At 39.9% G+C, this 255,643-nt stretch overlaps 7 protein-coding genes across 15 annotated transcripts; 2 read left to right on the forward strand and 5 right to left on the reverse strand.

Annotated features, from left to right (window-relative positions):
- Positions 1 to 2,990: 2,990 nt before the first annotated feature.
- Positions 2,991 to 5,698, reverse strand: MCIDAS (multiciliate differentiation and DNA synthesis associated cell cycle protein). The gene is made up of 6 exons (XM_066182354.1): positions 5,497 to 5,698; positions 5,079 to 5,164; positions 4,700 to 4,772; positions 4,137 to 4,351; positions 3,877 to 3,987; positions 2,991 to 3,467 (listed from the first exon to the last, which is right to left on the reverse strand). Exons 1-6 carry the CDS (start codon positions 5,696 to 5,698, stop codon positions 2,991 to 2,993), a joined length of 1,164 nt encoding a protein of 387 aa, XP_066038451.1.
- A 1,095-nt stretch (positions 5,699 to 6,793) lies between these two features.
- CCNO (cyclin O) lies at positions 6,794 to 9,323 on the reverse strand. Its single transcript, XM_066182355.1, is given in 5 exon segments — positions 6,794 to 8,264; positions 8,403 to 8,588; positions 8,672 to 8,959; positions 8,961 to 9,080; positions 9,082 to 9,323. Coding segments are annotated over 5 exon segments (1,242 nt in total). The 5' UTR covers positions 9,244 to 9,323; the 3' UTR covers positions 6,794 to 7,778.
- A 536-nt stretch (positions 9,324 to 9,859) lies between these two features.
- On the reverse strand, positions 9,860 to 45,696 carry DHX29 (DExH-box helicase 29). 3 transcript variants are annotated; one of them, XM_066181151.1, is made up of 27 exons: positions 45,528 to 45,696; positions 43,012 to 43,085; positions 42,145 to 42,258; positions 41,457 to 41,586; positions 40,951 to 41,093; positions 39,972 to 40,097; positions 39,389 to 39,515; positions 38,965 to 39,126; positions 37,356 to 37,521; positions 36,259 to 36,382; positions 35,248 to 35,844; positions 34,397 to 34,540; positions 34,136 to 34,312; positions 33,402 to 33,542; positions 25,695 to 25,839; positions 25,356 to 25,476; positions 24,302 to 24,386; positions 23,737 to 23,825; positions 23,040 to 23,168; positions 22,151 to 22,226; positions 20,282 to 20,506; positions 17,561 to 17,697; positions 16,825 to 16,918; positions 15,802 to 16,104; positions 14,419 to 14,550; positions 12,774 to 12,870; positions 9,860 to 12,029 (listed from the first exon to the last, which is right to left on the reverse strand). In XM_066181151.1, exons 1-27 carry the CDS (start codon positions 45,691 to 45,693, stop codon positions 11,974 to 11,976), a joined length of 4,080 nt encoding a protein of 1,359 aa, XP_066037248.1. In that variant the 5' UTR covers positions 45,694 to 45,696; the 3' UTR covers positions 9,860 to 11,973. The 3 variants fall into 3 exon arrangements, with proteins under 3 accessions (XP_066037248.1, XP_066037249.1, XP_066037250.1); XM_066181152.1 differs by lacking the exon at positions 14,419 to 14,550; XM_066181153.1 differs by lacking the exons at positions 38,965 to 39,126; positions 39,389 to 39,515; positions 39,972 to 40,097; ... (3 more) ...; positions 43,012 to 43,085; positions 45,528 to 45,696 and having other exon boundaries at positions 37,360 to 37,447.
- Positions 45,697 to 45,829: 133 nt separating this feature from the next.
- Positions 45,830 to 90,054, forward strand: MTREX (Mtr4 exosome RNA helicase). Of its 2 annotated transcripts, XM_066181154.1 has the most exons (27): positions 45,832 to 46,174; positions 46,852 to 46,983; positions 48,074 to 48,140; positions 49,824 to 49,886; positions 50,392 to 50,504; positions 51,263 to 51,437; positions 52,998 to 53,088; positions 53,441 to 53,565; positions 54,729 to 54,827; positions 55,603 to 55,705; positions 55,846 to 55,977; positions 57,180 to 57,259; positions 57,907 to 58,017; positions 58,661 to 58,762; positions 60,140 to 60,265; positions 71,979 to 72,129; positions 73,894 to 74,066; positions 74,352 to 74,420; positions 78,573 to 78,701; positions 79,710 to 79,820; positions 80,131 to 80,319; positions 81,313 to 81,476; positions 82,818 to 82,923; positions 84,162 to 84,218; positions 84,628 to 84,790; positions 88,016 to 88,120; positions 88,435 to 90,054. In XM_066181154.1, the coding sequence occupies exons 1-27, from the start codon at positions 46,059 to 46,061 to the stop codon at positions 88,485 to 88,487; spliced, it is 3,105 nt and encodes a 1,034-aa protein (XP_066037251.1). In that variant the 5' UTR covers positions 45,832 to 46,058; the 3' UTR covers positions 88,488 to 90,054. The 2 variants fall into 2 exon arrangements, with proteins under 2 accessions (XP_066037252.1, XP_066037251.1); XM_066181155.1 differs by lacking the exons at positions 88,016 to 88,120; positions 88,435 to 90,054 and adding an exon at positions 86,957 to 87,096 and having other exon boundaries at positions 45,830 to 46,174.
- Positions 88,551 to 151,115, reverse strand: PLPP1 (phospholipid phosphatase 1). Its single transcript, XM_066181156.1, has 6 exons — positions 150,967 to 151,115; positions 122,634 to 122,785; positions 118,974 to 119,254; positions 102,880 to 102,937; positions 91,033 to 91,209; positions 88,551 to 88,999 (listed from the first exon to the last, which is right to left on the reverse strand). The coding sequence occupies exons 1-6, from the start codon at positions 151,022 to 151,024 to the stop codon at positions 88,874 to 88,876; spliced, it is 852 nt and encodes a 283-aa protein (XP_066037253.1). The 5' UTR covers positions 151,025 to 151,115; the 3' UTR covers positions 88,551 to 88,873.
- A 19,635-nt stretch (positions 151,116 to 170,750) lies between these two features.
- SLC38A9 (solute carrier family 38 member 9) lies at positions 170,751 to 219,979 on the reverse strand. Of its 3 annotated transcripts, none has more exons than XM_066181159.1 (15): positions 219,928 to 219,979; positions 212,444 to 212,592; positions 204,407 to 204,539; positions 203,703 to 203,824; positions 203,495 to 203,558; positions 203,290 to 203,383; positions 202,155 to 202,325; positions 199,615 to 199,674; positions 197,305 to 197,502; positions 195,062 to 195,169; positions 192,836 to 192,942; positions 186,503 to 186,616; positions 184,522 to 184,670; positions 176,262 to 176,351; positions 170,751 to 174,397 (listed from the first exon to the last, which is right to left on the reverse strand). In XM_066181159.1, the coding sequence occupies exons 2-15, from the start codon at positions 212,545 to 212,547 to the stop codon at positions 174,232 to 174,234; spliced, it is 1,680 nt and encodes a 559-aa protein (XP_066037256.1). In that variant the 5' UTR covers positions 212,548 to 212,592; positions 219,928 to 219,979; the 3' UTR covers positions 170,751 to 174,231. The 3 variants fall into 3 exon arrangements, with proteins under 3 accessions (XP_066037256.1, XP_066037254.1, XP_066037257.1); XM_066181157.1 differs by lacking the exon at positions 219,928 to 219,979 and adding an exon at positions 219,511 to 219,737; XM_066181160.1 differs by lacking the exons at positions 204,407 to 204,539; positions 212,444 to 212,592; positions 219,928 to 219,979 and having other exon boundaries at positions 203,728 to 203,809.
- Positions 219,980 to 223,900: 3,921 nt separating this feature from the next.
- On the forward strand, positions 223,901 to 245,076 carry DDX4 (DEAD-box helicase 4). 4 transcript variants are annotated; one of them, XM_066182356.1, is made up of 20 exons: positions 223,901 to 224,038; positions 224,300 to 224,384; positions 224,882 to 224,945; positions 225,217 to 225,291; positions 226,850 to 226,927; positions 227,126 to 227,206; positions 227,432 to 227,509; positions 227,708 to 227,788; positions 228,013 to 228,090; positions 228,289 to 228,387; positions 230,380 to 230,522; positions 231,594 to 231,746; positions 233,142 to 233,296; positions 235,819 to 235,948; positions 236,916 to 237,082; positions 240,301 to 240,446; positions 241,273 to 241,372; positions 242,482 to 242,752; positions 242,908 to 242,988; positions 244,781 to 245,076. In XM_066182356.1, exons 2-20 carry the CDS (start codon positions 224,322 to 224,324, stop codon positions 244,850 to 244,852), a joined length of 2,115 nt encoding a protein of 704 aa, XP_066038453.1. In that variant the 5' UTR covers positions 223,901 to 224,038; positions 224,300 to 224,321; the 3' UTR covers positions 244,853 to 245,076. The 4 variants fall into 4 exon arrangements, with proteins under 4 accessions (XP_066038453.1, XP_066038455.1, XP_066038454.1 ...); XM_066182358.1 differs by having other exon boundaries at positions 223,995 to 224,038; positions 224,303 to 224,384; positions 242,482 to 242,573; XM_066182360.1 differs by having other exon boundaries at positions 224,020 to 224,038; positions 224,303 to 224,384.
- The last annotated feature ends 10,567 nt before the right edge of the window (positions 245,077 to 255,643 follow it).

Here is a 255,643-nt window from a genome sequence, read left to right on the forward strand (position 1 = left end):
TTTCACAAATTATAGCTATAAGAGAAACCTTATGCCATTTCTAAATAACTCCATCCATGTCCCTTCTGCCCTTTCCACCCTTAAAATTACTGACTTAATATGCACTTACTTACTAGAAGTAAGTTATATGTAGTTTTAATCAAGCTGTCCCTTGGGGTCTGGTGTTTTCTTTCAGTTAACACCTAAGGATTTTACCCAAGGAAAAATCCATGTTCCCAGACAAAGTATATGTTAAACTGGTGTGCTTGTCCTCAATACATTCAACCAGTAAACCCTTACCCTGGCATCCCCAAATTAAAAGGTATTTTTTTCTTTCACCTCAAAATATTCTGGTTGTCTGCAGTTCTTCACTGTCACACTTCCATAGCCACACATTCCATGGCCTGGCATCAACAGGAAAGGGAGAGGTGGAGAAAGCTTACTTAACATGAGCAGGTGAAAAGCTCATGAAATGTTACTGCATCTACTTTATTTCTGCTGTGGTCTTGGCTAACTCCCTTCACCCACTGAATGGACAATGCACCACCAGAGAGAGAAAATCACAGTGAGTATAAACCACAAACCAGCATGTTCTTCAGTTCACCACACCTGCATGTCCAGGGTCTCTGCACAGATCCTCTCCCAGACAATAATCATAAAGCATAAAATTTAAAAGCACAAAATAAAGCAAAAATTGGATGTGAGGCATCCTAGAGATAGACTTCCAGCTTGTCCAGGGTCAACTTCTGAAGAAACAACCATGGAACATGGGTATCAAGGGACCAGGCTTTGTTCCCTGTGATCCCATTAACTGCTGCCTAACAGGAGTCCTTCTAATTTACCATTGTTGAAAAGAGTAATTGAGCTGTTTTAATCTGTGCAAGAACTTTGCCCATTTTTTATGCAGCTCCTGTATGGAAGTGCATGGATAAGCATCAATTCAAAACACACCCTATAGATTAAAGGAGATGCATGTAGTGTACTGCTAGAAATATGTTTAAAGCCTAACACCATGACCGTGTTGCATATCAAACACTTTTTATCAGTGTGTCTCTGTGTGTCTGATGATGCTCCTGTGAGTCTCCCTGAGAAACATCTTGTTCTCATTAGCCAATTTTCAGCCTTTCCAATTAATATGTCTTCAAATTAAATAGATTTAACAATGCATTTTTGATTATTTTTTACTACTTTTAGATTACATCTCAAAAACAATCAAGGATTTTTTTACCATAAAAAACACTGAATAAAAGTAATTAGTGGAAATGCCACAGCAGGTTGACTGAAAAAGTGGGTAAAAACGTATTTGTAATTCTGAAAAGGCCTGAAGCAGCAGCAAGATCAACAGTAGTCACAATCCAACAGGGTGGTTTTTTCATTGCTGCATCCTACACTTTTACTGTGTCACTTCATTTCTGAGGAATTAATATTCTTATGAGCATCACGTAATTGTACACACTGTACGTTTTGTGCTTAATTTTATCAAACACACAGAGAAGAACTGTATATATATAAACAGTATATATGTGTGTGTATATATACATGCAGTATATATATATACATGCAGTGTATATATATATATATGTATGTATGCATGTATGCATGTAGATATGCATATATAAAAGCTATCTTTTGTTATCAATTTATTCCCTGCTGAATTCAGTGCAGACAGGAAGGTTTTGTCTCTTCTGTCTGCTGTCAAACCAGAGTTTTCATACAAGATTTTGGCCAAAGTGACAAAGGTCTTCTGCAGACATGTAAATGTCTCTGAAGTCATCCCAGGGTTGAGCCTGTAACAACCCAGAAAGGGCTTCAGTACCATTCCTGACAGAAAAATGTCAGCGCTGAAGACATGAAGGACCTCAGATACTCAATGACCACTTTTGCAGTCTTCCTAGCAGCCGTACAACGACACATTGTGCTGGCAACAACAACCATTTTCCTTCTGGATACATCTCTGCTTGCCAAAAGCCCAGCAGTATGCGTAGGGTTTCCACTCCCCTAGGAAATCCACCGAGGTGATGATGTGCTGTCAGCTTAACCATCACACAAGCCTGTCACAGTTGGACTGCTGTTAATGTGCGTGGACCCATGCAATGATACTGAAAAAACAATAACTTCACAGGGAGAAAATCTCTACCCTGGGTGGAGCAGTGTGTCACTTGCATGCCACAGAAATATAAAAATATCAGGTACTGTTTCATGAGTCTTATTAGTGGCTCAGCTTTCAAACTAGTGGGTGAAAGGAAATGTATCCATTCAGAATAGTTTAACATTACTCTTTAGTTTTCTCTTTACCTAAGTTAGTACCACTGGATGTTAAAAGCAGCATGTTTATTCTAAAACTTTCTATCTCTATTCTATCAGAGATACTTTCTGCTATCTCCTCTAATGAAAATAAATATGCATTTTATAAATATATTGCTCGTGATGCAAAATGAAGTCTACATCAAATCTGTACAAATAAAATGGCAATTTTAGGCACTATTTAATCATCATAACGAATACAAATACACACATACAGTTGCACACATGAACGGTACAAATGCACTTTGTAAACATTGCGGGTGTAAAATTCCACGATAGACCACCTGCGTCGTGTTTAACCACCTGGGACGATGACACTGCTTTCATACTGGCCAACTTCAGCCACTGTCCTGCCACCTACGCTTGTCTGCTCGGGTGACTAAAATCCTCTGGATAAAACCGGGCAGATCTTCGTTTAATTTCGATTTTCATTACAGTCATTAGGAAACTACTGATGGCAAGCTGCCAGCCGAGGAGCCACGGCGGCACCGCGTACGAAGCCTGCGGGGCAGGACTCTGGCTGAGGCACGGCGGCCTCTGCCGCTCTCGTCCCGTCGCTTCTCCGACAGCGGGGCGGAAAGCGCGAATACTCCTTTTCCAAGAGAAAACGGGGAGCGTGCCGTCGGGTGGGGTGCGCTGCCATCCTCGGGCTGCAGAGGCCCCGCTCCGCCCTGCCCGGGACACGGGTGCCCGGAGCCGCGGGGCTGTCAGCGCGGCACCCATCGGAAGCGGTGCCCGCCGGCGGCGGTGCGGAGGGTGAAGGCGTTCCCCTGCGGGAAGGCTAGGGTGCGGATGGAGCCCGCCTCCCCCAGCGCCGCCCGCAGGCTGCCGCCGCCCTCCAGCTCCCCGCCGGGCGGGCGCGGAGCGGCGCGGCCGGTGCGCAGCCCGCGGAAGGCGCCGTGCAGGCGCGGGCCCGGCCGCGGGCGTTTGGCTGTGGGGCTGCCTCCCGGGCTGTGTCCCGGGCTGCCCCCGGGGCTGTCCCCCGACCTGTGTCCCGGGCTACCACCCAGGCTTCGCAGGGCGGCGCGGCACTTCTCCGACACGGCCCGCAGCATGGCGTCCACGCCCTCCGCATCCTCCAGGCCGGTCCCGGCCGAGGCACTGGAGGCGGGAGAAGGAGGTAAAGGATGAAGAGGAGGAGGAGGAAGGACTGTCCCGTCGGCGCTTTGCGGGAGCATCAGCGTCTGCCGGCGAGAAGAAGCGCGAGTTCCAAGATCTGCACCGCACAGGCCCGTCCTGTTCCGCACCGCTCTGTGCCCCACTGCTCCATGCCACACCGCACGGCCCCCTCCCACACCTCACTGCCCTGCCCCGAACCGTACTACGCTGACTCCCCACTGCCCTGCTTCACCCCACACCCTACCAATCCACCTTGCCCTGCCCCACCTCGTCCACTCCACACCACCCTGTCCTCCATCACACAACTCCCACAACCCCACACTGCACAATCCCATTCCACATCTCTCCCAGGCTCTGCCCCACCCCGTGCTGCTTCACCCAGCACCCTATTCCCCTCCGCACCCGACATCACGCTCTCCCCGAGTGACCAGCTGTGCCATGATGCAGCCAGGCCAGATGGTGAGCAGCACTCACGTCAAGGACAGCGGCCAGCTGCCTGGCCTGGCTTGCCAGCTCCTTTAGCTGCACGTTGCTCTCCCGCAGTGTCACCAGCTCTTCCTGCCTCTGTGTGAGGGTCTCCTGCAGCTGCAAAGGACAAATGGGGAAAGGGGTGTTTGAGACAGCCCCACTGGCCAGGGGCCGGGGGATGCTGCACACCAGGGCCCTGCAGTTGCCTCAGCAGGATGTGACAGAACAAACCCAGTGCAGATGGGGGAAGGCTTTGGGCTCCCTACCTGGTTGTTTGCTTCCAGGGCATCTCCTAATGCTTTCTGGCGCTGGTCTGCCAGGTGCCTCCAGCACGGCTCGGGAAAAGACAGGTGCTGTGGGGGCACCTGCACCAACACGCTACTCTGCAGCTGTGGGGTGCAGGGGCCAAAAGTCACCTCCTCACCAAGTGAGAAATCATAGTTTGTACAATCCGGTGGTGGTGGCATTAAGGTGGATACATCTGGAAGGAATAGCCACAAGTGTTAAATGGAAGTATTAATGCTTGTTCCCAGCACACCTCTGGTATGTCCTGAAGTGCTTTTACTCTACTGTGACAGCTGTGCACCCTAAATCTGTTTGGATTTAATTTGTCTCCTGCGGGAGAAAGCTCAGTGACAGCTCAGGTCTCTAAGGAGGTGTGCAGTAATGCACTGCCACGCAGACTGTCTTATGGTGGGACAAACGTGTAGTGAGTGGGCATCCAAAATTCCAAAATTAATGCAAAAAAAGAGATGAGACTGAATCAGCATGACTGCAGATGTGCACATGCAGGTACATTTGGCTCAGGTAAGGAAAAATATCTACTTGCCAGATATAAAATCACTGACAGTATCTCTGAATTCCTGGAAATCAAACTCCGGCCCATCCTGGAAGCAGGGACCCTGGCAGGGGTGAAGAAAATGATCCAGTCAGCAGGGTCCAGGCCTCAGACCTGCCCATATTACTGCCCATACTGTTTCAACAGTGTCTGCTGCCTGTGCTCAGCACCTTATCACAGCTCCAGCACCCCCAGTCACCAACCCCTTGCCACTTGCCCATAACCCATCTGTCTAGATGCTGTCCTTTGCTGTGCCCATTTCACGGGTGGGAAACCTGAGGCTAGGGGAGATGCCAGCATCCATCGGCTTGAGAGAGCTAACCCTCCATGTGCCAAGTGCAGCCTAGGCTGCTCTGAACAGTAGGTTTACCTGCTGCAGGGTCACAGGGCCAACTGGGGTGGTGGGAAGGATGGGGGCAGAGGCTGCCAAATCCTGCCAGTTGATGGTGCTGAGCACTGGGGACAGAGACAGAGGTGAGTAGCACGGGCAGGGGTGGATATAGCCAGGGGGGCACGGCAAAATGAGGAGCACAGCTGGGGGACATCTTCGATGTGCATGGCCAGGGAATGCAGGGCTGGGAAACAGGGTGCAAAGGCACCAGGGATACAAGGCGGGTCATGGCCAGGACACATTGCTGGGGGAGCAGAGTGGAGGGTAAGGTGGGGGTGCCATGGCCGGGAGATGCAGGGCTGGGCAGCAGGGTGGGGGACATCAGAGGAGCGCAGAAGGAGGAACGGGGAAGGGTACACGCCTGGGGGTTAAGGCTGTCCGCCGCAGGCTGACTCACCGAAGGCGGGCGCGGCGGGGGCCGGCGAGGCGCCGCTGCGGCGCGGACGGGGCGGGGGAGCTCGGGGACCCAGCGCGGCCGGGGGCGTCCACGACGTGCCCCCGCCGGGCCGGGCCGGCTTCTTGGCTAGGCGGGCGGTGGGGCCTTGGACCGTGTTGGGGCAGATGCTGCCGAACGCTCGGCGGCGGCCGTCCCGCTCCATGCTGGCCCCGGCCTCGGCCTCGGCTCCGGCTCCGGTGCCGCTGGGCGCCCTCCGCCCCGCGTCCCGCTCGGCGCCGCCCTGCGAGCAGGGGCGCGGGGGGCCGCGGCCATGGCGGGGCCTGCCCGCCCGCCTTCACTCCTCCGGGGCGCCGAAACCTCCCGCCGCCGCCCCGGGCCGCGCCGCCGCCTCCCGCGCCCGCGGAACCCTTCCCCGCGCCCGCGGAGCCTGGGCGGGCCCGGGGGGCTGTCCCGGAGGGAAACTCGAGGACCGCGGCCGGCCGTCCCCCCAGCACCTCGGTGCCGCGCTCACCGCCGCGGGTCTCTGCCGGGCAGTGCGAGCGGCAGCTTGGGGTCTGGGCTGGTTTTTATTATGATGTTTCTTAAATGTCTTTACAGGGGTAGGGGCCGTCTGCGTTGAAAGACACGGGGGTCGGGGGACGGGGTTGTGTTGTGTGGGAGAAAAAAAACCGCTCGTGGCATCTTGAATGTACCGATCCCCCTACCGGGAGAGGGTCCCACCCGCTGCTACGGCAAGTCCAGCTGAAATCACCGACGGGGTTGGCGGAGGATCAGCTGCCCCTTATTTGCCCGTGGTGATCTTGTAGGCATTTTCTGTAACAGCAACGTGGGCAAGGTTTGTTTGTTCTGCCTCAACACCTGGCGGCAGGCAGGACTTGGAGCGCCGCCAGGCGTCCGGGTGCCCCCTGCGCTGAAAGGTGAGCGCTCCCTGGGCAGCTCTAGGTGTTTGTGAGGTCTTTTACCACCATTTTTGTGCACAAATAAAAATGAAGAACATTAATTACTTTACAACACTATTTTCTGCGCTTGAATGTGTCAACCTACTCAGGAGAGTGCATCTGGATTATAGACCTGCTAGAAAACTAAACAAACAAATAAACCCAGCTGTTGTTATTATTCCACACTCTGTTTTCCTACACTGATATCAGGCCATCTATTTTTTTTTTTTTCTCCCGAGTCATGACCAAGACAACGGGTACAGTTTGAAACGGGTGATGCCCAATGACTAGAAATAAAACCCCATAGACTGGTGTCTATAGAGCTGGTATTTGTTTATTGCAGCACTGGAGGTGAGAGGATTTCTCCACCTAACTCATGCACCCTTGTCAAGTTCTGTGGAATATTTATACAGTAATAGCAATATTGCTTAATATTGCTATGTCATTATCACATCATCATATATGTACCAGAACTGATCTACAGGATGTTATCTCACGGTTTTAAATTGTTCTTCTGTACTGTGCTTTTGCTTCTCCAATTTAGGTGGTCTTGGGGGGTCTTCTTCAATGAAGGCTCGAGGTCTTCCTCCCATCCGAACTTTTTGACTTTGTCTTTGGAGCATGGACAGTTATGGGGTTCCTTGGTCTTTCTGCATCTAACCTGCCTAAAGTCTTCCTTTTGTGGCTAATTTGCTTTACATTTGTGAATTATTAGTACATCCTGCTGCTTCCCAATATAGTTACACTTGTCTATTCTTGAAACAATTCACCTGGCGAATTTCCATTTATTTAAGCATTAAGCAACTAGTTAACCATATACTAGCTATTACATTATATAGAAAATTATGATTCAGGTTATATTGGTATGTTATAACTTAAGATGTATAAACATCTTGTAACTTTGATCCAAGTTATATAGGCATCACAGACAATGACACTATTGGGCATCTTTATTTTGTGGGGGATTGAGTTAACTGGTAAGGTGAATTCGTTATGTGCCAATGTGTTTCCTCTCCCGGCTGCATTGACACGCCACCAGCAAGTAAATGAATAGAGGTAACAAGTAGAAAAGAGTTTACTCAACATTCAGTTGGTCCTTACTTTATCTTTATGGACCACTCTCCAATTAAATAACAAGGTACATGAGATTCAGTAAATTATTTACATGCTGGACTTAAAAAAATATAGCAAAGGGATTGTACAGATGACATGATACATAACATCATTTGCAAAACACCACCTAATTTTTAAGTTCCAGTGTCATTAAGGCTTGGTGGATCAGACTGCACCGACTCTGCGGAGCACAAACGCCGAGCCAGAGCCGTCGCCACCACCACCTGCTGGTCAGCGGTTATTCCCAAGCCAGGGGCACCTCTGGGCCACCTCCGAGGGCAGGAGGAGAGACAGCGACCGCCCGTTCAGAGACACCAGGAGCTGCAGCTGGTCCATGCAGTTCCGCAGGAGCTCCTCCGGGTAACCGCTGACTCGCAGGTCCAGCGGGCTGCGGTGGCGCAGGAGCCGGTCCGCCAGCCCCAGGCTGCTGGCGGCCAGCAGAGAGGGCGCGTATTTGGTGAAGGCATAGTCAGCCAGGCTGAGCTCCGCGACGCCCGCCGCCAGGCTCCGGGCGTCCGCCGCCTCCCCCGCGTCGGCGCCCCGAGCCTCCAGCCGCACCTGGCTGAAGTGCTCCAGGAAGAAGCTGACGGTGGGCGCCGCCAGGTCGAAGTCCAGGCGATGTAAGACGATGCACTCCAGATTGCGGAGCTGCTGGCGGGTGAAGGCGTCGCAGCAGAGGTCGAGGAGCTCTTTCACCCTAGGAGGGTGCACCTCCACCTGTGAGTGGGGACAGGAGTGAGGACGCTGGCGCAAGGGAGCTGGCGCGGAGCCCGACCTGTCTGTGGCCCCCTCAGTCTGGCCTCGGGGTTGCAGAGACCCTGGCGGCGGGGCAGCCGGGCCCCAGGGCCGCCCTACCTGTTTGCAGGCGATGAGCAGCGCTGTCACCCCCAGGAGCTGGAAGCAGTCAGCGGCTACTGGGGTGGTGGCGAGAAAGCGGTCGAGGATGTTGACGGCCAGGCAGAGTGCCTCCAAAGAGAGCCCGAAATGCCGGTGCACGGGGATGAGCCAGCTGACCAGCTTGCAGCGTGCCTCTGCCGTCACCTACGGCACCGGCAGTGAGGATCAGGTGGGGCCGACCCCGGACTCCCCCGCCCGCTCCCCGCCGCCGGCCCCGCTGCCTCTACCTGCGGTTGCCGGGCGAGTGGCTCCCGCGGCTGGAAGCGGCTCTCCAGCCCCTTGCGGGAGCGGTACCAGCTCTCCCCGTAGTCGCGGAAAGCCTGCAGCTCCTGCGCGCTCTCCACAGCCGCCGCCCCCGTCCCCAGGCGCCGCCGCCGTGCCGGGCGCCGCGGGCAGCCCCCGGGGGAGCCGCCGGGCCCCCGGCGCTCCGGAGTGCCGTCGCGCCTCCCGCTCGCCGCCGTCACCATGTGCTGGGCGGCCGTGGCAGCTGCGCTCCGGCGGCGGAGCCGGCTATTTAGGCGGCGTGGTAGCCGCCAAAGTTGTCACCGCCCGCCCCCCGGGCACCCCGCCCCACCCGTCCCGGGGAGCACTTAGGGGACCACCGTCTCCAAAACAAAATCCGAGCCACCGAAACGTCTGTCTCTTCTCTGCCGCTTGCCCTCGGGCCAGAAGGCTGTGATGGAGTGGCCGTGGGACTGTGACCTCCCCACCACGGCCTCCTCGCTCTCGCACGGCAGGGAGAGCAAACCAGGCAGCAGTGCTGTAAGCTCACGAATGCGGCCAGCTGAAGATGCCGCATCTCTCCAGCTCCTAGACGTTCAACTCGGAACCTCGTAAGCTATAACAGCTACCACAAGTAACAGCTGTTATAACACTGTAGCTGTATAACACTCTCCACAAGTAACACTTTCAGTGCAGGTCACCAGAACAGCACAAATACACCAGGAAAGCTAACCAGGAATGCTGGAGCTCACGGTGCAATATCGGTCTCGGTTACACTTCCATCCATGGACTATTTATGTAATGGAGCACTATTTTAAACAGCTGAATGCAGGAAAATCAAACATGCACTCCAACCATGCATTTATAGTGCACTATAGATGTTGAAAGACCTGGAGAAAGAAAAACTCTTCAGGGTTAAACACTGGGAAATATGTCAGTGGGAAACGAGCTTCAAAGCCCACAACACAGAAGGAAAATAGGGGAGAGGAGGTGGGAATTCTATGACATGAATGGCCAGAAGCAGGAACTCCTCTCCAAGCTGAGGACAGTGACCAACAGAACATGCTGTCTTCAAAAAAAAAAAAAAAAAAAAAGAACATACTGCACAGTACAGTTGAGATTATGGTGACAAAGATCCAGGGATACTGAGTGGTCTTGTGTATGACAAATGCTTTAAAAAAGTAACACAAAGATGTTAACAGAAGTCTTTATTAAATAAATAGAGCAAAAGATATAAGTTCATCCACCCAAAAGAGTACAGGCACAAAAGCTGCTCATGTATACTGCAGAAGCAGAAAGCCAGCATAGCATCTGTTTTTTGTTTTGTTAAGATAACTGTGCTCATCTGTACACCACAGTGTGACCTCCTTAATCTGTTTTGCAGACAACTCTTGCCCACGCAGATCATGCAATTTCCCAGTTATAACAATATATCCCCTTAATTTATTTCAGTCATTTATTTAAAAGATTACAAAGCAGAGCATGCTAGAGAAACAAAGAATAACCTCTGAATTTCAACATTACCACCTATAAATGGAAAAAAACCTCTTATTCATCACAGTTGAGTAAGAGAGAAGAACTCAAACACAATTCACACTTTCCCTAGGATCTAACCATTAAACACCAACAACTCATTTGCAAATTTCAAAACCAAAAGAAAGAGGAACTTGCTACTGAGATGTTTTTCTAATTTGTGTTTCCCAAGGACACAAATAAAACATCTCAACCAAAACAAAACCTAGGAAATTTGTTCAGGTATAGATTTAGTTTATATCTTCAATGAATATAATTTGCAGGTTTTGATTTCAGTGTGGCAATACTGAAGGCAAAGTTGAGGTCTTAAGGTCTAAGATCAAAACTTTCTGTTCAAATGCTTCCTTGCCTAAATGGTGTTGTAAAAAACCCCCAAAAGTAACTTCCTGTCTCCTATGAAATCAGGAAGACCACTAGATTATTGTAATGCATAAAAGAATAACAGATGTGATCACTGTTCCTACAAAGCTCCTTAGCAAACAGCTTTCTTCTTCCAAAACTGAGTGCAAGCTAATGTGCACAAGCTAGACAGCAATACCAGTTCCACTGTGATAATGTAACTGGATATGCTCCATGTATCTTGCCTTTTTATGCACTCAGTTTCCTCAGTGCAGTTCTCTATGTGATTAACCTCTACTGCATAATTTATTTTTCACATTAAACAAAAGTTGTCATCTACACTGTGCTTCTGTCTGTAAAGACAGTTTCTGTTTGACTCCAACTGTTTAACAGCAAATCCTCCCCACCAATGTATTCCTTATTCTTGAAAGCTGAGTTGGCAATCTAAAAGTGCACTTCATAATTACAAATAGTGTGGATAGATGGAACATGAGACCATCTGATTCATTAAGCTACTCAGTTAAGGATTATTTAGTATTAAACAAGAAACAAAGGATCACACAGACAGCCAGTCACTGTGAACAAGTAGGGTAGGAGAGAACTCCGCCATGGAAGTTTCCACTAGGAGCTTCTCTGGTTTTTCCTTGAAGAGGGTCAATGTGAATTTTGATCAATGAGGGGGAAAAAACACATGATCATCCCTTGAAGGGGGCTTGAAAAACTATGCAAAACTTAACATACAAAAAAGGGACAGCAAAATATACTACAGTTGCAGGAGTTGCAAGAATCAGGATAAACAGGAACAACTGTGAGAAGAGGCACATCCTCTGGGACAAGCTGCTGGTCAGTACAAGTCTTGCTGAGCACACGTTCACAGCAATCCATACTATCATCTTACTGATGCTTATAGATCATCTTCTCAATATAAATCATACAGAAAAATTAAGACTTCTCTGTATACACTGTAAATTAATACCGTAAATTTTAGTTCCAAAAAACCCCACAAAAACCATAGCTTAGGAAACCCATATAAGAAACATTTGTCTTCTGTTTGCACACACGGAATTCTTCTCAGCTGAGATTCAGGACTGAATCTTCCATCATCAGTACACACTGTATTGATGGTATGATTAGCACATTAAGCTAAAAAAGAGGAATTGTTCACAGCCATTTCTCTTTTGAAAAGAAACTGCTTGCAGTTATCATTCATACAGTCAAGACAAATGGCACAAAATATACTGTAAAGGCTAAACATATTCAATGTTCATCTTTAAACTGATGAAGAGAAAGGCTGTTCCTACGCAAAATGATATGGTCTATCCCCATTGTGGCTGGTATCAGCCACACTAAGAATTTAAATACTTCCAATTAATGTTGCAGTGTGTTAATTTCCCCTGCAATTACTGAAGCTCTGATTCATTTCTGATTTCTGACTTCAGTTACTGTTTTCTGTTTTTATCAGCTCTTTGATGATGTGTAAGACCTTGTCATCTAGAAAAGAAAAAAACAAAAAAACACAGCACGTGAAAAAGAACAGGCTTAAAAATTGATTCCTGAAACACCAAAAATTTTAAGAGAAGTCTAGCTCTCAGCAACTTAAAATTCTAATGTTTTAGGCTATGCCAGAATCAAAGGCAAAACAAGTGGTTACCATTTGGCAAGCAAAAGGACAAATGGTACGTACCGAGTACATCACGATAAAATTATTCACTTAACTGTCAATGACCATTTCAATATTCCACAAAAGAGACTGGGAAAGTCATGGGTTAACTATAGATACAGAAGCATACAGGAACTCCCTTTCTTCACTTACAATATGCTCCTGAATGTCCAGTGTCCAAAATTTAAATTGTGCTCCGCTATCCCTTACTCTGGGAACCAACATGCCATTGGTTAAACTAGATTTTGAGACAACTTGCATAACACTTGTAAGTCATCCATGCCTAGGACTCTCCACACATAATCTCAATTCTATTTTGAGATGCATGCCTCACCATTACTACCACTACCCTCGAACGTTGTTACCAGGACTACCTTTAAAATGGCAGTTGTGCAGATCTTTGTACATCTGTGGTGAGCCACACAATATATGCAGAGTTAGTAATGACTTTCTGGACTCCTCTCACTGAGACTTTCACATCACACAGGCTACTGTGTGAGGCTTCAGTGTACTAATGATTCCTCAGATTTGCTACAAGGTCCACTTAACAAACAGTAATGCCAGCAATAAGTTACCTTCAAGCGACATTTTGGGATTTTCAAGCTTCTTCTTCAAAACAGACTCAATAAGAACTCTCAGCTGTTTGAAAATTACGGCTATCTTAACAGGAGCCTATAAGGAGAAGACAAAGATTTGCATTATCAGATATTTCACACAAAAATATAGATCAAAATATTACCCTACGTAAAACCAGAAGTTTATACAAGGTTCCTACAAACATGATGCACATATGTGATTTTAATGGTAATGATAATAATGACGGGTAGTATACTCATGAAATAACTGGGCTTACACTATGCCTTAGCTTTGGACAGCAGTTGCTCATAGTATAAAAGTCTGAAGAACAGTAGCTGGGAAGGGTAACTTAGAATGTGTTCCCACACAACCAGCATAACAGGAAATTATTAGTTTACCAATAAGCTTCCCAATTAATTGCCTTTTCCCCTCCAAGGTAACAAAGTTCAGATTACATTTATACCTGAAAAAAAAAAGCTCTGCATTTGCCTCTTCAGAGGTTGGCCAGGCCTTTTGACAAAGCAATCAAAAGCCTTTCCTAAATCTCACTAGGAATTTGGATACCTAAAACTAAACTGACTCCCAAAAATATTTCATTTTGTCCTTTTCTCCCTATTTCAATCTTTATTTCATTTATATGCTGCCTTTGGTACAACAAGTAGCTCCTAGAGCAGAAGCACGAAATGCAATGTCTTCTGCTTAGTGTCTCAGTAGAAAAGTAGAAATTCTGAAACACTGTAAGATGCAGTTAGCCCAGCAACTGCACAACTGTAGCCATCCAGACACCAGAAAAAAAAAACACTAGCAAACCCACAAGGGACCTGCTTTTTATAATTCCCTGTTCATCACAAGCAGTTAATTCCATTAGATGAATGCTTACTTGGATCAGCAGACTGCAAAAAATTGTTTTGTTGCTTATAGTTGTCTTTGAGAGTAGCACAAGGCCCAGAGCACAGAGGGAGCACAGAAACTTGTAACCACGTAGCTGCCTGGATAGCAAAACCCATGACTTGCCATTTACAAGAATTTACAGAGGATCTTTTCATGACAACTATTCTGTCTGCAAAAATATGCTAGGAAAGTACTCTCAGTTTTCCAATTTCCAAACAAAACGTATACATGTGGAAAGGAAAAAAACCTAATCATGAAAACCAAACACCCCAACTCCAAGTAAGCAGCTACTTTACAATTTGTATTTTTTCTGTTTCAAACAATTCTGTCTACACTATACAACAGTATCTACAGTAGTGTGCTAAAGATAAATAGGTCGTTACAAGATTATAATATTGTAGGAAAGGGTAATATAAAAACAGTACACTCCTCTGCTTTCACTACAAGCTCTATAGGAAAAGGTTTAGTCTGCATCCCTTTTCAATACCTTTTCTGAAAGAACACTTCCTTCTTGAAGAGACAGGGAACTGATTTGTTGCAAACCACATATAACAAGTCTATTCTTTTGAGTGTGACTAAGATTTCATTACATGTATATAAATATTCCCATCATTATGTTTAATTCTCTCCCCTTTTTCTCCCTCTTGTCTCCATCTCCCATATACAGTGGTCTGAATCAAGCTAACGTATCAGCTATGTAATACAGAAGCTCATGGAATCACAAAAGGCAGTTCAGTTATGACTCCAATGCACCTGAAAATGGATCCAACCATCAACTGTCAGGAGACGCTCGCGATGCTGGACTTCTATATCCCCACCAAAAAGCAAAATGGGAAAGGGGGATATTAAAGTAGTTTCTCTCAAATACACCTTGGCATACCTCACCTGCATATAAACAAACACAAACAATTAAAAACAGCAACAAAAAATCCCAAACCACATAACATCTGTAACACTAAATTTGACTGCTACTTCTACAAGCAAAAAACACACTTCTTTTTTCCCTTAAAAAGATATGACCAGAACAGTTATTGCACACAATCAATAGCTATTTGTCTGCCTTCCACAACATAAAATAACTCACCACTAAGTGACAAGCTTGTATGCTAGAAGTTAGCTAAAGCCACAGTTATCTTCTTAAAGCTCAAATGGAGAGGTAATGTTAACCCAGAGGTGTTCATAGAAGCAACACTTAAAATAATAACACTACTGAAGCAAAAGGCAGGCAAAGCTCTTTAATTACACATTCTTCTTGGGAACAGTTGTTTTATCAGTTTATCTACATCCACATACGCATATGCATAAATGTGGTACACACAGCTACATACACTGCATGAACTATGGGGCTCATCTCGTGCTGCTTCTGGCTTTGGAACATCTCCAATAAAGACAAAATAGGGTGGAAGGAGTTGTAGCGGGAAGAATGGACATAGAAAGACTGCATCTTCACACAAAAGAGCAGGCTCTGTTTGCCCCACTGTTTATGGAATAACTTACCTACCTTAGCTGCTGGCTTGTCATAACACTATGATGCTCTTGGGGGCCAGGAAATATTTTCAGCTCTTAAAAAATACTATCACTTTACATGCATTAAAAAGTATAATACTTCCTGCTTTTCTACAGTAAATTTGGCCATTAAGCAACATAGCAAATAGCTGACAAGATTTTCAACTGAAGAGAAAAGAAGTGAAAACAAAAAATGCAATTTACTTAGAAAGTTCAGCAGTCTACTACATAATTGGTTATTACTGGGATATGTCAGTACTAAGTTTCAAAACTTTGGAACAGTGAAAAGTTACTACTACATATTACTGTGTAAAGTGTTATTAAATCAACAAGACTGTATTTTAAAAAATCAATGAAACTATTAAGTTAAATGATTCACAGAAAATTCCTTCCATTTATAGCTACCAGTTTCACCAGGAACAGATTTGTTCAGGATCTGCCGCTTCACCTTTTTTTTTCTTCAGTGCTCAGTTGACTTGCTTTTATGGACTTTAGGATCATTAGATAAGAAGAGACTCTTAGATAACACAATTGGGTATTAAATAACATACACTAGTTTGAAGCACATTAGAGGCAGAACTCCACCTTTACACAAACTACTAGCTACACTCACTACATTCTTAGACTTACCTTCTCCTGGTAAAGCAGCCATCCATACGTCTGCAAGTCTCGATTTACAGAAGAAGGATGAACTTGTGCTTTACCCTGAGCAGTTTCTACCGTGCAAGCCAGCTTCTCTGTAATATCCACAGACTTTGTATACAGTATTTTTCCTACGTTGTCATACAGCCCTGCAGTCAACACAGCTTTTAGAAGAGCTATTTCACTGAGAGACAGGGATTGTGTGGCTCCATTTCCATCCCATCCACATTGTGTTGAAGGTGCTGTGAAGCCTGCTGCTCTGACCACCCTCATGAGTTCTTGCTTCACATCCTGAAATTAGGATGGTATTAGTAAAGTTTTTAATTTAAAAAGTTACATACTACGCTTCAGCAGCAACAAAAGGCACTTCACCTGAATTATTCAGGCTCTCCAGGGTAAAGTCCCTTACTACAACAACCACTTCCACTTTCTGCAGCCTAGCTATTTCTATGCAAAAAACATTATTTTTAACAATCTGGTATCTGGGATATAGGATTAGACATGTAGAAATATACATGCTGCAAATACTAAATCTCTACCTGCAGTTAAAATGAAAAGATACATTTGCATCAAAGATCCAGTTCTGCTTAGAAGTACTCAGTCACCCAAACTTAAAATGAAAGATCAATTAAAACATTTTTCTCACAAAAAATAAGAGGCCATTTATGCAAGTTTGTGGCTCATCTTTCAAATTAACTGTTACTAGACATGTTACTTGACATCAAGAATAACAAATACTTTAATTCATTGAGTTTTGATTCTCTGATGAAAGTAAGGCCTAGCTTCTCCAGTGGCAGTGACTACAAAGCTGCTTACCAAAGCGTGCACATCAAAACTCAAATACAGACACAGCTACCTCAATTGAGAGCGTGCAGTTCATCAGTCCCTGAAATTCCACTTGCTTTTATCTTGTCTAAATAGTAACTGTGATATATCATCTCTTTGAAAAGGAATGACACTTTCAGAGGGAAATTTTAACAAATGAGCGCAGAGCATAATGATATGTTTTACCTCCAGAGTTAACAGTGAAGTTCTATTAAGAAAATTCCTTCTGCAATAAATTATTTCAGCACGATACCCCCCTTCCTGTCGAGCTCTTTTCCACCTAAAGAAAAAATAGTATCTTACTACAGCAAGAAGAAAGCCTGTAACAAGACTGTAATCACAACTGTAACAACAGAAGAGGCACTAAATTAAAAAAGAATAATGTGTTTTGGTAAGCATTCTCCACTCTAAAGTAAGTTGTATTAATGAAGAGGAATGTCGCTGGTCTAAGGACACTCCAGAGAACATGCCTGCAACACAGGTTTGACAGATAGTAACAAAAACATAAGGTGATTTATTCTCAGACACCATACATTTCTGTCTGTCTTGACAGTCGAAACAAAACTCAGACTTAGTGGTAATACCCTAAAGAGGAAAAAACCTGTATGTCATTTTATACACTTGTGCTTTACCAAATACAAAATATTCTGGTCAAAATACCAAAACCAGCAAAGAAAATACTTTAAACACTAGGATAAACTGACACCGTAAACCTCTGCACGTGTGCAAGCAAAGTTAAAAGGAGTTGAAGAACAAAACACTAAGCAAGCTATCAATTTGTGTTACAGTACTTCATCTATTGATACTCTGAACAGAAAAAACTTGAAGTGAAAGCAGTTCAAGAGAAATTACTGATTCTTTTACATAACTGCATAACTTGTTGTCCGCTACTAGTTATGAGCACAAGAGAATTATCACTTACCCCAGATAAGCATTGTAGATTGTTATATGGTCTGAAACTGCCATAGCAAGAGATGATTTTGCAAGATCTGCTTCATCTCTTCGACCAATAGGCGTAGTAAATGGGGATTTTTCTGTCATAACAGCAGCCAAAGTTGCCTGCAATTATAAAGTACACATCACTTAAAAGTATTTTGTTATAACCTCACAGGTTTATAAAACAGATAGCCTTAAATTTTCTTTTATCATTATCTTACAATTACAGGCTTGGGTTGCAAGGGACCTTAAAGGTCATCTAGTTTCAAGACCCTGCTATAGGCAGGGACACCTTCAACCAAACCAGGTTGCTCAAAGCTCCACCCAACCTGGCCGTGAACACTTCCAGCAATGGGACATCCACAACTTCTCTGGGCAACCTGCTCCAGAGCCTCACCACCTCACAGTAAAGAACTTCTTCCTAATATTGAATCAAACCAAACCCTCTTTCAGTTCAAATCCATTCCCTCTTGTCCTGCTACCATATGCCCCTTTAAGAAGCTTCTCTTCAATGCCCTTCAGATACTGAAAAGCTGCCATTAGGCCATGCTGGAGCCTTTTCGCCAGGCTGAACAAACCCAGTTCTCTCCGTCTCCTCAAATGAGAGGTACTCCTATCCTCTCTGATCATCTTTGTGATAAACTCTGGACTCACTCCAGCAAGACTTACTCCACATCATTCTTGTGTTGGAGCTACCAGAGCTGGATCCAGCACTACAGGTTAGTGGTAAGCCTTCTCATGAAGGCACAGCAGAGGGGAAGAATCCCCTCCCTGGCCCTCCTGCCCACACTGCTCTGGATGCAGACCAGGACACGTTTTGCTCTCTGGGCCGTCAGTGCCCATGGCTGGGGCATGTCCAGCCTCTCACCCACCAGCACTCCCAAGTCCTTCTGGGCAGGGCTGCTCTGGGTCTGTTCATGCCCAGCCTGTGCTGATATCTGGGGTTGTCCTGACCCTGGTGCAGCACAAGTACTTCGCCTTGTGAGCTCCACATCTGCCCACTTCTCCAGATCACTCTTGATGGCATCTCATCCTTCAGACGCGTCAACAGCACCTCTCAGCTTGGAGTCACCTGCAAATCTGCTGAAGGTGCACTCAACCCCTCCATCTATGTCACTGATATAGATATTAAATAACCCTGGTCCTAGTATAGACTTCTGAAGGCATCACTCATCACTGATGTCCATTGGGACTCTGAGCCATTAACCACCACCCTCAGGATGGGACTGTACAAGCACTTTCTTATCCATCTAATAGCTGACCCTCTCAATCCATCACTCTCCAGTTTTGGTGGCAGACCATGGTAAAGGCTTTGCAGAAGTCCAGATAAATGAGCATGTAGCCTTTCTACTGTCCAATGATGTGGTCTCCCCACCACAGGCAGCCACTGGGTTGGTTAAGCAGGACTTGCCCTTGGTTAAGCTTCTGCTGGTGTCTTGAACCACCTCCCTTGTCCTCCAAGTGCCACAGCATACTCCTAAAAGGATCTGTTCCATGATATTCCCAGGTATAGAATTGAAGATGACAGGTTAGTAGTTCCCAAGGCCCCTCTTTTCTACCTTTTTTAAAAAAAGACAGGCTGCCATGGATGACTAAGGCAAAAAAACATTGAGTACCTCAGCCTTCTCCTCATCTGTTTTTACCAGTTTATCAACTGGAGTACATTTTCTTTGACCTTCCTTTTCTGGCTGACATAGCTGTATAACCCCTTCTTATTTGTCTTTGTGCTCCTTGCCATGTTCAGCTCCATCTTTCCCATGGCCTTCTTCACCACATCCCTATGCAACTACACTGCATTCCTATAGTCTTCCCAGAACACCTGTCCTTGCTTCTGCACTGGTTGTGCGTATGCTTTTTTGCCTTTGAGTTGAATCAGCAGGTCTCCACTCACACCCATCTGTTGTTTTCCATGCCTGATTTCTTGCACCAGAGAATCACTACTTCTTGTACTCCAAGAGTAGATAATATTTAATTATAGTTTATCTTCTATTAAGTTTCAAGGAAAACTCAGCACCATAAGAATTTCCTACACAGAATTCAGCACCTGCTTATATAAAGCCACTGCTTACATAGTGCCTTATACGCAAGCATAAAAAACATCCCAAAACTCACATGAAATGTTTCGCCAAATGACAGTGCAATGAAGGTCAGATTAATCAACTTCTTTAGGTTATACCACATTAACAGGACATATCAAGAAATTTAACTTTCACTTTCAAGGAACTAATATACTCATGTTTTCTTCTAATTTGCAGTGAATTAAAAAGATTAGGTGAAAATGTAAACTATGCCAGAGTCTTAATAAATTACCTACCAATTTGCAGTAACTTTGATTATGTTCTTGCCCACAAACTGTGGGGTAATCCAGACTGCCTAACCCACATGTATGAGGACATTTTCTTAAATGTCAGATTCCCTGGGATCACCATGGTCAGACTTGGAGACCAAGCCTGATTATCCACTGTAGAGAGTATCTTGGAGTTTAGAATCTTAGAACCATTTTAAGTTGGAAAAGACCTTTAAGATCATTGAGTCCAACCATAAAGAACACTTATATTATTCCCCTCCATGATGTTTGGCTGCCCTCACCTTAAAGTAAACATTTTAACTTGTATCACCTTTTCAAAATACCACATCACAAGAAATCAGATTAATTGCAAAGAATTAACAATTTCTGTACTTTTAAAGTATGATTTTTTTTACTCACCACAGGATCCAAGCAGCCAAATATAGCACCAAATATAAGCATTTTGCCAATCTTTACATTAACAGGAAGGGCTGCAAGGTGCTGGCCCAATGGAGTTAGCTTGGGCTCGTTTAACTGACAAGCGCCAATCTTCCTCAACAGGTTCATTGCATTACCAATTACTTGCTGCTGTGGTGGATCTAATGCTCTGGAAAGAAAATCTTCAGGAGAGCCAAGACTGCATTTCTGTGAAGTAAAGGGACATACATTTCAATATAAAAATTTATTATAAAAATGTTCTCTAACAGCTACACAGAAAACTGGAAAGCTGATCTTTCATCAGAAGTTCACATTTCCTCTCCACCAAAGAAGCACCTTGCTTCCCAGAAGGCTGATGTGCCCCACATTAGGTCAAAAAAACTTCATTGTTTCGAAGGGCTTCAGAGGGCATGACCACTGTTCAGAGACATGTGTTACCAGTGATCACTAATGAGCAGGAGATTCAATCCTGATGGGATCCCGTTCAACCCAGCACTAATTTGCCAGGTTGCTAGTTTTCCCATGCACATACTACTCACTTAAGACATGGTGAGAGGTAATGGAATTGTTTCCTTAAACAGAAATCAATTAGAAGGCTATTTAACAGAGTTTCAAACTGTCAGTCTGAGGAAAACTGGAATCATACAGTACACTATTCCCACTGAACATGCTCATATTTTGCAGCAATCAAGTGCTGGGTTACTCCCTGACCTTTGTGAGAAGCCCCACTAGTGAAATGCATTGGATCGGGTCTGTTATAAAACAAGCTTTTTCAGCTACTAGGGTCAATCATTCCAAAATAGGCAACAGTATGAAGGCATAATTCCTCCACAGGCAGGCATAGTATTCTCAGCTAACAAGGTGCATTGGGCTTGTGTGGCCAGGTTTAGGTAGTAGGGCCTGCATGGGTGAGTTGGGTGAGCAGCTGAGAGCAGCTTCCCTCACATCCAGCCAATGCCAGGCAGCTCCAGGGCAGACCTGCTGCTGGCCAAGGCCAAGGCAATCAGTGATGGTGGTCATGCTTCCAGGAAAAGTTATTGCATAGAAACAAATTGCAGCCAGAGAAGGGTAGGTGAAAGCAACTCTGAAAACACCATTATCAGTGAAGAAAGTAGGGGAGGAGGTTCTCCAGGTGCTGCAGCCCATGGTGAGGAAGGCTGACCCCCTTGCAGCTCATGGAGGTCCATGGTGGAGCCCACTCTCAAGCAGGTGGATACCTGAAGGAGGCTGTGACCCTGTGGAGAGCTCACACTGGAGCAGACTCCTGGCAGGATCTGTAGCACCATCATGAGACAAGCCCACACTGCAGCAGGTTTACTGGCAGAACTTGTGACCCTGAGGGGGACCCATACTGGAGCAGGACATGAAAAACTGCAACCTATGGGAAGGATTCACACTGCAGAAGCTTGTAAAGAACTGTCTCCGTTGGAAGGGACCCCAAGCTGGCACAGGGGAAGGAATCCTCCCTTCCTCTGAGAAGGATGCACCAGCACAAACAATGTGTGCCAAACTTACCAAAACTGCCGTTCCCCATCTCCCTGTGCTGATGCAGGAAAGGAGGTAGGGAACTGGGAAATAAAGTTAAGCCCAGGAGAGAGGGGTGGTTTTTACTTCTCATTAACCTAACTGCCTATAAATTTAATTGATTTCCACAAATCAAGCCTGTTTCGCCTGGGACAGTAACTGGTGAGTCATCTCTCTGTGTCCTTATCTCTCTAGCTATGAGCCTTTCATACTTTCTCTGCCATCCACCTGAGGAGGAGAGCAATAGAGGAGCTTTGCGGCCACCCAGCATCCAGCCATGGTCAGCCCACCACACAAGATTAGCAATTGTAAAACCTAAAACCATACCATAATATGAAGGCATAATTCCTCCAAAGGCACACGCAGTATTTCTGGAACAGAATATTCCATGAAACTTTCAAACCTGCAACATCATAAAAACACAGAAACATTTATATTCAACTAAATCTTTGAATTAAACCTGTAAATCTGGTTTTTACATGGTTATTCTTTGCAGCTTTTCTCTTGAGGGGCATGGGTAAGCCATTCATACTTTGAATTAAGACACGTCTTTTGGAAAATAAACTGAAAAACAAATTTTAGTCAGAGAGAAAGAGGCCGGAAACTCCAATTTTCAAAACAAGTCTGTAAAATGCTTTCAAACTAAAAAGTCTTCTATGGGACTAAAAGGCACACTTCATTGGTTACAACAAAAGACTTCAATCTTAATTGTTGCTCAGCTGAAAGTTGCTTCAGGCTTTCACAGAAGCAGGAAAAAGGTTATTCCACTGCCGTAACAGAAACTAACTCTGCAGTGCCCCCATATCTTATGCATAAAGATTACCTCCTCAGAAACCGACAGATTTGTCTGATAAAAAATTCAAACTTCAGGAGGTAAGGTTTGCGTACATTTGATGTAAGCCAAGCAGGTGTTATAAAAAATTGATGTTCTACAAGTCCTTGTGCTGCACTTTTCCTTTAATTATGAGTATTAAAAAAAAACCACATTATAGAAACATTAAAAATAAAATTAGCTTTTAAAAAAGTGTGAAAGATTACTGTAACACTTTACACATACAATATTCAAATTCTTGTTTTGATTGAGTTTTTTTCCAGTTTTATCTTTCTGTGAATGAAGTGAAATAAAGTGAATTTCAACAAGAATTCTTGGTTTTTCACAGAAAAAAAAAATATAGTATTCTACATGACTTACAGAATTCTGCTAGGTTTACAGTACCTGTCTCTTGTGTACATTCGGAAGCAGAACCCATCCCTAACACGCCCAGCTCTTCCTTGTCGCTGCAGAGCACTAGCTTTACTAACAAAGGTCTCTTCCAGGGAACTCATCTGACTACTTTCATGATACCTTAAAAATTATAAAGCAGATTCAGACTTCTGAATTACAATTTCCATGTATATATAACAGCATATTGACAATATGAGCAATTATTTGAAAATACATTTAATTTTGAAAACCAAGCATATGTGGGAGGAACTGTATATTACAAAACCTTGAATACAACTCACCAGTGAAAGTATAAAAAATGGGAACTGAAAGCTTTATTATTTCATCTCCCTGGCAATTCAGAATCATTCTAACACATTGTGTAGGGATTTTCATACTTAAAGTGAACAAAATATAACTTTTAAAAACTGAAATAGTATAATAATACTTCCTTATTTTTAAAACAGTTTTTAATCATTAATTATTGATACATTACATCCATTATCTATGAACTTCCCTTGTTCTTTTCACAATTTGAAACTCCAAATATACATCTCAAATCTGTACCCAAAACTGCAAGCTGTTAAATGAGCTCATCACATTTTGCATCCAGAACTCTAGTTTAAAAAGGATACTACAAATTCTTGCAGTTCTATCCTCCAAATACTTACATCCATCACAGCATGATTGATGAAAATCAAACTCTTACCTATTTTCCTTTGTTCTTCCGGTATCAATTACAAAGACAACATCTGGTATTGTGATACCTGTCTCTGCTATATTGGTTGCCAAAACAATCTGGAAAGAGCAATATAAATAGAAGAACTGGAATATCTAACAGGTTTCAACCTTTAAATTAGTATTATGGAGTAGGTTTGGCTAAAATTTTTTACCCAATTTTTTTAATAATATGACAAATTACTGGCTAGTATCTGCCAAAACTGATCAACATTTAATCAACATTTGGCAGTAAATAAAATGGTATTTTTCCTAGATAAAAGCCACAATTACTGTTTAACAATAGTAAAATACAGGTAAGTAATAATTAAGGAAGCTCACTGAAAAATTTTAGATTTAAGAATTTGTCCAATACTGTTGAGATTTTCATTGCATAGCTTCTACCAATTACAGACCACCAAATTAGAATTGCTTCTTTGCAGAGAGGAAATTCTAGGAACACCCAGTTATGGTGTAATTCTGTATGATATTGCAAAAATTCAGAGTTGCACCCACAGAAAATATCTTTTTTCAGTAGCGAACTTTGTAAATTTTACCTTTCTAACACCAAGAGGAGGTACTGTAAACGCAGCTGCTTGATCTTGAGTGGAAAGAACAGAATGCAAAGCTATCAATCTGTGCCTAGAACAAGAAATTATAATAATAAATATACACTTATCAAATAACATGGAGTAAAACATAAGACAGCATAATGACAAGATTTGGAGAAAGCAACTAGAATAGACAATTGAAAGAGTAAAATGTTGTGTGATCAGGTATGAAAGTCTGCTTCATTGTTTTATTACAGTACGTAGAAAAAACAACCTAATTAGTTCACTGGAATGTTCTATTCCGTAAAAATGCAGGAACAATAGTAATACTGCAGAACTGCTGGTTACTTTACCATAACAGCCTAGCAATAAAGGTAGATAGGTGTCCATAAAGTCGAGTTTTTTTAATTGTGCTTCCAAGACAAGGATCATTATAAATACATGCAATTTTAAGTCTGAGTAATAAAGGCCTTCAGAGAGGAGACAGCCACAGAGACTGGTACTTTCCCTCTCTCCAGACCTTTACATCTCAGTTCATCAACAAATTTTTAGCATTTGACTGCAATTGTGCCTTTTACGCAGTTTTGCTGCTAACTTTTAATTACCTAAAAAATAAATTTGAAATTATCTGTCACTACAACCCTAGGCCATTTCTCTTGGTAGATTCAGATGCTCTGGAGCTCTTCTCAGGAAGTAGTCACTTCCATGTAAACAGCTAGCCACAGAAATCTGTATCCCAGGTATGGCAGCTTCCACACCCTAAGAAGCGGAAAAGTAGTAGCCACGTGCTTTTGATTAAGTAAATTTGTTGAAGAATAAAATCGAAAGTAATGAAAGAAAATTTATCACACCATTCCTAAGTATCTGTCATTTGTTCTTGTACAACTTTTAAATTATAGTAGTAAAAGTACATTTCCACTGCAGTAAAAATACATTTGTAGCACAATTAGCTCAGAGGTATAACTCTCACTTGCCTTTTACAAGAATAGCAAACTTTAATGAATATGCTTGCTGGGTTGTAACTTAAGAGTATTAATTCCATAAAAAGTATCTCCATTACCTATCATGCAAGTTAAATCTTCTGTCAGTTGAAATGAGATCATACAGCTGTTGGATATGAGCAAGGCCTGGTAAAAAGATCAGCACAGCACCTTCAATATTCTTGAACTGCGGACTTCTATCTGCAAAATTACAGTGCAAGTTAAAACAAACATGCATCGCAAAGAGCTTCACATAACAACAGGAAAGAATGAATGCCTGGCCCTGTGGTTAATGCTCTTTAGGATCTTTCAGTTGAGAATGAAGTCCAAGTACTTCATTATCAATAGAAAGCAGCGGAAAACAGGTCCAAAGGACACCCCCACGTACATAAACTTATTGAGAAGTGGACTGTAAGTACCTAAGTATGCAAGCAACTCCAAAATAAGTTCAAGGTTGATCTTGTAAGGGTTCATATATAAGATAGCCTGCTGCGTACGATTGCTATACTTCGCATAGTGAGGAGTCAAATCGATAGCAGATCCAGACTGGACTGGGACATACTCCTAAAAAATAAAAGTAAGGAGGAAAAAAAAAATCACATTCTTAGTATTTTAGAAGAACAAAGGAGAGCTGAAGGTGATTTTGCCATTCTCTTGAAACACAGACTGGGTAAGAGAAATTTAACTAGCTTCCCACTGTCCTGGGTTGAAGTATATTCTATCACCATCTTCAAGAACTGTTGAAACCAGGTGAGGCAGTGCTCCCTGCCTCCTCCACTCTGGCTTATCTTCTGTTAATGGGCCATCAGCACCTTTGCTACACAGCTCACAGATAACCCCCTCCTGGACTACCTCCTGTTAATGGGCCCATCAGGCCTTATCACATGACTCACCATCCCATTGTGGGATGCTCCGCCCAGAGGGAGAAACCAAGCATTCCAGCCTGGATATAAGCTGAGACTCTGAACACCAGAGGGGCGCTTACCCACTGGATTCCCAGAGGACCCGAGCTACCAGACTTTTCTACAGGATCACTGCTTCAGGAAGACCACCTCATCTGGACTGCTTCCATCACTACGCTCAGGTTGTATTCTGACTCTGTCAGTGGTCTTTTGTATTATTGCATTGATTTTATTTTACTTTCTTTCCTTTTTTTTCTTTTTTTTTCCTATTAAATTGTATCTCTGACTTGGAGCCTCTCATTTGTTTTGCCTTGAAACTATTACATTTTTTGGCGCCCAACGTGGGGCACGAGGCCCTGAGAAAAGTCAGAATTACAATTTTGTATTGAAGAAGACACCTGTTCGCTATGATGCTCAACATGCTTACATGTGTCTTATATCTATCTCTCTATATTTTTCCACAACTGGGGTACTATCTGCCAGTCTTAATGCTCCTGCGTAGACCAGGGTATGGTACTAAAATTGCTTTAGTAGTCTATTATGTCCATTGCTTGATAAACTCTGAGGCAATGAACATCATTCAGAATATACACCCACTTTTGTTTTCTTGTTCTGGTCTAGGATGCTACATCTGGGGCCTCAACAATCTCACCCAGCCCCTGTGGGGAGGGGTGAAGAATGATTTTTTCCAGCTTTTCAGGCATGACACAGCAGTTTTTGAAAATATGGAATACCCTCTGGATGCCAAGGACAGCATGATGTTGTTGTTAGTCCTGCTTTGTCTTCTCTGCACGGCCCGCACCATGCTTAGAATCAAAACACTACATGGTGTGATACAGCGTGTTCTGAAGGAAGAGGAAGAGGGAAAAAGAAGCAGAGCAACGATATCAGTGTCTACACAGAGTGTCACAGAGGTGAAAGGAACCAAAGGCAAGGCAACAGTGTCCTCATCTACACAGACCGTCACAGAGGAGAAAGAAGCCAAAAGTGAGGCAACAGTGTCCACATCTACGCAGACTGTCACAGAGGAGAAAGGGACTAAGGGTGCCATCAGCATCTCCACACAAACCATCACCGAACCGGAACAGCCTAAACCAGTAGCAGTTGCCCCCGTTCAGAAGAAGAAATCAAGGACCAAATCAGTCCGCATAGTGACTGATGAGGGTGCAGCAGGACCTTCACAATCAGCAGAAGAGACAGAGCCAGAAATCATCACTCGCTCTCTATCTCTGGGTGAGCTGCGTGACCTGCGAAGGGAATTCACCCGCCAGACCAATGAGTCCATCCTGACCTGGCTGCTCCGCATCTGGGACGCTGCAGCCAATGACACCATTCTGGATGGAAGTGAGGCCAGGCAACTGGGATCGTTGTCCCGGGATGTGGTCATTGACCAGGGGATTGGGAAAAGCCAAGAACCTCTCAGCCTCTGGCAGCGACTGCTAACAAGTGTGAAGGATAGATACCTTTGTAAAGAAGACCTCCAAGTGCACCAAGGAAAATGGAACACAATAGAACAAGGTATCCGATGCCTGAGGGAATTGGCTGTGTTGGAAATCATTTTTTCAGAAGATGAGAGATTTCCTAAAAACCCAGATGGTGTCCAGTGCACATCACGGATGTGGTTGAGATTTGCACGGCTTGGACCCGAGATGTACTCACGTTACCTGGCAACACTGCAATGGAGGGAAGGTGAGGACAGGGTAGGTGTCTTGGCTAATAAACTAAGAATTTACGAGGACACTGTCACTGCCCCAGTTCGTACCCATGTCTCGTCTGTGGAAACAAGACTGGCTGAGCAACTCCGGAACTTGATTGAAGAAGGCCATCAGAAACTGAAAAAAGAACTTAAGGAAGAAATTTACCATATCCAGCCAGAGCCAATGAGAGTCTCTGCCATTAGGAGCAGGCGCTCCCCAGCCAGGGAGAGAGGATACACACCCCGAGGTAACCTCTGGTCTTTTCTTCGGGAGCATGGAGAAGACATGAGGAAGTGGGATGGAAAACCCACCTCCTCCTTAGCAGCCCGGGTACGTGAACTGAAAAGAGAAACACCTACCACAAAGAGCCCATCTAGAATCAATGTTGCTCCGGTCTCTCGTGCACAGAACTCCAGACGGTACAGGAATGACGATATGACTGATCCTCTTGAAGGAACCTCAGAAACATATTTACAAGAAGAGAGCAATGTATGCCATGACCAGGAATAGGGGGGCCCTGCCTCTAGCCAGGTAGAGGAAAGGGACAATCGGATCTACTGGACTGTGTGGATCCGATGGCCTGGAACATCTGACCCACAAAGATATACGGCTCTGGTTGATACCGGTGCTCAGTGTACTCTGATGCCATCAAGGTACGTGGGAGCAGAACCCATTTCCATTTCTGGGGTGACAGGAGGATCCCAGGAGCTGACTGTACTGGAAGCTGAAGTAAGTCTAACTGGGAAAGAATGGCAGAAACACCCCATTGTGACTGGTCCAGAGGCCCCGTGCATTTTGGGCATAGACTATCTCAGAAATGGGTATTTCAAAGACCCAAGAGGATACCGCTGGGTTTTTGGCATAGCTGCTCTAGAGACAGAAGGCATCAGACAACTGAGTACCTTGCCTGGACTCTCAGACGACCCCTCTGCTGTGGGACTACTGAAAGTTGAAGAACAACAGCTGCCGATCGCCCGAGCAACAGTGCACCGTCGGCAATATCGCACCGACAGAGACTCTGTGGTCCCCATCCATAAGATGATTCGTGAGCTGGAGAGCCAAGGGGTGGTAAGCAAGGCTCGTTCACCCTTTAATAGCCCTATATGGCCCGTGCGTAAGTCCAGTGGAGAATGGAGACTGACAGTGGATTACCGTGGCCTGAATGAAGTCACACCACCACTGAGCGCTGCCGTACCAGACATGTTGGAGCTTCAGTATGAGCTGGAATCCAAGGCAGCAAAATGGTATGCGACCATTGATATTGCAAATGCCTTTTTCTCCATTCCTCTGGCAGCAGAATGCAGGCCTCAGTTTGCCTTCACCTGGAGGGGCGTGCAGTACACCTGGAACCGACTGCCCCAGGGGTGGAAGCACAGTCCCACCATTTGCCATGGACTGATCCAGGCTGCACTGGAAAAGGGTGAGGCTCCAGAACACCTGCAATACATTGACGACATTATCGTGTGGGGAAACACCGCAACAGAAGTCTTTGAGAAGGGAGAGAAGATCATTCAGATTCTCCTGAAGGCCGGCTTCGCCATCAAGAGGAGCAAAGTCAAGGGACCTGCTCGAGAGATCCAGTTCCTGGGAGTGAAGTGGCAAGATGGACGGCGTCAGATTCCCACTGAAGTCATCAATAAGATCACTGCAATGTCTCCACCGACCAACAAGAAGGAAACACAAGCTTTCCTAGGTGCCATAGGTTTCTGGAGGATGCACATTCCCGAGTATAGCCAAATTGTGAGCCCTCTCTACCTGGTCACCCGCAAGAAGAACGATTTCCACTGGGGCCCAGAACAGCAGCAAGCTTTCGCCCAGATCAAGCAGGAAATCGCTCATGCGGTAGCCCTTGGCCCAGTCAGGACGGGATCAGAGGTGAAGAATGTGCTTTACTCTGCAGCCGGGAGCCATGGTCTGTCATGGAGCCTTTGGCAGAAGGTGCCGGGTGAGACTCGGGGACGACCACTGGGATTCTGGAGCCGAAGCTACAGAGGATCCGAAGCCAACTACACTCCCACAGAGAAGGAAATCTTAGCCGCCTATGAAGGAGTCCAAGCTGCCTCAGAGGTGATTGGTACTGAAGCACAGCTGCTTCTGGCACCTCGACTACCGGTGCTGGGGTGGATGTTCAAGGGAAAGGTTCCTACCACACATCACGCCACCGACACCACGTGGAGCAAATGGATCGCCCTGATCACGCAGCGCGCCCGTATTGGAAACCTGAATCGCCCTGGGATTCTGGAAATTATAACAAACTGGCCTGAAGGTGAGACCTTTGGATTATCCTCTGAAGAAGAGGAGGAGCAAGTGACACGGGCCGAGGAAGCCCCACCATATAACGAGCTACCAGAGAGTGAGAGACGATATGCCCTTTTTCACCGACGGTTCCTGCCGAATTGTAGGTGCTAACCGGAAATGGAAAGCTGCTGTATGGAGCCCCACACGACGAGTTGCACAGGCTACCGAGGGAGAAGGTGGATCGAGTCAGGTCGCAGAGCTTAAAGCTGTCCAGCTGGCTTTGGATATTGCTGAACGAGAGAAGTGGCCAAGGCTCTATCTCTACACTGACTCATGGATGGTAGCTAATGCTCTGTGGGGATGGGTGGACCGCTGGAGAAAGGCCAACTGGCAGCGCAGAGGGAAACCCATCTGGGCTGCTGAGATTTGGCAGGACATCGCCACCCGAGTAGAAAGGCTGACCGTGAAGGTTCGACACGTGGATGCGCATGTACCCAAGAGTCGGGCTAATGAAGAACATCACAACAACGAGCAGGTGGATCGAGCTGCCAAGGTGAAAGTATCTCAGGTTGATCTAGACTGGCAGCACAAAGGAGAATTGTTCCTAGCTCGTTGGGCTCATGATGCCTCTGGTCATCAAGGGAGAGATGCAACATATCGATGGGCTCGTGACCGAGGGGTGGACATTACTATGGACAGCATCTCCCAGGCTATCCATGACTGCGAGACCTGTGCTGCGATCAAACAGGCCAAGCGAGTGAAGCCTCTGTGGTATGGCGGACGATGGTCAAAGTATAGGTATGGGGAAGCCTGGCAAACTGACTACATCACCCTTCCCCAAACCCGCCAAGGCAAGCGCTACGTGCTCACCATGGTGGAAGCAACCACTGGATGGCTGGAGACCTACCCTGTGCCTCATGCTACTGCCCGGAACACCATCTTGGGCCTGGAAAAGCAGGTCCTGTGGAGACATGGCACCCCTGAGAGAATTGAGTCAGACAACGGGACTCATTTCAAGAATGGCCTCATAAGCACTTGGGCCAGAGAACACGGAATCGAATGGATATATCATATCCCATACCATGCACCAGCTGCCGGGAAGGTGGAACGCTGCAATGGACTGCTTAAAACTACCCTTAAGGCACTTGGTGGAGGGACCTTCAAAAATTGGGAACAGAACTTAGCGAAGGCCACCTGGATGGTCAATACCCGAGGGTCCATCAATCGAGCTGGTCCTGCCCAGTCTGAATCCTTGCATACAGTGGATGGAGATAGGGTCCCTGTGGTACACATGAGAGGTATGTTAGGAAAGACTGTTTGGATTAATCCCACCTCGGGCAAGGGCAAACCCATCCGTGGGGTTGTCTTTGCACAAGGACCTGGTTACACTTGGTGGGTGATGCAAAAGGATGGGGACACCCACTGTGTACCACAAGGAGACCTTATTTTAAGTGAGAACTGTGTGTAGGATTTCATTATATATATATATGTGTGTGTGTGTAGTTTAAGGAAGGTATTGATTTGGGATGATGTAGATGGTAATAGAATAAGGGGTGGATAATGTCCTGGGTTGAAGTATATTCTATCACCATCTTCAAGAACTGTTGAAACCAGGTGAGGCAGTGCTCCCTGCCTCCTCCACTCTGGCTTATCTTCTGTTAATGGGCCATCAGCACCTTTGCTACACAGCTCACAGATAACCCCCTCCTGGACTACCTCCTGTTAATGGGCCCATCAGGCCTTATCACATGACTCACCATCCCATTGTGGGATGCTCCGCCCAGAGGGAGAAACCAAGCATTCCAGCCTGGATATAAGCTGAGACTCTGAACACCAGAGGGGCGCTTACCCACTGGATTCCCAGAGGACCCGAGCTACCAGACTTTTCTACAGGATCACTGCTTCAGGAAGACCACCTCATCTGGACTGCTTCCATCACTACGCTCAGGTTGTATTCTGACTCTGTCAGTGGTCTTTTGTATTATTGCATTGATTTTATTTTACTTTCTTTCCTTTTTTTTCTTTTTTTTTCCTATTAAATTGTATCTCTGACTTGGAGCCTCTCATTTGTTTTGCCTTGAAACTATTACACCCACCAAAACCTGTGTGAGTTAGATCAATACACAACTACCCACGTAAGGTATAGAGGCATCTACAACTGTTAAATGACACCCCAGATTTCAAAAAAAGGGTTGAAATTATAGTCTATCCAAGAGGTAAACAGGCCCCAGGTCAATATCTGGCATTCAATTAAGATCAGTTCAAACTGGGATAACAAGATGTACACTCTTCTTTCAAAATTCCTATTTTGGGGTGTAAGAAACTTGTTTCACCTCTCCCCTCTCCCCTCACTTCACCCTTCTTAACTAACGGTTGCGAAGAAAATTAAGAACGAACTAGGTGGCAACTTCTGCAGTGTTTTGGAGCAGATAAAAAAAAGTTAGCAGGAGAGACATAAATCTGAGTTTTTTCTAGACATCTTACATACATAGCATAGTTTCTAAATTAAGTGGCACTATTGTAAACTATTTCATTGTTACTCAGTACACTTAAGGAAGCTTGACACCACACATCTTTCTGTACTGAAGGAAAACAAACAGCAGAGCATACCAGACTATTTTTCAACATATGTGTAAGCGCTCAATTGTAGCATACTAAATTTTCGGAAGTTTCACAGAGCAAGTTGGAGCAGACAGGTATCTTCCCAAAATACATAGTCTAGACGGACAGCCTAGGCTGCCAAAGTCAGATGGCACTGATAGAATTTCCCCATCACGAGTTTTGATACAAAAGCACATAGAGCTGTCACTGTAGAGTACCTAAGGATTAGCCTAAAATAAAGAGGTCTATACAACAATCTGTAAATCATCTCATATGGCATGCCAAGTTGGAGGGTCTTGGGAGCTTTTCAGCTAAGAAGGATAATGCCTTTTCTCTTCTGTTGTTAGGTTCACTGTGTAGGAGAATTCTTTGGGGAGAAGAAAAAAGAAAAAAGGAAAAAAAAAAAAAGAGGTTTCCCTGCTGCTTATAGATCCAAAGCTGGTAATCTACAGGAGAACTCAATGTCAAACACAGCAAAATCAAGACAGCTATACAGGAGTTGGAGCAACAATCAAAAGGGTGCAGCATTCATAAATACCAGTAGGAATGCCTTTGTGTCTGTTTCTTATAAACTGAAAGAATATTTGATATTCTACAATCCAACCACATTAAGTTCAGAGGAATCAAAATTATTAAATAATAAAAGCACTCAAAGGTTCCAAGACAAAACTAAAAATGCCTGTCTCACCTGGTGCTTTGCAGTGCTTCCTCCTTTACCAGTAACATTTATTGTTACTTCCTCCTCCTCCTCTAAGAACTTCTGACAATATTCTGAGTCCTTCTCCAGAACATAGCCAGTAGCTTCAATTACATCTTCAACATGGAAAATCTTTAGTGAAAATTCAAAGAAAAAACATGAGGCATGTCAAAAACTAACCAGCAACCTTTTTCACATTTTAAAGCTTACATAACAAAGTTGAACATGGCATGCCTTAACATTGTAAAAATTTTGCAAATTTCAACTTAAACTGTCTTATGATTTTTGAAAACCTAATCTTAGCTGCCACAAGTTTGTTAACGGGCTCCTCCACCTGATCACTACATAATCTTTACCACAGCCCATACAGCATGCATAAGAAAAACACATAAGAGTGCAGTGACAAAGCTCCAGGTGCTGTGGGAGGTATTCTTTAATGCTTTCCTTTCTACCTAGGTTGTAGAGAGAAAAATCAAAGTGTCACTGTTGGACTCACTGTAATCAATAAATCCATCACAAAAAATAGTATAGCTATGTACTCCAAAGCCCTTAAGCTATATTTTCATAAAAGAAAAAGAACTACAAACCCTTGAAATATTTAAAGGTCTGTATTCCTGGTTAAAAAAAAAAAAGTGATATAGATATAGTGCCTAGATACTAACCAGGCAAACACCTTACACATACATATCAAGTGTCTTGCATAATCAAAATAAACATCTACCTACCTCAACCGGATAGCTCCTACCCGAGATCCTTAAAATGGGACAGTGTGAGAAATAGCTGGAAAATTTCTCACTGTCTACAGTGGCACTCATTAAAATCAGGTGCAGGTCTGAACGCTTATGCAAGATCTCTCTCAGAATAACTAGCAAGAAATCAGACTGGACACTTCTTTCATGTACCTAGAATTAGAAAAACAGATCTATAGCAAGATTTTAGTAAAGGTCAAGGCCCAGAATTCTGCAGAATAGTAAAGAATTGATAACCTCATCTACAATAACATGAGAGATATTTGACAGGAGACCATCTTCCTGAAGTTTCCGAAGCAAGACACCTGTTGTACAGTATAGCAGTCTGGTGGCTTCTCCTGTTCTTGATTCCATACGAATTTGATATCCACACAGCGAATTCTTAAAAAATAAATTAAAAATACAGAAAAATTTAAAATAACATACAAGTAAACAATATTCAAAATTAAGTGAAATTTAGTTAATGTCAGATTCAGACACCACACAAGTGCTAACTAAGTAGTATAGTGAAAGACTGCCACACTTTCCTTTGTACAAGTACTTTCCTTTGTTAAGAAAGGAAAAATACATGAAATCTATCCAGAGAGGCAAAGAGCTGCTAAAATCAGGGGTTTTTTAGGACTCTTTCGACAGTTTCAAAAATATTTTTGCACGAATTACAATAACAAACACAGGAATTCAGGTTTTTTTTTCAAATAACAAAATAACTTATGCTGGAAAGGGCCTCTCTCAAAGCATGGCCTCACTCAAAGCCAGACTGGATTGCTCAGAGCCTTATTCAGGTGACTTGGCTTCATCCCCAGTGATAGTGACTCAACACTCCCTGGGCAACCTGCTCAAATCTTTGACCATTCCAGCTATGAAACACTGCTGCTTTACATCAGCCTCTAAAGATTTTAGAAGTCATACACACACAGGTTCACAGGTGACAAGGCAAAAAGAAACAACTGACACACCAAGAGGTCTTTCTCAAGAGAAAATAATATCTAATTGTTCAGTTGTATAAGAAATAATGCTCCCACTTTCTCTAAAGAATCCAGCCCCTTGTATTTGATCAAGACAAGTAAAGGAATTAAGACATTTCTTACTTTTCCTCCTGGTCCTGATTCACAGCCCAGCTCTTCACAAACCCTTGTTGCCAGACTCACTGCTGAGATTCTTCGGGGTTGTGTGCAAACAATGTTGCATTTTTTTGATCCTTCATCTAGTAACAAGTCTTCCAACAAGAAATGGGGTACCTGGGTACTCTTCCCACTGCCTGTTTCACCAGCAACAACAACTACTCGATGTTTTTTAAGAGTCTCGACAATTGAGGATCTGTGTTTAAACACAGGTAACTCCTGTCTCTCTTTGAGAAGCCTCTGATATCTAGATGAACTCTGCAACTTCTTAAACAAAATCCTTGCAGGTTCCAAATTATCTGCATCTGAGGTCTCAAGGGAGAGACTGCTGAAGTCCTCATCAGAAACCAAGTTTTCCCAGGAATCCTCAGGACCCTCAGACAGTTTGGGCTGGTTTTCAGACTGTAGCTGCTGCTGCTGTTTGAGTTTGTTCAACAATTTAGCAATAAACGTATCACGTGGCTTGTTGGTTTCTATTTTGCTTTCTTCTTCCTTTTTCTTTTCGATATCCCTCCATTCTAGCCAGACATCTCGGTAGGTAGGAGGTAGCAACTGATGAACTGACTTCATGTGCAAAAAGCAGAAAAAATTACATTATGTACTACTTAGTAGTATCAGTAACATTTTATGTGTAAACAAACTCAAATGTCTGAAGATTTGAAAACAAACAAGAAGAAAACCACTCTAAATACAGAAACTATGAAAGCAGTAATATAAGTGTCAGCAATACATCTGTATTTTCAATTAGATTTCAGTTTTCAGAAGACTGAAAGTATAGCTTTACCAAAAAGTATTGTTACTGTATGTAGCAAAGTATATGCACAATTAGATAAAAACAAATGAATATGTAACAGAAGCAAAAAATTTAAAGGAAAATACTATATGAAACTATTTCTAGAGCTTAACCATAGATAATATAACAAAAAAGGGCAGAGGCAGATTCGACACCAAGAACAGTAATACTGCTAGGAAACCTACTTGTCCTTTGGTTAAGTGGTAAAGTGCCAAAGTAGCAGCTAGATGTTGTGCTTGCATACTGTCTTCTGTTACAATTGTAGGACACATCACCATCACGTCATCTGATGACTTGATAATCCTGACCCTTAAAGAAAAATTTCAAAAGCAATTATCTCAATTTTTTGCTATTGATATAAACAGAAAATACCTGTACGACATAACATTTTCCGCAAATATTCCAGTAGTGAATGTGTGGGGTTTTCTTCTCTTCACGAACATCTCCATTTTCTTCAAGGCAGAAGTATTTATATACACACAGATTACCACGGAGGTTAGGTGCTTTGGAAGGACTCAATGTTTGTGTGCTTTTAACTATTTAGGATACATCAAGATGATGTTTAATGATCTACTAAGATGCAAACACCTGTTTAACAGATAAACAGCAGTCAGAGAAGCAGCCAAGTTTCCCATATTCTTAGGGGTGGCAGTCTGTCAGTAGTGCTTAGCTTGAGCAAGAAAACAAGCTCTTTTACTTGGTTCCTTCAAGAAACATTGCTTATTTAGAACTCTCTGTCTGCTTTATTCATACATGGAAATATTCTACTCTACAGCTCTGTATTTTAGACTTAATTTCTAAAAGAAATTTTAAAGTAAGATACTGCACCGTTTTGCCCATAAATCTGTGGTATCTTTGATACAAATTTTTAACTTCCACTTTATTTTAAACAATTTCCAGAAGGGCTTTGGTAATCATAGACTTGAATCCTTGATTTAATATGTTACTTTGAATAGGAGTACCAAACGTGAATTGTTTAAACCTATCTCACAGGGCTAATTCAGATGAAGCCTTCATTCAGCAATACACACAAATAAAAACCCCCTATCCGTGCTTTATGGGAACATTCACTAGAATCTTATTTTTGTGACTTCATCCAGGCCAAGCATCACTTTTGCAGAACACAGAAGAGCAGAATAAAATATCTCCCTGATGGAGTAAAAAAGAGTTTGGGTTAAACACACTACATTAATATAAATCTTATCAACAAGAGTAAATTGATCAAAATTTTTATTTCCGAGTTAACAAAAAGGCAAATGTAAAGATTACATGACACACATACCTACATTTCCAATATTTTCCAACAGGAATTTTTTCGAAAGCAGGATTTGGGCTCTTCGGAAAATTCTTCCTGCACCAGTCAATCAAAAACTGTTTTGGAGATTTACCAGTCCAGCTTCGAGCACTATAATCAAAATTTCTTACATCTAGTGGTTCTCTTTTTTTCACTGCAAGAGCAGAAAAACACATTTTAAAGCCTCCTAAAATCTGTTTTACATTCCTGTGAAGTGATTTTTACCTTTCATTCACATGTATTAAACTCGATAGTACCATTTTCTGAAATGTTTTGTAAGAATGCCAGTATTGATGATACATGACAGAAACTCCTGCTTTTCCTACAGAAGTATCTGGCAGAAAACTAACATCAGTATTTTGTCATCTTTGATCACCCAATAATTTTAGAAGCTTCACTGAAGTTTGGTTATTACAAAATATTTTAACAGTTTAGAGATTTACAACGAAAATGGTTTAAAAAGAACAGTGTGACTGAAATGGCAACTAGCCCTACAACTGAAAAAAAAAGGAATCCAATTTTTAAAACATGATAGCATGACAATGTAATCTGTCAATTTAACAATTAAATTACAATTTAACAATTAAATTTACAATTTAAAACAATTACAGGTCCTTTAAAGTCAGCTTGGTCAGTGAGACAGACTGTATGCAGCTGGGTGGGAGTGTTGATCTGCTGGAGGGCAGGCAGGCTCTGCAGAGGGATCTGGACAGGCTGGATCATGGGCTGAGGCCAATGGTGTGAGGTTCAACAAGGCCCAGGGCTGGGTCCTGCCCTTGGGTCACAACAGCCCCAGGCAGGGCCACAGGCTGGGACAGAGGGGCTGGAAAGGACCTGGGGGTGCTGGTGACAGCAGCTGAACATGAGCCAGGGTGTGCCCAGGTGGCCAAGAAGGCCAATGGCATCCTGGCCTGGATCAGCAATTGTGTGGCCAGCAGGGGCAGGGCAGGGATTGTCCCCCTGTGCTGGGCACTGGTCAGGCCGTACCTCGAGTGCTGTGTCCAGTCCTGGGCCCTCGCAGCAAGACAAAGGCGATGGAGCTGGGGATGGGTCTGGAGCAGTTGGGGAAGGAGTCCTGTGAGGAGCAGCTAAGGGAGAGCTAGGGGTGTTTATCGTGGAGAAAAGGAGGCTCAGGGGAGACTTCATCACTCCCTACAAACACCTGAAAGGAGTTTGTGGCCAGGTGGAGGTCAGCTTCTTCTCCCAGGCAACCAGTGATACGTCAAGAGGACCATAACCTCAATCTGCATCAGGGGAGGTTCAGGCTGGACATTAGGATGGATTTATTCACAGAAAGGGTTGTCAAGCATTGGACTGGGCTGCCCAAGGAAGTGGAGGAGTCACCAACCCTGGAGATGTTTATGGAACAACTGGACTTTGCACCCAGTGCCATGGTATAGTGGACATGGTGGTGCTTGGTCTCTGGTTAGACTCAATCTCAGAGATTTTCCAGCTAATTGGTTCTGTGATAGTCCACCTTCCTTTCTGGAAGCTGATCAGAGCTTGTTCACTCAGCACTGTAAACTTAGAAAGACAAGAACTAATTCTGGAAATTTATGGTATGATTCAAGCTTGCACTGAACTACTTCCAACACACCTTTGTCTTCCTTTGCAGCACCATCAGGTTTTTCAAGCAAGCTCAAATTCAAAGTGGTTTCTTGAGGTTGAGGTGAGGGAGTTTTTTTCTTTTCATTTTGCTGTTGGTTTGAAATCTTTATAGCTGGATTAAATACTGGATGTTCCTCAAGTACTGCCATTTCTGTCAGAAAGACAATATAACTTATACCAACTGCTTAAGAAACAACTTTATTTATTTATACTGAGTAACCAAAACCAGAACGAGTGAAACGTTACTGCCTTTTTAGAATTTGACTGAGAAAGAACAGATTCAGAAAAGCCTTCATTTCAGAGAGTGGCATAAAAGATAATGCAATCATTTAATTCAACCTGACTCCAAGATTTAATTGCCTAACAAACATGCAGGCCAGAAAAGAGAACACAGGTAACTTGCATAGCTCTACCTTGATGAATTCTTCTTATTTTCTCCTGCGCTGCCTTCTGGCCTTGCTTGTCTTTGTCTTGCTTGGATATGCTTGCTTGTCCTTTTGCTTCTGAAAGCTTGCCAGACAGAACTATATACCTCTCATTCTATTTCAAAAAGAATTATTAATTACAAGTTGAATATGGTATGCTTGTCACTTTCAATGACCTTCACACTAAAGCGCAGTTCTTTTATCCTTTATACCAAGCTCACGCAATGGAGAAACAATGAGTTTTTATTTAGCTGACAGTCAAAACTTCCCAGAATTTAATAGTAACTCACTCAATCTCAAGGAAATGTATTTTAAATTTTTCTTTCCCACACATTACATTCAACATTTTGAACACAGTACAAGTAATATGGGAAAGGAAAACTGGCTTAGAAAACAATAAGCTTCAACAGATTTTCCTTTCCTAGCATGATACATTACTGTTAACATAAAGAAAAAACTTGAAACCCCAATTTGTGACACACAAATTTTTAACAAACAGATCCACCATATGCAGAAGTATCAGACATGGCAGTTTTTAGAAAGACTTCCAAGAAGCATTATTTCATCTTACTGGGTCAAATTTTTCTTCATCTGTCTCTTTCACAGACTCATCTTTCTCTTCATCATTTTGTTGCTCAGCATATTGCAAAATCCATTCCTTCACCGTAAATTCTTTCTCTTTCCTTACATTTGTTTCCTAAGAAGAGCAACAGAAGTTAAAGTAACGATAAAGAATATGAAAGCAATGCTTTTTTCTGCCAGTACCCAGGAACTACTGTTAAGGTTTTACATATAAAACATATATACATTTAACAAGAAAAAAGGCACCAATCTTTCCCAACCAGGGTGAGTATCTCACTATACACCTAAATAGATCTTAACACTAGAATAATTGTAATTACTGTAAACAATGAAATAATTTGCAAGCAGTCTTTTTGTTTCTGTGGTTATTAAGATTCAACAACCCCAGAAACAAAAACAATGACAGTACACAGGCAACCAAACCCTTGTAAGTTGTCAAGTGCACCACATGTACATAAACAGAAAAAACCCATTATATGATAAAATTAAGAAATTAAGCTATAGAATCACAGAATGGCTTGTGTTGGGAGGGACTTTAGAGATCATCTCATTCCAACCCCCTGCTATAGGCTGGAACACCTTCCACTATCCCAGGTTGCTCAGGGCCCCATCCAACCTGGCCTTGAACACTGCCAGGGATGGAGCATTAGCAGTTTCTCCAGGCAACCTCTTACAGGGCCTCATTACCCTCATAGAAAACAATTTCTTCCTAATACCTAATCTAAATCTCATGAGATTCTCTGTGCTTTACCTCAAAAATGAACTATGAAGACCCTCCTAGACTCCACAGGAAAAATACCTTTAAATTATCATTCCACTGAAATGAAAATGCAGGTTACAATTATTAATCGCACATTTTCACCAGCTTTCCACATCAGTGTTGGAAATCAATGCAACTCCTGTATTTTAGGAAGTTCTGTTCTCTCTTCCTCCACTTCAAGTAACTACAGATTAGACTTTCAGATTACCTTAGTTTCAGGTCCATTTTCTTTCTTTTTGTTATCTTCCAAGTGAGGTGGTGCTCCACGTTGTGACACAGCAGAACAAAATTTTCCTCTAGGTTTCTGCTGTTGCTCTTCAAATTGCTGGCTAAAACCTTCAGGCAAAGCATCTTCAAAACAAAAAAAACCCCAAAACACATCACAGAAAATACAAAAAATAACTACAGGAAAATATTTTTAACTACGCTGGGAACCAACTAGAAGAACACAAACTGAAATAAAAAGTAGGCTTTAGCATTTATCTAAGATAGTAGATTTGCTCATTGGACTTCCACAGAACTCCCAGTGTAGGAATAGGAAGACCACAAGACTTCATACACTAAAATATCCCAGAACTAATTAGCTGTGCATCTAGGAGAGGAACACTGTTGCAACTACTAGAAAAGCATTACATTTAATTACTATCATGAAGTAGTAAGGCTTAGCAGGTCCTATTTCTCTTCGTCAAAAGTATTTTCTGTCACCATACTCACCATTGGGAAGGTTTAAACAAAGCCAGTCAAGTGCAGAGTGGAGATCACCACCGTATAAAAGTGTATTTTTCATTGCTTCTTCAATGTGCTCAGTCTTAAAAGAGAATCTTTGTAAAGCCATGTATACATCCTATAAATAAGAGAGCCAGAAAATATTCAATCTAGCAATCTAATACAGGCTTGCAAAGTTCTATTTCCCACGTATCAGAAAGCCAGTATTAAAGGGAAATAAACAATGTACACTAATGTATCCAAAAATTAAGCAGAAAATTCTGTTTTACATAATTTACATTTTCTTTTTAATTATGCATGCATAGGTATAAATAAATCTATATTCCTGCCTCTCTATACAATGTATTTTCTAGCCAAATAAAGACATACCTGCAATTTTCCAGGTGTATGGAGTCAAAAATGTAGGAAACCTGAAATATTCAGATTAAGTACTATTCCTCTATCTTTTCTGAAAACTCTAGATTTTAGTTCCTGAATCCATAAAGATGTGCCTTTCCTAATGAGCATACTTCTTGATTTCACTGGCCAATCACTACTGAAAAGCATGCTGTATTGGCTTGTACTCCACACAGTACAATTCTGTAATACACACAAGTGTAATATGACACTTGATAAAAATTACAAACCATAAACTTTATTCTAAATAAATAATGAAAAATAAAATTTTGAACCGTACCTGTAGTTTCTTTGCAGTTAGTCTTTTGGAAATCATTCCTTTGTCATCATTTTGGTTTTTATGGTTATTGATCACATCGATAATTCTTTTCTCCAAATTACCATTTATCGTTACCTGCAAAGAAAAAATTAGTTGATACAAGGTAAACATCAGAAGTTTTTATGACTTTTCAAGCTTTCTGGAAGTGGCCTAAACATGTCTTATGAAAAGGACAATTCTTTTTCTTCTGCAAGCAATACACTTCTACTAGAAAGAGAAGAGTTCATTCCTTATTACCAAGAAAGCCCATTTACATTTTCAAGGAAATTTAGTATGTTAAGGAAAACACTGCAAGTAAATGACAACAAAATTCTACCAAAAACACCAAGGCCTTTCTCCTCAGCTCATTGAAAGTAATTTGAACATCAAGATGCAGTATGTGATATCCTCCTTCTAAAATACCATTAAAAACAAGTATAGTGTCATAGTTCTAATATTTGAAACTCTTCTAAAACATGAACCAAGCTTTAGTTGCTACTAAGTTCGATATATAAAATCCATATCCTTTCCCTGACAGGAAGGAAGATTGATTTGCACAGCAGAAGTCCACACTAGCTCCTAAAATATTCTTGCAAGTGTTGACAAATACTTATGCAAAGTATTATTGGTTATTAAAAAAAAGACATTATCCTACCCTGGTAATTTACCCCTATTTCTTAAAGAACACTCAAAACCCTAAACAAAATCAAACTCTCAACAGTCAACTGTCTCATACACTAATGCAGTTTTCATGCACAACATAATACTGAAGAAGACCTGAAGACACATTTGCTCAGCCAAGGCAGTACTATGAAAATCAAAGTTGTTTTAAGAAAAGAAGATACTTGCCTTAAGAACAGATTTATCTATATTTGCAGCAGCACAGGAATCTGTTGTTGAACCAAAACTGTAAGTTTTCGGACCTGCAAATTGCAAATAATCGTCAGTTACACAAGACCCACAAAGAACATTGTTTAACATAGCTAAAGCAGACCTAACTTAACACAAGTTAGTGCAAACTATTACATTAACTTGCCAGAAACTTGCAGGTACATAACAACAACAATCAAGAAATGTCTTGAACAAGGAATAGTGAAAAGGCAGCCAAAATACGAAATTCAAAGACTACAACGAGAGGATATGGATTGACTGCTCACCCTGAACACTGAAAAAGGATTGCCAAATAGGGAAGTAAACGGCAGTTTCAAAACAAGAAAGGCTGTTGAGGATTTTTTATTATAAGTGCATAGCTAAGTAACAGAACCCTCTGCCACTAAAGCTATGGACAGCGGACATTTACTGAGGTCCAAGGGCAGACAGAACAGCTCTGCAGTAAAGAAATAAATTGACATGGGAGAGAATTGAAAAAAGAATTCCATTTGGTTGTGGGAAACCCTAAGCCACAGCTTGCAGAACATCCTACAGCAGTATCACTACATGTCTCATTTGTTCTTACCTAGTTATCTGCTTAAGCCCCCTACCTAAGAGAGGGCACTGGCTCACAGAAACCTTTGGTCTGCTCTGGTCACTCTTAAACATTTTTGATTTAACAACTATTTAAAAAACTATTTAAAAAACCAAACGCTAATTCACAGAACTATTTCTTGTCATTAGAATAACAACACAGGGGTTGTTACTAAATTCCACCACTTTCAGAGCACATACACTGCATCTGGCACTACAAAGACAGAGAGAAACTGAGCAAGGCCACGGCTTCCACCACTCTGTGAGGCTGCATGCTGCTCCAGGAGGCACAGCTGCCTGCCAGCAGCTGGGCTGGGCAGCCCATCCGTGCTGGCCTGCCTGCAGAACAGCTCTGGCACAGCCTGCTTTGAGATCAGACCAGGTTTTGGTAACCACATTTCAGAAAAAGTACAGTCAGGAGATACAAACAGCTGTCAGCAGTCAGGATCTACTCACTGGCACTCACCGGTGGGCTCTTCAGAATACACCAAATTAGCTATCACTAACACTGACTGATTTTTCACCACAGTACACAAACTGAGAGAGAAGCAGGATATTTTCAGAGGAGGACTGAGCACCATGGTTACTGGAGGAGCGGATGAGGTCAGAAATACATGTAGCAGAGCCCACACTTGTAAAAGCAGAACAGATTAACATGTTCTGGAAGCTTATATTAATAGATTACAAGACCTTTTCTTAAGTGGGAATCTCAGATGCCCTGACCATTGCATGATTTGCTCATCCTCTGCAACACAAGCTCTTCTAATGTTACATGGTATCTGAGCTACTTCTAGTAAAGCTGGTTTATTGAAAACAGGCATCACATAGGGCTTCAGAATATTACTTTTTCAGACTGCACTCAGAACAGTTATCCCTCATCTTATCTAATGCCACAGAAGTGCCCCCAGCCCTGTAACAGGTTTTTCACGAGAGGAAAAAACCCCATTAATTAAGCCCCATTAAATCCACATGATACTGATTTTGATAATATACAAAGCAAACGCATACATTGGAAGCTCTGGGAAAGTGCCTTCCAAACATGTGCTTTACAGGAACTGCTGATAATCTAATAGTAAGACTTTCTGTAATTAACTCAACACATCAATGCCACCAAGGCTTATCCACTCAGGGACACCCCATGCAGCAGAATCACGAAACAGTTACAGCTGGAAAAGACCTCTAGAGATCATCCAACCCGGTACGGCGGGATCACCTAGAGTAGACGACACAGGAATGAACTCAAGCGAGCTCTGCATGTGCCCAGAGAGGGAGACTCCATGACCTCCCTGGGCAGCCTGTTCAAATGCCCTACCACCCTCAGAGCACAGTTCTTTCGCCTGTTGAGGTGAAACTCGTCGTGTTAGTTAGTGCCTATTGCTGCTCATTCCGGGCACCACTGAAAGGAGTCCGCTACCATCCTCTTGGCACATATCTTTGAAAAATTAATACACGTTTATGTGGGCCCGTCTCAGTCTTCTCTGCACAGGCCCAGCGCCCTCAGTCGCTCCTACATCAACTTTGTGAGCCTCCACTAGACCCTCTCCAGTTACTCATCATTTTTCTAGTACAGAGGGGACCAAAACTGGACATATAGAACACCAGACGCGGCCTCACTAGGGCCGAGCAGACGGGGAGGAGTCCCCTCTCTTAACCAGCTGGACAGGCAAGGCGGGCGGTAGCCAGGCCCAAAGAGACTAGCAGCGGAGCAATTCCAGCTGCCTCTGCCGACGCCGGAAAACAACAGCCCCAATGGCCGGCCTCTCCTGGTAACGCCGCGGCAGCCGCACCCTCAGGGTCTCCATGAGGGCACGGCCCCTTCCAGCCACGCATCCTCAGCCGCGCGCAAGGCGACAGGGAACGGCACGGCGCGGCCGCCCCCGGGGCATCGCGGGTCAGGGTACCTTGTTTGACACGCGGCTCCTTGGAGGCGGGCGCGGGTCGCGGCGGGGTCACCCGGCTGCCGGGCTCGGCGGCCGCCCCGGGCTGCGCGGCGCGGGCGCGGGCGGTGGCGGCGGCGGCCGTGTGAGCGGCGCTGCCCGCGCGCTGCTTCTTGTTGCGGCCGCCCATGGCGCCCCCGCCGCCCTGCGCGCGCGCACATCCGGGCACCGCGCTAAGCGCGCCGCCGCCGCTGCCTCCCATTGGCCAGCGCCCCCCGCGCACGCGCGCGGGCCGCGCGGCCTGCGCCCGTTTGTCTCACGTCACCTTCTAGGGCCGAAGGACTGAGTGTGCGCCTGGGGGGGGCTTACGGACGGGTTCGGCATCGGGACCGACATCCAGACCCGGATCGGGATCGAGGACGGCCCGCGTGAGCGGCTACCGGCGCCAGGGCCGGAGGGAGTCTCCGTCGCCCCTCGGGGGGCGGGGTCGGAAGGGCCTCTCTCGCGCGAAGATTGCGGCGCCGCGCGGGGTATTTTGGGAGCGCGGCGGCTAAGATGGCGGAGGCCTTTGGGGATGAGCTCTTCAGCGTGTTCGAGGAGGACGCGGCCGCCGCTGCTTCTGGCGCCAAGAAGAGCAAAACGGGCCCCGCCGAGGGTGCCAGGAGGCCGGGGTAAGGGCGTGGAGCCGGGCTGCGGCAGTGGTACCGGGGGTGCTCTGGCGCCGGCGTGAGGACTGTAACGCTGGGCCTGGCTTCCGCCGGCGTGTTTGAGCTGCTGAACCCCCTCGATACCTCGTTAATGTCTATCAGTGTCTGAAGGGAGGGTACCGAGAGTATGCAATCGGGCTCGTCTTGGTGCCGTGCAATAGGACAAGAGGCAGCAGGCCGAAACTGATGCACAGGAAGTTTCATCTGAACGTGAGGAAGAACTTAAGTACGTGGGTGACTGTGCACTGGAATAGCTTGCTTGGAGTTTGTGTGGTCTCCCTTACTGGACGTATTTAAATATAGTCTGGGTCTCCTTCTGTGCGATGTGCTCCAGGATGGTCCTGCTTGAGCAGGGAGGTTGGACCAGGTGACCTGCTGTGGTCGCTTCCAGGCTGACCCATTCTGTGACTCACCGTCCCAGGATCCCTGGCTCTGTGGCCCGGTGGGGAGTGTGGGGACCAGGTGGCCAGATTATGTGGGAACTGGTTTGAAATTCCACGGCTGTTTTTGTAGGTGAAGTTACCTGGGTTGTCCCCCAAGTGCAGTGGGATCACAATTGCCCTTAAGGTATCTCTTTTCTTTCCTGAAAGTACATAAATAAATAAGGTAAAACTTAAATTTCTTCTGTGTTTATATTGCAGAAAACGATTGGAAGAAAAAACTTCAGTACCAGCAATAGTCAAGCCCAAAAGGGAAATTGAGATTGATAGTACTGAAAATGTTATTTTAGGAAAAAAGCCGAAGTTGGAAGACGTGTTATCAGAAGATGTTAAGTAAGTGCTTGTCTTAATGTGTAAGGTTGTCCTAGCAAGCCACCCTGGTTAGCCATGTGCCAGCTGGGAACAGTTGAGACAAAGTAGTTTTGCAGTGTTTTCCTCTAAAGATGAATTTGCCAAGGTTTCATTTTCCATTATCTGTTCAAGTGAGAATGTGCTGCCAGTGCAGCCTCAGTAGTGATTAATGTTGGGTGTATTTAAAATAATAATGCACACCTGTAGGCATTTGCAGTGGAAAATGTTAATGAATTTGTAGTTACGCATTTGAATTGTGGTCAAAGCCGTCATTGATTTCACACAAAGCTGGGGATGAGCTGGAAGGGCATGGGAGGAGGCAGACTTGCTGTGTACCATGACATTGAAAGATATAGTTGGCTTGGGGTACAGGAAGAATAAATTGGCAGTAAGACAAACAAGGCTTTTCAGGCGTCCGAGGTGGTAACTGCATTGTCATTCGGTCTTTCTTATAATTTTTCTGAAGTTTAATGTCAGAGTTTCTGTGAGAAGCTCATGAGAAGACTTCTCAAAACACTGTAAACAAAGGATAAGTGTATAGAAGGAAAACAAAACCAGAGCCAATGTTTTAAGCAATTTTCTGTGTTAGTAGTATCAGTAGAATGTATCAGAAATAAACAGTTTCATGCATTGGGGCTGCAGTCCTTTCTCATGGCCTTGAGAGGAGGGCCTGGTAAAGAGGGGCCTTGTCCTCAGGCAGGTCCTTAGGGTGCTTCAAGCTCCCCTTACTGTCTTGACTAGTAGCAGGAGTAGAGGTCTTGAATTTTGTTTCATTGTATCTTGAAAAAAGTCCTCATTTAATCATAAAACTTTATATGAGTAAATGTGACCCAAGTGCCATTTCGTGGTGCGGTTTTTGAGTCAATAGTTCAAGTAGATTAATACAGTAGCAAAATTTTAACTTAAAAGTAGTAGTCCTGGTAATCTCTGTTACTGGCCTGCCAAGACTGCACATCCCTTTTCTTAATGTTGCAGTTAAAGCAGAGGTGAAATTCAACCTTCAATTTATGTTCATGTTCATAAAAAACAGGATTTTTGAATATTGTTTCACAGTCCTAACTCATCTTTTTAGTTTGACAGATCTGATGCCTCAAGTAAAGGTGCAGTCTGTGGAAACTGTTGAAGGTTGTACACATGAGGTGAGTGCATTGAAGAAGCACATGAAAAATATAGGTTTGTTACACCTAATTGTGTGTATTACTGCTGGTGTAATAATATTCTTTATTCTGCTTGCAATTATTATATCACAGAAATTTTTAGGTTGGAAAAGGCCATTGAGATCATTAAGTCCAGCTATTAACCCAGCACTGCCAAATCCTCCCCTAAACCTTGTCCCCAAGTGCCCCATTTGTACACGTCTTAAATGGCTTCAGGAATGGTAACCACTTTCCTGGACAACCTGGTCCAATGCTTGACAGCTCTTCTAATGTCCAGTCTCCCCATTCACAGTGTAAGGTCATTTCATACTCTCCTTTTGCTTGTTACCTCAGAGAAAAAACTGCCCCCCACCTGGGGATGCCTGCAGTTCTGCTCAGAGTTGTTGTGGCCCAAGGGCAGGACCTCGGACCTGACCTTGCTGAATTTCACACCACTGGTGCAGTCTATCCTGATCCCTCTGCACAGCTTTCCTGCACTCCAGCAGATACAGTATTTCCTACTGTGTTTAAGGTTGTGAAGAGTCTGAAGTCTGTATCTGACACTTGAGCATGCACAAAATGCACTTGAAGGATTAGTAGGACATCTTGCCAGAAGGAGTTTCAATTGTACTTACAGTAAAATGAGTGATTGTGAAAGACTCAGTGGTAATGTTGTTAGGTCTCCATATTTGTAAGGTACCAAGAACATTTAAGGAGAAAAGCCTACTGGTTGGTAAAACAGGTTTCTGTTCATAGTGTGATCAGTGCATTGAAGTATTTTGCTCTTCCGGTTCAAGAATGAAAGACTGGTGTAAAGCTGATTACTGTTGAAAAATACGTTTTGTTTAAAAAAATGGATATTTTAATGTGCAAAGTAATAAAAAACTATCCATTTTCAAGTTGTGTTGATAGACATTACAAATTCAAATATGAAAAATGCAAACTATTAATGCTTATTTTTTTTCTTGAATCATCATGCATCCATATATGACTATCAGAAAGAATTTGTGCGAGAATTTTAACTTCCTTGTACTGTTGTGTTTTTTTTCTTTTCTGTGCTGCATCTAGAACTAACTCAAATTATTTAGGGTCACATTCAAGGGCTGTGCATCATCATACATCTGTAAGGAGGGAACCGTATAAACAGTAGCTGATCAGGGTGCTAAAGCCTACGTGTCTCTACAGTTTTTGGTTTTTTTGTGATGTCTGGTAAAGGTTTGCCGTCACTTAGTAAGAAGAGAGCTTACGTATTTAAAGTGAATAAATATTTGATATTGACCAGGAATAGGAATGTTACCAGTATAAATACAGTGTATTTGGAAAAGGAATCTTATAAATGTAACAGTTATGTACTATGTAATCAGTAATTGCTTCGAACATCCTGGTGAGAAGACATGATTGTGTCTTGGCTGAAAAGCTAGTGTTCCAAGGTAGGTGAAGCAGTAATATCTCACACAAGACAGTAGGACTATCAGAGAAGCTAGAGAAGCAGCGCTGTTGAGGCAGGAGAATATAGTGATTGATTTAAAAACCCTTGAGAGGGAGGAATGAACCCTTGACACATGAGCTTGTAGAAACAGGATAACCAAAATTCAAATTGATTTTCATATACTTCGTCTTGCCAGAAATGTCACTGCTGTGGACACAGAAATCTGCAACTGTTTTTATTTTAAATTTATTTCATAGGTTGCACTTCCAGCAAATGAAGAGTTCACAGGTCTGAGGCCAAGAACTGGAAAAGCTGCTAAAGTATGTGGTAGATTCCATTTATTTTTCTTTTTGTACCTGCTTGACATAGTAAGTGAGAATAGAGGGAAAAATTCTGTACTATGTCAGTAAGGTCTGGAAAAGGTGGTCTATCATAAATAAAAATTACGTTTTTACATTTAAAATTTGGTAGAGAAAATTATGTGTTTTATTGAGGTGGATAAGATGTCATGATGTCTGTTCTTTCTGTAACATCAGGCAGGGGCAGCATTCTAGTTCTGTTCCTGACCTGAATTAGTGAAAATTCAGTCATCAGGGCAAGATTTAATTTGCTAAGACAGCAAGACATAAGTGAAGATCTTAGGTATGGTATGAGATTAAAATATTTAAATACATAGTCATTGCATAATACTGGGTTAAGATCAGCAGAAACTACGAATATCTGCCTGATTTAATTTGTGCCTTGAATTTACACAATAGGTCAGTCAAAAAATGAGATGTAAGTCTGTCTTAAACTTCTGTAATATTTTTGCTTTTTTCCTTCTAGGAATATCCGTTTATTCTTGATGCCTTCCAGAGAGAAGCCATTCTTTGTGTAGATAATAATCAGTCTGTGTTAGTGTCAGCTCACACATCAGCTGGTAAAACTGTCTGTGCTGAGTAAGTACTTTTCTAACAGGCTCTGATGAAAGAACAGTGTGATGTCCCTTCTGTCACTTTCTTGAACCATCAGTAGCTGTTGCCTCCCAGTTTCTTGATACAACATTCAGTCTATCTGTGTTAAAATTGAATTGGCTGTTCTTGAATATAAAAATTATGTCTTTCATCATTTAGTGGGTAGCGAAAGGCTTAATTAAAGCTTAAACTGTCAAGGTGTTACTGTATAGATTGAAATGGAGTTTTCTTCATTTCAGATTTCTGTAAATCTAGAAAAAATACCTTTATTTTCTAGCCCCTGGCTAGAACTAGTAAGGACTGTCTTCTGTGGGTTTTTTTGCTTTGTTAGAAGCAGTGGTTTGATCTAGTCAGCAGCTTCTCTGTCAGGACTTGGTTCAGACAGTGAAGTGCTGACCTGAAGGGAGAAGTGAAATGTACATGAAGATATATTAGAGCACGGGTTCAGGTAATAATAGTTTTGTTGTCACACAGTGACAGTTTTTAAATTACACTACATGTACTCATGTCCATAAAAGTAATCTAACTTGGTGTTCAAAGGTTTCTCACTCTCCAAAGATGTGTATGTAGTTGTATTGAATTTAATAATCAGGTTATGAAATGCTAGATGTATTAGAGCATGGATTCAAATGCTGTGTATCATTCTCTTGGTGTTCAGAATTGCACAATTTATTTTGTTCTTATCCCAAGTAATGTGCTCTGTCTTCCTGACAGCTGTTAATATGGATATTGTTTGAATACAGGTATGCAATTGCCCTGGCTTTGAGGGAAAAGCAGCGTGTGATATTCACAAGTCCAATTAAAGCTCTGAGTAATCAGAAGTACCGTGAGATGTATGAAGAATTTCAGGATGTTGGTTTGATGACTGGGGATGTCACCATTAATCCAACAGCTTCTTGTTTGGTAATGACAACAGAGGTAAGATCAGACGTTAATTCTTGATTGGTGTTTTCTTCTACCCTTTTTGATTGGAGATGTCTATTTTTAAAATATTAAAATGGCCTAATGGGGTTAGAAAATATTCTTAAGTTCATTATGACTCATTGAATGTTTAAACTTTTGGTAAATTGCTGTGAATTTATGCTTTTGAACTGTAAGTCAGGAACTTCTGATTCTAATGTGGAGAAAGGCAGAATTTAATTTCCTGAGTGCTCACTCAAGACACTGAGTATTCTGTAGATGTGAAATGCTGAAAGGTAAATTTTGTAAATCCTGTGGTCAGTATTTTGTTCTAGAAAGGCAAAATAGGAAAAGCAAAATCGTTGAAGGATAGTTGAGTGGTTTACAGTAGGTGCTAGAACTCCAGGAATATGTAGCCATTACATATTTATTCAGCTGTTACATACAAACTGTAACAAAGTACTGTTTACAGAGATTTGTCATATTTCTGTTGTAGAAATGCAGCCATGAGTTGGAATTTTCCTCTTTTTGCCTTTACCTCAAAGAAACAGGCATAACTTTAGTGGGGAAAGATTAGAGAGATTGAATGATTTGATTTCTGACAAAAGATTTCTTCTGAATCACAGGGAGCTTATCTATTAGGGTGAGGTAAAAAGAGGGCTTGGAAGAGGTAGATCTGTAGAGCTGTAACAATTACCTGCCAGTGGAATTTTGGAAAAATACGTTATTTAATTCTTTGACTTTCCTTTCAGAGAAGCCAGTTTTTCTCAGGTAGTGAGATTGTTAGACTGGAATGAACTTGGAAAGCATCTCAAAACATATCTTTAAATGCTTTTATGTTTTGTGCAAAATAAGATTTTATATATCAATGTGTCTTGGGTTGTGTAACAAAAAAAAAAAAAGTTTATTCCGTCTGTTGAAACCTGGTTGGGCAGGTGTTTTTTCTTTATCTGTTGTAACTCCAGGAGAGAGGGGTCAGCTGCCTTTCTGATAACAAGCCTGCTTTAAAACTGGGTGGGGCATTGTTTTTTGTCTCTTTTCACCCTCCTGAGGGCGTATCTTCTGTTAATGGTCCATTAAAGCTCACCAAATGACACATTACATCATCCCATTGTGAGATGCTCCACCCAGGGAGGAGGAGCCAAACCACTTCCTCCTAGATAAAAAGGAACCACAAGTGTCACCAGACATCCAGTGTTCCCACGGGACTCCCAAGGGAAGACCAAACCCGTCTCTAAACCCTTTCTCTACAGGACCATCTCTCCTTCCAAGAGGACCACATCTGCCACTCCAGGAGGGCTTGCTTTTGGACTGTTTCCAACACCCTGACCAATAGGGTGTCAAGTTGTATTCTGACTCTCAGCGGCCTTTCGTATTATTGCATTTATTTTATTTTACTTCTTTTTTTTCTTCTTCCTATTAAATTGTATTTCTGAGTTGGAGTCTCTCACTGGTTTTGCTTTCAAACCACTACACAATGTAAATGTGAACCAAAAATTCTGGGAGTTTCTTACTGTCTGTGTGACATGACTGTTGTTATTTCATGTGAAGAGACTCAACTTTTGCTTACTTTTCTAGATCTTGAGGAGTATGCTTTACAGAGGTTCTGAGGTTATGCGTGAAGTTGCATGGGTTATTTTTGATGAAATTCACTACATGAGAGATACAGGTAGCCTATATGTACTCTTTTTGTTTTCAAATCTTTGAAATTTTTTGCCCAAGAAAAATTTCCTTTTCTTTTGAAATATTAGGTCTTGTTTTCTCTTTTAAAATCTGTCATCTTTTTGTATAAATAATTCATAATTTGTTTCCTACTGAATTTATATAAATATGCATTGCAGTTTGAATTTTCTTCACCAAAGCAGAAATGACTTTGAGGGCATTTAATATACCCCACATGTGTAGAGGAGATTTGGGGGTTTTTTTGTCTTACTTTGTTTTTAAGCATGCTGTGCTTTGGCTTCAGGGATGAGAAACATACTTTATTCACATACATTTCCCATATGTCTTCCCATTTTCAGAACGTGGTGTGGTTTGGGAAGAGACTATTATTTTGCTTCCTGATAATGTACATTATGTGTTCCTTTCTGCAACCATTCCAAATGCCCGTCAGTTTGCTGAATGGATCTGTCATCTTCACAAACAGGTTATATTTCTGATACACTGTACCTCTGTGCTTTTTGTTTTGTGACATAATACCGTCTCTTTGGTTGATAACTGGACCTCTGTGTATCCTTTTAGTAATTTTATTGCTTCTGGTGATAGTGTAGATCACTCCTGGCTTCTGTAGCTATATTCCTACTTTTGCAGGTATACTGGCTGTTGCTTCTGAATGGCAACATTAGAGCTGTTTCCTAATGTTTATTTTCCACAATTATTTAGGCACCTGCCTGATTTCAGAAAACATTTTGAGTTATGAAACATAGTGAACATAGAGTGATTTTCTGAGGGCTGATAGAGAGGAAGTTATTGGGAGAATTCGGCTCAGGAGCTCTGTAAAAGGCCTTGTATAAATCAAAAGCAAATCTTAAATCCATAGGAAATACTATATGTGCTTGCAAACAAGTGAGAAGAGTATCATTTAAGAGATCTGTCCTGTCCTGTAACCTTTAATTTTTAAATTCTGTTCTGTTTTTTTCTGAGACATATGTTTATGGCAAAGACTTTGTGAATTAGAACTGGGGAATTTTTCATCAAGAAGAGGTTGGTCCAGTTTTAAAAATATCCTGGAGGTTGATTCTTATGTTGTTTGTGATGGAGTATAATATGAAAGATGTCTACTTGACTTTGTGTTGCAGACCATTAGATTGTGAGCTCTTTAAATGCAGATTTATATAATATTTAACGTTTTAAAGGAAGTGGTGGGTTTTTTTCCCTAAACAAGCCTTTTCCATGCATCAAAATCTTAAATGCTTGTGAAAGTCCACTATGAGTCTTTCTTAGGTGTTTCAATAATATTTCAGGCTTTTTTTACAAAGTACAAATTAACACGTTTTCCTTTGAAGATGTTAATATTTCAAGTCTGTCTCATAGTGCTGGAAGAAATACTGGCTATCTTTACTATTTGTTTTCATGAGAAAGAATTTTTGTAGCCAAGTTGCGTTATAAAACATTTGCCAACTTTCATTTTCTTAAGAAACGTCATTAGTACAAAATCCATATTCAGGAATGAAAATTTGTTGTCTTAGTTTCTGAAAGCCTTACTTTCTGGTTTTTACAAAATTTTATTTTAATAGTAATGTATTGGATTTTCCATCAAGTGATATTACAATGCAATTACAAATATTTATGTGAATTTCTTCTTTATAGCCTTGTCATGTGATTTACACTGACTATCGACCCACTCCACTGCAGCATTATATATTTCCAGCAGGAGGAGATGGACTCCATCTGGTTGTTGATGAAAATGTAAGGAATGCTCAGTTTGTCTGTAAAATTGTTTTCCTCACTTAATAGTCAAAAGCTTGAGCTCTTGCAAAATTTGGATAGTCTGTATAAAGGATGTTTTTGTTAAAATTAAGTTCAAGTGAGTGATGGTTATCTCTGAATTGTGTTTAGATTTTTGGAGTCTTATACAAGAAATTGGTTTTAATATCTAATGTCATGCAATCAGCTAGTAATACTTCCCTGAGATGTCTTAAGTGGCTACATCCTTGCTTGTTTTCTAAAATGCATGCTGCTTTCTGTAAATCTGCAAAGTAGTAGATGTTTCTTGTACTGTTTCTCAAAAGAAAATGTAGTGGCATGTAAATTTGACTTTAGTCAAGGGAGCAAAATATTTTTGTTTCTTTAGGTGTTTTTGAACTAAAAACTTGTTTGAAATTTATCATTAGCTTGCTCAGCAGTAGCTAATACCATAAACAGTAGTGCTGCACTTGAAGATAGGTCTTCATTGGGCAGTGTGGTTGTATGTGGGCATTCCTAAAAGTCGGTTTTGGTACTCTCAGCAGGTCTGGCATGGTGAGTGGTGTGGTGGATAGAATGATGGGCACTAACTTCAGAGACACACCAGTGTAATTTTGAGCTGTGACACTGACCTAGTAAACTCTTTTGATAGCTTGTGCATGGTTTTTGTAATTTTACTTGTGTATATATGGGGTAATGGTACTGGCTGTGCAAAGTGCTAAGTATTTTTCAGTGGGCTTCTAAGTAGCTATTTACAAAGGTTGTGTTTTACATCTAGGGAGATTTCAGAGAAGATAATTTTAATACAGCAATGCAAGTGCTTAGAGATGCAGGAGACATAGCAAAAGGGGATCAGAAAGGCAGGAAAGGAGGAATTAAAGGTGAGTTTGAAGCCGTTCTGAGGTAATTTTTGGTATAAATTTTTTTCTAAGTTCTGTGCAAGTTGTGCTTGTGTCTCAATTACTCAATAAGATACTTTTTGTTGTAAAATCTAATTTAACTTAATGGAATCTTTCTGCAGGTCCTTCAAATGTTTTTAAGATTGTGAAGATGATCATGGAAAGGAATTTCCAACCTGTGATTATTTTCAGCTTCAGTAAGAAAGACTGTGAAGCCTATGCACTTCAGATGACAAAGTTAGATTTCAATACAGGTATAGAAATCCAGTCGAATTCTATTCACAGATGTAGTTTGTTGTGAAATATTACTTTTCCTGTTGAAAATTTTGTGTAAAAGCAAAAGCAAAACACATACTGCTTTTTTCATTTACTGTGATGGTATCTTAAGCTGTATTCAGTAGGAATGTATTGGTGTGCAGTCCTTGGTCATCACAATGTGAAACTGTTAATTGATTTAAAACTCTATTTCTTGCCTCCAGTATGCTATTTATTGTAATAATAACACAAGGGTTTCTAGAAAATTCTGTTCATAATGGGAGAAGACTGATCATAAAAAAATATTTCCCAAAATTTTCATGTTAGGTTCATTAGAAAAATAGTATACTCTCAAGTCCAAACGACTGTATAACAAATCACTAGACTCTTCTTTCTCAACAATGCAATCCATTTTTCTTTATTTCCTTCTTACCCTTGCTTCTCAAAGTATAAAACAAAACATAAACAAAGAAGTTTTTTTTCATCTTGGACTAAGACCAAGCTTTGCAAATAAGTTGAAGCTCATTGCTTCTTGGAAAGCTAAAGAGTTTTAACAAAAATAAGGAATTTGTTGTAAATCAACATACTGTTTCATGTTTGTGAGCTGTTCAGGGTTCTTGCCTGCTTACTTGCTCCAGCCTTTACACATTTTGATTCAGTGTGGCAGAACAGAGCAGGTGTTTCTGTCAGTAAATTTAAAGATCTGTGTAAATGCAGAGGTGCATTTTCATGTTTTCTTCAGAATCACACATTTGAATGTATATTCTTGATATTCATACTACTTAGTGGAAAGAGTGTAAGCTTTGAGAGTTAACAAGGAAGAAAGAAACTGTATGTCCATGTAGACAGGGACTAGTAGGTGGAAGACGAACAGGGCGGGCTTATGAAATAGGCATGGAGCACGTATGACTGATAAATCTCAAGCTTGGAAGTAGCTGAAGTTTGAATTACTCTGAAAGGTTTGTTCTAGTTTTATTTGTCCTGATAGTCTGCTTCTGGTTACCATCTGACTCCTCTAGGCTTATTAAAGTCTTGATCAAGTCTTCAGCCTGACCCAGTGTGGGTCGTTTTGTGTCGATTTCAGAGTATTTCACTCAATTTTTATTGTACAATTTCATAAATATTAGAATGTGGTATCACTTTATTTGCATCTGATATTAGTGTCCTGCATTTTGTAATAACTTACTAATTGCCTTCTTAGGTGAAGAAAAAAAAATGGTTGAAGAAGTCTTCAATAATGCAATTGATTGTCTCTCTGATGAAGACAAAAAGCTTCCTCAGGTGAGTGGAGATTGAAAAGGGTTCTTTTGAATAGAGTTGAATTGCTGCTATCCTGTTTTCTGCAACTTGTGAAGCTGTGACTGTTTTGTAGAGGGTACAGATATTATAAAACTGGATAATCTCATTCATCTCCCCAGGTTTTAGTATCTCCGGCATTGCTTCTTGTCATTATGAAAGAGGTGATAAGGATTCTTTCCAGTTGCAATTCTAGCAGATGACTGACATATGCCAGAATTAACAGTGGAGTTCGTACCCCTTGTTTTATTTTTTCCAATTATGTTTTTAAGTAAACACAGGAGTTTGTAAAGAGATAGACCTGGGTTAAAACGGTCTGGAAATAGCTGAAGTGGGAGTGCAGTATGCACTTAGCAGTTATTGATTACTGAGGCTTTCAGAAAGTTGCACTGATGCATCTGCAATCTAATTTATGGTATAATGACCAAGCATAGTGATGTTTTCCCATCTTTACAGTGGAAAAATACAAGCTTCTAAGCAGAATACTACAAGATGGAAGGGGTAGTTATTTTATTTTAAATTGGGAAATAGTGAATTACATGAACCCTAAGAGCAGTGTTGAAGCTTTCCATAGAAGTTTTAGTAACAAATGCTAAAATATGTTTGCTGGTCTTTTGTATGTTTCTTCTCAGGTTGAACATGTGCTTCCCCTTCTGAAGCGAGGAATTGGTATTCATCACGGTGGTTTGCTTCCTATCTTAAAAGAAACCATAGAAATCCTTTTCTCAGAGGGCCTAATAAAGGTATTTTTCATGTTCATCCGTAGTTTGTTGTGAATACATGGCTGGTAATCCTGAAAATCCAGGAAGTATGCCTTAGCTCAGGGTGTGTGTAGTATTACAATGGAGACCTGCACAGTTGCAGCTGTATTTTTAATTGTTCCAGATTTTATTTACAAGTATTTGAACTTAGAGTGTCTAACTTAAATACTTTCTTCAACTATTTTGTGTTACATCTTGCTCCCATAAATGACTGGACATTTATCAAGCCAACTGTTGGTTGTTCTAAGGACAAATACTCTGAAAAATGTAACCTTGGGTGAAAGCTGTGGTGGGTTTTTTGGATAGCTAACTCCTATTTTCTGCTTGCAAACTTGAATATTGAAATTAATTACTATTATTGATTCATATAAATTGCACTCCATTTTATTTCCTTTTGGAGTCTTTCACATGGTCCCATCCCTTTAGTTCTCATGCTTTCCCAGGAAAAATAAGGGACGACAGAAAGATGGTTTTGGTCCAGTTTTTAAGTAGTGAATATGCCTGTGTTGACTGCACAGATACATTAAGATACAGAGAGGTTTTGTGTAGCAATCTCTGACTATTTTCATGTTTGCTTGAGACCCTTTTTGTATTTTGCTTGCTTAACTTCAGTCTGTTTATTTAGGCCTTATTTGCAACAGAGACTTTTGCTATGGGAATTAATATGCCAGCCAGAACTGTGCTGTTTACAAGTGCCAGTAAATTTGATGGGAAAGATTTCCGATGGGTAAGTAATAAAGAGGTTCTGTCAGATAACTGAATTATTTAACCCTTATTAGGATTAAATTTACTCTTGATGTGTTCACCTCAATGTAGTAGAAAATATCTTTTCTTTCAAAAATCTCTGTCTAATCCATTTATAGTTAATAGACAAATTTCTGAAGACAAGGTTCCTCAGTTTATCCATGAGATTGTTTAATAGGTACATCCAAAAGGAATCAAATAGAGGTTAGCAGCAGACATTGGATTAGACTAAGACTTCTGCATACTTTTTCCAAAACTGAGAGACCCAGATATTTTATTCTGTGTAATAGAACTCTTAAGAATAAATGGACTTCGTATCCTATCATAATGATCATTAATTTGGACAGACCCAAGAAAATAGGTCATTTACCTTGGAAGAGTATTGTTTTCTTACAGTAGAGTTTTTTTGCATAATCATAAAATTTTAGACATTAAAAACAGGTATGTGGTTTACCTAAAACAAAAATGAGGTCTTGCAAATAATTGTGGCAAAGCTTTATAAGAGCCGCAGCTTATCATTCAAAGTATCCTTCAGAGGTGGGAAAGTTGTGGTAAACCGAACAAGTGACTTGACCTATGTGTTAAGAAGTAAACATTTCTTCAATCTTAGTTTGGGCTGTTCAGTTTCACTATTCGTTCTGATTGCCTGCCTGTAAGATATATGTATATATATAAGAGTGGGTTACCTTTGAGATAGCAGAAATGTGGAGCTTCTGAAATTATTTAGCACAGTTTGCCTAACTAGTTTTTGGAATCTGACGTAAAGTGAAACTTGGGGGAGCTGTTGAGAATGCAGTTCCACAGATGACAAAACCCCTTTTATATAACTTGCTGAGACATAGGTAACCAGTTTCCTTTTCTCCATGTCCCAGTTCTTTGTAAAGTCTTCCATTTCATAGTTGGAAAGCATAAAAATATTCCTTTTGCAAGTAGCAGTGTATTAATATTACTCTTGAATAATTTGAATGAAACTATACATTACTCAAGATGGTGGAGAGGGATTATCAGTATACTGAAGATCTATTATTTCTCCAGCATGCTCAGCAACATTCCATTATAAAAACCATTAGTGAAATAGTTTTTGTGCTTATTAAAGTGATGCACCATGATACGGAGCTATAAGAGCATTAGTTAACTTTTACTGCTGAATTACATTGTTCATAGTCATGGATTTATATTGTTGCTTCATGGTAATTATGACTGATGGAGGCAATCTGGATTACTCTTTGATAAATTAGATAACTCTCCTTTGCCAACTTTTATACATCATATTACTTACTGTTGCAATTGTAATTAGCACATTATGTGTTGCTGCTATTTTCTTGATGTCTGTTAATTTCTTTTTCTCATTTTGTTGTAGATATCTTCAGGTGAATACATTCAAATGTCAGGTCGTGCAGGACGCCGAGGTATGGATGACAGAGGAATAGTCATTCTTATGGTGGACGAGAAGATGAGTCCAACAATTGGCAAGCAGCTTTTGAAGGTAGGCTTTTTTTATTTGGTTTTTATTCTCTCAACAAGATTATGCTCACTTGAGTAGTGTTATATTGAAAATTATTCACCTCAGACAAGATGATCATACTGGTAGAAGATGACAACTCCTAGAAGTAGCTTTCAGTGAATTCTCATAGGAATTTCTATTCTGAAACAAGTCAGAAGACTAATATCATCCTTATTTGTACAAAAGTAGTATCATCCTTTTTTTTTATAAAAGGGCTGTCAGGTAGAACAAGTAGGACTCTACCCTTTTTTCCTAGTGATAGCACTACTGCTATAGTATTCTTCCTGTTTCTTGCTGATTGCCATCAGTTTAAGGATTATGGTGAACTGGGAAAAAATTTGAGCTTTCACAGGAGTTACTAAATTCTTGGTTCTTGGTGACGAAATAAAACTTTGTTAGTGGACTGTCAGTGTGACAGAGAAGGTCATGCAAAGATGAGGTACATGCAATAAAGAAGAGTGGCGTGGCTGTCAGTGTGCTAAAATCAGTTATGGAGAAAAGACAGTTCTTGCAGAAAACGTTGAAGTTTGGAAATTAAGAGGTTAAAAAAATCACTCATGGTTCAGGTCAGCATTAAATTACAGGACTTCCCCAAACTGTAATGGGAGTTGTTATAGATTATCACACTAATAATAAAGTAATATAATCTTGCTTTATAATTTGGATATGGAATACCATACTCATTATACTTCTATTTAAATTCATGGCAAAAATAACCACAAAGAAATATAATAATCCATTGTGTGAGTTGCCTGTTTTAGGCTACTTACACTAATTGTGCACACACGCTAAAATTGACAACTTGGGGAGTTACACTGCCCTCTATTTAGGAGCATGTAGCCTTGGTGCAAATAGCAGGTCATTTCTGTTAAAACAGCATTTACGGTATTACTGGACTTAGTATAAGTTGTGTGGGTCATCTCAGGTCAGCAGCAAGTTGTGTTAGCAAAAGATATGTAGCTGTTGCCAAAAAAAAGGAGATGCCAATGGTTTTTTTCAGGCAAATTAAGAACAAGGGGAAAGTACTTACATGGCTGCTGCTAATTATGCAGATGTGGATTCTTTGTTGGATTCTTTATGGATTCTTAATTCATAATATATTATATCTACAAATATGTACATTACATGTACCTTTTGTACTTCAAGAAGGCAGTATTTACCTTCCTAAAGTCAGAATTTTCATGAATGTTGCATTATGGTTAACTATCCAGAAATCTAAAATAAACTTCAGAAGTATTCGTGGTGTGGTAGCATTATGTTTTGTGTTAATTTCTTAGTCTTGATTTGATTTGTGTTTTCTCAGTGGAGTGTACATAGTTTCTTGACATGCACTCCTAATGCACGTGTACATCTGAGATGTATAAAGACTAAGTTTTTTTAACTGAGTTTTTGTGAGTTTTTAAGATGTAATTTTGTGTCATACTTTTTAAAAGGTTTTACATTTTTTACTTCCTCAGCTGAAAAATAAAGAGCAGGATATACAAAATGAGAGAAGCAAAAGAGAATTCTTATAAATAGTATTTATAAAGAAGTCCCCAAAAAGGTTAGCTTGTATGAAATAATTGTTAATAGCTTAAGAAAAAATGGTATTTCAAGTATTTATCTTCATATTTTAAGAGTAACTTCTACTTACTTTATAAGCTCACCCATTCTGTAGTGGCATTTTTTGAAGTTTGAAAAGTCAGTAGTTTGAGAACTATAGAATTTGATCTAAATGAATTAAGACAGAAAAAGAAGTAGTAGATCACTTTCTTTTTGATACTACCTCTGGGGTTTTTTCAAGATTTTAAGGAAAAAGTAAAAACTATTTCCTTCATTGAAACTACAAGACCTTTGGTTTTTCCCCCTTTTGAACGATAAGGAAATAAGGGGGAAAAAATAATGGTTTTTGCTTTCTGTGTTATATCTTGCTTCTTCTCCACTGATCTAAATAAATTAATGTATTTCATTAATTTTTGACACTACTTCCCTTGTGAGCAAAGATTGACTTTTAGATTTTTCTGAGAAAGATCAAAAGTGGCTGAAAAAAGGTATTGATGTTTCTGTAGCTTCTGTAACTGTTTAGCCAATTGCTATAAAAGCAGTAAAAGTAATCTTTTATGAAATTAGCAGTACAGCACAACCCCCCCCCCCATTTTCCTTCTTAAATACAAAGCATCTAGAGGAAATTCCATGTCAAACATGCCAAAGAAATCAATACTGACTAAAATTCTTACTATATTTACAATTCACAGTCATCATTAAGTATGTCTCTGATTTTCCTTGGTTACCGTATTTTTCAGGAGTAAGATCATGGTCATGCCTGGTGACCTCATTCTGCTTGCAGGATAAGCTAAAGATTTATAGGAAAAACTCCAGAAGAAATAAATTAGCCTGATTGAGAGTGGTAGAACATTTACACTGAACATTTTTGTCATAGCTCTTGAACCCTAAGGGGTGTCTGATCCAAACCATTTCCTGAACACTAGAGCAAAACATCTAGGAATGGTGGTGTCAGCTGGCTCCGGCTGTGGTTGGTGGAGTGAGAGCTCTGAGCGTGTAGGTACCAGCAGCAGTGCTGCAGCTGTGCTGCTTGGCTGTGGTGCTGCTCATTGCAATATTGTGTACAGTACTGCAGAATTACATTCAGCATTCCCGTCTTAGGTAGTGTTCATACAAGGGAGTTTTGTAAATATTTCTTAAACTCAGTAATGCTCATTTGTCTTCTGCAGTGTAACTAGGTTTCTTTGTTTATCCTTAGCATTTACTTGACCACTGAATATTTAGTAAACTGGTGACTTGCATGACTCTGTAAACTTAAATGCTTACAAAACTATTGGGACAGCTTTCTGAAGATGGTAAATTTTAATTGTATGTTTGCATGATACTAAGAAGTATTTGGTTGGACTTTTTTTTCGTTTGTTTCCTTACTTAGAATCTTTAGCCATGTTGTGTTAGTTTAGGTAGGGTGTGTAAAGCTTGTTTTTGATGCTAGATAGCCTTTGAAACCAGCGCAGCATCTCTCCAGTTGGAACTTGGCCATGCTACAAGAATGTATTCCTAGAGAAAGAGTTGAATTACTCAACAGTGGTAATTTGTTATGTCTCTAAAAGACAAAACCCTTGAGCTAATTATGTTACCAGAATGGATGGTTGTACTCTGAAAGAGAATGTGCTACATAGGTCGGTTTTTGAAATTTGAATTTGAGCCTATCAGTGCTTTGCATCCACTTACTCCATTGCAGGGGAAGATAGATAGACTGACAAAATTCAAAGAAAACACAGAATCCTCTAAGTTGGAAGAGATCCTTTAGGTCACCAAGTCCAGCTGTCAACCCAGCATTTACCAGTGCAAGCCCTAAACCCCATTACCCAGTGCTAGACCCAGGCTCCTCTAAAACGCCTCCAAGGAAGGGATGGTGACTGCACCACCTCCCCTGGGCAACCTGTTCCAGTGCCTGACCATTCTAACAAGAAAAAAATAGTTTAAAATATCTAATCTGAATGTCACCTGTCTCAAGCATAAGGTCATTTCCTTGGGTCTTCCCCCTGTAGGCACAGTAGAAGATACTGGATGCCACTTTACTAACAAGCTCCTTTCAGGCAATTGCAGAGGGCAGTGAGATTCCCCTGAGCCTCCAGTTCTCCAGGATGAGCACCCCCATGTGTTTCTCAGAAGACATGATCTCTAGATGCTTCATGAGCCTTGTTGTCCTTCTCTGGACATGGTCCTGCACTTGAAAGTCCTTTTTGAAGTGAGGGGCTCAGCAGGTGCCCCTTGTGAGGGGACTCTGGAGCATCACAGGACTCTGAGGTGTGACCTCATCAATGCCAATCCTTTTCCCCAGTCCTGCTGGTTACACTGTTTCTGATACAGAAATGGATTTGTCTGCCGAGGTAAAAAATACATTAATATACTTTCTTGTCTTTTGCCTATGGAACATAAAGTGCCCCAATGCCAAGCTGTAGGAGATACTCTGCTAGCTACATCTCATTCCTTGGCAGGGCCTTCATTTTATAGTGCTGGCTGTACTGCCCTTATTTGTCCTGTATGCTGCTGTGAGAAGTTTCTTTGCATTTTGTTTTGATTCTTAAATTGTTTTGTTGTACCATGCAAAGGAACATGACAGCAATTCAGGCAGTTCAGTAGTTTCCTGTGCAAACATCAGCTTAACATGCCATCTTAATTACACTGTGGTACTGGTTTGACTCAGAAGTTCCTTCTAGGGGGAAAAAAAAAAGCCTCAGGGATCGAGAAATTTATCAAATCCTACATCAGAAGAGAAATACTTCAACTGGAGATTTGCCATAATACTTGTTGGAAAAGACATTGCAAAATTTAAAATAATAGATTGTCACTAGTGGTTTGAGGACAGTAAAATATTATTCTGAAGTTGTGACATAGATGAGAATTACAATGAAACATGTATTTTGGATACTTTATAAAACATATTTAGATAAAAATAGTTTTAATGTGAAATAATTGCTCTTACTGTAAGCTACCAAGCTTTTCTTACTCTTATGAAGCATGCATTGCGGGAATTTTCCAGGCTCTGATTCAGGAAGGTACTTAACTTCTAACCTTATTTTAAAATCACCTTAAAGTCAACAAGATAATAGCATGAAATCACGGAGACCAGGGAAATGGATAATCAGACACTTTAGTGAACAGGGTCACAGTTTTGTATATAATTATGCAAGCCAACAGATGGAAGAGAACAGCAAATAGCTGTTCTTGCTGATGTTTGCAGCTAAAATGTAGGAAAATGGGGTGCATCAAATGGTGTGTGAAATGGTTTGTCAATCTTGAACTTCACTTCAGGATTTTTGAGAGCCTGCAGGACTGAGCTAATAGGTTTTATTTATTAATTGTGGTTGCTGCTTTAATACTACAAAATACTTCAAATTTTATTTCAGTTTGTGGAAAGCACTTTTCCTCCAGATTTTTGGAAAATTTACTTTGGTAAACTCATCACTACGAATGTGAATGCATTTTGGCTGGGCTAGATTTTTTTTTTCTTTGCCTTCTTCAAACAAAAAAGGGTAGGTTTGAGATGAACAGAAAACAAGGGTACTTTTTAAAATTTATTTTTATGTTAGCATTTTATGGAAGTAGGTAGTCTTTGCTAGAGCATACTCTTCCTCCAAGTTAAAACATACTGCATATTTACTGAAATTGTAAAGTATCATAAAATAAATACATCACTGTCCTGATAACTGTAGCAGCAAATCACTTGAGGATGTCAGCTAGCATCTTTTTGAAGATAAAGACACCATTTGTTTTTTCCAAAAACAAGGAGAAGACCAGAACTCGGAATTGCCAGCCTGAGGTAAAACTAATGATGGCTACAATAGTAGCCTACTGTTTTAGAGAGGGTAAATGGTTGAGAATTTTCATCATTCAAAACTAACTTGAGAAGGTAGTATTTGCAGGCAAGAGAAACAGAGTTACGTTGTTTTCAAGTCCCCTGTTACAGCTGGAGCATTTGTTGAATCCCAGCCTGAGGTATTTTCATCTGCAAAGTCTGCTGAAACACTGTTTTGCCACCCGCAGTGGATTCTGTTTGTGCTGGTGTAACTGGTCTTGGGGCGAAACAGTGAGTCAGATTGGTAATAAATTTGTGCTTTAAATAGGAGTTTACCATTGTCTGTTAAAAACAACCTCACAGAAGAGTTTTTTAAATTGGTTTTGGAGTTGTGCTAATGTAGCTCAGGGTAATTCCTCTTATCAGTGTAACTGCATGGGGGCTTTTTGTATTTCTGAGAGCACTGAATATTCATGTGGTTATTTTATTACTGATACCTGGAAAAAAGCGTGTTATTTCATGAGAGGTGTTTCTGTGTCTTGCAGATATACCAAGCAGTCACTTGAGTTTCTATTTAATGAGAGTTTTAATAGAAATTTGTAACAATGACTGTTACAGACAGCTAAGTCTACTTATTTTCCCCTTTTTGTAAAATGTTTTGTTATTTCCTTTCTGGAAACTCATTGGTTCAGTTTATTTCTAGAAACACTGATAAGCAAATAAAACTGTCACTGGACCAAAACGGTGTAAATTATGTCCTATATTGTATTTAATTTCATCATTATGAAAGATACTTCATTGTTGCTTTGCGCATTAGTTTCAGAGAGTATTTGCCATTTGATGTTTCCATGACAGGCTGGGGAGCGAGAAAGTTATGTGCAGGATTTGTTACTCTCTCTTCATGAGAACAGATTTAAAAATGTAAATATTTTTCTCCTGCTGTAAGAGAGAACAGAGGGAATAACCCTTACCAAATGTATGTCTTGCTCAACACTGCATGCCATTATGCAGCAATGACAGCTCTCCCATCTCTAGTTAGACAAGGCTTCCAAGCCTTAACAGTAATGGAAAAAGTACTGTTTTGTATCAATTCCATGCACCAATCTTTCACATCCCAGTCTTTATATCTTTCTAGTTTGTGTGGGCAAGAAATTGCCATACCACTAAATACAGAATCCCCTGTTGTATTGTTTGGTTGCGTCAAGAAGAGGATCTGTTCTGAAATTATTGGCAGTTAAACAGGGAACACTGTATAGCAGCTATGGTTTTCAATTCTCATACTTTTTTTTAGCTTTTGACTAAATTATTTCTGTATTGAATCATTCATGGTTATGTTCCTGATTTTTAACATTATCAGCTTAATCCACTCATTCTTTGGGTACATCTTAAAACTGGAATCTTGGAAAACTTGAAAGGATGCTTCTGTTAAGTTAACCTAAAATTTTTTGAGCAGTGGTTACAAGTGCAAATGGGATCATTGATTTCTGAAAACTTTAGTTGATACATGCAGACTGTTCTCACGTATCCAGGAAATTGCCATCCAGAGGGATGGAAAGGCTTGCGAAGATATTCTGCTTTCTAAAAACTCTTCAGAAAAAAAAAGTCTTGCTTCAGTCTTGCTGAATTTTTGAGGTGAGGGAGACTGTTCTCTCTGAAGGAATGAGAGGCAGGATTACTTGCAGAAAGGAGGCTGGAGAACTGGAATGGTAATTCTTCAACAGCAGTAAGTCATGGATGCAGTGCATGTTTGAAAGTTTGATGCCTGTTCAAGGTAGTCTTTCTCATTAACTCTTTTTGCAGCTCATATAAAGTGAGGCCTTTGCTTGATTTTCTGTATTGAGTGGTTGGTGGTTCTTCCTTTCTCTGCTATGAAGCTTTTTATACAGAGACAAAGGTGTGCTTCCTCATAGACTGAGACATACTGAGGCAGATGATGGTGTAGCCTAGCTTGTTGAAGAGAAGGTTGATGTATTTTGACAGAGGGCCTCTGGTAGAGGATGTGCTTCACAGTTTAAGTAAGTAATCAATCTGGGAGCCAGTGGTGAAAGGGTTGAGCAAAGGAGCAAATCATCATGGAGAAAATGTAAGTTAAAACTCATTTATGTCTTACTGTATCTTGGCAATAAGCAAAATCCAGCATAGTTGAACACTTTATGTTGTGAAGACTCTTTGAAAGTAAGTTAGGAAGGAAAATCCTATGTTTTCCATTTTCCTGTCAGTAATATATCCTATTTTCCCTCCCCTTGTGTTACTTGCTTCTCTCCACCATATGTATCTGACAGGTGACTTTAGGTGAGCGCTAATTGTCTCTTCAGTAAAAATGGCCATCTTTGGTATTTGCCATAAAAGGCTGATTGGCCACTCATGCCTTGAGTGTACTTAGTATAAAAGAACAATTGTATTTTGGAATAAGGTTTTCTAATGCAGCTGCAAAATTTGGATGTTGCTGCTGCTGCTAAGTAAATGAAGCAAGGGCATACAGGTGATTTCACTCCACTAGTTGTGAGTCTACTGATAGCCTGGGGTGGTAGGTAAAGGCTAATGCATGCTGCAGAACTTGCTTGCTGTGCTGAACTTGCTTGCTGTGCTGAAGGCTGTGCTATAATACAGTAAAGCTAGTGTGGTCATATTTAATTTGAAGAAGTACCAGTTTCAGTTTTCAGACAAAATAAGCTTCTCAAAACTCTTGATTTCAAATATATTGCTTAGAGAACACTGAGAAGACAGGTGTTTCTGCAGCTTGCAGAAAAATGTGTTTATAAGATGAAATAGGAAAAATTCACCATTTTTGCCAAAAACAGGATTTGTATTTTAACTGCTGTCTTAATAGAACAATCATATTTTCAAATTGTAAAATGCTGATCATGCATTTAAAATAAAAATTGCCATGTCAGCAACTGCCTCAAGCATTGCCTTTCAAGTAAGTCTGCTTATATAATCTCTCTAATAGCTGGGGGTTTTTTTTGTTTTTAAATGACTCTTTCATAGTTGAACTCTGCTGATTTTAGGAAAAGGTCTTTAAAGTGAATCTGCAGGAATTGTTTGGTCTGTCTTGGCATGTTCTGTGTATATATTACTAATGTATGAAGTTCCTTGTTTTCTCACTTAATGATCACGTTTAAGTGGAAGTGTGACACAATTCTATTCTTTGAAATAGTTCATAATCTTGCAAGCACACAATGAGGGTTTTCCCTCCAAGATGTCAGGAATGGAAAGAGGATTTGTTATATATTGTGATCAGAGCAGTCAAGCAGCAGCTTTTTGCCAGATCTCTGTACCCAGCTGCTGAGTGTATTCCAGCTTTTTTTGCTGGTGCATGGCTAGAGCAGTGGACGTTGCAGTAGGAAAGAATCTGACCACTGTTAGCTGACACTGGCCTAATTGCTGTGCCATTCTTTAGTAAATTCGATTCTTTAAATTGCATTTTTTGCTATAGAGAGGCAAGCTTTTTAGGGAGTGGTAATTTCTCTTTCCTAGAATAAATAATATATTTAGAAGAATGGACAGGAGGTTCGTACATACATAATCCTTCTATCAGATCTAAAAAAAAAAGCTATGCTACGTGTTGTTTAGCATCAGCAACAGAAGTTCTATCATTTTTATTTCATGTGTAAAATTGGAGGCATCTGTAGAAACTTGAGCACCACAGCTTAACTGTTGATGTAATTAGTGATACATTTCTGTTAGTAGAAACCCATCTGTGGTGATTTCAGAACTGACAATGCTATTTTAAATACGCATTTCATGGGTCTAATTTACAGGTATTACTGCTCTGAGATTCATCACTTGAGGTGAAAACCTAGATGGGTATTTATGATCCACTCAGAGATGTAATCTAGAATGACTGCATGAGTAGCCATGGGAAGCAAAACATTAGAACATGATTTATTCAAAACTTGTTTGGCATGTATTCATGCTGGTACTTTCGTAGTATAAACATGTACTAAAGGCTTTTCTGTAACAGCTGTGTTCTTTTCTGAGACAAAATAATCAGACAGTGAATAGGATTCTAGCATTTGTAAGGTAATCTCATAAAGCTCTGCCTCACTTAAAGCAAATGGGGTTACAGTATTCTTAAATCTTGCACTTGTGAAGGAGTTTTAGATTCAAACTGCCTCTTACTAAGTCTAATGTCAGTGCATCAATGGATGTGGGATCTGGATTCCTAACAGTGCCTTTAAAATTTTAAAAAAAATGTATTGTAATATTGTCATTTAAAGTCTAGTACACTTAGCTTGATCTGGAAAACCACTGCATTTGAATTTCAGCATTTGCATATATAAACAAATAATCAGGTAATTTTTAAAATAGCCAGTGATTTTTTAAATTAGGTATGACAAGGAAATATGCCTGCTAATAGAGAAAAGCAAACAAATTAGTTGCAAGAAGATATAATTAGGTTTAGGCAAAGGAATTTTTGAGCTTAAAAAAGGTGAAGCATTGCATGTTTTCTAGTGTCAGCATTTCTGAACTTCTGAAATATCTGATAGAATATGTGAAACTTCAACTATCATATTGTTGTATGAAAAACATATCTTGGAACTTCCTAATTTTTTGGTTACATTTTAGTTACTTAAAATGTTTAATCATGACTAGATTTACTCATAGGCCTTGTTGAAATGACAATTCTTGTTTAGTAAATATCTTACATTTCATATATGCATTATTTTAAAAGAATGAGAAGTACAAGACTATTGCAAACTTTTGCCCATTGTCTTTTATTATACTTTCAGATTAGATTTCACTTACCATTTTATTCCTTGTCATGTGTTGTTTGACTTCAGACATCCGGTACAATTTTTAGTAAACCTTGCTATTTTTATATCTTTACCTTTTTTAATGTTTCTGGTAAGTCCAGCCCTCTTTGAGTCTCTGGGAAATTTTGTTTTGCAAAACACCAAATTTGCAATTGTTTTCAGTTTAGTAATTCACAAGAGTTTCATTTTTAAAAATCTCTTAAGCATTTAAATAAGTTACATTGTTGGAGGGAAGTATGTTATCATAAGTATTTCAGGAATCAAGGAGGTATGATAACCCATGTATTTGTCAGCACCTTCAAAGAGCTCTGAAATATTTGTGAGGTCTATCTTGGTTTTATAATGGGCTTTTTGTTGCTGTTCTGCTGTATTCTGTCCAGCTGTCTGTTGCTTCTGTTTTCCACTCCTTTAGTGGCACACAAATTGTAATTTTCTACTTCATAACTCCTGAATTTCCCCTGTATCCTTTCTGAAGGACAGTTAAATAGCTGTTCTTTTGATACTAGTGCTGCTTGGATGAAGGGTTATGCACTGCAGTTGGGCATTCAGCAGTGTTGGGTCTCTCTCATCTGGTTTCAGTGATTTGGTGTATCAGGTTGGCCTTCTGTGCTGACATTTAAATGAGAGACAGTTTCTCAGGCTTGCCCTTGCTTGGAGAGTTTGTGTGTTGAGCTCTTCTAGATCTCCTTTGGACACTGTTTAAGTGTTTCATTTGTTCTTTGAATAACTGGTTATTTTAGTCTATATTAATTGTTTATTTATGATAACAAGGTTGTCCATGTGGGTAGAAGAACATAGTAACAGCCAATGATGAATCGCACCAGATCCATTTACTTAGTGCAATAACCCTTTTCGACAGAAGACAGTAGTAGACATTCTTAAAAAATAGGTATGGGTAAAGAAGGTAATGGTTCCCTGCATTGCTTTCTCAGTGTCTTTTTTTCTTAGGTTAGTCAAATTTTTAAGGTAGTCAAATTTAGTCAAAATAGCTGTACATTCTACATTGTAAAAACAAAAAAAAATTAACTTCCCAGAATGGTGGGGGTTGTAAGGGATCTGTGGAGATCATGTTTTCCAAAACCATGGCTCTATCAGGGTAGTCTAGAGCAGGGTGCCCGGGACCACATCCAGAGGAGAGTTCACAATGTCTCTCAAGCTACCTGCAAATTACGTTAATTTTATGACGAGACATAATTCAAGTTAAAGGTTTTGCAGATTGCTTGTTTTTGAACAAAATTCCCTAGATACCAATGTAATCAGTATGTCTTAAGACTTGCAAATAAGTTTTCTTTTCAGTGTTTAAAAAATGGGTTACTTTAAATAGTTAAATAACTATTACTTTAAGGTTAAAATAATGGAATCCAAAGTGTAAACTACTGGAAACATCTAAATTTTTTACCTGGACTTTTCATTCAAATATCATATTCAATATCGTAGCTGTGATAGGTATCTATACAATACAAATACTTCTACATGTTCAGCATAATAAAATTGTTTAGGATTTTATGTAATATGTAATTAAATTCAAGACAAGTTGTGCAATTCATCAAAGCAGCTCCTCATACGAAATACTGCATCTTGATTTATCCAATGTGTTATAAATGCTGCAATTAATATTTTTTTAAAATGGCAAATGTTCTTCTATTTTTTTTAGGGTTCAGCTGATCCCTTAAACAGTGCGTTCCACCTGACATACAACATGGTACTGAACTTACTTCGAGTAGAGGAAATTAACCCTGAATACATGTTAGAAAAATCATTTTATCAGTTCCAACATTACAGAACTATTCCAGAAATAGTGGAAAGTAAGTATTGCTGCATGTTCTCAAGTGAGTAGGTATAATATATAGTGAGATTCAGTAGTTAGACTTTATTATGCTCATAGGAGTTTTTACCTGTGCAGTTTTTGTCTTCCCTGCCCACAATTGCCATGCACCATGTGTTGCTGTGTTACAGTTTCAGTAATTTCCTCTTGTTCTTAGGACCTATACTGATACGTGCTGTCAATTTATGAAGAGAGCTTTTCTCTGTGATTCAGACAAGAAAGGTTGTCACATTGCTGAACTGTAGAGTGGGAAGAAGGAAAAACAGGTTAAAAATTCCCGTGCCTCATTTGAGATGCAGGGAAGAAAAATCTTAGGGAAGAGAAGTATTCCACCTTTTAATATCTCAGTACAAGCTGTAAAAAGAACTTAAGTGCACTGCATTCAGTGGTATAGGTACGTGTAGCCCACAGGTACGAAATATTTAGTTATAACACAAAGGAAAATTCAGAGAAGATCTGGAACATTACTTGCACTCCACCAAGTAACTGCATTTTGAGCCATCATCGTTGAATAGTGAGTTTTCCTGAGCCAAAGTCAGTGTCTGGAGATTTCAGCCAGTGTTTGTGAATGAGGCGTCTTTCAAAACTTAATCCAGGAGAAGCATAAGAACATGAGTTATTGAGCAGTTCATCTGTTTGTTTGTTAATTGAATGTTAAGAGAGAAAGTGTGTATGTGCATGTAGCTTTGGTAGTCATGCAGAGGGAGAGTTTCAATTACCTTTCTGTAAATTTGCAGGTGTAGTAGTAGTTAAGTATAGTCTTTATTTCCCTGTTCCAGTTGGCATGCCTAGATCTTTACTCTGATGCCAGCATTGTTGTTTAATAGAAAAATGGAGCTGAAGAACATTTTTCATAGTTCTTGGACAGTTTCAGTTTAGGCACCATACTGGGCATTAGAATTTTGTAATCACTTCAGCTGCAATTAAAAACACAAAGGAGAGAATTGGTTACTTAGACTAAAGACGAAAGTATGCCGTGAGTATGAATAGATGGCTTATTTCTTTTAAAAACTGGCAGGTAAAAATATGGAGCACTTTCCTGAGTTGTTTCTCAGATCCCAATGAAGTGGGATTTCCAGGTCACTTAAAACCGGTCAAAAACAGCATGCAAGAGGATGAGTTTGTAGAGAGGAAAAAGAGGTTTTTTTATAATCTGTTCTTTGTTTTTGTTTGCTGGTGATAATACCAGAATGAGAGAATTAATCATACTGTTTAGAATAAAAACTGATTTGCTTAAATAAGATATAAAAAATATTGGAGGAAGAAAGTACTGATTTTTAACTGCTCACTCAGAGTCTAAAACAAGTTAGGAAGAACATATTCTAACAGCTCCCCTCTTGTTAAAACTTATCTTTCTAGAAGATGTCTTTGAGCACTCTTATTTTTGTAGGAGGAGATGATAAAAAGCGGTGGTAGGCATTGAGTAACTTTCTACAGAATCATTGCAAATTTTAATGTGACTTCTGTGCAAACCTAAATCAGTTATTCCTGGATAGTTGGGTGTTGAACCTTTTCCAGTTTCTTAAGCTTGTTTATTTTAAGAAAATAATACTGCTGTGTAATTCTCTATAAATATAATTCAATGGACAAACTTACAGATTTTTAGCTTTCCAGAGAATGGGCTATTGTAAGTAAAAAATCAGTACTAAAAGTGGTCACAGAGTATTAGTCATGGAGATCTGAAAATGAAACACTGATTCCTCAATCTGTGTGAATTTCCATGAGATTTTACTTTTCATTATAGGAGTCAATAATTTGGAAGCACAGTACAACAAAATTGTAATTCCCAATGAAGAAAATGTGGTGATATACTACAGAATCCGCCAGCAACTTGCAAAACTGGCTAAAGATATTGAAGAGTATATTCACAAACCAAAGTACTGCTTGCCCTTTCTACAGCCAGGAAGACTGGTAAAGGTAGTTCAGTTTTTCTTTTGTTTAGTTTTTCATTTCTACCTGTTTGTGAAATTTGCAAGGGTCATTCATGTTTGCCACTTTACCATCTTGAAAAATTACATGTGTCACATTAAGCAGCAGTTTTGACTTGTGTTTCTCTGCTAAGCATTCAATAATGCGTTAAAGAAATACTATTTTTCACGATGAATAGTAGTCCGTGACTGCTGTTGTAAATATGAAAAACACAAAAAGTTGTGTTTGCTAGGATGTTATTATATATGTTATAATATCCTGTAATATTTCCAGGTGAAGAATGAAGGCGATGACTATGGATGGGGTGTGGTTGTTAATTTCTCTAAGAAATCAAATGTTAAGGTAAAATACACATTTTCTACATTACCAAAATATATACCTGACTTTTTTCTGAAAATAAGACAAAACTCCTATTCTTTTGTAGTTCTAAAAGGCAAAAAAAAAAAAATTCCTTTTACGCGAAATTTACAAAAAACTCTGAACTTCCTGAAGTGAAGGTATAACGAAATAAAACTATAGAAGATGGAGAAAACTCAAAGTCTTGTGTTCCATTTTTAACTTTTAACATATTTGTGGAGGAAATGCTTGCTTTTACATAGCACTGAAAATGTTTCAAACTAAATTGTTTCTGAGACATTGCCATTGCTAGTTTAAGCTGTTCATGAGAAGGATACTGTGTTGTTTGATATTGTGTTGTCAGAAAATCAATAGAAGCCCTAAGTGAAGGCTGAGAACAGTGGGAGACTGATGTTTAACTCTGTGAAGAAGGTTATCTTTAACTGGCAAATTGTGCCTTGAGTTCTGAATTAGCCTGTGAGACATGGAATTGCTTGTCCTCTGAGACGTTGCCATAACGTTGGAAAATTCAAACACAAAGAGAGCAAAACAATAGAAATGGATCTGAGAACATTTAGAAGAAAAGACAAAGGGCAGTGATGCAATAGAAGCCAGACTTTCAGAAATGCATTTTCATAGTTGGTCTCTGCATAACCCTGAGACGATGTGTTTGCCTCCCTTTTAGAAATGTTTTGACCAGCTACTTAGCTCTGTAAATGAAAACCTAAGTTAAAACCGTATTTTTCTGTGATAGCATTTTACTATAATTTTATCAGGAGAGCATTGGCTTTATTTGCTAGGTCTAAATGCAAAGTTGTCTTTTTTAAGTTCTGGTGGTGCCTGTTCATTGTGGCACCTTTTGGTGCTTTTCTAATATATATCCATTAAAGAGGAAAGGAGCAAAATGTGTTCATACAAAACTTACTAGAAGAGATTTTGTTTTCCATCTTCCTTTTGAGAGTCATACTTCTTTCTTTTGAAAGACAGATTTGGGCCATTACTGCTGTTGCTTAAATCTTTGCTTGTAGATTGCTTTTCTCATAGAGACACACAAGTAATAAACCAGATTGCCCCCTAGCCCCAGCTTTCTCTGTAAAATTGTCAACTTCTGTGTCATTTGGAGGCAGTTCTTCTATTTGTGTCATATTTTACTCACATATATATTTGCCTTCCCTATCTGGCCTACCTCACTGTTGTATAAACCTTTGGGTTCGAATATTAGCTTTGAAATTATGGTCTGTTTCGCAAGAGAAGGATGTGGCTCCAGCAGCACTTTTTTCATTAGGTCATTCTAGCAGCTGGGTTGAATTTTTCCTTCTGGGTGTGTGGAAAGAATGGCAATAGGTGCTGGAACTTCAGGAACAAACTTAAAGAAATGCAACTCTTAAAGTCAGTACAAAAAGACTAGTTTCTGTGAGCAGAGGCAAAACAGATTACTTGAAGAAGTTGTTTACCCATATTAGTGTCTATTCAATGCATTTTTGTCCTCAGACACAGATGTCATTCCCGATTACTATTTAAAATATTCAAGTATACTTACTTAGTACTGGAAAAATATTACTTATGCTGTACCTTTAAACCTTCATCCACTTCTAAGCTGAACAGTTCTTTGCATTTGCTTTTAGAAATTATGTTGAATTCAGTCTATATTACTAGTTTAGTTGCAAACTTTTCTTTGCTGTATCATAGTTTCTAATTAAATGGTTTCTAATGAGAAATCTAATTAATAATAAATAATTTAGGGTTATAGTGTATCTGTATTCCACATGCTGTTCCTTACTCCTTGCACTGTGAAAGCAAATGCATAAGTCATGTCAGGTATGTTTGTTATTAATTATGTGTAAATGCTTTTCCATCATAATTTCACAAATCAGTGTTCATGAAATTGTCAATGCAAACAGCACTTTCCTGTGTACTGTTGTTCAGAATAGAATTTATTTCAAGGCAGGGGTGCTTGCTATACATTCTACATTAGAGTAGGCAACAAGATAACTGTGTCCTTTGGAATTCATAAAAAGCCCAAATATTTTTGAGTGAGAAATTTTATTTCCACTGGATTGTGCCAGCAGTCAGCTAGTGATACTGTTGTGCTGTTGATAGTCAGTATTATCTGATCCCTGATTCTAGACATGAAATTTTTGTCTCTTAGAAATTACTGATATTGAAATTTGAGATGCTGCAGTTCCATCTTCCATGTTTAGATTATTATAATCCTTGTGTATTTATAATGTTTACTACATAAACATCTCCTTTAGTGCTGTGTCATGGTCATTGAATTTTCAGTAAGTTTGATGTTACTAATCTGGGACCCTGCATTTGTTACTTGTGCTGTCCTTCTTGGTTCCTGGGCATGATCATCTTTCTTATTTTATTTTGTTTCCAGGCACTTGAAGTAAGAGATGCTTCAGGGCAAACCTAAAATCCTAATTCAACTAATCCTGCAGTGCTCTGCCAAAGAGGGCTTAATTTTGTCCTTGAAACATGTGAATTGATGCAGCATGAACTAAAGAATTATTTGAACTTGATATGACAGAGAAGTCTGTGGCTATCAAGTGTTTTAAGGGTTCTAGTCTCGTTTTATTCTTGCATATAGAAACATCTCTTTTGCTCTTAAAAGTTTTAGTACCTATACTGTTGTAGGAAAAGTACACATTCAAAAAGCAGTTGTAGATTGAGTCACGTCTAGTCAGCATTGTTTAAAAGCTGTTGGAGTATGTAAACTTCAAGAGAGTAATATTAGCACCAGATGTTAATGATTTTTCTACTCCTGCTTTATTAATAAGTTTACAATACAATCACAAGTAGAAATATTTTTCCTCTCATCATTTTCTAGACATTTTCACTTGTGCATCTAAGAGTTTAGTCTCTATTTCATTCAAGTCAGCATTATGGCTTCCCTGGCTTTGGCTGGATACTGATCTGGTACATGTGGGTATTTTAAAATTCTCTGGATACTGATCTGGTACATGTGGGTATTTTAAAATTCTAATTCAGAGAGTGGCTGTGGTTTGGATCTCCTACATTGCTGTGAGTGCTTTCTGCAAGTGTAGGATACAATTCAGAGGAACAGTTTCTTCCTCAGTAATTGGCATTTCTTTAAGCAATAATTTAGCTTGTACAACAGGTTCACCCTGTTTTTCGTTTATGAAGGCAGTTTCTCATAGCATTTCTGAGAATCTTAAAAATGCTAGTTGGCATGCAGGGAAATAAAATAGCATATTGTAGATTTGCAATGAAAAATTTTGCCCAGTAAAAATGAACTGAATTAAGATGAGATTTTGAAAAGAATGTTTTCTTTTTCTCTTGTACTTGGAAGCAGAAAGCTTACACATGGTATTTTAAAAGATGATGTCTGCCTTTTATGTTAGGCCTATAACTTAGTTCTGTTCAAAATTCTAAAAATACTAGTTTGTAGTAGGAGTGTATTTCAGCAACCATAGTGCGTATTGATCCAGTCAAAAAACTATTGCCAGCCTTATTTAAAGCAGTATGTAAAGAAGGTTATGACCTTGTGAACAGTAGTCTTTAATCACCACATCTACATGTTTTTGTTCTTTAAATCAATGTCAGCTGTTATAGGTGCAGTGTAGGATGTGTAAAGATGCAGCCTGCAAGACTTCAGCTGCAGCTTTCCACTTGCCACAGATACAGGCCGTTATGCATAAAAGATTTTTCTGTGGTCTTTGTTGTGTGTGAAAACTTGAACCTGCAAACCTGCAAATGAAAGAGATCCCCTAAATTTTGGTGGTTTTTGGTTTTGTTTTTTTTTTTTTTTTTTTTTTAATGCAAAGTTCAGTACTGCTATCATGATGCAAATATGCATTACAGTTTAAAAACATATTGGCTTACTTTGAATGAGCTACATATAGAAGAAATGTAGTTGCACCTAAAGCTTCAAGCAGATTTCAGGCTATTCTGGCAGGGGAGGATAGGGAGGGTAATTTTTTCAACTGTTTTTTTTTGTGGGAGGAATCTTCCAATCAGTTCACCAGAGTGTGAGTTTTCAGAATGTACTGCAACATTGAGCTGATACTCTGCAAGAGACATAGCTAGTTTCATACCTTTATAATACTGGATAAATCATGCATTTTTCATTAATTCCTGCTTGTATTTTAAAATAACTGCTACAGCCCTGCTCTTTTTCTGTACCCTCAACAGCCAAATTCCGGTGAATTGGACCCACTGTACGTAGTTGAAGTGCTCCTGCACTGCAGCAAAGACAGTTTGAAAAATTCTGCTACTGAGTCTGCAAAGCCAGCCAGACCTGATGAGAGAGGAGAGATGCAGGTTTGTTATACGTGTTTATTCTCAGTAGTTCCTTATAAACTTTCCCAAATCTTAACTTCCAAGCCATTTGCAAACTATGATAAAAGAGGGACTGATGCATTTAAGAAAGAGAAAGAATCTGTACACCTAACTCTGCCTTCTTAATAAAGTAATACGTTTTTAGTAGCACTTTTTGACAAATGGTTTTTTTTAGCATTTTGAAAATGGTTTTTTTTTTTTTAGTCTCTGGGAACAGAATTCCTTTTTTATTTCTTAAAATTATTAAGGCTGGAGAAGATTTTCCAGATCATTGAGTCCAGCCCTTGAACACCAGCGTGTCACCTAAATCATACCCAAAGTACCAAATCCACTTGTTTCTGGAACACTTCCGGGGATGGTGACTGCACCACCTCTGGATGGCTTTGCAAAACTCTTTTATTCTAAAATTAAATTGAAATTTTTTTAGTGAAAATATTTGCATTGTTTAAATTTTTGATTTTGAAACCCTATATCAAGACAAACAGTTTTGATTTTCAGATCAGAGGAAGTTTAATTTGTCTGCAGGTTTTTTCTCAGAAACTTCATTTAAACCTTAGAGTTTAATACAGTATTGATTCTTCACGGTGTCATGATGGTTTTCATACTTAGGAAGATGTATTTTTCTGGCTTGATGTTCTCTGCTAGTAGCATTCTTAGTTAAGTATATGACAATACTTTGTCTGGTTTGGATCAGAAGAGGTATTCCAGCAGGTGAGACACAAGGTATTAGAAAAGCTGTTGTTTTGTTTTCAGTTGTAGTCCTCCAGATGTAACTGCATTCAGATTTTTCCCATTTGGACAATCACTTTTCTTCTTTATGAATACTTCAGGCCATTAGCTGCATTTTCCTGCTTTCTGATACTGCTTCACCCACCATTGTGTCCTTGAGCACTGTTTTCCTTTTCCCTTGAAAACGTTTTTTTCTATGGACCAGTAACAGGAGGTATGTTTTTTTACTGATTTACAAAGTTACTGCACTCTCTTTGATAGGTTGTTCCTGTTCTGGTGCACCTGGTCTCAGCTATCAGCAGTGTCCGACTCTACATACCAAAAGACCTGAGGCCTGTTGATAACAGGCAGAGTGTGTTAAAGTCTGTACAGGTAAGTTCCACTAGGCTGTGTAAGCACTCTGCTCTGATGAGTGAGGTACTCTTGAAGCCAAAGCAACTTGTTCTGAAGAACGTTGTCTCTCACATCTTCAGCCTTATTCTTCAAAGGGGTTGGAAGCCACAATGTGTGTGAATTCTTTCTCCTTATCAAGTCGTTTTAAACTGATTTTGAAAACTGCTGAAACATCACATAACTTACATTACAGCCTCCTGTGTCTCTGTAGTTATGACAGCTCATTTGTAAAATGTAGTTTATTTTACTGTTACTAATCTTTAAAAAAAATCTTTTTTCATCATTTTAGGAAGTACAGAAACGGTTTCCTGATGGAGTGCCCTTGCTAGACCCTATTGATGACATGGGCATCAAAGACCAAGGGTTGAAAAAAGTAATCCAAAAAATAGAGGCATTTGAGCATAGGATGTATTCACATCCTCTTCACAATGATCCAAACTTGGAAACCATATACAAACTTTGTGAAAAAAAAGCACAGGTAAAGATACAAACCAAATTACTTCATGTTTAGCTGCAGAGAGGGGAGGGAGTTTGTCTTCTTACTTGTTTTTCTTTTTATTTGCAAAGCCCAAATCAACCTTTTTAAAATTATTGAATCTCACTGACAAAATGGCTGAGTTGGTGGTATGCCCCTCATTGGTACAGACACAAAGTATATCTGCAAAGAAAACTTCAGAGGAAGTTTTCAGGAATTAGAAAGTTATGGGGGTCTTTTTCACTGAATAGACATAGCACTATGCAGTGTAGGAAGTTTTCATAGGTAATTTTAATTGATAATTTTTAATATACTTGTGCAAACCTGAGTTGAATTCATGGGGCTTACTAGCTTGAGGAGTGTACCAGAGAAATCATTGTGCTGCTGCTTTCTAAGCAGACTCTCAGCCTGGGAGCAATGCACTTACTTATTTTGTATGGAGTTGTACCCTCTTAGACTGAAATCACTTGTGTGTGAAACCAGCTCTCATGTTCCTCTGCTGCTTGAGAAAACAGGTTCTCCAGGAGCCACTTCAGAAGTGAGGTAATTCTGGTATCAGCAGACTCTGATGAGCTGCAAGCCACTGGAGAAGTTCTGATAGCAGAAAATAATGCCTTTGGCTTTCATTTCATTGAATAATTGGTCAGCTGAGACTTAGTATAGGTCTCAGAAGATGAGCGCTCATTTCTCAACAGAGGATCACTTCTTTGTCTTTTTAGTGTGGGTTCGTTTGGTTTGTTTCCCACTGTGGGTAAATAGCTTAACTTCCCAAGCTTCCCAGAGGTTTCAGTGGGTAAATGGAGCTGATTTTTTTACTACTATTATTATTAAATTTGTTTTAAACCTTCCTCTTAGAAGACATAGGCAAGGCAACTAGTCAAGTAGTATGTTCATATACCATTGTTCTGAGGCCTTCATGTAAATTAAACAAGGTGTTCAAAACAGTTAGCGTCTATTAAACCAGTAAGGTGTAATTCCTCTCCTTCTGGCCCCCAGATTGCTATGGATATTAAAGTAGCAAAGAGAGAATTGAAGAAAGCCAGAACTGTCCTGCAAATGGACGAGCTCAAATGTCGCAAGCGTGTTCTGAGAAGACTGGGGTTTGCCACGTCTTCAGATGTGATTGAGATGAAAGGACGGGTTGCTTGTGAAATCAGCAGGTAATTGGCTTCTGTGCAAACTGCTCATGGTCGTGAATACACACTTTATTGTCCTTGCTAAAATTAATACTTTATATTTTAAACTTTTGAGACCATTAGAAAAAGGGTTCTTCAGAGACTCTCTGTTCTGTGTAATAAAGGTAATATACTGATTGAAGCAGGATAAGTAAAGGTAGCAATTTAAGGACAAAATCCAATAGATTTTAGAATTAAAATGTAGACATGAAAATGCCAAAACAATGGCTATTTTTGTGCCTGACTTAGGTAATAGTATTGCTTTTCATTTAATCTTGTACTCTGCATGAAGGTCTTGATTCCATGGTTGATGTTGAACCAGGACTGTTGGTATAGTCACTCACAAATGAGTGCAGCAATGATTGTCAACAGTTACCAATTCACTGACAGGTTTGGAATAGAGAAAAATTGAAGATGCCTATACATTTTACTGTAATACATTTATCAGGTACCTATATATTGAAAAAGGTGAAAAAATCATGAATCAGACTTCAGTATCTTACAGTGTAACTCAGATTTTGATAGGATTTTGTATTTTTAAAAGTCACAGTTGCTGCTGTAATCCTTGTCTTACAGGTAAAGTTTGAAAGCTGCTAGTGATATTTGTTTGATAGGTAATTGCCCTGCAAAATGAATCAGAATTTTATCTAGTTCCTGTCTGGAACTGTTTGAGTTATGCTTTTTAAAAAAAAAAAAAAAAAAAAATCATGCTTTGTTTTTTTCCCCATCCTGTGCGTTTTTTGATAACCTCTAAAAATAGATGTTTGGCCTTACCAAAAATTTGGTGTTTTATTCAAGTAAATATGTTTGGATTTTGTATCTGCATCATGCACTTAACTTTTATAATTCATTATTAAGTCTTTATTCTTCAAGTAAATTGAAGGAAGTTTGTTCCTTTCTTCAGTATTTTGGAAATACCCAGTTGAGTCTTTTCAAAGCAGCAGCAGTACTAGTTTTAGTCCTTTTTTAAGTTGCCTAACTTCCTGGTTCTTTCTGATCCCTTGATATTCTGTCTGATAGAAACTGACTAAATCAACTGTTAATACTAACTCATATGGTCTTGTCAGGAGACTTTTGTTGTAATCCAGTAAGGGCTTTTCGTTTCTTTAAAATACTGTTGCATTCTCTTATTTATTTGTATCCGCCTTAAAAAGCAAATATATATAATTTTGTATGTGTGTGTGTATTTGGTGTCCCTGACAGTAAAATTAGGATGCTGGTGTTTTTATCCACATCCAGTTGCCTCACAAAACAGATAAACAGTTCTTAATTTAAAAATTACATATCAGTAAGTCTTTCCCCTAAGCTTCCTTCTCTTTATTTTAGTGCTGATGAGCTACTCCTGACAGAAATGATGTTCAATGGTCTCTTCAATGACTTGACTGCAGAACAGGCAACTGCACTTCTCAGCTGTTTCGTGTTTCAAGAGAATGTGAGTTACTTCTTCAGTTGAAGAATTCAATTGAATTCCTGTCTTCATTCATTCCTGTCTTCATTCATTCCTGTCTTCTAACAATACTGTTTTTAATTCACTTGTAGAAATTTGCTATAACACTATGAGCCATTTCACATTTTTATTGCTTCCTAAGGTGTTTGACCTTGAACTTATGTGAAATGTGAAAACATTTCAGCTTCAACGCTAAAGTCTCTTTCCCCACGAGTGACATGCCAAAGGCTGTGTTAAATTGCAGTCTTCCTCTTGCATTGAAGCAGTATCAATAGGGTCTCAGCATATGTGCTGCTGTTTATACACACCCACCCCTTCTTATAATTTAAAATGTAGAATGATTATCTCAAGAAGGTGCTCAACAATAACTGCACCCTACACTCTGTGGTGAGCATTTATTTAATTCTTAGACATGTCAGTGTTACATGGTCAGTACCCTTGACCATTGATTGAAATGGCAGTGCCATGTGGAATTGATACCAAAAAAGCCGTTAAAATCAGACCATACATTTTTAAAACCAAAAACATGGGCATTTAATAATAGATGTTACTGTTTTCCCACCTGCAAGCTGTACACAAGGTTAGTATCACCCCAGAAAGTTAGTAAACTTCCATATGAAATATTTTTGCAAGTAGCTACCAAGATGTATGACTCAGGTTGATTTTAAATATGGGGGAAAAAAAATAGCAGCAGATGCTAATGCATTCCATTTGTGAGTAGAACGGAAACCGAGGTAAGCCGTTGTTAATTAGAATATTGAGATTCACTCAACAATAGTACTTGAGTCTAAACAGCTAGGGCATAAAGATGTTCTGTATTTTGAGGAGCCATGCTTTCATATATTGCCACTGATGCTTAAGTTATTAAAAAAACATTTTGTATTCTTAAAGAAAAGCTTGTCACTGTCTAAGTAGTTAATGGCAGCTCATTTGTCAGTTCAAAACTGTGATAGAGCTAAATACAGGGAATTTTGGAAGTACCCAGAAAGAAGGTGCTGCTTTTCATAATGTTGGTATACTGTAGAGAAAGATTTTGTTCTCTGATTTAGTTTGACGAACAAACATTTGGGGAATTCAGTAATTTTAGTGTTTGGTAACAGATTTGAGAAGTTATTGGAATAATTTAGAGTGGCAGTATCATGCATTGAATTTGGTTTGCATTTATTCTGGTATAGAGCAAATGCAGAGAAGCACCTGAGATTGTTTAATGTCTTCTTTTTCAGTCCAGTGAAATGCCAAAATTGACTGAGCAGTTGGCAGGACCACTTCGGCAAATGCAGGTAATGAGAAATCTGTCTGAGCTCAGGGTTAACGTTAACATGAGCAAAGCTCATGTGTGATGTATAATAAGTGCACAGTAAAGACCTAATTTTGGATCATCAGTGAATTCGGCTGGCACTGCATGTGATTTTGCAATGTGTAATAATACGTTATATGGTTTGCAAGAAATCTTTATGCTAATTTAGGACATGCCTCTTAAAGTTTTATAAGCTTGCTTGCTACACTGTAGATGGTTCGTGCAGGCAGACTTCATGTAAACAGTGGTTTCCTTTCTGGTTCTGAGTAATTTCACACTAAAAAGGAAACCTAATCCTGTAATGCAGTACCTAATAATGTGCATGTCTTTTTATCAGTTAAATACTTACTCTAGTTAAGATTTATATATTATAAATATATTTTATTTTAAAGGAGTGTGCAAAAAGAATCGCCAAGGTGTCAGCAGAAGCAAAACTGGAAACTGATGAAGAAAATTACTTGAATTCATTCAGACCCAACCTAATGGATGTTGTGTATACGTGGGCAAATGGAGCTAACTTTGCTCACATCTGCAAAATGACTGATGTGTTTGAAGGTAGGCTGATCAGTTGTTCTTTAGAAAGTATGAGCTGATAATTCTACAACAGGGAATGGTAATACTGAATAACCTTATAGTAAACTCAGATGTATTCAAGCATCTGTATGGCTAAAATCAAGTGAGGAAAAAATGTTTACTATATATATTAATTTAGATTCTAAATGAACAGTGTGTAAGTATAAGACCTTTTTAAAGGGATATCTCTGTATTCCAAAAACTTTCTATAAAACCTGGAAATTCTAAGCATTACAACGAAAGTTAATGCTTACTTTTCCTAGTCAAAGGGAAAAAAAACATGTTCCAAATGCTTGTCATCAGGAAGTACAGCTCTTGCACTTGTCCTCATTACAGTTAAGTTTTTTATTTGTTTGGTATAACCAGTTGGTATAACCAATTCCTCTTGCTGACTTAATGATGACAGACGTGAGAAGTTGTAACCAAGTTTCTCTCTTGAATATTTTTGCACAGCAGTGCAATGGAGATAATTGCAAAGCCTAGATATGTGTCAGGAGGATTAATTTGGTTCCTAAAATTGGCATACTAGAAACTGCCCCTTGAGGAAGAATACTTCATTTTCACTTTGTAAAACTATGATGATTTACAGCCCTGGTATTTTGTAAAAACAAACCATCCAAATGGTTGTCAAACAAGAATGAAAAGATCAAACCAGAATGAAAAACCAGCCTGTTGGAAGTTGTGAAGAGTAGGATGAATGCACCAGTCTCATAAGTCTTCCTTTTTTGAAGTTGTTACTGTCATTGCTACTTTTTAAATGCTATTTCTTCTTTGCGAAGGTTTGCAGATTCCCTTATAACAAGGGAATTCATGTACATAATTCATGCATGTAATCCAATGCATAGACCCATGAACTTTCTAAAGAAAGTTGCTTTTGAGTAACACAAATCCTGGCAGTCTTTGCTTCTTCAGTCAGCAGATTCCTTCTATTTCAATGAGTATCTGAGCCTTACATTTTCTATGAAAGCACCCTGAGTATGTGGAGCACTAAAGCAGCTGGCTTATGTTTACACTTGGATGTTCAGAATACACTGGGCAGTAACATATTCTGTTTACCATAATTGTACTAAGTCAGTTTTGTTCTAGTCAATAGTGCCAGCTCCCTCAAAATTAGATTTTAGTGGCCTGTTTTGAGAAGGTCAGCTCTTGTAACAGGGGTCAATGCATGATTCTTCCCTTAACTTTCAGTACGCTGGTTTTCTGTGCTTTATCCACAAGGAGGGGAAGCACTTCAAGCATCCATTGTTGGTTGTATGTGCCTTAGATGGATTGTGGTGCTCCTGAATCCCAGAGTAGTTTACCTTGGTTATCCAGGTAGTAGTGATTTCAAAGAAAATCAGAATACAAAATAAGCCTGAGTGGTCCAAGACCAAGTGTGTTTGCCAAAAAGTGGAGGAGCATTGATTTGCTAATGAAAATACCTTGTCTTTAGGCCGAAATATGTGTGTTGGGAAGAAATAAAAATAAGAGCAGCTTTTTAAAGCCATTAGGGAAGAGCTAAACTGAGTTAAGTATCCTATCTGTTAACTGCAGACCAACTCCTGCTTTATGGCAGTATAAACGATAGTAATTCATTTAAAAATTGCAGTTTTCTTTTTCTTGGACAAAAAACTATGTCTGCAACCAGCCCCTCTACGCTGCCTGTAAACAAGTACTCCCTGGAATGGCTGTCTCCTTGTAAATGGAGATGAGCAGGATCTTTGACAGCTGAGCCAGGGCCTGCCACAGCGCAGCACAGCTGTGCTTGGGGCAGCTGCTCACAGATCACTTGTGTTGGGGTGGGCTTTTCCATCTCATATCATTTCAACAGGTTTTACAGACTGCTGCTCTGACACAAACTGTTCTCACTGTAGAAACTGACATGGCCTAGTGAGGCCCTATGAATGCGTTTTAGAAGAGAAGCGTTACTTTATCATCTCTCACTTTCCCAAGAGTTTTGAACAATGTTCTTTTCATATTGATTTTTTTTTCCCCAGATATTATGCCTTAAGGGGGTAATAGAAAGGTTGTAAGGACCAAACCCCCTTCAGTGAGCAGGGACATCTTCCCCTAAATTTGGTTGCTCAGAGCCCCATCCAACCTGACCTTGAATGTTTCCATGTATTGAAAGGTCACAATAAGGTCTCCCTGGAGCCTTCTCTTCTCTAGGCTGAACAACCCCAACTCCCTCAGCCTGTCCTCAAAGGAGACCTGTTCCATCTCTGATCATCTTGGTGGCCCTCCTCTGGACTCGCTCCAACAGGTCCATGTCCTTCCTGTGCTGGGACCCCAGAGCTGGACGCAGCACTGCAGGTGGGGTCTCATGAGAGCAGAGGGGCACAATCACCTCTCTTGCCCTGCTGGCCACACTGCTCTGGATATAATTGGCTTTCTGGGCTGCAGGTGCACATTGATGGGTCATACAGGGCCTGTCATCCAGCAGCACCCCCAAGTCCCTCTCAGCAGGGCTGCTCTCAAGCCCTTCATCCCATGTTGACCCAATAATAGTTATTTTGCCTACAGTAATTTTGACTGTCGGAGATGCTGCTGGAGGAAACCACCAAACAGGATACTGTTTGCTTGTGGCCAGAAGAGCAGAAGCATTTAGGGTTATTTTGTGAAATTTGTAACAGTGAGTGGGGCCGAGCTGTGAGGAAAGTTCTAAATGCGTACTAAATCACAAGTGGGTGTTGGGTTGCCAGTGTAGGAGCTGTGTAGGAGTGGCAAGATGCTTGTGTGCAGTATTATAAATATGCAGTGGAGTGGTAGAGTGGTCCATGGACTCTTGAGTAGCACAGGCGTAGCGAGATCACTTAGTGTTCTACTGCCTTTGCCAACTAAAGAACTAAGGCTTATAAAAAACAATCCCAAAATAAACCTGTGGTAGTTCTTGAAGCAAAATTGTGAATCTCCTAATGCTCTATAGTTTTTGAGGAAGTCTTAAAAAGTACTGGAAAGGAAAAAAATCAGCTAGGAATTACTCAACAGCCCAGAAAGTACTGTGATTAGATGTTAGAGACTGTAAAGACAGTAGAAAGGACAAGCATTTGGAAACAGCTTCAAGGAAATGCCTCACTGAGGAATTTACTGTGCAAACAGAAACTAAGTTTAAGACATTTGGCTTCTAGATAAATTGAACAGGGTTGTAGAAGGAACTGTTACTTTGAATAATTCAGGACCAGTTACATGACGTGGCACAAAGTTTTCTCTTGCTTTTTCATCATACAGGTAGCATAATTCGTTGCATGAGGCGTCTAGAAGAACTGCTTCGGCAGATGTGCCAGGCTGCAAAAGCCATTGGGAACACAGAACTGGAAAATAAGTTTGCAGAGGGTATGTATTTCATTTTAACAGTAAATGTAGCAGTTTTAGAAGAAAAAGTGATGGAGGAAGGAGCTGCACAGGTAGTGAGGGCTGAAGGTGAATCGTTTTGGAATGTGAACTTCTCTTGAAGACTTCATAGTAAACAGCACCATTGCTGTTATCTTTCCAGATAACAACTTTGTTACAAAGTTTGACTTGGATGTACAATGACTTCCATTTAATACTTGTAACATGCTTATAGCTGTACTTTAAATAGTGGTTGTGTCAGTTCAGACTCTTAGATATTAATATATCTAAAAAAAATTTTTTTTTCTTCTTCATAGGGATTACAAAAATCAAGAGAGATATTGTGTTTGCTGCAAGCCTTTACCTATAACAGCAGATGTCTTCCAGAAACTATATGACATGATGGAACAAATTCATCAGTGTCACATGTGGCTTCCATATCAAGTAATTCCTTTTAATGGTGTTTACTTAAACCACAGTTGATTTGACAAGGCATGTACAAACAGCAGTATACGTAATATAACTTGTTACAGTTTTCAATAAAAATTTACAATTGTAATAGCTTTCTTTTAAGCAAGAGCTTGAACCAACTGAAATTTAAAGTTTAGATGTACAATAACTGTGGTAGATGTTACTATATACAGGTAAAGTGAGGAGCCAAGAGCAGCAGCAGTCCCTTAAAGGCAATTACTTATATTACATAGTTAGACTTGTGAAATTTTCTTTCAGAGCAGTGAAGGTGATGTGGGTCATTCTTCATGGTTGATGATTGCTGCCAAAGTGATTTCCATTTGTTGGAGTCTCATGTAGGGTTGTATGGGAATCTTCTTTTGGTTGAAATGTACATCCTCTCACTTTGAAGAAGTCTGACACATACACAACCTAAGTGAACAAATTAGTGTTAAATTAGTCCTGCACTCACAAGTTTTTGAAACAAGGGCTCTGCAGCAGGCAAATTCTATGATGAAAACTAATAAAAAGCTTAAGCAGTTTTAAACATTAGAAAATGGCAGGGAAGTCTTGTACAGAATTCAGACATGTTCTTTCAGTAGCTTTTTCACCTTGCCGTTGATGGTTTAAGCTGAATTCAAGGCTTTTGCTAACTAACTGCTGACTGCCTTTCCCGGAACTGCTTCATTACAAGCCATAGTTTGAACAGCTCTAAATGAGGGAGCAAAATTTGTGTTTTGAGGGCCCACAATGCAAGTTTAGTTTTTTTTTTTTCCTGTAATTTAGGTAGAACAGGACAGGTGGTGCTTTAGCTGGACCCAGCAGCTGTAAGGCCAGCTCTACCTATGTAGTCCTTTCCTGCAATCCTTTAAACATACTGCTTCACTGCTAGGAGACATCTCCCTCACTACAAGACAGGTGGTTGATCTAATTCTGCAGCTTGCTGTCTTCCACTGCTGATTTCACCAAGTCCCAAGCAGAGTGCTGGGCACAGTGTTGCATGGAGTGCAATAAATGAGAAGCCTCACATGATCCCCTCCCTTCCTATATTGCGTCTTCCCCTCCCACTGCAACCCTGAGAACTGCAGAACACTGTCCACGGCAGAAAAAACAATCTCCCACCACACTGGCAGCTGGCTGATGATGCAGCACACTGCTTCAGCCACAGACCAGGGGAGTTTCAGCTTCCACTTAATTCCAGATTCCATCAGTTCAGTTTTAGTCATTGATTTGCAGTTGCTGCGCCACTATGCTCTAACCTCAGCTTGCTGCTTTTGGAAACAAACTTACCAGTTCTTTCAGATAAGAGTCTGAGGGTAGTGGTTGGTGCTAGTGTATATTTTTAAAAATAATTTCCTGACCTTTCAACTTTACTTGCTGTAATGCTACTTTCTAATCTTCCTTGTATTATTACCAAGTACCTTCTGAATCATCCAACATCCTTGACTAAACTTGTTTTCCTAATAAAAGTGTCCTCACCTCTTCAATCTCTGATGTTTCTTACTCTCTGAACTCCTTTTCTTAGAAAAAGAGATTGGACAAAAACGAGGGGTAGGATTATGCTAACATGTAGCCATTTAGTAACAGCTAATGCAGCCTGTACAATTTCCCAGAGCTGCTCCAAGATCTGTTTCAATTATTGATTACAACTAGTAGACAGCTTTGTCTTGAACCATACCCTTCTGACCTGAGCAAGCTGACAAAGCATTTATTTTGGAGGTGGTCCTTCCCAGCTAAGCCTCAGTTCTTAGTAACTGAACCCTCAGTTTGTTCCCATTGATCCAGAAGTCCTGATCTGTCCCTTCCCATGGATGAATTAGCCATGGGACTCTGGTGACACCTAGTACAACTGTTGTCACTAAGTCAACTGGGCCTGCTGTGACAAGTTTCAGCAAGTGTCTTTCCCTGGGATAGGTTTATACTCATCAGTACAGCTAACCTTCACAGGTTCCTTGTGAACACATTTTTAGTACTAGGAATGCACAGAAGAAACATTGAAGGGTTTTATTTTCCCATCAGACTGAAAAAACACACTGTAAGGTGGCAAACACAGACACTTTGGTGCTCTCCTATCCTTCAAGGCCTTTTCCCCTCTGTTTACTTTAGACAGAGTTCTCTGCATTTGTACTTGAGATTTCGAATTCGGCCAGAAGCAAAAAGCATGATTTATGTAGAGAGGCCTACATCGTTTGCAGCTACCATATACATATTTGTTATTTGAAAAGCTCTTGAGCAGAGACAATTTCATATTGTCCAATGTCTAAAACTTATCTCGTTGGGCCAGAGCCTGCCTCACTTCCCAAAGTACTGTTGCTACACCCTGTTCAAGGAGTGGTTTCCCTGCTTCAGCAATTTTTGAAGCATTAGAAATAGAGGTTTGCTTTCCTCTGAATACAGCCTGCAGTTCTAAGGTGCTGTTCATAAAAACAGCATTCACACACACCCACCCCTCTGGAATTACTTACAATGAGCACAGCTACCACTGCACCCTGGATAAGTCCTGTTAAAACATCACTCCAGTGATGCTTGTAATCTGAAACACGTGAGAGACCCACATAGATTGATGCAGCAATGAGACCAAATTGTATAGTAGGACGTACAAGTCTTGCCCAGTCTCCTTTCATTCTTGCTTGAAGATAAAGCTGAAAAAAATAAAAAGAAGTTACAAAATACAGAGAGCACAGAAGCAGTAAAATTGTGTTGGGTCTTTTCAAAGGGTTGATTGGAATTTTATTGAGGTAATAATAACAGCTGTTCTAGGTGCTGTAGCTATACTCTTAAGGCTTCCAAGGTAGAGTTTGATGGTTTTGGACTTTAATTTATATTTAACACCATCATATTGTTCCATTTGTACTAATATGACAAATGAGTATTTTCAGGATAAAGGTCCTGGTAATACTAGAGGCACTTCAGACTTAAAAAGAATCCAGTGGAAATCAAACCAGTATTTTACTCCTGCATGAACTACAGGTAAGCCTTATACAAAATAGTTTACATTGACTATACATAGAGCTGACAAGTTTTCTAACTTCATTCTCAATTCCAGTCACCTTTATTATTACCACCTTTTAGCACAGCATTGCACCTGTAGCTAAGTCTCAGAACCAACTGGATGTAATGATTGCATTTCTCAGTTGTCACTGGTATATTTCACTGAGCTGTGTTCCTCTCTTTTCAGCTGCATATTCACCATGCTACCACGCTGGTGGATATTCCCATGTTTTTTCCCTCCCTTCAGGTCTGCTTTTGTTGTGGTCATCTATGTTTTTGATGTATTATCTCTAATTTGTAGTATTTATTACTTTCCCATCTAATCTAATCCAAGACCCTGCCTTTGTTTCTTCTCTGGTCTATCTAGGATCTGGCCGTCTACATCTGTCTAGCTCTCTAGTTTCTCCAGATACACTCTGTAAACATAATTGAATTTATTCTGATACTTAATCCTATCACCAAAAAAAAGCATGACAGTTACTACATTCACTGAGAAAACAACACATTTGGAAGTTATATTTAGCATTTCAAGTATATCTTCTCAGAGACACCTAGAAACTTCAGGGCAAGGACAAAACCTTAGCTGACAGTCTTGAGAAATGTAGAAACCAACACACAGGCATCAGGCACCACACCAAACTCCTGGTAAAACCCTCCACTGCCAACTTCAAAAGCCATGGCTGACTTTGAGAAGCGGTACATTTACAATGTAAATGTAGGCACAGACAAGACTCTGTAGATGCAAAGGTGATACTTTCCAAGGTTAAACATTTGGGGAATGATTCTCTTAGTAACTTACATCATAATTGTGGCATGCTGACATTTTCAGCTATAAATGGAGCACCAAAAACATCAACTCCATCCATAAACAGTTTTCTCTATTAGCAAGGTTAGGGTAGAATCATACTGTGAAGAAGCTACACCTAGGCCTAAACTGAAAAATAATGTTTCCCCTTCAAATTACCTGTCACACAAAGTTATTTCAACGAAAGGTGTTTTAATGGACTTACAGAGATACTACTACTGGATTTACCAACAGAAGACCAGAACACTACAAAGTGCCTAATGGAGCAGAGGAAGGTCCAAGGAGCCTATGTTGGTAGCCTTGAAGAGTTGGCTGATGATTTGATACTGCCTGTTCTTTGCTCTTTCCCTATTCCCACTAAATTTTCCTGAAGGCAGTTAAAATACCTTGCAGCAATGAAGTTTTTTCCTTATAAACATTTTTGGAAGTTGGCAAAGGGTGTATAGTCATAGTAGGGAAAAAAAAAAAAAGTTTTTCAACCTTTTTGCAGATATGTGAGAAAACAGGTTTACTTAGGAACACAAGAGAAAATGGGGCAAGGCATGCAAATGCCAACTTGGAAAGATGCCAGCCCAGTGCACTGAATGATCAATAAAGCAGTCTTTGACCTTACTCAGCATGTATTCAAATTCTTTCTGTTTGACCAAGCATCAGACAAGAAATTTGGATTTGACATCTCTGTGAAAGCTTGATTTCTGTGCTATGAGAGTAAGCTCTCTTCATAGAGAAGATTGGAGCTGTTCCACCAGCTGCAGAGCACAAGCAGTTGGCTATAGACTTCACAAATTCTAGATGATTCTTCACACCATCAGCTCTTGCATCTGGACAGGAAATGGAAAAAGGTCACCTCACACCTTCTACTAGCAAATAGATTTACACATTGTTCTACAGCTAGGTGTGAGAAGGGTGAGAAATGATACCACAGATAAGTGTTAGGCTGACTGATCACCTCTGTGTTTAATTTCAGAAATAGCAGCTGTCATTCCGGTTACAACTGGGTTTGGCTTTGGGGGTTTTTTGTTATTTTGTTTTGCTTATTAACCAGCTGCTGCAATAGCAGATGCCACGTTATTTTTAAGCAGGTAACTTCAAACTGACAGTGCTTTTAATAGGCTCAGAGTTATGCTCCCCTGCCAAGCTTCTTCCCACTGCTGTGACCTGCTCTTCAGAAGACAACAGGAACATGTCCAGCTGCAACAGGCCATCAGGTCCACAGAGGAAAATAAAGCAGCCAAGGAGGAGCTTTTGCCATGGTTCATTAAATGTAATTCAAGGTTAATACTGGAAGTACTCCCAACTTACCTTATACAGTATTAGCCCTTCTGTAGCATTAAATGCACAATATGAAGATGTCCTACCCCCATGCTGCATCAACTCTTGCTACTATTTTGACCCTATTGACTAAGAGAGTGCAATGGTTTCATGCTGTTTACAGATCCTCCTTCACAGCATACCTCAGGTTCCTTTGCTCCTCTTCGAAGTCATTTGCAGCACAGCCTTAGAGAAAGAGAACAGAAGCAAATCCCTGTCTCCCCACCCAAGCCTCTCTTCTAGAAAGGAATATGTTTTATAAGTAAAACTTGTGATCTACAAAAGCCACAGGAACTTTAGGAAATCTCATCTGGTTAATACTACTGAAATGCCTCCTACCAGCATTTCTCATATTGCTGAGAACAAATCTGTGAGCCTATGAACAACACGGCAGGAGCATCCCAGGCTGCTCCGGTAGTGACCCTCTCCTGTCAGCATTCTGACCATGCCAGCTTCCCTCCACACTGTTGTGAGCACTCTGATCCTTCAGCAGTTGTCATTTAGCTGTGCTTTATTGCTCTCCACTCCCCCATCCTGCTGTTTCTTGTGTTTGCTTTGTTCACACCTTTTAAAAGTGCAGAGATTTCATAAGACTTCTTTTTGATGGGATTAAATAATCACCAGGGTTTTTTTCCCTACTAGTTTACCCCATAATGAAAATACGTCCTCTATGCCACACACATCCTGAACACAAATTTCTTCTTAATCTGCGGTCTAGTACTTCATTTCTAAAAATACAGCAATGAAGAGAAACTCACAGCTACTTTGTGGCTTCTTGCAAGAAGCCAGACATGAATGGAAGGATCTCTGCAACTGGAGAATTATTTGCTACACCACATTTCTAGCATGACTTTTGAGCATTTGCTCTTTCATCAGAGCAGTATTAATTTACATAAACACAGCCTACCTAATTTGGAAGTACAGTGACTTGTGTTTCCTAGATGGACTTCGGGACGTGCAACCATGTGGCTTCACAAGGAAATTTCCTAACAGCTAATGTATTACTTCTCCACTTTAAGGGCACAAAATTCTTTTAAATCTATCAAAACCTACTCAGTTCACCAACCAAGATCATATTTTAGATATTTAGTTTCAATACTTAAAAGCCCTTGGTTATTTTTCATTCAATACTTTCTCCTATTTTTTCCAAAACCCAATTATACAGAAATTCTGTACTGCAAAATAATTTTGCCTATTAAGCTATGGAAAATCCTCCTGCACTTGTTCAAGAATGGAAGTCAAAAGGAAGAAATTTGGAGAGGGGAGGGATTGTGGTGGTGTTCCCCCACCAAATAATACTACGACCTGTATCAATTGATTTGTTCTGATACTTTTCAAAAATGGATTTTCTCCTGATACCAAAAGGCCCCAGTAATTGCATTTCCTACAGGTGTCCTATTCTAAAGAACAGAAGCAAGGCACACCTTCCCTTTAGAGATATATCTATTTTCACTGTTATTTCTATCCCTCCAACCCTAAAAGCTCACAGCATCATTAACTTAAGAGCAGAACAGTGAGAAAACAGTTTCCAAGAGAGAAAATTCCCTGTGACATAGAGAAATGAGAACACTTCTCAGTTTGTCCATATCAAGTAGTAAGACTCTGGAGAGAAACAAAGGTGCAGAAAGTAAGTTCTGATTAAATAAATCCCTACTTTGAGAGACCTTAGTAGTCAACACAAGTTTTAGAAGCAAGTAAATGGCATTTACTTTACGTAGCTGAGCATTTACCATTAGTCATCTTACTTTGGTTTATGGTATCTGCCTGAGCAGTAAGGAAGAGCCCTATGGCACTACTGTTCTAGGAGGCACAGAATAGTACTGTGGTTATAGTTAGTATTTGGATCCATTATTGGCTACCGTTAGGAAAGCTCATACTTCAAAGCAAGCCTGCTGACCCAAAAAGTCCCAAGAGCCACAAACCATAGGGATTCTTCCCAAACCAAGAAGCTCTGATTTAGAAATGCTTAAGCACACTCAAGGACTTGTTTTGTACACAAGTATGTGGTTTGCTCTGGGATTTCAGAGGTGGAGGGAGTAGATATGGAGCTACTGTGTATAGGTGGTTTTGTTAATGAGGCAGGGGAGGAAGGAAGGGAAAGCACAGGAGGCACCAGTGTTTTCAAGTCTTCAGAAAAACAGCCTTTGCATAACTAATATGAAAAGATGGGGCAAAATTTTTCAGGAGGTCTGGGATTAGGCATTAACAGCTGAAAATCCAGGCACATTTGTAAAAACAGGAAAATTCCATTTCTATGGATATCCCAAGGACATCCTAACAGGACACAATACCCCCTCTTCTAAGACTGTGAAGTCTTCCATTAGGAAGTTGGGCAGATGCATAGAGTGCCAAAGTAACTATTCACCCTCCAGCTCCATCAGTAGATACACACAGTCACGTTTCCCTGAGGAGAAGGCAGTACAGTAGTTACAGTATTACACACTTGCATGAGACACAGTTGGCATATGAGCATCTTTGATAAAAACCCATATTAAAATAAGATCCTCCGAGAGAATGGACAAACAGACATTCAGGCTAGATTCTTGCAAAATGTTATAAAGCAACCAAAACCAAACATTTAGACAGACACACAGATAAGTGATCAGCCATCCCTGTTCTGGTCCTCTTCAGCAATCCAGACACCTCTTCCCTGCTCAGACTAGGCAACAACAGAGAGAAAGGCTCCCTCCAGAGATTCTCAAAGCTTTCTCCTACATCTGTAATATTTGCAGAATAGTTCTTCCCTTTCTGCTTGTTACAGGAAACTTGAGAGATGTCTTCATATAAAAGCTAGTTTGTATAAATGCTGTTACTCAAATAGCTTTGTATAAGAGTTATTAATCATATTTCACCTAGCACAAACTCTGGAATTCAAGGAAATAAAAGAAATCCAGTAAACTGTTTTAAGAATTGCAGTTCTGAGCATAAAAGAGCCACAAGGCACGCTGAGAAATAACCCGTTGTCACCCGTCACATACAATCTTACAGTTACGCAAATATTACATAGAAGTGCAACAGCTTATTTTGTACCTGGAAGCACTGTATCTGTGAATAAACACATAGCTATAGGCATCAGCCAACAAGACACTGCCTGCAAACCAGAAATGTGGATAATGTCTCTCCCATGTACTTTTAAACAGCAGGCTCACATCCAAACGATAAACTGTATTAGAAAAGGAATACAGAGCTGTAGAAGAACTCATGAGCTGGGCTTCTCAAAAAAATATTTAAAAGAGTAAAAATAAAGCAACTTAAGACTTTGATGCCTGTCAATATATTTTGCCTTTTTAATGAAATCACCTTTTCATAAATACATATTTATGATCCCCGGCAAATCTGCATTATTATATATATGTCTTTTAGTTTTGTTTTGATTGGGCAGAAAATAAATAAAGAAAGAAGCAATAGTTCAGAATTAGTTCTTCCCCTTCCAGTGAAGGAAAAGCATACAGGTCTGCAGTGACTTCAGAGTGGGGGTATGTCTGAGCTGCTGTTCAAAGGGATGGTATATTCCCTATTACTCTGACCATATCTGTCTCCCCTGTGTCAGCTCTGATGCTTAAACAGCCCTTCAGGGAACTAATCTATTGGAGAGCTGAACTGGGCAGGGAAATTACTGAACTAGGGAGAAAAGGCAGAGTATGCACCAGTCTGGGCTCTTCAAGATAGCTGCATCCCGTTGTCAAAGGCAATTGACATGCAAGAGCTGCTTCCTGAGCAACGGGCATAAAGTCCTGTTACTAGTAACAGCTCAACTTTCAATTCAATATCAAAACTACAATCAATCTGTTCTAAACAAATACTACTTGTCCAGTGGGTAATGTTTTTTTTGGGTTTTAATCCTCCAGCTTCAACTTGGCTGTACAATGCCAAAATAATTTCACATTGACATATTTTTTATCATAGACCAGGATAAACAGTAACATTTTATTCCATTGCAAACTGGAATACAACACTTACCTCTTCTCCCTTTTCAAGGGCAAAAACCCCCTTGAAGTTAGTATTTTAACCTTTACTAGAAGAACTAAAGCACCACAATGTATTGCTTTCAACTCAGTCCTAGAGGAGCCAGTTCACAATACTGGCATTACTACTGGTGGCCCTAACTTCCAGGCAAACCATGAAGAAATCAGTTTTATTTGTTTGCTTACCATAAAAAGTCTAAATAACAATATTAAAAGAATCCTAAGAACACATACAGGTAGAAGCACAAGTGCTTCAAGCACAAGGCTTGAGCCTTGCAGCTCAAGTTACCCTTTATTTTTTCATCTGCTGAAAGTAAGATACTTGATACTATGCACAACTACAGCCAAACAAAGCATTTTCAGTAACACGTCTTTTCATTAGTTTTAGAAGACTAGTCCTCAACTTTCATGTGGGCAGGAACAGAGTCAAGATGGTTCTGTAGCTCTAGTCAACAGCATTTGGGAAAGTGAAGAAATAACTGCTGTGCAAACAGACATACCTAAAACGCTATATTAAAGGCTCTTGTTTGAATACTGTTTCACTCAACCTCCCATCCCAACATAATTAAAATCAGAGTTTGAGGGCAGAGGTTGATTGGCCCATTTGGGAGAATGAGTACCAAAAAGCAGCCTAAAGTCTGCTTTCACTCATGTTTACCCTATGATCTCTCTGCAAAAGAAGGCTGTCAATCCCAGCCACTGAAATACCAGTTGCCCTCCTGTTCTCATCTGTAATTCCATGTGTCCTTGGATACATAAAGTGTTCCAAATGACTTGTAGGAGAGCCACTCAAGTTACATCGTGCAAGATTCATCCTCCCTGTTTGTCCCAAGTCTAAGCAGCACAAACATGTTGCCACCCCCAGAATAGCACTGGCCTCCTGGCAGGGTTTGTGCAGCCCTACTCTTCATCCTGGGATAGGTGTTGGCAGGGAAGTGCCCAGGCCAGCTACAGCCAAGACTGATTCTGTTACAGCAACATAATCCTCAGGGCCGCACTTATTTCTGCCAACTGCCAACAGTTGTGGTGGATCATTCTCACTACTGACGGCAGCATGCATTTAACATTTTAACTTAAAATAACTTTTTAAACAAACTTAAATTGAAAAGTCAAAGCAAAAACTGCCTGCAGCATCTCCCCCTCTAGGGCCAAGGTGCTAGTTTGGTCCTATGGACACTGCTAGAAGAGGTGTTCCACTACACTTGCTCTCCCATTCTCCAAACCAAGGTTAAATAGTTTTGGTACAGGACAGGCCAAGCCAGCTCTTTAAATACGAAAAAAAAAAAGGAGCAGCATTGGGAGTGGACAACACAGATAATTTGGGATCCATCATCTGTTATTAGGCCACTGGATTCCCACATACTGTTGCGGTCAAACTCCCTCTAGCTTCCACACAAAGCTGCTGTTGGCAGAAGCTCTTATCCCAGAGATAACAGCTCTGCTCAGACCCAAACTAACCCATCTATTTCTGCCAAATGAGTCTCAAAATACATTCTTCACCATAATCTCCTAGACTGACAGTCTGCAAGCAGGTTTTTTTTCTGGGGTTTCACTCATTCTACATTAGGAAATGTAAGAAGCCATAACTTTAACCTGGAAGTGGACTGAAAACCCAAGCTTTAAATTAGTCTAGGTAGACAATAGCTTTTTTACAGATGCAACAACTTCTGTACTGTGAGAACAACAAGTTATGTATACTGATGTTGATTAAAACAGATGGATAATATAAACTATTTAACATTTCCATGGAACAAACAGTTAAGGAAGAGAATTTGATGACAGTGAGTCCTTGTGTGTTTCCATGTGTGGCCCCTGCTGTGAGATGGAACATGCAGCATAGGATTATGTTCAAAATTGCAGTTTTTTTCTCCTAATATCAGCAAAAACATGCAGTCAAAACTCATAATTTATTTTGTAAGCAAAAGAAAGGAATACTCTTCAACATAATTCAGACTCTTGAAGAAATCCAAACGTCAATTCAAAGTCAAAAATGTCATAGAATCACAGAATTGTTTAGGTTGGAAATGAGCCTTGACATCATTTGAGTTCAACTGTTAACTCAGCACTGCCAAGTCCACCAGTCATTTATGTCCCCAGGTGCCACATCCACACGTTGTTTAACTACCTTCAGAGATGGCAATTCCACCACTTCCATGGGGTAGCCTGGTCCAGTACTTGGCAATCCTTTCCAAGAAGAATTTCTTCCCAATATCCAGTCTAAACCTCCCTTGGCACAACTTGAGGCCATTTACTCTCATCCTATTGCAGGCTGCCTAGGAGAAGAAACCCACCTGGCTACAACCTCCCTTGAGGCAGTTGTAGAGAGTCATAAGGTCACCCCTGATCCTCCTCTTCTCCAGGCTGAGCCCTGATCTCCTTCAGACGCTCCTCCATGGAGTGACTCTCTACAGAGTCATGGGTTCACCTGACACAGCACATGCATTCAGCAGGTAACTTCTAAGAGCACACTTTCTGCAGTACACATACAAACAGACACAAGACAGACTCCTCCAGCCTCTCCAGAAAGCAGCATGCTACTGTCTGGTTATGATTAAGACAGCCTCTGAGTAATGCCACATGTTAATGGCCTGTCCTGTTGGTGACTGAGCCCGTGGCTGCAGAACACGGGCAGGGTGCAAATGAAGCCAGCATCAATGTTCAGCAAATGAACAAGCCATCAAGTGCTGCAGGCTTGGCTTGTAAGGCAGCAGCTGCACTCAACCTTGCCACATGGGCAAGCGTGTGTGTTTTCTTCACCTTCCTGCACTAGCTGTCTTTTTGAAGACATCTGTACTTGATTTGGTTTCTTGGTATGCAGTAAGACTGTATTAACCAGCAAGACAAAACCATACTGCACGGGTGCCATTAACCTTCTTCAGATGTCCTTACAATGGCCTCATGGCAGTTTCTAGATGAATAATCTTATTATCAGACAGAAGGAAGTAGAAGTCTAATCTCCACAAAGCCTCTTATTTTTATCTTATTTTTACTGGGCAATATAGCTGAGCCAGAGGCAAAAAAAAAAAAAAAAACAGGTGCAGGAACAGACAGGGCTCTGGAAACTCATTGACTAATTAATGAAAAACAAACTGATCTCCAATGAAACACTCCCTGTTCAAATCTATCTTAGAAGGGTTAAAGGCATTTTCACACCTTTAGTTTAAAGATGCCACTAAGCAAAGCCACGTTTTGCAGTTACTACAGAACTGAGTGAACCCAAGGACACCTCTGAGCACAGCAAGTCTTTGAACCAGAACAGACAAGGCCAGGATTTATGGTATTTTGAAGTAGCTTGAATAGGAAAGGTTCAATTTGCACTTGACTTGCCACCTGCCCACGTGGGAAGGGAACTCATACACACAAACCCCCCCAGACAGCTAAGGTTCATAATTACATCTTCAAGAACTTTCCAGACAAGCTCTTTTGCATGGATTCAAAAGAATATTCCGCAGGCACTCCAGAAAGCATTATTCAAGCCACATGAAGCTAGTAACTTCAAAATAAAGAATTCTTTACTTTCTTGCCAAAGGCTGAATTTTTAAGCCTAGTAGGTTAACTAAACAAGGTCTCAAGTCCAGGCTGTTCAAGACATCTTCTACTGTCTTGTATGCATCTAGAAAGTTGTATTATCTAATGTGACTCATTACCTTCAATTAATGAGTTGAGAATTCCTCCTGATCACCACTGGTTACCTAGGCTGCAGCAAAAATGCACCTTACACACATGGGACAGAGGTAAAAGCTCAGACAGCTTCAGGTTCCTGACAGACGACTGCAAACCAGTCAGCATAAATTATAAACAATACATATTGCTACACACCTACCAAGGTCTTTCTTATCTCCAGGTTTGCCTTCTGTGAGGTGTAAGTATCACGTTATCATGTTGCTCAACAGAACCATGTGAGAAGATGCTGGATTAGAAGGGTGTGACTAAGCCCAGAGCAGCAAGTCAGTATTAGGGTGCTCTCTGTATAGCAGTAATTGCTTCACTGAACTGTGGAAAGAGTGGGTTTGAGTTTGAAATGCTATTATGAATGGATCCATATAATTTTGCAGACTGCCAGTCATAATGAGCAAAAACACTTCATTATTTATTTTCAAAAACCCAAACAGCCGACAGGAAGTCATACCATATTCTAGCCAAACCCAGGATATAATACTTTTATGAACTCTTTTGTTTGCATTAGATAAGACCTGTAAGTAGAGGAGACAATCCAAACAGGTTTAGGCATTAAAAAACCTGCATGATAGATCAGAACTGAACATCAAGCTTCTGAAATAGCTTTATTTTAAAATAAACCTAAAAACATACCTACATCATACTGAAGAGCCACCCCTTTTGTGTTTGTTTACTTTGAACAAGTGGTTCACTCACTGTGAATGTTACACTATTGACAAGAGAGAGTGAAAAAATTAAAAATGCAACAAAGACAAAAAGGCAAATTGAATCTGAGGTCTAAAAATCATGGAATGTACATATTATGTTAGCAACCTAAGTCCAGGGCTAGAGTTTAATTTTACAACTACATTAACAACAAAACTCTATAAAGTTGTTAATGTCTTCTGTGTTACTACTTAGCAGGGGGAGAACAACAAAATCAGTCTTTCATGTTACAAACTTTATAAGAGTGAAGATAATTTGTCCTAGTTGACTTGGAACAATTTCAACTAAAACATTTTAATCTCCAAATGAAGCATTTCTAAATTGATCTTATCACTAGTATTTACTGTCCCCTTGCCTTCCTCAGTCATCCCCCTCTCTCCCTAAAAAACACGGAAAAATAAAAAAGAATTTGAAAATTCAATTTGATCTGCTGTTTTGTGTTTATGGGCCCAGCCACACTTGATCAGTGTTTAAGAGTCTTGTTTGCTTTTTTTTAAAATAGGCCTTGCACATCTCACCGAATCAGACTTGTTTTATAAATGTTATAAGGTTTATAATACTTTACGTGTGACTAAATTTAAGTAGCGTCTTCCTTTCAAAACACACTTGTCACTGGATTCATTTTAGACACGACACACAAGCCAAGACTATATTAGGTATTCTCAGGCATACTGAGCATCATTTTACTTCTTGTCCCAGTGTCACCACCCTTACAACTGCCATTGAGAAGTCTTTAACTGTATCAGAAAAGCATGTTACAAAAGCAAGGTCCCTTGTGCAAGGCAGCCAAGTAAATATTCAGTACTGGGTAGCTAAGAGATCTTTTGTTATCACTTAGATGGAAAGAGGATACTTACTGCTACGAAGAGCATGCAGTACATGGAGAATGAAGAATGGCCAGAATAAAATGAAAGTCTGGAAAAAAAAAATCAGACATCATCAGGGGTTTTTTACAACAGTCAGTCTGCAGTGATACTAATCTATATTATACAAGTGATGAACTGGTAAAATGTAAACATGTCCATAGTACTCTTCAAGGTGGCTCCCTAGCCACATCATGCAGACTTTGACAAACAGTATAGACTTCACTATTCAGCAGTTATCCTTTTCCAGAGTTAAGGTGATCTCTACAACAGGCAATAAGAAGTAGACTTTTGACTGAAGCTTGAACAGCAACCGAACAGATCTTCAAAGACAGTAATCAAGGGTCCTTTAATAGTTCATCTTGACAAATGCCAGAATACTTTAAATATAATTACTTCTTAAAATTCCTTATCTTATAGCCACAGTATATGTATGAATACAAATGACATTAATCACCCCAAAACAATTACTTTCATTTAGTCACCATCAAGAGGCAGTAGTTAACAACTTGTATCTTGTAGTTTATATTACATTTGTACACCTTTGTGAAATGTATGATTCACACAGACCCTCATCATTTGTCATTGAAGGGCAGGGAGAAAGGCAGGAATGCAGTTTATTAGCCAGCCAACTGCAAAAGATGACGCCTCATCTAATAGTTGTAGAAACTGGTACTTGGCGATCTCATTTAAAGTGTCAACATTGCCTTCAGCTCCCAAAGGCTTTTATCAGGTCCAGGCTGAAGGGACTTGACAGTTGCCATTGAAGTCCAGGATTCCTTTGGCCAGGTCCTCCCCTGCACAGCTGGTTTTGTGAGGAGCCACAGCTGTAAAATAACTGCCACCCACCTCTTCAAGAAGAGAAGGCAAAATTGAAAGACATTTCTAATTTAGTCTTAAAGCGGGGAGATGAAAGAACTGTACCTAGCACTACTGTTTTCCATTTTATGCACAGAGCCTTGTAACAGTGCTGCTTCACAAGCCACCAGTCACGTATCAGCCAGCCTTCTGTGCAATTTAATTACACAACCAGAGCACTCCTCCCTCAGCAGCTGGGCATACAAAAACATGGTCAGGTTAATAAAGTTTCATAGCTCTGCAGACTGACCTCTACCATATCCAGCAAGTCCCTTGTTTTGGAACCTCTGCCGGGCAGAGACCCCAAGGTCAGGGAAATTCCTGGTCAAGGGAAACATTTCCACTCTTTGGACTAGGAGTAGTGAAGACGTCGCTGACATGCGGCAAGAAACTGAAGTAAAAGATACCCTACTCAAAGGGTTCCACAAAGAAGGCAATGAAACTACCTTGTGCATAAGTGAAACTGCAAAACTTCCTGAATTAATCTGCACACATAACATTTAGAAACTGCATCAGAAAAAGCCTACATAGGTTTATTCCAGAGGTTTTAGAGCTTTTGATTTATGGTTGATTTAAAACACTAGCAATAACATTTGGGTTCAGAGGTACTAAATAAGCAATCTGAAATATAATGACTTTTGTTTCACCAACTGATATTTTCCAATTAACTTCTTCAAAACTTTGACAATGTGAACTTTAAACATCTAGCTTTAGATGTTTAAAGTTCAAAACCATTAAGATTACACTGTAGCTAGACATCCCTTTTTCACTCTTGTACTCTAACACTTCAAATTTCTGGGCAAGAATCCACCAGGAAAACCAATACAACAAGCATTTTGAAGAGGCCTGTCCTTCAAACATGTCATCCGAGAATGCAAAGCATGCTATTCTACAGAAGACACTGAACATGGAATTCTTGGCTCCTGTGACAATATTTCATCCAACAGCTCTGGTGCTATTCCTGTTGGCCATAAGATGACATTTCCTACAATTATTGCAAACAACCCATTGCCAACTGAAAGAATTTAGAAGACTAGTAAGTGATAAAAGGCAAAAATACCATTCTTTAAGTTTATTTTGGAATTCCTATACCCTTTTAAAACTGTTCTTGACTACTGGTCTTTTTTGTTTCAGGAATATACTAGCCTAAAGCCCATTAAGAATGCCTCATCCAAGGCTGAAGATTACAAATTTTGAATGCATTCTTACTGGGTATGGATAAGTATGCTGTACATGACTGAAAATATTGTGCTTAGCACATGAAGTATTGCCAGAAGTACAGCTAGGACAAAATATCGATCCAACTTTCACATTGTGCAATCCCGTTTAAATTTCTTTGTCAATACTGCTGTCTCTAGACTTTTCTAAAAAACAGACATTAAAAAAAAATCTTAAAATACTTTCAAAACAGCAAGATTCACAATGAAAAATTCCCAAACAATTCATCAGGACATAAATAGTGTCTTCCCAAAGCCAGGAGAATGTCATGTCTATCAGACCAGCCAAGCACTTGCACAGCCCAGGCTTCTTGGTGATCCCACTGCAAGTGCTGGTTTGCCATGAGACAGCAGTAAAATGGTATAGACAACTCTCCCAATTTCTACATTTCACCAGTGAAAGAAAGGCTAACTTGTCCCAGTAGGAATTCACACATCAGATTCCAAAATATCATTTTCAAAATAGTCTTAAAACAATATCCAGTGAAACTGAAGTATCATGAAAATGAGCTGGTAAGTGCAATCTTGATCTGATTGTTTCCAAAACGGCCAATTCTGACATCAAAAAACCAGTTTTTCAGAGGTCCATGTCTTTCACTCCATCAATACCTACCTCACAGATCTCTCCCTATGTCAGGAACAGGGCTTCATTTTAACAGGAAAAAAGTATAAGCTTTAATTACTTCCATTTGGACAATAAATTATTCCCAAGTTAGAAGAATGTTGTAAGCAGTAACATAAAACCAGCTTCATGTCTCAGTTGAGGTCTAAAGTATACTCCTAGTTTCCAATGTACACAGTAGAGCTGGACATCATAAAACAGTCTTGAAACAAGGCAATTTAAGGGCTGTTTTGCTTTCTTGAAACTTAGTTTTGTCATGAATTTCACATGGTTTCCAATAAAGACAAAAGTTAAGACACAGTAGTTCTTAAAAATGTTGCCATAATGCTGACTACAATTTATTGCTATGGTTATGGTTTAGAAATGTCTGCATTTTTAAAGAATACTGGAAAAATAATGAAAGTACAAACAATTCCTACAAGAAGCAGATCAGCTGAACCACTTTGTTATTTTAGCCACGATTTCTGCGTCCAGACAAGCAAGACTAGGTGAGATTGCTTTGGAGGACTTGATGCTGACAGCTTTCTATTACCTTCCATGCACAAAGCCAGCTTAGCCTAGGAGAGCAGAGCCAGCCTGACAGGCTACGTTTCTCCAATTAGTAGAAACATGGAACATAGCACACAGCACACAAAAAGATCATTTGTCTTGGACTGTGGCTTACAAGAAAGAGCATGTTTTAAGTAGTAAGTTCTGGTTGGCACAATTTCATGAATTGCATGATTTGTTAAGTGAATTAGTGCACATTGGGACTCAGTAAAGAAGCTTGATGTCTTGTCTTCATTTAATGTCTTCATATGAACACCTGAATCTGCAGAAACTTTAAGACCAATGCGGGAATCTGACAGGGAAATTAATAGCTTTGGGAAACACAAGACTAGAGAACAGCTAAACACACATGGTACAGTGGAGCATTAAATGGCAAGAAATCGAAGTAAATGAGAGCAGAAAGAGATATGCCACATGAAAGGGCATCCTGTGGTGCTACAATAAACTTGGCAGAGGCTGAATGATAAGGAAATCTTCCCAACCTAACTACAGAATTACAGAATGATCCCTTAGAGAAAAACAGAAGGCTCAGCAAAACATTAGGCACGATCTCATATCAAAGCAAATAAACACACCCAGCTGGATTAGCCAGTGTGTCCTTTCCATCTTCAAGTTCCCTGGATTCTCCCAGTCTGACTCAAAGCTTCCACTGACATTTCTGTAACCCATTCCATGATCTGGAAAGGAATAAATACCAGAGTGCTGCAGCTCAGAATGGATGCGTTGAGTAAGCCAACTCCTGTGACAAGCAAGCCACATGCTTGTCAGTGAAATATTCCTAGTATTTCAGTGCCATGGTTTTAAAGTCCTAGTTCTGCACTTAAACACCACATTCTTTAAAGCCAGTTTTCCCTGTCTTGGACAATCAAGTTGTTCTCCCAAGATCTACTCTTTCCTCATGTGCTGGACTTGCACCACCACTACAATTTGCAAGATCAGTGTGGGCTGGGAGGTTTGAGGACTCTGAAATTAGGCACTTTCGTCATTATTGCAAAGAAAAATTCAAATAGATACAAAAGCAATTCACCTACTGAACAATATCAGGAACTACTCAGAACCCCACGTTCCGAATTTCTACACTTTTTTCCTTCTGTGCCAGAAATTACACCCACACTTCAGTACAAAGCCATACATTTACACATAGGAAAATGCTGCCAGAGTCTTTCCAATTCAGTAATCTTCATCTGGAAAATTTTATTGACATTTTTAAACAGGAGACCTAACATTTAATAGCAAGTATCTTGCACAATTCCCTAATCATATCTAGGGTGAAAGGTGGATCCACCCAGCTCTGCTTTATACAGTGGCAGATAGTGAGGAAACTGTCAATGCTGACATGTAACACTCATGATTTAATACCATGACCATGTTTTTGCAGCCTTTCCACATTTTTCCTTTTACAGTCTATCACACACAATTAAATTTCCCTGCTTATCCTACTAATATAAACACAATCTAACAGGTTCCAAGAAGAGATAGATATTTACTAATTTGTAACCACTTTCCGAACCACCAGCCTTTGAAACAAACACTGCAGACTGTGCAAGAAACAGGGGTACAAAGTAACTTTTCCCCAAACTCAGGATCAACATGAAGTAGTTTCAATCAACAGTAAGTATTAAGTACAAGGGTTGTCTTTACTGCTAAATTGATGAGATTCTGAAGTTGGTTAAAAGCTTCGACTGGCATGTTTTGATGGGTGTTTGTTTCTTTATTCCCTGGGAACTGAAGAAATTAACTGACAATACAATCAGGTGTGCAGATATTCTGTAAATTTCATTTAAACAAAAGTATTACACACTGATGGAACAACCTAACATAGCAATTACTACTTAAGCCAGCTATTTTGCATCTGACAGCAGAAGTTTCTATCAGCAGCTGTCAGGGGAATAAACTTGATTGCAGAATAACCAGTAATAAAGAAATTTCATAACCTTACTGGGTTTTTTCCTTTTAAAATAGCAGCAGTCAATCTGCACATGAAACTTCCAAACTGTTTTATTTTTTTACCAAGGGAGCAGGAAGTTACCAACTCCTGTCATTCATACCACACAAAAACATGTACATTTTGAGCTTTCAATATTCCAAAGTCCAACAAAATTCCATGCAGCAGTTTCCTCATGCACATTGCAAAACAAGTTATCTTTCATCACTTCTGATTTTATCATTCCATTTAACTCAACGCACAAAAGCAAAGTTTAACTTTCTACTACATTTCCAGGTAGCTTCCTCCAACAGGGAGGAAAATAAAAATTAGAACTTTGTTTAGTTCTCTTCTTAGAAATTCCATCTCAGGAAAAGACTGAAACTGAAAATAGCAGCAAGGAGTACTCAAACCAGTATTTCTAAAGACTAATAGTCTGCTCTCACATGCACCATATTGCAGGCTTCTGTTCTATTTATGTCTGTGTAACTTATCCACATATTACTTTTTTGATCAGCAGCAGTGTTATTTTACATAAAGTGAATGAAGACAGAAAATAATAATCTCTCTTAAATCAGGGATTTATGTGTTAGTCCTTCTTTAAGGAACTGCTTTGGGCAAGAAGTGGTTGGCAAGTGTGCAGAACACATCCTTGGCAGATTTTTGTTATCTTCAAAGGGGAAAAGGAAAGGAGGCAGTGGGAGAATGGTTAAGGGGATACCTGTTCCCTGCAGTACTATCTGCTTGATACAGTTATACACACCGTAAGTTTTATCTTAATGGACTTGTTCCTCCTGTTACCTTAGATATAAGCTTTGCAAACCAGTGAAATTCTGGGAACGAGAAGATGCCATTGGTAGGCCACAGCTAGCTTCTAAATAATTTTCAGGGTGCACTGAACAGGGTGTATGGTTTGATTTCAAATTACCTTAAGCATGATAAGCTACTGAAATAGATTTCAAGCTGAGCTTTGTCTGAAAACCATTAAAGGGGGAAGAGTTTTAGTTTCCATCATGAAATAGACTCAAAAGGTCCAATTCACACTAGAGCAAAGGAGATGTAAGATCAGAAACAAGATCCAAATTCCAGAAGTGCATCTCAGTTGATTAGAGCACGTTCACCTTTCAGATTCAGTTCTCCCTACCACAAGTCAGTTTCTTTTGCAAATGCAGTTCCTTTTGCTCCCAGATCCAGTACAGCCCCATTTCAACAAGCACTTCCAGCCCAGAAGCTTCTAAGGCTTAAATATTTAAAGGCTTTTATTCACTACCATTTTTCCTTCCATGTAAAATTATGGGTACTTGCCCAGATTAAGCTCGGTTGCCCTGATTCTTTAGCCTTCTGATGATTGTTTACATACCTTCTAGTGGAGTCTCTCACTCATGTACATAAACAAAGAAGATTGTTTCCATTCCAGTCTGTGATAGACTGCTGAATTGACCACTGGGGTCAGAGAGGTGTTCCTCTCATCTCCCAATCCTTGATCAAATCCCAAATCCTATTTAAACCCCAAATCATAATAAACTTCCTCTTTCCCTGCTCATCTCTCAACGTGAGTGAGTATAGTTCTTTCGTGTCCCTAACAGTGACAAAGCTTCACTTCTCAAATGTGATGAATAATTTCACTAGGACTGTAAGTGTTTCCAAACCAGCCAGGTTATGTCTTGAATAATAGTAATGGCATTAGGGTGAAAGCAGTGTTTAAGGAAAAATCTGCACCATCTGAATAGTAGTACCTGTGTAGCATTTCATTTCTTTCAAATGCCTTGGAATCCAAGCCACTTCAGTTGGGCTTTTTGTGGAGCTTTTTTGCTTATTTTGTGTTTCTGGTTTTGTTTTTGGTTTTGATTTTTTTATGTATGTTTTCAAAAGTGAAAATTAGTAAATTAGCCTCTGATGAAAACTCCTATACACAGAAATTTCAGTCGTGTAGAGCACTTCACAGGTTGAAAGCTCCATAAAAGAAATAATCAGTGTTATACACAACATACTAGTATGCCTGCAGTAAACACATACGAAGTCTCTGGCAAGTCAGAAATTTCTGATGCTGATGGATACAGCCAGACGAGAAGTAATCCATCAAGTCATGCTTGAATCATTAAATGCAGTTTGATTTTCAACAAAGCTTTAAGAAGTTTCAAAACAGAATATTGGCACATTTTATAAGTAATAAATGCCAAGTCATTTTAATGCAAAACAATATTTCACTATAAAAATACTCCCAGTACTGACGGGGGGAAACAGATAAGGAGAGGGACAGATAGGTTATTTAATAGAGATGGGTTAACTTAAACCAAAAGTCTCTTGACTTAAGTTTAAAAATTCCAGAGCAAACCAGTTGCTATCTGACAAAACAAGGGGAAACAATTTCATTACATTCATTAAAACAGAAGTAAATAATGTATAAGCCTTGGAAGTTTTGCAAAGGTTCTTTGGGTTTGTAGTTGTTTTTTGTTTTAACAAAGTTACAATTTTGAAGGGATACATAGAACACACAACATAAGAATTTCAAAAGTTTGGTTAAACTTTGTTTAAAGTTATATATGTTAGTCCCATACCAGCCATCTGGCAGGGGTGCCCTGCTACTGGGAACTGTTCAGTGATTGAACTGCACTCACAGCTCATGCAGGGCTATCAACCGGAGAAAGAGCTATGAACAAAGCTGACAAATTCCTAGCAAATAATTGTAAAGAGCACCACCTCAGTTATCGTGTTGAAATAAATTATCAGTGTCAAAACATTCAGCTGTAATTTCCTAAAAATTTTGTTTGAGGGTTACATTTTGAGTTTGCAAGGGCAGACTACACACAGCTTGTTTTGAGTGCAGTTAGCATGGGAGCAATACATCAACTGAAGCAGGGAACTATTTTTTCCTTTAGACATCTGAGTTGTAATATGAATCTGTACATTAGTAATACAATTATAATTATGAACCTTGACAGCTGTGTTATCTGTTACCACAAACAGAAACCTGACAGACTGAAATTAGAGAACTACAAATATCCAAAGTTAACTTAAAAGGAAGTGTTTCACACACATACACATCCTTGCTAGCTGTGCAAGTCTGCTTTTTGGGGCCAAAAAAGCTTGGACTGCACATAATGCCTCTGAAGTAGCATCCTTCTACAATATGGTGTAATACTTACTACTTCAGGTTCAAAGGTTTAATTTCTATGTATGTGCTTAGTGAGCTGACAAATAATCCAGGAAGGGTGGCTTCCTGGACAGATTTCTGGATCTGCTTTGTCAGGAGGTTTTCAGTGTTGCTCCCAGTCTAGAACTCTGAACTTTTAGGTCCTAGCTAAAAGATTAAAAAAGTAATATCTAACAAAAATATCTAGAAGTTAGTGATTGCATTATGGTGACAAACCTGCACTGCTCAGCTAAAAGGTAATAAATGCTGCTTTCAAGAAAAATTTGTAGTAAACTCAGGAAGCCTAAGCAGGTAGATAAAGGAGCCCTTCAGCACACACCAAGACAATTATGTATAGGAAAAAAAATACTATACTGTACAAGAATTTATACTGAGGAGAATAAGTTTAACCAGTGTTAAAGCAACAAGATGCAACAAACTGTACTGCAAACTGCAACCAAATTTAGCACCATTAGAAGAGAAGGCCATTATCAGCCTATGTGAATATGTTTGGCATTCAATTTTCTGAATATTCATACCATGCTTTGTTCCTTTCTTAGTCACCTGTTGCATTAAGGGAAAAGATGGATTTTTGGGAACAATAAATGATAAATAATATTGATTTTGTTCTAACCTCATTCTAAAGCTCTGAAATATTAAAGAATTCTCAGAATTGGTTAACAACATGATTCAAACTTCAGCTCCAAGAGGCCTTAACAAGAAATTCATTATAATACACACCAGAGAAGATAATTATGGCAACCACTAAGTACACCCACTGTTAGTACTCATTTGCATATGACCCACACTACTGCTTTGTGCTCAGAAACAGAGGTTAAGCAAAACGGTACGTATGCACACAAATACTGCCTGCACATTCTCTTAACTGCTCAGTTAGAAACTTGCCATCATATCTAAAACTGCTTGCTTAAAGCACTAGTCTTTCCAAGGACTATGTAGACACACATTTTCACATCCTTCACCAGAAAAGATCTGGACCCTTACTTCTCATTCCCAGATTTGCAGTGTATTGACCAAGGAAGATGATGTTATGCTTATGGCCTCCCATCTGCAACTGTTCCATGTCTGAGAGCAGGACACTTAAGCACTTTACATTCCTGGAATAAAAATGCTGCGTGGTTCATATGATGGGTATAGATCCTTGCTTAATGTGTATAAATGCCCCACTTTCTCCATTTAAGAGAGCATTAAATAATTGGGGGGTGAGATGTTTGCTACATGCATCTTCTTGCTCTAATGAATACTGACCCCTCCACTTTCAGAAACAGAAACCCAAACTGTCTCCTTGTACAGCACTGAAACTGCATTGCTATGGAAGTAGTATCAATATATCAGCTCCAAAATGTGAAATGAGGTTCAGAACTGCATTCCTGAAGACTAAGTTTTATTATATTTTTTAAAAATCCCTAAAGCTGGACCCAGCAATTACACAGGTTTGAAATTCAATCCAGATTTTTCAGTTGCAGTCCATAAGACAATAAAATTCCACCATGAAGGGACATCTGGCATTTATAAGATCCAGATCTTATATATGAACATAACAAAAAGCCCTCATATCTGCATCTCAAAAGAAGAACCATGACAAGCCAGCAATACCTCAACAGTAGATGCTTTAAGACACAGGAATGCCTCCAAATCTGCACCTTAAATGAGAGCTCAATAAATAAACTTCAGACTAAAAGTTAGTGAATTGAAGGTTTCAAGAAAATAAAGCATATGTTGACCCTTCTCCTTTTAACTCATCATAAGGTACAACTGGAGAGGCATAAAAAGAAAATGCAAATGCATAAAAGAAGGTCAGCAATTAGAAAGACCTTTTCCAGCTCCCCAGGTCTTCATGCTTAGTAGCAATGTTCAGAGAAGAGAGGTAGTATGCAGCCACAGAAAATCTTAACATAATTACTAAAAAGTGAGACAAGCCCATGAGTCCATGAGACAAGAATCCAGTGGTGCTGAAGAAGGCAGATGATGCCATGATGAGGCCGTCTAGATACCTCTAAAAAGCCCTGAGGAGCCAGCGTGTCCTTCAGATGGTTAAACAAATGGATGAGTATTCACAAGGCTTTGTCAAAATGCCACAGCTACCTCCACAAAAATGAAATATTTAACCCATTCTTGCCAGTTACTGTAACAAGACCTCCACAGTCTTCAAGATGATGTAGTCATTAATAATAATGGGGGGAAGGTAACTCAAAAGGGTAGAAAATGATCTTTTAGAAGAAGCAAGATAAGCCAGTATATTTATTTCCTGGAATCATGTAATCCTTTTTCTGGTGACATTTTTGAAAGTTTTTTAAAAATAGCTTTCACCATCATTGGTATAAAACTATATATTTCACATTAATCCAAAACTATGAAGAATAACTTTATAACCCAATTACCAGGAATCAGAATTGATTCTTAAACTTGTATCCACTAAGTGGATTTGTCCCAGTTAGTCTGTTTCAGAGATTTACATACCCACTATGGCACAACAGATAACCAGGTACACTGAACATGCAAGATGAGGAACACATTAAATAAAAGCCTTTTGCTTTCAAGGCTTGTAAGTTCAACACAGCATTAGCAAAATTGTATTTCTCACTCCTTACTGAATACAGATGTTGCAAACTTACTTTTTTCCTATATTATTACTGCAAGAAATTATTTTAAAATGAGGAAATTAAAAGAAGTATGCTTTAAAGCTTTGAAGTTCTAGGGAGGCATCATTTGCATGAGCACTAACTAGTATATTATTACACCCTAGTATATTATCATCCCTGTGAAATTATTCAGCAGACACTGAATAAGAGCATAGCATACTTCATGCCACAACACTTATTTTTAACATTTTGTGGATAAAATATAAGTTTAAATAGCATCAGATTCAATACACCTGACCTTAACACAAGGCTTTAATGTGCAGTTTGTGCTGCCAAGTTCATAAAATTATATATATTTATACACAGTCACGAAAGTGACAGCACAATCCTAAATTAGGTTCTAAAAATACTGTAAGCTCTATATAGCACCTGCTACCTTGTTTGAGAATTAAATAAGACTAATTCAGATATTCTTTCAATCACACACAACTTATAATACCAGAAGTTTGGTTTGGGGGTTCTTCATTGATTTTCTAGAGTTTTTGTTCTGTTTTGAGACCTTTTTTGATAGGAAGGCTTAGGGAGCTTTGTTTGATTTTGTTTTAGATTTTATTTCTTGCAGAAAGAACTTAATAAAACTGGAGATAAACACATACCATCATTACTAAGTTCTCAACGCCTCAAAAAAAATTTGACAGAACCTTTATTTAAATCTCATTTACTCTCTTTGAGATTAAATTTTACAACCAAGAGGAAATACTCATTCTTTGCTTAAGATGACAACTGACACTGGCCTTTATCAGATTCAGGTTCACCTGGTAAAGTGTGTTCCCTGTATTCCAGATCCTACTTCCCAGAGATTACAAATGCTTATCTAGGCAAACGCAACCAATGTTGAATTAGCAATTCTTAACTGTCAATATGAGTTGGAAGCCACCAGCTAATATTGCCACACCATGGTTCAGTATCCCAATGACATAGTCAGAAGGAACACTATCACGGTCATGAAATCTTGAAGCGCAATATATTTCAGCTTAACTGAACAAATACCTTATAAAGTTGCCTTTTTTCCCCTCTAAAAAATAAGTCTATGAGAAAACAATCAAGGGTTCACATACTACAGGAAAAGAGCAGCTCTTGATTTTCTTTGATACTCTACAAGACTCTCAAGCCTTACTGTTGAAACACGCATTTCAGACAACCAGCAACTACAGTTACAGCAAAGCACACTCACCAGAGGAACACTGAAATAGAAATTCAGAGCTGCTGCTGAACATCTGTGGTTTCTGTTCAGTCTTTCGGATGCAGGAAAGCTAAGAAACAGGATATATGAACATCTGCCATGGACTGGTTAGAGCAGACAGGTTTGGGAAATATGCCTTAGCTACCAATAACAAATGGGGAACCCATCATATGTCCTATCTGCCTACTTCTCCTTGAGGAACTTGGGTATTTTGCCAATCCACTCAAAGCCAGGCCAAGATATGCAGTGGAAGGCCAGAAGAAAAGGAAGATGAGCAAAAATGGAAGCTGCAAAAGCCAAAGGTATTAATAAACACTGCTCACTTATACCCCCACTTTATCAGGGTTACAGCCTAGCACACCTACCTATTATACTGAGCCCTGCTTTGTCTGTTTGAAAGGGAAAACAGCCAACTGACTAGTCATTATCTTTATAGGTGCTAAGGAAAGTACTCTAAAGGCAATTCAGTGGCATGAAAGTATATAGCAGCACACTAAAAGTGACATGCCAGTAGCAAGCACCAGTGACAACAACAGAACACCATGACTCTGATCTCTCTTCATTCATAGACACTAAAACTTGTGCTTCCATATCAAATTTACTTTTCTGTAACTAAAACAAGCCATGTCAGGCTCCTTTATATTGAGTTACTACTCCTAGTATTTATTTAGAGGGAATACTACACAGCTCTACACAAAACTAGCTGACATCAAACCTAGCAACATCTCCATAAAAGCTTGAGATGGCACTTCTGCACAAGTCATTCACCTCAGAAAAGTGCCATTGAGTAGCTCTCATTGCAAGCTTCTGTGTCTAGCATAAATTAATTGCCAAACAGCACCTGAAGAAAGGACTGCCTTACAAAGAGGCACAGAAAAAAGTACACATTAATATTTAACTAGAGATTTTTAATATAACCAATGATTTCCATGTGAATTTTAGAGATCTTTAAGTGCTACAAACTTGGATGTATATGTGCCAACTCTCACGTGCATCTTTCAACAAATATGAGTCAGATTTACTAAGTATACCACTGTGTTTGTGATCTTCTGCTTTGCTGAGCCAGCAGCAGTAATCAAAATGCACACACACTATAGAAGTTGTCAAGGAGAACCAAAGGTTTTTAAACCTGAAAAGGACTGCTCTCAGCATGGTGTATAGCAAACATGTTTCAGTCAGGAAGAATTGTCTTATTAACCTCAGGTTAGAAAGTGAAACTTTACTGAAACTAACCATAACTCATGGGCAGTTTACTCATTTACACAATCAATCCTAAATCCATTGGCTTATGTTCCTGATAAAGCAAGCATGTATTGTTGTACTGTTGTTGCCACTGAACAATAAAAACTAATTACTGTTTTTCTCTCTTGTCCCCATGTTGTAACACAGTAGACATATGCAAAGAGTTGGAAGCATCATTTATTTACATATTTATGTAAATAAAACAGTACTGAAACATAATGTTCAATATATTTGCCTAGAACATTCTCAGCCTCCAACCATATAACTTATGGGCTTCCAGAAACACAGGCTGTTTTCTTGAGGTTAGTCTTGTAGAAGTTCCTGCAAGCGGTGTTTTGAATGCACTCTGAACCAAACTTACACATCCCAGTACTATAAAGAACTTACACAGCTTACTCCTTAACCTCCATGTGGGAAAAAATAAACTACTTCAAATAGTTTCTCCTTCCAGTTTTACTGTTAAGGGAAAAATGGAAACACTGATTGATAACCTAATTTTATACTTCAGGAGCTTCAATCTTACACCCATCTCTTCAACACACACACACTTACACTATTTCAGAACAACAAGTCTGATCTACTTAGGCATGCTCCATATCAAAACTATTTTATACTTCTGATTAGTAAAAAAATCGTAAGAAGAAATGAGAAGGAAGGAGATAACCAAACAGAAAATACAATATGAATCATGGAAGCACATAATGGATTTTTACACTGCTCTCATTGTTACCAATGAAATAATAAAATACTAATTTTTCTTCTTGACTGTACAATCAAGCGTGAGTCTTTAAAAACATTCAAATGCAACCTCAAATTTTACTACTATAGAGGAATAATAGGTTCAATCCAGAACATATGATTTTACATGCAACACTCTGATTGTCCTGTTTTTATTCTTCGTTTGCATTTCTACCTGCCTATTTAATCTATGCAAATGAAAGTAGATGGTATTAGGTGTACCACTAATAATTTTGTCAACTGACACGGAAATTCACCTCTGAGTCACAGCTTGAGAGACTACTGACCTCTTCCAGCTTCCTGTAAAAAATTGCCTGCAATCTACCTCTCTCCTCTTAGTGGGCTATTAACTGAAAGGTTAATGCCCTTGGGCACTAGGCCTCTGTGTGGGCCCATGACCCAGGATCACCAGAAACCCTGAAAGATTTACTGGGTCACTGCATCCAGGTCATACACCTCTACAGGAGAATGTCCCACTTTAATCCATCCTACCCTTCATTGATTACTTACTAACTTTTTGTTTACTGCTTCCTGTGTATGCAAAAGCCCCATCTGATAGCAGAAGCCTCACAAGCAGGTAAACACTCAAGTGAGCACTTCAAGGCAATCTCTGACCAAACAGGAGAGCCCTCTCACATCACTCTACAGGGGGAACAGTAGCAACAGAAAAGGAGAACAGGACAATAGCTGGAAATACAAACCTAACAGCCAGTCAGTTAAGAGACGACAAAAAAATCTTGCTTCCAATATAGAAGTCTGAGATGTCAAAACACAGGGAAGAATACAAGGTAAGCAATCACTATGCCATTGTCCCCCATTCTATTTTCAAACACAAAAAAGCTATTTCTTTTGTTTAAGCATAAGCTAACTCTTGTTTTTCAGCATCCCCAAAACCCAGAAAGATAATTTCAGTCATTACAACCAATTCAAAATTTTCTTCACACTGCTCTTTACACTTAAGAGGCATGTTTAGACTCATAAAGAAATTAAACTAAAGACTTGGAGTTGGCTGGCACTGGCTCTGTGGGACATAGCAGCTTCTCAGAGAAGCCACCCCTATATCTCCTGCCACAAGTGTATTATTCTACTGCCTATTCATGCACTTTCTCCTCTACCACCAACAGCCATCCACCTTTCATCAACATTTTCCTATGGCTACTGAGAAATACCATGCATGTTACTGGAAAATTATAGGGAATACATGCCCAAAGAGCAAAGGAGCACAGAGGACAGTGAGCAAAATTACACACATCTACTTAACAACTACACAAAGAGAGAAGTTCTAAGACAGTATATAGAACTTCTAAAAAAAGACATCTCTGTAAAGGTAAGGTCACAAAAAGCTCAAGCAATTCAAATCCTTCTGAACATACTTTTAACATTTCCAGTAGCACTCGAACACTGAGTTTATTGCACAACAACTAAAGTTTGAAGTGTCAGAGGCTTTATTCTTGTTCCCACAGTATCTTGCTGCAATTGAACTGGCTGATAAGTATTCAAGATGTAAAAACTCTAATAATGAGATAAATTGATAGAGTGATTTTAATAGTCCTGCATATATTTATATGGATCTGCAGTTTTTATTTGCTTTCATTCCAAAACTAAAACATTTCCTTTACTATATTGTACATCCAATTTCTAAGTTAGATTTCAAATTCTTCTTTTCATTGGGATGCAAACATTTTAGAAACACAAATAAAGACCAGCTGAAACTGAAAAATAAAGACAACCACCCATAAGCAGAAATAAACACACAATTAGGCATTTACCCATACATTTATAAAACAAGCTTTCTCAAATTGGAAAAAAAACCCAGGGTCTAGACAGGGTTTAATGTTTAAAATAAATTACAATAAATTTATTCTAGAAGCACAGAAACTGTAGCAGCATTACCAAACTGATTGCCCCAGGTTAACAAATATGTTATGCAACGAATTATACAAGGTTAGTCAGACTCACCTTCCCTCATTGATTTTTGCTTTGTCCCCATGGCAAGTGAAGTTCTCAATGTATCCCAGGCTGCAGTTTATCCGTGTCCAGTCGGGCTGGCACACTGCAATGAAGTGAGGACGCAGTCTACCTATGGAGTACTTGGCAATGTCTGTCAATGACTGGCTAGCAGCTGCCCCAAAAATGAAGGTCCCAATGGCTTTGTAGATAGTGGCTATGTAGTTATTTCTGACAAACGAATTTGAGTGCAAATTATTATAAAAGACTGAGAGAGTCTCTCCTAGGATTATCTGAAAGAGAAATGAGGACAACAGGTTAAAGATAATAACTTCAAAAGAAAAGTACTACACTATTCTTGTTAATACTCACACATACAGTTTCAGAAACTACTTTTTTTATAAACATTAAGCTGCAAATTTAAGTTTTCCAAGAGTCAGCAGTAACCATGTCCAAACATTATAAACACATTCACACAGAAGAGAAACACCCTTTTACTTTATACTACCTCATGTTAAACTTAATCATATTATTTTCAGAATACTTATTAAAACAAAGCCTTCTTGAAATAACATTTAACCATATTACTTGGCATGATGCTAATTAGAAACAGTTTCTCCTGTATAACTTCATTTAACATCGAGTCTTCTTCAACTAACTTCCACTGAATAAAGTTTTTCAAAGCTTGTTAGGTTTTTCATGAAACCAGAAACTGTTCTGAAGGGCTGACACTTTATATACAGATCAGAAAGGCCAGATGTTTCAACAAAGAAATTTCCTACTCCTCATGGAAATTAAATCCTTTGGGGAGAAAAGAAAACTAATGAGAGTAGGGAAAGACCAGTCTTACTGAGGTCTTTTCAAGGATTTTTCACCCTACATGTCTAAGGTCCATGTATCAAGTGTTGACAAGAAAGCAGATCTAATTGTTTTCTTGCAACTTCATCTTTTGTGGAAGAAAAGCTTTTCCTCACGACGAATACAGAACTGCACTCCAGATAATCTGGATATTGAACCAGATGGTCCCACTCTCTACAGAAAGGATCAATTCATAAGGAGGATCAGATGTGTGAGGGACTGGATGTATATATGTAAAGTTACCTTGAAAAATCAAGTAAAAATTAAAACTACGGCTTTGTCTGTCACTTGAGAGTGCCGGGTCTTGGATCCCAGCAAAGCAGAGCTTTGGTGAATTAGGCCATTACTTAGACACTGCCACCCAGGCACAGAGTGACAGCTTCTCAGAGGCTTTCCACATGAAGGCAAACAGACAATACCATCAGAAGTTTTACACCCTTCACCATAACCAAACAAGGACTGAAGCAGAGAAATACTAGAACATGAACTAAAGCTGACAAAGTTTTCAGTAAAGTACATAGACACCTAATCCAGAAAGTAACCTCTTAAGGAAGATGAGCACAAATATCCATGACAGGTAAATAATGAATCCCTTTCAAAGAACATCACTGCAAAACCTGCAAGAAGGTCACATATTTCAGGTAACAAAAAAGATCAGTTGATGTCAGTGTAATTATTACACTGGACAGGCATCAAAGAATATTCATCTTCAATAATCTAAGCATTGAATAAAGGACACCAATATTTGCTTTTACCATCTGACTATGGAGCAATCTTGACAGAAGTCTGATTTCATAACTAAAAGGTAGTCTCTGATGTTGCAAAAGAAACTTTGTTAAGCGAAATATTCGTAACGGCTCAAATGGAGCTTGGATTAATTCAAAAGGAATACATCCATTAAAAAAACTATATTCAGTGGAGCCTTTTCTCACTCAGGAAGTCCCTGAGCTGCAAATGGCTGGTAGCCAAGTACTGAGGGGAATACATCAATCTTCCCATGCTCTATTCTGTCCTTCCTCACTCAGCTGTTTTAACTGCTCTAGAAATGAGATAAGCTATATGGGCTTCAGTTGTGACCAAGCATTGATGCTCTCAGGTAATACTGACTACCCAAAGGTAGTAACAGGGTGGAAAAAAATAGTCTTTTCTTGAAGGCAGGATCTTTAGTATAAACCACTCTCCAGTTAACAAAACACACAAACTCTCCCCCCAGCAAAAACTTCATCTGCTTCAGAAGCATTTTTGTAAATTTTTGAAGCAGCTTTTCCAAGAAGACGGAAACCAGGCAAGTCACAATTTCAATTCTCAGAACATACTTCTAGACTTGCAAAAAAATTCCACCCAAGAGCAAATATGAGCAAGCTGACTTTTACGCTGGAACCTTGATAAAAATCCATGCAGACCCTATGCGAGGCAGAGTTAGATTATCATAACATCCCTCCTGACTTAAACCCATTAGCCCAGAGAAATAGCTGGTCAATACTGAGGATTACATTGAGCTGTGCCTTTTCATTTTTTGCTCCTAAATACACTTGGATAAATATTTATATGCCTAAAAATCTTACTTGGCTTAAGAAAGTTTTAACTCTGTTCAAAGTGTGGCTCTGATGAGTTTGGATGCTACCCGAATAGAACCATCTGTGGAGACTGAAGCTTTTTAGCACATCTGGGCAGGGATCTTGAGGCCCCTGTTGAAGGGCCATTGTAGGAACTGCAGTGCAGTCCCAACAGACTTAGGACATGAAATGGTTGACTGAAGAGGTCCAACTGTCCCCTCTGCTCATGAGGACACCTCCCAGCTACATTTTGCCCAGCCCAGATATTCTTCCAAGAGCCATTTGCACTCCATGTAGCCAAGGAAAGCTGCTGTTTTCTGCCAAGCTAAAGAATTTCACCAGCTTATCCTGGCTCAAACAAGCCACTAGAGGTGGCAACAGACAGGGTAATAGTAGGACCTCAACCTTTGTCCATACATAGTGAGCTATTAGGTTAGCTCAGCTGACAGCATATAAAATTAAATATTAGGGATAGACTCACTATATCCTTGAGAGAGTTCAGCTGAGCTAGCTGTGAGGAGAGAGAGGTCTCAAACTAGTGGTCACAGAGACAATCTGTCCAGCTCACTGATCTAGTGTAAAGAGGAGGAAAGAAGAACAGTACCCTGTTTTCAGCCAGGTTAGGCGCAGTATGAAGCGAGTCCCTGCAGTAACTGAAATACAAATGGGTCCAGAGTTTTATCCTGACCTTCAGGGAAATAACCAGGGAAAAACTCCACACTTACTTATTCTTCTTATTCTAGTTATGCTTTTGATAACATCTGACTGGAAGGCATAATATTTCTCTTAAATAGGCTAGTATCTGTTGTTACACTTCCACACACAGAAGTATTCCTAATGATTCTGTGGCAGATAGAAAATGCTGACTTAATAGGTCATGCACACTGATACTCTGGAAAATAGCAAGTCCTGAAATGAAAATACTTGTGACAGTAACAACATAGTTTTATTTTCAACAAATCTGGTAAGAAGTTTTTATCTCTTGGATTATAGAATTAAGCCACCATAGTTCAAAGGTTCTGCGGTATTATTTTTCTGTTCTATAGTTCTAGCTGTTTTACTTCAGTTGAAGAAAACCTTTTAGTTATTCTTGTCAGACTACCACTTGTATTGCTTTAGCACCTGGCCTAGGGCCATTATTTTAAGGTTGAGAAATCTTATAGAATACAGTTTTGTAAATCTGTATTAACAGATTACCCCTCCTCCCTCTTCCCCACCCCCACTGAAATTAAAAGCAATGAAGAAAAGTTTAACTTACAACAATTATACTGAAAGGAATAATTATTCCTGCTAACAATTTATAAGAAATGGTGTCCTCTTTGTATGGATACCGGATGGATTCATCACTACAGAAAACGCCTCTCTGGAAGGGGGTACGTCGTGAACTGAGAATTGCAAAAGGCAAGCCAGCTGGCAAAAAGGAATACAAAATACATTACAAAACCAAAAACAAACTGGCGATGATCATACCCCCACATTTCCAAAGAGAAGTGCATAAAGAGGGATGAGCATGCAGGAAGTTAGAAGGTTATGCACTTCCCTTGGCCAATGACTACTGCTTTGACTTTGTAGCTTCCAGGAAGGATTGCTGAATGAAGGAGAGCAGGGCAGGATTCCACTCATCTTCACATTTGTGACACTACAAGTGTGGCCGAAACCATGGCTGAGTAAATAGTTCAGTGACAACCACTGAGGTGCTCAATCTGTGCTACTGGTACAATTATATTTCTTTATATTCCAGTGAGCAACAGTTGCCCCTGTACACCTTCTCTGGACAGCTTTACAAGTCAGAAGAGCAAAAACTGCATTTCATGAAAGCAGAGAAGAAGGTGCTTTTCAGGAGTACAAGTGCAGAGGGAGTTTTTGCAAATATGGAAAACATGAAATTACACATGCATGCGATCCCCTCACCTCCTCACACACTGGTTTTCTTCCTAGAACAACAGGGTCACCGCACAAACCCTACAGCCTCAAGGCATGGAGATTTTATTCTCACCTCTTCCACCAAAGAGGATGCCTTTAGCGCAATCTAATACCTACAGAACACAATACTAAGATGCACAATGCTGCACACAATTGCACATCATGATACCCACAACACAAACCAAAACTAGTCATTTGAACAGCGAAGGTTTTTTTAAAAAACTCAATAGGATGTAAATTATCACAAACTAATAGAATCCCATTTCTAAATCCTGTTCCTCCATCCTTAACACACATACAACATCTGCACAATCTGCTTGTGTACAGGAATGAATACTCTTGTAAAAATGGCTTCATGGAAAATCAGGAGTGGAGGACTACAAAGAATGTTTAACAAAACAATAAATAATCTTCTTTAGCTTAGGCATGTAGAGCCCAGTAGTACAAAACCCCTTGACTTTATGCTCAAAATTCTGCTGTGTTGCACATAAAATACACACCACTTTAAAGTTACACAAAAAATAGCAGGAGGAGATACACCCATCTGACAGCAGGGGATCAGAATGATAAAAACAGTCTCCCATCCTTCCTTCTCAGCAGAAATAAATGTTGCTGTAGTCTCACTTCTCCCCTCAAGGCCTCTGTGCCAAGGCATAGCCTACCTCTTCCCTTCCAGATACACAGCTAGCCCCAAATAAGCATGTGCAAATAAAAGTAAAGATGTAAAGAGCAAGAGCAAAAGTGAGTAAAAAAAGATTCCAACAAGAAAACTGCTAGATAAGAGACTTAGGATCCTTTCTAATCCTCTTCCCTCTTTCCCTCCACTCATGAAGTCCTCCAAACTAAGCCTGACCCCTGGGACCATCCCAAGTGATACAACTGGGATTTTACCAATGATTTGCTATCAGTTTTGTTCCGCACACCATGAAGTGCAGAAGTATTGTAAGAACACTTTGGTTTGAAAACAAAAGAACAAATAAACTAATGGCTCAAAAGGTGAAAATTTCCCTGAAGTGAACTCTGGTGAATGATTTTATTCCTTGATCAGGTAATTATAGGTCTATCATGTGGGCCCATGAATTCCAGCTAAGCCTGTTGCAAAGAATTATGTACCCTCTCCACTGCTGCAGTCATGAAACCAACAGCATGCAAAACCTCCCCTTCAAAAGTGGCAGGAAAAGACCACTGTCATTGTCAAGAGGGGTTGTTTCCAATCTATGCCAGTGGGACTACAACTGACACAGCTCTGGAAGCCTTCCAAGCACACCAACAAAGCAGGACAGCAGGATGAGCTAAGAGCCAAGCCAGAGCCTCACCAAAACACTGCACTATTCAGATACCAGCCAGCACAGAGCCTGGGAGCTGGACTCTGCAGTACAGTGCAAAAACACATCCTTTCCTACTAGGAAAAAAAAATTCTCTTCCTTTCTCTTAACAGGAAGAATATCACGGTTTTGAAAAACACTGCAGTCCAGACCTCATTTTTTCCCTCCCCTTGTGCTGGTATTGTGACACATCACGATGCAGCATTAATTGTTTAGTATTTAGCTGACTTGGGTCAAGGATGAGGCAGAAGCCTGTGCAGCCATGGTGAGGGAAGGTGACTTGTCAACATAATACTGTGGTGTTTCCAACATCATTTATCCCACAAAATATGTATCAAATGAAAACTTCATTTGCCCTGCCCACATTCTAAGACCAATATTCAAGACTGAGTATTTGAGAAAAATTTATTGTTTGAACCTCCAACTGTAGAGAATTAGGCCTATACAGATAAGAGCTTCTTAACTATTTATATGGTTACTTCTTTAGAGTTGGTAGTTTTGATTATTGGGGAAACACAGTTGTTCACAAAATTAAGTTGAGCCCAAAAAAGCCTTATCACAGCTTCAGCACACTGCCACAAACATCAGTGGTTATAGTTAAGATAGTGTCACTGACATGAAAACACTAGCTCTGCATCACCCATTTTAAAGACCTGCTCTGTGAATAATGGTGTCATGGTACCTTACTCCTCATTTCCTTTAACCCACACCTGGATGTTTCAGCTTCTCAAGGTGAGAGATTGAAAATTCTCAGAATGATGGGGTTATCCAAGGGGGGAACTTTTTAAAATGTAATTTCCATCTACTAAATCAAAAATAAAAAGCAGTGGTGTGTGAATTGCAGGAATGAAATCCCTCATGCAGTAAGGATCTGTGTTTTTCCATGCCAAGTGAAGCTGCTTGAAATGTGCATGCTCATTCTTCAGCAATATTGAGATTATGATGTAATTAGCCTGTAATTGCACCTTCCTGTATCCAGATCATGGAAACAAAATACCAAACAACTCCAGGTTTCTTTTGGTTTGCTTTGTAAGCACGTATGAGCAGCTAAAACAAAATTATTGTCTTCTCTTTCATAATTTCATTCTACCTCCTTTACTTTGAGTCTTAAAAGGTCTGGGTATCTATGTGGTAGCCATCAAGTTGCTATTAAGTAATTACTAAATGGAAGAACTTTGCATTGAAATACAATATTGCTAATAAACCTTATGTAGTAAATGTAAGTGTTTCTTCAGTTTCCCTAACTGCACTACACATTCAGGAAGTAATTCCACCAGTCATTTATCTTACTGCTGCTCTCAGCACCTTTCAGTGTTGAAAGGATATATGCACGATGAAAGCTTGAGAGAAAAGTTTTAATTTCTAAAAAACAGATTACAGTAAAACTGATCAGAATAACTCAACACTGTTAAACTGTATACTGAAGTCACAGAACTACATCTGTGATTTACCTCTGGCTCAATCCACGGAAGTCATCAGCCTGAAAAACCGTGCCAGTACGGGCTTTTGATATCTTTTTGATTAAAGTACTCTCCAATATCAATACTTAATGCCTCAGAACACACTCCATAAAGCAGGTTTAATTTACTTCTTTTTAACATGAGTGGATTGACTTCACTATTATTAACTGGTGGGAAAGAGCAGAAAAGTAAAAGTCAAACCAAAGGGGCATCAAGTGTTTCTGGCATGTGAAGCCAGTAAGAGAACCTTCTCACAATACTCAGGGTTCTGTCATATTTTAAACATATCAGCAAAGTCTGCTTTTGTGGGTTTTCAAGGTATTTTCATTATTAAAATCAATCAAAATTATTTCAAATATATAGCTTAAATATTTTCTGCAGTGGAAGCTTCTTTTCAAGACAATAAACGGACAGGAAAAAATAGTTAAGCTTTTTCATTACTGCAAGCAGAACTGTCATAAGTGATAAAGACGCAAAGCTTCTTACTATATCAAGTAAAACAGTAGAGTTTCCCTATAGCTGTGATAGATATGTTACTTTTCCACCCTGACATATATCATAATTTCAGAAGACTAGGATGAGATTTTGCATCACGGCAGCAATTTTCTAAGCATGGAAGCTCCTGGTACAGGTGAACAGGATATGACTGAAGATACCAAACTATACTTGTCTTTATAATGGTACCACCATCACTAGTGTCAATGTCCTTAATAACACAGATACAAGTGAGGAAAAAATATTTACTGTAGTATAGGAAGTGGTGTACTTTGACAGTAGATTTATTCACATAAATATCTAAAGCAGTTCCTCAAGAAAAAGTAGCAAAGATTCGACAGCAGATCACTGTGAGAAGAAATCCTGCTCATCTGCCATGGTCACGTTGCCACATTCAGTTAAAAGAAAGGTCTTACAATATCCTACAAATACCCATTTTGCTCAGTTTTCCCTGAAAGCAGAAGCTTTTATGTAAGAAGTGGAGACAGCAGAGGAGCAGTAAAACCTTTCTACTGAATACTTCTCATATGACAATACCAAAACACTTTCCTGATATACACCTCATCTTCTAAGCTAGTTGTAACACAGTGAAGAAATTACCTAAAGGGAAAATGACAATAAGTATGTGAGGAGGAATTATAAGGTTGGGAAGAGGTTACCTGTAGGGTAATCCCAAGGATAAAGCCAACAAGCTGGTGTCATGCACTGCATATGCATTCTTAACAAATAACTAGCAGATGTACTGCTGACAGAGCTGGCAATTCTTTGATACAGTGGAAGATCAAGGCCAGCCAGTTCTGCCTGCAGAACAAACCTCAAAAGACTGAGGCAAGAGAACATATGGAGATTTATGCAGTAATGAGCTCAGAGTCATGCATTTGCAGGTTAAACAACTCTATTGAGTTGAGAGCTTCTCAATTCAAAATAGCAGGGGGAAAATAATGTGCTTCCTGTGGTAGTTGTATATCAGTGTAATACCGTGACCATTAGACAAGTCTTTTCAGAGGCATTAACACTTCTAACCACTTGATAAGTCATTTCTTCCAAAACAGTATTCAGCCAGAATTGGCAAACGCATTTGGTTTTAATTCATATGTCTTAAGTGCAGACAGAGAAGGACTGCGAGGACATATTCCTCATTACCTCAAAAACAAGAGTGTGGTTTTGCATAGTACAGCAGAGTCTACGGGTTGTAAATCAGCCAAGTGCATACACACTAGATATTAGAAAAAAAGAGCAATACTGATCCAACAAGCAACCAAGAATTAAGGAACTAAAACCACAGTTGGTAATAAATATATAGGGAGAAATACAGGCTCTGAAATGTTTCAGTCAGAATACTTGGAGTAGAAACATAAGGAGCTCAACTGATAAGACTATGTATTTTAAACAATTACTATACCCTTGTCCAAAAGTCTGACTCATACAGTATAATGAATTCGTTTTCCTCATAAACTGGAGTGATTTCTGATTGATTATGTTAGTTTTTTTCCATAAGTATCCTGCAGGTCTATTTCTTTCCAAATCTCTAATTTTGGTTAGGTTTCTTCACTGGGCATGAAGCTGTTCTCTCCACTAAAGCTGGACATTACTCCTCTGAAGAGACAGAACATCAGAGCATACACTTCTCTTGAGTTGTCCTTCCCACTCTACTCAGGAAGGATATCACTTGCCATTTATTCATGCTGTATTTCACCAGCTATGTTACTGCCATCTTTTGTATTTATTGCTCTGAGTTCCCTACTTTGCTGCCTCACTTCACTCGCTCTCTCCTTCAGGGCATTTATGACTACACTGAACAGGGCAGACTCCCAGAGAGCTCTACTTGACAACTTCCTTCCCTGTAAAGGACAAGGAGCGCTTACTCCTACTGCTCACCTCTCATAGTTTAATGAATTATTTGTTCATTTAAGGATTCTTTCTCCAATCTCATAACTATTTAGTTTCTTAATATTTGGTTAAAGTAAACATTCAAAAATACGCATCCAAATAATGAGATTTTCTAAAGAATTGCTGCTTTAGCCTGAGTTCTCCATCATCTTCATTTATCACAGGGATTAGTATAAGAACAGATGTGACTGATACCAGGAAACAGTGGGTATGTTTCTGACAAAGTAGCTTTCAACAGCTGTGCTTAAGTAGTGGGTAGTAATAATCTTTCTCCAGAGTTCAGAAACGAAACAAAAGTTAAAAGACTTTGCTGTGTTCTCTCCCAGCACCTCAAAAAAACCTGCTGCCACTTTTATGCTGTTATCTACTGCCAACTTCATTGCTGTAGCTTTAACTGGAAGTGATACCTAGACTTTTTTTTTTTAAAGTGTAAGTAATATTTAGTGTTTTAAGTCTTCTTACACCAGAAGTTCAGATAGAAAGTAGAAGTTAATATTTCCCCCAAATACGCTGTAGGTATTTTATTACTAATTCCATCAGCAAGGATTCATTACAGGATTAATTATATTAGAAATACTCCTGGAAAAATGCGTCTTGCAAAAGCTTAGATAAAACTTTTGAGCTGATATTACTGCTCACACTTTGTGAAAGCTGGGTAGGGTGTCAAAACCTCTTTGCAGATTAAGTTGAGACTTAGGCTTCTCCTCAGTATGAGAAGAGTGCTACTTTCTCATAGGAGTTTTAGAGTTCAGGAGAGCACCTGGCAAGAAATGAACCATCATTCCACAGTTCACTAAGATCAATTGTTCTATTTTTTTGATATTCAGCTTTTTCTCCTGAAAGGGTGTGTAAAACCCATCTCTTTGCATGAGCCTTTCCTTGCACAAGGCAGAAGAAAGAGGGATACAATGACGTGAGCCGGATAAAGGGAAACAGTGGAGACAGCACAAAAAGGAACAATCCCTGCCTTACTTTCCCTGTTGCTTGTCTCTGGTTCCTAGAGGAGTTGCTTCCCTTTTCTGACATGCCCTCCAGTCTCCGGTTTAAGTCCTATATGTCAACAATACTTTATAAGTAACTGTGTGTTAACAGACTTGAGATAAAGAAAAATCTATGTCATAGACCGTTTGGATTTAGGTTTTTTCCTTAAATCACAGGACTTAAATAAGCTGCAACTCCCTCTACCTACATTTCTTCCTAGTCCATTTAACCCTTTTGCATACTCTTCTAAATACTTTAAAAACCCCTCTATACCAATGTGACTGCCTGGTTTTCACATAGCTATGACCAAGCTTCAGTCAGCATTTTAAAAGCCCTTGTCTGGAGTTCCTCCCACTGTCAAAATGCCAACTGTCTTACTGAAACACTATGTGCATTCTCCATCACTGTATTAAGAAATGTACCTGAAGGGTTAAGGAAAGTACAGTACCAAGTCCACAGGGCTAATAAGCAAGTCGTTACAGTTTATTTACTTAAAATACAACTGCACTTAGTAAGAGTGATTTGTACAACAGAGGCAAATGGTGCTCCTCAGATCTTTCCTCACCTGATTTCGAGCCCACCAGAATACCCACACCATGGACAGGTCAGAAAGTGAAGCCAAAAGCTGGATGCTGCTACTTCTCCACATCTGGCCCCACAGCACTGATTTCAGCTAGGAATTACTCATCAATTCAACAAATCAATAAAGTGCATTCCCGTGCACATTAAACCTCCACAGAGTAAAACCATGGATTATTCTTACTATGTTGACTTTAAAAAGAGAACTGAAAAACTAGCAGTCTATTCCTCAGAATAAGGTTGAGTTTGGAGATAATGCTGATCTGTAGTAGTACAGTTAATATCAAGTAAATGAACAATTAATATCAAGTAGAACTCATGACACATTATGGAGCTCAACAGCATCACCCAAAAAAGTTCCCAATGCCATAAATATACCAAAAAACACAATGAAGATAAAACATTAGCACACTTTCAAAAAGTTTACCAGGTAAGAGGCAGTGTTGCTCAGAGCATAATAAAACCTCTCACAAGTAACCTGAAACCTAAGAGTCAAGATGAAGTCCATTCTAGTGTCAAACAACAGTTTTAATTTCAATTAGTTGCAAAACTAACAACAGTGGGTCATAAAGCTCTGACACTCCTGAAAAAGCGAAAAGCACATCTACAAAACGACAGTCTTCAATAGGTTTTATTAATCCCCTGATTTATTAATCTCTGTCACAGCAGTAACTACATTTCTCCATGAAGACATAGAAAATTAGCTCAGTGAGTGCTTATGCTGGTCAGTCTAATAGGTGCTGTCAATTAAAGTTTCCCTTCAAAATGCATCACTTTCATAACAGCATAAAAGATCCGTTTCTTATGCCATAAAAGAAATCACTAAATTGACTCTAAAGTTTGATTGAGCTAATCTGTAGGAGGGAAAGTTTCAGTCAGAATATCATTACGTGTGGTATAACAGACATTCCCAAAAACATTAAGCCTAATGCTTAATAGGTTAAAGCTGGCAACAGAGCAAAGCTGCCTAGGTCCATTTTGGGAAGTCATTATGATACTGAGGACGTTTTGCCACACCAAACCTAGGAATGTTTTGATTCAGCCTTTTTTTGGTTGCTGTTCGGATTAGCTAGAAATCAGTGTATCTATCTTGTATGAAATCTACCCAAATACCTTTTGAATGTGTTCAAGGTGGAGAAATTAAGTCCTACAGGCTGCATCACGTTCCCTTCTCTCAAAGAAGTTCCAAACAGCAGCACTTATCCCAGAGAACGAGGATAAGTTCCATGTTCACTAACAACCACTTCTCTATAAGGAACATCAGCATTTGCATTACTTGTTTTGGTAGCAACAAGCTGTGGAGAACTACTTTGTCTCCCAGAAACACAGTGCAGGCCTTTGGCTGAGTTAGAAGTTCTGAACTCTTCTCTCTATGTCAGCCCATCATGTACTAGAAACCTACCAGCAGCTTGTGAGCCTTCAGCCCTGGGACAGAACTGCCTGGCAAAGTCTTGGCAGAGAACCACAAAAATCCTAGAAAAGGGAGCAGAAACAACTCAGCAACTCTCAGGTTGCTCCGCTCCTCTGCTGCTCTGGTGAGGAGGAGGTTTCTTTCAGAAGCTGCTGGATGTTTCTTTCTGAAGCTAAGGGAAGCTGCATGAGTGTCACTGAAGGAAGCAGTCTGAATTAACAAGATGACTGGAGGAAAAAAAAAAATCAATTTGGAGGTGAAGCTACCAGAAAAGCCCATCTGAACAGGGCATCTACAAATAAACATGGTTGGACCTCACTGAAAGAGAAAAGATATTGACGTTAATTTGTCATTTATACTTGAACAAGTTGGTCTTGTGCCGACAACTGAAGACCAAAAATGCCAGAACAAGTACATTTCCAAATACCCCCAGAGCAGCAAGCCATGGACAGTGCCTAGTCATGGCTTTTAAATTACAAAGAATTACTATCTAAACATATCTAAAAGACTTACTAAAACAGAAGAACCAGAAAGATCTTCTGGGGCTCTCTAAATGTCAGATATAAAGAATGTGTGCTGCTCTAGACACCAGCCTAAGCCATCTAGAGAGATTCAGTCTTCTAGACCACTACCAAGACTTGCTTGATCCTAAATCTCAAAACCATTCTAACACAAATTGTGGTTCTCATCCAGACAAAGAGAACAATTTGGAAAATTGAGAAACATCATACTAAGAAGTGGCACTTCGGAAAGAATAAACATTAATTTTTCAGACATTTTATTTCCAGATAAAAGGTGGTAATGGCAACAGAAAGGGTTCAGAGCTACAAATAGAATTATGATTCCTAAAAGCATCTTTTTATTTTTTAAGATTCTTGAGTTTCTAGCACATCTTGCAAATCTTCATAAAATGTCATAAAAACAAATGCATTAACATGCAACCTAGTTTCATTTATGTACAAGACACTTAATATCTATGTATGTTTTGGGTTTTTTTGGCTTTGTTTTTTTTTTCCTTTGAAAATTCCATTACAGGCCTAGGCCAACAAGACCTTTTAGTACTACAATTATACAGCAAGATGTTCAGGCCATTTGTTATTACATTCTGAAGACAAGTAGGCCCATAGTGCAGCAAGGGGCATATGGATAAAATCAGTCCTACCACTTAGGAATAAGTACCATGTTTGAGGTAATGTGATTAGGGAAGGAAAATGTACATAAGTGTAATTTATCAACTCTAGATTAAATTTTTGTCATCAATTCCTTCATTAAGGATGCTGTATCTTTCAGTAAATTCTCATGTCAGGACTACAATTTTTACTAGACGTGGGATAATCAGTTATTGCTCAAAAGTCTTTAATGAGTGAGCTGTGTTCCTGTTGATGGTATTGCATCTGGAACACGCTACTTCCAAAAACTTAAACTGCCTTGGAAAAAGCCTCAAGTGGCCAGTGAGTCAGACCAAAACAAAAAAACATTCTAAATTCAGATTCCCAGACTGATAAACTTTCCCTGTATATTTTGAATAAAGGCAATCTTTAAGACAGAAAACATTCAACTGGAACCCATTTTCAATTCAGAAGTTGTGATATCCTATGTCTCATACTCTATAGCCGTACAGCTTGCACTAGCCCTTAGTCCTCAGTAGTTATGGAAGAGTTTTCACCTCTTGCATGAGACTAAAGAGGTCTTTACATCTAAAACTGAGATTAAGAGAGCCAGGTTAACTAGACCAAGCAGGTGCTTTAAGGCTTAAAAAAAGTTCAGACTGAAAAGCAAATTACCTGGTTAGACTTAATCATAACTATAAGTGCTCTAGAACTTATTTTTTTAAACGTCTCAGCACAGAGACTAGAAGTGGTTACTCCAATTATAAACTCTAGACTCCTGAACAAAGACAAGCAACGAAAATCCACTGTGTGACTCTTACAAAAGTCTCATAGCAGAAAAAAATCAGAATAGACTGGAATTACTGACAGATCTAATTTTAAGCTGTAACTTTCACTACAAAGGTTATCTAAAATTATAATAGTCCATAAGAGTCTTTAAATGTTCAGACTTCATGTGAATTAGCTCTAAGTCAGATGTTTCTCCATGGCTTTAGAGCCAGGAAAAAAAACCACTCTCCACTGACTTTATATTATAGCAACAACTTAAAATCTAAAAATGAATGATAATAAAAAAACCTCCACAATTCAACAGATCATTAAACTGCAGCTAGAACATTTCTTTAAAAGCCCAAAGGTGCACAGAGCTGCAATTGTTACTTCACCTGTACCCGTATCAATCAGGGTACACAGGAAACCTACTGGAAAATAAATTTTCCCAAAGGTGTACTGAAAATACATGCACTTGTCAAAGTGACAAACTTTCCTTAAAAGTGAAACTATACTAGTGATTCCTTGTGTCAGCCTCCTATTTATTGCACAGTTCTAATGGAAGCTTTAATAAACAAGCACTAATGGGAAAACCAGAGTAATGCATGTAGTTCTGCAGGTTCACTTGTTTTAAATTACTGTCTTCTATCCTTAAACCACTTCATATACTTCTTACTGATTAATTCAGCCTATATATTTATCAGATAATAAAATATTATCATCATCTTTGACCATATGGCTTGGTCAAGTACTGCAGGGACAAAAAGGATGTAGCTTCATGTTCAGCACTACTCTGCATAGATAAATTTTGATTCTCCAAATCAGTTCAAACCTTACTAAAAACTGGGATACAAGCAGGTCTAAAATATTGTTAGAAAAACCTACTGAAGAATTAAATTGTTCTTTGTCAAAATCATGTGGTCTTTAAAACACTGAGCCTCTTTTCTACAAGCAATTAGATTTTTTTCAAACTCTGTATCCCATTTTATTCCACTCTTCTTTAAAGAGAAATCGCATTACTTTCAAGCTTAGAAAAAGCTTCTAAGTCAAAATTAGGGTTTATTTTTGCAGAAAGTACATGGAAGCAACCAGTTATAGGTGCGTGTACTGTATTACAGTGTCAAAATTTAACATCACAAGTGTTTAAACTAGCAGACTAACCCATTCTGAACAAGAGATGTAATCATTCCACAATATTTTGGAAGACATTTTTCCTCTCTGGTGATAAAGGCCTAGTCTACATACACTTTTTTTTTTCCTGTTCCTAAAACAAATGAAATTAGCAACACTAGCAGTTAAGAGATTAGTTCCAGATTTTCTGTGCAAACAGTAGCAACAGCACCTTTCACATGCAAATGACTATACATATATGGGATTTTGCCTCTATAGACTTGTCTTCAACTCATTTACAGTGCTGAGCTCATGGAAGGCATACATTTTACTCCCATCACCAAAGCTCCCTATAAATTAGCTACTTACAGAGAAAATGGGCAGGGTGAACCCCACTGTGTAGAGGACAGTGGATGTGATGGTACTGTCATGGAACGGATACTTGATGCTGTCATCATTACAGAAAAAGCCTCTCTGATACGGTTTTATTTTGGCCAAGTTTAGAACACCAAGGGGTAAGCCAGCTGTTGGGGGAAGGAAAACAAAAAAAACAGAAACAAGAAATACATGTGGTTAAATCAAAAAAAAAAAAATCATTTCTAATCATGCATGGAGGAAGCCACCAAACATGCATAACTCAAATTTCCTAAGTATCATGCAATGCACACACTTACCAAATTCTGTTTATAGACATTTTTTCAGAAAAACACTTCAGAAACACTCTGAGGTTCCCCATCAGGTACAGATGTTTAAAAAAAATACAAAGTTCAAGGTCTTCCATCCATAAGGTGAGTTGCCACCAAACCAAGACTACATTCAAGAAAAAGGCTTTGCCCCTCACATGACTAAGTAGTTACTGAGGGCAGGTAGCCTTTCATCCCTCCTCCCTCTGCCACTACCCCACGACCTTGTCTTGTATCTTGCCTGATTTGCTAGCCTTGTTCTCTACACTATAATGTGGTCAGTGTTTATAGAGCAGAGAAAGAATAGACACAGGTTTTGTCATGGTTAGGGAATTAAAAATTCCATGCAAGTAGTTTTCATGCAGTTAATGGGAACAAGAGAACTGCAGGGACACTAATGACATTTTGAATGGACTGGATCTCCAGGTAATGAGATAATACCTGGAGGTTGCATGTACACAGCTTTTGTACACTTTGGAAGATTTCTGCATGAAAATATACAAGTTATTAACATGGCAACTAAGACCTGGGTACAAATTATAGCTCTCAGAATTTACACGCTGTGATACATTACCAATTCCCTCTCCTACAAGTTAACTTGCATTATACTATACTGACAGTCATGTGAAAGAAGCCATCAAGACTTCTGATCATTTTACTCAGGTCTAACTTATTTCTGATAAGAAATACCTGCCATGTAATACACATTTGCAGGAACAATAACCTCAGGAAATTCAACTTTTTTATTTTACTTTCTCATAAAATCATTAAGGTTGGAAAGGACCTCCAAGATCATCAGGTCTAGTCTTTAACCAAATAACACCATACCCAGTTTCTCCCTTTCCTCTGATCAACTCAGCAAGCAACAGATTAAAGTGCGTAAATTACATAATGCTAAACCCCCAAACAAAAAAAAAAAAAGTAAATTTTGTTTGAAAACATGGTAAAAAAGGACAAGTAAGTTTGTATATTGCCCAACACTCACGTAATATGCAATGCTGCTAATAGACATTCTGTATGTAAATTAGAGGGTGAGTGCAACTACTGGAGCAGAAAAGACTATTTGGTACATAAACAACCTGCTGTACTGAGAACAAAAAAACATCTCAAAGAAGTTAACATGATGAGTGAGTGCTTTGATTTCTGGTGACACCTGTTGACTACCAGGTAAGTAGCTTAAAGGTGTTTTAAGTAAGCTTATTTCTATATACTTCATTAGAAGGAAAGACATCAAGAGTGAAACAGTAGAAATGTGATGAATCCTGGCCTCACCTTTGGGCTTCTGAGTTGCAGTGCAAAGGCTTGTGAAGTGCATATTGAAACTGTACATGATTGGTAGCACCTCAACTTTCAACTCATCTTCTGAGAAAATTGCTAGGGTCACAAGAAAGCAGTTTGGGAGTATTTAAAATCCTCTTATGGAGCAGGGGGAAATTTTTTCACAAATTATCTGAAATATGAAAACTGTCCACACTTACTGATGCTTGCCATCCCATACAGAAAAAGTGAACCAAAATACAAATGGCATTAAGCTTATACAACTTCAGCAAAGTTTCTCATTAAGTAGCACAGTATGCCATTGAATCAATTACATCTCAAAGGTCTCTCTCCTACAGTCTGCTTTAACGATGGAGAGAAGAGCTAAAGCTTGACTGAGCACAAGTACCAGACAGAAACAGATGAAACAGAATTGCAGCCTTTTGAACATGAAGGGGGCCACATTGAAGAACTCAGAATGTTCACTCTGACCAAAGGGATAGCTATATGTTCGCATGCCTGGAACCAAGTTTCATTTACGCTCAAGACCATGGCAAGATTCCACTAACACAACTTAAAAGTCTATGCTTCTTGTCTTTACCTCGGCTATTGCACACCCAGCAGGATGATGGAGTGGTAATCCCATTACCTATTTGATACAATCATATCTGCTCAAACAGGTCACCAGATTTCCACATACGGAAATATCACATGCTCATGATTAACTTAAGCAGCAGCTTGTGTTTTGCAGAAGTGAACTACTTCACAGACAAATACCTGCTCCACAAAAAGCTGCTACAATCTAATATCAAGAACTATAACACACAATGAACTTTTGACCTGAGAAGGGGAGAAAATAAAAATCAGCAAATAAAGGGGTCAGATGAGCACAGTTTCAAAGCGACTGCAAAACTCATCTGTATACCTACATTGAAAGAATACCAAAAAAAGGAAGCTGGTTACACATCTTACACTAACTGCCTGTTTCTATCTTTTTCATTACTGTTAAATTCCTACTGCAATCTAAATGATGCACTGTTTTCCAACAGTTGACTAGAACATTTTGTAAAGTGGTATTCAGTTGATCATTACCCTATCCCAAATAGTAATGGCATTTTTACTGTTTCTCATTTTACAGGGTGAGAAGATGAGACTTCATACATGCAAGCAAACAGTCCCGAACTTTTCACTGTAAGCAGAAAAAAACCCACTGCCAATGTACATAACAGGCCAGTATTGCCATCAGAGGTGCCAAGCACCTCCATGATCTTTAAGCAGGCTGAACTTCTGAGCAATGTACTTATGTTCAGTCTCATTAGCTTCTCCAAACTGGAACAAAGAGTGACCAAGATCTTGTGCAAGATCACCAGGCTAAAAGGCAATCTTGTAGAGCAGCTCTCATGCCTTATCCTCTGCTCAGTATACCATCTTCTCCTTTTCACCTATCCAATACCAGCAGTAACCTCAAGGTGCTTTTCTGAACCAGGTAGCTTTATACCTTAAGGGATCATAATGGCTTAGTCGTTATTCATATCCTCTAAAGCATGATCTTCAGCAGTCAAGAAGGACTATTACTTGAAGTCACCCATCATTCAGGCTGGAACGTATTAGAATTGGATTTTATCTACTTTCTGGTAAAAACTGTGCAGCCTATTTTGTCAAGAACTAGTGACCAACAGATTTTGGGATGTTTTGTTAGGTAGCAGCAAGAAACAGACAGCAGTCCTCCGATGTTCCTCTCCCCTTTAATTATAAAGGGAAAACAACCAGGCACTCTAGTGCTCTGTGACTTACAAAAGGACACACTTCTGCAATGCTCACACAAATAGACTCTAGCTAACCCACAGACCAGGCTGGATGAGGCTTGGAGCAACCTGGTCAAGTGGAAGGTGTTCCTGCCCATGGCAGACGTATTGGAACGAGATCATCTTTAAAATCTCCTCCACCCAAAATATCCTACTGTTTTATAACCCTGAAAGCTACAGATGTAGTAACAAAGTTGAACAGGAAAAGAGACTCCAAAAATTTGAAGCCTTTGCCTATGAACAAAAGGTAAACAAGCTTCATACACATGAACAAGAAAAAAGTAAACGGGGTTAAGAGGAAGACAAAGGCAAGAACGATGCTTGAATTACTGAGCAGGGATCGAACAACCTTAAGTTTTGAGATAGAACTGAAAGAACAGGGCAACACACGTTTGTACAGTTATGTGAGGTATGCTGAGTTCACAAGGAGTTTTCAACTCTAATATGTAGGTCCAAGCCAGTTGCAGTGTAGTTTCCACTGACCACCTACAGTAATTCACAGTAATATACACAGCCTTTTTGATCACATTTAGCTGTATGACATAGTGTGACAAATGCCTGTAGGGAGGGAAGGAAGGGAGGTCCAGGCTAGGAGAATAGGGAGGAAGTCCCTGTGAGAATGGTCCTCCACCCATAGAAAAAGAATGTTAAAAATAAAATAACAGTACCCAAGGGGAGAAAGTGAAATCTTTTTTTTTTCCCCCCAAAGGAAGTCTGTTTAATCAAAAAATGTTTATCAATTTGCTATATTTTTAGTGTTTTTTTCAAGACTAAACAGAAAAAAAAAAATCTCAGTTTATCCTACAAATGGAAGTGAAGGGTACCAATCCATCACCTTTTTACAATGTGTGTAACACTGCACTACTGTTCTGATCTGTGGGATTTATCACACTGGTAATTTTAGAGTTAGGTGCTTAAGCTTGGAGGCCTAAGAAGTCAGAATCTGATGCCTTCCAGGTGTCCATGTAGCTTTAGCAGCACGCTGCCTATTGTTCTTGAACAGGAGAAAAGAATTTATAGCCAAATCAGTGTATTTTACAACAACTGCCATAAATATTTAAAACCAGGAAAGAATATTATTTTATGTCTAAAAGGAAAGAAACACTTAGTTTCTAACCACTTCAGTGATACTGTACTACCTAGTTCTCAATCAGATGTAGTGCTCACAAAACTCGGCTCAGCTTTCAAGAGCAACCCAGCATGACTTAAGACTGTCCTGTCCTTCTCCCACCTCCGGCCATCCCCCACTACCCCTTTCTTGCCTAGGCATTAGTTTTAGCACCAACCTGTCCAAAAAGATTAGCCCATGCCCACACAACGCTGGTTTTTCAGAGGCACTTGCTCACGCGGCCAACTGTATTACTGTAACATCCGATTTAAAGGACAAAGTAGGAACACGTAGCCAAGGGTGTGGAATAAAGGACAAGGACAGATGGGACAGATCAGCTTCGACACCTCATGAAACTGCATCTTGATCAGTGGTGCTTTCTCCCTCACATTTTTAAATAGTACAAAGGAATGCACTGTATTTTGTAAACACACCTTAATTAACCTACTTGGCCTCCTTTATCTGTGCAAGTGACTGAATATCCACTTGAGGTTCTGTGCAGACAAACTCATGTTGAATTGCTGTTTCAAGTCCTCCAAGGCAGTATTACTCTGTACTCCTGTCTGGTCCTCAATCAGATAGCTCTCTTCAACAAAACAAGTTAATATCTAGGAACTGGGAGAAAGGCAGTCACCCTTAAGGGACACTATGGTAAATGAGAACATTCTAGCTTGATTATTAACTGAAGATTTTTCTTCATGCTGCAATGAACTCACAAGTAAGTGTTAAGTAAGAGAACCTGTGCTGGACTACCATGAAACTGAGAAGAGTTTTTGTTTCTCTACACTTACCCTGAAGAATATGATCAATACATTCTGCACTTGATATGCTGACAAAGTCAGCTTCGGGTTTTGTAAAGAAATTCACAGTTTATAGCTTAGTTAGGGAGTGTCAAACAATAACTCTGTCTAACAGAAATAATGAAATAATCTCCACAAAACACAACAAATTATATCCTCAAAACAGATGGACTACATTTTACCGCTGACATTCTTATTAGACAGATGATACTGTTAATAACTTCACAGAGTCATTTCAAGCTAAACCTATACAGCTGTCAATTCCTACCAAGAGCAAGAGAGAATTCAAGTTTTCCTACTCTTACACATGTATCTTTTGCTTTTTTTCAGACAGGACAACCATGTTTGCTTCACTGTTCATTTTTTCAGTGTACAGTCTGGGGTGAGGAAGTAGGCAAGAGACTTAAAGAAACTGAGTCAGCTTCATGCTACTGGAGAGTTTGGAAACATCTGTAAATGATACTGTTCTCTGCAGAAAACAGGATGAATGAAATTCTTTTTATATGAACAGTCAAGAGAAAGAATCAACATCTTTTAAAACAGGTGGTTCAAAAAAACAGGGAATACAAAAAACTACCAAGAGGAAGAAGATATTAAAATAATGAGAAAGCATTTAGATTTTTGATAACTAGAGGTAAGGAGTGTACAAGAGAAAAATCAGTGCACTATTTATTTGCAGTAGCTGAGAGAAGTGGGTAGCCCACAACTTACCTCCTGGCCACTTTAAAGAATTTTATCTTACTTTTCTGCACTAAAGAATGTGAAGTATTTCTAATACCAGCAAACTGATTGTTCTGATAATGCCAGAAGCTGTGATAGGCTTCAGTAAACAGGATACATGCATTTAAAAGCATGAACAACATTCTAATCTCTCCTACTATTTTGCTTGCAACTTTATGCTACGTACATTTTTATTTGTCCTCTGATTTATGATTTGCCCAGCAGAGAAACCAGATCAGCAATTGAGCAAGTTCCTCACCACTTTTTGTTATGCCAGGCAAGGGTGATGGAGGCAGGAAGCAAAGAAAACTTTCCTCTGAGCTGGAACAGTCTCAACACAAGCATGCAATTTCTAGTCTAGTCATTTACTAAGACAGAACTGCATCATATTCCAGTTTCCCTGCATTCAGCAGCACCTGGGAGCACTAGTTCTACAGTCCCAATTAATTAGAAGTCAAAACACTTGTTTAAAAACTTTTGCATGGACAAGTGTATTCTCCCTTATAACTACATTTCGATTTAAAAAATGAACTGATACAAACACTAAATACATGTTACTCTGAAGCCCATGCAATTGTCTCTCCTGTGAGCACTTAGATAAGTGCAAGTGCAAATGCAAATTTAAAAAATGCAGAAACAAGACAGTATTATATCCTATCGTGCTCTATTACTTAGAGAAACGTACACCAGACAAGCAAGACAACAGCAGGTCACAAGCAAAGACTGTGCCTTGGGGTCTGCTCTGGTGGGGAAAAAGAGAAGGCTGAAGCTGGCCAAGGGATGGACCCACACCTGGAAGTCATTAGCAGTTAGTTCACTCAGTACACAGAGGCCAACTGCCCCTTTACTGACAAACCTGAAAATATTTAAGATCCCAGACTAACTGCTAAAAAATCAGGGGCAGAGGCAGAGGGGATGAAACAGGACAGGTCAGCAGTTCTTTGCACTGCAGTGCTGCTCAAGGGGTGAGAAGAGTCCAACTGGCTGTAGGCACAGTAAGCAAGGGTGACTTCTCCCACTATAACCCCTCCTGTGTAGGGGAAATTAAATATTTCATCACTGCTTGCATTATGTGCTCAGCATCAAATTCAGTTAAAGACTTTGATGGTACTGTATAGAGTATTAAAAACAATGTACATGCCCCCAAAGATGTAGATTTCTGCACACAATCTACCTAAAACACAGAGCTTACAGACTAGGAGGGCAACACGACCAAGAAATGGAACAGTCAAGGTCAGCTAGTCAGCAAGACAAGCAAGGATTTGCCTTTTTTTAATGAAGGTGACACCAACTCTGAATGTCATTCAAGACTACTTCTCTTTTAAATTCCAGAAGTTTTAACTATTTTTCCATTTTAATCTTTGTTTTATGGGAGTGCACAACAGGAGGCTTTCAGAGTATTTCACCTATAACTTACACACCCTAACTTGAAACACCATTCAGTCTCTAGAAATATAATAGGCAATTAGTTGTCAGGAATGTAAATGCTCGTTTTTCCAATGAGGCCTACAAGCATAGCAGTATTTTATTTAAATAGTCTTTAACAAAGTCAGCAGTGCTACAGAGGGACTCAGAATTTCCATGACATTGTACACCCTGTCATACACCACAACGTCACTTTACACTGTACATACTGCTGCATGCCACCATGTTTAAGAGAACAGAACTACTTTTTCATTGTAGACTGAAATCTGTAGTGTCTAATGGTACATTGTAAGAAAAAACTCTATAGAAAGCTCAATCTAAACAGATTTTAAAAGGAAAAGTGACCATACCCTATATATACTTGAGCTATCAGAGCAGTTCTCTTTTGTAGTGATTCAGGAGACTGCCCAAAAAATCCATTACTTTAGAACCTGGAAAAAATACTTACACATTGCTCTTGACACTTGAGTACAACAAATAATGTCACAGCATAGGAAGTCTTACACTACACAAAGACACTGCTATGCCAGGTGCTGCTTTCCATTTGCAGTAGAAGCTATCAGCATTAGACTGGTGATCTCAGTTTCTATGTATTAAGGTATATAATTTTCTAGTGTAGGTAATTGGACTCTTATGTTAAAAGAAGAGATAGGAATAATGAAAAGAGTCTGAAAGCAGAAACAGTGACCTGACTTCCATCCCCAGGATCTCCACTAGTGTTAGACCAAGCCATCACACTGGCTTGGAGTATTTTAGCTGAATACTAGTACTGCAGCATATGCTTACCTACCAACATAAAAGTGAAGCCCAGTTTCCACAAGTCAGTAAAAAAAGTATAAAAAACTCACACAATGGAACATCAAGGAAAGCAGACATTAAGTAAAATAATGACTAAGATTACTTTTGGAATTTAATAAATAGTTCCTATTTGACTGGCTCACTGTCTGCCTTCTGTACCCATTAAGGGCCATTAGCTTGCTGCACATCAGAAGTTTTCCCTGGTTATAATTAGCAGTTTATTCTCAGGTTTCTCCACCACCAGCTTCCAAACCCTTCAGGTTAAGATAAGCACAGTTCACTACCCTTCTATGCCTCTAAACAAGGCAGACAAATCTAGATATATGCATATTCCTTACTATCCCAGTACTCCAGTATCAGGAAATATTGCACTTATTGCTTACTTTCAGTGAGTTACTAATATAAGACTTTTCGGCAATAACAGAACTAAGTTAAATAGACAAAAATGCACTAATATTAATTTGAGGTTAAAATGTCACTGTAGTCTAAGAGAGGCAGAAGCCACCTGAGATGCTGAAATTTGATACATAATTCCATCTACACAAAAGCAAAAACTGAGCATAATTCCTGTTTGGTACAGTTTTCTCCTTTCCAAGGAAAGAAATCACAAAAAACTGTGACCCTTCTTCCAGACCAGGCATGGCTAAGTAACAAACTGACACTACCTTATGAGATCCAAGGAAACCCCACACAGCTCCTCTGAACCCTGCACATTTAGCAGAGGCAGACAAAGGAGAGGAGGCACTAAAATCTAGGCTATGTCTAGAAAATCCATTGTTTCCTCAGCGGCATCACAGAAATAAGGGTGTACTGATATGGCTCATCCATACCTTTGGTTTCATTTAGCAGCATCTGGTTGACAGACATTCCAAAATGGGTGTCCTTATCTGACATACCTGTTTTCGCTAATTTAAAATTTCAAAAATCCTTTATTTTTCTGTTGCCAAATATCAAGACACCACATGAATGAGAGACGCCAAAACTGAGTTGAAGTACAATACAAGTAAAACTGAAGTGCTTTCCCAAACTTCTGAGTCAGACTGATTCTTGGTCACAGCTTTTTAAAGATGACTCAGTAAAGCCTATAAAAGAGCAAAAGCAGCCTGTTCTTGTACTGGTCATTTCCTCAAACTCAGTGTGGTAACAGAAAGAGTGTTTGATAAATGCAGTAGAAAGTTTCAACATTATCTTTCTATATCATAATTTGCTAAAGCAGCTTACTTGGGTCTTGGCTTCCGTACAAACAAGCAGTCTTGATTTTAACAGCTGTATCTGACTGTATGAGAAGGATTAATGCACCAGAGAATCTGGCAAAAGCAGAGCCAAAACCACAATGTAGGCTTATGGAACAGAGTTCTGAGTCTGTACCTTTGAGAGCAGTCTCATAACATGAAAAAGGAAAATTCCTCCCAGAAAGTGGGTCAAGTCATTAGTAGTCAATTGTTAAACAAGAAGAGACAGGCATCAGATTATTAATATAAGAAGAACAATTTTTTTAGTTTTAAAATTGCAGGATTGAACTATTCTGGCAAGTAAATTGCTTATAAGTCTGTTCACAGGCAGGACTGAGAAATTTATTGTTACAGCTGAAGTGAGTATCTGTTTTAGTGGAGGGTGTTTCTATCCATGACAGGGAGGCTGGAACTACATGGTCTTTAAGGTCCCTTCCAACACATTCTATGATTCTGTGAGTAGTCTTTTCTGATGTAGCGGCAATAATATAGATTAAAAAAAAAAAAAAAAACAAAAAAAAAACCAACAACAACAAAAACAACCAAAACAACAAGCAAAACAATTTCAGAAAGTATCCTAAGGAAATCTTGCTTCTTCAAAATAACTTTAAATGGTTTTAATTCTTGTCATAAAACTAGCTGTTTTTGCTAGTCATCCATTATCTGAACTTCTAGTGTCTGTAGATTTTTCAGTTGTTTAAATCAACTATTTTACCTGAATAAAACCTAAGAATTACAAGCTTCTTTTGTATGACAGGGAATAAGGAAGAGAAGCATCCTCACCAAACCAAGCAGATAAAGAAATAAATCAAGCACATTTTAAAGCCATATTTCTGTGGGTGGCATATCTTGCCAATACGTTTCTATGCAATTCTGTTCAGCACTTTTTTCCTTTTTATCCTCCACCCAAGGTGAGTTTGTTTTAATTCTCCTGGACTAATTCTGGAAAGAAGATTATCAATTGTTGGGGATAGCTTTACCAAGTCAGTTGGCAAGGCCTTGTACTACAAGGCTCAAGTTCTCTTCACATGGGGTACTTTCAGGTTGGGTCACCTCTCTGTGCTACCTGCCTTCCACTGCTGCAACACAGTCACAGACAGATTATCACAGCTTTATCCCCTCACCAGCATCTGGTCAGCAACAGTGCTCCTACACAGAACTATGCAGTAGCAGGCAACCAGTAACCAACTCTTTATTTCCCCTCACCAGGGTGTGATTGTGCAGCCTTCAGACCAAGCTGCTTTCAGTCACTATCACTGCGTACTGCCTAACTCTTTAAAACCAGGAGGCATGGTGCATCAGCTCACTACAGCATGAACAACCACTCAACCAGTATAGAGGGGAGGCAAGAATTCTTCACTATGAGAGATTAGCTATTTCATAATTTAATTTTAGTGTGATACTTAGTTTTCTACAGAAAGTGTCAGAAGTCCTTTCCCCTCCCATTCTCTTATGCAAAGGTCACCACCCTCATGTAAGAAAGCTGCAAGAGCCCTTCTGACTGTTTAAGACTAAGGAAAAAAAATCACTAGGACTCAAGCAGCTGGTAAGGAACCCAAGAGCTGATAAGCATCTTACCCTATTATGCCAAGAGAAAATAATATAGTCCTGAGTTCATGACTTGGCTCTTGGGAAGGCACTGAATGGTGAGCTAGGATACACCCACTGCTGTCAAAAAGCGCAAGAACTTCTGGTTTTGAGTCAGAAGTTAGTACAAGACACACAACAGCAAAAGCTGGCAGAACAAGAATCAAACTGCTGACTTTGAATAGTGTTCATTAACTAACTGAACTCACCTGCAGTTTTTCTGCAGGCTTCTGATCAAGAGGGAGCAAGTCTTGGTAAAGCATCTTTCTTTATGTTGGAGAAAATAAAAAGTGACTGTTGCAAAGAAGAAAGCACATCATGAAAGGAAAGATTTTCCCAGTTTCAGGTAACAACTACATTTCCAATTAACTGAGAGTGTCAACTTAATGAGTAGCAGGTCATGGTACCCAGTAGATAGTGCCACTGAAGACAACCTGCACCTTCACATGTACCTGTTACAACTTTACAAAGTGTTCATGCACTAGAAAAAGTATTTGGCACCCACATGATGTGGAAAATAAGAATGGTGACACACATATCAGTGAGTCACAAATAATAGCAGAGGAGGTTTTATTTGAACTAGGGCAATCAGGAAGTGCTAACCCACATAGAAGGAGCCTTCCCTGCCTGAACAGTAATACTTTAATTGTCACCGAGACTGCAGCCCTCAGGGACAGCACAAGTAAACACTCCCAAGAGAGAAGAACAGCACTGAAAGCAAAACACCTTGCAGGGTGGTCCAGCCATCTCACCCCCACAGGTCACATCCAGCAAAAGCAAACTCACCGTGTCCTACATACAGGCATCTGCTGTTGTCATGTATCACAAAACATTCCAGCCGTCTTTAAACAGCAAGCTGAAAGAGATGTGAGTGTTTACTATCTCTGGGTTCAGTTCACATGTCCTTCTGGTTGGAAGGACTGAGGTCCTTCCCTTATTCAGAAGTAGTTTCATTTAAAAATGTCATAATCATCGTAATGAAAAAATAAAACTGCCAGAGTCTCACCTTCCCCAAAGTCACAGGGTAGGACATGAGAGGAAGAAAAAAGATGAAATCCCAATACAAACTTTCCACAGAAGTTTAAAATTTAAGTAATTCTTTACTATTTCCAATATATGCAGAAAAGTGAATCAGAGCAGCAAGGGTTGCATTCTTTAGAAGGCTTCAGTTTTTCTAATCTTGGGTTGGACGTATTCTTGCATTACACCAGCAATCACATATTGACAAGCACACTCCCCAGTTACTTATAAGAGCTTGTCAGTAATTGCATAGTCAGGTAAAGGACTAAAGAAATACAGTTGCGTTGTACTGCACCCCTGCACTCAAGTTAGGCATTATTTTCAATAAGTACAGACCAGATGAAATTCGCCCCAGAGTTGTGACAGTGTTTTCCTTATGGCTCCAGTCACCTCTGCAGAGCTTCCTTTAATCTGACTTGGTCTTTGTGAGAGTCTGATCTAAAGATAAACGTATTTAGCAGTTCTACCACTGATTGCAGGAATACTGCCATGTGTTTCCCAACTTTGTTCTTTAAGTGTTGTTTACCTGCCTTAATGAAAAAGGAGCCTGATTTGCAATCAAACACTAGACCTGTAAGAGTGGCAGAGAGTGTATATATATGTCATGCCTAATGAAAACACCAGTTGCAAGCTAGCTAATTAAGCTATTCTAATAAGCTGTAATTTTTTCCATGACAGTTTGAAAGTGTAATAAAACCGTAAGAACCAAGCCTCAGTATATATCTCTGAAAAATGGTTTTACTACTGTCTAGAATGCCAATCTCTGCCATGCTATATAAAATGTCTATCAGAAAACCTAGGAGAGACGAGTAACAGAAGTATAAGGGAGAAAGAAATCCTGCAGTCTAGGCCACTCATGCTTTCCAGTGCCAGAAACAGCTGAGCACTGTCCACTGGAGCACAGGGAGTAAGGGAGGTGCTGGCTGCAGCACTGCAGAGCTGCATGCAGACATGCAGCACACACATACCCAGCACTGCAGATAAGCACACAGAATGCAGATACAGCCTCCTCACACTATTTTAGGACAGATACTGCAGTAACCTGCAGCTTTTGCTGGTTTTAGATTGCAGAATATAAAGCTGGCTTAATGCTGAAACTCCAGTGTTATTTTTAGGAGAGAATTATCATGCTGATAAGAGGGAAGGAGCTATTTTCTGAGGGCACCAAAGACTGCTTTCCCTGAATTCTCTCTCCTTTACTGGGTAAAAAGGCAGATGAGGGAGATATGTTTCTTAAGGACAATTAAAAGAAACTTAAGACTCAAGTTTCAGGCAACCAAATTGGGCTAATAATTTAATGTTTTTATCTCCTACTTTTTTCCGTTCTCCCCACCTGCTCTTCTTTGATGTCCTTCTTATTCTCTTACCCCAGCTCCATCTTAAGCATGTCACACCTTCCAATAAATCCATCTAAATCACAGAGACACACACACAAAAATCACAGCATCACTCTTTTTTCCCTTCCTTTTCTTTTGAAAAACCTACACTGGGAAAGTTCAAACCACACAAAAATGGCTTGACTAAACCAGGAGCGAGTAAGTCAGAATCACCTGCTTCCACTGCAGTGAGTTCATGGGTGTGTCAGATCAGTGCAACTTCAAGTGGTATGCTTGGATATCCCACGGGCTTCAAGTCCATCATTACTGAGACAATGAACTTAATTTTTCTTCCCCATCTCCACTTACTTTGGAGAAGGTATATATGGAAAAAAGTGAGGAAAAAAGAAAAGCTCTGTATCAAGTGACAAGAGTTACCTTGGGGATTCTAAGGATGCTACTGGTATCCCTTTTTGTGGCAGCATGGCCTAACGCACCAAGACTGAGGGTTCAGTCCTCAACTGAAACTGGTCTTCCTAGTTTTTAAACCTTCAGTTCTGTTGGAGGCCTCGTGGTCGCCGTAGTGGAAATACTAGGTATCATTTATCCATACTGGCAAGTCACTTTATCTGAGCAGTTACCTGTGTCATTTGAGCAGATACCAAAGTGCACAGGCAGGGGGAAGGGCAGGGGATAAGTGAGAGTTAAAGTCCACAATCAAGAGGAACAATTCTTTTTACAGTAAAAAAAATAAGCAGCCATTAGACATAGGTAAGACCTTTGTTCTTATAAGGACCTGTCTCAACCAGATGAAAGGTAGAAGAGGAAGAGAACTTGGTCCTACATCCAGTATCTTTCCCACTCTGCAAACATCTTTTTGTCTCAGCTAGAGTTTCACTGAAACCCGTAACTCAATGTGTTTAAAGTTGCAGGTGTCAGGGAACTTCATATTATACACTGCCTGCATTTTTCAGACTATTCAGGAAGTAAACAAGCCCAAGGGAAAATAAAAAGACTGGCAACCCTCCAGTACACTGAGGCACCAGGTAAGTGCATCTGGGATACAAATGCTACACAGGGTGAGGGGGAGAGAAGGGAAAGGTGTGTAAATTGATATTACACTGCAGAGCAAGGTCAAGAATCTACCTTCCCAGTTTTGTCCCAGTGACTTGGGACAGCAGTAGGGGGAAACCCTCATCCATTCAGCTGGATGAGCCTCAAGTTATATGCTTCTGCAGTCTTACTTTCAATATATTTTGCTTTCCTTGATTACTCAAGATTACTTACAATACACCCATATGCTTCATACAGACCAAACCATATGCATAGTGCAAAATTTTTGTCTAATTATAAAGATTTTGTAATGACAATTATCCAGACAGACAAAACTGCTTCACTGATCATAAAGACAGAATGAAAGTTTAAGCCTCACAATAGCAGTTTGATAAAACTCCTGATCTGAATAAAGACTGCTCCCAGTGGACTACATGGATCCATTATCACTTTGCAAAAGCTCTCTCTCCTGTAACATTACCTCAGAGGAAGACATCATTCATTGTAATTTTGCTTTTTAATGACATTTAGCTTCAGGTACCATTGCTATTTGAAGCATCCAGCAAGAGAAAAACATTGTTCATTATGTTTGCAGTGATGCTACAAACATCAGCCAAAAAATTCAGCAAAGCAGGAATTCATGAGCTAGGCCCGAATGCTATCCACTGAACACGACAAGAAAGTGCTGAGAGTACTGAAGTACTGACGTTATTTCTTAAGAAGCAAACATCCAAAATTAGTACTTCCTAAGACTGACCAAGAAGTACATCTCCAAGAGAGTAAAGACATTTCCTAGGCTCCCAAGACACAAAGGTGTCACTTCTTTACGAAGTAAAACTGCCCCTTCTCAAATGGACAATTGACATCATTACACTGTCTCATTACATAAAAGGAGAGAGTTAACGCAAATTGGCAGGGCATGAAGTAGTTTCAATAGAGACTGAAATAGAATTAAGTAACACTGGGAATGCGCTGATATTTGGGCTGGCCAGGACAAGCATTGCAGCGCTGTGGCAGTGTGCTGAGGCTGTGTGGGTTCAACCCCTGGCCATTATCGAGGCACCGCTCCTGCCCCAACACCGGTATCTCCCTGCTGCACACGGACACAGGGCGCAGACACCGCGCTCTAATGAACGCCCCATTTCGCTTCCAGCCTACAACTACAGCGGCGCTTCGGTGCCACCAAGACCGCGCTCAACTGAGCCTTACTTACAGCGAGTCCCTGCCCCGCTGCGGAGCACCGCCGTGCCTCTGTGGGACCCGGGATGGATGAGGCGTGTTTCCGTGATGACGGCCCCTTCCAGGACAGCTTCCCGAACCACTCGGGATTACAAACATATCCCAGGTTGCAGGTATCTACCAGACATCTACCTCTCCAGCACTGGCTTTTGCCACAACCGGTTTTCATCCCACAGAGGAGGTTAGGGAAGGAAGAGCAAGGACATCAGAGAGAAGAGGGAGTTCCAGATGTCAGTGGATAAGCTGCAGCAGCTCCCTCCCCCCGGGGCTTTCCCTTCCCGGCCCGCGGCAGCGACCAAATCCCCCCGTGCGTGAGCGGGGCGGGCGAGGGGCGGGCAGGCACGGCGGGGGCTGCGGCCCGGCAGGAGCCCCGCTCCGGGTGGTGCCGGCGCGGCGGGGAGGGAGAGGCGAGCATGCGATCAGCGCGGTGCCGTGCGGGGGGGAGCGCGGCGCCCCGGGGGCGGCTCCCCCCGCTCCTCCGCGGTCCCCCGACCTACCCAGCAGCACGCAGAGCACGTCCAGCGCCACGAAGGGCAGCCGCGTCCTGTCAAACATGCTGGCGGCGCCCGGCGCGGTGACAGCCTCGGCCCGAGGGGCGGGAGCGCGGCGGAGGCGGCAGGGAGGGGCTCCAGGCGAGGCGCTTCGAGAGAACGGCCCCCCCGCGCTCCCAGCACCGCCGAACAGCCGCCGCCGCCCGCACTGCGCTACTGCCGCCGCCGCAGCCCCCGCGCGCCTTTAAGGCCGGGCACGGGCGGCGGGGCAGGGTGGGAAGGGCGGCGGCGGCGGCGCCTCGGACCGCCCTCAGCCGCGGCCGCCAATGGCGCCGCGCAACGCCCCGGCACCGAGCGCGGCCCCGCGGAGCTCCGCGCACCGCCCGGGGCAGGCGGAGCCCCGGCCTGCCCTCACCTACCGGCCCGGCCCGGCCCCGAGGGCACACAGGCCGTGGCTGGGAGCTGGGAGGGAGAGCGTCGGTCCTCCGCGGAGAACACGGGGAGATAGTATTGTTATTATTGCTGTTATTATTGTTGTTTTATTGGTGTTATTATTGTTATTACGCAAGGGAAAAGCTGTTTCCACCTCTGGAATCGCAGAATCCTCCAGGTTGGAAGGGGCCACAGTGGGTCATCTGATCCAACCTCCCTGCTCAAGCACCAAGGACAACCTAGCTCCTTCCTCTTGGCACCCACGCCTTTTAGATATTTATGGACATTGGTGAGTTCCCCTCTCGGTTGTTTCTGTCTTCTCAAGGCTGCACAAGTTCAACTCTCAGTCTTTCCACGTGAGAGTGATGCTCCAGTTCCCTAATCACCTTTGTTGCCCTCTGCTGGACCTGTTCCAGGAGCTCCATGTCTCTGTTGTGCTCAGCAGCCTGGAATTGGACACAGCTCTCCAGATGTGCCTCACCGGGGTTGAGTAGAGGAGCTGGAAGAGTGCTGGGAAATTGCAAAAAAATTATGAAACAGCTGGAAGCAGAATTTCAGCCCAACCCAACCCAACCCAAAGCATTCTTTTTCCCTGTTAAAACCTTTTATTTGGAAAAAAAAACACTTACCAACATGAAGAAAATGTTTTCTGTATAACCACATTTTTATTTTAGCACCATTAATGACAAACCAATTTTATTCACCAGTGTCAGGGTTGTTGGGCACAAACGTGTAGCTCCTGCTACAGAGCATGTCTGTGTTTTGTTCAAGGCAATTGCAGGTGGGATGAGTGGCGCTTCCCACAGAGGACCAGACATAAGATTTTCAGCCATTTCTTATGTAGATTCCACTCCCTTGTTCTGTAAACAGCTTCACTTTGTACAACATCCTAACAACTGAATAACAGGTTTGAGGGATCAACAAGAGAGACAAGCTCCTGAGGTGGAAGTGCCTCACTGAATGTGTTGTATCTTCAACTGTGCTGCCTAAAAAGGCGCATAAAGCAGTTCCACATAGAATACATGAGGAAGCTCTACAGAGTAGCCTACACAGGAGATCCCAATTTTCTCCCAATGCCTAAACATCATCCCAGCTACATGTCAAAATGAACAGTTCTAGAGATTAAAACTACCATTGATTTCTTTAAGTGCAGTGTAAATTAAAGAGTACATTTTCCTGTGCAACTGTGCTGGGATGGTTTCGTAAATGTAGAAATTCATGTTGTCTTAAAATGCATGAAGTAATGAAACATTGGAGCACAACCTGGCAGTGGGGAGAACTGGGCTTACCTTTGTGATAACTGCTGCTGAAAGAAAAGTGTACAATCTGCTCTGCTCCTCACAAAGTGGGGAATTATTCATGAGGTCTTAAATCAGGAGTAGATAACATCCCCAAAATTGCAAGATGGTTAGAAAAACCAGAAGACAAGCAGTGCAAACATTTCACACACAATTGCCATAATTGCTTTCTTCAACCCAAAAGCATCAGGATAATCTTGTTCAGGCTAAGCTGTAAACAGCCCCCTTGATCCACACCCCTATGCAGTAAACTGGAGACCTCAGAGATTGCACTAATTGAAATGGATCTCTTCCCAGAAGAATGTGAGCAAGATAACGATTACACTTTAAAACACCTGGAAATTGGCTCACAGCACAGCATTCAGTGACAAAAATTATTCACACTTTATTGCCTTGCAGTTTCTACATCTCTGTTTCACCCTTGAGATGTAGCTTGCCCTGAGGGAAGAGGTGTCTCTGCAATCTACTAGAATTCAGGAAAGACAGCAGTCACTGGTTCCTCTCCAAATTTTCCATTGCACAAGGGATATGAGCCTTGCTGTTGCAACCTTATTCCCATCACTTGGCTTGGAAAACCCCAGTTAAGCATAGTTTGGGGCTTTTGGGTAGCACTGCACAGTTCTAGTCCAGGCTCTCAGAAGGCTTTTCTGGGCCTTCTTATGCAGGAAGGTATTAACCATAGAAGCATGCCAACCCAAGTACTTCCAGCCTGAAATACTACTCAGATTAACAAAATCCTACATTTACACAGGGGCTGTGTTAGCATAAGTACTGGCATCTTCAGATATATTGTTATTCCATACAAAAAACATGTTTTGGTGTAAACTGAAGAAAGAGTAAAAAACCAAAGCCTGCATACTTTAGTACCTTTAACATAAAAGTGTGTCTGCAGTAGCAACTAAGTCCAGAGTGGCAGAAAGGTTAAACTGATGCTACTTGATTAGAGAGCATCTGGAGCAGTATATTCCAGAGGGGATGGATGGTGGTTGATTTTAAACACTAATAGAAATCATGTTCAGCATTAGTTGGAGGTTCGGGGGTTTTAACTATGCAACACAAACACCAGAGTCTCTAAGTTTCAGTTTCTCCTGATACTGTGAGAGCTTTGTAGTGTCACTTAGCTTCATGGCATTTTTACTGTGTAGGTTTTGCTTGGACCCTCAGAGCAAAGTGCTAACTTATGCCACTGCTCTTAGCCACTATAGTGACCCAGTGAGATCAAGTCAGAGCCACTCATATGCTTAACAAAATGCTAAAGAACGTTTCTGGACACAAGCAAAAATGAAAGCAGCAGACAAAACTCATAATTTATATTGTCTCATATCTCTTAATGAGATTTACATGTTGAGTTAGTCTTAATATTACTCTTTAGAACTTAGACTCTTCAAAATATCTTCCCCTCTCACCTGTTCTCTTGTTCAGTATGGTTATTTAGTTGGTTTGTTTACTTGTTTTTAAAATGGTATCTTTTTGTTTGTTTAATGGAGGGCAGTGAGCAGCATCGAACACCAAGACCAAGTTAAAGCCCTATTAATGTCTTTGTTTTCTTCTGTTTCTTCTACAAACTGTGATCTTCAGTGTTTCACCCATTCTTCTTAGAAGTTTTGTGTGTACAAGGATTAAACTCTCAGGAAGTTTATCATCAGTCTCTAGTGGTACTTGTGTGATAATTAATTAGTACTGACCCAACAGGACTCTTAACTGCAATTAACATTCATATGGATCAGTAGCCTTAGTAAATGAGGGACTTTCCCAGGCATGTTTCTCTGTAGCTTTTTCGGGGAGGGGGGGGAGTCAATAACTCTGAATGAGCTGTTACCAGTCAGGAAAGGGATGAGAGTGTCACTGTGGATAGTTCTGGGAAGCCATCCTGGGGTGCTCAGAGAGAGAACACCACTCCAACCATAGCACTTGGAATGCTATCAGGAAAGAGAGCCATCTGACAAATCTCATTATGACACATTCCTGAATGCCAGAAATCCCACATCAAAATGGGTAAGTAGACACAGAGAAAGCACGAAATAAAGCAGAAAAGAAAGCATTTTTAGAACTTTTATACAACAATTTCAATGTAGCAAAACCAGAACATGGTATTTCAATGTTTAAAGGGAATGATGGGAGAGTAAAAGTCTTTATAAAGTATAGATCTAGAAAATCATTAAAGAAGGTTAAATGGGTAACAACCATTCAGTACTTTGTATCAGCTAAGAGCCAGGGAAAACTTCTACAAGCTGTCAGACCATTGGACTTTTTTACATCTGAATATTGTGTAATTTTTTGCCTTGGGATGCTGTGGGGCACAAAATTGCAAGGGAGCAAAGAGGCACTAGGTGAGTTCACAGAGGATAGGTCAACAGTTAAACAGTGGATCCTGACAGTTTCAGAAACATTCCTGTTTCTGATTTCCCACGCTTAGAAAGAACTGCTGGGAAACAGTCATTCCATAGCACCTGTTTCTTAAACTCCCCCCATAACATCTGCTCCTGGGCACTGCTGCACAGTTTTTGGCTGGATGGACTTGAACTGAGTCAGGTCTTCATATGTTCAAAACCAGTCTGTGTGCACAGTGTAACACTGCAAAATACATTAGTAATAGCTGAGATTAAAACTTCAGATGTATTTGTAATGTTCCATCAGTTTCAGACTCTGCAAGGATTTTGTGTGGCTGTTTTGAATTTATCTGCCAAAACCCCACTGATGGAGTAAGGAGGACGAGGAGAAAAGTCTGCAAGATAGCCCTCCTGAATTTAGCTTTCAGGATACAGGATTTGCCTCAAACAGAATTATATACTCTGCTATAGGATGGAAGAGGCCTGAACCTCTTAAATCAGCTGAAACCCCTTGGACGGAATGTTTCAGGAAACAGCATTTAGATTCCACCAAAATATCTTAGCCTCATACCTCTTCTTTTGTTTGGTCTGGCCATTGAGTTGTTCTTTTCTTTTGCTCCTGTGTCTTGTGTTTGTTTTGTTTCTAATAAGGGAGCAGTGAGCAATAAAGAACACTTATATTTCTAATAAACAAAGTATGAGGAGTTTCTTTCCTGTCTTCTTTCTTTTCATTCTTTTTCCTTAAAATACAGATGACCCTTGTTTGCGTACTTCATCCCCAACGCCTCTCTTGAAGTATTCTCCTGAAGGTCCTGCTGTCAGGCTGACTTGAGGTTGTTACCTATAGGCAAGTTCAGATACGTGAAGGGTACTGCTCCCCCAGTTTTAGGACAAAGTTGTAGACCATTCCCACAAAAGATCTGTTTTAGTAGAAAATACAGGTTATTTCTAAAGATTAGCCACAGAAAGAAAAAATCAAGCAGACCTCACCAGACATAACATATATAACATATACCTCACCAACATAATAACATGTTTAATATTCATGCCCATGTAATGAGCAAATATACATTAAACCCCAAGTATAGAATTTTGTTTCTATTTTATGGTGTGTATCATACAGCCTCAGAGGATCATATAGCATATTCTAGAAAAAACAATCCAGGGTACGTCTACACAAGTTAATTAAGTGGGACCAACACACACTAAGCAGGTACTGGCACATGATTGTACTGTTTTTATGTTCACCCACAAATGGTGTTATTCAGAACTAACTGTCACAGGCTGGGGAGCATTCCCCATTGCAATTTTGCGTGCAGACATGCTATTTTGATAGGAAGAAAAAGCAGCTGTGTGGCCATCAGCTATGCTCTACCAGTTGGCCTTAGGGCTAAGAAGCTTTCCCTGTTTGCTCTTTATTGGATTTCATTGTTTATTTCAATTACAAATATTGCTCTGAAGCAGTAGGAGACTCTGAAAGGAAGAATGTCTCAAGGGCACTCACAAAATATTTATGTCCGAGTAAAACTTTTATTAAAAAGATGTTGTGATTATTACAAATTGGAATGATTTAGAGGCTGCAGAATTTGTGTCCTCTGGATTCTGATTTCCCTTTTCTTCCCTTCTTGATTGTGCTTTCCTGTCAAAACATTCAGTGAAACAGAGGTAACTGGCAGCAGCCATACATCTCAAGAGATGAACTTCAACAGGCTAACCAGCTGTACAGGAAGAATTTGCCAATGATGTACTAAAGGCGCCCAGTTTTGACCCATCACACACCCGAAGTGGTAACTCAACCTCCTGTGCCTGGTTCTGTGCATGTTTGGGTACCCATGTACCCATTTCAGCAGAGAGAAGGAGATAAGCTTGGAGAAATACGTGTGTCCCTGCAACTTTGTCTGGATGTGCTTCACTGGCTGATCAAAGCTGTGCATTCAGACTGCAGCAGATAAGGAGTCTATCCCTGCTGGTTCTCCCTGCTTGGCAGCAGCAGTCCCACCCCTGATCTGACACCCTGCGCTTTAAACAGGCAGCAAACTGCAAGGAAACCATTGCCAGGCAGCAGCTCCCAGTTCTGTAGCACTTGAGGATGGCCTGGATTACCACTAGAAGTACCACTAGAAGTGGAGGCATGGGAGCACACACAAGCAGAGAAAAGGACTACTACCAAAAAGACTACACTACCAAAAAGAGGTAGATCTGGGTTTTTTTCCTGGCCCAACGTAATGATGCTAGGAGGATGAACCATCTGCCTGCTGCCCTTCAGTGCCACATATCTTCACTTATGTTAGAAAGTCTCCAGGTCAGCAGTGATCCCTTACCATACACATTTCTTAACACAGTGGACTGAGCCATTACAATACTCCTAAGGCAAATTAATCCACAACTCACTCTGAAGCTAAGGCCAAGCCAAAATACCCAGAATGACTACAGAAATTTGTCTGTAGCAGACCTTTTGTAACACTATTAGTCACAGTGCTATGCTGTAACAGTTATCAATGCTGCTTTTGTTTCATCTCCACCTGTTATTTCTTTTCTAATATTTAGATCTGAAGAAATTTATTCACAGGTTTATAGCATCTAGTTGGTTTTTTTAATTATTATTTTTCAAGAAATTGTGACTATATTGGATAAAATTAAACCTTGGCCCTATCTTCCTTACCGATATAATGTAGTTACAATAGCCTAGCCATATAAGTGATGGCAATTAGAAAAATAAATTATGAGGGGACTTTGAAAGTGAAATAAGTATAGACATATTGTCACCAGAACCCTAAAACTGGAAGAATCCAGTGAAAAAAGGAAACCTGTTTCAGTACAGATTGCAGAGCATGTTTATTTCTTGTACACCTGAATTATTTCTCATAGAGCATGTTCAGGGCCAGTTCCTGCTCCAAACACAATTAAAAGTGAAGGAGAATAGATTAACAGATGATTGCAACATTAATTATTTAGAATTCTTCCTCAAAGCATTATGTGAGAATTTGGGTCCTTATACAATCATTATCTAATGGAAGCTTTTGCTTCCCCAGCTTCTATAAAATAGTATTTGATTTCTTGAAATAGTCGTCAGAGTTGAACACAAAAAGCCACAGCTGGAGCTGCTCCAACATACAGAGTGTTCACTTACTGAAACCTTACACTTCCTCTTAGTTTGCATTCTACACCCTGTGCAGGAAACATGGGATTTCACTTTGCTGTCTTGTCTCTTTAGATGAATTCGCCCTCATGCCAGTAGCAGATTCAGTGCCTTAAAGCACGAGTCAATGTCTCCTCTAATCTACTGCCAGAGCACAGAATGTCCAGATTATAATTAAGGCCTGACCATTTGGTATTTACTTTTATTACACTAATACTGTGAGGCCCCAGTAAGATTGGAGCCAATTGTGTTATGTGCTGTGGACACTCAGAGCCACTGCCTGAAATACCTCACAGAACAGGGTGAGAGAAAGAATTATTTCCCACAGCAGCAAAAAGAGCCTTAATTTTGTTGCTGTTCTCCTTGAGGCATTAACCCCAAGAGAGAAGAGGTGTAAACCTATCTCAAATGTCATCTGTGTAGATGAAAGCATAAAAATATCCTCTTATCTCCTGTTTTATCTTTCCCTTCCACATTGCTGCTTCTTTCCCAACCAGAATAATAACAATATGAGAGTGAAGTCAGCCCTGGGCAGGGATATTGTAGTGTCTGGAGCACCAGAAACAGTGGAAGCAGGCAGGAGTCTCACTCGATGTGCTCTGGCTCCTGTAGTCAGAGCAAGCACTTGGCAAAGGTGAGGAGAAGGATTACATCTGTCAGAACCACTTTTATGGGACCCAACTCTTCCAGGAATTGTTTAAAATCCACATAATGCTCCTGAGTGTTAATGCCTGTATTGGGACATTTGCATTAGCAGATAAATGTGCAAGAACACGTTTCCAGACATCTGCCTAGTGATCACATATCTGAGCAGTTTGCTGAAACTTGGTCTAAGGACCGTGAGGTCCTTGGGCTCCTGAAATGACTTCCAAGGTTTGTAATAAATTGTGCTGCTGAAGTGTACCATGGCTAAGCAATTCTTGGATGATAGAAACAATATGTGGTGTACTGCACTAAAACCAATCTATGTTATTTTAACTTTCCAGCCTTAGAAAGCTTTCTGAAGGGAACAGAGACATACAAAAGGATTTCATATGTATAGATGCAGTGAAAAAAAAATAAGAAAACATTTGTGATGATGCCCAAAATTATTACCCTCCCAACACAAGACAAGTGGATGATAAAATGCTGATCACTGTGCACTGTATTAGTAAGAAGTGAGGAATAACAGTGTTGTTTTTAAGGTAAAGGCAGTCTCTGCAGAGCCCTGGTTGAATTGCTAACATTCTTCCAGCTAAGTCCATGATTTTTTAGCCATGTCAGAGGAGGAAGGACTTGGAATGTGCAATGCCACAGGGTTAAGTGGTGGTGATGTCTTGTTCATCTTCAGGCACCAAAATATTGCAGTATTGTTGAGTTTCCCCTCCTGGTGCACACACGGGATTGCAGGATTGCATCAGAATGTGAGTCAACGAGGTGGTGTGGGCTTTCAGGATCTTGGGCTTGAATGGGAATGCAAGCCATGAGCTAACACACACCATGTGTCTTTCCCTTCTTTCAGGCAGGGAAAATAGTGGTCCTACACTGCACGTAGATACTGGGAAGATAAGTGTCACAGAAATATCAGAAATACTACTGTCATGGGTATAGATTCAGGGCACCGATTCAGTTTTCTAACAATATTAATGTTGTTGTTATTATTATTAAAATTATTAAATTCACAGATTATAATCTATCATCAGGCTTCACACACATTGTACATACTTTGTATGACTAAAGCAATTAAGGCACGTAAGAGGACCTTGAATTTAATAAAAATAGGCAAATGGGGAGTATCCCATCCCAGACTCAGCAGCTGGCAGAAACTATGTGCTGCAGTTATTTACTGTGAGCTTGAACTTTGTTTTGCTTAAGAGTCCATGAAGTTTGTGATAAATTAACTTATACTGGAGAAGCCACAGCACAGAAGTACTCAGGACTGAGCATGACTTTTATTGCTCAGTTACCTGTACTCTTAAAAAAATTTTGTAACAATTAATCGATACAAATTTTGTGTGGTGTTTTACACTGTTTCTTGGCTTAATAAAATGTAAGGGAAAGCTATAGGAAGAAGTGGGAAGGTGCCTGGTTAGCGCATTTAAAGGCAGGTCTATAAAACATGTAACACTGATTAAAAAGTGACATGCAATGGTATTTTAAGATTATATCTGCCAAGTATGTTCAGAGTATAGCTTATGTTCTGTCAAGTCATTTGTACTGTCTTTGTTTGAAAAGTATTAACTAGTTTTATAAAATTTAAAACACAAACAAACTAGTCCTGTTTAGAAATCAGGCATCACTTCCATATGGTCTTTGTCACATGTCAAGACAACGGACAGAATTGGTTCTGTAAGGCTGTCATTAGGAAGACCTCTGATAGATTTTATCTTTCGTGTAAGTCTGCTCCACATGTGTTATGAAAAAGAGGGGAGAACTCACTCACTCCCGTCTCCCATTCGAGACATTTTACTGCTGGACGTGGGCAGGACTTGTCTGCTTCCTGGCTCTGATTCAAGGGACAGTTAAGCAAGGGACAGCTCTGGCTATTCCTGCTCAATCACATCAGTCAGACACAAAGACTGGAGAAACCCAGTTTTTTGCATTTCTCTTGTTCTCACCCGTGAGGTAGGCTCTGAGCACTCTCATGACCCCAGGGATGACTGCAGACACTGGAGGGCTGGGTCCCAGACACTGTGAATACACCAAAGGGCTGGTATCTAAAAGGCCTGTTAGGCATTGAAGACTTTGTGAATAAGACTCAGCACTGGTACCATCAAAGACCTGTTAGTCTTCATCTGAGAACCTTCCTAAATGTTACTCATCTTTGCTGACACTTGTTTGCTCAAATGCTCAATCCAATGCAACACATGCAATTGTTTGCAAGATAGGAACCTTCCCATTTATCTGCAGTCTGCTTTGAGGACAACCACATTGACTTTTCTTACACTTTTATAATTTGGGTACTGTATTTAAGTGGGGGCTGAGGGGAAGGTAAGGAAAGCAGGTGGAGAGAGAAAGACTGTATGCACATGTGAATATCTGTATTTATCAGATTAAATAAACATATTTTAATAGGTTGATAGGAGAAGGATAATTCAGTTTGGTGCTAGATTTTAATGTAAGAAAAAACCCCGAGGTGTTGCCAAGATTATGACATTGGTTAGAGAGAGGAACCTTCTGCCATCAGTGCAGTTCTGAGCCCTGCCTGAATCCTAAGGCTCCAGAGGCAGATGTGCAGCTCTGCAGACAGAAACAACTGTCAGTGGGAGAAGAGAAAGGAAGCAAAGGAAATGCAGAGGCATCTGACATGCTTAGTGCATGCAGAGCTCATATGCGATTTTTTCAGCATTGGTGTCTAGTCTTCCAAGAAACATTTTGAAACAGAACAGTCAAGGAGTGCTGTACACACAATGGTGTGGACTGAGAAGTGGGGGAGCTTCATCTGAAAGCATCAGAGAAGTCAGACGGTGCAAGAGCAGAGGTGAAAGGCTCAGTGGGTAGCTCTAATCTGAAGGAAATTAGTGTAAATTACAAAAGGGTTTTAAGTAAATATTTCACAGGGGAAGAAAATACTGGATTGCATTCTTTTTTTCTGGAAACAGGAAGAAAGGCATTGGAAATGGATTAGAGTATTCCAATATGAAGATCCTGGATAAACTAACTCAGCTTCAGCCCTAACTCAGCTTCAGCCCTTCAGGCTTTCTCAAATGACATGGCAGGATATCTAGCACAAAAACATGCTGAGAAAGGTTCAGATTCCAGAAACACAGTGACTCATACACTTCCAAAATAGTGTTATAACAAGCTGCTGTCCAAATTTCCTTCTATATTACATGTAATGCACGTTCAGTGGTGCTGCTGGCACCCTTCCCTCTGAGTCAGTAAAGAACCACTGCCCTGATTCAGTTAGGCGACCACTGTGCAGCCGGTGCTTCTGTCATTGGATACAGATGTGAAACACATGTCCCAGTTCCTTGTAGTCCTCAGGATCCTTTTACAGACAGCAGAGTCTAATTAATCTCTGACACAATGACCATGTATGAAGATGGACACCTGCCTTCTACATTTCTGTGTCCTTCTGTCTGATTACAACAATTTCCAGTTGGATTAACATTCACCTCTGGGAAGATGGACTCTGAGTTAGGGAAAGAGAATGGGAAGTTGGAAGGGAGCATTACTTTTATGTTTTTTCTTTGTTTCAGTACCTAATGCAATGGTATTATGTCTTAATGCTACATGTCCTTTCCCATGGACCCTCCTTGCACTGTGTGTTTGACAAGCACTTAAAAAGCACAGGAAGCTATGTGGAGAGGTGAGAAGGAAAGTCTAAGTGGAGACAATGACAAGTACTGGCCTTAACCTTATAGATATGAAGGGATTCAGTGATGCCAGGGAATAAGACAACGTGTCTGCTCCACAAACCCTGGAATAATTCTCCTCCATGGCGATTTCTCTCTGTTCACTTTTTTCTATTCTGGGTCTTACTGCTGAAGAGAGGCCTTTCAGCCTTCGGGAAGTCTTGACCTATGTAGGCGTTTACTGCAGCTTGTAAATGAACTAGAGGAAAGGGTAATAATAATGAACCATTAACAGCACTGAGCTTGGACTTAAATGATCATGGTCCTATCTGTTGAAAATGCAAAAAGTAAGAACACCGAATGCTGTAACAGGGGTCTTCTCTAATCTTTAGATGCCATCAAAAAATATAAAAATATAAAGGAAGGATAGCAAAAGCTGTGTTTTGTTTTTCTTTCCTTTTAAGGTACTGGTGGACCCCTTGAGCAAATGAGATCATGAGGCTCTTTCTGCCTTCTGAGTAAAACTTTTGCCCTCTGTAAATGCCACTGTTTCACGTAGAAATCTGGAAATAAAAAATTCTGTCCTAAAGGCAATTTATTTGAATTGATAGTCTGGCTTGAAGGAGTCAAGTTTGAATTCTTCCCAGAACACATTACCTGTCTCTTGAAAAAGAAAGACTGAATTTTTCAAAGGTTAGGTGTTGCCTCTTGTATGCTCAAAAACCACCTTTGTAGATCTGCATTGAGGCAAGATGGTATTTGAATCTGGTGGAATGCTTTAGGTATTCATATTGCCTGAAGGCCTGGAAACTTTTTATCACCAGAGGAGTAGCAGAGATGACAGTAAAGATATAGTTCAGTCAGTAGAAAATGAGATAAAAGCAATTGTTGACACCCAAATTTTCTTCAAATGCTTCCCACCCCCCTTCCCCTGCCCCGACAGGCTCCATTACCCCCCCCCTTTTTTCTTTCTTTTCTTTTTTTGGTTTTTTTTTTTTTTTTTTTGTTTTGGTTTTTTTTTTTTTTTGTTTTTTTTTTTTTTGTTTTTTTTTTTGTTTTTTGTTTGTTTTTTGCATGTGGAAGTCTAGATGTCTTTAGTAGAGATGTACTGATCTGCAGGGTATGTTGTACTGGATCCCAGGGACAGCTCCCATAAGTTGAGTTTGATTCCTGAATGGACTTCAGATGTAAATATGGAAAACATAACAGCTTTTCTTGGCTGTAAGGAGAAGAGTGACATGTCATGTCCAAGCATCAATGACTAAGGTAACTCCCTACAACATTTCCTACAGTACTTCCTTTTCTACATCATTCTTACTGGCTAGGTTAGAATTAATTTTTTAGCAATGATGGTTTCCACAGATCTTACTCTTAAGAGATACAACTCTCCCTCCAAGAACCTATCCTGAATTGCAGGGCAGTAAAAATTAGACACAGTACTGAAGAGGAACCTAAATCTGTTGACTTTATCAACCTAGAGCTAAGAATCCCAAGGGAACCAGATGATAATCTGGTTTAGTCCCGTCTTGAATGATCCAGGTAGCTTCTTAAAACTGTTCACTTTTTCTTGCAATAACCTTTCTGTAACAACACCCTTAAAATCAGTATTAAATCAGACAAGCTAAATTGAGAATAGAGATACTGAAAGATGGAGGAAGGACATGGGGGACTTTTGTACTAGTCCTTAGTTTCTGTTTCTGCAGAAACAGGATTCATAAGGTTTATTGATGTCTGGAGATCTCTGGGTGTGTGCAGCCATACTCTGATGCACACAATAGCTGGAAAAAAATGCTGCTGCATGACTTTTCTTCACAATTACAATTAATTTAAACAACTACAGGACACAAACCTAAGATCACATCTGAAAACACAGCAAATAATTAGGGATGCTCTATCTTGCGGGATATATTCATAAGCCATATTAAATAAAGAGTTGTGCACTTATATTGTGTAAGAATATTTGTGTACTCCATTACATGATGTTAAAAAAACCCAAACAGACAAATAACACAACAGAGAATAATGCAACATGCAAATAGCTTGGAAAGGAAAATAAATAAAAGCTATAGAATAAATAGTGCTATAGAAAGTGGTAAAACTGTTGCCAGAGACCTTGTAGCCTTTTGCACAGTTTTACAATTGTGTTTGATCCTCCTTCTTTGGTTCCTCATGGGACCCTTGTCCAGCTTTGTCATTCTTTATTATGAGACTCACATCAGTCAGCTGGTTTGTAGCCAGTTGCACTAATAATAAACTGGCAAAGAGATCAGAAATTACTGGAACTATTTGGTCATCTTGAAAATAAAAATGAAACACAACTCCAAAATTCTTGAAGGCAAAAAACCCCACTCTTAAATGCCTTTTCTATAATAACTGTTTCACAGCATAAAAAGTCTACAAAGTTCAAATTGTTTCAGTTTATTTAGTGCTGTGTTGGCCTTAAAAGTCGTAAGAAGTCCTAGCCAACAGAATCTATCTCCTCCAAGAGGGATTCATTTAATATTAGCAAATAAAAATACATATTGTTGAGGATCCAAACCTTTAAAGCTGTAGAAATAATTTATTAAGGAGAATGACTTTTTGTACCAGATTGCCTACAGCACTCTACGTAACAGACTCCATTTGCCCCGTAAGGCTTGTAATCTAATGTGGAGCCATTAAGAGACTGGGTAGGCTTTTGCATCAGGTACACAGCACAGTGTGTGATGTATTTGCATGTTTGATACTCCTACTTGCAGGTTTTTAAAGAAATTCAGCTCTTCTCTGCTGAGGTCATTCACTTACAGCTTTACAGTTCTAACCTCACTTCACAGGAGTATGTAGTGACTGGCTGACTGCTTTTGAACATCTGGCTGACTGACGAGAGCTTGGTGAAATTTGGTAATATCTTACTAATGTTCTTGTGAAGATGGAAACACTGATACAGTGTTTTTCTCTGTCTTTGCACCTCTAGGTTTTTTGGGTGTAACTGAAGTAGCTTTGTTAGCACGCCATCTTTCTATTCATTTTTTATTATTTCTTCTACAGCTTCGGTGTGGTCAGTAAGGAATTTTATCCCCTTTGAAAATCCCCAAAGTAAGAACAGCAAAGCAGTCCACATAGTTACACCAATTTTAGTGGACATTATCTATTTAGCAGCTGGAGGGCACTCCCCTCAGGTGTGTCTGGAACATGGATTCAGGCTGGAGCAGCCATGGCTGTACCTGGGATAGGTCCAGCTCAGCCCACCCACAATGCTCCCACCCCTCTACTGGCAGTGAGAGATGATATGCCCCTCTTGTATTTGCTCAGGCCAGGGCACGACATGAGCTCAGCATCCCTAGAGCTAAAACCAGGAAGTTTCACTGTTCCCAAGAGCTAGGCTGCCAAGCTGACTGCCAACACAGACTGATCCTCTTGGTGGACTGGATATCAAGGTCTCCACAGGAAGCAACTGATCCCAGCCCAGCATGGCAAATTTCATGACCAAAGAGTTCCTCAGGGGCTCAAGCAACAGTGGGTAGGGTGCACATTACTGTGCACATCGTGTGTCACTGGTGCCCTCTCCAAAATGCATCAGCACTAGAAAGTCTTTAGGTTCCCAAAAGAGACTCTTTCTACTTGAGTTAGGCAGGTCCAGTGGCTCTCAGAGGAGCTCCTGCCTGCTTCCACTCCTCTGAGAGCCCTGATGGGCTCCACAACTGTCCATTCACCTGCTGAAGAACTGTCATCAGGAGTGCCAGAACAGGGACAGCTGGCAGTGGGGGTAAGCAAAACTGGACTAGTAAGTCTAAAATGTAGCGTGATATAATGAACACGTGGTGGGGCTGACGGAGGAGGAAACAACAGAAAATGGAGTTCTGAATCTTTCATGACTTCATATATATTTTGGCTAAACATTTTAAAATAAACGTGGTCAAAAAATTCACAGCTTCTCTCCAGCTGTCTGTTGGCTTGAGGTTTGTGGCTCTGGTCAGTAATGAAAGTAGTGAATCGCATGGAAATTCACACAGCACTTGGAAGAGGGAAGATTTTTAAAGCTCTGTGACCATTCCTAACAAGTGTTTTTGAAGAGGACAGAATACCCTTAGTGGGTTTTTTCTTCCCCAGAAATATATGACATCTACACACAAGAGATTATTCACCAAATTTAGCAGTAAAGCTTGGTGCATACTTTCCATGTGGTTCAAGTGCTATAAAATATTCCACAGAGAAATGCTACTGACAACGAACATGCAAAGAACAAGTACACAGAGCCCCACAATGCAACGACACACAAATCCCAGCGTCTGAGTGATTATTTGCCCAAGGAGTCAAAACAACAAACCAAGATTCACCCTGGAATGACACAGCGAGCTGAGGATACTTCAGAGATGTATTCCTGTATGAGTTATCACTGCACGCAAAAAACGAACCCAAACTAAACAGCACACTTATTCCCCACAACCAAAAAAAAAAAAAAATTTTTTTTTTTTTTACTTCCTACTTATTCACTTATGTCCCGTGTTTTACTTTGGTACTCACCATCTCAGTGACTTTTTTAAAAAGTAAATTTATTATTTCACACTCAACAATACAGCATGCAAACTGTGATGCAGGTCCAACTGCATCTGAGTAACAGCTGCTGAAGTATACCCTGATCCTTGCGTGGAAAGTGGAGTCCTGCTGTTTCTGATGGAATCTTTCCTTAACTGCCAAAACCTTTTTAAAAGCAATTTTTCCAAGGGCTGAACCAGTGCCCACTGAAAGCAAAGGGAAAGATTCCTATTGATGGCAAGTATCCCAAGTAAGCCAGAGGTCTAGACTGCCCTTGCCAGAAAATTTTGTTTATGTTCATTTTGATGACTTCTAAGGCTTCTCTTTTTGTAGTTGTCTCTCATATGGATCTTACCATGTGATTTTTTTCCAGACACTTCACATGCTGAATAAACTGAGGTTGATGTGTTTCTATCCCTGATTCAACAGAGAACATAATTTTATCAAATTAATTTTTATGAGACTTGCTTTACTGATGGTGCATGGGGAAGCATATGCAATGTTTAAACATTTCGATGTCCAGTGGCCTGATTCTCCCTGTATAAACACATGGGATGATGGTAAAAGACTCAGTCATGTGTTAAAGGAAACTATGTGGTGCCCTCACAATAAAACCATAGAAGCCAGGTTTTTCACAAGTTTACTCTACGGCTGAAATTTACTTGCAGTTTGTCTTCAGAGGTAAGTATAGACATTCCAGTGCAGATCGGGATTGTGGAACAAAATGGGACAGTCTCCTAAGCTCACAGGGAAGGTGTGGAAGCCTGTGGTCACCTACATTCTCCTTTGATGCCACTAAACAGCAATTTATTACCAAGGTGCAAATCAGGTGAATAAACCTGTCTGAAAGGGATTAATTGGGGCATGAGTTATCTATGAAAACAGACAGGAAAGGAATGAAAAAACGTGCCCGATTAGGTAAGAGTTTATTTCTGGAGAAGCCCTAGCCCATCATTTATTGCAAATGCTACTATGGGATAACTGGCTGCCTGCAAAGTGGTATAAACACGTGCACTCAGAGAGGAAAAACTGTCCCCTTCTGTTATTCTTTAACTAAACTTTTCTTCTGTCAGAGTAGAAGCAGGAAAAGTTCATGCAGTTGCAAGTCATATTTTCCATATTTTTATAGACCAAGCTTGTTTCAGGCCAGATCAGTTCATTAAAAATAACCAAAACAATGCAACACCCTCCTGCCACTGCATTAAGAATGGCAGCTTTTGTTACATCTTTGATACCACAACTAATTATTCAAAGAAATCACGACTTTTTGCTACAGAGTTTACCCCTAACTTCGCACTCCTTAGGTATACAGTGTATCAAGAGGACAGACACGATGACACTTAAACCTGAGCCAACCCTGTAAAAATAGGGAGCTGGTGGCATCACAAATGCTGAAATTATTTCAAAGGCTTAACAAATCTAATCTTAGGAACACCAGTCAAGAGTAATCTTCTTGTGACAAGTTTCATAGAGGCAGGACACGATCTTTTGCCTATGGTTGTGAATCTGGTTGTACCCTAAATAGCAGCTATATTTCCATAACAGAGGACTTTAGTCATGCAAATCCTCCCCCTCAGGCCCAAGGATGGCAGACAGGGTAGGTGAGATTCAGCCTTCCTCTAGTGAAGAGTTTACACCTCTTGGAGAAGAAATGCAGAGCAACCATGAGCTCTTCCAAATTCCAAACACACAAAGCCAGCACAAACAGTTCCTGGACATCATCTTCACTGTCTCTGCCACTCTGTACCAGCCAGATCCCTTGAACTTTTGTGCTGGAAGGTAAAGGGGTGTACAAGAGTTTGTTTATGCTAACTTGGGCTCTTATTATACAACCCCCCTCCCCCCCACAAAAAAACCAACCCCAAAACAAACAAAAAGACCCCGGTATTCACTGAAGAGATTAAAAAAACAGCAAACAGCCTTTGCGTCTTCCCATGACAGGCCTGTAAATTGGATACCCTGTAGTAATTTTGTAATTCAACCTTCTTTTGCTCTAAGAGAAGAAGCCTGATGGGCAGTGGGGACAGTGTCTCTCTCTGGTGTGACATTTGGTATCTAGCCTGGTACTCAAACGTGTAGGCATTTCTCCTGCCCTCCTATTGCAGCTGAATGACTTTGCTGTGTTGATTTGAAATGACCTGACTAATCTCAACTTCCTCTAACAGTTTAATGAAATGTCAAAAGTTAACAAGCTTCACAGAATTGAAAAAAGGCCATTCAAACAATGATGAAAAGAAACACATGGACAGCAGTTTTTAAAGTTTCTGGGCTATTGGAAATAATTCAATGAGCTTTAGCCAAGCTGCAGTACAAATATACTGAGATGTGACCCAAAAAAGCTCCATTTTCCATCTGGACTCTTTAATCTATTTCAGGATCACAAAAAGAAGGTATAGAAGAAAAGCCATGATTAGGTAAATTGGGGGAAAAAAAAAAAAAAAAAAAAAAAAAAAAAAAAAAAAAAAAAAAAAAGAAGAAGAAGAAGAGAGACTCTTTCTGCCCCTCTTGGATCATCTGGTGTTTGGAAATAAAAACCATACAGCAAGAATTGCGTGGCACTGGTTCCACCATCTGAAATTACAGGAGGCAGAGGCAGCAATGATCTGGCAAGTTGAGTCCTGCTCCTTTCCAAGAGTTTAATGATGTTTTCAAGTGCAAAGGAATTGAGTACACTGATTATGGTTCATATCTCAGAGAATACCAACTCAGAGGAAAAAGCTTACACTGTACTCCCCCATTAAGCATGGTACAATGACCTAAACCAAACATATTGGTGCTTTGTCTATCATTAGTATTTTACTTCCTATTAAGAAGTTCTTGAAAACTCTACTAAAATAGTGTATTTTTTACTGAAAACAGCTCCCAGATTTTGTGACCTGCCCACAGGAATTGATTTTTTCTTCCAGCTGAAGGAAAGAGAGACACTGCTTTGCTGGTAACAGTACCAGTTATTGCCCAGCACTAATCCTTTTCCCAATATTTTTTTCCTCAGGTAGGCATATTCCTATCTGTTATAAAGGTGACAGATGTTTAGTGCAGTTGCCCTCTGAAGCACAACATCCTGTAAGGCAAAAACACACTTTCCAGAGGCTACCATCTCTCCCTTCTTTCACTAACATTTCTCTGCAGACCCTGGAGACTGCAGCATCAGTCTGGCTCCTGTACACAGGAGTCTCTAGGACTTCCCACAGTGCAGACTGTATATCCTAGCTTTGACAGTCTCAGTGTTCCAGGAAGTCTCTCCTCCTTCCCATCACAGCTCCAGCTGTGATGTAACTGTTATACTGCTGCTGCCTCTCAGCTTTCCGGACATCCGTGGATGGATGGATATAAACTTCATTTACTAAACTCTACAAAAGAGTTTCATCAGCCTTAGAGCTGCCTACATGTCCTTGCATGTTGATTAACACTTGCCTGGAGCTGAGCACTCAAAGTTGGAATATGCCAGGTTAGACCAGTAATGGGGAACCAACTGCTTTGGCAACCTTTGGACTCTCAAGCTGGCTCCCCATGGAATAAAAGGTTCCATGAGCATGTAAACAGAAGACAACCCTTGTGCAGAAGCCTGGTGGAGAAGGGAGCAGCCTGGAGGTTGGGAGGAAAGCTATCAACATGACAAAGAGCTCAGTGTTGCAACCAAATGCCAACTTGGAGGCCTTGGAAAGGCTGAACCTCTAAGAAAACACACAGTGTTACATAAAATATCTGTCCCCAGACCCCCTGGTTACATGATGCAAAGTTTGAATCCCAAAATGCTCCTATTTGCTGCACAGGTCACTTGAGCTACACGATTTAACACATTAGCATTACACTGCCAATCCAGACAGAACAGGAAAAAAAAATTTTATGTAGGAACAGATGCAGCTGTGAGAGACTGGAAGAACAAAGGAAAACTGAGAACCAGTAACCACAGGAGAAATTATGACGACCACCAGAGGCTGAAAAGAAGAATCTGGGCCACAATAAAATTACAAAATGATGCTAGGCCATTACAGAAAAGGCAATGAGATTAGTACAAGCATATAGGGAAGGCAGTTCTTTCTTGTGTCGTGAGAGAAAACAGACTTATAAGCCATATCATCTGTCTTGGTCGTAGAAAATACAACTAATTCTGCTCATCACAATGGTCCCACTGAAAAACTAATCCCTTGGTATCAGTGCTCAAAGTGTGTAATAACCTACAGACGTGTCCAGTCTCACCACACAGGCATGTCCACAACTGCTCTTGGAGCTTCCTGGCAATTCCCCTGGCTACTTAGGCTTTGGCAATGTCTGAAGGTCATGCTGGGTTATTGCCTTATGTATCTTCAGATCTGGATTTTAGCATGATGGTATCTGCACAGAGGATTGACTGCAGCTGTTCAAACTTCATGCAACAAAAATTTCAGTTTGCATCACTGAGTTATCACATAATATGGAAGGATGGATCGTCAGAGCACATTAAGTTACGGATGGTCCCAAACAAGGAACCTGGTACTGTTAGGAAGAAAACCTTAGATTCTTAGTGAACGCCCAGAGTTAAAAGTGTTTCACCTCACAGCTTAGTTTAGCAAAGTTCAAGTGTAAAGACACAGTTCAGCATTTCCAGCAAAAATTATTTTTCTTCTGTGAGAAGGTAATAAATGACATTTCACAATACACCCCTGGGTCAATATACTACTTTCTTTGCTTTGCTAAACCACATGATGATATCCTGGAACACAGAACCTAAGGACATGAAATTAGTACATCACTGCAGATGCAGTGTGTGTTCGTAAAGAACTACATTTTGTACTTGCACAAAAAAAGACACTACAATCTACCTCCGGTCTTTTAGGGCATTTAAGTTGCCATTATATTTTAAGATATTATTTAACTCAGGATGCTGACAAAGAAGAGAATCCCTTAAAATGCCAATCTGCTTACACACTCCTGACTTGCTTCTTATGCTTGTGAAAATCTCAACTGCATGTAGTAAAATTAAAAAATACTTATTTATAAGAAAGTGTGCTTCAGGAGATGACAGTGTAATGAAATACTTGCTATCACTCTGATGCTTACAGTTTGTAATTCAAATCAAAGCTTTTAAAGGCTTGTATAAATAAACAGTGCAGCCAGAATCTATCTCTGTAACACAGAGCTAAAACTATCTTTTATAAATGTTCTGAATAATTTCTTTCTAAATTTTAACTCAGTCATTGTACATCACACAACTGAAAAAAGAGACCGATACAAGACGCAATTAGGACATTTCACCAGGAATTCTGTCTTTCTCAGGAATTTCTGTTGACTACTAGATGATAACAGAATTAAATTCTGCTAAAATCGATGGGTATTTTACTACTTGTCAATAGTGATTTACTATTTTACAACAATTTAAATGACAAGAGTATAAATAATGGAATCATATACAAAGGGAACATGGAAGGATTTAATCAAATTTAATTACCTGCACTCATGAGGGTTTGTACCGAAATTTAGCACTGAACCTACAATAAATAAGCACAAGAACTTATGTGAATAAGCCAACAATGCTAGGAAATTTGTATCTTTTGTCTTTTTCTTTTGGTTTTCAAGTACTTCTCTTGTAAGAGTCTGCACAGGAGAAAATGACCAGGATGGGGCAGATAGTTTTCTCTAATACTGAACAGATGATGGATATATTTTCCAATTCTGATTCAAAGGCCCAGAAAGTTTCACAAGAAAAGAACAATCTGATATAATCATTGTATTCTGCAGATATTATTCCAAATCCATGTAATCTTGTATTTCATACAGATCAAAGGATATTTAGAAAAGTGAGTGTCCTTTATACAGGGTGACGAGCCTAAATAAAACAAATGGATTTGCATCATTACTAAGAAAATTCACATAATTTCTCAAAAAAGCAGAGTAATAACCTAGGTTATGTTTTTTCACTGTCTTTCTCATGAAAATATGAACTTTTACCCTGCAATGTAATTATCTTTCCCAACTCTGACTTCATAAACATTGCACCACTCCAACTTTTTTCCTCTTTTACTTACTTTGGAATTTAGTATTGCTCGGAGTTCTCTTTCAATTATTCTGCATTTGTTGATTATTTTAATGTAATGAAACTCTGCACAAAGAGGAGTTTCTACTCTCTCTCCAACCACAAAAATGACATTCTACTAGTGTCTGGCAACTTAATGGCTGCATGTTTTGGGTTAAGACACAGAGTCAGAGCAGGTAGATGAAGGAAGGTGTCTATGTGCTTACGCATGTACACCCTCTTAGTTCATAAACAAGAAGTTATAAAGAAAAACAAACCCATAACAAAATCTTCCCGGATTCTTCCAGCTTCTGTTAAAAATTATTACAAACTTAAATTCTTTGGCTTCATCCACGATTTTGAAGACTGCTGGCTTTGTCTCTCTGCTCACCTTGAAAATATCTAGAGTAACGTAGTGGGGAAGTGAGAAACTATCAGAGGGAGACCCTACAAAAGCAGGCCTGTGACAAACAAATGCTGTATACACCATGCATCCATAAAAACCACATACAACTTCTGACAAGACAACTTTGCAGCACATAATAGCCCAGTAAGAGCTGAATTGAGGTCAAGCCTGGAATACTAATTGTCTTGTTCTAATTTTTTTATCCTCCTGGCTTTCTTGTATTGTAACATCACAAATAACTTGTGTACATATTGGTTCTGAATAAAACACTGGAACATGAGTTTATTGTTTTTCTTTGTTGGAATTTTCTAGAGGAAAAATATTGCCAAAACAATTTAATAGTGTATTCAAAATTAAGAGTGCATTTTGACCCAAGTGACTATAAATTAAACTAAAAAAAAAAGAGGAAAGACAATAAATTCTTCATTTTCCAAACAAATCAGGAAAATAACTGCAACTAAAGAGCATTTCAAAGAGTCACTGAACAATACTGAGAAAGCATGTCTGCTAATCAAGGTAAGAACAGTTCATTTGGAGGAACGACTTCCACAGCTTGAGGCTGGAAGATCTGTGTTTGGAGAAATGTGCTGTAAAAAATTAAAATCTGAGCTTCGTTTAATTTTTAATGTACTTTCAACAAAACCAGGAGAACTGTATCACTCAAATCTGAACCATTTCACTTCTCATAAAATTGTGTTTTCAGAGAAGCAAGACATGTGTCTTATAAAGCACTTGAACGATGTGTTTTGAATTTGTTTCAAAGGTGCAGCTTTTCCCAAGATCCTCACAGGGAGGATGGTTCTCATGCCTCACAGTGTTGCTCAAGGCTGCTGCCAAATTTCGCAGTACCACTTGTGACAGCCATGGGAGAAGGGGGAATTTTCACAATAGGAATTGTGCAATCAGATTAGCCAGTCCAAGGAGGATTATAAAGATGTGAATGATCAATGCAGGCCACGTCAGCTGCCCAGCACGGTGCAGGGAGATCATGTAGATGAGTGATGGATACACGAATACAAAGGCCAGGCCACATGTTGCTCCAGAGTATCTGAGGAAAGGGAGGGAAGAGGGGAAGGAAAAAGGAAAGGAAAGAAAAAATGCTTTGCATTTATTCTTATTTCTTGTTGTCATTCCCCCCCGCCAAACCAGCGAACAATCTGAATGAATACTGACTATCTGCAATTGTTAAACTTCAATTTCTGTTCCTTGCTGACCTCTACCTCCTTCACTAGCATTTAATTATCACTGTGTTGTCCAGCCCCCTGCTTGCTTGTACCTGCACTCTGACTCTGTCCTTTCAGTCACACCCTGTGATGCTGCTGGGGACCGAATCCCTTACTTAAGACTTGATGTTTCTATTTTCTCTCAGGAAATTTGTCAACATGCAACAGAAAGAGACTGGACATCACATCCTCTGTTACACATCCATTACTGTCAGAACTGCAAACCTCATTGTACCCCAGTCATCTGAGAACACATATTAAAACATTTAAATACAGAAATGATCCTGAATCCACAACTCCTATTTTGATTTATTTAATGAGCTTCTAGCAAATCATTCTCCAGACCTAAAAGGAACAACATGCCCTTCTGGTAACATGATCAACCACAGCAAGGGAAACATTTAACTGTTCTTTTTCTAACCTCCCCCTTGCTTACAAAAATGTTCTTATTATTTTCACCTACTAAGCAGCCAAATGTTATTAAGTAACAACAAATTTTGTTTTATATATTTGAACATTCTTTTCAGAGGAAAGATCAGTCTAACTTGCAAATACGCAAGTTAGACTGTATAAAGACAATTTATCTGCTGGAAATCTGTTCAACATGTTTGGCTACTATGCACAATATAGACACATTAGAAGAGATAAGCACCAGTTTGCAAACAGACATGTATTGCACAATGTTTAACCAAATTAGGTATCAGGAAGAAATTCTTTCCTGTCAGGGTGCTGAGACATTGTAACAGGTTGCCCAGGAAAGATGTGGATGTCCTGTTCCTGGAAATGTTCAAGGCTGGGTAGGATGGGGCTCTGAGCAACCTGGTCTAGTGGAAGGTATTCCTTACCCAGGCCAAGAGGTTGGAACTACATGATCTTCAAGGCCGCTTCCAACCTTAAGGTTCATTCTATCATTTTAAGAGCATGATGACGATTAACTAGACCATCTCTACTAGCGGAATACAAAAAATTTTACAAGGAGTGGTAGAAGAAAAAGGGGAAATGGATAAAACCCTCAAAGATCAGCCACTGAGCAAAAGTAAGTTGTTTTGCTACTTTGGTCAGACCCAAACCTGTCATTCTGGTTTTTTAACTGCGTATTTCTGTATTTTTAAACACCTCCCTCTTCTGGTTGCTTTAGGAAAGATGCAAACCAAGAATAAATTACAATGCATATAAATATGTTGACGTCAAACATAGTAAAACAAGACTCCTTATTATTTCCTCTAATATTTTCTAATTATCGAAATCCTACATTTTCATCAATATAGTAAATTTAGGATATCACTTAGAAGCACAACTGTGATGGCTCTTTTCCCTTTAAAGTTATTTGCTTCTCAGTTTTTATTACCAATCTTCAAACCAGGTTCAAATGATCTCAGGACAAAACAGAAACTTGACAGAAGAACATAATAACAAAACAACTTTTCTTCTGGCACCATATTCTTCTGTAAGTAGAATTACCAGGTCCTCAGATCCAGCTACAGTAAAACTCAACCACCTCAGACACAGAGGCACAATAACAGATGTCAGAACTTTGCAAGCTGATTGTTTACACACCAAATCATTATTTACAACCTCAGAAGGCACAAACTTCACAAAATACAAAGGTACAATTATTAGTGCTCCTTTTCAACATCAAGACACAAATGTAGTAACACCACAGGGAAGCTCTCTGCAAGCAACACTCACCTTATAATACCTCCTATATTTGGATAAAATCTTGCCATTGCTACTCCAGCTCCTACAATGGCTAGGTTCAGGATAAGCACATGGAAAAGGCTACGGGAAAGTGAGGAAAGAGTGTTAAAATTTCTTATATTTATTACAAAATATCACCACTGTCCTTTATTTACTCTAACATTTAACTGGTACATGTATGGTGTTTTCATTTGCATGACTCACTCTATTAAAGCTAATTAATTTCATAGCAAACATGTCATCTACTGAATATTCAGAGTGCCAATTTCTAAATATCTAGTATTTTGACTCAAAATATTGTTAACAAATAAGAATGCGTAATTTGGCAATTCTTACGAAAAACATCATATGTGGTACTCAGCACTCAAGCATTTCATATGGATATTCAAGTACCAAAGAAACAATACTGTGTAACTTAATTCCTTCCCACAAGAAAGAATTAGCTTGTACATGGAATGATCTGAATTGCCCGAAGTGAACTAACGGAAACAAGAAGAAAGGCAAAGATGCATCAACTGGAAAACATTACAAATGCTATTGGGGGGAAATCCTTAAAATTTGTACTCTACTGCATTTTGATAAAAGACAAACATTTAGAATGTTGGATATCTTCCCACATATCAACTGTAATAAACTTTCTTTCTCCTGCCCTATTTATGCTGAATTTTTTTGCTGAATTTGTTTTCACAAATCATTTCCTGTTGCTTTCCTTTTGCATTAAGGATGAGAAAAACAGCAATTTTTCTGTTCTGCAAAACCAGCTTTTACTGCATGAGACAAATTCAGTGCAGTTATGTACAGAGCTGAGACTCAGGAAAGTATCATTTTTCTTTCGAGAATATGAAATGTTGGCATATTTTAGCATAAGGTAAAGTCAGGAAGTATAATAAAAACCTGTGATATTTTGGTCACACAGCTGTTTCTATGAAGGGAAAAAGGAGTTCTCACAGAGGAAACATACATACACTTACAGGTTTTGTTTATTCTTCTGAGGGATATGATTTCCTAAAATATACAAAACCTGTAAGCCAAGGCTAATTTTTTCTTCACTATAGAAAGTATGTGTATTATGGAGGATGTAACTAACTAACAAACTTTTAAAAAGTGACAGTTTCCATGGCTATGACTGAAAGGCTGCCTGCCAGTTTCCAAGTTAGGAAGAACAATTAGAGACATGGAACTGTCTCATTAAAGTTCGGGGAAATGAAGGCAATTAAAACACAAAGGAATAATTTAAGCTATGGACTCTTTTTAACCTTCGATCTTTAAAATTGATTTCAAAAAGGCAGAAAAAAATCTTTAATTTTGTACATGACATTTTAACAGTGGTACAAGAGAGAGATCAATGATTACAGAGAGACTATGGCAACTGTTCAACTTTAAAAATAACTTAATTGGATATAAATCTGGTAAGACCTATGGACAAAAAGTAAAATCCCAAGAATCAGACTTCTTAGGGACCAAATTGTACACCTTCTCTAATACTGCCAAGGAAAGCCAGTTAACTAACCTGTTCACAAAAAAGTGTCTGCCATTATAAACTAGCTCCTCTTTCCCTACATATGGCAGATCACAAATCTTACTATCATGCAACTGAAGGAAAAAATTTATGGACACAGAAAATGACAGCACTTCTTCCATTCTTTTTTTGCTGAGATTATTTTTTTAGCAAGAGGGACTAAACCAGTGCAGGCTTACTAATTCAAAAATGTTTTGCAAATTTGTGTCAGTTTGGAGTATTTTAGCAGAAAACCTGAAATATCTCTGAAGTATTTTATTCTGTCATGCTTTGAAGATGTGATTTTATTGTTCAAAGCTAATGTTTTTTTAAAAAAATAATGCTAGATTCTTTAAATTTTGAAAGCAAATCAGGGTGTCTGTATGTTTGATGTGAAATGAAACATTTTTCAATTTCTTGATCTGGGAAAGGATTATTAGGCTAAGGGGGAGGGTACAATGTGTTCTGGTTCAACTGAAAACAACAGTCCTCAAATGCTGAAGTCTCCAAATTCAGTAAAGTAGTGATTTGCAGTTTTGATTGTTAAAATTAATCAGATTCCCCATGAACAACACCAAAATCAGAAGGTCTGAAAAAGCTTTGCAGCTATCTGATTCAATGTGAAAAATACACTGCATTCCTCCCCTGGAATGTCTTTGATCCTTTCTCTACCTTTTGAAACAGCCTGAGTTTTAACCATGACATTGGGCAACAGGTATTTAACCTGCAAACCCTTTCTTTTACATCGGCAGATAGTCACAGCTCAGCTCAGATTATCTCCAGGATGGGAAAAAAGTCTTGATCTTGATGGAGAAAAAGGCATTAGCATTTAGGAAAAAAACCATACCCTTCTAAATAAAGTAAAATCTGACACCTAGGGCTACTAGCAGATTCATTATTTGAGACAGTACTTTTCCTAAGACTCTAGAGTTCCATGCAGGTGTGTTCCAGACAGGACAAGCACTTCTCATAGCCCATGACATTTTAACAAGTTCTGAATTGCTCAGGTTTAGCCTGACATTGGTTTACAGTAAAATTAATGCTCACCACACATTGCAAAAGGACAGTCAGGAAAAAAGCATTTGAATGCAGGGGACATAATCATACCACTGCTTATTATAATTATACAAAGGAAAGTATTTAGAGGACATTAAAGATAAGAAAAGATTTGCCCTGGTTTCGCTTAATCACCCTGGTCACAAACAGGTGTTTTCTAAGCAGTGTAACTTTCTTCCTCAAGGTCAATGGCAGCAGAGTTGGGTGCTGGACTGTCATGCCAGGGCTGGACTGTCTGCATGGGCAGCCTGGTTAGGGCTCAAAGGCACAGGTTGGGTTGCCTGAAGGAGTCTGTAATTCCCAAAGGAGGCACACCCATGGCAAGTCTTTTATATTCTGTCCTCTGTCTCCATACTCTCAACTGGGCAGATGAAGATTCTAGCTCTTTTCTGCAAAGGGAATCACTGCTCACTTGCAAAAATCCTGCAATCTCACAAAAATGGTAATATAGAAAAAAAAATTAAAACAAAATGTAAGCTTTCCCCTAAGTCTTGCTCTTTCCTCTCCTGGCAAGGTTAACCTTTCAGACTGACAGAGTGGAGGAACAACCTTGTATGCCAGAAGATCTTTAAAGAGCTTGCTCCATCAAGGTCTCTCCTGTGGAACTGGTAGCTACACTTAAGTCACTCAACAGCAGGACCCATACATATCTAATTAACTTTGGCATTGTCAAAGTAAGAATCATGTCAAAAACAGTGAAACCAAACCCTAGCACAGGGGAAAATTTAAAAATAGAAACTGATTTTAAACCTCCTCAAGTTTTAAGTTGTCTCAGAAGTTCTGGACTCAGCCTGGAGTCACAGGATGAACACACACAATAAGGGCAACTGGAAAGCAAGGAAAAGAAGAAAATCAGGATCATCCAAGTAAGAATTTTCAGGATATTTCTGTATCTAAAAATGCATTTTCTTCCTGGAAATCTCACTCAAGTGGCATTGCTCAAAAGACAATGAATCACAACCTTTAAGAAGCTCGACAGAAGTTAGATGAATAGCAGACAAGCAAACATGCATGCGAACAGAAGAAATGTATTTCATTCCATCAGAAGACATACATCTGTGGGAGAACTGGCAGGTCAGCTGGGCTACCATGGAGCAAAGGAAGGAAAATCATTAAGAAAAGCAAAGTGGGTTTTGTGTATCAGCTTATTCAACCTCTCAGAACAGGAGAGATGTTTTAAAAAGTCATCAGATGACCGTATAAAGGACTTTATGCACACCATTTAATTCGTCAAGGGAATCTCTGTCAGAAATATCACTGTAGCCAAGAGCCAGTAACAATAATAAAAAAATTGGCTTTCTGTACATGTAAGAAGATCCAGAGTCAGGCAAGAAACAGCAGATAAAGCACATGTATCTGGCCCTAAATCAGCTCTTAAATGATGCCATTACAAACACATCTCATTTTAGAAAAGAAAGTAATTATCCAATACACATAATTTTGGCCTTCCTTAACAACACCAGGGAGAGCAGAGGGAATGAACAGTTCCTTGGGTTTTGTCCCAGTACATCACTTTCTCTGTTGTAATCTGTATACTAACATATATTTTGCAAAATAGAAGAAGGAATTAGGATGTCTTCTCTCATTTCTAAATCTTTTGTAGGAAGTAGAGAAAGGCTGAAGGATCTGTGGATTGAATGCATCCTCAGCACCACGCTGTGTATGATGGAGTGCACATGCTTGAGGGAAGGATTGTCATCCAGAGGGACCCGAATAGGCTTGAGGTGCAAACCTCAGGAAATTCAGCAAGGTCAAGTACAAGGCCCTACACCTGCACTGGGGCAATCCCAGACACACCCACAGGCTGGGCAGAGAAGTGATTGAGAGCAGCCCTGTGGGGAAGGACTTGGGGGTGATGGCTGATGAAAAATTTACCACGAGCCAGCAGTGAGTGCTCACAGCCCAGAAAGCCAAGGAAATCCTGGGCTGCATCCAAAGCAGCACTGGCCAGCAGACTGAGAGAGGGGTTCTACTCCTCTGCTCTGCTGAGACCCCAGCTGGAGCACTGCATCCAGCTCTGGGGTCCCCAGCATGATGACAAGGAGTTGTCAGAGCAAATGCAGAGGAGGACCAGGAGGTTGCTGAGAGGTCTGGAGCAGCACCCCTGTGAGGATGGGCTGAGCAAGTTGGGGCTGTGCAGCCTGGAGAAGAGAAGGTTGTGTGGGGACCTCATAGACACCTTCCAGTATCTGAAGGGGCCTGCAGGGAAGCTGGAGAGGGATTCTCTCACGGGAGCTGGAGTGACAGGGCAAGGAGGAATGAGTACACATTGAAAGAGGGGAAATTTAGGTTAAATGTATAGAATAAACTCTGCTGTGAGGGTGATGAAACACTGGAACAGATTGCCCAGGAAAGCGGTGGATGCCCCACCCCTGAAATTGTTCAAGGCCAGTTTGGATGGGGGTCTGAGAAACTTGGTCTGGTCAAAGCTGTCCCTGCCCATGGCAGGGGGGTTGGGACTAAATGATCTTCAAGCTCCTTTCAAATCCAAACCATTCCATGATTCTATTTGATGATGCCAGTAAGGATATTACCATGTCTAGCACATGTACACGTATATTTGATTTTAAGATAGGCAGACACAGGTGACTGCTACTTGTACATTAGAGCAAGGAGAATCCTCCTCCTTAGAATCAAGGATGCTTTTGCTCTCCTCTTGACTGTTGAAGACAAGACTCTCATTGCCTTTCAGATAAGCAAGCGTAGACTTGTTCAGCTTATGTCTATTGAGAAACCTCCAAGAAGAAAAGTTACATATTGTCTGTTTAGGCTTTTAAGTTTGAGCTGCTTCATCACTCAAGACTATGAGTTAGTAGGATACACTATAGGCACACACAGCAAAGAGTTGTTCATAGAAAAATAGCACTATAGAGTATCTAAAAAGCATGGACAAAAGAGATGAAAATCAAGTCTTCAGACAATAAAAGCTCCCTTGAAGATGAGCGTGTGATTTCTCATTATAATCCAGTTATAATCCATGGTTTACCAGAAAAAATTAAGATATGAACCATGATGTTGCTTTTGGCAGAATTTGCCTTTGATTAGATCAAAAATCAAGACTATAAATTGCAGAACAGCAAACTAGTATCTTGGTCCTTTATTACAATCAGTGGCAGATAAAGAAAAAGGGGTAAAACCCAGAGAAAGAAATCAATCTGAGCAATACAATCACTATCAGGAACTAAAAACTATCTGGCAGCCCTATAAACTTGTGCAAGATCAAGCTATTTGCTTTAAGTTCCATCCATCCAAAATTCTAAGTACTCCATTTAATAACTTAATGGCTCTCTGTTAACTCCATCCACAGCAGCAGCAGGTATCCACACCTGCAAAAAACGGCTGATGTGAAGAAGCCTGGCTTTTAGAATCAGTGAGCTTCCATGTGAAGCAACCGACAGCTTAAAAATTAGGATAGGAACACTTCTAATGGAGACTTGGACCAAAGGAGAAGGTGTTTCTGTTAGACTGTGTTGTTTTTGTTAGTTTTGTTTGGACAATTACAGTCAGAAGGCAAATTTATAACATTTCTCTCAGCTGCAAAAAAACCCCTTAATATAAGAAAGATTCACCTATGAAAAGATATGTGATTAAGCACATAGAACCACAGGATTAAATGAGGCCAGCCGAGATCCTGCTCTTTCCCTCCTTTTTCATCCTAGTAGGGGTCACTACCCACACAAAAATTTTCTCCAGACATGCGACCCAGAACATTCTCCTCCATTTATTCACCTTATACAGACATCTAAGAGGTAAAGCATGAATCTCTGCAGGTTAATCATCTTACTGCCCAAGAGCTGTTAGCCCTGATTAATCAGGATTTTGAGAAAAGAAGCCAAGTACATTCAACTATTAGCAGAGTGCTCGTTTTCCTACACAAAAAGCTGCAGAACGTAGTATTTCCAGGTAGGTTCTTCAGAGTGAATCAACAGGCTCTCCAGTAAGACATCAGCTTATGTCAGTAAGAGCAACATCTTCATATTTGCAAAACATTTCCCTACAAAAGCAGCTCAGGGAAAAACCAAAAATACTGATTTTTTTCCCCAGAGAGGTGATAAAGGAGCTTTGTCAGCTTAGGGGACTCATGAGAGCCAGTCATGAAGACACATTTCACAACCAGGCAGTAAATCTTTACAATCCTCCCAGAGACATGTCTTGTGCTCGCTACCAGCCTTCAGGAAGTCTTCACTGCATAGAAAAAAGCAAGGGCTAACCTTGTAAATGCACAGAAGCCAGAGCCTGAAGGTTAACAGAGTGATTTCTGTGCTGTATTTGAGACACCTGGGATGCTAGAGAGTGAGACAGCCCATCAGTCAGAAAATGCTATCTTATCACTACAGCTTGGAGAGACTTACATGGCTTCCTAAAAACCATTTTTGACTTCTCAGAAGCTTTAAATGCTTCACTATAAGGAGTTTCAAAACAAAACAAATTTAAAAATGAGTGAAGCTACCCACAGGACATTCTGGAGACAAGAATCAAGCAAGTATGTGCATCATCAAACTCGTCATACCATGAAGGCTTAAAACAGCAAGCTGGAATTAACCTGAGAAGAGAGTGGCATAAAGTTGTAGGTTCTAGGAGAGGCCATGAGGGAAATTAAAACCATTCTGGTCAGAGAGTAACTAGAGGGAGGAGATAGGAAAAGGCACATCCACATAATATAAAGGACAAGACTATTTCGCAGTGGCTGTGAAATCCATCTTTAGCACTTAAATAAATGGCCTTGTTTCCAACAGTAACTTGCAGCAGTTCCTAAAAATCTCAATGTTGAACTGCATACAATTCAGAGTCAAAAAAAGCAGGCACTTATTTCACTGCCTAATTTTAGGCATTCAGTTTCTAGAACTTCTGCCTATTTTAGGACTGAGAAGAAACTTGGAACAGCATCTCTGCAGACCTGAACTGCTGATGCCACAGAGAATATACACATTCCTTCCTAAGATTTTTTTCCCTTTCCTCCATCAACAGTAATTCACAATACAAAATAAGAAACTTCGAGATAAATGGTAACTTCTCAGTTGTGACAAATTCAGTACTCCAGTACTCCAAATATAAATGTCCTAGGTTTTATTTAAAAAACCAAACTGAAACTGAAATCTGCATCAGGTCTTCCCTGGAATACAGACACTGTACAAATGCAAGGGTGTGGCTCATCTCTGAAATTAGCATGTGAAAAGCTATTTTTATAAACATAACAGCAGCCCAGATAGCACAACTAACAACTCACTGAGCTATTATCTCTGTTTAAAAACAGATGGATGATTACTAATCACACACAATCAAAACAAAGATGGCATGCTGAAAGGTTAGCATCTGGAGTTTATGTTTTTCACAGTTTAAGGATTGCTAAATGAAATGCTTCTGGACTAAATAGGTTTTTTTCCTGTACAGCTTTTCTTTTGCCATGCAACTGCATAACTCAGAGGGACTGTGTTGACAAAATTCCTATTTATTAATAAAATGAAGAGCTAAACTAAAAAACCTCCCCCTTATTCTGCTCTAGCATCCTGTAGCAGTTCTGATCTGCAGGCAAGTTTATTCTGTGTGCCTATTTACCCTGACTCTACAAACTCTGTGAAACGAGCTTTCGAAAAGTACCTAATGTACAAAGCAAATCCCTCAAAACCTAGCCAAATTTCTGACAACAGTCAGTTAAGCAAAGAGTGCCAAACTATCATCAAGAAACAGACATCTTACCTTGGGTAAGCATTCCCAAAAAACTGTCTTAACAGCTGAACTCGTGCCAGATAGCCCAACAGTGGGTATACAGTCATCATTTGGAACAGCAGGAATATTCTTGCAATAAATGACATGATGTCATCACTTGGAAAGTTATCTAGAAAATTCTAAACATATAAGTAATGTTACACATGAATGGAGGCATGTTTACATGTATCTGCTTTTTTTATATCTGTGTGCCAGAAAGAATGAGATAAATCCAAGTAACTACAATTGCTAAATGAACATGAAAACCCTTCTCCCTCTTCTACAACTGCCTTGCCACCAATTTTTGAATACCACGAGGCTGATGTCAGTGTTAATGTCAGTATTACATAAGGAATTACTTTCTTATCTTCTGAACATCCTCAGCTAACCCAGACTGTGGAAGGGCAACCTGACCTTTTAGGCAGATGAATTCATATTGTCTGTCATATCATACCTACTTATTAAAAACAATAATTTAGTGAGTAAAACTGCATTACATACAAATGAGGAAGAAACTGTACACTTCTAGTGGGAACATGTGAAAAAGTATTTTAAGACTTAGATATCACAGAAATATACAAACAGCTTCATAAGTACTCGAGATAACTACAGAAAATAAATGGGAAGAATATCAATCATTGTCTGTTATTTAACTGTGGATTTCATCTTGTGAAATTACTTCAGGTGGTTAAAAACATAATTTCATAGTTTAACAGTGGTACCAGTTCTAACTAATCCATAGTCAGAGGAAGCTTTTAAATGCTGATTATTGCTAAATATTATGCCAGAAATATACACCTGGCATAAAATGGATCCCCCTTTGATAACAGCTATCTCTGAAGCAATTTAGGGTATGGAAGTCAGGCTTGCCTATAAGCAAGGTAAGAGTTTTGAGCCTTCACTGTGTGTTTCATGTGGTGCTATTATCTGAAGAACTGTGCTGGCAAGGTTCACTGGAGTGTCAGACTCCAGAGTGTCTGACTCCTAATGTAATGGCAGTGAGGACTCCTATCTAAACAAGCTTGCTTTCACATTCTATTACTTCTGGAATCCAAATGAGTCACTGCACACACTTCTCAGGATTAAAGAAGCTAAAGAAATAAAAAGCTCAGTTGTTGACTTCTTCGTTATGGTCCTTCTTCATCACTTTCAAAGAGTGTTTATTAAATGTTTGTTTTTCACCGGAATATTGAGAACCGTTTATGAATATAAATGAGATAACACAAGCATTACTCATCTGTTCATGGTGTGGTATCAAGGTGTCCCACTAACTGACCACAGTCAAATGCAGATGTGCCTGCCAGGGTGAATCACGAAGCAGTAGCTGGGGGATTTTTACTGCATATTTATTAAAAGGTTAAGGACAAACATGTTATCTTGGCATGTATTAGGAGGAGCACTGCCAGCAGGTCGAGGTAGGTGATCCTGTCCTTCTACTCAGCCTTGGTGAGGCATACCTGGAGAGCTGTGTCCAGGTCTGGGCTCCTCAGGACAACAAAGACATGGAGCTCCTGGAGCAGGTCAGGCTCAGGGCTACAAAGATGATCAAGGGACTGGAGCATCTCTCTTAGAAGGAAAGGCTGAGGGAGCTGGGCCTGTTCCTGCTGCACCTCATCAATGTATACAGGTATCTGAAAGGAGGGTGCCAAGAGCATGGATCTGGCTCTTTTTGGTGGTGCCATGCAATAAGACAAGAGGCAATGGGCAGAAACTGATGGACAGGAAGTTCCAGCTGAACATGAGGAAGAAATTCTTCACAGTGTGAGTGACTGCGCAGTGGAACAGATTGCCCACAGAGGTTCTGGAATCTCCCTCACTGAAGATATTCCAGAACCATCTGGATGCAATCCTGTGCCATATGCTCTGGGATGGCTCTGCTTGAGCAGGGAGGTTGGACCAGATGACCCACTGTGGTCCTCCACAAAAAACCCACTTTGTGATTCCATGAAGTACGTGCAGTAAAATATCTCACCTGTTCAATACATTCTTTGGATAATGGTGGAGAAGGAAAAGATGCAAAAATTATCACTCCAACATACAGATATGTTAGTCCAACCAGGAAGTATGCAATAGAGAGGTCTCTCACCTGAGGAAAAAACAAGATTTTGTTACGGCCAGCACTTACACACAAAACCAGACAAAACAAAAAACCTCGTGAGAAGATTTCTATTTCATGTATTACTGTTACTTTTATATTCTTTTGTTCTGCATTACTTTTTTATATTTACTACTATCACTTGCACATTTTTATTTTTACTTCCTACTCCTTAAATGGAGATTTCAGACCTGGTGGTTCTGATCAGATCAGAAAGCTGCAAGGAGATACCTCAAAGTGGAGCTAGACAAGTATTATTTATCTCTCAACATACAAAAAAGTCACCATGAAAGAGATATGCCAATAGATGCAGCATGTAATTTCAGATGCATAAACATACACTAGTTATTAAAACAAAGAAGAAATCCCTTCTACTTTCTTACATTCACCTATTTCCTACTAAGACCCTTGGGACACAGACACACTTGTCTAAGAAAGAAAGCCCTGCAATGCCCTGTGTTAAATTTCTTCTCATGAATAAAATCTTGCAATTAAAGACATTAGCCTACCCAACTGCAGATATAATACAAAGGAATTTAATCAAATGTTTTAGGGAAAGAAGGTTGAAGCTAGGGTCATAAATCCACACATAAGTACACTACATACACTTGAGTATGGATTAAACCTAAACTTCAACGTTCAGTTCTGAAAATTTTGACTATCTTTGTAAAATCTATACAAATATTTTCCACTACACAAAAATAATTACACATTTTTTACAGGAAAATAACAGGCAAATCTAATTAAGTCCTTTAAGAAACTAGAGAATCCACATATACATCAGACTGATCTCTCAGCAATGTACTTGGTGAGTTATTCTTCTACATAAATTCCTTCCTTTGGAAATAATGAGAGAGACCATTTGTTTCTAGCTATTAGCTAACTAAACTCTGTGTAAGCTTATTTTACAGTACAAAACACTCATCACGTTACAGCAAACCATTTGTTCAGCTGCTGCTAATCATCAGCTTCTTAAAGGATTACTAGTAATGTTTCAATACATGACCCTATTTTCATAAGACTGAGAATCAAGTCTTACTAGCTCAGGCGCAGCACCAAATTATTAGGATTATACTGGTTTACAGACCAGGGTGATAATTATCACCCACTGCCAGCTCACTGAGCATGACCAAAGCTTCCTCACACTGTGCAGGGAAATGTTTCCCTAAGGGCTTCTTCAGACTATCTTGCTGACAGAAGGAGTGTAGCCTACACCACTCCAGTCTCTGCCAAGGGCAAGGCAATCCTCAAGGAAAGTATAAAATGCTAGATTAAGAGTTTTGAGAGAAATTCAGACAGAAGCCAATTTCTGGTGAAAGACATGGAATCTCCTATTCATTCTGTCACTGCTTTTGGGGTAGAAGATTGCTGTCTGATGAGAAATATCATTTGCCTCTTTGAGGCTGATGGGAAAAAGGTATCAGTGTGCTTTGAACATGTTCCAGGGTGGCCCTCAAGCTCCCAGAAGCTGCACATTTCTAGCTGCAACCTCTTCCTCCTGCTGACCAGTTAAATGCACAAGGAAGATGATTCCCTAGAATTTACTCTCCTCATACTGGTCACTGAGTAAGGACTATCAGCTTTCACCAGGAGCTGAGCAGTAGCCTTTTCTTTAAATTATATGCAGAATTTCTCCACATGACATGAGAAGCTGTACAGGTTTTAATGTAATATCTACATCTTCAAAAGCACTAGTGTCCATCCACCCTAAAAGCTGATTTTAAGAATACTAAATACGAGCATCCAAATTTCTTACAGGTATTTATCAGAAACTTCATTAACTGCAGGACACAGAGACACAGTAAGGTGATTCTGCAAAGAGACACAGACTCTCATCTCTTGAGAACAGGACTCGGACAATTTTTCAAAATGTACCCAAGACTTTCCTAATGCACATCATCTGCCAAAACCTTCTTTAAATCTGGTATTTCAGGTGTAGTCCTAACGCATAAAAACAGGAGAGTATCTCACAGTTGTTATTTGTACTCTGCCTACATATAAGTTCTAGGACCAACTGTAAAACTATTTTTGCTGTGACAAGTGCATGCAGTTGTGAGGGCAAGAAATCTGAAAATTCTTACTGCTTTCTTTGGACATAAAAAATGGTAGACAGGTGGTGTGCTATTACCTCCAACAGCTACTAGTACCAGAACTAACCAGTTCATGTTTCTTAGAGTTCTTAAGGGCGTATGCTTTAATCTGCACTGAAACTAAGTGCTGAGGTAATTTTGATAACTTATTTTCATAGCATGTAACACAATAGACTGTTTTCTCCAGGTGCTGTCACCATACAAAGAGTACACAGATTTTAATTTCAATAAGCTACTAAAAAAGAAATAGACAACTTGAAAACCTGGATTTATTTTTTTCTCAAACATCCATCAGCTCGTTTCCAAACATGTTAGTATGTATAAGATGGTTATTTTTGTACAACAACATGTGTTTACATAACAGGATCATCTTTTGATTAATGTTCACTGTTCTTAAAGAGACCTGGGTACACTCCCTAAAGACCCTGACAGTACTGTTTAGACAGCATAGATCCAGATAAAATCAAAGGACACATGGGGAGAGAGAAAAGGATTATTTTAAGTAAGAGCAATAACTACACATTTTTATTTTAAATTTGATACATGAGGCATTTACATTCAAAATGGACATTGCTGTGGTGAAAGCTGCCTAAGCATAAGAATATAGCAATTCTCACAGCCACTGTTTAAAAATAAGACTTGTAGAAAAAACAATGTGGGAAGGAGGAAGTATTTGTAGAATTAGAGTGGAAGTCTCAAAGTAAGTATCTAAGGTAACATGCAGGTCGCAGTCCATACGGATCAGTCTGACACCTGCCAAACCCTTGTCAAATACACCTGAAGTAACAGGCAGGTTTTCAGACAGAGCTTGGAGAACGTATGTTAGCTGCAGTTACTGCAAACAAGGAGCTCTCCTGGTCAGAATCACAGAACAAAGTGTTAGAAGTGCCATTGCAAGAAGAGAAAATTGGGTGATTAAGGCTGGCAGCAGCAGTAGAACAGAGGAAGAAATCCGCCTCCTAACAAAAGGATGAGTCTGATAAATCAGGTGGAGCTAAGAAAGACAGCCCTGAAAGTACAAGACGTATCACACCCACAGAACAGTCAGTTCTCAGGTGCTGGTTAGACCTGCAGCAAGGGATTTGACGTGGCACAGAAAAGGCTCTGTGGCTCTATGGACATTTCTTATGTGGTGCTGCAAATAACAGGCTACTTCCAGGTTTTGATTTGTCTCTTGAATGCCATGGAGAAAACAGTTCACGTCCTTCCTCAGTACCAGTGAAAGCTAGTTTGTGGAGTTGCTTCTTGGATTGAGAAGCCTGCATCAATGCCTAGCAATGACTATCACATTTGAAATAGCTTTCAATCATCCTATTTCAGATTAGTCTCTTCTCAAGAGAGATGCTGTCTCTGTAATATCTCAACAGGACTTTGATCTACATCATAAAAATAGACTTCACCTGTTCACGCATCAAAGGCAAGTGGTAATATTTAACTGAGTGACAAAAAAGTACTTCACCAGGATGTATGATGCTGTGCATAATTTTGGCTGGAAAGAGAAACCAATGGTATAGCACCATCAATGGAAGCTCACTCTGTTTACAGGGAATAAAGTGTTTAAATACTGCAGAAAATAAGTACCATTTACAGCTCCATGTCTTCTGCAGTTAATACCTAGACAAAAAACATCTTCCACTCACAGTCTTTCTCCCAGGTACATCCACAAATAACGGTCAGGAGACAGCACTAGCATATTCATGCCTGTAGATCATGGTGGGCTTGTGTAGCATCTGTACCATTACTCAGGGAAACTGATCAGAGACATGAATCAGGAAAAAAAAAACAGCCAACCAAAACCACAGCTAAACTCCTTTTTGTGACTATGTTATATTTCCTATGCAATTTGTTTTCAAACCATTTGACTGAGCACTGTACAAAAACTTATGCTGATAAATACAAGGAGGCAGCAACAGTGGGAGATGGGACCAGGATGCTCAATTCTGAACAGAAGATTAAAATCCTGCTCAAAGGGCTTCTCCAGACTATGCTGCTGACATGTGGCTTACCCTGGTGCACTGCTCTTCTCTTCTCACACCCACACCACTGTACGGGAATAGCAGCCAGAGCAATCCTCCCCCATGCATATTCTAGTTTTGGGCTGTAATGCATGCCTGTGACCAGAATGGAAGCTGCTATTGTTTTGAATTTCTGACTCTGTAAGAGGAATGCTATTGTTTGTCTTACTTTTTTCCACCTCCCCAAAGAGTTGTTCTATGACCACTAGCTTCAGCAAGTTTAGTTCAAGACTAAAACAGTGCTTTTCCAGGACAAGTTCTGTGCCTTTTCACAGAACACTGATGGAAGTGACACGTTAACAGGCTGATCAATAAAACAGATAAGTTTTCATCCGTGGAGTTATATTAGTATCATCCCATCAGACAATGAGAGAAGAAAGCATCTTGTAAATATATGGGAAAAACCCTCATGACTTATGACAGAGGGCAAGACCCTATACATATGGAAATATCCCACTTAGCCCAGCAGCTTAGTGACATAATCACAAAACAGCTCTTCAAGAGCACAGGTACTCCATTAACATTTGCAAAGCACTTTTGAGAGCTAGGCTCCTGTACAGCTACAAACAGGAAAAGAAATCTCCAGCCACATAAAACTACTACAAGAACTACACAGAGATCTGGTTTCCCATTAAAAATCTTTCCTGCCTTACTTCAAATGTGTCCCTTCTGAGCAATTTGAACATTGTTACAGAATGCAGACTTTTGTCAAGGGCTTGAGAGGGAGGCTAGGGCTGACTTGGAATTCCAACTTAAGCTCCAGGGAGGGTATTAGAAAAGCTGATTCAAATGCAGGCAGCGGTTTCTTCCTTCTTCACACAGGAAAAGTAAGCTGGAGAACACTCCAGGTGCTGCTCTTTGCATCTGATTGCTTGCTCTGATGTAAATGGAGGGAGAAAACACACAGGAAAACCTTGATGACAGAATGAGGGCATTAGGCCTCCTCTGCATACAGAGCTGATTGGGAGATCTAGCCTTTAGAATTTGAAAGCCACAGCTAAAGAGAAATCTTGCCCTTCTCCACATCGTAAGATTTTCTTAAAGCAATTGAGAGAAAGCTTACTTAGCTTTCTTTGTCCAGACCCCCAGCTGTTATACTAATTTCTAAGAAGCCCCTAAGCCCCCAGAAGCAGAGAATTCATGACTCCTTTGCAGATAGGGTCATTCACAAGCTAGTTTTGATTCACAGGTACAAGGAAGTAACTATGCAGACTTCTAAAGCCTAAGAGGTCATCTCATTGCATTGGTACATAATCTGCACTTCACTGTCAAATAATCCAATCTGACATATTTTATCTGATGTGTTGTATAGGCATCTGGCTCTTAGTGGTGCTGATTGAGTAGGGGGACAAGATGACATCCAGAGGTTCCTTATAACCTCAAGCATTCTGGGATTCTATGATTTTGCACCAGTTTTCCATACAGCTAGTATTTTAAAAAAAATTTTGTTATTGCATGTACCTTTACAGCTAATATTTTAATGAAGCTGGACAAGAATCCTTGGAATAAGGGAGGAAAAAAAACAATTAGAGTAAAAGTTACTCTTAGACCCTGTTTACTCCATTTGGTGTTTTACAATGGGAATATACTAACAAAGAATGCAGTTCCATCTGGAGGACCACTGCTTAACTTTTCCAAGAGCAAAGCACCAGTCCAAAAACTGTGACAAAACCTCCTGATCCAGGATTCAACTTGCAGGATTTCCTAAATTGTGCCAAGTTTCTCTACAGACTTTGACTAGGATTGTGAGACAAAACTACTGAAGCAACACGGAGAAAAGGTACTACCTAGACCCTAAAACTACTGTTCAGGATTCTGCCAAAACTCAGTCCTGTATCAAACATTTTCCACCATTTTTATTCTAAAATTGGTCAACTTTCATTGAGTTCTACAACACTGTCAAGTCATCCGCCCCTTCTGTGCAATTTGGCAATTTAATACCAGGGTATTCCTGGGCTTTTATGTGAATGTATTTGTAATTTATCTGTTACTCCCTCATACCAAGAAAAGAATGTGTAACTTTTTTTCTTATCAAATCACAGGAAAAAATTACTCTTGTCTGGCAATCTAGATATAAATGAGCACAGTCTTGGGAAGTTACTTACATTATTTTCTTGATTCTTGTTATTCTGAAGAAGTGTGATGACACAATTGTGGATGAAGAAGGCAAGTGTTAGAACCCCTGTGAGCTGAGGGAACAGAATTCTAAACTCTAAACAAAGAAAAAAATAAGTATTTTAAAATTACTTCTTTGAAATAAGCAATGACAAAATGCAGATGACATACAGTGCTCTGGAGGGTACTGGCAAACTCATCAACCTCCACCCTGAAATGGGACAATCTATCTCGTCTTTGACCATAGCCAATGCACATATTGAATCAGGAAGTACAAAATGCATGAAGACAGTAGTTACTATAGAATACACTTTCCAGCAAGTGAAAGTGTATTTCTCTGACAGACTCCTATCACTGTCATCATCAGTGATTACCAGGTTAATTTAAGATTGACACATACAAGGTCTTCTCCTCCTCAACAGTTTACCTGGAAATCATTTGTAAAACTGGAATTGACAGCAGTGAGGCTGTATACCTATGGGTTCCTGAAGAGGGAGATGGAGGGAAGGAATCATTTACCCTGTGAGAACTTTTAGTTATTAAGAAGTCACTTATGCTACCAGAAGAAAAATTACATCTGAAGATATTTAAGAGATTCCGTTTACAAGCCAGGGCATAGAGAAAGGCAGAGCAACTTCTTATCATGCTTCGCAGCATGTATGAAAAAATTTTCTTTCTTGTCTCCATGGGAATAGCATTGTTCTGCTGGTTTTAACACTCAAAAGATGTTCACAAGATGGCAGCTCTGGAAGTGCTACAAATGTTCTAGGAATTCACAAATTTTTAAGATCATTAAAGGACGTCATAGTTGGTATTACCTAAGAATGTATTTACTCTTTAGAGTGCTAACAGCAATTAGAGCCCCCTAAGATAGCTGAGCTTGTGAGAAGCATCCAGGAGTATAGCACAACACTCTTCAGAGGTTCACAAACCCTTACAGAACAAACCACAGAGAGCTCCATGCAAACATATTTCAAACAGACTTCTGCAAAGTGCTATGAAGTTAGGAAAGTAAACACACCCCAGGCAACTAATGGAGGGCTTATCCAAACTGAAAGAATAAGTTTTCCCAAGAGTTGGTTTCACTGTACCTTCAATACCTAATTAGCATGACGTGCTACTGACAGAAGTGAGTGCAAACGTCTTCTGGGCTCCACTTCTGGGCTTGTTTGTCATCCACTACTTCAATCTCAACAATAAAAAGCAAACTGACAGTTTCAGAGTCTTTCAGTAGTTGTATCTGTACACATTAGCTACATGCTTTGTCCATCTCCTAGAAGTATTAGGAGTTTTTACCAAGTAGATCATACTACTGGGTGCTCTACTTCTCAATGGCATGTGGCATGTGTGTCACTATAACTCATTTTTCTCTTTTGTTTTTAAGAACAGAAGAAGTGATACTATTCTAATGTACACGACACAGCTCTCTGGAGCTAATTTGTCAGCTTATTGTAAAGGATGGGGAAAAACCAGCTAGGACCTAACCCTGGTTCTCTTATTCCAGGTTTCTTAAAAAAGGAAACTCATCTTTTTAGGCTATCTGTTCAAGCAATACCAAATGCTACTTGTTTATGACTACGGCATCTCACAGAGTAATTTGTAGCAGTAATTTGGAAAAAACAAATAGCCATCAAACAACTTTCCAGAAAATAAAAATATACTGATGGGTACTGATGGGATAAAAACACCTAATGGGTGTTTGAAAGAGAAGGGCCTCTAAGATTATGGCCTAAAATTTGAGATAGACCAGCAAGTACAGGAAAACTGTATTTGCAAATTATGGTGAATGTGCTATTTCATTTAAGCAAGACAGTGTGTGGGGAACCTAAAGCACCTTTAACAGTCAATCTGTCTACTGTTTGTCATTTTTAATTGCTACTGAAACAGACATGATCTGAAACTGGTGCAACCAGAACTTAAAATAACATAGGTGAAACAGGAGTATGGCAAGCTCTCTGTCAGGAAATGTTTGTTGAAGACTTCTCTGATAGGCACGCCTCCTTTTCCCCACTGTTGATACTGTCTTTTAACAATGGAATATCACTGGGAAAGGGATTCCTTGCCACTTTGCCCAGAGGGATCTTTCATCTACTTGCAACACCAGACAGCATTTCCTCACTTTATTTATGTTTCAGACATGTTAAAAGGTGAATGAGGAAAAAAAAATCTTAAACTCACCAAATATATACTTCATTACTGCATTTTAATTATCTTACCTGGTACAAAAAATTCATTCTCTGTAAACCAGTTGAATTCTAAATGTATTCCCAGATGAGCAGCCTTTACTGTAACCAGAAAAACTAAGTAGACAACTGAAACTGTACCTGTAAAAAACCAAGAGCCAAACAAATACCATGATATAGTAGAAAGTATTTATGCAGGGTTTCATTTCTGCTCCATACATCTAGCCACTAGCAGTCAAACAGTAATGGTTGGTATTCACTCCTAACGTAAGACTAGGTCTAAACCTTTTCTTAACTTCTCTTATATGTCAGAGAGAACAAATAATGCACATACACACAACGTAAACTTCCAGCAAGTTCAATATTTTCCAGGTGTTGGTGACAGCAGAGGAAGTACCCTGTAATCCCTGTTGCTGAAATTAGGAAAAAAAAAATAGGAAAAGAAAAGGTTCTGTACACGAAGATCAGCTAAAAAATTCTGTAGTTTCCTAATAACTTCTGTTTTCATGAGTATTAAGGTAAGATGGACTCAAAACTCTACTGAGATAAATTTCAGCATCTCAAAATTGCCTTCCATTTCTCCTTGACCTATAAACCTCAATGTTTACAAAAATCAAGGCAATTTTGAACAGCTTCTGAATTACATAAAAATCTACTGAAGTGATGAGTAATTAATATTCTGTTTTTTAAATTTCTAATGTTATATATCTACCCACATATAACGCACACCTTTTGCACAGAAGCATTATCAAGTACCGAAATTCCTGTGTGGCATTTTCATTTAATGGTTTCAGCAAGAGCAGATCCAAGGTCTGATAAAGTGTCACTATGGAACAGACTAACAAATAAGACCTTCAAATCCCTGTCCTCTACCTCCTTTACAATGCATATCCAACGTTTTCAGCCTCTGACCCACATCTAGTTTTCCCTTTCTCTTCCCTTGTGGGCTTCAGGACTACCCCTCAGACCTCTTCTAACCCCTGAACCATGACCAGCTATACCCACCATGCAAATTCTATACTCACTTTACCAGCCCCACCCACCTGGGCCTTCTACCTCAAGACATGGAAGCAGGAAGTAACAATTGTTTCCTCTGCAGCACAGAAGAGTACACAATATTGGAAATCGGGACAAAGAACAGCAGCAGGTCATACTGACTGATGTCGTGATTAATTAATCACCTGATTGGCAGAAAATGACTTCAGATCAGAAGCAAATGTTGGTTTAAAATGTTTACCAGAGGAGGGAGAGTATGTCTGACTATACCACGGTAGTATGTATCAAATGCTGCACAGTAGCATGCAAAGAACTATTTGGGAAAATCTGTTGTGGATGTAATGGAATTTGTTTCACAGGATTATAAAGCAAGAAAAAGGAAGGAAAATGAACTCCCTATTACCCGTAAGATTCAACCAAAGCAGCACACAAAGCCTGTGGGTTAATAAATCAACCAAGAACCCACTTCAAGGCACTGTATGGGCTGCCAGCAAAATACTGGAACAGTGGCTGGAAAGCTGCCTAAAGGAAAACGACCTGGAGGTGCTGGTTGACAGCAGTTGAACATGGGCTGACAATGTGGTGACAGGTGGCCAAGAAAGCTGATGGCATCCCAGCCTCCATCAGCAATGGTGTGGCCGGCAGGGCCAGGACAGGGATTGTCCCCCCTGTACTCAGCACTGATAAGGCTGCCCTTGTGACATGAATACTGCCAGTTTTGGGCCCCTCAAAACAAGAAGGACACTGAGATGCTGAAAGTCTCTAAGGAATGGAAATGAAGCTAACAAAGGGTCAGGAGAACAAGTCCCATGAGGAGCAGCTGAGGGACTGGGGGTGTTTGGCCTGGAGAAAAGGAGGCTCAGGGGTGACCTTATCACTCTCTACAACTGCCTGAAAGGAGGCTGTGGCAAGGTGAGGCTTAGTCTCTTCTCCCAGGCAACCAATGACAGAATGAGAGGACATGGCCTTCAGCTGTGCCAGGGAATGTTCAGATTTGGAAAATGTTCTTCTCAGAAAGGGTTGTCAAGCATTGTAACAGGCTGTTCAGAGAAATGACTGAGTCACCATCCCTAGATGTATTAAAAAACATGCAGATAGAGCACTTACGGACACGGTTTAGTAGTGAACTAGACAGTGTTGGGTGAACGCTTGGACCCAATAACCTTACAGACTTTTCCATCGTAAAAGATTTTATGATTCTACTCACTGGAGTGGTTTTCACTGTTCTCTATACACTTCACTCACAATGAACCAATGTTTTAATAGTATTTGTTACCTACCTAGGACATTGAACTTCGCAAAGAAGGATGGAGACTTCAGATTTAGCAGGGGTAGAAGAACTGCAATCAGGTAAAATGGCACTGTTCGTGATTTGTCCCACCATTCCTCAAAGAGTTCAAAACCTGTTCTGTTGCCATAAGAGAACATCACACTCCTGTTCTGTGGTGGGTGACCACTAGCAGCACTTGGACAAATGACTGGAAGAAAAGAAAAGAAAATTATCCTCAGATGAAAAGGGTTTTACTTGCACAGAATATTTACAGCCAAGATCCCACAACTGCTAGTGTGTTTTACCTACTGAGCATTGCTCAAGTGCAGTGTTCACTATCTCAGTTCCTAACTTGTATTTGTTTTTCCAACTAGGAATTCATTGCTAAGATTCCACTGCTAGGCACCTTGCACTCTAATCTGACAGCGCTGCAGTTCTTCCAGCTGAGCACAACAAAGATGATAGTTTATCTGAAGCCCAAGTTGTCACACAGGATCATCCTTCCAGGTCACATACCTGTAATGAGATCTGTTCAGCGCCTATGTGCATCTGCTAGAATCAAGTCATAGCAATGTTCCGCTGCATCTGGCTGCATATTTAGCATCCTAATCTGGCCCTGCACACTTCAGCAAGATCACATCAACCAAAAGTCAAGTGCGCTTCTGTACAGAAGAGCCTGAATTACTGTACATTGCTCTACAAACAAACAAAGGATTACAAGAAAGCTACTGTAACAACTGGCAGGTTGAAAACCTATACACTGAACAAAAACACTCTTGCCATCTTTGTGCCATGACAGAGGCAAGTACATCACTGCCAGACAATACAACACAAAAAATTTAAGATGTGCTCCAGGAGCACTGCTAAGAGGGAATGTCACAGTCATCTTACTCGGAGGTTGATGAATGGCAGCACCTGAACAAGTGACTGGAACAAAATCAACCAAAAAGACCCTCTGAAGAACACATGCCTACAAAGCTCTATGTTGAAATATAAAACCTGCTGTTCTCATAGTGTCTTATTTAAAATCTTGGCATCCCACAATACTCGATAGCCACTATCCCACACTGTCTGCATTCCTACTCTGTCAAAAAGGCAAAGGCGTAAAAAGCATTCTGACAAATTTCTTGCCTAAAAGAGGATTGTTTCACAAACCTTGAAAAATGCTTTTGTTCTTACTGATCTCCTTGGTAGCCCTGAATGTCCTGTCTAGAGTCACTTGAATATCTGGCAGGCCTTAATTTTGTGTAGCAGCTGCTTTAAAATCTTCTAGCTGGTGGAGGATAGTGTGGAATATTGTCTACTTTACCTCCAAGTTATACCCCCTGCTGCATAAGCATGGGACAGAACAGCAGAAGCAGGAGAGAGCAGAAATTGGTGCCCAGCTGGCAAGGACTGTTAGAGGAGCAGGATTCAACGCTAGCTCAAATGCAAATCAACAGGTTTTCAGAATTATTTCTCAACTCCTTTGCCTGACTCCAACATCTGCTTTCCAGAAACACAGCTGCAGCTAGTGTTACACACAGCTGCCCAGCTGGTAGTGATATGTTTCCCCATTCCTCATGTACTCAGGATAGAGAAAGCTTTCTGCTTCCTAAGAAAGCAGTACAGATTCAGTCACTATTACAGAGGCAGAAAAAAATTCAGGGGTTGACAATGCCTGCCTTGCTTTGCTCCTTCCTCCATTCTACATTATTCTGCCTACTTAAGAACTTGGAACAGATCTATGTTCATAGTTGACTGCAGTTTCGTCTCTTAGTTGTGCAAATGTCAGGCAAAAGCAAAAGCAGGGGCTCAAGTAGCCTGACACTTGTTTCTTTTTTTGCACTCAGCATCAAGAAAGCTGTTCTTACATAATTTAAAAAAAAATAGTCTTGCTGAAGAACTTCAGGGCAGTAAAGCTGCTCCCGTCAAGATTTTAAACAGCAAACAGAACTAAGGCGCCTCAAATTTAGGGTGTGAAAGTTAAAATTCCTTAAGGCAATTCCTCATTGTGCAACTACTGTTAAAAAGTTAACAGTCAGGCTTTTAAGGAGGATGTGTCTGGGCATACAGAGACTTGTAACTGGCTTTTTAATACTTATTCTCACCTCCACTTTTTTAACTTATTTTTTACTTCTCCAGTTTTTTAGATCTCCAAGTGTGTGGTTATCTGTGGAAGTACAAATCCCAGATAGAAAATTAGTTTTGTAAGAAACACATAGTTACAACTTACAATATGTACTTTATAACTGGAATGTGGTTAGGCATCGAAACATGATGATTTGCCTTTAAACCCCCACCTCAAAACTGGAAACACAATACTGTAAGTGCTTCTTACCTTTGCTACTTCCATTGGTGCCAGGAACAATATCTGTTACATTAATGTCATGAACAAAGTCTGCAAAGAAGAGAATCTCACTGTCAATGTCCCATACATGCTATTAGGCTTTCATCTGTTGACTTGACTAAAATTAAGTATGAAAATATTTTGGAAAATTACATCAGAGGCACAACACAGTAGCTTGCATCCCCCCAGACCCAGGTGAAAATTTTCAGACTACAGTGGAATTGCTTTAAAGTAGCTCTACAGTGTATTACTTTCTTCTCAGAAGCCCAGTCCACTTATAAATTTCCCAAGACTCCCCACTCCCAGGATTCCTCAAGCACACCACCACTTCTCCCAGCTACTCAGTTGGTAGTGTTGAACAGCAGGCCAGTGAGGAGATGCATCTTAAATCCAGCCTCCTTTGGGACAGAAAAAGAAGGCATGCAAACATACCCCTAGTCCAGACAGCATTATACAGAAAAAGCTTCCATTAGTCATTTTCTAATATTTTGTTTTTCAGAAGAGGCTCTGTGGGATGCTTTTTCCACATTTCCATGGGAAACTGTGGAAAAAGGTTTAAGCCTCACTGCTGTACAGGCATCTCTAGTAGTGTTTTATTTCCAGTACACTCCTGTGCTACCTTACTGCTACACCACACCAGTTATTTCCAAGTTTCTGCAACCTCACCTCTATAAGGGTATTAAATAGCAATTTCATTATATTTATGTATTATGTGTATATACACACACAGAAAATGCCCCATCAGCTTGGAAACTGAATTAGTGTGTCACTGGTTAAATTTTGCTTCTGTTGCATGTGGATGTGTTATGCACAGAAAATCAATTGGGGCAGCTGGCTTCAGATTTTTTAAGTGCAATTAAAAGCAGCTTGCTTCTCATAAGAAAAGCAAAAAGTCTTGTGGGAAGAAAACTGATTCTTCTTTCTTTATTTTGATTTATGACACCCTGAATCACAAACAAGTTTCTCATACTTACTTCTACGAGTTCAGAGTATACAACAATCAGAAGATTTAACTAAAATCACTATTTTGTGTTCCTAACTAAAAAAAGTACCTAGTGAGAAGCCATCAAAATTATTAACTCTTACAGAATTTAAGCACTTTCAAATTTATTATAGATGTCAACTTCTGTTTCTTCTGTATTTAAAAAGCAGTTTAGGACTAGCAATTGCATTTGTGGATTTTGTTTTTCCCATAAAATAAAAACTGAATAAGACCATGCAACCCCAGGTTAAAGAAAAGACATGATATTGCACTCAGCTAACAGTTCTTGCATTCTTTGTGTACTACAATTTTCTAGACCTGCAGGAAATTAATTTTTCCCTACCTAAACTGCATGCGCAGATGTTTTAAGAAGTCATCCGAACGTATTAGAAATAAACACAGTAGCCTGCTTAGAATACTTAGAAACACATGGCTGGAAGATGCCATTATGTCAAACCTATACACTGTTACACATTTTATTACCTAGTAATTAAGTACAAAAGTTAGGACAAGAAGCCAGCGATTGCTATCTCAGACCGAACAACTTAAACAAGGACTCCAAACAAACACATGTAAGGGATAAAATAACATGCCAGTCCCATGGAAAAGCAGGACTTTTTTCCTAGAAAATAAGATCTTTTCACAATTTTGAATTTTGCTTATTACAACTGGCATTATTTCATGTAGAATAATTTAAGATTAAAATGTTAAATTTATTTAAAAAACCCAAAGTCTAAAATGAAAAGGCTGTAATAATATATTCAATTAGGTCAGCTATAAAATCAGTCATTAACCAATACAGTAAAGTATGTCCTATAGGGATGGTGGGAATTCTAATTAAACACTGTTTAACAGGCTTAAGTGCCTGTGCTGTTATTTGCCTCAGAGATAACCTTCAAAACATAATATTTTGAACCTTAGTCAACCTACTCAACTCTATGAGTCAGATTTTCAAAGCTCTCAATTCCATCATCCATTCCCACAACTCTACACCAATTACGCACATGAATGCTTGTATGCCTGTGCATGTACCAGGGTATAAAAACCCACTGTGTTTTCCTTTGGAGCAATGCCACACTAAGAATAATTTTTACTGTGATACACTTCATTGCTTCCTCATGGACACTTGCAAAAACTTCCTGTATGGCAATTCTTTAAATGTGTTTGTTAAAATCTCTAATGAAACTGTATTTTTTTTTCATTATCCTCAATCATTTCCACAGTCTAGCCTGTTATATGGCTGTTAAAACAGATACACCCATGCAAACAAAGGGGGAGTGAAAACAGAGTGGAAACAAGCAGCCAGGTTTAGGTGGTTTAAACTATACCAGGACAAATACACTTTGAGAGAGAAATTGAAAAAGTGGCTTTGACAACACACAGGTCTTTGCTTGTAACCCCACACACAGTTACTTATTCCTAACTGATTTTTCACACAATGTGGCAGGAAAATCAAGATTATATAAAATGGACAATCTTTTTTAAGAATAAGGCAGTCTTGATCTTTACAAAGGATTCCTGTAAAATTTAACCAAAAATGTATACTTACTGTATATAAATTTCCCTGTGTTAAACAGAAAGTTGGACATAAGTACCCAGTAAACAACCATGGCTCCAACAAGTGATACCATAGAAAATAAGAGGCTTGACCATTGACCAAAGGATCCGAAGTAATACTTGCAAACATCTGGGAATTCCCAGTTTGAGGTATCTGTTAAAGCTGAAAAAGATAAAAAACCCAAAAATATATCAAAACAAAATGTTACATTAGAGTCAGTAGAAGTATTCATGACAAAACGTGGGGTTTTTTTAGCATATTCTGACACACATTCACAGTGCTTTCATGGACTAAGAAAATTGACAGGAACTTTAAAATATAACACCCATTAAGCGTTTGACGGAAGAAGACAGTTTTATTGTGACCATATTACTACTTTTGAATACTTTCAGAAGGACTGAAGTAAGACATAGCAAAAATACCACCATGTATTTGCAGCCAAAGCCTTTTGCAGGTGTAATGGCAAAGTAGGCCAGACCATGAACTATTCCTCAACAATGCCCTTAAATTAGTTCAGTCACAAACCGACAAAAGTCTTAACGGCCTTTACTTGAACAAGTGAGAGGTTAGTTTATGCATGAAAGCACCAATCAAAAAAGACCTGCAAGATGAGTTTTGAACAATAAATGTACATTCTAATTAGAGCCGCAGTCAGTGACTGCTTCAGCTGACTGTATTCAGAGTGCTTTCAACACAGAACACACACAAACATTAGGGTAAGACAGGCATACAACACAAGGGGATACAGCTACAGCCCATGCTGTTCCACAGTGAAAGTTGATCAGACGTGTAGAGGACTGGATAGAGCTTATGGAGAAAAGATGCCTCTAACTCCCCAAGTCCCCAAAAACTTTGTAACAGAACATCTGAAACCCTGATTGCTAAGAGTTTGTGTCGGGCTATAACACTTAGGTCCCAAGCAACTGCAGGAATACCTAATAAGGGAAAACATTAATTCAGCATACAGACCTTAGACACAGACTACAGAAATAGAGAGATATTCAAATAACAGCTTTGACTTGCAGGCCAGATCTAACATATAGTAAAGACACATACAAACAGAATGTAATACATACTGATCCTTCACACTTAAAGTATTTGCATGACAAAGCTTTGGATTTCTTACGTATCATTAGCCGTGATTTCACAACTCTGTAACAGCAATAAAGAGTCAAAACGCCCATCAGTAAGATGAGAATAATTCCAGAAGTGAAGCCTGCCTGTTGAGAGTGAGAAATAAAGTTTATTTATGAATATACTAAAAAAAAAAAAAGAAGAGTAAGCCATGTTGCTAAAAACATTTTTATATACATATATTTTTCATAGTTTACCTGTTTTATTCCCCATGGGATACTTAATATGGATGTACCCATCATGGTATTCCATATCATAAATCTAGGAAGAAAAAATCCAGTGAATATTTTAAGAACCACTCTTACTTCATAATGTCTTCCTGGTTAACAACAGTTATGTGGCTAATATAGAACATTCAATAGTAATGCATTTTGTGGTTATTATATGGCAAGGTGTTTAACATACATTGTCACTAGACTGGAGTTTTTACCATAGCCATCTGTGCAACTGTCAACTTTAAAAGCAGTTCCTAATGGACTGTACACATAGATTTCATCAGGAGCTGGGAGTACATGATCAGGAGCAATCTAACAAATGGATAAAAAAACAAGACTTATTAGCAACATCAACATAACTAATTGTTCCAGAATACAGCAAGTCAATATTGTAAGTCACAAAATGTTTCCAGGAAATTACATTAGGGGAAAAAAAAAAAAAAAAGGTTGTACTTTCTCTTCCTGGGGAGAAAAAACCAATGAACAGTTGAGAGAATTTCTAGCTAGATAGCTAGAAAAATACATTTTTCTTCTGCAAAATGTGTGTAAACACACCATGAACACATCATGCTAGCTCAGCAGTTCAATTACCGCAGCTGACCACTACTTTAATCTGATAGATGGGAGAAATCTGGGCAGCCTGGATCACTGTTACACAATTCATGCTGTTTGTATATTTTCTTTTAATGGCAAAGACATTGCACAAGAAGTAAACAACAGCCTGCGATAAAACAAAACCTTTCTAAGGCACTCAGTTCTTAGACACTTGATTCAAAGCAAATTGCAGAAAAATTCTCCCCCAACCTTTATTTCTGCTGCTTATATAAATCTAGGCAGTGTAAGACCCAAGAAGCCAGAGGCCACCCAGTTAATGAGGCCCTGTCTTTGCCTTACCAATGCCCTGTCAGCAGGAGATGTGAGCCTGCTATAGTAATGAATCCGCTTATTCATTGCTGAAGCTTCGTCAGTGACTCTTTGCACGTCATCATTCACACTGACTATGTTTGTGGGCTCCACGTGAAATGGTCTAAAGGAGAGGAAAAAAAAAGGAAAACTTTTAAAACCATGGAACACAAGATCTAACATACAACTCGAGAGCAGCTCAGGATGGTTTTGTCATTCACTGACACAAGGCAAATGCAGAAGTCTCAATAAATGCCATTGAAGGAAGCTGCCATCCGTGAAAGAACTGTGAGCTTATATCATCCATATTAAAATGGCCTCCAGCCCAGATTCTGTGGAGCAACTTAACATCAAACCTAATACCCAGCTGTTAGTTTTCAACAATGAATCACACACAGAAATACACGTTAATAAGCCTGGGCAAGCTTATTAGTGCTTATAACTGGTGTCGCCAAAACTAGCGATGACAAACAGAAGTAGAAACAGAAAATATGGGAATGCAGAAGCAGAAAGCAGAGAAAGAAGAGTGAGCGGTGGCAGTGAGGACCACCTATGAAGAGATTAGGAATCATTAATCTATCTGAAAACACTATATGGAATTGTGTTTAGTGGGGAAGGAACCAAGCCCAAAAAAGTCCATGTGCCCACACTATTCTTAAGTCAAGGCAACAGGGAATGGACTGTGTCTCCCTTTCCTCTACTCCACCTGAGTTTGACCGTAGGCACAGACACGGTGGCCAAAGGAGAAAGCAGGAATATCACATGCCCCTCATTTTCTCTGCACACACAGAAGTACAGAGCAAGGACAGTGAAAGCTGCTCCTAAAGTTAAAACACCATATAAATACAGCTTCATGCAAGGAGCACTACCAGACAAGTGTGTCCAAATCATGACATTGCTGAGATTTTTTTTCTAACTCAAGTATAATTTACTTCCATATAGGCATACTATGCTCTTGCTTAAAAACAACATTGACTCCCAGCACGAAGAGGCTAATTCCTCTCAAGTGAGAAAAAGGACAGTGGTGTTCACTAACCCTTAATACACCAGAAGATTTTTCCTTTCAGCAGTGCTTTTAATTTTTAAAACGACTACAACAGCTTTATGATCTTCCTCTTCCAGGCTGATGTTTAAATCACTCACAAACCCACAGAAGCAGAGAACACAAGTTTCCAACTACTAAGAACAGAAACTAGGTCAGAAATAAAGACATGCCATTTATTCTGTAATATGAGCAGAATCTATTCGAATTTACTATTTTTCAATACCCATTTCTGTTTTAGACTACAAAGGAACTTGGGCAACCCTTCCAACCGCAGCTCTCAATAACATCCATAAAAAAGTACCCACTCTTTTTCCCAATTAATCATTTATGTATTTGTACTATGACACCACCTGTTATCTGTAAGGAAGATAAGGAACACAGTTCTGAAGTTCTTTGCTCTATCTTTGGAAGAGAGCAAGGTTCCTCTGTGCTTAAGGGGAGACAGTAGGTGGGAGTATCTATGAAAGTAAGAAAACCAGATTCACAAAAGGGGGAAATAGAGAATACAAACTTCATCTCCAAAAAATTATTCTTTCTTTTATCTTAAACTTAATTAATTCTTACATATTCCTTCATCATGGAAAAAAAATGGCTTAGATTTCCTAAGTTGTTTCCTACTTAATGAAATGAACACTTTTAAATTTTTAAAACATTGTCAATTGACTCTTCTTCCTGTGATTATGACATGATGGGGGAAATGCATTATGTGTGCACTTTCGTGGTGTTCTTATAAACAATTTTAAGCAATAGCTTTACCACTCAAAACACAGGAACACAGGGCTAACTAACTCCACATATAAGTGTGTACAAAAATACTCATGGACTGTCAGTTCAAAGGACTTTACTTGTTTTAGCTTAAAATGTATAGGGTTGAGGAAATCACTGGACACAATTAAAAAATATTTCATTTGAAGACCTGTAAAATAAAGACTGTAGTCATGAAAATAGGAAAAGTAACTTGTTTAAATGCTGCCCCACCTCCAGTCAGCTCTCTGCTGTTTTCTTTTTGGATCGCTGACATGCACTATATTTAGAACACTTAAAAGTATGTATTTTGCTAATTATACAGCAGCTACATAGTGTGAAGACCTTCCTCTCTTTCCTCATCTCCATTTAATATTTTTAGTACATCCCCATAAACTTCCACTGCAGCTGTGGAAAGGTTACAGTGAGACAAAGTCCACACTTTGCTTCAAAGTGAGTAGATCTGTGACAAAGATTTCTTCCAAAATGGTGTTCAATAACTGCTAGCACAGATGTAGAAGAAAATTCTTCCAGAGCGTAAAACAGTCAGAGATTATTTTTAAAGCAATGCAGATGAAAGCCAAGGGTGATTTTAAAATTAAGGTAACAGAAAACATGCATACAACATCCTATTTTATGGGGAAAGCAGTGCTGTCAATGACCAAACAAATATAAAGAAAATAAATTATGAGTAGCAAAACCCCATCCATAGGTAAGAAATTGCTTAAAGAAAGACACTTCATTTTTTTCAGTATTATGAACAGAGTCTGGATTAAACAAGCAATTTATGGTCAAGCACAAAACAAAGGGATATGATCCAGAATCTAATCCATGGGTGAGTAAAATAAAACTAAACAATCCCTAAGAAATTCTATATACTTATTGCTTCTGCTTCCTGATCAGAGGAGTGCATATGTTTACTGTTGCCAGTACTTGGGCTACTGCCCCTCTTGATTCCTGCTACTGTGCTTCTGTTGAGAATTAAAATTACATAAAGCACCAGTTAATTTTATTTCTTCCAGGGTACCACTGCATTACTAGCCCTGCTGAGCAAGTGACTGCTAAAACATACTGACCACCTATCAGTTTTATGTTATTTGCAGATCTCTTTGAAAACCTCAATCTGACTTGGAAGCTGTGTGAGCAGGCTGGGAGGCCTGCAACCTACCCTGAGATCCACTAGGAGAGGGCAGCATTCCATTTAGGATCAAGGTCAAGGGATTGCTCCCATCAATACCCAGATCAAAGACTGGCTGTAGGCCATATTCAGATGGGAGTCTGAGAAGCTCTCTCAGGGACTCAAAGAAGCTCTCAAAGACTGAGATTTTCGAAGCCCAAAGCAGGTAGGATAAAATCTGGGATATATTCTGAAAAACTCTGTTTAGGGACCTTATGCCTACCAGGCAAACACTCTGAACATGCAAGTATTAGCACCTACAACACATTCCTATTTTTAAAAAAATCTGATTTATACAGGCAATTATCTCATATCTCTCACGTGGCAAAATTATTATGAAAAGAATGTCAGACAATGTAATCTGGAGGAAGGGGAGAGATTACATGACCGTGATTATGATGTGAAACAATGCAGACAATTTCCATGCACTGAGATAAATGATAACGTCCCATGAAATTTCATCCACATTGAAAGACATTACTATTTCAGCAGCTAGCCTGAAAAACAATGCTCTTTTACCAAAGCAAACACACCAATAAAACAGAGGTGTTTTCAACACAACCATGAGAATGGACAACTTGCAGGACCTCAATGCAGGATGTCCACATCTTCCATACATTACAACCCAGCACGTATATTTCAGAAACCGTTCCCAGAAAACCTGCAGCTACACTCATCTTTTCTTGCTCACACAAAGGGACAGTTAATAATAATTCTCTAGAGCTTGTCCAGTAAAAGAAAGAAGACTGCTTCTGTCCAAACTTCCTCATGTTTTGAACTTCAGTAGCAATTTTGCAAGCAAAGAAAATGGAAAGAGATGCTTATGATTAAGATTGTTCCCTTGTGATAAGCAAAGTTCAAGTGTTGGATTCAGAGGGCTAGAGGGAACAGCATAATAAGAGCACTGATCAACTATGTAAAATTTTGCATAAGGGTGCAACATTCATCTTATGGATATTTTTAGCAATGTACTACATCTTGCAGGGCAATGAAGGAGTAAGACTAACACATTTCTCAAGAACTTCGAGACTAAATAATACTGCTTTTCAAGTACCTTTCCTGAAGTATTTTTAAACATCAAACAACTGGTTCTTGAGATCTGATCAAAAACATGGTAAGCATTGAGTAATTACAGTGTAATAGAGGTTTTTGTACCACTATGTGTTTTAGCTTTACATGGCAGTATTAGTGACTTTAGACAAGCTTTTCATTTTTAAACAAATATGAAAAACCTGCTTTACAGAATGCCTTACAATTTCTTTCCTGCAAACAGACTACAAAGAGCCACTTTGGCTCACTGCACAGATTTCTTTGACACCCCACATCAATAATTTACTTTTTAGGGATGCGATAGGATTGTTAGAGAGAAATAAAGCTAGGAAATTCCTACAGCTTTATTGTCTTACTGAGTTATCGAATGATTATAGGAATGCTGTAAGTGGCACAAGACGAACTAAGGAATGAAGCTGATACACTGTACTGGAAATTAAGGAAAGGAGAAGAAGTAATAACAATAGGTGGTCATTTCATAACTGGCAACCTATCTGGATAGGAACACCAGGCACTGGAACAGGCTCTCCAGGGAACTGGCCATGGTACCAAGACTGCCAGAGTTCAAGAAGCATCAAGAATCACAACAGACTCAGGTGCATGATCTGATTCTTGGGGTTGCCCTGTGAAAGCCCAGGAGTTGGATATGAGGATCCTTGTGGGCCCCTTCCAACTCAGGATCCTCTATGATTACAGATATCAGTGTGCTTCACTTAAGGAAATCAGTATCAAAGAATTCCACAAGCGACTTGGTTTTTACTTTCTAAGCTGTCTCAATTTACTGAAGCATTGAACAGTGTGCTTACAGTTATTATGCAATATCTTCATTCTCTTGACAATATACTTTACCTACATTTTTCTGCATTGATATCGACATTATAGTAATTACAACATGATCACACAAGTTTCTTAAAATGTTGGATGCAGAACTAAAAGAACCTTTTGAAGGGTAATGTCATTGCTTGCACATTTTAACAAATTAGCAATCACAAACTTTACCACACCACACTTCAATTACTACTCTTTTCTGACAAAGACAAAAGCTATTTTACTTGTCACTTACCAAGAAATATGAAGGTTCTTAATTAAGGTCACAATTATTTCTAATTAATAAGAAGCAATATTAGGAATTCACAAAAATGTGGGCAACAGAGAACAACAGGGAAAGCAAGAAATGGTGTAAAATGATCACATTGGTATGGAGTAGTAAAGGCATAATGAGTGCAGAAAGGACAGATTTGCACACATTGCCGAACACTGCCTACCTCCTCCTAAGTTAAAAGAACTTTGAAAATAAAGGGAATCAAATACTTTTGCATGAAATAGGCTTCTCTGACTGCCATCTACAGACACTTTAATTTGCAGCTGTTTAATTTCACTTACTGATGCCTCCTACATTCTGGGAACCTGTGGACTTCAAAAGAATAGGAAAAAAAGACAGAAGGCTTGGTCTCCCCTTAGCAGGAGGCATTGTCAAGTTTTTTCATATGCAAAACAACCAGCACAAAACAGCAATTGCTTCTTTGAAGGCTCAAGTATTCCTGACCAACAACTGCAATGAGCAGATTTAAATGTTGACAATGAACAGATTTAAAGAGCAGTTTGAAGAAAACAAGAAACACCCTCTTTTCCATACAATAACCACCAATAAGCCAGTGCAGCAATGGTATTCCAGTTTTTTAAGGGAGCTACAAAACGGGAAAAACACACTGAATAGGTGAAGAGAGAAGAACAGTAACATCCTCTTTAAAAGGATTAAAAGTGGCTTTATATTTCCCCCAAATCAGCAAAACAATACTAGACAAAGTTATTTACAACTCTAAAAAACAATTAGCTTATTGCTCTTATGCAAACACTGAAAAGCATTCCTTTCAAAAATCCCAAATCCTCCAAGCTGTTAAGAAAACCAAATAACTAGGCAAATACCTCAAATCTCAAACAAACCAAACAAAGGTACAGAACAGCACTAAGACAGACAAAGAGCAATTACTACAAATCACACACAACACTAGAAGCGCTATCTCAATCAAAGCAAAGTTACCAAGCACTCACTCGGGGTCCAGTTTCTGAATACCAAGTTAAAAAACAGGAACAAAGCAAGAGCAAAACCACACTGCATTGTACTATTGCATTTTCACTGTTTGATACTTTTATGCATAACAATCCTCCTTCCCAGGAGTTGCTATTCCCTAAAGGTTTAATGAAGAAGCCCTTCAAACTGTCCAGTGCTCTGAACACAACTGACACAGACCCCAATGGCCTCTTCTTCCTTATTTCTTCTTTTAAAGTGTGGGGACTGCCTGTTCAAGGACGGAAGTGGAAGTCAAATTTGTTTGACCCCTCTATTATTTTCAGGCCTTTCTGATATCCCAGGGCTCATGCTCTTTCTTCATCCTTGCACCTCTGCATGCCCGGAAGGCAAAAAGGCTAGGTCGTGGAAAAGGGAGAATGAACCCAAGAAAGGAGCAATAAGGACACTTAGGCAGATCTGTAGAACTGGAGGCTACAGTGAATGTGGGCACACAATCCAAGTACAAACTTCTACTTTTAGGAAGGGAACCAAACGCCACAGGCTATGACCTTTCATAAAGCTGATTCTCATTCTACAGACTTGAGAAATCACAGGGAAAAAAACCCAACCTAATGTCACTTAGAGAAGTGAGTCTTAGCATTGAGGTGTTTCAAAAAACCTCTCTCATTGCTTCTGCATCACTACAACACCTGAAACCCACCACTCCTCAAACAGAACACATACTTCCACCAAAACAACTCGCTCCTGAAAGTCATACATACAAATTAGCAGTCTTCTTTTGACGGGAAGGGATCAGATATGCCACAAAAATAGAAAAATTTCATTTACATTCATTCACAGTTGCCTTTTCCACCTGAAAGTACTCTACTGTTTCCTAGCCTTTATAAATGAAATTCTGTATGCTTCTCCACCTGTGCTCCCTTTGCTCCCCCGGATTCACTCAGACCCTTATCCTCCTTCCTTTACTTGCAGAGAAGGGCATGTACATAGGCTCTCATAGCTTTCCAAAGCTGAAGGCGGACAGCATCAAAGCACTATCCTCAAGAACGCTTTTTTTTGCTGAAGCGGCATCTGACAATTGGATTTTGTATGCAACAGTGCCATCTTCAGTTCCTTCAGGAAAACTGCTTCACTGAAATATAAAGGATGTAAAGAGGAAAAAATGAACTATAAATGGGTTTAAGAGCTGCTACAGTGCTATTCCTTCATACAAAAATGCAAAGCTGATGCCTTCAGCTAGTATTAGAAGGGCAGGTCCCACTCTGGTCTCAGTTTTGGTTCCATGACCAGCCCACAAAAATCTTAACTGCAGCAGAGGAAGTACAGCATTCCAAACCCCTTTGTGAATATGTTAAACTCTTAAGAAAATATGTAAAATAACAACTTATCTAGATGTATTATTTTTGACAGCACAGTAATAAGGCTGGACTGATGAATTCTTTGCATTTGCTCACTCTTAGAAAGCACTACACTGTTTTTATTACATGGCAGTAAAGGTCACTCAGCTCACTTTGTACTAGCAAATAATGTGTTTTTCCAGCATCACCTGCAGAATCCATACAGTACCATCTACACATACTGACAGCCATTTATCTACAACATTGGACAAACTTTCTTGCATAGTCTCAACCTTTCAGTTAGTTGTTTTAAATAAGAAAGACATGCTCCACTATACACACACATGATGTTCCATGTTTGAAGAGCACTTTAAAAGTCTCATGATGAGTTCTTAATGGAGAACTCTCTCTGAAATGATGGCAATAGAAAAATCTTATCCTTATAAACAAAATATAATAAAAACATCTGTTCATCCGGGGCTTGGAAATAAAATATATCATACAGTGACAGAGTAGGAACTATGTGCAGAGATCCTGACTTCCAAATTCTAATCTTCTGTGTTTGTAGGATTCTGTTGTCAAAAGCAAAGATTAAACAACTCCTTGACTCACAGTAATTCTGTAGGTTCATCTTTCCTCATACCTTTTGCACCTATAGTCTTCTGGATTAAATTGTATATTCATGATTCCATAATTGCTTTCATCACCTCCCACAGGAACCAAGATAGGTTTGGTATCCTCTTCCATATTTGGTGAATATGTCTCCTCTTAGATTCTGTCAGTTACTCTAGCCTGAAAAAAAGGAAAAAAATAAATGAGTCCACTGCAGCTAAGCAAAACTATGTCCCTGCTATAAATTTAACGCTGGGAGAGGCCCACAGTTTCAGAAGTTCCTGGCGTGAAAAGCACCAGTAAAAAACTTCAATATGCCACTTGAGAATTCTCATTCCATAATGCAAACATCATGAGGCATGTGTGGTGGGAACAGTATTTTTTTAAAACACACTATCCAGCCCTTAATCTCTTTAAGCACCACAACAAGGTAGTATCAATTAAATATAGATTTCTAAAGGAGCTGTATTTCTAATGTGTAATGGTAGTGCTGAGAACAATCTATCGGTTATAAGAGCCTACTGTTTCACTAAATTACATCAAACTCTGCAGCAGACACACATGCAGTTTATTCCAGTTCCAGTATACTTCCCGTAATAAGGATCAGATTATTGCAGTCTACTGTGTCCAGGTCTTTTGAATAAAAGGTAATAAATGGTTTAATAATGCATTAATAATAACCATTATTTGCATTTAGACCACTCCTGGCCAAAGAGTGGGGAGCAGATAGCTTTTAAACTAATGGATTTCTACTCAGATTGAATTACAGGCTTCACACAGGACTTGCTGTGGTCTTGTGTGCAGCTGAACAAACATAATGGCTTAACAGCTCTCATCCCTGCTATCCTAGGGTGACTTTATGATGTCTGTATCCCCAATTGTCTGTTCTGTTTATGCTGGATATTAAATTCTGCACCTTTATGATGGGTTCCAAGGGTGAAGGGGGAAAAACATCTGTGGGGTTTGTTTGCAAACCCTGCACTCACTCCCCCACGTTCTCTCTCACAGACTCTGCTGTCTGCAGCACGGACAGAGCTCTCTGCTTTTAGTTAGTTTTCAGCTAGCTAAGGCAGAGAAGTTCCCCAAACTGTGGTTTTTCATTTCCTTGGAGCTGTTCAGCCCTGCTCTGGACTGAAAACCCAGAAAAACACCAGGAGCTCAGACCTGTGGCCCATCAGGGCCAGGACGTGGCATTTTCCAGCGCAGGAGGCACTGATGAGAGATTGAGCTGAGCTACACCCCACGACAAGGTCTATCTGAATTTGCCATCTCTTCAGAACAGTAAGAGGTTTTACTGTTTAATATTATTCATTTCTTATGCTTTTGAGTACTTTGCTTGTTAAATAAACAGGTTTTTTTCCATTTTTCTCCAAGGAAATCTTTTCCCGAACCAGTAGGGGGAGGGGCCGCTTGAATCTGCTTTCTAGAGGGAACCTTTAGGAAGTTTCCTCCAAAATTTGCCATAACCAGGGCACCTGTTATCTCCTGAAGAATTCTTCAGGCAGGACTCCTTCAAACAAAAAATGTCAGAAGCCAGGACACTTCCAAACAACAATGGTAGAAGTATTTGTTCTTTCACCATTTCAGAATGCTTTAAAATGTTACAAGGCTGATTAAAAGACAGATGACAACCAGAGCTGGAAGAAGACAAGGAAGGGTAGTGCTGCATGTTTGAAACCTGGAATGGCAACGGAAGAAGGTCAGACAGAAAGAATAAGGTGTGTATCATCCTGCATCCCCACAGAAATACACCACAAAGGCCCAATCTCAGAAATCATACCAACCCAGGAAAAGCACTGATGCAGTTCTATTCTTTCCTAGATACATATTGTCAATCCTCTTCTACTAGCTTATCCTGCTAATACCTATGTCAAAAAACAAAACAAAACAAAGAATCTGAAGAGTACGAAAAATGAAAGTTACCAGTTTTCAACCACATCTACTCTCCCCGGTTGAAAAAACTACTGAAGGAGGCATGGAAAAACACTGACAGACAATGTGGCAGGAACTGCAGAAGCATTAAGACGGGCTCAACCTGCCAAGGAAGTGCTTTTTAGAAGAATCTCTCTTAGACACAGGTAATGGCTCTCAAGAGGAGGGGATCCATCAAGGACCCAGTTTATGGAAATGGAACTACAAGTTCAAGTCCTACTTTGATAGCTCAGTGGCATTTATGTGATCATCTACTGACCTGGACATGGATGACTGACACAGATGAAAACTAACCACTCTTTATTTTAAACGCAGATCAGTGCTGAGTTTGGGGCTTGTTATCCGTATTGCTTGCATGCCTGTGCAAGGGAGGGGACAGTGCCACAGAAGCCATTTCATCTTGCTGTGTTGACAGTTTTCTCCTAGTTACAATATCCCTGACGAGATTAGAACAGTTACTTTGTTTAAAGGCATAATTTTGAGTTTAAACTCACAACTGTATCTTGGTCACTTTAGCTCTTTGAGAGGATACAATATGCAAGTGGTAATAATCAAAGCAATCTTAAGAGAATTAATTGCACTTGTTGATGGCATACTTTCTCCTACACCTTATTTTTGTTGTTATACTCCCTAAACCTTAATTCCCCTACCTTTTTCAGACCCTTTCCAAGGGATCCTCTTATTAACCTTAACTTACGCTTTCTCCCTTTTGTCACTCCTTTAAAACATTCTTCTTTAAAACAGCCTTCTTTAAAACATCAGTTTTGATTCTTTACCCTGAAATCCTTCTTCTCCACAATACTGCTTCTGGTTCTTTGCTAAACATGCTCTTATCCTTCTCAGCTCCCCTGGTCATGCTTAGTGAATGGATTTCTGCTCCTCATGTTCTTTCTATTTTCTGTGTCTCCTATATGCTGTCGATATTGCTTTTCCAACCCATCTTTACTAAGCAGTACTTACAAAGAGGTATCTTAGTTCACACCAATATTTTTACTTCCTTTCATGTGACACGCTGTTCCTCTTCAAATTTACAGATCCCCTTTTGCACACTTTTCTACTGCCTCCTCTTATTTTTCTACAGCTCTAGGCTTTCCGCTTTCTCCCTACTAATGCCCTTCCAGCTAAAATTTACCCTGGTGCATATCTGCTTCCTGTAACAGCTAAATACTTCTGGAACAAAAACATAGGCCCCAGAGATTTCACACACTGCTATGCACACAGTCCTCTGCCACTCTCATTAAAAGCTGCTATTACCTTCTCTTAGTCTATTTATTCTGTTCTTTGTCAACTGAACATCCTGTATTCATTTTATGCAAAGACAAACCTAGGTGTCAAACATGATCCCCCTGACTTGCTCTGCATCTGCATTTCTCTTAAGAATTTAAATCACACTTCAGATCTAGCCATAAAAATGCAGATGAAAATTTTAATTCGAAATGCCTGAACTGAAAATTGAAATAAATTCAAATCCCAGTCAGTGGTTTTAGCCAGAATCTTCCATAATATCACAGTATAGATATCTTTTCCTTCCACAGGCCACGGTTTGTGAGACACTAAGCAGACATCACATACACATCCCTTCCTTAAAACCTGTGAAGAGTTGTGCTTTACGAGTCAATCTGATAAATGCTGACAACAGTGATGACCAGTTTGATTTTTTCTGCACTATTTCTGTAAAGAAAGAACCCAGATTTTATAGTATTCCATGAAGAAAAATAATCCTTCCAAGATATATCACACAAAGTTTGGCTTGACAGCATGATTTGACGTTTGTGGAGCTGGTGCTCACTGACTCTTTATGGTCACTTAGAAGCTGGGTCTGCCAAGACAAATTATTTTTTAACTATTTATTGATGATAACAATTAAGTTTATGATCAGCAAGCTTATGACCAGCAAACTGGCTACTCTACAAGTAGAAGCAGCAATGACACATTTAAAGACTAGAGCTGGAGCCAGTACAGTTTAAAGGAAACTGTAAGCAGAAAAGCAAAAGCAAGAAGAATTAACCAGGTTAATCTCTATTATCTACCTAACTTTTATCTACCTATGTCTTTTGACAGGACTGCATTCACAATAAACATTTTTAATACAAAGAATGGAGTGAGTTATGCTCTGTGAACTTACTGCCTGCTTCCATTACAACAATCTCTTCCCAACTGTAACCTTCATAGTGTTTTAGTTAGCTAGAGATTCTTCTTATACTGAGTATCTGATCTGTGTTCATCTCACTCAGGACGTTTTATTCAAAAATCTGTGATGGGACACGGGATATTGTCTATATTGTCTATAAATCTTATAATCCGCACCGGGATGCCAAAGACAAAGAAATCACATCAAAAACCAAAGTTGTTTGACAAACTTAATTTTTGCATGCAGACAGTTACTATGGTTCTCTGGAAATAAAAGTATGGCTGTTTAAAAATGAAGGCTGTTATACAGATATCCTACTTATTTGTTGTCAAACTGGATTTTCCTGCAAGTGAAAAATTCCTTTTAGCTGCAGTGTAGCTGGAGTTAGAGATACAAATTCATGGTACTTTGTCTTTAGCAGAGTTAAAAGCAGTGCTGTACATTCTCAGTCCTTCCTTCTCCTGTTTGTCACAGCACAGCTATTTGTCTTCTTTCCTGTCTTCATTATGAGCAGGACTGGGGAAGAGATCTAAAGCAACCAGCTAGTAACTAAAGTTACTAGCTAACAGTGTAAGTCTGAAGGGGGAAATAATTGTTTTTGGTGCTGGTTTGGGATTGTCTGGGTTGTAAAACCAGCAGTTTCACTGTCCAGTTGAAAAGACCTTGGTATGGTCTGCAGAAGAAAGAAGGCAACACTAGAGCCACAGCCTGAGGGACCACCTACCTCTCTGAGTATGTTACCTCTTTCTTCCCCTGCTGCTTAAACTCTGCTTCATGCAACACTGGACAATACAAAAGAGCATTTGTGCCATGCACCAGTGAATGATGTTAAATATTTTGAAAGCAACCAAGCTGCTCTTAAACTAAGCTTTGAAAATTTGTGGATTCTTTTCCTGTGTTTTAATCTCTATCCTTAGAATAAGGATAATGCCAGTATTTGCCTTAGCTCATGGACATGTTGAGAAATTATCTTTTACACAAAATTTAGTGATTTGTAGTAAGCACTGCAAAAAACATCCAAGAGGACCAGTAATCATTTGTAGAGCACCAGGTAAAGCAGATCGCTCTTAGGCACAACTGAATCGAATGCCATAACTTTGCTGCTCAAACAAAACATTCCTCGTGTCTGAAGCCTGACAATGAGAACTGTCTGGTTTGATAAAAACAGAAAGTACTTCTAATTTATATCATAATTCATATGTACCAAGATGACTAAGATTATCTAAGTAATTTTCATTGAACTTTGCTAAGTTTAATGCTTCAACCTTTGAAGAATTCAACTTTGCAATCTCTGTCCTTTTAAACATATTTGTCGGTTTATCCTTGCAGAGACACTGGATTGCTTTGTAGCGTATTTGGTAGTAAATAGAAATTTTCTGAACATATTGCACCCAATATTCCCCTCTAAAAATCCTTTTTCTCTGTCTGGATCTTCTGCCATTTGTGTGTCAGCATTCTATTGTTCTAAGTTCTCTTTCTCCCCTTGCAGAATCCTGCTTTCTGCCTTCCTCTACTACAAGCATCATATCTCTCCTCTCTTAACTTCTACTAACACAGCTGTGATGAAGCTTTGTATGACCTGTTGCCCTATTTGTAATTCTACTACAAACAGCTGAAGCACTACATCAGAAGGGCAGCAAAAGGAAAAAAATGGATCAGAATTTAATAATCCTAGTTTTCTGTTGCTGGTCATAAACTGTGAAGAAATACCTAAGTCTACGCATGTTATTTTTTCCCAGTCTCATTCTAGGCTACATTCCACACGACTTTCAGATGGTAATCTTAACAGGACTGGACCTTATTTAATCCTCACTGGCTCAGCCCTAAGAGCTCCTGATTTCACTGTCTTCATGTTCTCTCAACTGGTTGCAAAGTCTAAAATGCATGAAGGAGCAAAGACAAGGATACGGTAGATTTCAAAACCTCATTGTAGCCTGTGATCTAATAATGTTGGCACTGGATAGCAAAACCCTATTTAACTGGCTTCTACTGTGAATTTAACAATGGCAGTTCATGGCTCAGTCATACACGTGTGTGACGAAGCTTTAAAATGAGACACCCACATCAACAGATTATTCAGTCACAGCCCAGGCCACACCAGAGAGCTAGCAAACAGGTTTACCCAAGGACAGGAACAAAACTTTGTCCAGTTAGTCAATCATCCCAACCATCCCATAAGCATGGACTGTGCTTAGCTGTTATTTATCAGAGAACCTCCCACAGTGGGCAGGAGGAGAAAGGCTGAGAGGAGCACTACACCCACAGCATCCATCATGCCATCATGCTGTACAAATAGCAGCTGAGAACTATTTGTACTTCATTTCTTATTTGAAGCCACTACTTCTAAAAACCACCTCAGATTTCTGGTTTAAATACCAGAATCTGCTAATCTAAGTATTTAGTTCAAATAAAGATTTTTTTTTTTAAGTGTCACTTGGAATAATCCAGTCTTCCCTTAAATTCTGAGCAGGATGAATACAGTTCAAGGCATAACACTCAAGTAAGCTGCAGACCGTGCATATATGAGAAATAAGCACAGTCTACAATGAAAGACGAGAACTTCAGCACAGGACAGCAGAGTTCCTCAGTTCCCGGAATGAATCCTCCCTCAGAAGGGACTGAAGGATGCTATACTGGTCATGAAAGTAGCAGCAAACATTAAGAGCTCCTTAAAATAGGGACAGCATGCCGCCTCTTGTGGCACCTTAAAGACGCCTTAGCTTGTCCATACACTCCTACAGCTGCATTGGTTAAAGGCAATTAGAACTGTATAAGCAACGTAAGTCAGCAACTTTTTGACGAAAAAAATACCTTTGAATATACAAACTGAACCTCTCCTGAGCTTTCATACAGTTCTGACTGAACGAAAAGGTACATGACCAATGCCAAATGATAAATCTAAGTAAAATTAAAAAGAAATGGCACGTTCAACTAGATTTGCCTTCAACAGATAAAGTCTGTTTAATTTATACATTTGTGGGCACTGCAGATAAACACTGACAGATACGAAACACTATCACCTACAGCTGACTCACATTTTAAACACGATTTTTAACTTAACGAGTCCTCCCTCAGGCCCGTGAAAACCGATGTAAACATTTCCCTCCTCCACGGACCGCCCGAAAGGCTTCCATGCTGTTCCTGTACCTCCGCCCCCGCGCTGACGATCGAGCCGTGCTCCCACGAACACGGCGTGGCCGGTTAGCGCCTGCTGCTCCGGCCCGGCCCCTCCGCCCCCCAGGTCGCGCCCCCGAGCCGGGCGGGCGGCGGTGGACGCGGAGGGGAGCGCGGAGGGGAGCGCGGAGGGGAGCGCGGAGGGGAGCGCGGAGTGGAACACAGCGGCGCCGCCTCCCCGCGCTCCGGAGCCGCCCCGCGCCCCGAGACCCCCGCGGCCGCTCCCGCCAAGCAGCCCCGCCCGGGCGCCGCCGCCCCGCCCGACGCGGCTCCTCTACCTGCGGCTCGGCCCCGGCGGCGCCGCGCTCCCGCCGCGGCCACAGGAAGCACGGCGGCGGCTCCGGGCGTGCCGGGCCGCGTAGTTCCCGGGGCGGGTGCGCCGAGGAAGCCGCCCGGGCGCTGCGGAGCGCAGGACTACGATTCCCAGGAAGCGGCTGGGCGGTGTACCCGGCCTGCCAGGCGAGGGCCTTACCGCGCGGACAAGCGTGAGCCGAGTGCCGGGAAGAAAAGATTTGCACTTGTTGGCGCTGGCTGATAATAATAAAATAACAATAATGAAAAGAAAAAAAATTCATTCTGCTTTGCAAAAATGAATTGCTTGCATGCTTTTGTGGTGATAAAATGCATTTGGGACCCTTGCCAAAACAAACCGTGCTGCTCTTCACGTGACGGGCTACCATCGTGGTCCTCCTCACTTGGTCAGCGAGGTACGAAGCACTTGCTGAGCAGAGTACACTAAGCAGACTGAACAGGGACAATTTGCCAGACAATACGTTTTAGAAATTCACAACTTTCAGTCCTGGGTTCGTTGGTTTAATTTGGTACTACTTAAATGAAGTTGAGATAATCCTTTTCATAGCTGAAACCATGGTTAATATCAGTATCTAAGAGTATTTATAGCTCATGCTTGAAAAAAATGCTGAATTGCAAGGAAGACAGCAGAGAGAGCTTCCCCATGTGACAGTATTACAAAACAGGCTACACACAAATGACCCCCTGTACTTCCTGTTCAAGTAAAGTCCAGAACAGAATGTACGGCTAGCAGCAAGACTGCAGGACTGTTCGGCATGAAAACTGCTGTTTACAGTTTTCACTTGAATTTCAGACTGCTGACGGAAATGAGGCAGCAGACTTAACACTACCCATCATCCTGAAATCCAGCTGCACACAAGCTCATTGGGACTGAAATTCTTGCTTCTGTACCTAGAAAATTCACCATCATCTTTCGCCTCTGAGTCACTTTTAGAATTCAAGTGTACGTTGTGGGTTTTGGCCATTAGAAGATTTGTCAAGAAAATCTTGACAAATATTTTTTGTCAAGAAATCTGTTCCGCTGCTATCACAGGAACTTGAAATGCAATGCTAGTGCCATGTGCTGGTGCTATGAAAGTAAATTAAACTGAAACCCACAAAAGTAGCCACGTGCGAAGGACTGGTTCTTTTCATCTTGCAAAAGCTTCTAGTCCCGTTCTTGCAGGCCTGTCTTCTGTGTTCTATGCTGTGAAAGATTTGTATAAGTTACTACTATAGCAGGCAGATGATCTGTATTTCATTGTATTCTTCGTCACCCACTACAGTTCTTGAGTTATGCCTGGGAAAAATGTTTAATTGTAAGAACTATAAGCCTAGCAGATGTAAATTCCTCCTGTTCCCTCATGAAATCTGCTCCCACAGCTGACTTGACAAAAGGCGGTTCAGTCTCTGTCCTGGAGTGTTTGTGTTCTGGCTTTCTGTTCTGATAACATATTACCTCCTGGGCAAAGTATGTCTCTTCCTACATGCTTGGACAGTGCCTAGAAAAATGGGAGCCTAAACTAATTCTGAAGCTCTTGCCAAATCTGTAAGACAAAGGAAGTATTAAATCCAGCTCCAAGAAATTTCCATCTCATGCTATGTTGAGATATAGGCAATATTTTACTCTGTAGTTGCATTTGTAATATGCACAAATTCATAAAATTGTGGCACTATAGAACATTACAGTGGATGAAATGATAACCTTCCCCCTTGATGCAAACAGAGCATGGTCACACAGCTAACAAATTTGGAGGGGTGTTGCATTTTGTTAGAGAAAACTCCAGATTTCTTTCTGAAAGATACTGATAATACAACAGGATAGCATTTAAGATACAGAAACTATTTTATGCTCAAAATCTTATTTGTTGGCAAAGAGAAAGTATACCTCCTATTTAACTAAGGCAGTAATTTGTTGAAAGTGTAACTGAAATTCTATGTGTCAGATCATTATTAGTCCAGCACTGTTACGCAAAAAGGAAGAATAATGGGGTTTATGCTTATATTTGCTTCCTTCCTCTGTTCTTGGTGCTCTGCTCCCCTTCTGCAGCTGCTCTGGATCCTGAGGTTGCTGGTTTAATTTTTGGGTAGTGGTGAGAAGAAAGGACATTACAGCAGGCTGTCAGCATCTGGAGCCCAACTCTGAGAGGAATATGATGTTTACATTGCTGGTTTCTTCTTCCTCACTTTAAGGGGTTGCACTCATACTTGGGGTAAATTCTTAGAAGTTTTTGTAAAATAATTCATATGTTTTTCTGGTTAGCTGCAACCCGATATTATGTTTGAATGTACTGCCTGTTTACCTATGTTGGATAATACTTTGTTCTGATTTTGCTCTAGGTGACACTGCTTGAGTGAGGCTGGTTGGGTAAAATTACCTCGAAGGTAGTCTGCAAACATCTTGTGCAACTTGTATGCTGCCTGTATCTGAGATCACCCACCAGGGATTACAGATCTGCTACTATGACTGCATTCATAGTTGCTCCCCATCTCTACCATTAAAAGTATTAACTTAAACTGGATGGAGTGCTGGACATGAAGTTACACTGGCAAAGCTGAGGGAATGGTAACCTGTTCCTGGAAAGTAGGAGAAACAATTTGAAAGCTTTCTGTTTGGCTTAGATGTGTCAGAGTAGCACATCTGCAACTCACCATAAATATCTCAGGAGAACAGACACACTGCTCTTTTTCTTTATGGCCAAAACAGAGCTCCAGTGCAATGCGAACAAGCCAGCCATTTTGGCTCGTGAAGCAGCTTACTCAGCTTCTTTGTTTAGGCAAAAAGTAAAACAGTTACCACAGTGGGTGAAATTTAACTCATGAACCTCCCTGGTAGTTGTTTCAGGTGCTGCTTTGGGAACTTGTGAACAGCTTAACACCCTTCCCACAGAGATGCTCCCACTGCAGATTCTTCATCCTTGAACATTATGTCTGACTGAATACTTATTGAAAGCTGGTAACTTGCAGCGCTATGCACATCGCACACACATGCATCCACCCACCCCCCCACACACACACTCACACACACACGGTCTAGTGGTGCAGGTTTAACCTCACTGTGAGACAGAGAAGCTGGTTATGTTGCTTACCCACTTTGCACTCTAACCTGAGTCCTGTCTTGATGCTATTGAAAAATGAGCAGCTTCAAAGGGTAGGGCTTAACAGATGATGGCTGATGGGAAAATAACAAAAGCATTAGCTCAAAGACCACTTCCCAAGATTTCCCAGGAAATATGCTTTGATGCCTAAAGTCCCTGCAAGATAGTCAGATGTTCACTGCAGAAATTCAGATCTGGTGTCACCTCTCTGCCACAGAAGGCATTAAAGTTCTTCAACAGACACACAATTTTTCAAATTGTGTTTATGATGAGGAAAATCTGTTGAACATGGTGGAGCAGGTTTTAATGGGTTTTATGGTTTGTATGAAACGATATAGGACATTCCTTAATGTTTTTAGGAATAAGCATTACTATGTTACCTCAGAGCATGAGATAAGGTAGAGGTACAGAGAAGACAGACACTGCACTGCTAGCTTGGAAACCCAAGGTGGAGTGCCAGACTACTTGCTAATAATTTTAGTAGATTAATTGAACTGATAGCAGTGCAATCCATGTTCTCCTCCGCTCCAGTATCATGTCCTGAGCCAGGAATTCAGCTACCTTTCTTATCTCTGACAAGTCTGGTTTAACAAGAAACAGCGGCAAAGAGGTGTCCTTCTTAAGTTTGGGTTGTCCCGGGAGGTTAATTTTGCTTCTTTTTGTTTTTTAAACATGTAACTTGTTTAAACAACTTTTTTTTTTTTTTGTGTTGTTGTTTGTTTTTTGCTTTTAAATTCCAACAAAAGCACACGCCCCGTTGGATGTTAGCTAGCGCTTGGAGCAGGTGTGAGAAGTGAGCTCGTACCCGCGCCGGCTGCGGCTCGGTCTCGGCAGCGCCGTTCCCGCCGCAGCGGCCGCACGTGGCCGGGCCGGGGCGCGCCCATTGGCTGCCGGCGCCACGCGTGACGGGGCGGCAGAGGCACGTGCTGCCATATTGAGGGCCGTCGGCAGTAGCTGTCGTTTTCTTTCGGTGCGCGGCTTTGGGGACGGTGGGAAGGAGGTAGGAGAGGGGCTGCGCGCTGCCCTGGGGGAAGGGGAGTGCTTTTCCGCGGGAGGGCCCCCACCTCCTCCGAGGAATTCAGAGAATTCACACCATCTCCCCCGGCGCAGCGCCCGGGCCCGGCGCGCTCACCCCCGCCCACAGGCGTCGCCTGCCCGCCATGTCGGCGAGCCTCGGTGCGGGGCGCCATTTTCTCTTCTTTCGCTGTGCGCCCCGGAGCCTGGCGGGAGGCAGGTACTAATGTGTGCTGTCTCCTGCAAGCAGGTTAGTCGGGGCGCGCACCATGATTGAAGAAGACTGCGATGCGGAGATAGGGGACGAGGCGTTACTCCCATCCCTTGAGGAGGTATTGAGGTCGGGGGGGGGGGGGGGGGGAACAGCTGTGGCAATGGAGTATGTTTGTTTTTCCCTTTCCTTCCTCCAACCGTGTCCCTGCAACCCGAGTGGCTGCTGGGCAGTGGTGTCCCCTATTCCCGTGATTTTTGGAAGTATGGTAGGTAGCCATAGGAGTTCACTGGTATTGGTGGGAGGAGTTTTTCTCTGCACTGGCGATTTACTTGCTGCTGTTTTGTTTAGCTGTTAGTGATTGTTGTGTGCTTAAGTGGATTTATCATGTCAGTTGTGTATAATGTGATTTTTGGTAACATTCAGATGCAAACAGTATACCATTGAGTATCCTGAAATGCAATAAACTGCAGCAAACAGAAGGACGTAAGAGTTTGTATTTCAGAACATGCAGGAGGCAACTTCTTTTGAGTGCGTGACTTAGTATCTGTGTTTGTATTTATGTATTTTGCTAGGCCTAAAGTCGTCATGATGTCGTTGCTTTTTTTCTTTCTGCAGGTTAGCTTGCTTGAGAGACCAAATGACCTGGCATCTGTCTTCAGTCCTAATGTAGACTCATCTGGTATGTGAAAGGCACTTTTGACTTCGGTGACATTTAGAAGAGTTGGTCCCGTGAGCATTGTGCAAGATAAAAGGAAAATACAATATTATTGCGATATTTTCATGGGACCCCTATGGAATAGCAGTATCAAATTATGTAGAGAACATAACGAGTAGACTTTCTTTTTCACTGTCAATGCTTCCTTGTTTACTGCAGTTATATAGTAACGTATAATTACTAATGAGTCAAAGATAGCTTTGAATTTTAGCTTAGTTCTGTTTTTTGATTATAGGTACTGATGAATTTGTGAACACTCAGCATCAGTCAGTGAATAGTTTTGGGAGAGGAGGGAACGTAGCAGCCAAAGGTATCATCCAGCAGTGATTGTATTTCTAATGCTAGTTGTATACCATACATTAAATTTTGCCATGCACTCCTTTCAGTCAGCAGGCAGGTTCAGCTCCTTGAAAGTAGAGCTCTGTCATGCATGACTATGGCTTGGGAAATCAACCACCATCTCTCCAAATGCCCTTCTCTTCCTCCTTCTTTCCCTGGCTTTATATGTGGAGCTTGATGCCACATGGGATGGGATCAGCTTTCCTGGCTCCATCCCATCCCATCTTGTGCTCCCTCACCCCCTCTTGCTGGTGGGATGGAGTGAGGAGCAGAAGAGGCCCCAACTCAGTGTGAGCACTTCTCAGCACTAAATAAAAACATCTCTGTATTATCCATACTGTTGCCAGGAAATCCAGAGCACAGCCCTTTGCCAGCTGCTGTGAAGGAAATTGACTCTGCCCTAGTCAAAACACAGCACAGTTTATTCTTTGAAAAAATGCTATACCATTTCTGCATCATTTTTGTTGAACCCCATTATATTGAGTGAATGCTAGGCTTATTTGGTGTAGGGCACTGTAGCAAAACAGCCGGTTTTGCTGTAAGCTCTCCAGCAGCAATTTTTATGTAACTTGCAAGCTGTATTTAAGATTTATTGTATTTATGGATATTTAGGATACTGTCATTTACATATGAGCCCTGAAGATAGAATTTTTATATCTCTAACTGATGTGGGAAAATGAAACTGACTGACATACTGGTCTACACACCAAGCTTTGGTGGAGAAGAAGTTGCTGTGCTAGGAGAACTTAATGGTGTCCTGTACCAGATGATGCTGTTTTTGTTGTTACTGTATGATAGAACGGGTGTTCAGCTGAAGAATAAGGACTAAGGAGTAAATTATGGTCTAAGCTGATTGTTAGGACCTTAGAGAACACTGGAAACTCAAGTCTAAAATGGGGAATACCTTGTTTATGTATATGACTTTAGGCATATGCATATGTTTATTTGTTTTCCTGTCCCATCAGGAGAGTGGCTAATGAAAGAGAATAGAAATAAGAACACGCTCCATATGTCTCACTGCTGACTGAATAAGCAGTCCTGAGTAATAAAAAAAATAGAACTTGGTAAATGTGAAAGACGTGTTTTCAAGTCCTCGCTTCATAGCAGGCCTCAACTGGCATTGTCACCTTAATCTTTAGTACCAGTTAAGAAAGGTGTGAAGGGACAAATGCTGTCAGTTGACCTCAGACCAGAAGTCTGAATTGATGTGTGTCCTTACTGAAGAGTTGAAGTTAGTGAATTGATTAGCATAACCACACGTAAAGTCAAATACTTAAAAGACCCAATGTTTGATTTACTTCTTGAAATTGTACAAGAGATCATTACTGATCTCTGTCAGACTTCTTGGCAAAAAGTACTTCCTGTCTTCATTTTTTTTGTATGGTTAGGCAAAACATTCAGTTATATATTAAATTTCTTGTGAAGTTATTAAAGAAGGACTGAGAAGAACAATTACTAGATGTAAGGTGCTTGACCTGCACATCAAAATGAGCCAAACTTCAGTGATTGTGTGGTATGCTGTACTGCAGGTTTTCAGGATGGAAATGGAGAAGATGCTGTTACGCAAAACAGGGGGTTTAAAGGATTTCGTTGTGGCCTTGGACGAGGTGAGAATAAATTTTTTGTATTGACTGGTTTGGATGATGCCAGCATACACTGGTCCTTCTTTCTGGCTTTGTTCGTTCCCTGAGAACCAGCAGGCAAGAGTGAAAGCTTTGAAACGGCTTCTTCAGCCAGATAAAAGGAATTGGATCTGCTCCTGCAGAAGTGGGCAAATTGAGTTACTGTGTGCTGTATTATTGCAGGTTTTCAGGAACAAAACGCTGTAGATGGTGCTGGTGCCGAAAACAGAGGGTTTAAAGGATTTCGTGGTGGCTTTGGACGAGGTGAGAGGAAGTTTGATGGTTTGGGCTTTTTTTTTTTATACTGAGAGGTTTGTATGGGTACTGCACATTTGGTGATCTTCATGGGTTTGCTTGCTCTCTTAAGGACAACCAGTACAAGGGTGAAAGCAGTGAAATGGCTTCTGTTCTTCAGCTAGATAAATAGCATTTGATCTATACGTGCAAAATTAGGCAAACTACATTACTTTGTGTTATGCTATGCTGCAGGTTTTCAAGATGGAAATGGAGAAGATGCTATTACGCAAAACAGGGGGTTTAAAGGATTTCGTGGTGGCCTTGGACGAGGTGAGAATAAATTTTTTGTATTGACTGGTTTGGATGATGCCAGCATACACTGGTCCTTCTTTCTGGCTTTGTTCGTTCCCTGAGAACCAGCAGGCAAGAGTGAAAGCTTTGAAACGGCTTCTTCAGCCAGATAAAAGGAATTGGATCTGCTCCTGCAGAAGTGGGCAAATTGAGTTACTGTGTGCTGTATTATTGCAGGTTTTCAGGAACAAAACGCTGTAGATGGTGCTGGTGCCGAAAACAGAGGGTTTAAAGGATTTCGTGGTGGCTTTGGACGAGGTGAGAGGAAGTTTGATGGTTTGGGCTTTTTTTTTTATACTGAGCGGTTTGTATGGGTACTGCACATTTGGTGATCTTCATGGGTTTGCTTGCTCTCTTAAGGACAACCAGTACAAGGGTGAAAGCAGTGAAATGGCTTCTGTTCTTCAGCTAGATAAATAGCATTTGATCTATACGTGCAAAATTAGGCAAACTACATTACTTTGTGTTATGCTATGCTGCAGGTTTTCAAGATGGAAATGGAGAAGATGCTATTACGCAAAACAGGGGGTTTAAAGGATTTCGTGGTGGCCTTGGACGAGGTGAGAATAAATTTTTTGTATTGACTGGTTTGGATGATGCCAGCATACACTGGTCCTTCTTTCTGGCTTTGTTCGTTCCCTGAGAACCAGCAGGCAAGAGTGAAAGCTTTGAAACGGCTTCTTCAGCCAGATAAAAGGAATTGGATCTGCTCCTGCAGAAGTGGGCAAATTGAGTTACTGTGTGCTGTATTGTTGCAGGTTTTCAGGAACAAAACGCTGTAGATGGTGCTGGTGCCGAAAACAGAGGGTTTAAAGGATTTCGTGGTGGCTTTGGACGAGATGAGAGGAAGTTTGATGGTTTGGGCTTTTTTTTTTCATATGGAGTGGTTTGTACGGGTACAGCGTGTGTGTGGGGATCTTCGTGGGTTTGCTCGTTCCCTAAGAACTACTCAGCTCCAGAGAACTGAGAATTCTTTGTGTTATGGAGAGCAGAACTGGTTCTGTTCTTCGGCTGTGTTGTGACATATGAAAGGTCTCTTTAGAAAATGAGTATTACTGGGTATAATACAGTATAGGTTGGATTTCATGAAGAAGTTGTTGAGACTGTTGCTCTTCGGATTTCTTGGAGTAAATAACTGCCTTTAATTGTAGTATATCGTGATACTAATTTTATACCCTCTATCTGTCTGTTACTGGTATGAAAGGTGGGCAGAGGTACATGCCTCAGTCTAGAACTCAGGGTTCTAAGGAAAGAGGAGCACTCTCAGATGGTGCAGGTGAGGCTTTTTAGTAGCAGGGGTGAACTGTGTGGATTTCCTCAGTGGTGATTAATAACAAAGCAGTTCCTTCTTAATTCTGGCAAATACTGTCCACTAGTGTTTCTCTCTTTGAAGAACCTCCTGCAAATGCTAGGTATCTTGGATGTATGCCTGTAAGACACGTTTGTAACTCATTTGGATTTTAGTTATTGGATTTTCAAGCTGTTGTGTTACACAATCTTTTTTTCTTTTTTTTGCTGATGGCGTTTCAGTTAACGCACAGTGAAGCAGTGTTGCTAACCCCGAAATTGAAAGAAAGCCTTAAAGAACTTGCTAAGTTTCGAAGGAGTCATTCTAGACTTGTACAATTCTACCTTCTGCAAGGGGAAATACTTTATTGTCAGTGCTGACAAGTAAGGTGTGTGGTTCTGACATGCCACTTAATTCCTGATTTAACTTTTATTTTAATGTTGGGGGTGTTTTGTTGTCTGCCAGGGATTTTTCCCCCATAATGCTGCTGTATTCTTTTGCTACTAATGCTGCTTTACTTGGCTAGGTATATGTTGTTCTACCTAGAGCATAATTCAGATTAGGAGTGGGATTAAAATAGGTTAAGCATTAAAATGATCAGTGGGTGGCTGATACTCTCCATGTAAGAATATCTTGTGTGATACTCATAAAAAAACTTTTCATTGTAGAAAAATGGCTCAGTAGTTCTTCACTCAGAGAATGAGTTGCAGTGAAGCCCTGGAACAGGTTGACCAGAGAGCTTGTGGATACCTCATCCCTGGATGTGTTTAAGGCCACATTCAGTTGGGCTTTGAGCAGCATGGTCTAATGGATGATGTCCATCCCGAGGCACAGAGATTGGAAATGGGTGATCTTTAAGGTTCCTTCCAACTCAAACCATTCTCTGATCCAGTGATTAGTATACTTGTTCAGAAGTGATACTTAATATCTGAAGAACAACTAATTTGCTTCTGTTTGACTCAGTCCAACTCAATTTTTTCAGGTTTTTTGTTCAAATAAGGATTTTTAGGCGGTACAGTCTTAATAGAGGCAATGTGCTAGTGCTTATAGTGGACATAACTGCATCCTTAACACAGAATAGTAATTCCTTTTTCATGACTATAGTATAAACTATTAGTGTATTAGAAACTGTTTTGGAATTTGGTGTGCAGCAGTTGCATCTGTCTGTATGGAATTTCATGTGGAAAGAGAATTCCTCAGAAAGAGTAATTTGTGTGGGAGGCATGTCCTTCCTTGTATCATGAGAGATTGTGTCTGCCCAGATGATACAGAAGAGCCTAATTTAATTTTTTTGAGTACCTCTTGACAGTGGGGTCCTTGAGTGAATGTAAGACATGAATGCTTTACAAGTCTGATGTCATACGGAGGTAAGTGTTAGGTCTCATAATATAAAATTAAGTTCTGGTGGAATGAATGTATGGAATTTTTTGCCTTCCTGAAAAGTGAAGGGAAATCCAGATGACATCTCGTTGAATTTAACTCCAGTAACTTCATACTTAAAACAGTTTTATTTTAACTTTTCTTTGTATTGTTTGTGAACTTAAATGGTTGTGTTCTTAAGGTCCAAAGGTGACTTACGTGCCTCCTCCACCACCTGATGATGAACAAGCCATCTTTGCACATTATCAGACAGGAAAGAATTTTGACAAATATGATGAAAACGTTGTTCAAGTGTCAGGACTGGACCCTCCAGCAGCATTAATGGTTAGTGAACTGTTTATTCTTACAGTTTATGCGAAGCATGATTTACAAGGATGTGTAATGGGGTCAGTATTTGCAGCTAATGAAAATATTAATAAAAATACTCTTGCAGATAGTGTGATGTTGGAAGGAGGTGCTCCCCATTTGAAAGACAAAATTTTGAATTCACAATAACTAAAAAAATACATAAATGGTCCAGAGAAAGTGATACTGGATATATAGGAAGAATAGTCATTAAGTTGTGGAAGAGTACCAGTTTAAATATTGAAAGAAAGAGGTCTTTGGCAGCAGTTTTTTGGGCAGGCTGTTATAGTTACCTTATTGAAGTAGGTTGCTGAGGGATCTTCGAAAATGTAAATGAACACCTGTTGAGGTACTATTGATTTGGACAGAGGAATGTTTTAAAGTAATTTCTAACACTGTTCTCTGTGGTTGCTGTTCATTGTTTAACATATAACTAAGTTTTTTATCTAATGGGTGGCCAGTGTTGAAAAAGAAAAAAGCTCTTAGGGAGGAAAGTGAGAAGTGCAGAGGGGTTAGTAGCAGCTGAGTTGAAAGTGAAGATGAAGAGGTATATTCTCCCCATCCCTCTTGTGAAAGGTTTTCTCACCAAAATTAAACTGATTTTTCTTACCTGTGTTGCTTTTTGGTCCTGCCTAGGAATGTTGTTGTAGCTACCCCTACTGGTTTTGGCACAGAGATCATGTGTAGCTCCTATCTGAAATGAAAGTAAAGACTTTTGGGTTTTTTTCACAGCATGCTATCTGAGTTTACTTGGCTTGAATCCAGGTATATGGCTTCTGAGCATGTAGTCTTGAAAATAATAAGACCAGGTGAAAGTGTTCAAATTCACTGTCCTGCAGACAATGTTATCTGAATGGCATGAGCAGATTTTAGAGACCTTCGGGGCTTTTACCTTAAGGAGCCTTGGCAAACTAAATGACTGCTGAGACTACCTCTAAAGTTAACACTTTTTAGTATTTGGATGTCTGTATCCTGCAGTAAGCATTTTGGGTTTTAAACTTCTAGCTTCTGTGATTGTGTAATAGCTGTTAATAACTTTTTCTCCTACAGAGTTTTGCAGAAACTAACATGTGTCGTACTTTAACTGAGAACATTGCTAAAGCTGGATACTCTAAACCTACTCCAGTGCAGAAGTACAGCATTCCAATTATACTGGCAGGACGGGATTTGATGGCATGTGCCCAGTCAGGATCAGGAAAAACTGTAAGCATTTTGTGCAGTATTTATGCTATTGAAAGTGTATCACTGAGCTTTTAGGGGGATGCCTCACTCTTCCATGTCACATGCTTAACTGTTGTCCAGTAATTTCACTTGCACAGCAGTGCGAGTGAACTCGTTCCAACAGGTCCACTTGCACAGATAAAAGTGATAAGGTCGGCACATTTTGGGGTTTATTCTTTATATCAGTAAACCAGTGTCTTAATACAGCAGGCCAGCCTTCAGAGATACAGCTGTGGATTGAGAAGTATGGGCAGGCAGTCCTAGAGACTGTTGATGACAGGACTCAGCAGTTGAAAACAGAGACTTCCGTGTTGACTGGGGTTTTGTCTTATTTAGAGGGTTTTTTTTGTTTGTTTGGGTGTTTGGATTTGTGTGTTTGCTTGTTGGTGGTTATTTTTGGTGGGCCTTTTCCTTTTTTTTTTTTTTTTTGGTTGTTGTTGTTTTGTGTTTGTTTGGTTTTTTGTTCCTTTTTCTTCTGTTGTGTGTGTATGAGTTACGTGTGGGGTTTTTTCCTTTTTTTTTCTTCTTCAAACTCATGCCAGAGTGTAACTGCGTTGTGCAGGTTTGTCATATTTGGTTTGATGAAGTCTGATCTGCACCAGTCTTGGTTTTGGGTGATTCAGTTTTAATCATGGAACAGTGTTAAGAGTTGATATTAAATTGAAAATTGTCTCATTTTTTTAAACTGTCAATGTACCCAAACCTAACTACTGACAGCTGGTGGATGGGAATGTTCAGAAATGAAGTATAGCTTTTTGCTGTTCAGTTTAGTGTGGAATTCTAGTTTTGTTTTAATGTAGCTTACTAGTTACTTCTTTTGAAAGACCCCTTTTGTTTGCAGAAGCCTGTTCTCTGAATGTTCTGAATGCTTTTGGGACCACTGTACAGATGCAGGTTTGTGGGTATCTAGTCTTATGTGGAAGTAATTGCTGGTATGGTGCAGCTGTGCTGGAAACTGATCCGCCATTGTAGTTGTCTGGAGAATGTTAATACATGATTACTTTACAGACCTACTGATGGTAACTCACAGCTTTTAAGTACACATTAAGGATGGTTTTGGTCTTGGGTTACTTCATTACCGGGATATGTAATCAGTGTGTGGAACTGTATGGTAAGTTAGCCACTGCATGATTCTGTTGTTGTGTTACTAGACTGTTAAGATCCAGAGAGATACTTGCATACTGGTTAACAAGGAAAAATAAGTTTAAATGTTCTGCTGTGAATTCAGGTCAATCCTTTTGCAGTCTGATGTCCTTGGTCATTGTGTGCACTGTCATTCAAGACTTAAGATTGATACACAGATTTTAATGTGGCTCATAAAAGCGTTCAAGACTAAACAGTCCAAATACTGGTGTGGTTTTCTTTTTTTCTCCCCAGGCAGCCTTTCTTGTACCAATTGTGGCCCAAATGATGAGGGATGGTATAACTGCCAGTAGCTTTAAAGAGCAGCAAGAACCGGAATGTATTATTACTGCCCCAACTAGAGAACTGGTAAATCAGATCTTCCTAGAAGTGAGAAAATACGTGTATGGGTAAGCTTTTCCACTGTTGCCTGGTATTACTGATAGTTACTTTGCTTGCATCAGGAGTGCTTTATTTTTTTCATAAATATTTGCAGATTTTTGTGCCAATCAAATTACAAACACTTGAGTTTAGATTACAATGAGTTCAGATTATGGTACTGGTTAGCAGGTTTCTTACTATGTGACTAGGGATTTAAGTGCCTGATATTTCTGATATTGGGGTTGTTGTGTGGGACCGGTGAATGGAAGGCTTACTCCAGCTTGAAGCAGAGATAAGTATTCAGCTTACCACTGGAGAGAAAAGTGAAATTCTTAAAAAACATGTTAGGAGAATTTTCCTTGTCTGACTGTCCAGGAGCCACTCTGGGAGTCACTTTGACACCACCTGTGACTTCAAGTCCCTTTGCAGCAGGTGGCTCTAGTGAGCTGCTGGCTGCCCTACTTGACTCCCTACACACACCACACAGAAAGTCGTGAGGTTTTCTCACTGACTCAACCCGAGGTTTCCCATAGCAGAATCTCAGACCTTTGTTTCCTTCAAGTGATTTCATTGTTTTGCAGCAACATGTAGTAGCTCAAGCAAGGTGTCTCCTGAACGGACCCCTGAACAAAGGAATCACTGGGTTTTTGTAAGCTCACAGTTTATGTACCTAGTATTTTAAAGTCTTCTTACTGAATTATTTGCTCCTGCAGAATCTGAGTGTCAGTGACCTGGCTAGTGATGCAGGTCCTTATGGCGTTTGTTAAGCAAAGGGTCAGCATCATGGTCTTTTGCCTGGGCTCCAGCTATTTCTTGCCACTCAGAGATCTGGCAGTGGCTGGCACTGCAGCTGCATGCTGAGCTACCTGCACTAGATATATTCAATATGAAGAAACTCACTAGCTTGTCTTATGTAATTTATACTTGCTTTACTTTCATCTTGACAAAATGGAAGTGGGTGTTATGGGTTTTAGTTAACTTACAGTTAATGGTTTCTAATTACTCTTACTTCCCTGTATTTCTGGTCTTAGATGTGTCACATCTTAAAGAAAGACTTCGAACAAGAGATCTAAACTTCTCACTAAATCCTTTAATGTTGTGTGAGACTACATTTGTACTAGATTTGTCATAAATCTTTTTACTAAGTAATCGGTTCTGCCAGTGTACAGAAGAGAACTAAATCTATTGTATGTAAGTTTGTTACCATTCGGAGGTGAAATGGAGAACATCATTGCTGCAGAATCTGGTGGGATAAATCATACTTGCCTTTGTTAAAGCAGACTTACACTTGGAGGCTGTCTGTCTTCAGCAAGAATGATTGTGTTTGCATATCTAGTTACTAAATATGTTACTAGGAACAGCTTAATGCCTAAAAGTGTTATAACTTTGTAGCTGGTTGTGTTCATTAAGCTGTTTTTAACTAGATATAGATGATTTCGCCATAAAATAACATTTGAGTCTAGAAAGTTTCTCTTACAAGCTGGCCCGTAGTAAAAATGTGAACAAGTTAAACAGTATCAGGATGTGAATCTGTAGTGTCTAAAGAAGAGACCATGCATGTTGGTCAGTGGAGATTTATGATCTTAGGCTCTTTGATTTAATTTGCAAATAGGAATATGAAATAGGTATGTATACTAATAGTGGGTAATTATTGAAATTGTAAGATTCCAGAGGGATTTTATATTCTTGACTAAAGCTTTCTGAAAAGTTTTGATTAACTTCAGTAAAAATTTACCACATTTATCTGATCAACCACTGTTGCTTATGAAGCTGAATTAGTATTTTCAGTAAAAAACCATTTGAATTTGAGTGTGAAAATACTCATTGCATGCATGTAAAAACCTTAGTAGAAGGTTATAGAGATGAGCTTGTAAACATGATTCAGAGCTGTGTAAGGTAGTTTTTGCTTAGAGAAGTGGTTTTCTACAGAAGAGTGTCTGATGTAGCTCTCCTTGGCAGATGTAACCAAAAAGCGTGGTGGGAAGAGCACTGTGTAATCTTTGAGTGGGTTTGCTGCCTAATCCTTTAGTGTTTGGAGTGAATCCTATGAGGGTATGTGGATTTGCTCTCTAATCCTTGGCCTTTATGGCCAGTATGATTAGCTGCTTTACAGAGGTGCTGTATGTCTATTTATTATTTTGCCCGTTTTAAGGTCTGCAAAGATTACTTCTGAAGCTCTAGAGGCATATGTAGTGGTGATTCTGCTTTTTCTGAGCATGATGTATAAAGGGGAACAAAGTCTTAACACTATTTTGACTGTTACTGTTAGTAGGTCTTAGTTAAAGAGAGGGGACAATGCAGGTGAAATCAGGTGTTTGTTCCTAGCAAGCCATTAGGGCAGCCTCTGTTGCGTAGTGTGAGGGGGAACTTCAGGCTTTCTTTGAGTGAGTTTCTGGTTTTGAGCACTGTTTTTGGATTGACCTATATGCTGAAGGAGTTAAACCACTCTTCAACTGATCTATGGTACATCTGATTTTTTTTAATGAATTTTCATGGAACAATACCGTTTGCGTACTTATACAATTAATCCGAACGTTTTTCTACATAACAGAACTTGTATAAGGCCTGTTGTGGCCTATGGAGGTACACAAATAGACTATTCAATTCATCAAGTAAAGCAAGGCTGTAATATCCTGTGTGCCACTCCAGGAAGGCTTCTAGACATTATTGGAAGAGGAGAGGTGAGATCTTAACACTTCATCTGAATTCCCTAAATACTCTTACCTAAAAGATAAAATACTATTTTTCGTTTTTTCTAAATTAGCAGAAGCAGAGGTTGGTTTTCAGTGCCTCCATCAGTATGCTGCCTTTGTGCAGGCACTGAAATACAGGTGGGGTTTTCTTAGGCTGTCTAAAGTCCATGAGGTTTTTGAAGGAGTAGCCTGAGTCTAGATCTTTTCAGTTCTCTTCAGAGATAGCTGGATAATGCTGGTCTAAATCAGAGTGGATGCAGTCGTCCTGGCAATAAAATTTTATAGCTTAAATACCTGGAATACCTTCACTTAATTTTTGTGGCATATTCCATAGTAGATCTTCACTTGAGGTTTGTTTTACTACAATGGATTTTATCTGTCTGGCACTATATTTACATACTGATCCAAAATACAAAAAACCTCCAGGTTATATAGTACTCTATTTGAATTTTTATTTTCCCCTGTCATTATAAATTCATATTGAAGATTTTTCTTGTTAGAGTGGTGACTCAGTGATACTCACTGAACAAACAAAGTTGTTAGGCTTTTAGTCAAAAGTGATAGTTTTGGTTAGCAATGGTGAAGTTGTAATATTCTTAATAATGGTTTCTGATTTTTTTTCAGAAATAAAAGGGTTTTTTGAGACTGTTGGAGGGTTATGAGAGAGTCTTTCTAAAATTCAAGGCATAGTTCCGAAATAGATTGGCTGAATTACAGTTGGTCTCTATGCTCCAAGTGTTTACATTGCTGAACCAAGTTCTGAAGCACTATGGTGTGTGAATTTGTGCAGATTAGAAGGCTAAGCAGAGGTTGAGATATAAACAAATCATAGTACTTCCACTTTTTATTAACTTGAAAGAAGTAAGTAAAAGGTGAATTTTGGCAATTAGGGTATTCTGTAAGTGCATACTGCCAGTGAACCAATGGTGTTTTTCTTTGTCTGAAATACTTGCAGATTGGTTTGCATAAAGTGAAATACATGGTGCTAGATGAAGCAGACCGCATGCTTGATATGGGTTTTGGTGCAGCTATGAAGAAGTTGGTATCTTTCCCAGACATGCCACCAAAAGACAAGCGCCAAACGTTAATGTTTAGTGCCACTTTTCCTGAAGAAGTTCAGACGTGAGTAGAATAAAAATAGGAATATGTCTGAAGATGCACTTGTATAGAACTAAGTATCTGAAGAGTTAAAAACATTCCTCGTTTTTAAGAGCTTGAAAATACTGAAAGCTATGATACTCAATCGTTGTTGAACTTAAGCAGGTACTCTAAAACATTAACTGCCTAATTTAGATGGTGACTCCTAAGTAATTTAGAGACTTGTCTGAAGGCTTTTAAATTCCATTTCTGCAGAAGTCCTCATGTTCCCCCTGTTGGTTTCTTGTTCCTCCCCCACCACATCTGTGCAAGCTCAAAACCAGTGTTGTTGCTCATAACACTGTGGCTAATGTAACATACCAATTATTGTTCAACTTACCAGCGTTTATGATATGCAGTTCTTACTTATGTGGATAGTTGGTATTTATTTTCAGTAGTTTTAAAGCTTCTACAAATGGATTTATGATGCATCTTACATATTTACTACTCATTGCCTTTAAAGTTCCTCTCACTTAAGGGAACAGTCTTCAACAGATGGTAGGTGTGGTTCCTGAGTAACAACAAAACAACTAATTCCCTGCAGGCAGATGGAAACTTTTTTAGTATTTCTTCTGCTTTTTGAGGCACCAGCATCTAAATACTCATTCTATTAAATCAGAAGAGTCTTTAACAGTGTGCTCTGATTCGCTCAGGTTTTGTGTTTGAAAGAAGAATCTCTAGGTCTGTTTTTATCATTGTGGTTTTGCTCATGCTTTTGCTATGTTTTTTTTCTTGTGTACTGAGGGGATGAATCGAGAGTACTGTAACTACCAGCATCTGAACAGAGATTCCTTGAATTGTTAAAGATGCTTGCTGTCTGCTTCCATTTCACGAAAAAAACCAGCAGATCTAGCTTTCTGCTGTCAGTCCTGCAGGATTTATAAGTGCTGGTGGAAGACTTCAGAAACCTGAGTGCTTGGATCATGGTTTGGAAGTGCATAATATCATAGTCCTAGAAGCGTTTTAGGTTAGACAGGACCCTTAAGCTGAGTAAGTCTAGCCATTAACCCAACACCAGCAAGTGAACCACTAAACCAATGCCCAAGTGCCACAGATACATATCTTTTAAGCACTTTCTGGGGTGGTGATTCCACTGCTTTCCAGGCCAGCCTGGTCCAATGCTTGAAAACTTTCAATGAAGATTTTTTTCCCTAATAGCTAGTCTAAGCCTCCCCTGGTGCAATTTTGAGGCAGTCTACTTCTTGCCCCTTCTTCTTGCCCCTTCTTCTTGCCCCTTCTTCTTGCCCCTTCTTCTTGCCCCTTCTTCTTGCCCCTTCTTCTTGCCCCTTCTTCTTGCCCCTTCTTCTTGCCCCTTCTTCTTGCCCCTTCTTCTTGCCCCTTCTTCTTGCCCCTTCTTCTTGCCCCTTCTTCTTGCCCCTTCTTCTTGCCCCTTCTTCTTGCCCCTTCTTCTTGCCCCTTCTTCTTGCCCCTTCTTCTTGCCCCTTCTTCTTGCCCCTTCTTCTTGCCCCTTCTTCTTGCCCCTTCTTCTTGCCCCTTCTTCTTGCCCCTTCTTCTTGCCCCTTCTTCTTGCCCCTTCTTCTTGCCCCTTCTTCTTGCCCCTTCTTCTTGCCCCTTCTTCTTGCCCCTTCTTCTTGCCCCTTCTTCTTGCCCCTTCTTCTTGCCCCTTCTTCTTGCCCCTTCTTCTTGCCCCTTCTTCTTGCCCCTTCTTCTTGCCCCTTCTTCTTGCCCCTTCTTCTTGCCCCTTCTTCTTGCCCCTTCTTCTTGCCCCTTCTTCTTGCCCCTTCTTCTTGCCCCTTCTTCTTGCCCCTTCTTCTTGCCCCTTCTTCTTGCCCCTTCTTCTTGCCCCTTCTTCTTGCCCCTTCTTCTTGCCCCTTCTTCCTGAAATGCCTAAAGGTAATGTTCACATTTTAGGGTGTGAAAACCATTCTTTCCTGGAGTCAGTTCATTCCTGGATTTAATCCTTTTCTGGGCCTGAAGTCAGGAAAGCTAATGATTTCCCCATACTCTTCAGGAGAGCTTTAAACGGTATACTGTTTTGCTAGTATTGGACACAAAGATGCTTTCTTTGGACCTGTTGGCTTCAAATCGTCCTGAATTTCTGTTCAGTGAACATAATCAAATTTAGTTTTAACACAACGTTTGGTTTTATACTTGGGCTTGTTTCTGCTGTTACATCGACCTTTGGTCTGATAGTTGAAGCTCTTTCTACACATGTGAGTTGAGAGAACATGCATCTTTCTAGTGGACTGGAGAACTTCTGTTTAGCATTTGAAGCTTCATAACTTCCAAAAGGCTGTGGTTTAATCCCAGCTGGCAGCTAAGTACTATACGGCTGCGCACTGTGGAAGGCTACTTCAGGGTCTCCCTGAAGCCTTCTCTTCCACGGACTGAACAACACCACCTCTTGTCAGTCTGTCTTCCTAGGAGAGGTGCTCCAGCTCTGTTACCAGGTTAGTGGCCTTCATGAACTCATTCCAATAGGTTCACATCTTACACTGGGGCCCCCTGAGCTGAACACAGGTGGGGTCTCACAATATCAGAGCTGAGGGGCAGAATCCCCTCCCTTGCCCTGCCGGCCACAGTGCTTTGGATGCAGTTCAGGGTACAGTTGGCTTTCTGGGCTGCAAGTGCACCTTGCTCAGTTGTGTCCATCCACTCATTCACCAGCACTCTCAAGTCTTTCCCTCCAGGTCTAGTCTGGATCTATTCTTTGTCCAGCCTGTATTTGTCCTGTCCTATCAACCTGTGTAAAATGTTTCTCTCCATCTTTTTTGTAAAACCCCTTTAGGAACTGGAAGGCTGCAATAAGGTCATTCCAGTCTTAATAACGCCCACCGCTCAACTTTCTGAGCTTGTCTTTAGAGGAGAGGGGCTGCAGCTCTGTGATCGTCATTGTGGCTCTGGATTTTCTCTGACATGTTAGTCTTCTGCTGAAGATGCCACAGCTGGATGCAGTACTCCAGCTGAGGCCTTACAAAGGCAGAGATAGAGCCCATTGACCTGCTGGTCACACTTCATGCAGCCTGGGATGTGGTTCGTGTGCTGGACCCAAACTGTGCCGACTCGTCTAGCTTTTTTTTTAAAAAGTAGTAAATAAGACTACTTGTATTGTTCCTCACGAAATGGGGGTTAAAAACATTTGTTGAGAGTGTTGCTTAAACATAAATTTAAAAATACATGCTTTTAAAGCAAAAATAATTACATAATATGTTTAATGTTGCTCAATTATGTGTCTTTTTCAGGCTAGCTGGTGATTTTTTGAAAACTGATTTTTTATTTGTTGTTGTCGGACGTGTGGGTGGAGCATGCAGTGATGTTCAGCAAAATATTCTTCAAATTTCTCAGGATTTCAAGAGGGATAAACTGATAAAAATTCTACACAGCATAGGTAACTTAATGCCAGTTGTTCACCAGGGAAGTCAAAATTGCTTGGTTTTAAACTTGTTTAAAAAGTCATGGCTGTATGGTTTTATTGTGTATTACATGCTTTACAAGACTTTGTTGAAGCGGAACTTGGGGAACTGTGGATTTTTAGGCATACTTGTGTAGAGATATTTCATAGAGTCATAGGGTAGTTTGGGTTGGAAGGGACTTGTAAATGTCATTGAATCTAGTCTAATGTCCAGTATTTGTCAATCATTCATCTCTGTTAAGTACTAGCAGACAACCTTCCTCTTAGATGGCTTTCTACTTTATATGGTCAGTTACTTCAGCATCTGGGGCTATTATCTCAAGATTACAGGTGTATTAAAATTATTGTGTGAATGTTTGGGCCTCTATTTTATTAGTGTCTGGGATTTTTCCATACTTGTGCTGTATGTCTTAATTTCTAATGCTGAAGACTGAATGTGAGTTCGGAATTAAAAAATTACCTGTGGAATCTTGCTTTCTATGCTTAGGCTGATGTGCTGCTTTGAGCCACATGCTGTAGAAAGGAAGTGCATGCCTGTCACAGGGAACAATGTTTGTTTCCCCCTTTTATTGAGGAGAAAAACAATATATGTGTCTTGACTCAGTTTCTGTATTGATATTGAAATTGGTGGATTGAATTTAATTAGCTCATTATAGGTAAGAAATTATAGTCGTATACTTTATTCAGAGACTGTTCAAAATGTGTGCCTGCATTAGGTGTTAATATAGATAAGTGCTACTCTAAATAGTGAAAATGTATCATGTTTCAAACTGCAGTGGCTTTAAACTTCTGTTTAACATAGGTGATGAACGAACCATGGTCTTTGTGGATACAAAGCTAAAAGCAGACTTCATTGCGGCCTTTCTTTGTCTAGAAAACATACCAGCCACTAGTATCCATGGGTAAGTATTTTTAAAGTGAAAGTCACCTGTGTTTTATAAGAAGCTTTTATTGAGAACTCACATTTGGCCATATCTCTGTAGTTTAGCTTGCTGTGTCTTCTGACAGACACTGAAATATGGAGGTTGAAGAAGGGCTAAAAAGGTCTTAGCATGCAGATGCAGGATGTTTGTGTATATCCTGTAGCTGTTGGATTTGTAGGTGTGTGAAAGCCACACAGCTTTTGAGAAGATCTGGCCTTCCACTCCTGGTGAGCCAGAATTGCTAACCCACAACCCCCTTGTGTTAGAGGAGGTTCTTAATACATTTCGATAGAATTATTAAATTATTGTGAATTTAAGTACACGTAGAATAACTGGTTCAGTGGAAGCTGTTAAGCTGTCATGAATGTTACTGGTTTCTGATTGATTTTGCCTTTTTAAGTTGAAGTTAGGATAGTTACTTTCTCTAGAGTAGTGGTTGTATACCGGTCTTCACTACATATCCCATGGTAAGAGCCCAAAGAGAACTATTTAGCTTTCTAAGTTGTTTTCTTATTTGGGCTATAAAGGACATGAGTGAAATTCTTACCCAGTGTAGTTGACTACTGGATAATCTGTAAATATTCTTCAAACATGGAAACACCAGAGTAAATATATTTCTTGTCATGATTATGCTTGGAAGACAAGTTCTGTACTGCTGACTGGCCAGTTTTTTTAGTATATCTGAAAAATGGTCTGTGTAGGAATCTGTGTAGACTTTTTCTTTGCTATTCTGTCTCCTTGCCTACAAAGCTGTAGGAAAGGCACATATAGTCATTTAAGCAAGTGGATTTTCTTAGGCAGTGAGTTTGATGCATAATTATCTCCAGTTCTTTTAAAAAACCTCAATCTCTCTAGAGACTTAACCTTTGCTCTATCTTGCTGCTCCTCAGTTAAAAATTGAGAAAACCTAAACTGGGAAGCACATGAATAATTTGAGGTTTTTTTGTTTTGTTTTGTTTTGCATTCATTGTCAGCCCACCCCTTCTCCCCCCAAGAGCTTCTTTCCATGAAACGCGGCTTTTAAATTGTATCTTAAATAATATTGTAGATTTTAGAGACATCCAGTCTAACCCTTGCTTTCTTTACAGAGATAGAAAACAGAGAGAGAGAGAAATAGCTCTTCGGGATTTTCGTTCTGGAAAATGTCCAGTTCTTGTGGCAACCTCAGTGGCAGCAAGAGGTCTGGACATTGAAAGCGTTCAGCATGTTATTAATTTTGATCTTCCTTCCACCATTGAGGAGTATGTACACCGAATTGGGCGAACTGGTCGTTGTGGAAATACAGGGAAAGCGGTTAGCTTCTTTGATAACAATTCAGATGCTTATCTTGCACAGCCTCTAATCAAAGTGCTTTCAGATGTAAGTTTCAAATCTTAGTGCTTAGCTTTTTCTGTTCTTTAAGATTTCGCTTAAATGTCCTGAGCAACAGTGACATTTTTGGTACTGTTATGGAACTCCTAATCTGAATTGGTAAAGCAGTCAAAGTGTCTGAATTGATTTTCCTAATTGCATAGGCTCAGCAGGAAGTTCCTGTTTGGTTGACAGAAGTTGCTTTTGAGGTCGAAGGAGGACGACTCCCAGTTAATACCCAAAAGGTAGGTCTGGAAATGAACTGCAAGTCGTGTCTGTTAGAACTTTGTCTCAGTTTAAAACTGTCTTCAGTGGTATATATCCAGAGTAATGCCACTGAAACTGTTCTGACTGTAATTGTGTCCCTTTTCTTAGTGGTGCATGTTCAAGGAATTCAGTATTACTGAAACTAATTTCTGGCAAGTTGCTTGGCTTGGGCTCTTACAGTATGGCCCCTTAATAGCTGCCATAGTCTTGGTCTGTAAAGTCAGGGTTCTTCAGGAAGAAAACATTCATACAAACATACACGAAAGCTGTAGTTCAGAAATTTCTCTGCTGCACATGTAGAATGGTAGCAAATAGTTGCCAATTACACTGTTACTGCTTGTTATGAATCACCCAGACAAGCAGCTCGTTTGACTGAAAACTTCAGCTAATTACAGTTAGATAAATGCCCCAGTCTGGCCCGTATCAAAATTCTTAATGTCTGTGATGGGGAGTCTCTTACTGTTGCTAATTTTAGGATTTAAAGTCTGTGCTTACTTACTCCTGTGTGGAAGCCTTTCCTTCATGTCTTGATTCCATAAGAACTTTATCATATCTCAGTTGCTTCCAAATGTTACAAATGTACTTTCTTTGAGACCATAGTAGAAATAATTGCTCTCAATGTTTACACAATGTCTGAAGCTTTGGTTCAAGCTCTGACCTTCTTTTCATTAATTATCTTTTCCTCTACCATAGTTATTGAAAGCATTGGGTGGTTTGGTGGTTTTTACCTGGCTGACTAGTCCGCTTACTGGATCTGAACCATTTTTCTGGGGGGCCTTAAAGAGATCTTAGCCCAAATGTCACTTCCTTCTCAAATTTGCAGCCTCACATTACAGATGTTGTGTATGTTTGCACGAACTTTTTATTCAAGAGTAATTCTTGACTCAGTGGTTCTTTCTTGCATATTCTAGTTCAAGGACACTTTACTTTTGCTTTTTTTGTAGATCACCTTCAGAGGTGGATTTCACTTGGTTGCTTCCAAATGCAGGTCTCCAGCCTTTGTTTAGTGTCTTCCAGGGTTTCATGAAATCCATCATTTCTAGGTCCAAGTCTCTCCATGTCCTTTACAACCTCTGAGTTACCGAATCTGAGTGTGACTCTTTGTCTGGAATAGAACAGATTTTCATGTGAGATCTGTCTGCTTGCATTGGGAATTCTGCCCTTAATATCACGTACATACGGTGCACTAGCTCTTAGAGTTGTAGATCGTGAGGTTCTCATTATTATGAGACCTTCCCATGTCAGTCTGACAGAAGCTCTTCATTTGTAATCAGTCCATTTTTTCATGAAAAGACAATCTGATAATCAAATGATGCATTTGAAAGAGGAATCTGTTGGAGGATGTTACGTGATTATTTTGAGCCGGTCTTGGAGATAACTGAGCTTTATTCTTTTTCCAAAAGAAAAAGATTTTACTGGGACGGTAATGCAGGCAGTAATTCTTAAGCATGTAGTGGAGAAGGAAGGGTTTTTTTCCTACAGTGAATTTTATGAGCTGATTTGTGTTGGGTAAGAAAAGAAGTAGGAATGGGAACTGTGGCAAGTGTTATTCCCACAAGTGATAAAATCTGAAGTTGATTAAACTGAGGTAATTTTACACCAGGGTCAAAAAACCTTGTAAATAGGAGATTAATGATGAAAACTTTCTGAGTGTTCAGATTACACTGAGATAGATGCATGCAGAAAGCTAAAATTGTTTTTTGTGGACTTAACCATTAAATGATTGAAAGTGTTAATAATTCTAAATTAGGATCTGTTGTGTTTTCCTAGAATTACAGAGGCAACAGGAATGCAGGAGTAAAGATGAAGTGTTCTGCAAGAGGAATTGAGTCATGGGATTAAACTACACTAAACTAGTTCATACTGTGTTGTGCTGTTAAGTGGAATGTTGTATGAGAAGATAATCTGGTAAAGTCTTAGTTTGGGAAGGAGCTTTATGTAAGGGTTTGCCTAAATTTTGTTCCATTTTTGTAACATGTTAGTTTAAAAGTTTGAATCTTGTGTTATGGTGATTTAAGGATCTGTTAAACAGTTCTTAAGCAGTTAATAAAAGTTTGAGAAGCACACTTTGATTGTTGCCTCTTTATCAGCTATATGTCATTGCAGTTTCATGAACTGGTGTTACTTTTGACATATGTGTAAGATTTGCATCTGCATGTGGAGCTAAAGGTCAGTGGCTACATCCACAACTTAGTGAAAATACATGTTTTTTACAGAGCCGTCTTCAGAGAAGGATGGAGCCCTGTGTTGAATCTGGTAGAATGTTTTTAGCTTTGAATGACATAAATACACTTCTGCTATCTCTTGGGGAAAGTTTGCTTTAGAACAAGCTTGGTGCCTTAGATCTAAAAATTTTCCCAGGCTTCCAGAAGCTATAGGAGGTAAGCAGTCACTAACACGTCTAAATTTCTGTTAAGTTGCTTTTTCAGTGATTTTTTTTTTTCCTTTTCAATACAGTACGTTACAAAGATGAGTATCATTGCATCCCCAAGGAAAAGGGTGAGGTCATTCTGTACTATCTTCCACAGCTGAGGAAACTTCCAAGCTTCTCGTGGTTTGCTGTTTAGCACACAGTGCTGAGCACTTTATCTTGTACATTCTTTCCACTAAATCCAGGGAAATAATACTTATTATGTGTGTATACCTGTCCTCCAGACATGACTGGAGTCTTAGTAACCAAGCTAGCGAGAATCAGAACTGACTGGGCAATACTAAGGAATCTCTCATTGTGGAAAGTGGGCTGTCATTCTTTGTATGAATATCTTAGCAAAACTGTTTACTTAAATACCTGCTTAGAGAAATATTGTTCTTTTTGTAGACTGTAATTTTACTGCTGTATATTATGCAAAAGGAGTAAAGTCTTAATTGTGTACTTGGAAGTCAGCTGAGAGGACAATATATTTAAATTGCAGCTCAAAAGTAGTGGATGTACTCAAGCATGATGTTAATAATTCAGTGTAAAATACTCTGGGCAGTATGACTCGTTTTTGTAGGAACATCCGCGGACGGCAGGGAGAAGGAATTCTGCTGACCTGAGATATTCTAGAATACGTGGTTTTATTGCATGGGTCGTGGGTAAAAAGGGCTTTGCCTTCAGCCACCAGCCTCGGCTGAAGGAAAGTCCCAAAGAGAGCGAGATGAAGAGTAAGGGGGTATGAGTTAAGAGAGAAGGGAGCCAGGTGGCAGGGGTCAGATAGCAGGGGGAAGAGGCAAGAGAGCAGGGAATAGAGAGGTAGAAGTAAGAGCTAAAAGACGTAGAAGTATGAGCTGGGAATAGAGAGGTTGAAGTAAGAGAGCGGGGAATAGAGAAAAAGGTCCTTCTTACAGTGCATTATATCTCCTTTTGTGATGAATATTCTAATTTACAGTGACCAACCAATACAAGACAATCCTATAGAATCTACATATAGCCTATAAGAACTACTACATTACCATATTATGTTATATTTTAAACTCTAAAAACTACTCTTTAGACTTTTCTGTTTTGCTACATTGACCTTTGGTTCCTTAGCCAGCAGAAAAGTATTGTTCAATCAAAAGGGATTCTCCTTTAGCTGGCTAGGCTATTGTTTTCAGATTATATAGTAACTAAGACTCGGTATCCTACAACTCGAAGTAAGCTTCCATTTCTATTATAGGTTTCATATTTTCAGAATCTTTTGCTAAACAATCATAAGGTTTCCCTGATTCATCTTCCCCAACAGTTTTCTTGAGAAGTATCCTTGAAGACTTTGGCATCCATTCTGAATTTCAGGTAAATTGAGGATGCTTTTGATGTCTGGCTGCAGTAAGTGCAAGTGAACTGTAACTATTGGAAGAAGCTGTGAGCTGATAAAACTTGCTCATTTCTGTGAAGAGATGTCAAAGAAAAGAGTCACTTGTAATCTAGAGTAAACATTTGAAGGGAACCTGGTTTAGCATTGTTTGAAGGACCACTAGGTGTTTTTTGGGTTGTCTCCCATCATACGACTTGTGAGTTGTGGCCAGGCAACAGAGGGAGCTCTGCAATTGTTATATTTTCTACAAAACAACTCTTCTGTCCCCATTCTTCATAATCATTTATACAGAAGGGTGATAAATAAATGATGGCTGTTCTAGCACAGAGCTGCAGACTCTCATAAAGAAATGGAGCTAACAAACCAGTCCCTAGAATGGTACTGAAATAACTCAAAGATGAAAAATCATGTTTACTACTTTGTGTGAGAGGTGGACCAAGTCTGTTGTGAAGGAGAAATAAAACTAGGAGAAATAAAAACTTGAAGAGCAATATTTGTAGAAAGATAAAATATTCAATTATGGTTTAAGCTTTGTGATTCTTTATTTAATCTGCAGGAAAATATTTTGGTGTGATTTTCAGCTGGAGGAAAATGCTGATAGGGGAAGTTGGGGTGGGCAATAAAGTGCACTGTTAGCTGCCTGCTTATTTTATTTTTGCACTCAAGTAATCTTACATGGAGAACATGTTGAAAAACTCACGAAAATTCCATCTCAATACTATTAATTCAAGAGAATCCTGTTGTTCTGGTGGCAGGTAAGTGTTCTTAAAAGGTTTTGCTGAACTGATTTTAATTAACCTAAGGTTTATGTAAAGATGCTATTTGTATTGGAACTTCAGTTCAAAATTATGTTGAAGTTTCTTGACAGACGAGTGTTAAGAAATGACATCAGACCTTTCACTGCACAAGGAACATGGATTTTTTTCAAGCAAAATTCAATTTTTGTGGGACGTATAAAACAACACTGACAACATGTGTTTTCTTTTAATGCCAGTTTGAGCACAAGTTATGTCCAATTCTTGTCACTTAGGGAAAACATAAATCAGTGTGATGGTTTTGCATGGCCTGGTTTTTTGGTAGTGGGGGAGCCACAGTGGTGGCTTCTGTGAGAAGCTGCTGGAAGCTTCCACCATGTCCGGCAATGCCAATCCCTGATGGCTCTGAAGATGGACATGCTGCTGGTTAACGCTGGGTCAGTTAGGGGTGATGGTAATGCCTCTGTTTTGATTTTCTTCTTAATTCACAGAGTGGGTAAACAGGTTTTTTTCGTAGTCAGAGAAGAGGAGGAAGTGAGAACATGTAAGGGAAACAACATGGAGACACCAAGGTCAGTGGAGAAGGAGGGCAGGAGGTGCTCCAGGCGCTGGAGCTGAGATTGCTCTGCAGGCCGTGGTGAGACCATGGTGAAAGCAGCTGGGCTCCTGCAGCCTGTGGGGATCCACGGGGGATGCTGAGATCTGCCCACAGCCTGTGGGGGAGGCACTCACACTGGAGCCGGTGGATGCCTGGAGAAGTCTGTGATCCTGTGGGAGACTCGGCAGAGAGAAGGGTGCCTTGCTTCCAGGCTGGAGCAGCCTGTCCTTGGAGGACTGCACCCCGTGGAAGAGTGACCCATGCTGAAGCAGTTTCGGGAGAATTGTCTGTGGGAGGGACTCGCAGTGCAGCTGTTTTAGGAGAACTGCTCTCGTGAGAGTGGACCACATCAGAGAAGTTCATGGAGAACTGTCTCTGTGGGAGGGACCCCATGGTGTAGTAGGGGAAGGACTCTTCTCCCACAGAAACAGAAGAAAATTCTTGGATAATAAACTGACCAAAACTCCCATGCCCTGTCCCCTGCACTGTTGGAGGAAGGGGCTGGGAGAAGAAAAGGTGTTTTAAAGGGTTTACTTCTCACTGTCTTCTTCTGATTTTGTTAGTGATAAATTCACTTTGCACCTCTTTGGCACGCCTGTTCTGCCCTCCGAGTGTTTTCTTCTGGTCCTTAACTCATGAAGCCTTCATTTTTCTCTCTCATCTGCCCAGCGGTGGCAGGGGAGGGTGAGTGAGCAACTTCCTTGGGTGCCTGGTGTTTGGCCAGGGTCAAACCACGACAATTAGTAATTTACAGCCTTTGATCTAGAACTGTTCATGTGCTATGGATGAGTTTTAAGGAGTCTTGAGGTAGTAGCTGAATAAAGCAACGTCTTCTCGGTATGCTTAACTTTGCTGATTAAGGACTGCATCTCAGCACAAATATTATGGCCATAAGAATTGAAGGACTGTAAACAAGAGTTCTGAAAAACAGAAATTAGAATGTCTGCAAAACTAATACCAGGTTGATTAAAAACCTCCAGAGTGTTTTGGCAGATAGGAAAGCAGACTATAGTCTGCTGAAGACATAATAAACAGTCTATTCTGAAAACATCTTTCATTGGTAGTGCTTATAGGAATTTATTTTCACCTACAAATTAGCTTTAAAAATACCAAAGAATGGACCTGTCTGTCTTCATTGACCTCAGTTAAAAGGCTGGGAACAAAAAGCAAGCTTGCTGAATATTTTCAGTGTGGCAGCTGGCTTTATACAAAATCTGTATTCCTCTTTGATTTAAAACAAATTGTAAGGCTTCAATGTTAAGTAATAATAAGGAGGGTTTTTTTCTTTTAGCCAAGTTTAATAATTTGAATGTGCTGTCCAGCAGTTCCAGGAATTCCCTGGTGACTCAAGAGAAGGACATTTGACATCTGTCACAACTTCTTCAGTGACACTATAAATGGACGGGTCTTGGTCAAATGTGGATGTCTGTACATTGTCCTGTACTTCAGAAACTGTGAAAGGTAAAAATACTACTCTGTCGTTGCAAATCTTTTTTGTGTGACTTCTATTGTGTATGGTTAGTGTCAGTCTTTGGCAATAACATTTCTTATAAACCCTCAGTTATCTGAGGGTTTAATGGTATGATTGTTTCCATGTCTGGACTCCATTAATTAATAAGCAACAGTAAATTAAATCATTTGACTCTGGAGTATGGTCCAAGGATGTGAGAACTGTACATTTTAGCACATTCTCTTCAGATTTTCTCTTAAGGAAAATGTTAAAAGCAGTAGAACTAATTCTGGACAATAGTTCAGTAGCGCTTGAAATATAAACATTAAATGTTTTTTATTTTATGCTGTTTATTTCCTTCAGAGGAATTATGGTACAGTCTTTGGCACCTCTAAAGGTAATGAGTTTGTCTTTTATTTCTTTTTATTGAGCAGAAAAAATAATCTGTTGAGGAAGGATACTTAGAGGAACTGCTTTGTATTCAAGACTGGGGAGTCATCTCTTTGCTCAAAGGTAACTAGACAAATTATTTAGAAGCCAAACTGCTGAAAATATGTCTTCCTCTTTATGCTTCTAAATAAATCTGACTTATATTTCAGAATCTGATATCCATGTATGAGTATCCATGTATTATTTTCACTTTAAATGTGTATGTTGCCTGCTGATACTGTCTTAGAAAACTATGGACAATGGCTGTAGTCAGCTAATTTCAGTGTTATATGAACTTGTCCTTCTTCCTGCAGTGCAGTACTATCAAGCAGGATTTCCTTGTACTGTTTGTTTTCCATCCTTCTTTAACCAAGTCAGCTAAAATAGTTTTCAATACCCAATCCTTAAATATCTCCCAGTTTTAAAAAGAATGCTGTACTTCGCTCATCCTCTACTCTTCAAAATGAAATATATGCAGTCGTAGGAGATGGGATGTTTGTTGACAAAGACTTTGTGTCCTGGAAAGATGAGTGAGATTTATACTGAAAGAAGTTGACTCAACTTCGGCCTCTTAGTGCCTTTCGCTTTACCACTAGTAGCAGGGAGATGAAAACAAGCAGATGGCTTCTCAAGAATTCTTTCTCAAGAATTCTTTGTCTTCATCAACTCTGCCCCTCCACTCCCGCTGCTTAAAAATGCTGGGTATCTTCCTTTAGGATCATTATCATGTATCAGTTGAAACTGTGAAGTTATTCCTGTAGCAGTATTTTGTGGGCTTTTTGGTCTAAAGATACCATTAAAATTAAATTATATTGAAGACCTGTGTTTCCTTAAGAGATTCTGTAATTATAAGGTCATATGCAGCATACACAAATGTACTAAGCAAAGGAACATTCTTCACCAGAACAAATGAAATTTCTGAGCTTGCAATATAAACTTCTTTGTAGTAGTTGATCAGTTCATTTAGAGATCACTTCTAGAAGTTAATGTACTTCATTCACATTTACTGTCTAGAGTGGTGAATATGTAATCCACCCTCTCTGAATGGCTTTGGGAAATTTTGTGCATGTAGGCTGCAAGTATAATATATACAATTTAGGAATACAAAGCAGTGGTTTATTAGAAGGTGTAGATAACTGGTAGCATGTTAGTCTTGACTAAATCGTTCATGAGATATCTGACAAGTTATAAGGAAAAACCTGACCTCAGATTACAGCAACAAGAAAGCCCAGGCTCACCAAGTGAAGACTTGGTGGCCTGACTCCTTGGAAGGTGGAATTGTGGGTAGCCAGGTAGGAAAGAGAGGAGGTCAAATCATTCCATGAATCCTTTATAGGAATTTCAGAGATTTAGAAGCTTACTAATTACTTAGATTACTTAGAAGTAACATGTCTAAAACCTTTCCTAAACTGTATTTCCTGTTGCAGAAATGTGGTGCCCTAGTGAGTACCTGCAATAGCTCAAATTCACATTGCCCATGCTTTGTACTGTAACTCCTTTCCAAGCTGTGGATATTTCATTTTATGAAGAGCAGTTGTACTTCCACATTGTATTCTTCAGTCACCAAGATTTACCTCAGATTTGCAGGTTAGAGATTCATTAGTGAAGTGTTTTACTTCTCACTTTTTTCCACTCTGAAAAATTTGACAAAGTACTTAGTGTTGTCTACCTGTAATAAAGTCTTTGACTCAATTTCCTGCAGCATTCTCATGGGTAATCTGGTAGACCATGGCTTGGAGGGGTGCTCTGTTCACTGGGTAAAAACTTGAAAGATATCTAGGCCTTGAGAGTGATGGTGAGTGGAATAAATATCCAGCTGGTGCCTTGTCATGGGTGGGGTTCCCCTGGGCTCAGTACTGTGAGCACTTCTGTTTAGTATCTTTACTAATGATCTGGATGAGGAAGTTTAGTGCACCCTCAGTCAGTTTGTAGGTGAAACCAAAATGTATGGGAGTGTTGATCTGCTGGACGGCAGGAAGGCTCTGCAAAGGGATCTGGACCATATGGATCAGTGGGCTGAGGGCAATGGTGTGAGCTTCAACAAGGACTTGGTGTTGGAGGTCTTTTCCAGTGTTAATGATTCTAAGGTTCTGTGACGAATGGAAATGGCCATAGGTTGCATTAAGGGGAGGTTTATATTAGATATTAGGAAAAACTTAAGAGTCGAGTCATTAAGGATTGGATCTGGCTCCCCAGGTTGGTGGTGGAGTTGCAGTCCCTGGCATTGTTCAAAAAATGAGTCAACATGGCATTTTATGATACAATTTAGTAGGCAGTGGTCGGTGTAAGAGAAGAACTACACCTTATTATGCTAAGCTGTTCTTGTCTATATAGCCTCTTTCTTTTCTTTGTTAAAGTGTATGTGGGAAACTTGCTTCATTGCAGGTGGTTACTACAAGCTGGTGCAGCTCTCCCTTCATAGTGAGTCTCTGCTAGCAGTAACTCATGCTGATTGAAGTTGTCATAAAGAGTCTGCTCACAGTGGTCTTGGGGTGGAAAATTACAAGAAATGGCACTTTGTAGTCCTGCTAATAAAGTCTCATGGAATTTTCAATAATTCCTTTAGCCTGTTTGTACAAACGGATTTAAATCTCTTTTGCTGCTTTTGCAGCTGTACTGTAGTAAAAGGCTTGGGAATCGTAAATTACCATAGGATGAAAAAATGTAAAAAAATTTTGTAATAAACCTCTAAAGGCATTGCTCTGGGAGTAAAGCATCCCTTCTTTGCCAGCATTTTAACAGATTGCAATTACAGCTGTTGTGATGTCGCAGTGCTGTGAAGGAAGATGTGACAGGAAGGAAGTGTTGCACAGTTCTCTATTCTGAAATTGCTAACAGCTTTGTGGCCTTCTTAGCAAAACACCTGATTCTTTTCTTAAGGAACACCTCTTCTCTAGGGTGTGGATGAAGAAGATTCACAAACAATTGCACTTAGGCATTTAAAGCTGTGTGTATTAAATGTTGGTAGCTGCACGCTGCACAACACAGTAATTGGTACATTTCTTACGCCTTTTGTTAGATTTGAGCAGTTTGTAGAGTCTGCCTCTGAGTCTGATTTGACATATTTTTATATGTGCCCAGTGTAGGGATGCTGACTTTAAGCACACAATGGATTGTGGTGGTCCTTTCTCTCTCTTCTATGCCTTTATCAAAAACCCACTGCTGTGTGCTTATATAGTAGGTCAGAGACTAACACAAAATTCCGTGCCAAATGTGTCATTTACTAATAAAACTTTATGATTGATTTCAGACCCTTTGACTTCTTGTTCTTTATGACCTGTGAGCATTTATAAATCTTAGATGCTTTGTTCCCCTTACACTGTTGTCACACTGACTATTGTTGCTTATTCAGTAATATGTTTCATAAGCTTGGACAAAGCACTGCATTTAAACTAAGGCTTTTGTCATAAATGAGTAATTTGAGAGCATGATTTCAAGAGTACTGCAGTTGTTGAATTTTTATGTTACACTAAAGTGAAATTTAAGAATGGCATAGTTAATTTTTTTACCTGTTAAATGCAGCCTTGCGTGGAGGTTGATGCTAGTAGATTCCTAATGACAAGCTACTCACTGGAAAATGGAGTTATGCATATTTGAAAATTGATATAAAAATCAGACCGGTTTCACTGGGTTTTTCTTCCCCATGAGTGAAATCACAACAGAATAGGACACTCATGCTTTTTATTTATGTTTTGCAATGCCATAAGTCAATGAAAGTCTGTTGTCATGCTCTCCTCTTTACATTTAGAGGAATGAAGTGGTTCAAGTCATTGGCATAGGTAGAAATGAGCTTAATGGGTTTCTTGGTTAAAACCAACCCTGCAACTTTGTGAGGTAAAATTCAGTACATTTTCCATCTAACTGGCTTTTGCTGAGACTGCACAATTAAATGCTGCAAGGTCCGTTTGCAGACTGGTCAATGAAAATGCACCTAATTTTTCCACTGAACTACAAAATGCTCTATTTTGTGCCGGTGTTAATTAATACAGGCTCACTGTAATTATACAGTGGTCAGTAACTTTATAGGGCGTGGTCATACATAATACAGAAGATAAATGTTTTTCAGAACTGAACTACCATGGGTAACAAATCTATTTGCAAAGAGGGTCAGATTTTTAGCAGTAGTTCTGCAGTCTCCTGTCTCACCCTGCCAGCTGAGACAGTGGAAATACTTCTTAAGAAGTGGTACCATCTGGGAACAACCAATCTCTGGAGCATTTACCGCTGAATCGCCAGACAACAAATACTAGTAGAGGCATTAGCAGTGAAAACAGTTGAGTCTTTCTGTGAAAGACCCTTCCTACCTTGTGTTTCAGGAACAGTAGCTTCTCTTTGCTCCCACCCTCAGGACGGAAGTCTTAGTTCTAGAGCATTCATGTGCAAAGTGGATAAAAGTTTCTATCAGTGTGCATATGAAACACATTTTCTGGCAGGATTTCTATTCTAAAGGTTTCCCGTCTTCTGTGCCAAATCACTTTTGGTAAATAACATCACTTTTATAAGATGTTTTTCTTTTTACTATTAACTTGCTACAAATGGTAGTGGCTGAAACAGTTACTGATGCTATCATTAAGTGCAATTTGCATCCTGGAATCTTCTAAGTGCTACTGTACAGTCCACAACCAAACATCTAAAACTCTGGAAGCCTTAATGTAAGCATGTACGTAGCCCTGAGGCAGGCAGAGGGATGACTCAAGGTTTTTAAAAATTAAACAAATATTTAACCAGTCTTTTAGGTCTGGTGCAGCTTTTCATGATTTTGAAAGATTGAGCAGCCAACTTTCTGTGTGTCGGTAAAATCAATGTATTAACTAGTTGCCTGTGAGAACAGGCAACTAATCAGACCAAGTCTAGAATAGAGGTTCAGTAATTAAACATAATTAAGGGTCTGGTCCTGCCCTTTCTTACATTCTCACTAAAGAAAAAAAAAATCTGGTATACCAGAGAGTACTTAGGTTACAGTTTACATCTGCTTGTTTTGAACCCCATTTCTGTTTCATTTATTACATCATAGTAAAACAAATGCAAGTTTTCAAAATATCACTATGCATGCTGTTTAAATGCACTTTTAAATTGCTAGGGGGATTTAAAAGCATTAAAGCAGTTTACAGTGCAGGCTCACATGGAGGTTATTGATGATGGGGAGATGATTCAAAAAAAAGGGAAGCAAATGGGCTACCTGGCTGAATCTGATGATTAGCTAAAGAGGGTGAAGGCTAATGAGTGCTCTGGACGTTTGAGTGGGTGTTGAGCTTGTGTGTTAAAATAGCCTGAGAAAACCTGAGCTGCAAAAGTCATGGAAGTTTGAAGCTTCTGTTGTGTGTGACACCAGTGCAGGATAAACAATTTGTTGTCTGTACTGGATCTCTTCCTGAATTGCGGCCAAGATCTCTTGATGTACTGACTGCATTATTAAAATTCAGTACCTCTTCTTGGAGAGGGCTTAGCAAGGGCTGTCAGTGCTTAATAGGAGGCACTTTAACTAGGGACTTCGGGTTTCCATTTACTAACTTCACAGCATCTTAACTGCAAAGTTCCTTCTGATTTTCAGTCCTGTTATTTCATTTCATGTTGCTGATGGCTGCAGCGGTCTTCCAAGCCATTAGCTGGAATACATTTTTTAGT

This window comes from Chamaea fasciata, unplaced genomic scaffold (genome assembly GCF_029207755.1).
Source record: "Chamaea fasciata isolate MVZ Bird 193981 ecotype frontalis unplaced genomic scaffold, bChaFas1.0.hap1 SCAF_4, whole genome shotgun sequence".
NCBI lineage: Eukaryota > Metazoa > Chordata > Aves > Passeriformes > Sylviidae > Chamaea > Chamaea fasciata.

Excerpts from the sequence above, each read along its gene's own strand:
- PLPP1 (XM_066181156.1), bottom strand. The coding sequence starts at position 151,024 with ATGTTTGACAGGACGCGGCTGCCCTTCGTGGCGCTGGACGTGCTCTGC. Across the intron at positions 122,786-150,966 it reads CGTGCTCTGCGTGCTGCTGG|CTGGCTTGCCTTTTGCAATT; the intron begins GTAGGTCGGGGG and ends CCTTTTTGCCAG. Across the intron at positions 89,000-91,032 it reads CAGTGGTAGCTGTGCTCATT|GTTGTGTATGTGTCAGACTT; the intron begins GTAAGTAATTCC and ends TTGTTCACTTAG.
- MCIDAS (XM_066182354.1), bottom strand. The coding sequence starts at position 5,698 with ATGGAGCGGGACGGCCGCCGCCGAGCGTTCGGCAGCATCTGCCCCAAC. Across the intron at positions 4,773-5,078 it reads GCCCTGTGACCCTGCAGCAG|GGTCCCTGCTTCCAGGATGG; the intron begins GTAAACCTACTG and ends CACCCCTGCCAG. Across the intron at positions 3,468-3,876 it reads AGCTGGCCGCTGTCCTTGAC|ACGCTGATGCTCCCGCAAAG; the intron begins GTGAGTGCTGCT and ends TCTCGCCGGCAG.
- DDX4 (XM_066182356.1), top strand. The coding sequence starts at position 224,322 with ATGATTGAAGAAGACTGCGATGCGGAGATAGGGGACGAGGCGTTACTC. Across the intron at positions 226,928-227,125 it reads TCGTTGTGGCCTTGGACGAG|GTTTTCAGGAACAAAACGCT; the intron begins GTGAGAATAAAT and ends GTATTATTGCAG. Across the intron at positions 235,949-236,915 it reads ACATTATTGGAAGAGGAGAG|ATTGGTTTGCATAAAGTGAA; the intron begins GTGAGATCTTAA and ends AAATACTTGCAG.
- SLC38A9 (XM_066181159.1), bottom strand. The coding sequence starts at position 212,547 with ATGGAAGAGGATACCAAACCTATCTTGGTTCCTGTGGGAGGTGATGAA. Across the intron at positions 202,326-203,289 it reads GAAATCACGGCTAATGATAC|CTTTAACAGATACCTCAAAC; the intron begins GTAAGAAATCCA and ends TATCTTTTTCAG. Across the intron at positions 197,503-199,614 it reads CACCAATGGAAGTAGCAAAG|TCATTTGTCCAAGTGCTGCT; the intron begins GTAAGAAGCACT and ends CTTTTCTTCCAG.
- MTREX (XM_066181154.1), top strand. The coding sequence starts at position 46,059 with ATGGCGGAGGCCTTTGGGGATGAGCTCTTCAGCGTGTTCGAGGAGGAC. Across the intron at positions 53,089-53,440 it reads TCACTACATGAGAGATACAG|AACGTGGTGTGGTTTGGGAA; the intron begins GTAGCCTATATG and ends TCCCATTTTCAG. Across the intron at positions 82,924-84,161 it reads GTTTCGTGTTTCAAGAGAAT|TCCAGTGAAATGCCAAAATT; the intron begins GTGAGTTACTTC and ends CTTCTTTTTCAG.
- DHX29 (XM_066181151.1), bottom strand. The coding sequence starts at position 45,693 with ATGGGCGGCCGCAACAAGAAGCAGCGCGCGGGCAGCGCCGCTCACACG. Across the intron at positions 39,516-39,971 it reads ATGAAGAAAAATTTGACCCA|AATGAGAGGTATATAGTTCT; the intron begins GTAAGATGAAAT and ends TTTTTGAAATAG. Across the intron at positions 20,507-22,150 it reads AATTATGCCTTCATATTATG|AAATGCAGTCTTGGCTCTCC; the intron begins GTATGGTTTTAG and ends TTTACTTCACAG.